The following is a 288358-nucleotide window of genomic DNA, read 5'->3' on the forward strand; positions in this document are numbered from 1 at the left end:
AGAGGACAAGATGTTGATGCAGCAAATTTTGATAGGTGGAGCCTCAAGCATAAAATTATATGCCCAGTAACAAATGTCCATGGTGATAGCTTGGAACAAAGCAGAAAGTGAATAGCAGCTTTCTATAAAGAAAAAAATGTGGTGAAAAAAGCCCAGTGGAAGCACAATGAGCAGAAAAAGAGCACATAAAACAGGTTGGAAAGATAGTTGTTTTCTGTTTGTAGTGTCACTGGAAATTAAAAGAAAGCTTAAGTGCAGTCAGAACTAAATATCCATTCAAAAAATGGTGAAAGCTAAAAATGAGATTAGTTGCAATGAGCTCAGAGTACTTTATGATCCCTGAAAATGATATAGATTTCAGTCTCAGAAAGAAGAGAGCACAGAAAAAAAGTTTTATTTTAGATAATTCTACTTTGTGTTTTGACATTATATGGACATTATAACAAGACAGGTTAAATAGTTAAAAACAGCAATACTCCTGAGTCAGAAATCTGTGATTCACCTGCCCCATCTTCTGTGTAATCCTGTAGAAATGTTGTTATTGTGGTTAAGCAAAGCAGCTAGAGTGATTATTTAAATCCCATCGAAGACATTTGGGCCACTTTCTTCTTGAAAGGTGTCTTATTCCTTGCCCTACCTTGTTGTCTAGGCTCCCTCAATAATTAATGCAGAAAAGTAAATATCTTTGGAGGACAATTAACATCACCTGTATTAGGGTCCATCTTTGAAGAGACTTAATCAGTCTGTGGAGGCATATTATAATCTTACTACTATAAAATGAACCTAGAAGTCTGGTTTAGACAGCACATAACTTTTGAATAGCTAAAATTAATTTGTGTCATTTTCACCCTTGAACTTGATCCCATGGTTTGGATGAAGTTGTTTTGCCCATATGATCAACACCAAACAAATTCTAGGGATTTTGCTGAACCTTGAGAAATGAAACAAGCCATGTTCATTTGCAGGATAGCACCACAAGCTTCACTGAGAACATGGAGATTATACAGCTAAATATTATATGGCATAGGAAGCACTAAATAAAAATCTAAGTTGGATAATTCAGGGGTAAGTTATCAGTATCTTTTATCTCTTCTTTCATTACTGGAACTATTTTGCAGTCTGTGGGTTTATTCCTTGCCAAACAAAATATTCCCAGTGGATTTTCAAAGGGCTTGATCACTTAGACTCATTTCAGATGTAAATCTGTTGATGTCAAAAAACTCAAGAGTTGAGTCTGGTTCTGGATTAGACACAGAATGACCTTCTAAGGGCAATTCTGACCTGCAATTTTTAAAGGAATTTGGACAAAAAGGGCCAAGAGTAAATGTATTAAAGAAATATATTAAGGAGTGACCCTGAAGCAGTTAATTCACAGGCTATGTAAACAAGATTAAAAGTATTCTGTGAGAAGTACAGTTTGATTTGGATATCATTCCTCTTCCTTTGGAGTTTAGTTCTGTCCTTATTACATGAATTCAGATGTTGAATGGGAACATGCAAGCTGATTAAATTGGAAATCCCATTGAAGAATTTTATGCAGAAAATATAAATGCACTACTTGCCTTTTGCTTTCTTTAGTTTATTCTATTGTCTACCATAGAAAGCAGTGGTAGAAGAATAAAAATACATTGTATTTCACTTGTGGGTGCTTTCTCAAAATGTCAGTGTTTTATAGGAGAGATATTTTACTTACTTCAAAATCTAGTAATTGGGAGCCTAAAATATATGCTGTAATTATTCTCTCTGCAGAAATGTGAACAATTAAGGGGGTTTTTTTGCCTCCCATTGTATCCACCTTCTCTTAATGCTCCTCTTAAAATGTTTCTTTCTAGGATATATTTTTCAAATGTGTCTTTGTAGATTAGGTGTTGAATGTATATTTTTGAAAATCCTGTAGAGTTTAGAAAAGTTATATACACATTGTGGTATATTTAGGAACATTTGGTGACAAATGGAAATTGAGGCATTGGAAACCAGTGAACTTAATGGATTAACCTTTTAAAAAATTCAGTAAGCACAAGACTGAATGTTTCATGTCATAACTATCTTTTAAAAAAAATCTTACTTCAGTTTTCACCAAGAAATCTTTTTTTTTCTTTTTCCCTGGAATTTGCTGATAGATGCACAGTTACAGTAAAGGATACCTGCTTTGTTCACTATATTTTTAACTCCAAAGTCTGTTTTTGCTAGTGCAGTGTTAAGGTGTCATTCTTTAAACTGGTAGCCAGAACTGTTTTATGAGTGAGTGCCTGTCTCTACTGTGCAAAATGTTCTCCTGCAGTACAAATTTAAAACCAAATTATGGTCACTGTAATGAAAAGAGGGAGACTTTATGGATTTATTTGGTATCATCTCAGAACAGACTGTTTTTGTCTGTGAAATGTCTGTAAATAGTGAGTTAGTAAGAATAAAATAGTTGTATAACTGCTAATTGTTAACTACCCTGTGTTTCTATATTTTTGCGAGATGCAAAACCCATGCATATGAAACTGATCTCTTGAATGAAGGCACAACACATGTTGTGTACTTGCTCATGACCTATCACATTGGAGCATGAATTCCGCCCAGGGATGCTATCTTTTAATGAAGAAAAAGCTTGAAAAAGAGAAAAGAGAGAACAGTAAATAGCTACGATAACAGCAGTAAGTAGTGAGCTCACTCGCTAATGTCATGGTTGCAAATACCAGTCTATGTTTGACATAATGGTCATGCTTATCTAGCAGATGCTTCTTCACAACCCTAATCAAGCAATGAATAATGGTTTGAGTCTTAACAGTTTAACAACATGTGAAAAAACAGGTTTATCTGGGGCAGACCAAGAGAATAGGCATGTAATATTATATGAGTAGACTATACTAGAGAAAAGAAATCAGCTGAGTAGCTCAGTCTGTTCTTTCCATGCATAATAGATTCTGTGTTATGGCTGAAAGGAGGAGAGTACTCCATGTCTTGTATTACAGCGAACAGCAGGAATATTTGATATGTAATTCCAAATTTTCACTGACTTTCCCTAAATGGTATATATCTTTTTAATATCCATCTTTTTTAAGGGGCTAAATGAACATGGGATATGAATAGTCTTTATTTTTTTAAGCAAAAGGCAACAGTCAGTTATTTGATCGGAATGGAAATTTCCACTGTACAAAGCTGTACAGCCTAAGTGTCAACCCTAGGAAAGTAATAGAAGAGCTGATATGGTACTTGATTAACAGAAAATTAAAGCCAGGTAAGGTAGTTAATGATAATGAAATGGATTTTTTTTGGAAAATATATACTGTCAATACTGATAATCTGATATTCTTTTATTTTACCTGTAAGATTATAAGACAACTGATAAAAAGTAATTATCAGTAAGGCATTTGTCTCCTTTCTGCATGACATTTTGATTAAGAAAGTAGAATGATACAAAGTCAATATGACATGCATTGACTGAATCGAAGCTGACTAACCAGCAGTCAAAACATAACAATAATTTTCACTGAGGAGGTAAATTCCAGTTGGGTCTCACAAAGATTCGTTCTTGGTCTCATTCTGTTTAACATTATAGGTAATGGGAAAAAAACCCCATAAAATAAGTATTGACAAAGTTGGCAGATGACATAAAGAATGAGATTGATAAAAAATGGGCATGTTAGGTCACAGAATATGAGCAAACAATGTGTGCTTTAGTATAACCGAATGAAACATCATATATATGGGAAACAAAGTGTGTAGTTCAAAATTAAAGGAGATTGTCTATTAAAACTTACCATCTATGGTGTCCAAAAAGTTAAATTAGGTTATTACAGAAGGCTTTTATAGTTGTTGAATGTGTAAAAACAGAGGGAGGTAGACTAAAAAATCCAAATAATTGAATAGATAAAATAATTTGTTACTATTTGTTCATTACATGGGAAGACTTCTTGTAAGGAGTCCAATTCCACGAGGCTTTAGAGCTAAACATACTTCAGGTAGCAGAAGAGGCTGCAGAAACTTTGGAACCTTGAGGACTCCAATATAATTTATTTTCTTCTGATTTTTATTACAACTCTTTGTCTTCATTTCTCTACTTTTTTTTCCCTTTCTCTCAGTCTCATTTCCTTACGTTTTTTTTTCTATTTATCTAACCTTAAAAACTGTGGAATTTGCATGATGTTTGCTACTACTACTGTTTCCATTCTTATTTTCATTCATTATTATATTTTGCTCCTTATTCCCAGCCAAATGTCTCTGTTGACCTGTTTTCTGCCTTTGGACAGTGGCCTCCAAGCTATACCATGACTGAACAACAACTATCTCAATTCTTAGTTACATTTTTTGGTACTGCTGGACTACAATCCAGTTTCTAATCATGAAAGCACTGAAAGGAATTGTACTACTTCCCATTCCATTTATTGCTGAATGTGTTCAATTGCTTTTGGATTTTCACAGAATATCCACATTTTTATTTTCAACTGTTTAACTCCTTCAAGAACTACTACATATTCCAATGAAGCTTCAAGTCTCCAAAGTGGTAAAGCCTACAATATGGGAAATATTACTAACTTCTTGTATGAAGTGGCTTTCCTCTACCTTCAGATGATGTACATTCCTTGAGCTCCCACTGTATGTTTGTATAGTCAAGAGAACAGTTGATTTAGTCCAAGCTCAACCAGTTGTAACCAGGCTTTTGATGCTTCCAGCAACAGTTTTTGAATTCCACCCACAACTGACCATCTTCAAGTCTTGTCAGTCACCAGCAAGGGCGACTGTTTACTGCTTCTTTACAGACTGTTTCCTCAGTACAAAGTATCCCATAGGAGATTACTGCTGCTAAAATAGTTTGTGTTCCCTAATCCAATAAGGTTTTTTGGGAGCCATCATATCCTGTGAACCCAAGTGTTTTTTAACTAACATTCAAGTTCATATGTGGCATTGATTATAACATTAGCCAGCAGTCAAAACCCCTCCACTTCTCAGTGTATCATTCCCAATAAGTTATCTCTGGCCATTAGCCAGGAGACAGACCTGGACAGATGCAGGAATACTGTCAAGTACTGAACTTTTGTCCTGTAGGTTTATCCATACAGGGACCTCACTGCTCTCTACAACTCCCTGAAAGGAGGCTGTAGTAGGAGCGGTTCAGTTTCTCCTGCTGTGCCTGCAGTGAGAGGACCAGAGGAAATGGCCTAAAGCTGAGACAGGGGAGATTCATATTAGATGGTTTCAGTGTTTGGGTGGCCAAGCAGGTGGTAGAGTCACCATCTCTGGAGGTGTTTAAGAAGCATCTGGGTCTGGTGTTGGGCGCTGGCATTTAACAGTTTGGGGGTTATGGTGGTGGTGCTGGGTTGACAGTTGGACTGGATGGTCTTAAAGGTCTCTTCCAACCCTGGCTGTAATTTTCTATGATTGTAATTTTCCTGCCAATTTCTGTAGCTCGATTATTAAGGGAAGAAATTTGCCTCTTGTGTTTTCTATCCTCCAGACAAAACACACTAGATGCAAGGTTTAGCTATATTTCTTTTACTGGTAGTATTTCTAATATATTAAACAATTTTCAGATTGTTTACACCCTGAAAATATAGATTTTTGATGTAATTTATGACCTATTATGCAAAGGAAATGCATATGTTCCACTTGCAAGCTAGCAGTAAATGCATAATATTTATGCAGTGTTGTTCTTGTGTGCTTATTTCATATCCTTTACTCAAATCATGGTGCCCTCTGTATTCCTCCCTACTGACATTTTCTCCACTAATCCGGACAAAGTCACTTTACCTTTGAGACTGAAGGGTTAATCTTCTTTTCTGCATAGCCTTTATGTTTACTCTAGGAGTTACCAAAAGGATTTGGAATGAAGTGTGGAAATGAAGTTAAAGCACAAGGGCATATTGCCTGATAAGGTAATGCTAAGAAGAAATACAGAATTTATAGAAAGTCTTGATTTCTGTTTTCCTGTATTTAGATTTAGGAGTCAGACAAGACAGTTAATTTGTGATTATGTTCTAACAGAAAATATTTTTTTAAGTGTCAGCGACTATAAAATACCAAATCTTCTGGCTTCAAGCAAACAAACAAACAAACCAGCATAGGAAAAAAATTACAATTTGCAAAAGTATTATAATAAGGTAAAGAATAGAAAACAGACAGAGGGAAGGTAAACTGAATCTTTTTATGGAAAGATCTTTTACAAACTATTTGATGTTCAACAATTTGGCATCACTAGCTACCTCTGTATAGGATAAATGAACAGGACAAAATATAAGATGAAATCATAAGTAATCAAGGACAAGAACCACTTTTTTATGTCAAATATCAGAGGTCTGATCCTGTGTTACCCTGCATCTTGTCTAGTCTTTCTCTAATGAGTAAAATCATACACAAGGTAGATATAAAATGCCATTTTACGGTGTGAAGAAATTTGTGTGCTGTGTAGGACCTTTGCACTCTTCTGAGACAGAACAAAGTATAGGGCAGGAAAGAATGGGTAGAGAGACATGGAAGGGGAGACAGGGGGACCTGACCCTCATTCAGTCTGCAGTCTATAAATATTCAGCATAATTGCTACTCTGTATAGCTTTGGTTTTGTTGCTTATTTGGTCATGTAGATAAAAATTATAAAAGACATTGTAGCGGGTTTGGTTTGTAACCGGGCAGAAACACAAATTTAGTGTACAGGTTTGGTCCAAAATACTCATTACTGTTTACCTTCTGTGAGATAAGAATTAGGAGAAATGCAAAGCAGGCACCAAACTTGAAAGAATATAAAGAAGTTTACTAACAGACCTAAAAGAAGAAAAAAAAAAAATCATACCACACCTTCAGAACTCTTCTCCTCCCCCCACCTTTCCCCCTTCTCCAAATGACAGTGAAAAAAGACAACCCTTAAGATGTTCAGTCTGTTTACCACTTCCATAATAACCTTGTTCAGTCCATTTAGGAAGAGGAGTCTCTCTTGCCCATGCTATGAATACATTATCACGAGACAGCCGCCCACTTCCAAATAACTTTGTTCAGTCCATTTAGGAAGAGGAGTCTCTCTGCTTGCATGCGAGTCCCTTCCCCCGACTTGCAGCTTTTCCCACAACTGCTTTCGAGGGTCCACTCTTGAAGTTTTTTGGGGTACAATTTTAAGGTTGAGCCATTCAGAAACAAAAGTTCTCTTCACCCATCTCTGGGAGCATTTCATCTCTAAGAACAGAGGCCCTCCGCCTTCCCTGGGAGCAAAGGGTCCTCCTCATCGTCATCTTTAGGACTATCTCTGGGAGCATCTCTAGGAACTGAGGTTTTCTCCTTTCCCATTTGGAGCAAAAGTCCTCATCTGGTCCATCTCTCCCTGTCCAAACTTCTCATGAAATTACAGCTGCGTCAGCATCTGCCTATCAGCGCAGGTGCTTTTGCTTACGAGCTGAACACTCCACCCCCCATATCTTAATGAAATTACAATGGGATACTCTGATATATCATAGCTTCACAACAGAATTTCAGCTTTAAGCATCTCGTCTCTCTCTTCCCTCAGGTTTTCAGCTCTTCCCAGCACTAAAAGGGTCAATCTCACCTCGGCCTTACAGCTGGAATGTGGCTTATCGCAGTTGGTCACCTGGCCTCTGCCGGACAGAGGTGCCGCTTTGCTGAATCTCGGCCGCAGTGGAGAGGGGGGAGAGCTGAGCCTCTCTGGCCGCCCACGGCAAGGCAGTGGGGGGGGGTTCCATGGCTGGAACAGGCCCATGGCTCCAGGCTGGCTGTGGCCCAGCCTGGCCTGGCCCAAGCAGGGCCTGGCCGGGCCCATTGCCCCCCACTCGGGCCCCGCAGCCACCTGTCCCAGCGCCAGAAACGAGAGAGAGCTGGGGTGGGAGTTTGTCTATTCTTAAGTGTGCATTACAGAGGTGGTCACAAATTTAAGTGGCTCAAAGAATTGTCCATATTCAAACTTGCCAGCTGATAGGTTCTGTTAGGTCACAGAGGAAGCTGTAAGCACCCCTTTGCAAGACCATCACTTCCAGGACTATGCTTGCTAACCCATGACAGACATCCTTTGAAAATTCTGCCTGAAATAGGTAATGTGGTGTTAAGGCCAAGAGTTACCTTGCCTCCTCAAATTTTGGACAGCTGCACAGCCCAGGAGGAATGAGAAACATTAGTAGTCCCAAGGAGGACCTTGGTTGATGGGTAGTATGAAATATGCAGATTTTAAATAAATTACAGCAATTAAAAGGTAAAATCACTTTGCTAGACAATAGTATCATCTTCTACTACTTTAAGTTATTATGTACTTCTGCACTAAAATTAATGGATATATTAATGAAACTGGGAAATGAACCCAGTAACTTGAACTTGGGCAAAAAGGTGAAAATTCCACAATGAATTTGTTTTACAATACTTCTCATAAGTAGCATTTTGTGTCATATGATGTTTATAATCACAGATAAGGTGATCTTCTTAAATCAGTGGTGTTATTTTTTGTCAGTCATATCACTGTCTTTGTTGTTCCAAACTTTTCTACAAGTTTTATTATAATTTTTCAGATAAAAGATGTGTCCTGTTACATTATCCAGTATGGTCCTCTGAAACAGACTTTTATTATCTAAAAATTTCCTCTAAATTTCAGCATTAGTCACTCTACCTTATGATGTGGCTTCTATCAATCTCCACTGATCAAGTTTTAATAACTTTACCTCTTTTACCTGTGTTTCCTTCTTGTCTGGGGTACATTAAACAACTTTCCAGTTATGGAAACTTTGAGTACAGATAGTTTTTAATAATTTTGATTTGTTGCAGGAAGCAAAAAGGCTGGAATCTCAGCAGGATTAAATAAATTCAGCTTTCCATAGTTCTATGAAATTAAATGGCAATGTGCCAGTCTACATACTGTGAGCTTCTACACATAAATTTGGAAAAAAACTACTTTTCTTCTTGCAAAAACTATTTGAAGCTTTTATACATATTACCACTTTTGTATTTTTATTTTTTTCCTGGGGAAAGTAAACTCTTTCACATACTATTCTCAGGGTTTGCAGTTGTGACAATGGGGAAAAAAGCAGTGCATTCTTCTTGGCAGGCAACAGAATGAAAACAAAGGCCATCTATAATTAAGAACTACAGTATATCAAATAAAAATAAAATCATAGTAAAATAATAATGATGTGATTCATGAACCAGAAACTCTGATTGTTCAAGAAATGTAGTAATAAAGTTCAGAATGTAATTCATTAGTGATATGAAATAGAAGAGCTACCCAGCAGGAGGTGAAAAAGTCTCAAAGTAATTTCTTCATTAGAGTTTAATAGAAATTGAACATGAATTTGTGCATAATTAAGGCTGAATTAGCAGCAAAAGTTAGGTGTAGCATTCATAGCACCCTCACAAATGATAAGAGTACTTTGCTGAAGAACAGCAAATTCTGGACAAGTGAATCCCACTTTAAGGATACTCATTTACACTTTACTGCAGTGTATAATGAAGTTAGTGTGGTATTCAAGGTGCTTAATAAAAGGTAAGTTACCAATGGTCAAAGTCTTAATTAAAAAAGTGTCCTGAATAAGTTATTATTCCACTTTTTAATATTATGACTGTAATCAGTGAAGACATATAAATTGTTTGACACCTTCTAGAGCTGAAGATTAATTTAAGTGTTAATCAGAACAATTTTTTTATATATAGCAAAATGGCAATATTTGCTTTTTCAAGGACATGGGATTATAACTGAGTATATAAGTAAAAGATCAGGAGTTGAGGACTGAGGGACAGCATCTGCTTCTCTGCTTTGGGAAGCTTGAAGTCTGCTGCTTCCTGACTGCTCAGGCAAATGTGTTGAGTGCAGGTAGTTTTTTGGGGCTTTGCTTTTCATGTAAGTTTCTGCCAGTTTATCTTTGGTTTCTGTTTTCACTTTTATAAGGAGATACTGTAATTCTGTACTATCATTTCCCACACTGTGTAACTGTCAGGAGGACATTAATATGATGTAATGGCAGATATTTATATCAGAAGTGGTTATAGGGGACTTGTTCACTCTCTCGTCCTCAGCGAACTCCATGGACTTCCCAAAATGATATCAACCAAGCTTTAATGCCATGCTGTAGCACTCAACTGTATCCCATCTCTTTTGTCTAGACTATATTCATTCCTTTCATTAAAAATGCATGATAGGTTTGAAAGAAATATCTGAGTGACAAAATATACATTCCAGGCATAAGCGTTTTAACAGATGATGGATTAATTAATTAAGTTGCTGATTAATTTCAATAAAGCAAAGAGTTTATCTTGAAAGGGATTGAACTTCCACAGCTGAAGGTGCACAAATGACTTGCTTGAATATTCACAGTGTTTGAAATATGAAGAACTGACAAGTATGGAACACGAAATGTGAAGATTGAGCAGTTTGTGTACTTTGCAGATACAAAGCAAAAAGTAAGATAGGTATCCCCATTTTCTTACAGAAAACAGGGGATTTGTAAAAGGATATAAAAAAAATATACTTTTTATCGTGTCAATTTATATTAGTCCATAGTGCTGTGATTAAGTCTGGTATGACAGAAAATTAGCACTCATGAGTCTAAATACAAAGCCTAAAACTGAATACTGCTCTTTCTAAAGACAGTCCCTGGGATTGGAGAGTACAATCCAACTGAAATAGAAATACTTTTGTTTGGTATGAGATGCCACTTTCTCAAAACCAGCAGCCATGAGTGGTACTTCATAGACTGATTTCAGAGGTGGGAAGGAAATGTGGCTTTTTTCATTGAGAAGCATGTATGTGTAGTGTGCACCTCACCCAGAGCTACCTCAGAAATTATTCCCTTTTGTAATTTGAAACATCCTATTCAGTCTTTTGAACAGAAATAAATGAAAATTTTATAGGCTATGTATTCATTAATCTAAGTGAATGTAAGCATAGAAGTAGAAACTAGAAATACTTTATTATTCTATTAATTCTATTAATACTTATAATACTTATTATTTATCATTGCTTCCCATGGAAACAAAAAGGGAAATTGATTACTTTAAACTATGACTTATTACCACTGCTAGCTCTTTCTACTAAAACTATTAGAGGTTTCTGAAAAATATAAAAAATATATTTGTTCCAGAGACATTCTTAAAATATCTCTGATTCATCCACATATTTTTATATGTTACCTATATACCCTAAATGCAAAATATGGTCTAGTAATTATATAAATAAAAGTAAAACCCCCTTTTTTTTTTTTTAAACCCTGAGGCTCTAAAATTACTTCATTTTTGCCATAGTGCTGCATTCAAGTTTTCTGAAAATATTCATATGACCATCATCCTGGCAACCCTCCAACTTTCTCCACAGAGCTTTAGAGGCTTCTTATGGATGCTGTTTCATATTTGAGATTTTCATTTTTTATTAAAACAGTAATATATATCTAGGCTTGTAATTATGGTAATATACCAATTTTCTATTTTTAAAATAAAGGCAAAACAACTGCTTTCAGAAAAATTATTATAGCCAGTTGTAGTACTTCTCTTCATCAACACTTAAAATGTTTTTCTTCTCAAGCTACAATATAGTAATTATGCTTCTGAGACTTTTTTCATTACTATTATGCCAAGGTACCATTAAAAAAGAAATTTAAGAATAATTTCATCTAATCATTGCCATCCATTTTTCCAGCAAAACAAAAAATGAAAGGAAAAAGAACATAATAATTAAAATTATCATTTAAGCTTAGTTAATATAAATGTTTAAGCAAAGACAAACATATTAGGATGGAGGTTTTTTTAAAACCATTCCACAGCCCTAGGGCAGTGTCCCTTTTAAAAAGGAGATTAATATAATGTATCAATATCTTTTCACTGAAAAATATCATGTTCACAAAGGTAAATCCTGTATCTTAAGCTGCTTGTTGTTCTGTACCTATGCTTGGAAATGCTAGAAGGAGCTCCCTTCCCATTCTTCCCCCCCCCCCAATCCATTTTCTAACAAAGATCTAAAAAATAATGTTTGAGGTAAATTTGCTCTTCCTACAGAGAACAAGCAGTATATGTAAACATATCACAAATAGTGTCCATACAGCAGCAGTTTGCCCCTTGTAATACTGGCCATCTTTTTCCTTTTTTGTTTTTATTTATTCCTTGCCTTCACTGCTAATGACATGGCATTCAATGGGATAAAAAGATGAAAGAAGAAGGAGGGCCAGAATGAAAAGGATGATAGAATTTGTGCGCCTGCTTTGTGAACCATCTCTCCTAACATGGTCTCTGTCTCTTCTGATTGAATCCCTTTCCTACCTTTCTAAAGATATTCATTAATGTAAGTCATTAACATAAAACACTACATCTGATAAACAGAATGGGTTTGGAAAACCGTGGAAGTGCATTGATCAGAACATGAGAAAAATCAGATTACATAAAGGCTTAATCAGTCCCTGATATCACGTCCAACCACAGCAGAAAATGAATACTAATAGGAAAACAATCACCAACAAGAGAGTGTTAAAGAGTTCTTACACTAGTGTTACTTCAGATTACAGACATAAGAAATTTGGCCATTATCATCTGTTAGTCAGTCTCATGTGCAGTTTATGACTGCATTTTATGGCTTTAGGGGAACAGTTAGACAGGAGATTTTTGTAAAGACACGACGAAGATTATGGAAATTGTGTTCAAATATCAACTGCTTAATAGAAATGTTGGATATGCCACTTCTTGGAAGGAACAGAGACAAAGTTCAGTGAGATAAAGGTACATACCCCCCTTAAAGTTTTTATTTTAAGCACAATATACTTATAGTCTACGCAGTACTTTTGAAAAGATGTGGAAGACAAAGGAGCCTTGACCTGTGCTTCAGCTAAGCACTGGGGATTAGGGTATAAGATAATGTACTTGCAACACAAACAGCTGTGATGTCCTGGCTAGCATTGCCCACTATTCCTTTCTGGTACGATTTGGGTTACTCAGCCACAAGCAAAATAAGTTGGTAGGCAGCCTGAAAAAAGCTGCACTCCTGCCCATTCTGTACCTCACCTGGAATTAAAAAATAGCTCCAACATTCCTCTCTTCTAGGTTGGTATTTTTCACAAGCCCTAAACTAATTTACAAGAATGCTAGATATATAAGCAAACTTGTCTGAAAATATTTTTTTCTTGGAATAAATCTGTATTCTGTTGACACTGCAACCTGAGGTAATATTGTATATATCAGCATTTTTAATGTATGCTAGTCTGCTCATAAAACCATTGCCGCCTGAGCTTACTTACTGTCACATTTTAATTCCCTAGTGACCGTAACAAAAGAAAATTTGATATAAGCCTTTTTCAAAACTATATTTGGGAAACAACCAATACCATTTACAGTCCAATAGAAATGCAACTATTTAATATATCACTACATTGTACTCTGCTCCAGTCTCTCTGCCTGAATATAATATTCCAAGCATTTATGGCTCTACTTATGCTAAGCACATACAGCTAAATCAGATTCCTGAATTTTTCTCTACTTCTATGGCTTGAAATGAGATCCAGATGTTATTAAACCCTTACGTTTTGTTGTCTATCCTATAAAAATATAATGTTTTCATATGATGTCAAAGATTCAAGACTCATTCAAAATTCTGGGCTTTTCTATCAGACCAATAACAGGACATATTTGTTTTCAGAATTATCTGCCTTCTAGGTGCCACCCTTAACACTGATTTAAACACAGTTACAATTTCTGAAGTACAGGTGAATGAAAAAGAAGAATCTGACCTTGTTCTCTCCAGCTCCTGACTTGCCTTGTTATTATGGGCTCAGTTCTTTGTGGACATTTTCCATGTATTCTCTGAGTTGCTTACACTGCTAAGGTATTTAAAATGCTTCCTACTTAACTCTTAAACTCTATTCATAAACAAACAGCACCTTTTGTCCTTGGTTGAAATACTTACACAATCTCCCTCTTTGAGAAATATTTGGTAAAATTTTTCTCCCCATTAGGGACCAGTTCACTAAATGGAAAAGAAACTGCAAAACATAGATTTTGATCTGACTAGAACCAAGAAAACACTAGGGCTAGTATATATACTAGTATATATATATATATATATATATATACTCATTTACACTTTACTGCAGTGTATAATGAAGTTAGTGTGGTATTCAAGGTGCTTAATAAAAGGTAAGTTACCAATGGTCAAAGTCTTAATTAAAAAAGTGTCCTGAATAAGTTATTATTCCACTTTTTAATATTATGACTGTAATCAGTGAAGACATATAAATTGTTTGACACCTTCTAGAGCTGAAGATTAATTTAAGTGTTAATCAGAACAATTTTTTTATATATAGCAAAATGGCAATATTTGCTTTTTCAAGGACATGGGATTATAACTGAGTATATAAGTAAAAGATCAGGAGTTGAGGACTGAGGGACAGCATCTGCTTCTCTGCTTTGGGAAGCTTGAAGTCTGCTGCTTCCTGACTGCTCAGGCAAATGTGTTGAGTGCAGGTAGTTTTTTGGGGCTTTGCTTTTCATGTAAGTTTCTGCCAGTTTATCTTTGGTTTCTGTTTTCACTTTTATAAGGAGATACTGTAATTCTGTACTATCATTTCCCACACTGTGTAACTGTCAGGAGGACATTAATATGATGTAATGGCAGATATTTATATCAGAAGTGGTTATAGGGGACTTGTTCACTCTCTCGTCCTCAGCGAACTCCATGGACTTCCCAAAATGATATCAACCAAGCTTTAATGCCATGCTGTAGCACTCAACTGTATCCCATCTCTTTTGTCTAGACTATATTCATTCCTTTCATTAAAAATGCATGATAGGTTTGAAAGAAATATCTGAGTGACAAAATATACATTCCAGGCATAAGCGTTTTAACAGATGATGGATTAATTAATTAAGTTGCTGATTAATTTCAATAAAGCAAAGAGTTTATCTTGAAAGGGATTGAACTTCCACAGCTGAAGGTGCACAAATGACTTGCTTGAATATTCACAGTGTTTGAAATATGAAGAACTGACAAGTATGGAACACGAAATGTGAAGATTGAGCAGTTTGTGTACTTTGCAGATACAAAGCAAAAAGTAAGATAGGTATTTATTGCACAAAAAGAATAAAGCTAATTATGTGTCACCTCTTCCTAATTTTCAGACTGAGAGGACTAACAAAACTAAGTAGGAATTCTAAAAGTTCTATACCTATGTGTCAGAAATATTACCCCAGAACTATAGCCTCAGTGACTGGTGAAATTAAGTGTAATAAGTCCTACATAGCCTTCTAATATTTTTTTTAATCAGAAGAATTTGAAAGTTTTTTATTAAGGAGACAAGTTGGAATTTAATGAAATTATACACTAGTAATAGTTTTGAAAGAAAGGCTAAGTGTAATGGGAGAAGAGATATAATCCATGGTCAGTTTTTAATGTAATAAAAGCAATTGGTTTCTCAGACTTGAAAGAAATAGCATGTTCTTTGCTCAGTAATGCTTATTCTGGCAATTGCTCCTGGCTACGTATCTCATATAACTTTGAAAGGTACAAAGACATGAAAAACTTCTTACATGAAATAGAACTCATGGATATTAAGGTGAAAGAGGGTGAAGTGAAGAGTGTAGGCTTTGAAGAAAGCAAGGCAATTTTCAAAGCAACTAACTTTATATTCTTTTTCTTGAGTTACTCTGTCAAAGATACTTAGCTCAGCTGTCAATTCTTCCTTACTAAAGCCATATGTTTCACAATTTAAATCGGCAGATCCATCTGTGTTATTGGTGGTGAATAGCAGTGGTTAACTGCATACTCTGCATACAGATCATTCTGTTGTACCCAGACCCAATTTTCATTTAAAAAGCCAGCAACCAAATCTGCCAGCTACAAGGCATCGACATTTTCAGGTTTCTGACTAGGAACAGAGAAGAACAAGATCTCTTTTTTCTTGCCTATATAATTTGTTCAAAGACATAATGGGCAAAAAAAAAAAAAAAAGTGATTTTTTCATGTAATTTCTTAAATATTTTCAAATTGAAAATAAGTATTTTTCAATATTTACAGTGGCTTTAGAAGACCACACAGCTAGCATACAAGATATTACTCTATTCCATCATGCACAATAAGCTTTTATCTATTGTAAAAATTAATTTTTACTACCAGTACGTATTAAAGTTTCAGTAACATCCACTTCCCCATATCACCATCTGAGACATATTCAGTAAGGTATTTCAGCTACTAAAGTATTTTATTTGATAAGATATGTTATGTGGGTTACATTTTGCAGAAGTTGAGTCTTCTGACTTAGGAAGTAAAGAAAGTGAAATTATTACAGTGACAACATGGTTTCAAGTGAGGTATCATTTTCCAGGAAAAAATGCTTTCTCTCACTTTAAACCAGCTCTAACAGCACCATTAAAGAGTCTCAGAGTTGCATGCTCCTTTTAGAAACACCACCCTTGCATGACTAGAAGCATCATCAATATTAGAATGTTTCTGTTTCTGGCATTATCCATTATATTGCAAGAGGTAGGGAGTCTCATTCCAGCATACCAGTTAGCCCATTGTGGATTTCTTTTGAACAAAATAAACCCCACCCATATCTCATAACATCTTTCTGAAATGACAGAATTTGAAGAGCTGGAAGAGATGATATTTGAAAGCTGTCTTCTTTCCTTTAAAGAATGACTGATTGCACCTTCAGAGAGCATGTATGACCAATTGGACCTTTCCTAGCTAACGTGCAGCAGGGGGAGAGTTCAGAGAGACAAAATCTTTCTCCAGCTGAGTGGTAAGGGTGATTCACATCCCCATGGTTGCCCTTTAGACTTCTGATTAAAACATGGTCTGTCAGTGACCTGTGGGATGAGTGGCAGGAGCAAAAATCTTTAAATCAATGCCTTTCTTGGTTACGCGGATACTTTTCTTTCCCATGTCGTCCTAAGTCCAACTCAGGGCCAGTACAGGACATAGTTCTGTTTTCACACAAACGCAGAACTCTGTTGAGAGAGAAGAATTTTTAGAGTTCTGACTCAGCCCAAGAGCATAAGCCATACTCTAGGCCACTATTTCTCAACTTCAACCTGAACTAAGTCAAATACCTATCTTCTTCATACCAAGAAAATGATATGGAAGAATTGCTTTCAGTGTCATGAAATTGGTCCCAGAAAAAAACCCAAAAAAACATTGATTAGCACAACAGATTAAGGATAAAGCTAGACTGAGACACTTATGCCTCAAAAAGTTGGGGAATAAATGCAAAAATTTCAGCTTTTGAGCTGCTTGTCAGTAATGCATAAAGCTATTTTGAATGGAGACATTTCCACAGCAGCTGACAGAAGGATGAATCTTAGAATTGAAAGAATTGAGTGCTTTGTGGTAAAGTTGAATAATAATGCTGATGAACAACAAAATAAAAAATAGAGGGCAGTTTCTCATCCATGTATATATCAGAGACCTGGCATTTTCACAGTAATAGCACAGTTATTGCCTTTCTTTAGAAGAATTTAAGGTGCAGCTCTTCCCAATGGAATAGGATTTCTGATTGAAAAGGAAGATGCTTTTAAAAGGGTAATTTTAAAGTTTTTTTATTTTTCTTTTTTTTTAACTTTTTAGCTTTTTTTTTCTGAATAAGATAAGCATGGACACCTTCATACAGAATATATATTCCCTGTGTCCACCAGCACCAGATTTACAATAATCAGCTAATCCATATGCAAGAGATAATGGTGCAAGAAACAATATCTGAGGACTATCTCTCTGGGCTTGAAAGCTGCATATAGGCTCATGTCCTGCCTGGTGCCTGGTCCCAGCCCTGCAGGATTCATCCCAACTTTCCCAGATCCATGTCCAGGCCTAGCACCCAATGACAACTGTGGCTAGCCCCATTCCCTGTCAGCAGCCCTGCTCTGCTCTCTCTGGCTAGACATGGAGCCAGGTCCTTCTGGGGAATAGTGCCTGTGTCCCAGCCTCATCTGCTGCTCCCACTGCCCTTGTGGGGGAACCCGCTCTTCTTCATCCTTGGCAACCCTCTCCTAACTCTTTTTAACACTTTATCAAGGGTTGGTGGAAGATCTCAAAAACCACTAGTGTTCCCAATGTGTATAATGCTCATAAAATTCCTGAAAGAAAGCTCTGTCTGCCTTATTTTTGGCCAGCATAGGTTTCAAGCCTACAGTCATCAAAGTCAATGGTGAGCTGTCAGGTACTTGGTTGAACACTTGTATGGAAGGACCGTGGCAGACTTCAAAAATGGGATCGGAAGGAATAAAATGATGCCTATGAAATATAATGTGGAAATCCCAAAAAAATGAGAGCACATCAATGCGATCAAAAGTAGTAAATGCATAATGGACTTCAGTAAGACAGTCTGGAATAAAATATCATTGATAGCTATGAAATGTCCCATTTGAGATGATTATATAAACTCATTCTCACCCTCCTAGTATGGAGAACATCTGCCTCTGTGCCAAAACAAAACAGTAGATCTCACCTCAAACAACATAATGTACAGAAAAGGAAAATATTGGTTCATTTTGGTCTTTTATAGATCAGTTGTGTTCCACAATTGTATATACACATAAAATATGCAAACTGCTCAAATATTCACTTCCTCTGCTCCTCAAGTGCACTGCAAACCATCCACAACTCTGCTAGAAGATTAGAATACCTTGTCTCCTGAAATCGTAATCAGAGAGATCCTGAAGTTATCATCTCTGCCTCTTTGCACACAGGTAGATCTACTTATCTCTCCTTTTCTTTTTTCCCCTGAAGAACTAGAGATGGATTTCTAGACTAAGAGTAGAGGTCATTAATAGTACAGGATGGGGATTTAAAAGGTACTGCAGATCTTTTTCTTTTTTGATAACACTGTAAGAATTGTGTCAAATAAAGTTTATTTATTCTTCTAGCTGCGTATGCATTAACTTTGTCCTAGTGGTAATTTTAATTATGACTGAGATGCTATAAAGAAGTGGATAACTTTCTAAATATATTGCTGAAGGATTGCATCAAAACTAATTATTCTCCTCCAACGCAGGATTTGATAAACAGCTTGATCGTTTTGTTTTCTGTATAGATGTGCTTAATTTTTTTCTTCTTTGTCAAGTATTTTGAGCTATCTCTTTCCCATGATAAATTGGAATCCTTTCAAAAAGCATCTAGGCTCAGACCACAGGCTGTCTGCATGGGTAGGAAGGTTTGAAAAGGATTCCTACTTTCAGGTGTCCATTCCCACTACTCTGTTGCTTGCATTGCCAAGGTTGTTAATGATAGGGACTGTTCCTACATAAGAGCTGAGAAAATCCTGACTTTCAAAGAATCCTCTTCTGAGAGATCAAAACCAGTTGTGTTTGTGATAGTTTTTTCTTCTGAAGTATCTGATTCACTGAGTTGCTCATACAGTATTCCCAGTTGTATTAAATTATAATGAAAAAACCACACCTTAGATGAGTTTTCTTGACATTAGTATAGGTTGTTTTAATACAGTATTCTGTTGTTTTTATTAGGTTTTCTGTTTATTAGAAAGGTTCCTAAAACATAACTAGGTAAATCTAGTGAATTCTAACTATGGCCAACAATCATTAGTGGCAAATCCAGAAACTCTCCATCACCCTCCATTTGTAGAGACAAAATGAAAAGTTACTTTTTATCTCTCAATCTTATTACACTCCTACTTCCTCTACTTTGATGTTGAGGCTCAATTTTTCTTTTCCAGCAAAGACGACAAGTTAATCATATCAAGAAAAATTAATGGACACATTTTCAGAAGTGCTAATTAATTTGGTCTGCTCAATTCCTGGCAATTAATACTTTCAGTCTTGATTTTCCAAGGTGCTGGGAACACATTTTAACTCTGGGTGATAACTGAGGGAGCAAAGCCACAGAATATCAGTAGACCAGTCAGTCTGGGTAGTCACACAAATGAAGACTTTTAGTAGAGGCAAGTAGTCTCGTACAGGGAAGTTTTAATCCTACTCAAGGGCTGAATCTTGAATTCTAAATTGCCTTTCTCCACTCTGTGACCCTGCTTTGAGGCCATACTGAACTCCATGGAATGCCTTCAGTATTCAGGAGTCAAAATTAGCTAAGATCTCAGACTTTCAGTTAGAGAATATGTCTATTATCAGAAATATTGAGAAATATTGAGAGTATATTTCTATTCATTAAGCCAGGCAGCAGGATGACTTTGTAACAACTAGGAAAGACAGTATGCTTACTGTAGTAATACCCCCTGCTCCAGATCTGTCAGGAATGATCTATCTCTACCACATGAAATGTCCCTCCAGAGGATCTTATGTCTTTAAAATCATGTTGCTAAACCAAACCTTTGAGCATTTCAATGACGCCTTTTCTCATTTTATTTCCTTTGCTTTCCTCCTCATTTCCTTCCTGCCTGAATTAAGAAACATATTTGTAGCTCATCAAGGAACAAAAATAGGTATGCTGGAAATAACACATTTTACAGCAACGTTTGAATTTGCTAGAAATTAGTCCTGGGCAGGACAGCTCATTTCTGCTTACCACAGAAATGAGGAAAAGTTTTAAAACTTTGCTGACTGTGGACAACATTAAATGTTTGTCCAAAGTAGAAAAGGAAAAACTGATGTGAAAAAGTTAAAATGAAGCACTAGATAATCTGTCCAAAATTAATTAAACCCATTTCACTGACTGATATCTATGGTACAATAGGCAAAGCCCAGATGTTACAGTAGAGGTTTCTCACCCACCTATCTCTAAAGTATTTCCAGGTGTTCTGAACACATTGTTCATCTGAGGGCACTTCTGCCTATGCATTGCACAGTATGCAGCCAACCCCAACCAACAGTATTTCTTTCCAGTGTGTGATGAGCGTGCTCAGTGGGATGGATAAGCTGTCTGAATGCTGATGTAGGGTAACAGATTTGTATTCTGATGACTTCATGAACCAGCTTCAGAAGGAGGGTTTTCTGAAAAGAATAGAGTTGTGCACTTAACACACAGTACCTTATATTTTAAACTTAGGTGTTTTAAATTTATAGTTTGAGTTTTTGGTTGGTTGGGTTGTTTTTTTTTTAAAGAGCACAGAAGGGAACTTATGAGTAATGGTATTGAAAATATACATTTTACTGTTTGCTGTGTCAAGTCAAATTTGAATGGAATAAAACTGGAAACTCTCATGAGAGAATCTCTTAGTGGTGCCTACTCTGAGAGTGTGATAGCTTGACCTTGTTTGTTTGCCAGCTGCCCACCAAATCTATTCTGTCACTCCCTGTTGCAGCGGGTAAGCCTGTGAGACAAGGAACAAAGAGAGTCCAGTGGGAGGACAGTCCCTAAGACCAGGGATTCCTCCCTAGGCTAGGGTGATAAAAAGGTCTTCCCCCAGGATGCTTGGCTTTGCTATGTTAATGTACCCCAGTTCTGTGTTCCTGGTTGGCCTCTCACCACCTTGTACCTTATATTTCCCTGACCTAGAAGGTTCTCCACTCCAGGTTCCCTCCATTGGCCCTTGCCCCTCACCACTCCCTCAGAGTTTCCACATTGGCTCCCATTCCCTAGCCCTGCCCGTGTACCACCCCCGTGCCCTCAGAGCATTGGTCCCTGATGGTTGCCCCGCTCCTGCACTTAAACCTGACAGAGGGAGGACCACCTCCATTGTTCTCTGTCCTGGTCCTTGGACTCCTGCACGGTCCGGCTGCAATAAACCTTCGTCCTTGGAACTCTACACGGAGACCCTTCCTACCTCTTTGCCATTGACTCATATGACTGGAGCTATCTGTTTGTGTGGGCATGTAGGTGTGTGTGAGTCTGTGCTGGTCTTGCCAGGCGGCTTTGCTAAGGAGACGCTTTTGGAAGGTCGCGGCATCGCGCTCTGGCACTACAAAGCTGCGTGCGGAAAGTGACCACTCCCCTTGTCAGCTGGACAGAGGAGAGGAAATATAATGAAAGGCTTATGGGTTGAGATAAGGACACGGAGAGATCACTCAGCAATTACTGTCATGGGTAAAGCAGACTCAGCTGAAGGAAATTAATTGAATTTATTACAAATCAAATCAGAGTAGGATAATGAGAAATAAAACTAAATCTTAAAAGCACCTTGCCCCCATCTCTCTTTTCCTCCTGGGCTTTACTCCTGAATTCCCTAACTCTTCTCCCTACAGCAGCTCAGGGGAACAGGGAATGGGAGCTGCAGTCAGTTCATCAAACATTGTCTCTGCTGCTCTTCCCCCTCAGTGCATGGACTGCTCATGCTCTTCCCCTGCTCCGTTGTGGGGTCCCTCCCATGGAAGACAGTTCTCCATGAGCTTCTCCAATGTGAGTTCATTTTGAAAACTTGTCATTTCTGTCTTACTGTATTACTTTAGTTTAGTTTTTGTCAAGCCAGCATTTCAATATTTAAGTTATATATCTTTACAAATTACCATGCTAAATTTATAATCTTCACCTCATTTTATAATTTAAAAAGCTCTTCTCCTGGCAGTAAATATCAGAAATAATTATACAGGTAGGACGTTTTACAATGAACATCCTTTGGGATGGACATCTTTATTTTCTTACACCAAATAAACACAAAGTATATTGTTATATTTGCTGGGAAAACTGATGTGGAAATTGTGCCTAACTGGAAAAATTAATGGATTTTTTGGGTAATAGAGCAAAAGCTATCTCATTAGAGGCTGATAACTACCAGTATAGGTGCTAGATAATTGAATAACATTTTGATGTAGTAGTACATATCTAGTGACAGTTTTCATGCGTTTAATATTATTTAATGTTGTGTGTTATAATTTCTGATGTTATCAACATCCATGTAGAACTAATGGAATTTGCAATTTGCAGTACTATAATTTTAGCATCCTTTAATACTAAAGTGATAAATCTCCTCCCTGCTTCACATGTCATTGTCGTTATGTAAGCTAAATATAGGGACGTTGGGGAGAGGGAAGGTTGTCTTTCAAGGAGGGGTAGCTATTTGCATTGTTGCCTCATGACAACACTGCCTCCGTAGGGAGAATTTACCTCTGGGTAGCAATTACAGATAACATGGGTGGAAAACTCACTCTATCTTTACATTGACCACCTTGCTTAGTTTCAATCTTCAAGCCTTCCTTGGTGGGATTAGCATCTGGAATTTTTCTTGGTCTCTTCAGCATGCTCCATGGCACAGTTATGAACAGCTTGCTTTAAAATTGGACTTTAAAGTCTTGCTGTTCCACCCTCAAAGCCAGTTCTTATTTGCCATTTTAAATGTCACAGTCTGGGGGTTTGTTTGAGAGTATTAGAAAATTTTTCATACTCTTGAGGGATTTCTAGTGCTCTAAAATTTTGAATGTAAATCCCAGTGTTTTACAAAGGAACTTAAGGAAGACAATTTGTTGTAGAACCCTCCAGCCATCTCGGCCTCACAAGATACTTTTGTTTGAAAGGATGGTGACCCTCTGTTGCTATAGACACATTGATGACATTTATGGACAGATTCCATGTCATCCCAGCATTACGTGTTTAATGTGAAAGTTATAATGCTCTGGTGACCCAGAAGTCCAGATAGCCATTCTTAGTCAGCCACCAGACTCCAGGAACACTTTGTTCAATGGCGCAACAAAATAGAAAGTATGAGTCTTCCAGTGAGAATTCATATGCAGAAGGCTACTGGAGAAAATTGTGAACATAAGATACCTAAATGACTAGTAATAATCTAGATTAAATTGATTTTGGATTAAAGACAGGGTTAAGTAAAGAATAAACATATATGTAGTCTTAAGTTGCTACAATTACACGGCTCAAATATTTGTCTAATATTGTATAGGTGAACATGCTTATTTCATATCATCCCTGCTTGGTGTAACAGAAATAAAATTTTTAAAACAATATACTTAGAAATTGTGTCTCTGAACATCCTAAAAAGATGTTTATCCAGTATTCATGAATATGATATTCTGTCAGCACTAAGTTTTGTTTAATAAAATTGGCTTAATTTTATTTAAAGAAACTGCATGGTGTTTTATTTTTTCCTTAGACTTAGAGCTTTCATAGTGAGAGTGTCAATAGCTCAGCCTCTCCCAGAAAAGGACACTGTGATGGCATGTCAGCTCTGACCTTTCCATTTCAAATTTGAAATCCAAACTGGGAAACAGGGAGAGGTTCCTCACATGGCAATTCAGATATTAGTCAAAGTTTCTTGTCACTGACTATGAATATTGCTAATCATTCACATGCCAGGAATTGCATTACTGGGCTTCAGGAAATGGAAGTAACTTGAACTGAAGGGCACTTAGTACATTTTTAGTATCAATTAATTGTGTCAGTTTCTGTATTGTAAGTTACGATAATCGCTTTACCTCAAAATAATTAATTAAATAAATAATGATAGCAATACATTACTTGAGAATATATTTCTAATAATATCGCCATCTTTATGCACCCCACTGATTTAGGTGGCCTTTTTTATGGACCTATAACCCACCTATACTACTTTAGCAAAGTTTTACAATAGACAAGGGTCCAGTTTTAGCTCTCTAGAACAACAGCTGAAAACTGATATCCAAGGTTTTTTGGTTTTTTTGTGTTGTTAAACATTGAATTCAGATAATTTTTTTAATGTAAGCAGATGCAGAAGCTGTTTTTCTTCATGTAGCTATCACTTATTTTAGAGCTCCTGATCAACTACTATCTCAGGATTATTACTGTTTGCTTTCCTTGTTTAAGAGGGGGTTTTGGAGAGTATGAATTACTATGGTTACAGTCTGAATGGTGAAGAATAATAGATCATCCTTGACAGCAAAAACATTTAAGAATTTCTGATGTTCTGCCACTTTTACAGATCAGATAAATACAAAAAAAATCTGAAAAGTATCAGCAAGATTATAAGATATTGGAAGTGTTAAAATATTCTTGAATGTATGAAACCTCTTAGCAGATGTGAAAATAAAGCTTTTTATCCTAACTCTATTTTAAGAAGGACTTTTTGTTTAAAAAATAATTGCTTCCAGTATAGATTTACTTTAGCAAGAGATTTAGAAAACAAAGGTAAACTTGTTTGACCTTTCCCCAGAGCTTTGAAAATAGCAGTTTATCAGTGAAATTATTCAATATTACTGAATGTGATTTCTGCCAACCAAGACAATGTATTAACAAAGCCCTGCTCATATGGCATATCACAAAAATAAATGAAACACTTATTGATCCATTTTAATGAATTCAACAGAAGTTATATTAAAACGGGGTCATTTTATTGATGAATCAGTCTCACTAACGACTTTTCCATGTTTTAAAAAATCTCATGCTACACAGTTCTACAAGAGACCTTACTATTTGAAACATCATTAAAGCACCAGTCTTGGACTATGAATGAAGGAGGAAGAGCACTGAAAGTATATATTTATAATATTCACAGTGTATAGTTAGATGGTCTCTTTTTACATTTGATTATTCTATATTTGGTTACTCTAAGTAGACTTCTATTAATGACGAACTTTCTTTGATTTACATTGATATTAGATGGTTTATCCAAAAAGTACAAATTCTGTGTGATTCCTTCTGTTCTGTGATCTTCCAGATCTTCCTTGAAACTGTTCTTTCAAGGACTGGTTTCAGTTCTGAATAGTTTCTCTCACCCTAAGAGACTACATGATTTAACGTGTAAGCAAATGGTTTTGTCAAGTGTTCCTATCACTGACTTTGGCAATAAAACCAGCCAACCCAAACTAATTGATTACATATATATTATATATATTTTAATTATGTTTTGCCTCTCTGTCTGTATATAATACTAGTCCCATCATAAAATTAACTTGCAAATAGAAGAATTGTGGGGAGTTGTCTCATATCTGACAACAATAATGTAACTACCTTATGTGAACAGAATAGGACAGAGTCATAGCAACCACTGTAGGCAGGGGGTAGCTGATAGGTAGGAGCTGCCTTTTCTGGCTGGCTGCATTATTGTCTCCGAGTTCACAACTGAGAAAATGGCCTCTGCTACCCAGCCTGACACTGCAAACTAGAGAAAGCTAGGTCTCAGTAAGGACCTGTTCTGCTCATAACAGGCTCAGAAAAGATGGGGTCAGTCTGCACAGTGTGAACACACAGCTTTCAGGCGACCTTTTCTTTCTCTTTTACTCTTAACTATTACTTGATATTATACCAGTCTGTCACATCCCAGTATACTGGCTTCAGATGAATTGTTGTGTGGGAGCACATCCAGGATGAGTTTAGGCTACCCTGAGAGGAAAGGTTATGAAGTCCTTCATCAGTTCAACAGCTCAGGATTAGCCACAGGAACAGTCTTTGCAAAAAATGGACAGAGTCTGAGATGGGAGAGGGATGATATACAATAGTAGATTGCTTTAAAACCTTATTAAATTTGGATGTGTGTTCCAGCTCAGCAGTTCATTTTTATTTGCTATTATAATAGAAGTTTAACAATGATGATAAAATCTCAATTGTTTATATAATAGTGTCTGGGGGTTTACAAGAAGTGTTCAGCATGCTAGGTAGTTAACATGAAACTAAGTATATCAGTTCAAGCTGCAATCCAAATCAGTGTTCTGGGAATTAAATTGGGGCTAAATGTATCAACTTTTCATTGTCGTTGCACAAACACAAATGTTGGTGGATATTTTTCTGAGGTGACCTAAAGTTATTTCCTTTATAATTGCTATTAAATTAAATAACACACTGAAAAACTATCCAAATAATTTCTGCTTGAGGAAATATGTTATTTGACCAAATATGAAATTTTCATTCTGTTTTCTGTCCCTGTGTTTTAGGTAAATAAAAATAAATTGTGTAATGGAATTAATCTTTAAAGAAGAAATTGAAACATTTTTATTTTAAATGGTAGAATCAAGCATTTTGAAGATTTCATTATCCCCTGGTCATTTTTTTTTTCAGCCAAAAGATGCTCTCAAATTTTCTAGATTGTTCATTATATTTTTCTAAAAGGGTTTTTTTTTTGCAAGTTTTAGTCATGTATGTCAGTAAGCTGTATATTGCACACATATTAAATAAAGAAGAATGTCTCCTGCTGAATGAGAGAAAATGCAGCTTACATAACAGTCACTTTCAGATGTGAAACTCACGTGGCCATGTGTCCTTCAATCTCACTGCACATCATAGGTAAGTATTGTAAGTAAAAGGTTGAAATGTGAGTCAAATGAAACACAAAATTTCAGAATCCTACAGTGATTTCACCTTCCCAGAGTATCACCTAGAAACATTGTTCTTTTGAGGGATAACATCCCAGAATGTTCAGTGTGGGAGTTCAACAATATTGCATAAAGCAGTGAAGGCAAGGATGGTTGAATGTTGCAGGAAATAAAGATCAAGAGGTGAAAGCAAAAATGTGGAACCTTGCAGTGCCTTATAGGAATAGGGCTGAAGGAGACCCAACAGCCATAAGAATGATGTACTCTGGGGCATTTGGATATCATGACGAGTTCCAGAGAGAGATTTGCAGAAAACCAGAAGAGTTTCTTACCACTGTGTTAACAGACCTTGTAGACATAAACTCCATGAGAAGTAATGCACACCAGAAGTTGGATTTTAGGTACAAATCATAATTGAATCATAGTTGTTTGGGGATGTACCTATGAGAGATACATTACATACGGGAGGTAAATCAATGTATATCAAACCAAGTAGCCCTGTCTGTTTTGGCAAAAGTTTTTATGTCATTATTTGTAGGTTTTAATCTTTTAAACTGAGACATAATAACAACTAAATGCAAACTGTTCTGCATCTGATGGAAATGAATGAAATATGAATGGGATTATGCAGACATTGGTTTTGAGCATCAGTTTTTCCTTACTTTTGTGATTTGTCCCAAAATTATTTAAGCAGAATATGCAGGTGTTCTGTTGTGTTTTGATGGAGCTGAGGCCACCAGATGCCATTCACCAAATACTAATACATGATACAACATATTGAGAAATAAACTTGCCTTTTGTAATGAGTAAGATTGATCTAAAGTTTTTTAAGGACTTCTAAAATATAAAATCTAGCCTATAACATAATATTTCAAATTTGAGGTCTGTGTTGTCTTCTATTATTCTTCCACCCTAATTATACAAAATTTCCCATAAATTCAGTCAGAAAACTTGTCCTAGTGGAGAATTCTATGTGAATTACACCTGGTTTTCATTATTTTTAGCTTGTGTATCATATACTGAAAACACATTTGAGATTTTTCATTAAAATTATTAGATTAAATCAATATAAATCAAATTATTTCAAAGAAACTGTATGTTACTTTAAAATGTGTGTATGGTGTTCTACTTAAATAAAAATGAAGTCTGGCAATTTAAAGCATTACCATGTTAATTAAAGTGCCTGCTAACACACTGAAAAGTTGAATCTTGAAAGGTTTAATGCTGTTTGCAGGCTACCAATCTCCAAGGTAAAGAATGATAAGAATAAGAAATGGGAATAAATTAGGAATAGAAACCTACACATACTATTATACAGCAATATCACAACATTTTTCAAATAGAAAGTTATTCCTAGCTCCTAAATCATAATAAGTTCAGGGAATTTCAAAATAATTTAGGTAGTAGGGTTTTTGTTTGTTTTGGTTTTGTTTTTTGGTTTGTTGTTGTTGTTGTTGTTGTTGTTGTTGTTTTTTGTGTTTTTTTTTTTTTCTTATTCCCTTTCTAATACAATGCTAGTGTGCAATGACAACTTCTGTATAAAACCATCTTTTATGTTTCCTGGAAACCTGAGAGCGTGTAGAAGTCTTACACATTGCTCATCCTTATTATTCTTGCTTCAGAATATCCTGAGCTGAAGCTGTCAAGGTCATGGTCATGCATTCGATCACACAGAGCACTCTGTGCTTCTTTCATCAGATGATGATGGTTTTGGGCTTTGCTTTGTTTCATAGGGTAGCTTCTGTGAGGAAGCACCTGAGGCTGACAGTTCCCTTTACCAGTAATCCATAAGCTTTGTGACTTCTGTTTACTAAAACTTTGCCCTACATGTTATGAAATCATGATTTCTGGATGGTTATTAGTTTTGGCTGGGCCCTAGCAGATGGTTTACATATAAAATCATTATTTTCTCTTTCACCCTTTTCATAGAATTAGGCAAAACATTTAACAATAGAATTCAAACACCTGGGAGCTTTTCCATAGCCCCTGTGTTTCCTTCTGTACAGTGTTTTGATTCTACTACAGTGGTCTCAAAATGTATAGTTTTACAATTCAGGATTGTTGCATGTGCAGTACAACATAAGGATCCAGTCTTTCATAGGCTTAATGGTTTGATAGCAAACAATTTTTGAAACCTTCACAATTATTTAGGAAAATTATTTCTATTGATTTTTGGTACAAAATCCGTGGAAACTAAATTAGTCAAACATGGACAAAAATTAATTTATAATATTACTCCATAACAATAAAATAACTATCAGTGATAGGAAGAACAAAATCCAACTAGAGCCACGTAACTTTTCTTACAGCTTCAATTTAGAACAACTTTACGTATCTTTACGATACAGAAAAGAATGCCAGGCAGGAACTGTGTGCCTAAGTCAGCTTGTCCTGTCTTGTGGGGGGCTCTTGTGAAAGAATTCATAGGTCTTATAACTGACTTATTGCAATTCATTATAATTGCAGTTTTATCTCACCATAGTCAGGTGTCAGTTTTCTTGTATGGGTTGGCATGTTTATAAACATAAAATTTTTTTGTTTTAAAAAACCAAATATGTCCTTTGCCTTTAGGATATAAGGACCGCAGTGGTGAAAGGACAATGCTGTAGGGGAGAGTTACTTTTGATCTAATGAATACAAAGGAGACATTTCCACCTCAGGAGGTGAATGTGTGGTCATTATCAGTCACATAAAATGTTTTAGTTGCCCTCTGCTGTTGTGACTTCTGGGCTCTCATAAATCAGATGAGATGCTGATGGTCAAACAGACAGTATATTTCCTGAGTGAACAGTACTGTTTTTCCGCAATCACTTTGACCCTGCACTTATCATCTAGTCCTGTTTTGAAATAACTCTTAAGGGTTATTTTTCACTGCTGGCTAATATCCAGCAAAGGAAAACTAGTACTTGACTTTTATGCAGTGAAAAGTGAGAGCATCCTAGTTTAAAACTAACCTGGTGTCCTGTGAAATTCTACCATTTACCAGTCAGCAGGACCTAGAAACCTAAATGCCTTTGTGTGGGGATGAGCATACAGCTCTTGTATGTGTACAAAAGTGGTAACACCAAAAGCCTTGAGGAGAGCCAGACATTTAAGTCTGCCCTGCTAGGAATAACCTCTCCTTACGCTCTTTAAAGAGCTCTTACATCTGAAAGGTACCTGAGCCCTACTAGGGTGTTCTCTGTAATAACTTCTTCCTGAGCCTTAGCTTTTTCTTGTTGCTTTCTTCATATTCCAATGAAATGTTGGGTTCGTGGGGAGCTTGGAGATCAGATGAGTGTTATGCACATAGTCCTAGGGCAAACAAAGACCTAAACTACAAATGGCACAGAAATGAAAGTAAAATAAAATTGGTCCCAGTGGCACAAAAAACTCTGGCCCAGACAAATTAAAAAAAAAAAAAAAATTATATATATGTCCACAGGGAAATTCTTTACCATGTCAGGGAAACTGAATGTGGGAAAGCATCTGATTGTGACTTGAACAGGACTGTCTTCAGCTCTAATCTCTCTTAAGATTCTAAAACTAAAGGTTGAAATAGTTCTTTCTCAGATAACAAGGAAGATCTAAAATATTTTATTATTTTGTTTGTTTGGGTTTTTTTAAACTTTAAGGAGTAGCAGTGTTGGCCAGAATCAAGTCTTTCTCTCTTGGGGATGATTTGTGGTAGTGTTATTGTGAAAAAGTGCAAAATACGTAACCAAAGCTGAACTAGTTTGGGAAAGAAGGATTGTGTTTTATTTAAATTCTGTTAAAAGCTGTATAGTTAGCTTCATTTTCATTATAGATGTTCATCAAATTATACAGTTGGGTAGCAAACACGGTATAACAAATAAAATTCTAGCATTTAGTTCAATGGAACTTTTCATCATTTACTGTGAAAGAAGACAACTATTTAAAATGCACTGTGAATAAAGCCAGGTTCTATGAGATGTAACAGAAGTTCTGTCTGCAAAATAGAATAAAGCACATGAAAAAAGCAACTTGTCTTTGTTACCAAGACACCCACACAGAATCTGCCTTTTCCTCCAGGGCCATGGCCAGTATTGCTGCTCAACTTGACCTCTTCTCTGTAACTGCAATTTGGTTTCTCCTGATTCATCACACACAGGCAACCTAATAAATCACAAACAGGATTGTAAGGACATCATAAGGACCAATGACATGTACTCCCCTGCATGAAACTGATGACATAGGTGTGCAGGTTTTCTGAAGCACAGGTGTTGGTGTGTTACCTTGTGCCATAGACACACTGTGGCCTCAAAAAAGGACATCAGACATCTACTGCCTCAGACCCTGGGGATGCTGTGGGCTGCTTGACTGCTTGGTCACTCAAGTGCCATTTAATCTGGAACTTCTGTAAGAGCATTGGACATATCTTCATCTCAGTTAATAATAAGATAAGTAAAATAAATCTATTTACCTGTGTGCATATGTCCTGAACTAGACAAAAGTAAAATTCTAGAAGGGAAGAACTACAGATGTTCCTTGAATGGCAACTGGGACAGGAGCTTTTAATCTGTCCAGAAACTTTAGCCAACAGCTAAATTTCTCTTGAGGTATAAAAATTTTAATTTTTACGCATCCCAAGAAAAATACTTCAGAAAATCTGAAGAGAATACTTTTTAAAACCTAGACAGACAAACTGCATTTTGAAATACAGCTAATTTTACAAGACCAAATCACTTCTAACAACCAAGTTGATGCATCAGGTAGTGACAAATTTATATTTTGGTAGGGAATGGAATTCAGTGTTTAACCAATAGATGTGGATCAATATGATGTTCAGCTGAATCCTTCTCATACTAAAATAAGACAGAAATTTTACAATTTGTTCCAGTGCTTATAGAAACCAACCCTTTCCCAGCAAAAAATAAAAAGAAGAGCTGATAGTAAGAAACTGGATTATCTGAACAGTAGGAGAAATAATTCATAATTACTGGGATACGTATTTTACTCTCCTTTTTTTTCCTCTTTTTTTAATGAAATTATGACTTTTAATTGTGTCTACTTGCACAGTAATATTCATCCCTTTTAACAAACCCATTTAATTTCTCAGCTTTATAATTGAATGAGATAGTATTATGCAGTATGTAATTATTTGCATCTCTATATATGCACACATTTTTATGTATAAATTATCTACATATATGCTACAGATATTTTGAACATTTCTTGTGTATTTAAAATCTTCATGCCTCAGCTAACAAGTGAAAAACCTATTATTATACACAATCTTATGAAAAATATTCTTTGTAAACTTAAATGAAAACTCTCTGAGGAGTCAGACTACTTCTTATGAAGAATTAATTACAGGTCAAATGTTTTTAATTTTTCTAAGTCATCCTTCTTCCCAGATGCTCCCTAAGACATTAATTTGTAATCCAAATGATCTTTCCTACTGTATGGTTTTACTTAAACTGTGCCAACCTCATCAGTATTAGAGCTTGTCTAGAATTTTAATTGACTCTTCCTAAGTTCACTGCAGCTCAAAAAGCTTACTGCAGTTCCAAACCTCAACAGACTCTTTCTAGCTTCCCTGGGAGTTAGGGCTATGCATTCAACTCGCCTCCCTTCTACCGCCTCTCCAAAAATTTTAGGTCTGTAATGCTCTTTGGGTTCATATACAGCCTTAGAATAATATTACTCTGGAATTACTCCAAAATATTTGCTTATTGTACATGCTACTTATCCTAAATAATCTCATAAATAGCCAGCGTATCACAGGATAAAACAAATAGGATATCTTGAAGTGCATGAAGGGAGTAGTCAGTTCCAAGCCATAACCAGAGATCATTGTGTTTCTGCTAAAATTAAGATAGAAGAACATAAGTGATTTCTCTCTGCTGTGCAACTTTTTGGAACTTCAACTGTTCGGCACTTCGACTGTTCCAAACATTGCATTCATTAAAAAAAAAAAAAATAAAAAATAAAAATTCTCTGTCTTAACAAAGCTTTCATTAAAGGTTAGGTTCTCTGCAAAACAGATTTGAGTAGTGCTAAAAGACAGCCACATCAGAAATCAGCTGATTTCTGATTATAATATAATACTAAAGTATTAATAGAAATGCAGTTTTCTGGGGAATGTTAGGATTGCTGACAGGTTGTGGAGGTGGTAAGAATATCAGATGTAACCACAGGAAATAAAAGCAACATTTATAATTTCATTAAATAATAATCCCTTTGTGGCCTCTAGCAAGTTATTTAGGATACACATTGCAGAAGTTTGTAAGGAATTCATATGTCAAAATACCTCTCATTTTCAGTGGGAATTAGTGCATTAAATGTACCTGAGTACAGATGTGGGACTTGTTCTCTGAAATGACTTAGGGAAGTGAATCCCCAGAGAATTAGAATGGCAAAATTTTTAAAGAACTTATTTGTAGAATAGTGTTGAATGATACTAACCTGCTTCACCAAGGTACAGGAAGACCCTGAATTTTACAGTGGTTAACAGCTTAGAGAAATATATGGATATACAAGCACAAACACATGTTTTCTATGTGATCTAGATGCATACTCTGCCTGGATTCTCTTGATCAGAGTTAGAAAGCTCAGCCTGCACAGCTGGAAATGCAGGAAGGTAATAGATCCCACCAATTCTGAAAATTGTGGCCAGGCTATTTAAATTACTTGGGAGAGTGATGACTTCTTGGAAAAGTAGGACTATAAATGCAATTCAGGTGGCCCAGAGGAATCACTGAGAAAAGTGAACAGCCTTTGCCTTGTTTTGTTTACTTCAGAGAACTCATTGTCTGGAAAAAAAGCTGATTCTATAATTCAGTTGATTATTCCACTGATAATAAGGGCAGAAAATTGCTGAAGATTTCTTATGTGGGACTATTCCTTGTGATTATTTTTTAATACTCCTAACCCAAAAGCAGCTTTCTCAAGTCTAAGAGAAATCAGTATTTGATCACCTGGGACTACTAAGGAGAATGCAGCCCTCTCTGGGTGACAGGAAAGGGTAACACCGAAACATTCTGAGGCTGGTGATAAAGTAGAACTTATTTCATCTTGTTTTTAGCCCTCTGAAGAAGCACAGATAAGTTCACTGCCACAAGAAATAGGAAATACCCTCAGGCACTGAAGATCTCGAGTGCATGAGTGTCTCTCTGCCTCTCTCTCACACCACCAAAGAGAGTAGCTCTTCAAAAATCCTGTTTCAGACAAATAACTGAACTCATCCTATAGAGCCAGGAGAGAAATGAAACTGCACTAAATTCCAGGATTAACTGTTGAGAAGGACTTACACACTGGTCCAGCAGTGAGGTATCTGAGGACTGCACTGTGTGCTCCTAAACATTACACATAGTTTTTTTGATCCACAACTAGGACAAAAAAACCCAGACAGGATAGGCCATTTTCCTTTCCCTCTTCTTCCTCTCCTCTCCAACCATCCCCCACCCCCCCTTGTACATACTCAGATGTTTCTAAAACAGGCAAGTATTTTTTGGTCTAAGCCAATAGTCCAGAGGAGTAGGTGGAACGTTGTTATCAGATAAATCTTTAGTCTTTTGATGGTGATTCAGCAAATAGCAGTAAACAGAGGCTGACTAGAAAATTGGAGGTAGGCTGAGGCCATGCGCTCAGTGTTTACATTTTTATTTTGATGATCTGTTCCCTTGAACATTAGGCCTCCTGTTGGGCTTCCTTCCTCTTCCCCAGCCTGGACGGTGCTCTTGGCCATGGACTATGAACTAAGGGCACTCTCTCCATGGGGACCTGAGCAAGCTTACCAAGGCATAACCTCTGAGGAAAGAGAAATACCTTTACTGAGGGCTTCTGGCAGAGTTTGGGTGTGAGCAGCACACCCAGCTGTTCAGCACTATCTGTCAGGGCTTTAGGGCTTATCGTAAATCTGATTTTGGGAAACTTAGTGAAAATTAGTATTGGCACCTGATGTGTCTGGAATTTTCAAGCATCTTCATTAAACAGAGGCTGGTATTTAGGAGGTTGACTATGTACTGCTATAAATCCTTTGGATCTAATTTTGTGTATGTAATTTATGTTTTGAAGGGAACACAGGTCCTATTTGTGGCTTTGAGTTCATAAATTAAAGTGCACCACAAGAGACATATATCCATGTAAATTAAAACTAATGAAGAGGTTCCTACAAAGCTTAGCAAAGCCAAGTTATGTACCTTTATAGAGCTCTGCAATAAAAGCATTCTATAAAATTGAATTAAAGTATTAATGCAGTAGTGTGCTACTCTATTAACGTACTGTAGCATGAAATGAACTTTATCCTTTTAGAAAAACAATTATTATTTAATGCAATTTCCTATGTGTTAATACTGTAGAAACAAGGAACCAGGGTCAGTTTACAATTATCATCTCAGTGAGATAGATTTTCAGATACTCGTTACTTACTTTGTCCTATTTTTTTTCAGCCTTGGACTGAAACTCTCAAAGCCAGATTTTCCTGTTTCTGCACAAATACTCATTTTCCTTCCACTTCCCCTCTAAATATACAAAGTCAGTTGCAACCTGAAGTCACTGAGTATCATGCTTAGCATCAAGCCATGTGAAAGCATAGCAGCTATGTGGTCTAATGCTGGGCCCAAACCTACCAGTGTGAAGGAATGGCCTGAGGTTGTGTCAGGGGAGGTCTAGGTTGGATATTAGGAAAAGGTTCTTCACCCAGGGGGTGTTTGGGCACTGGAATACGCTCCCCAGGGAAGTGGTCACAGCACCAAGCCTGACTGAGCTCAAGAAGTGCTTGGACAACACTCTCAGGCACATGGTGACTCTTGGGGTCTCCTGTGCATGGCCCAGAGTTGGACTCAATGATCCTTGTGGGTCCCTTCCAACCCAGCATATTTTGTGATTCAGTGATTCTGTGATATCTGGGGTGGAGATGTCACAAGGAAAGAGGAAAGGCCCGTATTGCTGACAGAGTTGTCAGTGCTCTACTGAGATGTGAAGAGAGAAGGCTTCTGGCAACTCTCTGTGTCGAGGTGTGCTGAGAAGAGAAGGTGCAGCTGTGGAGACGTACTGGCAATGCTGATAGACTGAGCCGTGGCTTTCTCTCCTGAAAGAGGGAGCACAGAAAGAGGTCAAACAGCACACTGTAGCCATCAGAGCCTTGCAGTAGGTGGATTAAATCTACTTCACAAAAAGGGAGAGGTTTCTCTGTGGTTGTTGCAGTGTCTTTTGAACACAGAAGGCTCAGGGGAACAATGAAATATTCTTCTCTGCAAAACCCTGTGCAAAATCTTAATGTGGAAGAGTCTGAGGAACTTCAGTACCTGTAAATTCTCCCAGATAAGTACTTGCAGTATGTGTGCCGTACTATAAGAATCCTTTCTGTTTTCAAATGATTTTTTTCTAAACAACAAAATATTTCTGTTAAAAGGTGAAAAAATCTTTAAAAGAAGATTTAGGAAATGAAAATCAATAGGAATATATAAGGAAGTGTTTTGGAGTATCTGAATGACTTTGATTAATGCAGATCTTGACCCATTTAGCTCATTTAACCAATAGTAACTCAATGTCATTTCAATTTTATAGCAAACAAGAAAAAGGGGAATTAAAAATACTAAAACTAAACCATTGTAAATTAAATCAAAACAGTTAAGGGTTAAACAGCATCCCTAGAAAACCAAAATTTTATTGCCATATATGCCAGTTGGTTCTAAAACTGTCTGGTTATTACTCTAAGCAAAGTGTAGCCATTCATCACTTTGTAGTGCTAAACAGAAACTTGAAGAACATAGGTTTAAATTAAATTCCAAATTATTTATTTATTTTTTAAAAGTCTTCAGATTATATAAATTAATGGATTTTATCTTATACTTGCAGTGAACAAATTGTATACATTTACTGCATCTCAGCAGTAAATCTGAATAAAATGCTTGGAAGGGGTATTTCAGTAAGTGATGGTATCTCAGTCATTTGCAGTCCTGTAAATATCCTCTTAGGCATCTCAATAGTAGCTGGCTTTCATATGTTCTACAGATGCCCAGTATACATTCATTTCAGAAAGGAGTTTAAATGGAAATAATTTCCACCATAATGCTGGAAGGAAAGAAAACAGCTTTCTTTGGTTTGTCATTGTGCTCAGATACAATTCATGATGACTGAAAACAGAGTGAAATGGGGTGATGAGGATCAACAGAAGTTTCTAAAGTTTACCATTTTGCACTAATGTATATTTTGGGACAAGAGAAATTAAGTTTATGACTACATAGCATTTCTTCCTTTCTCTCAAATTTGATCAAATCCATGGTGTTAAAAAGCAAATTTTGTGATGACATTTTAAACTAAGTAAAAACATTTGCTTCCCCTTCTGAGAGTTGATATTCTGTTTTATTAACCTTTCTACACATCTTTTTTGTAGTTTTAATATACAGGGAAAAAGAAATCAGATAGGCATAGCAGTGGATAAGAGATTATCAGTGGTCAGGAGAATGGATAGTAAAGCAGAAGGTACTCATATAGATGAGAGCTGTAGCCAGTTAGCTGAAACTGATAGTGAAAGATTAATCCAGCTAAGGAAATTAGTTTCTGGTCAGTAGAAAGCAGTTGAAATGCTGCATATTATTGTCAGCAGTCTCAGTGGAAAAACAGAAAAGCAAGAACTCTTAGTGCAGGGCCTGAGCAATAACATTCTCCAGGTAGCAGAAGCATGTTAGAACAGCAGCCATGGCAGGAACACAGGTATGAAAAAATTTGCTTTCCACAGAACTGACAGAAATAAAGACATGAGGTGATTCTGTTTTAAGGATATGAAAGACTTCAGGAAATAAGAAAGATATGAGAGGCATAAATCCCAATCTTTTGGAGTCAAAATTGTGTGGGGACACATGATAAAAGATGAATTACAAGCATGACACTGGGAAGTTCTGGGTCAGATAGATAAGGACAGAGAGCTTCATGGTGTTTCTAGAGGGAAAAAATAACTCCAGTAGTGATGTATCTATGAGAATCTCCAGTTACTAGATGTAGACTGAGAAATAAATGGAGCAAATTTTCACAGAACCATTTAATCCTGGACATGGTAGTTGAGAGATTAACTAAAAAAATTAATGTGCAGAAGGAGAAATATTTTAAACTTCATTTCAGTAAGTACTTAAACGATGCATGGTGGTAAAAATAACCAGAGGTGGAAGATTGTAAATTAAATGATAAATATGTAGAAATAATAAGGTACTTGATTTTGAAATGGCAGACTTGGGGAGAAAAAACACAATAAAGGAAAAGAAAAAAAAAGAAACCAGAAACAAGTTAGGGAAAATGAAGCAAACTGCTGAGGGACAGAATGTGACAGAGGACAAGAATTAATTTCAGTTAAAGGTGCTATAACTACTCAGGATCTAAATCTCAGAAAAAGACGGAGAAATCCTTGGAGACAAAAACCCTACACTTACAGCATGAACACCTTGAGATAGATATATATATAGCATCTGAAAGGAGTGGGGAAAGGACGGATGATCAGCAAAGTATGTCAGACTAGAAGTGAAGAAGCACAGAAGTATTAAAACAAAGCAAGCTTGGTTTTTGGGATAGAACATGCAGTCGACTAAATAATGATATGTGAGAGAAGAGCCAGTGCATGGTTCCTAAACTGAGTTGATCTTTAGCTTCAATGTTTGTTACAGACACTGTTGGCCATTCAGACATACACATGAACATGGAGATGAAGTTTACTGCTGCAAAGAGTATGCCAGTTGAGAAGGCTGGATAACCCAAGCCCAGAAAAGTTAGTACAAGATTATGGGGATGCCTTAATATATTTTCTTTATTTATTTTTTTTTTAATAATCTGATTTATGATTAGACTAGTCTATTCATTTGAGGACAGTCACAGTCATAGAGAAAAGCAAAGGCAGAGAGAAGCTATATTAAGAGGGAAAAATGTCCTGGGGGATTTCCCACCATGTATCCCCTCACAAGGATTATGAAAAACTTTAAAAAGACTTGAAGAGGAATATAATGCAACCTGGATACAAATTAAAAACTGAATATAACACAGAATAGTTCTAACAAATTAATATAATGCCACACTAATTTAATAACTACCTTTTCATTTTTTCATAAGTTAACTCATTTGACTTAACAAAAATGATTGATGATGGTGAAGAGAGAACAGAGAAATTTTATGATGGTTGAAGAACTCAGAAAACACAATGAGATTTTATTGTCTAAGAGATTTTAGTGGAGCTTCAATAAGATAAATTTGGGACTCAATGTTTGAAATTTTTTATTAAAGTTCATGGAAAAATGACAATGTGAGGATGAAATCAAGCAGTATTACAAAATAACTAAATGCATTTAGCATGAAGAAGAAAAGATCAATCAAAAAAAGAAAAAAAGGGAGACAGTTCTCTGTGAAGTACATACAATGCTGGTGAACACTTGTCTAACAAAGAATGCCAAAAATTCACAGAAATTCTCAGACTGTCTCTTGACACTGAATCATAGCACCTATCTCAATTCAACAAGATGCTTGAGTCCCTTCCGTATAATTAATGGCTACTTTGCCAACTTTTTGCTGGCTTCATTGCAAACCAATTCACTCCATAGTTAGTCCAAAGGAAGTGGTCCAGCTATGCACTTGTCATTGGTATCTGGAGATTAAAAGCTTGTTACATACTTTTGAGAAAATACCTAGCTTTATAGGTGAAGACTCATTCACAAGTTCTGTATCCAACCTTATTAACAACTTTTTGTCATTTTCTACAATCACAACATTAAATAAAAACTTAAGCATATAACAAGTGTAAAATATGAAACAGTAATGTTCATTCTTATCAAGACATTTCCTCCCACTGATACCCAGGAGATGAGGAAATATATTCATATTTGAAGCTACTCATGTCAGTCCTCACATAACCCCAAGGAACCTTTCCTTCAGGGAGCACAAAGTGTATGTGGCTGTTGCATTCTCTCTGCCAAACTCCCTGCTGCTTCCACTTAAGTAGAAAAGTTTTAGCAGTTACTCTGTACTATGAAATTTACATTGCTTTTGCTACATAACCTTTTCCTGGCTGACAACTGTCTGATTGCTGTACTTGAGGAGCTAGTGGGACAGTCTGATCCAATCAAATCCTATGCAGAGCCAGAGTTCAAGGAGGTTTGGGGTTTGTTCATCAGAAGAAAGGTTCATCCAAACTTAGTTCTGCTCCTGTCAGTCAGATCTGCTCCTTTTCCAAATTTAAATGAGATTTCTGGAAAAGAATGCCAACATGAGAAAATTATACTGGTAGAAAAGACACTCTTCATGGGAAGATTTTGTTCATTAACTATAATAAGCAGGATTTTGCTGGTTTAATTTTCCCTCCATAACATTTTATATTTGGTTTTGTGTTTGTTTAAAAAAAAATCAATTAATATGGATAGTTTATGCATTAAGAGGTTAGTATAATGGAGAGAATTAGAAAAACAGCCATAAATTATATGTTGAGTAAGATGCTATTTTTTCCCAATGTAATAGGAACTGCACAAGAAAGTGAAGTGGTGAAAGTGCCATTCTGATTCTTAGATGTCCTGATATCCTGAACCTGGGAGTACAGCTCTCATATAATTAAACAAACTTTATTCAGTGGATCAAAAGAATATGGAATTAGATCTTCATGCCAACTACCATGTCCTTTAAGTCTCCTGAAATGTCAGACATTATTCCCAAAGGTGAGGCAGGCTAATGAAGGTGGAAACCTCCTGCTCTTCAGGACAGCTCTGAAATTGCATGCTCTAAAATGTGTGTTTATGTAATGCTGTCTAATTGTAAACTAATAGTAAGAAGCATAGGATGATTCGGAAATTCAGGTGAATCAAGAATGTTGCATCCTGCTGTGTTTCCACTGGAGCTTGTAAAATAGTGGTTCTTTAGCCTGATTTCTCAACTTCATTTCCAATCTGGGCCCTACTTCTATCAGAGTTCAGGGAAAATATATTCATGAAAGAGTTAATAATAGTATTTTGCTTTTCATCACCACTTTCCAATGGTAATGTAAGAGTTGCAGAGAACAGATTTAAAAATAAAAGTACAAGACTGTTCCCAAGATGTTGAGCTGGTACAGTGAAACAACCCAGCAGATGAATATTCTCACTATTTGCACAAGGTAACTATAAACAGCAATTCAGTGCTTTTAAATGAGCAACAAATAAAGCAAGATTAAAAGCATGACTGTATCTTCCATCTCTCATGATATGTTTGTTTTTTATTTTCCATATGAAATTAGTAATAATTGCACCTTTGTGAAAAGTATTCCACAGAACGAATTTTCTGATCCATATATGCAGAGAGGGTAACAGAAACTGTTGCAGAATTATTAAGGCAAGGTGGTAATACCCAGAATTTCCACCTTATCAACCCTTCCTGAAGGGCAGAAGTAGCTGGGATAAAGCTGGAAATTTTCTGTCTCTTTCTGGCTGGATTTTTTGTTTGAAGTATTTTGTTTTATAAATCAATAATAGTAGGCCCTGAGGACAGGGACCGAAACTCTGGCGTTGGTGAGAACATTATTCATCTTCCTCGGCTGGTTGTTCAGCCCACTGGCATACAATCTTACACTGAAAGTGATAGCCATGCCTAACAGGAATGGATGATAACTTATCTAAAGGCTGTATCTATTGGGTCTGTATTATTATATTGCAGGTAAAAAGAGTTTTTCAACTGACGGAAACAAAAAGGAGATTTAGCGCTGAATGAGATTAGTTATGAGTAGGATAAAGTGACTTTAGGTTTTAAAGCTACGTCAGAGATACAGTAAATACATCTTTTATTATTAGATGCTGAAACTCATCCATGTGTATCAAGTCAGCACAAAGCTTTTATACTACTCTCTATAGTTTAGAGATTCCACTGCTGGAAAATGTTATAATAATTTTAAAAGGTAGATAGGTTGTTATAACCTTAATATCTTTCCTTCAAAGGAGGAATCAGCTCTTCCCCCAAAAGAAGTCTTATCAACTCTAAAAAAAGAAGCTAGGGAGGAGCTCTTACAACTATCTGTCAGTATGTGAAAGAAAATGTGAATTGTTCCTCTGAAAATGCGCTTCTAGGTATATCTAGTTCAGTCAATATTCATTTAGTTGTCTTTCTCTTCATTGCTCTTACTTAATCTATTGCAGACAAAAAGGGTTAGGAGAGAGAAAAAACTCTCAGAATGACAAATACTCCCCAGAACAAGGAAGCCTATAGGTGCTGGTTATTCACTCTTGCCACCACTCCTGAAAATGTCCACCTTTCAAGCTCTTCAAAACAGAAAATTTTCTTTCCTAGTGTGTTCAGAAAACACTTGACATCATTATATATACCATTATAAAAACATCCATCACATACCGTTATTCCATGAATGTTGATGATTTCTTCTGACCAACCTGAAAAATTCTTCTAACTCTTTATGCTTGTATCTGTCATCTTACATCTATTCATTTGTATCTGACAAAGCTAAATGTGCTCTGCTCTTTTCATCGTTCCTTTAGCATTTTCTTGTAGTCTTTTATGTTCTTCCCTGTGCTCTCAAAGATGTGTCAACATTAGTGATCACAGAAAAAGGGAAGACTTCAGGATGCTCTAATAGATAGTTTTAAATCAGGAATTGGTTTGACAAATTAACTCAAGCTAACCTGCACAGCCTGGTGCACTGTGCCCAGTGAAGCAAATGGCAGAAATCATCTTAGGAGACAGCCAGGCAATTTTATGTTGAGAGAAAATTGAAGAAGACTGTGACATATCAGAGAGTAAAGGGAAAGATAAGCTTAAGAGGGACAGACTCTTTGGGATAAGTTGGCTTTCCTTGTGTAAATAATTCTTAAGCTTCTGTGAGACATCTAACTTCAGCAGCTGATGTTGTATGTTACACTGAGGTAAAAAGTTGGCTAATAAAATCAAATTTGATTTCATTTAAAAGGAGCACAGAGTTGTTTCAGGAGTTCAGGGCAGGTTAAATGCGACACATCTGAGATTTAATATTTGAAAAACTAGCTTTTCTAGCTAGACATTCTGCAGATTTAATGTGCTTGATAAATCACTGTCATTGCTACAATGGGACTGACATAGCAGGTATAGAAATAGAAGCCCAAAGGAAACACAACATGGTGAAGATGAATGATATCAAACAATACCTTTAATGGAAAACAACTTGGACAGAAATGCCTTGTGTTTCTATCATGCCTTTTAAAATGTTGCATTGATTCAACAGTGACTTTGAAACTGATATGTAGGTGTATGAATATACTGTAAGAATTCAGAAATATAAATGTATGTGATATAACATAATATGGAATACATTATAGAAGGTGACTTTGTTTTGTTTGCCTGAAACAATGCAAAATATGTGAAAATAAAGTGCTAAAGGCTGGTTGAGTTTTAAGCCCTGTATAGATTTGGATATTTCCACATCACCCATCAAATTTTAAGCACAATAATGTAGAGTAAAAGCAAAAACTAGCAAGAGTATTATGTTATGGACTATGGAATGAGTTTTTTGAAGCACTTTTGCATTTGAGCAACATGACTGCATTTGTACTTGGGCAAAGTTTAGTTACCAGAAAACCATCAGAGGCAGAATTTAAGGGAGGTATTTGCATCACTTTGAAAATTAAATTCTAAAAATAAAATCTTATAACCTTTGCCCAGACCTTATCATTGATGTTTCTAGCATAAAATGAGAAGCCACCTTGAATTTTTAAGTTATGAGTAATAATTTTCTCAGCACAGTTGTCACTGTACAGCACTGTACAGCACATATGCCATACACAGAAAAACAGCGATGCAGGCACTGACAAAGAAGCAAAGTTATGTGACCAAAAGTCCATCTTAGGAAACAGGGGGTGGGTGGGGGGAAGAGCTGGCAGAGCAAAAGTGAGAAAAACTCACTTGGTTAGTGGATTGAAATAAAAACAGTTTAATAAAAAAAGGAAGGCCAAAAAGAACCCTAGTGATAAAAAGGCAATCACTTAACTCCTCTCAGAAGCAGACCAATGCCCAGTCAGTATCTGAACACCATCCACCTTGGAAAGTCTTCCCCACCACTTTTAATTATGCATATGATGTTATATGGCATGGAACAACCCTTTGGTCAGCTCAGGACAGCTGTTCTGATTGTTTCCACTCCCAGCCTCCTGCTCCCAGCCTCCTTGTGGGGGGCAGAGTAAAAAACAGAGAAAGCCTTGACGCTGTGCAAGTCCTGTTCAGCAACAGTTCCAACATCAGTGTGTGAACACCAGCATTGTAGTCACAAATCAAAACCACAAGAGCACAGGGACTGCTATAAAGAAAGTTAACTCCATCCCCACCAGACCAAGCCCAGTGAGTAAAAGCATTATGGACTGACACTTAATTTTAGTCTTTGTCCCTGCCTGTGGATGCTAAAAGGCAGGAGAACCTGCTTTTAGCATCCACACCTGCCTGCCAGGGAATTATTTGTCATGGGGTATGATCCTACTGCCATTAGAGTAAGTGCAAGTAGACCTTAGATCACAATAAAAGTAGAACTAGATATTTATTGTATCTTGGAAAATATAGCTACAATATTCAAGCTATACCTGATTAAATGCATTTGAAGCTGAATAAAGCATGAAAGTTAATTAAACTGAAAGGGTGGGATTTATGGAACATGGCTGGTGTGGTCTTTATGCTTCTCTGAAATCCAGATTCAAGTCCAGAGATCTGGGACTTCTTTGTCAAGATAATGCTTCATTTTGGCAATTCTATTCAAAGCTGGAATGATTTTTTATCTTTCATCACACCTAAACCTCTGCAATATTGATCAATATTGAAACAATAATATATGAGACTGTCACATAGCCATTAACTAGAGTATTTGAATAAATGAAGATATAAACTATGCCACTCCCAAAGAGTGGTAGCTCACACCAGCACTTAACTGTTCTTCTTTGGACTGAAAAAAATTCAGGTGAAAACAAATGAACAAATCAAACCCCTACCACTATTTCATTTTACATTCATTTTCCTTTCACCAAAGTATATTTTATCATAGATAACAAGACTCTCTAGAGTGGATGTTGTTTGCCTATGCTTGAAATATGCTGATTTTTTTCCTGTGCATGACTTCATGTAGGCTTCGTTCATGATCAACATTTATTGCCAGTTTCAGTTGTGCAAGCAGTAGTACCTGAGTCAGTCCCATCCAGTTTCTTACCTCCTTTCCCTCCAGTAGTTCCTTTTTCTGAAGACCCTGAACATCCTAGTCAGGAGTGAGTAGTCAGATGTTGTTTTAATTTTATTAAATACAAAACCTGTGGTTTCTGCCTTCTAAGTCACAACCTGTGTGAGCTGCACCACTTGAATTAAATTTATCCCCCAAAATGGATAAAAGATAAAAAAAAAACCACTACAGTTTGAAAAATTTTGTAAAGTTTGTGTCAGAGCAAGAAAATGAAAATTTTAGTGTTTTCTTTCTTTAAATGATTCAGAGTCGAGTGAAAATTGCAGGTCAATATTCTGATTGGTGTAACATCACTGGAAGTAATTTCTTTTGAAAGATTATGTCCTTCTGTGGCATTCTACCCAACTACCTCCCCCACCATTTCTCCAAGAGGTATTAAAAAGCAGTACATCCTTTCACAGCCCATACACCCTTTCTAAACTCAAGTCAACACAAGCCAAAAGTAAGTTAATAGTTAATATATATTCCATTCAAAACATCAAACATCATAAATGCTACTGGCAGAAGGAGTGCAAGTTTGGACCTAATACTCAGCAAGAAGTAGCTTAAAAAATGATTATATAATTTTGGTTTGCAGAGAAAAATCTCTCTGAGTATGTTGGGTGAGTCGTTGCTGAAAACATGCAGCATAAGTCCTGCATTGGCTCTGTAACCACGGTGAGCAATGCCAAACTGGGAAACAACTTTACCTAATGGAAATATAAAAAAAATAGTTAATTGACCCAAGGGGATTCCTATGTCTTTAAATATGCAGTCAAGTTTGTATTCAACAAGCATCTTTTCCAAACTGAAAATAAGACTGGATCCACAGCAGAATTGCCTGCCTCAGTGCTAGGTACATATGTAGTCTATTTGGTTTTTTTGTCACAACAGATGCACTGGATTACTCATTTTCAATATTCATCATCAAAATAAATCAGAATTAACTGAAGAACATAGTTGGTTGCATTGACTCTTAGATACTGACATAATCAATGTCTCTCAAAATTCACAAGGCTGATGTACGCAGACAAATAGAAGTAACTATTTTTGCATAGTCATCTACCATATTTTTCTATGATTCAAATTCATAACAGAATTTGAACATCACACTCTATGCAAGATGCTTTTATATTTTATGTATGCAGCTAGAATCATTGGCACTGTCAATTGACACTTGTCAGAAGAGCCATGCTCTTAGTAATAGCATTTCTGTCTTTTGGGAAACTTTCTGAATTTTTTCTTAGTTCAAGGGATATTTGTAGAATAGAAGATTAAAAGGAGCATAAAAATCCTGAACCATCAGTATAGTACAGCTTATACAATTCATACATACTGTCATATTTTCCTTTTCCAGGATAATTGCCAATTAGCAGGAACAGTCATCTCCTGTGAAACTTACTGATCATCTTCATTATGTTCTTCTTCAAACACGTAATGATCTTTTTTATAAGATTAGGACCTGTATTTACTCATATAGGCTGTTACCCTAGGTAGAAACAGCCATGCAAAAGAAATGCTGATGGCATTCCTTATAGTAGGATAATGAAGGAAGTCAGACATTATTTGAAAAATATCAGGGTACACTAGCTCTTTTAGTTTAAATGAGAATTGCATATTGGCTGTCACTATAAATACTGCTGTGATCTGGATAATCATTAAATAAATCATGCAGTGCTATGCATGGCCCCAGATTTGCTCCAGCCTTTATCATAAAAAGTAGTCCCATTTGTGCCTGCATGCTCTACTCATGACCAAGATCAGCTTTGCAAAATAAAATGTAAATAAAGGTAGGGCTAGAAATATGGGACTGACTAGAAAATTAAGTGAGAAAGACTGGTGATATATATGGGAGAGTGTTATTTCTGATGATGTGCTCTTCCTTTTCCTGTCCCTAGATTCATGCTGGAGACAGGGATTCTTTCTGGTGTGTTTCCAAGAGTAGTACCAATCCTGCTCCAGGTGGAGCAGACTGGCTCCAGAGCAGCACATCTCCCACTTGCAAAGTCCTGATGATCTGAAGTGTCTCAGACCCATCTAGGCTCACCCCAAATCTACATCCCTGTACTCACAAAGGTCTGAATCTGAAGGGAAGCAGAATGACAAGAGCACTTATCTCTAGATGTAGGATATTACTTCTGTGGGAGGCAGTATTCCTCATGATTACTTCACGGCAGAGTGGAAGTCACACAACACAGTGGAAGTCAGACTTTTGCAAAGGCAGGATACAGCCTTTATGAAAGGTGGTTTCTCCTTGGCTCTGTCAGTCCTCCAGCTCAGAAAGAACAAGCATGTCTTAGCTGTCAAGGTGCAGGTTCTTTCTGCTATAAAAGAAGATGCTTTATGCCTGGGTCTTTCTGAAATGGGACTTAGAACATTTTGAAAGCTTGAATTACATCTCAGAAGATATTTCTTCATTCAAGCATATCACAAAAGGAAATGGGAAAAAAGGACTAGGAAGACATTTTTTTGGATGTCTGAACAGATGAAAGAGCTACATCCCAAGCAGACAACGGGATACATTAGATACTTTTCCCTTCTTGGGTCACATGCTGGCACAATAGTTAGTGCACATCATCTTGAGAAGTGATGAAATTTCTAATAAAACAGCTTTCTCTGTACTTCTTGTTCTCTCCACATTTTCAGAAGGTAAATTACCCTTTGATTTTTTCCAGTCTGGCTAATTGTTTGATTTCTCACTCCTCTCAGAGCTAGCTAGAGATTATCCAGAAATCTTTCCAGCTTGCCCACAACCTCTGTTGACTCTCAATTGCATTGTTTCTTCCTAATGACCTATTTACCTATACAGAAACTGGTATAGTATTGACTTAAAGGGCATTTTCCCCACTCTCTCTTCCTATGATGGGAAACTCAGCTTTTAGGGAGGCTTGGTGACTAGACTGTCCTTGAAGGTGAAAAGTCTACTGCACATATCTACTTTTTTTCCTTCTCACTAGCTGTCTCTCTCCACCTCGACCCCTGTATTAAATCAAGATGACTGAACATATAATGCAAATCATCAGATCACTGGCATGTTTTATATCTGCCTGACATTTAGTCATGACAGTGGCCTTGTTCTGGGATGATTTTAGAAAAGATGTTTGGAAACTTTGACCTATAGACTAGAAAACTGTGAAACATTGGCACTGATTTGGTTTGCTTTCCATTGTAAAACTCTTTTGGTATCTTAGATGCTGTAAAAATGATAGCACATCATCTCCTGACTCTCTTCTGTCTTAGGCCAGAACATTTATATAAATATAAATATAAATATAAATATAAATATAAATATAAATATAAATATAAATATAAATATAAATATAAATATAAATATAAATATAAATATAATTTCATCATTGTTTTAACTTTGGAATTGCATATACAGCACAGTTTATAGCAAACCATAAAATACTTCCATTATATTTGAAAACTTCAGTGTCTGCCCATACCCAGACACCAGCTATTCTTATTTACTCCAAGCAGAAGAAGCTATCTCTGATGCTGAGACCCAGAACTCTATACTGGTGAAATTCAAACTGAAGCCTTTATCACAACTGTTGCCAACATTTTGTACTAGACAAAATTTCAAACTGAAGAGCATTGGGCAGACTTTAGGTGGCTGGATTACAGTTATTTTTAAATCCTCAGTTTTTATTAGAGAAAGATAAGCAAGCTGTTACATGCTTTGCTGTCCTTAATTCCATATTTTGTGTCACCACCTACATCAGTGCATCTTATATTAGTGAGAATGGTATATTTTTTAAGTGATCCAAAGACGTCAGCCTTCAGTAAGCATGAATATATTCAGTGCTGAAGAACAATATTTCTTAAACCAACTGTTCCCTCTTTTATTTTATATAGATTTTTTTATGTCATGTACTAACATGAAATTTTATAGAAACATATTTCTAAAGAATTTAAAAAATATAAAAATTCTTACCTCTCCTTCCCTTAATAAATGAGTGTGAGCTGTATTTCAATGTGTGTGAGAGAGCAAAGATTGACTGTCCCCTCAAGGCATTTGGTAAGATAAGAAACAACCTTAAGGCAATATTGTGACTTTTGCAACTATTGCTGTTTTGGAGATGTAGGGTAACGAAGTCCATTCCTTCAGTTTTAGCTGCCAGAGGCAATCTGCCCACAGAGGACAGAGCTTATGTTTCACATTTCTTGTCTTTCATGGATAATGCTAGAAGTAAGAATTATTTGACATATTAAAGGAAATCTTATACAAATCCCTACAGTCTCATAATTTTAAACTTTTTTTAAATACGCAAGAAATATTAAGTTAATCACTTAAATATTGAGACATAAGGCTATTTTCAAACTTGTTACAGAGAGGAGGATGCAATGTCCAAATTCCACCACACCAACTGGGTTATGGGGAAAATGAGGTGGACTCAGCAGAACCATAAGCTCTGCAGATGTAAAACTGCCATTAAAACAGAGAAAGCCTAACCAAGTACCTAACCTTTGGGAAAAGTATAAAAAATTACTGTCTTACTTGGGAAGTATTTCAAGGTTAGATCCCACAGCACTCTCAAAGAAGGTCCTGCTGTAAGGCAATTATGAGCCTGGAACATGACCAAATCCAACACTGCATACAGCGTACATGGAAACTAAAATAGCTGGGATAAAAAATTGGGTTAATCTTATTACATTTATCTCAAAGATAAAGAGTCAAATAGTTTTAAATATAGAAGTACATTGGGACTGAAATAAAAATCTAAAATTATAAAGTATAAAAGTTCTTTCTTATTCTGCTAGCAAATGCATTTCAATACTTCAGCATTTTCAGCTGAACACAAAATCATGGTGGATTTCATTGACAAGAATTATTCTTAGGGTTGAAAACATGGAGTAAAATTGTGCCTAGAACACACCAGCCATTACAGGCTCCCTGGGCAAATTCTATGGATTTCTGAGACTATGAGACATATTGAAAGTGAGATGGCATTGAATTCCTTCTCTGCATCACTGTGAGCCCCCTGTAGTGGGAAGCTGGCCCGGTGTTTTCAGAGAACGGGTAATAAAAGAGCATAATTCTCTCTACAGGGCTTATTAGTCACTTGCCACTAGTTTCCTGCTTGAGAAAAAAACACTATGTACTTTGGGTGTAGCCTGATAATTACTTTTCTCTTTTACTCATTCTTCCAAGTCTTAAAATAAACCCAAATGAGATGAAGTGGGTCAATAAATTCCCAAATATTCACTGAAGCAGGAAATGTAATCTCATGGAATCCCAATTGCTCAGGAGACTTCTAAAAAAGAGTGGATGCTGTGCATACCTGTAGAGGCTCTAAGACAAAAAGACAAATGAAATTTGCTTGCATCTCCCTCACCAGGATTTGTTCCTTGTTTTTTATTGCTGGTGTATAAATGTGACAATAGCATGAATTATTTCTGCAGACACAGGTAACCACTAGAAGTAATATTCCAATAGATTAATATAATATTGCAGACACGGCACAAAGGTCTAGTATTACTTAAGTCACAACTTAATGAATTTGACATACAGCAAACATCCTTTCAGGAACACCAAAAAAATTAATCATCTTAAATATACTGGCTACCTGTTTTGTCATGATGAGAAGACCAAATATGCTGCACTTTAAATTACTAAAAGCTCTTGATTAGGGAATGATGATTTCAAATACCAGGTTTAAGGATTTTCTGGACAAGAACAGTGGTCCAAATTTGACTTAAACTGTTGTCTGCTGGCTAAGTTGGGCTGTAAAAAGACTAGGAAATTTAATAAGCTTAGTTTACACTGAAATAGATTTTCAGCATAAAGAGTGAGAAGGGATATTGTTCAGTTAGTGTCTCATGAGAGGCATAATCAAGAAATATGAGTCTCTGTACTCTTTCCAAAGGCACCTAAATTTGCATCATGATTTTGTGCATATTTCTCAGTATCTATAAATGATGCAGGCATTTGTGTGACAGATTATCAGTCTGGAATAAATTGACTGACGTAATCCCAATACAGTATTTTGCAACCCAGAACCACTAGGGATTAAAGAACAGAAGTCTGTGTATGTGGAACTTCTGAATACCGGCAGTGATGACAGACAGGCTACAGCAGTCTCTATTTCTGCAAGGAGTCTGTCTGTCTCCCTGTCTAACGCATTCCCGGGATTTAAACTTCAGTTCCTGCTTCAGCAGCCTTCAACAAGTAACAAGAGCGAGTACACCCACTTCTGATTATAATCTAGTGTTGTTATATCATCTATCTTTTAGTCATCATTTTCAACTGGAATTATTTTTAGTTATCTCAAGAGCCCCTCCCCTCCCCTCCCCTCCCCTCCCCTCCCCTCCCCTCCCCTCCCCTCCCCTCCCCTCCCCTCCCCTCCCCTCCCCTCCCCTCCCCTTCCCTTCCCTTCCCTTCCCTTCCCTTCCCTTCCCTTCCCTTCCCTTCCCTTCCCTTCCCTTCCCTTCCCTTCCCTTCCCTTCCCTTCCCTTCCCTTCCCTTCCCTTCCCTTCCCTTCCCTTCCCTTCCCTTCCCTTCCCTTCCCTTCCCTTCCCTTCCCTTCCCTTCCCTTCCCTTCCCTTCCCTTCCCTTCCCTTCCCTTCCCTTCCCTTCCCTTCCCTTCCCTTCCCTTCCCTTCCCTTCCCGCACCTTCCCGCACCTTCCCGCACCTTCCCGCACCTTCCCGCACCTTCCCTTCCCTTCCCTTCCCTTCCCTTCCCTTCCCTTCCCTTCCCGCACCTTCCCTTCCCTTCCCTTCCCTTCCCTTCCCTTCCCTTCCCTTCCCTTCCCTTCCCTTCCCTTCCCTTCCCTTCCCTTCCCTTCCCTTCCCTTCCCTTCCCTTCCCTTCCCTTCCCTTCCCTTCCCTTCCCTTCCCTTCCCTTCCCTTCCCTTCCCTTCCCTTCCCTTCCCTTCCCTTCCCTTCCCTTCCCGCACCTTCCCTTCCCTTCCCTTCCCGCACCTTCCCTTCCCTTCCCTTCCCTTCCCTTCCCGCACCTTCCCTTCCCTTCCCTTCCCTTCCCTTCCCGCACCTTCCCGCACCTTCCCGCACCTTCCCGCACCTTCCCTTCCCGCACCTTCCCGCACCTTCCCGCACCTTCCCGCACCTTCCCGCACCTTCCCGCACCTTCCCTTCCCTTCCCTTCCCGCACCTTCCCTTCCCTTCCCGCACCTTCCCTTCCCGCACCTTCCCTTCCCTTCCCGCACCTTCCCTTCCCGCACCTTCCCTTCCCGCACCTTCCCTTCCCGCACCTTCCCTTCCCACACCTTCCCGCACCTTCCCGCACCTTCCCTTCCCTTCCCGCACCTTCCCTTCCCTTCCCTTCCCGCACCTTCCCTTCCCTTCCCTTCCCGCACCTTCCCGCACCTTCCCTTCCCTTCCCGCACCTTCCCTTCCCGCACCTTCCCTTCCCGCACCTTCCCGCACCTTCCCGCACCTTCCCTTCCCGCACCTTCCCGCACCTTCCCGCACCTTCCCACACCTTCCCGCACCTTCCCTTCCCTGTTGCTGTTTCCCCTCCCCTCTGCTCCCTTCCCCATTGATTTTCTGAATTTTGCATAGCATTAAAACCCATTTAAGATTCCAAAAGACATGCCAAAAAAAAAAAAAAAATGCAATGCATTTTGTTGAACCTAGGATACATCATAATAATGCCTTAGTTCCTATCAAAAAGAAAGTCAAAACCATAATTGGATAGAAATTCACAGAGTGTCAAAATTTTGACATTTGGGGCACTATTTTTGTCTGTTTGGTAATGCAAAGTGCTGCTTTCTCTTCACAGTGGTAAATTTAAAATTATCTCATTTGCTACTGTCTGTTTGAACTTTTCATTTCTCACCTTTCCTGTCAATCAGGGAATGTAGAAAGGGAAATAACTTATTGGTGATTGGACACACATAGCTTTAATCATCTGTCAGCTCCTGTAAATCAGCAGAAAGAACAGTCAAAGACTTAGTTCAAAAACTGTAACCAAAGTGTCTAAAGCTATCCAGGTTTCTCTGATTGCTGGTTTTAATAAAAAAAGGAAAAAAAAAAAAAGATTAAAAGTCAAAGTAAAGTACACTGGGTATCCAAAAATGTTAAATATGTAAGGAAGAGTTATAATGATCCTGCATGTAAAAGAATATCTATAACCTAATGGTTAATTAGACTTTGGAGAACATAATGTGTGCAGAAATTTGGTTAAATGGAGAATATAACAAATTATTTCCTCTACCTGGGGTATTTGAATGTAGATACCATCAGTCCCATAAACTGGATTCTCACACTGGATACCCTCTCTGAGGCCAGCTGAGGCTACCCATTTCCATCTTCCTACCACCAGTCTAGTAAAAGAATTAAGAAAAACAGCTTGACAGAGATTAGGCAGAAATAGTGTTTGAGATAGGTGAGGCTTTCTGTGTACTCACTGCTGTTAACTCCATAAATACATCTCTCTTTAAAACGTGGTGAGGAAACCAGAAGAAGGAGTAGTTACCTGCCATGCCTTGCTGCTGACATTCCCTGGCTCTTCCTGTATTTTGTCATCTTGCTTGTTCCATCCTGGCTGCAGAGCTCTGCCAGTGCTGGTGACAGCAGGGTGAGTCAGGGAGCAGTTTTTCTCTCTTGCCAAGCTACTGACAGCAGTAGCTTATTTTATTTTGGCAGTTCCTTTCCCACTTCTCAAGGCCTTTTTTCTTCTCTTGCTCATGCAACATTTACTTCCCTTTCATATTCTATAAGTATTTGCTCATATTATTGTTTACATCAACTTTTGTGCCAAGTGTTTACAAAGTTGGATGCGTTGCCTCTCTTCAGTCTGTAAAATCAGTGTCATTGTTAAAGGAATTCAAATAATTTTCCTAAGGGACCTATAATTTTTAAAAGTTTTTCATTCATGTCAGGAAATGAATTTCAAGTCAAAAGACAATTAAATGAATCCTGACAATGCAATTAAATCTTTTTCTTTGATGGATAAATCCCAAGGAATTTGATGAGAAACAAATAAAAGTAGTTATGAATTGTAGCTCCATTGTCTTTACAGAATAAAAAGAATGCAAATTAAGAGGCAGAGGCAGTCAGGAGCAAAACAACTCACTATATCATCAGCAGAGAAATTTATCTTCATTCTTCAAGTACATTCCTATCTTTTCTCCCATTGCTTTACTGTTCCTCCATGGATCAGTGGAAACATTAGAACTGATTTTTCCTCTTGAGGCATTGACAGAAGTAGTAATAAGATGCAATTCTGGTAATATCAGTGATTGACCAAACACAAAAATCATGGAAGTATAGTTAAGATAGGGCCAAGGGCTCTCTTGTGTGGAAGTTGCCAAGGTCCCTTAGACGTGATGCACGTAGACATCACTCTGTCTGTCAAACAGGCACAGAGACCTTCAGGATCTAGCAATGACAATTAACAAGACAATGTAACAATTTCATGGGTTGCAGACAAAGTGAAGCAGATGCAGTTTGTTCAATCAGAATATCTACATGCTTAGAAAATAAACATCTGCAAAGTTTTTATTTACTTTAAAAGGTTTGAAGGGTGAAACAAGTGGCAGAATGTAGTTGAGGCTCGTATTTTTATTGTTTCAGAACAATCAGGATGGCAAATTCTAGATCCCTGGACCTTTATTGTTAACACCTAGTCATAAATATTTTCTAATACATCAAAATGTTCTCACACACCTCATACACTGATTTTTGTGGGACTCTGAGGAGAAAGGAAGAACACTACAGCTATTTCCCCAGAAGCTGCATGCACTTACACATGACATGTCACCAATCCTGACTGGGTGTGACCACAACCATAACAGCTAAAAATAAACGGGAAACAAAACATTTTGTGGGGAAAAAAAGAAATCTGTAGTCAATGATGTTTCATTATATTGTTGGGAAAACAACACTTATCAAGGCAAAGTAGAGAAGTTGTTGCTGTACAAACAGTGATCAGAGGGGAGAAAGGTCAGAAGGCAAAGACTCCTGGCAGCAGAGTTCTACCACATCAATCTCGACCAAAAAATTATGCAGGTTATTACTTTAGAAACATATTGATAAGACAAGAAAAGCAGACACTATTCCACATGCTATCAGCATGGAAGAGATTTTTAGAATCAGATATTAGGAACCTTTAAATTGTTCAAGTTCCTTTATGAAATGATCAGCAGTTTTGCTCAAAAGTAACACATAGAAAGGAAGAAGATTATTCCCAACAGTTATATGCACTTTATAAATGTGTAGCTTTACTAAGCAGTAAAAGTTATCAAAAAGCATTTAAGAAAACATTAAAAACACATAAATAATCAAAAATGTGTTTACAATTTACAGCTAATTTCCTTGAAATATGTACACAATTTGTAATTCTGTCTAGCAGTTAAATTGTGCAACTGTCATTTTTTCCATGAAATATTTATGTGTAATTGAAAATGGTGGATAATTTTTCAATCATTACAGCTTATTAGACACAGCTTAGTAACACTGCCACTGAATTCAGTAGATTTGATACAATTCTAAGATAGACTCCAGCAGTTAATTACATTTAATGTGGAGAGGGTTCCATTTATTTGGTTTATTTTGTTTATTTTATTTCACTTCATTTCACTTTATTATATTTTCAACTCATTCTATTCTATTCTATTCTATTCTATTCTATTCTATTCTATTCTATTCTATTAATTTTCTGCTTTATTTTATTGCTTTAACTGATCAATAGTTGCAAGTAGGCTCAGATTTTGGCATCTAAAACCTTCCATTTTCCTTGGCCATATTACATCTTACCAGTTACATGAGAAAACCACGACTGCGACCTGCACATTTCTCTAGGACAGGTGCTGCTACTTTTCATTCATTTTCTTGATGTTCATAGAAAAAGCTAAAATCTTTTATTCTTTTAGACAACTTCAGGGCCTACCTTTATTCAAGTTACAGAATCAATGGAATTCATAGGATTCAATATGAGAAATGTTGCAAAGTTTTCAGTATTATTTCATTGAGATGAAATATTTGGAGCTCCGTAAGCACTTAAGTAACTGCTCCATATAGAATTTACTATGCCTTCTGAGAGCAAGCTCCCCCATTCTGGGCAGAGACACTTAGAGCTGTCTCCAGAGGCAGGAAACACTGCTGGTAAGGAAGGGGAGAGGTGGGGAAAGGCATAGTCCCTCCTCCAGAAGCCCTCCAGCCAGAGGAGCTGTAGGAGTGGTGTGCAAAAAAGAGCATGCTCCCTATTCCCTGAGTGTTGATGTGCTCCCTCTTTCCCTCATCCCTCCATATGTCAGCTGTGCCTGGACTGTTGGCTGCTCTTTGATCACTGAGATGGGTCCAGATAATGGTATCTACACCTGGTACAGGACAGGAAGCATAGCTGGGGAAAGGGAGTGGATACCAAGTGGAGTGGCTATCCAGATTTGTGCTATATCCCTGCAGGGACTCAGAGAGGGCTTTGACAGGAGTTAGGTGATATCCACCTGGGTGGTTCTGCAGAGAGCAATACAACTGCAGGATGTCACCTACAGCTTCAGACCTCCCAGTAACTGAACCTGCCTTATTTTTATTTATTTATCTTTTTTTTTTTTTTTTTTATTCTCACAAGATTTTCATTTCATTGCAATTAGAAAAAGGATGAAGGGTTTTAACATTTGGAGTTGCAAAGACAGTAGCATTCTTTAAAGTTCTTAGCATTTTCTCTTAATCATTTTCTTTGTTAGCATAAAGGGAAAAGAAGGAAAGGGATTCAGCCACAGTACTGCTCAATAGTGTAACTACATCTCTCATCCTGGCAGCTTGCACCAGTACAACATACTTCATGAACAGTTACTTTGATGGACTGTGCCCCTGTGACATTGGACAAGAGCAGTAATGGCAGGCAGTAAGTCCATCAAAAGGATTCACATTGAAAAAGCAGCAGACCTTGTCAGAGGGTGACCTATGTGTGACGACATGACCATTAATTTTCTCTTCTGTAGTTTTTTTCCTTTTTGTTAGCAGATTAGTCTTAATTAAACACTAGCTGTTAGATCAAAGGGAACTAGATCAAAGAAGGAAAAAGCCCAATACATTTATGCTAAAGCATTTGGCATGATACTTCCCCAAAAAACATGTGAAAAGTGTTATCTGACCATACACTTGTAGCCAAAACCTGAAAAATAAGAGCCTTGTCTTTATAGCTAGACTCCTGCAGATTACCTCTTTGGTTTTTTTTCAAGTCATACAAACATCCCTTCCAGGACTGTCTCAGATAAAGGTATCCACTTATTGAGAATCAACCTGGAAGTGGTGCCTAGCTTCAATAATAAATACAAAATAGTCTTGCCCATGCTACAAATAAGCATCACTAGTTTAGGAGGCAAGTGAATTTGAAAATGATCAAGTGGAAATCTGATCAAAGTTTTAAGAAGGATTTGACAAGAGAAGCAATTTTCCTTTGAGTTTGTATTCAGCTTTGAATCTCACTAGAACAGAGTTTTCATTTCACAGGCAGTCACTCACTGCACACCTGAGCTTTAAAATTTAATGAATGCATCCTTTTCAGGAGATTCTGGCAATAGCTCAGGTATATTAGTAAGTGGAATGATGTCAATCAGAAAAGGAAAAAAGAAGTGCAAGCAGTGTCTTTCATTGTTATGATCGTATTCATAGTTTCAAAGCTTCTGTGTTTTGAATTCTGGAACTCTTCTCTACTTTGAACAAAATACAACCACAAAATAAAGAGGAAACATATTAATTAATATAATATAATTAGTATAATTAGGAAGATAATAGATCTATCTAATTATACAATAGTATATTAATGAATATATGTATTTTAGGGAAAGTAATTTCAAATTAAAATAGCCAGTCCTAATTTTAATTTAGCTACTCTAAAACATGTAACTCGAGTCCAGCTTCTGTCAGCTTCTGATTAACACCTATACATTGCACCACTAGGATTTACAAACATGCTGGGGGTAAGGCCAGGGGTAATCTCATGAATAAAATACAGCTGAAGGAAATGGGCTCAGCTGATGGGAATAAAAGAGGAGAAGGAGGCACCTGAAGCTTCGCAGAGAGTAAGGAAGTCTTGGAGAGGTGGATGGTGTGGCTTCTACGAGCAGCGGTGTGACTGGTGTCAGGGAGACCTGTCTTCAGAAGTTGACCTCAGGGTTGGAGAGGGTTTTCTGGAGGGCAGAGGCTGTCCCAGGCACAGCTGAGGAGCTTCAGCCCAGTGGTGGGATGGTAGTACTGGTATGTTGCTTTCTGAAAATTGTTTGTATATGAACATTCGTGTAAACCTTTCTTATAACTTTATCAAAATAAGCACTCTTTGCATGTCCTGTTGACCCAGACCTTTTTGTGTTATGCTGGGAACTGACAGGAAAAAAAAAAACTCTCCTTGTGAGAATTGCTGTATAGCCATGTGAAGCCATTTCAAGTGCTGTGTCTATCTGAAATTCCCGATTTTCTTGATCAGAGATAGCTGAAATTAAGTTGTTTCTATTCTCTCCTTGAAGTTAGGATGACAAAGCCATGCAGTTTTTAAAGGCTAAGTTTTATGGGGGTACTCTGACTAAGAATGTGGAGCTGCTATAAAAATGGACCAACACATGTCATCTAACCCAGAGTGATCCTTTCCACTGTATCCATGCACAGTGGATGCTTTTCTTAGATCTCACTAAACTATATGGTCTCTTGTGTTCTCCTTGGAAAGGTTGGGCTCTAACATATCTGGGTTTTAGGTATGTATCTTCTCTCTTCTGCTTCTTAAGAGTGCCTTAAATGTCAGTCTGTGCTGTAGATACTCTGCACCCTTTGCCTCTCCTCAGCCTGCTGCCTGACACTGTGCCAGCAGAGGAGGCGCAGCACCTTTGGAGAGCGAGCCCTGTCCTTTGCTCTGGGGTTGTGTCTGGCTGGGAGCAAAGCAGCCTGTACCTTCCATCACAACACATGTGGCATGCAACTACATGTAGATGCAGAGGAAAAGCAGTATAAAGATGCATTGATTTTTTTTTAAGTTTTTTTGATCACCTGTATTTTATTAATTTACATTCCAGTTACCTTTACTATCTCCTGGAGCTCACATCTGCTTGCAAATACTGGAAACTCATAGCTTGCATTTCTAATTGAAAATTTTGCATGTTTTTATGTTTCATGTTGCCTGTTCTCTTCTATCATTGTAGTCCTGTGTTGAAACTAATAACTGAAATGGAAAGTAGTACAGGAGACATGTAACGATAAAGTTGCTTTATATCGTGAGACTTGTAAGCTTTATTTAATTTCTTTATGAGAAGCACTAATCACTCTTGTTCTTGCCATGACACTTTTTATTAGGACTTTGAAGATGATACTGATAATTAGTGCAAATGTGTGCCTGCTGGAAGCATGAATGAAGAACTCAGACTGGAAGTCTCCTAAACTAAGAAAATTAGAAGCCAATCAATTACTCTGAAGTAGGAAGACAACTACTTTGCATAAGAAAATATTAATGTAAAATGTAATTGTTGCTTTTTTATAAGCCAGGACTATTCATTATTTTGTACCTCATAAAGCTGTAATCCTAATTACAAAGAAGGCTACATGTCAGATCCACAAGCCAAATTACTCCTACAGTTGTTCTGTTAAATCACATGTAGCATCCTTGCTGTACAGAGTATGTGCTGAATGAGCTCTTCCCAGACATTTCCTATCACCAGTACTATGTACAAACTCAATTTTGTGTTCTGTCTTGCAAAAATAGCGCAGTTGGGTTCTTTGTGTGTGTTTTGGCACTGAACACTAAATGCCAGCAGTTCCTTACATCATACATAGATTTCTAGTTTTACTCATGTTATTTAGGAGTAGACTTATCTGTTACATACCTGAATACCAGATATTGTTGACTGCAACTAACCTGTGGAAGTTTAAATAAAGGATTATCAACACATAGCGTATCTGAATGCAAATAATATTTATGGGGAGAATGAAACTTAATTCCATTATTTCTTCATAATGCAAATATTGGTTTGGGAAGTATAGCAAGTAGACTCCAGGAAAGCTTACATGGATATACTTGTTATTTAATTGCAGCTAGCATGTGGTAATTGAGAGCTGGTGTGTATTAAGAGCACATTTTGTACCTGTAATTTATCTCTAAATCCACTGACATAACAATGTTATAAATCTAAATATTGAGCAGTACCCTTACTTTTAGACTTCTGACATTCCTGGGAGTACTGCTGCTTGCCTTGCCCCATCTGAAAATTGTGCTGAAAGCTAGTCTGTTTCAAGCCATTTTGTTATACATCTTCATTTATCTCTATTATCTTGCCTAGTTTTTTATCTTTATTAATACATGACACAGTAGAGCACCTTTCTGTGCTGATTTATATTAGTGTCACAAAAATTGCAGCCTGCAAAAAGGAAATTCCTCCCCTCAGGAGGATGATAAATATCTACTTAAGCCTGTAATGACATTAAATGTTAATGTTTTCCTGAAATGAATCAGACAGAAGAAGTGTTTAAAGGAAGTGTGACCCAGAAAGCACAACCAGTTGAAACAAAAGTCTCTTAATGCACTTCTTCAGGTACCCCTCAGTGTGAATGACACTTGAATGTACCAAGCCACTTTAGAAAGAAAAGTGATGATACTTGTGCACTAAGAGCAGTAGGGAGTCTCTTGAAGGAACAGTGAATTTGGAGGGGTTTGTAATATACCTAAATTTTGGCAAGAAAGCAAGCTGAAAGAAAGATCATTAAATTAGGGGATTTTAAGAAAAGGAAGGTTTAATATGGGATAGTGGACTCCTTGGTTTATTGTGTTATGCCTTGTAATACTATGCACCTCTTTTGATGAGCTCTTAGTGATCAAAATAGGTTTTTCAGTTTTTCATGAAACTAAATTTTATTATAAACAGAGTTTCCTAAGGCATTCAAATGTCCCTGAATACATAGGGAAAAAGGTGTAGGTTATTTGGTGTTGCTCTGAGGAAAAAAATTCTAATGAGTGAGTTAAAAAGAAATGTGAAAATTAATATTTTGATAGTTCAGGGGTTTTACCAGCTGGTTGGTTTGTTGATGGTGACTAACGTATCCTTGAACAGACTTGTAGCATCTCTCTTGTTTTGGACTTTTTTAATGGGTATGAACAGTAGGATGTGAGTAACCATGACTTGTCTGTTAGAGAACATTGATGTCTTGAGCACACCTGAGAAAACATGTAGATTTTGGATATTTTCTAGCAGGAGTCTCTGTGGGGACAGATGTCTTAGGACCTTATGATATTTTGATATTTACCTATGTAGCCATTTAAGACTAATTTTCTTGACCCTCTTGAGAATTGCCTTACCTGGCAACAGTTTAAAACACGAAAAAAACCTTTTTCTAGATCTGTGGCTAGATTTTTCAGTGTCTTTCTCCCTTAACTATATGTTATAGTGGCTTTGTTCACTGTCATAATGCACTAGCATGAATGCTTTCACTGTTTTGATTCTGTGAACTAAAATGCAGCCTTCAGATTTGCTGTAATGTGTATGCCTGTGGTTTAGACACTTTTTTTTTTTGTGAAACCAGTCTGGGGAAGGAGCTACAGGCCCAGCAGGAAATCTTCCTTCGAGGAAATTCCAGTAACATAGCTCTTGCATGAGAGCTGAGCACTGCTGGGCTAAAGGTTTTGACGGATGTGATTACAAGAAGGGATATAGGATGAAGTTGTACCATAACTGTCAGTAAAGTCTTGAGGCATTTAAAATGCTCATTAAAATTCTCAGAACTTATAAAAATTTCTAAATAACTGAGCTGTGAGGGTATGTTTGAAATGAACCTACAATAGCTTCAGGACGGAGGCAGCATTATAAAGCAATGAACTGTGACTATATCCTGCTCTCCCTGAATGAGAAATGCTTACTCTGCTCTTTCTGCATATTCTCTGTATTCGAGCTTTTGTTGCATTATATGCTAATCAAACATCTTAGGTGCAAGTAATTTCAGTGTTTTCATTAAAAATTCTGTTTGCAAACTTAATTTTTGCAGAGCTGTATCTGTTATTCTGTTGTGCTTTAAGCCTGTCCTACAGAAACAAATGGGCTGCTTTGGAAGATCTCTGGACTGATGTGACTGTACAGCAGAGGCTGATTTTTAGCTTTTTTTCCTCTTGGTATTTTATAATATGTAAACTGTGGAAAGGAAAGATCATTCTGCTTCAAAGGGCAGGGGGATTGGGCCAGCCCAGCCCTCTTCTGAGAGTATCACCTTAGGAGGAGACCAGCAGGGAAGCTGGTAAGGAAGAGAGGCTGCTTGGGTCAGGCAGTCATGGGTTACATGAGTAAGAGGGCACGGAGCTTTGGCCTGGGGCTGGACACTTCTGAGTTAATGGAATTCTCTGAGAAGTCACAGAACACACTAGTCGAGCTCTGTGGCTCTTGCTTAAAAGTGGTGAGTCGGAGATTCAAGAGCCTGGAGAAAACAGGGCATCTGAGCAGCAATTATCAGATGAGGATTTTAAGTGCCATAGGAGTTGGGCCATCAAACTTTCCAAGAGGGCTCTATCCAAGAGGGAGGTGGGGGAAAGAATTGGTTAAACACAGCTGAGGAGAGTGAGAAATTATAGAAAAGGAAGCACTAAAGGCTGTTCAGCACCAGGTACGATTATTCCTAGCTTGAAATGCCTTGACTAGGGAGGACTTTTTATTGGCACAGATAGATGGCCAAATCCAAACTCAGAATTGAGGTGATTTATGACTTGCCATTAGATGTGCTGGTGGTAGATAGCCCTCTTGAGGGCAAAAACTGGCTACAACCTTCTTCTAATACAAACAATAACTTCCACTAGCTTTGACCAATGAAAATGGTTTCAGATAAATAAGCAGCTCTGTTTACCTTCACTCTGCTAAATTACGCCATTGCTAATGAAAATACATACTTTTACAAAACAAACAACCTGAACAGGACTCTATCAGCTCTTTAAACACAATGTAAAGCTTCCTGTTCTCTATTCTTAAAACCAAAGAATGAAACTCCTGCACCAAGTGTTACTGGAGGGGAAACAAATACTTATGGAAGTGTGTGCTCTACAGCCTAGATAAACTCTTATTTTGCACTGTTTTTGCCTGAAGCGCTCCTTGGTAATGACTTACCTTGAGGCTTTTTTTTCCTCTCTAGAGTAAGACTCCTGGAGCAAAAATGTAACTATTAGAAGATAAAACAAAGCTTTCCAACTTTGGAACTTCTAAGGCTTCTTCATTACTTTGTATACTTGTGATGCATTTTTAAAATGCAAGGCAGAAAGGCTAAATACAAACCAGAAAAATACTCCCTATTTAATTCAAGTACTTCTAGAGGCACCAGCACAGCATAATGTTATGAAAGTTACTAATCTCAAAATATACAAACCCATGTTAATGCCCGGTAAAAACATCCCTTGCAAATAGAAGATGATGCTTCTTTGGGCATCATCCACTTATTGTGTTGCAAAAAGAAATTTTGGGTTGCTTATTCATGTCACCTATCTGCTGCATAGTAGTATAGCTAACTGGGGTAAATGGAGGACATGGAATTTAAATTTTTAGCATAGGTAACATAAAATTAAAAACAACTCCATGAAGCTCTGTTCCCCTGTCTCTGTATAACAATGTCAAGGAAACTTAAAGACTTGAGTTGCTTGACCTACCCTATCTTTATGGTTGATGAGGGTTCAGTCTGCCACGTGACAGAAGACAAAAAGCTCTGAACTTGCACAGCTTTTAGTGTATGTGGCATGTATCCACACTTCAGAGAAAAACAGAATGTTCCTGTTCATACATGGACTGTGCATAGGGGAATGTCTGCTCTTGGATTTGAGATGTTCTAACAAGAAGTCTTTTCATTAAGAACTCCTAATGAGGCATTCTTTTGTACATGTATGTGTTCACCTGGAAATGAAAGATATGGGGGTCAAAATCCTCTAGGAGAGAAACATAGGGGGTTAATAAAATCTCCATAGCCTCAACAAGTATATAAAATCTTCAATTCACACTAGAGCATACATCTGTATTACATTTTTCTCTTGAATGTAGTCCTTCAGTACTACCAAACAGAGAGAGCAAAATCATACTCAGCTGTTTGTGTATTATGAAGAATTGGAAGAATAACTCCCAGAATTTCTAACTTACTCTAAGGTTATCTTAAATCATTTAACAATGAAGTCCTGTATTTGTGTGTGACTCTGCCTGATGAGACACCTGTGATTAGGTGGAGATCATTTCTAGGTCCTTAAGAGGACACTGAACGTTGTTAATGTCACATAACATCACTGTGGAGAGAGATTTATTTGGCTTTTCTGAAGAGTATCTGGAGCTAAATTAAAATTCAAAAAAGAATTGTGATTCTTTTTAGTTTTTTTTATGTTTTCTTTGCAACTTCGATTCCAGGGTTTTGCTTCTATGAACCCCCTATACTTTAATCCTCAAATATGGATTTCTTTTATTACAAGTTTGTAGGTGTCAACTACTGCAAGCGTTAAATAGTGAAAATGCCATTAAGTTTTTGATACCATACTCCTGCTCATTTAGAATCTGAGTACTCTTAAGAGACACTTCTTGCTTAACTCCACCTTCAGGTTTATTTAATTTTCATCTAAATGGTCCCTTTAATAACATTATTCCAATTACATAAACATCTAGTTAAAAAACTAACAGTGTGCAAGAAAACATACAAGTTCCTCAAATACAGTTAGCTTTGTGTAAAAACTTTGAGGCCTGTGATACAGAAACAGGACACAAATAAGAAGCTCCTGATACATAAGGATGAAAGAAAATGGAGCTAATGGTTTGCATATGCTTGCAAAGGTCTGTAGAAAGGTAACTAAACCTGAGGGTGAGAGGAAGCATGCATGCCTGGTAGCATACAGCACAGCATGTATAAAACAAATGGAGGACTCTGTGTTGCCTGCTGTCTGTAGACTTGCAGTTCTTCCTGCCTCTGCTCCAGCTGTGTTTCTCACTGCTTTGGTTTATTCTTTAAACCAAACTCCAGCCTAGCTTAACAAAACACAGTCCGTATACTACTGTGAAAGCTATAGTTATTAGGGTGACAAGCTCATAGCACTGGAATTTATCACTTATAAAATACAACAGGAACTGAGTTATCAGTTCCTTATGAATGCTCCAGGAAGGAAAGACTTCTAACTTCTGACAAACAGTATTCACTCCTGGTCTTCATAACATCTTGTGCATTTGCATAAGAGGACCTGCAGATTTCTGATTCATCACACATGGTGATGAGTGGTCTTGAAGCTGTTAATGACACATTTATGTACATATTTTAAAACATAATAGCATGTATTCTTGTCACTCAGCACTTGAGATCCAAATACACTATTGTATGTATTCATGTTCTTCTAATTTTTGTACTTTTTTATTGACAGGGTTTGCCTGACCACATGCTTTGGGATTGGGGTCTTTTGAAATGCTTTTTATCCTCCTGAGCTCTGCCAATACCTGTGTCTGCCTCCTTTTTTATTGCTGCTGCTTTCCAGGCCTGCTTATTTGTGCTGTCAAGAGAACAAAAGTTGCAGTAGATCATACAGGTCTCATTTCAGGTCTCCCTTCTCCTTCACAGCTCTTAATGAGCTCACAGAATGCCTGAGGGGGTCAGACCAAAAGCCCACCTAACTCTGTGTTTGGGTTGACTGCAGATACTATTTAGAGAGAATGTGGTCTATTTCCCTCATATTCCCTCCAGCATCCAGAATTACTGCATTAAGGATGGTAAACAGTGCACCTTTAAAGTTTCTTGTGGAATGAAACTCCTCAACTTCCTGTGGCAGAAAAGTTGCAAAAAGTAAGGATATCAATTCCTTTTAAATAAGCTGCACATTTGTTCTAGTATTGTAGGGTTTGGTGAATGTTTATTATGCAGCTTGTCTAATGCATTTATAAACTTGTAAGCCACAATCATATTCACTCCTCAGTTGTTTTTTTCTTTTTTTCTTTTCCAGTTGAAGAATTTTCTTTTCAATGTCCCTTCATAAGGAGGAACTCTATCTCCCTGAGCAATTCCCTGTACCTTGAACTTCTCAGTCTTTGGGATATGTAGATCAGAACTACATACAGAACTCAATAGGAATAAACAGATTTTGTGTAGTTGTGGTGTTGTCCCACCTTGTCACCCAAACCCTTCTACAGATGACACCCAGCATCTTCTCTTTGGCTGTCAGCACACACTGACAACTCTGCTAAAATATGTTCACTTATGACAAGGTCTTTTTCCTGAGTGTTAGTTGAACAAGGTATGATTTTTTTTTTTTCTAGATGCATTCCCAAGTTTTTACCCATCAAAACCTCCCAGTCTTACCCATCAAAGTTTTACTGGACTTTTTTCCCTATCAGCACAGTACCGTGAGCTTATCTGTAATGCAGGTTGCACTGCACATGCATTTTCTACACATTACTGATGAAGATGTATTCAAGTGGTCTCAGCACCAGTTTTCAGGAAGGTTGTATTTCTGACTTTACTGCCAAAAAAGGTGACCAGTAAGCTCTATCCGTCTCTTGGTATCTTTTAATTGGTTTTCAAGTCAAGAAAAGGACATCTCTTCCAATTCCATATTAGGGTTCTTTAATAAATCCTTTCCAAGGGATTTTTTATCCTTGTGCTTTTCTGACACTATTTTAGCCATCTACAAGCTTTGTGAACTCAAATTCTCCTTCATACAAGTTCTACAACTTTTTCGGACTGCTATGTTTATCCTTGCTCTCAGTAAGCTTACTCTTTATTGCCAACTTGACCATCCCATCAGGATTGGAAATTGTTCACTGGTCTGTAGCTTAGCTTTCCCTGTAGACTCTCATTTTTATAGGTGACAGCTGTGTTCACAATCTGTCAGTCCTCTGACACACAGGCAATCTGTAATGATAGGTGAAGGCACCTTGCTCAGCAATTCTGCAATCTCACATCTGATTTCCTTCAGAGCTCTTTGATAGATGCTATTTGGTCCCAAGATCTTACCAGCACCTAGCTTATTTATTTAAAACAATTACATAGAATGTACTAGACCACATTGACCTAAATCTTCTGGCCTAGCTGCTGCAGAGAATTTGGCTTCTCTGTCATAGTCTTTATCACTGGGTGCCCCTTCTTACACCTTTGTCATCAACTCTCTGACTAGTTCCCTGCCTGGTTCCCTGCTTTTGGTGTATGTTATGATATTTGTGCTACCATGCTACCACCATGAGCATCATTTTCAGATGATTTTTTAGACTTGTTATATTACACTTGACCTGTGTGTGGTGCTGTTTTTTTTTTTTTTTCTTTTTGAATTGTGGCACATATTTTATCTGTGCTTCTAATGAAGTATTTAACAGCCACCAGGCTGCTTGTAGGTGTCTGCTTTTTGCCTATTGTTTTTGTTTGGGGACATAGGTTTGTTTGCATTATTAGCTGTCTTTATTTATAAAACACCCCAACTTATTTCAGATTTCACTTTAATTGTCCTGTCCTGGAACAACATTTACCCTACTGCACTGTGGTTGCTGTTACAGAGTAGCTATCCCATGAATATTATCCCATGAATACTATCCCTTACATATTATTTTAGCACCCATGCATTACTCAAGCTGCTGCTTTTGATTTGGATACTATTTGAGACCTATTAGTTGTTTCAGCAGGCAGTCATGTTTCACTGGAATGCTTTCCCTCATCATAAGCTGCAATACTTAGTTTCATTAGCATGACATCTTGAGATCTCTCACTATTACTTCCTGTCTGAAACTTGCAGTTTCTCTTCTCTCACCTTCCAGTCACTGCTGCTGTCTTGATCAAGCAGCACAGTTCTAATTCTTTTTCAGAACACAACTTCCAACCATGGAGACCTACTGCTCTGCTACTTGTTTTTCCTGTAAGATGTCTGTGCTGTTGCACTCTATGTAACCATTCCCACACAGCCCCACTCTGTCAATGGCACATTCTGGCCGTGCCAACCTTAACTCATTAGCCTGGCAACTGTCCTACTGATTTATTGATTTTCCCACCAGGGTTTTGAATGCTTGTTATACCAGTGCTATTGTTTAATACCATACAATTTAATTCTTCTATCCATCTCTCAAGCTTCTAGCACTGACATAAAGCTCTTGCAAATTCTGTCCTGGCTTCCTTGCACTGGCAGGTGCCAGTCAACTGGCATCATGGGCAAGCTGATCTGCCTTCCTGAATAACAGCTGAAGCACCTCTGAAAAGGCTGCAACCCCCTTCACAGTCCACATCAGTCTGTGAACCAGGTGTTTTGAGTTTCAGTTTTTAACCTGCTTCTAATTTAAATATTGCTCTACAGCCTTTTAGTGTTTCCACTAGGGTAACCAGTAGGTCTTGCTCTGTTTTTGTGTAAGATATAAGCTGTCTTTCCTCCTTTTTTTTTCCCTAAAATGTTTTCCTGTTCTTAACATACCAGTATTTCTAGAGAAGAAATAGGTAAAAGCATTAGATGAAGTGAGTTTTGTAAAGTCTAGTCAATCTTATCCTCATATTTAGAGGCATTTTTATATTATGAATGAAGAAATTCCAAATGCTACTAAGAGTGCTTAGTACCTTGAAAAAGTACCATCTGGAAAACTACCAGTAGGGAGGAAAAGAAGTAGGACTGAGGTAGAGTATCATGTGATAATGCTTGTTTCCTGAGCCACTGAGAATATACTATGTAGGTGTATACAAATATTTATGAGTAATTCACATAATATGAGATGAGAACAGCTAAAAAATGGCATTTTTAAATGGCATTACTAATTCCTGTATATGCTTTTCACAAAGCTGGGTGGACACATAAAACTAGGAACTGCTGTAACTCCAGTTCCAACAGACTCATCTGTATTGTACTGTTACAAGCATCATTCAGGATAGTACCTTCCTCCTGCTGCTATGTCAGAAAATAAGCATGTTTTGGGTTATATTGTTGTCCCCCACCCTCCCATTTTGTCACCACAGACTCAGCTTAAAAGGATCTGAGTTCTGACTGATGTAAGACCTCCTGCCTCCAAGATTCCACAATGAATTCCATTATGAATTGCATCCTTTGACCTAAGAGAGAGATGAATTTGCAATGTATATATTCTGTATACTGCTGAGTCAGGAAAAGAACTCCAGGATGAAAATGTGTAGAATACCATTTTATGTTAGTGGCTCAGCTTGTCAGAGGTGATCAGAGCTCTATACAAGTACTCCGTTACAAAGCAAAGTGGGGCATGGTGTAGTCATTAAAAATGACAGTTTCCACCAGGTTATATCTCTTAATAGTAGCTAAAGAACTAATGTTATTTTGTTCAGCTCTAAAACACATCTCAAAACAAAATTCACGTGAAAAATATTGGAAATATCCTTTGGATCCATGTAGTACATTCAATAAGGAAGACTTAAACAGAAGACCATTATACTGAAATTTATTTAAATTCTTGAGCACATTATATTCATTACATTTTAGTGCTTCCCACTGAGATGTTTACTATATGTTTCTATAAATTACACATTCATTGCATAAAACTGCATTCATTTCTCTATCACCATACTATATAAATTATCACAAAAACAGATGAACCAACAAAAGATTCTTGAATACATGTGACATTGGTGGGCTGAAAATAGCAGTTATAGCTTATCTTCATGGTAAGCAGCTCTAAATGAATCCCGCTTGAATTCATTTAATTAAGAAGCTGAAAAGAAAGAAAACATGATTAAATGCTGAAAAATGCATATAAAACATAGCACCAAAATTATTTGAAAAGAATAAACAAGGACTTCAAAACATAATTTGAAAAGTCATTTGACATTTGTGTAATAATCTCTTAAGTTCTTATATTCCATTTAGTAATTACTAAGCAAGCATGAAAGTTATCAAATAAAACATGAGCGATTGAAACTTAAATTTGTCTATTTAAAAAAATTAGAAAGCAAAACACTCTTCAAACATCTGTTCTCTTTAATCAAGTTCTGCATCTGCTCTTACTACTTTAAGTGAGAAATCTCTCCCAGGGGATGTTTCAGGTTTATTTAAAACCATCTTCTTTTACTGCTGAAGGGGCCCCAGAGCTAGGAGAGTATATAGCAATTAGCAAGGCTCTGTAGGGTTGCAGACTCTTAAATCCTCAGTATTTTAATAAATTAAGAAGTTTCCAATGATATTGCTGTTTCTGTACATCTGGAAGGAAACTTTGTATTTCGAAAATGTAGATATGTATTGTGTGTCACACCTTTCTGAGTGCTTTACCAAGTCCCATAGATTGGGAAACAGGAACACAGAGAGAGAGAGAGACTTAGAGACTTGTGCATGACTATAGACTAACTGTACAAACGCAAAAGCAAGGAACTACTGAATGGCAGTACTGCCTCTAGCTTTGTCTGGTAGGTCTTTCAACTCCTAGACCTGCAGTGTGCACTAGCATACATGTTGTAGCAATTTCACCAGTTTTTCCATTAATGGAATTAATTAATTAATCATTACAAAACATAAATACAAGTGCCACAAGCTTAAAAGACTGTATCAGTATAAAGATGTTCACTGCTGCAAAAAGCTGACAAGCTTGTTAGGCAAGATATACAAACCAAGGCAAAACAGATGGCAACTGGCTGGGTGCTGGAGGGTGAAGGGATTAATGAAAGGGAAAAGCCAGTGAGAACAACTTCACGAAGAGATGAATTGTAGAGAGCTGAGAGGAGAAGTAAGAGAGTGCTGAGCACATGCCTCTAAAAAGATAACCCAGCTCTAGAAAGATGTGTAAGGCCATGTATAGGAAAGGATCTGAGAGGAGAAGAGAGAGGACTACTAGTAGTGAAAAAGTTCGGAGAGAAGAGTGGGAAGGGCTGAAGATTACAATAATCAGGGAGGTAGCATTGATAGGTTTAAGAGGTGTAAAAGACTCAATGATATAACAGCAAAGAAATACAAATACAGCAGTGTCACTTTGGATTAAAATGCTACTACCATAGCTGTTGACCCTTACTTTCTGTCTATAAGGGAACTGCATCTTTAGCAGCTAAGAGACATGACATAGGGTAAGAGAAACACTGAAAGTAGCCAATTTTGCTGGGCACTATAGATCAGAATGTGAGAATGTGAATCCTGGTATTTATCAGAAGTATATGTACCAATTCATAAACTTAAGGTGACTCAATTTAATTGTGCATGAAATCAACATGGAATATCTAAAAAGCTGTTACTAGTGTGCTCATGTTTATTAATAAATTTAATTTTCTATGTCTGCAAATACTGTTTATTCTACCTACTAATATATTTCCAGTATATTTCCAAGAAATAATTATTTTATTCACTTGCATTTAATTTCAATTTCAATATTTTACAGGATTTCTTTACTGAAACTAATTTAATTACAACAAGGGTAGATGTGTATACAGTGAATGTGAGGATTTTTCAAGCTCTGGGGCATCTTGCAATTTGTGTGTCCTGTTGCATTGACTGTTCTTCCCCAAGCAATGAATGAATACTTTATGTCTGACTTAACATTTATGGGCTTTTGATGAAAATAAGGCATCTTTTATTTATCATGCTTTGCACAGCTTAGTTCATTTTCTCTGCTACCCAATAAAGAATATGTAATTTCCATTCCATCAATACACAGTTCAGAAGGCTGATTATTTTTTATGGTTTAACTAAAAAAATTTCACATTACTCTTGTAAATAATACTAAAATACAGTGGCTATGAACGATAATTGGATAATGAAACATTCAACCGCAGGCAGGTTCTAAAAGAATTCCTTCAAAAGCTACTTAATGAAAAATTACGGAAAAACAGAATTTTTAGGTGCTCATTTCATTTAAATTGAGATTAAAACAAAAAGTGATAAAATCTAGGCTTGAAAGAACAATTTAAAGTGTTAAGAGTAATGAAACTGCTAGAAGTTTCATTCAGAAAACAAAGCAGAAAAAACAATATAGGGCAGTTAATTAGTTGTAGCCAAAGCTAAAAACAAACAAACAAACAAACAAACCAAAAAACCAAGAACTTTTTTTAGTATCAGTAAAGCGTGGATAAGACTGCGTCCTTTTGAAGCAATGTTACAAATATTTACATGCCTAAAATTCCCAGTAATACAATACTGTGCTAGTGTACTGATGTCTTCTGTTCTGTTCTTAGCATCCTCTCTTTCATATTCTGTATGCTTTTTGGACTGAAACTGCCTAAGGTGTGGTTTCCAGAGAGCCCTCCAAGCTCTTTCCTGACTAGCAAAGTTAACTTAGAGTTCATGCTTTTGGTTTATAGGGAAGAATAGTCTCTCTGTCACTCCCATGTGTATGAGTTGACTGATGAAATCCTGTGTTGATATAATGAAATTTTATTACTCAGTCACTGAGCATCTGATATTTAATATATCATTTATTCACTTTAATACTAGGGTGAGAAGGCTTCAAAAAAAACATTCTCTAACATATATCAACACACTTTTCTTGTCCAGAAAGAATTATAAAGGGAAAATGTTCAACAGTATAAAATAAAATTATTACATAATCTTTCAATAGTTAATGATATCAATTAAAGTGAAAGTTATAGCAAAATGAAAAATTTCATCTGGTTCTCATAAAAAAGGTGGATTAGTACAGCCATGAAAAAGTCCTGCCATGGCAAAAATGGCTCTTGCAGAGAGATTTGCTGTATGTGAGCTCATCCATCATGATTGTGTTCGCTCAGTGAATAACCTTCATGATGAACCCCACTTTGCATCACCTTTCCCATTTGAATGCTTTACTGTATAAGGGTATTTTACCAGAATATTAATTAAACAATTTTTCCCAACCCTTGCCTTCAAGAAGAAAATCATGTGAAAGAATCAAATCAGAACTGGAAAATGTCTGAGGTGGATCAAAAAACGTCCGTCAAAATTACTGTCCCTTCCTACACACATGCCCTCTAAAGAGCACCTTATAGACCTGCACTCATATCTAGCACACCTAGGGACACTTTTCTGTTATAGAAATTAACAATGGCATTACTAGGGTCAAAGAAAGTACAGAATTCTCAGTACTTGTATTTATGCACATTAGAAAAAAAAAGTCTCTCTTAATTTTTTGACTCCGGCTATGTTTATCCACCTCTGTTTTGATTTATCTTTGCTACATGGAGGTCACTGCAGAAAAGAGGATGCACAGCAGGTTCTGTTACTGTTTCATTTGTTACCACTGCATGATGTTTCACACAGGCATGACTGAGTTGTTCAGTTCCAGAGAACAGAAACAATTTAGGACATTTGAATTTTTTTCTTTTTTAAGTAGGATAGTGAAGTTGATGCTTGAGGTCATGCATATAGCATTAAAGCAATTTCAGTTTTCTTTAACTGTTGCTTTAGGCAGGCCAACATAATGTTACATTTTTCCTGACAGATCATCAGTATGCATTGTTGTTAGTATTGTTAAAGGCAAAGTTTTACTAGCCTGAGGACAATTCATCACATAAAGACCAATAGTTTCAAGGTGAAATCTACAACCAGTGAAAGGAAAAGGATAGACAGATTTCACATCTTAAGATATAACTGCACTGGGATCAATTGATGAGGCATTAAACAAAAAGATTAATGTATTTTAGCATATATGACTGAAGTTAAAAAGCAGGATACTAAATTAATAGGGGAATGAGGAAATAACAGAGTTTATATACTTGGTCCTCTTTAGTGTTTTGCATGTTTAGTAAAATTCATAAGAACTATCCACAAAAAATAAAGAGGCTTCTCTAAAAAACACTATGGGATTGTGATGAAGATGACATGTTTGAGACCACTGAAGGGTCAAAGAATCAACAGTATGTTTATTTAAAGTAACAGAAAATGAGGTCAGAGCTACCCAAGAGACCAACAGAAGCATAAAACATTTAACACTGGAAACCAGATAAGCAAATTACACATTTGTGAAACTAATAAATGAAATTTGATAACAGCAGAGCAAAAGGATCAGCTCTAGTGATGGTTTCCAATAATTCTGCATTGAGTGAGGATTTAAGTTTGAATGATTAAGTTATTACCATGAAAACTCAGAACAATCTAGGACAGACCAACTAAGCCCAAAAGATCTTGCTTAATTGTGCAGAAGCCGTAACATTATAAAAAATACCCCAAGAAAACTGTGTAACACTTAGCCAGCTATTAAATGTTTCTCATGAATTTATGAATACACACTGTTCATTTCTTTATGAATTTACTTGATGGGTGTTACTGATTTGTAAGTTGTGGTCTTGAATCTACTTAGCTCCTTAAGACAGAATTTGGTTTATGGATCTAATAATTTCATCACAGTAACAACATGATGTGGCACTACTTGATTTTATCAGGATTGTGATGAATCATTCTTTTCAGCATTGTCCTGGATTTATTTCTTTTTTAAGCAGCTTTAGCATACTAACAGGTACACTTATTTTTGATATGCATCACCTATCAAACTAAATATTTTTAAATTAAGCTTTTAATAGAATTGTTCCTGTTGCAGCAGTTGAGGCTGCAATGGGACCTGTTGGGGAGCTGCAAGGCCCTGGATCAGTCTGGGATTTTTGGTGGGCTGGTACTGAAGTTTAGAATCTCACCCTTGGTTATGGTGAGATCTTTGCTGTGCTATGTAGATTAATGTCAGCTGGTTGGCCCATTGGCCACCCTCCCCTTTTTCCTATATTATGTATGTTCCTTATTGAATATTCAAATTTTCTAGAACCTCCCACATTGTTTGAAGCCCTATTGGTTTGTGGTTCCCTGGCCCACCCCTTTCCTTCCCTATTGGCTCCATCCCTGTCAGTTTGTGTCTACTCCTCCCCCTGGCCCTCACCTTATTGGTTAAGGGTGCTTTGCCTGCACACCTCTGCTACCTCCCCCTATATAACCTTGGAATCCCCAGTTGTTCAGATCTTTTGTCCCTGGATCCCTCCAATAAACCTATCCTTTGGAACTCCGTACGGAAGACCCCTCCTGCCTCTTTGTTCCTGGACTGCTCTTTTGGACTTCTATCTCTGTGTGTGTTTGGCTGTGTGCTGCCACGGCACCTGGTGTGTGTGTGGGTGTGTGTGGGGGGGTGTGTGTGTGTGCTTGTCTGCGGGTGTGCACAGCACCACCCTGGTGTCCCTGACGGGGAGTGGCTGCCAAGGACCAGCTCTTACGAAGGACGCTCAGGGAAGACGCAGTGGCAAAGACACTATCTGGGCTAAACGCTGCCGTGAGCATCAGTTCCCCCTAGCCCCAGTTCTTGCTGTCCTTTATTCTTAGCTTGGATACTAAAAGAGAAGTATGAAATCTACATACACCTCCAACTTCTGCTAGAAACTCCCATTAAAAGATGTCTGGTATTTCAATAAATTCAAGATTAATTGTGGGGAGAATAAAATAAATCCACTCCACCTAGTATTTACAGCAAACAGATTAGCAAGAAAAGAGGTAAAAGCCCTACATTATTTAAATTAAGATTCCCAAAGGTTATAGTATCTGATACTACAAGATATGTAATAGACCTCAGTGATTAAGTTTGCAAGAACACCAGTGGTATTGTGTTGGCATGCAAACTCACAGAGCATACTAATGCTCACAGTGCTGTTCAGCATCAGATATCCTAGGTATTAGACAGCAGCCAAAAAACCCTATTGCAAACATTCACAAAAGCAACGCAAGGTCTGGCACAGATATATAAGCATGTTGTTAATAGGTGTTATGAACATTCCTAAGATGAAAGAACTAAAAATGAAACTAGTACAACTGTGAGGTTCTCTTCAGTAGTTAATAAATTGCATGGCAAGGAACCCACCACCACCACTGCCTTTTCCATTTAATTAACTTGTTATTAGAAGATGGAAGGGAGCTCAGACCACGGATTGCCATTCTTTAGCAGTGCTTCTCAAGTGAGCTCTGTGCTGCAGATTAAGCTCATAATTCATGCTTCTTTAAAGTTTAAGACTTAAGTAGCTAATGGAGGGTAAGAGTACCTCACACTTAGGAAAACTGGATCCTGCCTTTCACCCCAAGTCAGTCAAGCTAGATGTAATCTCCAGAGAGTATACTGAGAGGCGGGACAGACTATCCCAAATGGCTAAGTACTAGCTCTATACTGATGAAATTTTGCAGTATGATGCTACTGGGCCCTTTACAGACCTCTTTCCTTACCAGGAATTACTAAAAAGCAGGAGCATACCTTGTGCACATATTGCAACGGGAAGAATTTCCTTGTCTTCAGTACGGTGTTACTAAATGCTAAAACTAATCTGAAGCAACCTAAATGTCAATTAAACAGCCTAAAGAGACCAAGCTCTGTAAAAATGAAAATAGTTTTAAAGTCTCAGAGCAAATTCTAACAGAAAAATTGTAATGTAATAGCTGAAATTACATCTAAGTTGGCTTTGCAAGGCTGAATCCTTTTAAGTAGAACATAACACAGAATATAAAACTGGCTGTTGTACTAATCATGTGGCCTAATCAGAGAAATCTACTTTTTCATTTGTCAGAAAAATTGCAACTGTTTAACAGGTGTATGTATAATTTAGAAAAACTACAATCCTTTCTCTCCTCCATGGTGTGGCTGACAAAAGGGTACTTTTAGTGAAGTCAAAGCTTAGCACTGTACACCACTTTGTTGTTTTGTGCCCTGTCTTATGTACAGCTTAGTTATACAAAAATAAACATTTAATAAAGCCTTATAAACTAAAGCGTGTTTTCTTTTTGCATTTTTCCGGGGGCACTGAATATGTCACGCATCTGAGCTCAAACCCTTTTAACTGGTCTGCCTTAACAGTCCTGCCAACAGTAGCATTCCAGCCCTTTTTGGTTTGCTTAAATTAATCACCATTCTTCCTGCTTCTACCACCTTCCATTGGCTTCAGTGGTAAAGATTAAAGATTGTTTACCTGAAAGCAATTCTTAAACTTCTACAAAGCTATTACAATCTTTAAGATGAGAATTTAATGACAGATTACCTGTATGGGTAGCCATGGTATTTGGAGCGAAATATTGACAGCAGGAAGCTGAAGAAAAAGACCACGAGACCAAGGCCTACCAGACATATTACTGGAAAGAAAACAACTTTGTTTATTAGCACAGAAAAGATTTAAAACTGCAATCTCTACAAAGAATATTATTTATGTCAATCATTTATAGAGAATTTGACACAGTTAAATACAAAATGTTACTGCCTTGACTACTGAAACCCACTATCTTCTGACAGGATTTCAAACAGATATGGAAATAATATTTATGGTTATTAGTAAAAAATTACCTGTCAGGGTAAATGTATTTTCAAGAAAAAAAGAGCAGAAATTTGAAAGTCAAATGTATGTGGGTGCAAACACCTTGCTGCTGATAATGGATTTAATAACCCATTAAATTATACATATCAAATAATGTCATTTCAGGTATTTGCTTTTTCTTTCTCGAAAAAAAATTACATTTAGAAAAATGTCCCTTGACTAATGGAATCATGTTCTCTCTAGTCAACCATCTATGGCTGAAGTAGCAGTAAAGGCAGCTTAGAACTACTTTATCTATTTATTAATGGCTAAAAGTTTCACTGTTCTAAGTTCCAAGGCTGGCAGCCAAATCACTTTTTACTCTTAGCTCACTAGCATATAAATCTTCAGGTTCTGAAGGTAAATAACAATGATGCAGACCTTCTGACAGCATCCAGGTGAAAGTGCTTTGGGTCTTTTCAGGCAAAGAATGAACTAACAAAGCAAAAGTTTAAACAAAGAATTGGAATATCTGTTTGCACCCTGCGGAATAATAGCATAAAACCTTCTTGATTGTGATAGCCTGCTCTACTGCGTGTAAATAAACTTTTTAAAAAGGGGGACATATTACAAACTGATGCATATAACTGAGATGCAGCTCATCTACATTAGATAATATTTTGATTCTAGGGAGCTACTTTGATTTTTAAAACTCTTCTTATACTATTCTTACTTTAGCCAACTTTTTGCTATTTAATTGCAATATTCATGCTTCAAAAGTATGCTGACTTTGAGCGAAGGATGAGCAAACATGAAGCCAAGGAAATTGACAATGATGCATTTTTTCATTAAAACAGACCATGTGGAAAGTGACACATGTCAACTGGAATATAAAATTTCTACAGTTATTTTGAGAAAACTAGCCATGTACAAACCTAATAAACATTATATTCATTATAAAGAAATCACCACTGACAAATATGATTTCCAAGCATGGATGAATAAATTGGAAGCATGAACAGTGCAAGGCAGATACACAGAAAGCATTCACATAATGCCCACAAAGAGCGGAGTCTCAATTTTTACTGCAGTCCACTGATATTTCATTAGGCCTGTTCACAGGCCCAGATGTAAGATCATATTCCAATTAAACTTATGTCACTGTATCCTTTGACATCCCTGTTAAAGCTAGTTACTGTAGAAGATACTCAGAATTAAATGATTCATCTACAGCTTGCTGAAGGAGACCCTCAAATCACTATAGATTAGAGAGATCTCAAGCCATTCAAACAGCTATTATGAAGAATTCTAGAATGCTTTTAAAGAAAATAGTTGGCCAGCTCTATCTGCAATACTGTGTATTACAGAGAAACTAAAGAACTGATCTCAAAAGAAAGAGGAGGCAGAGTAGGAAATTTGGTATATTCCAAAGACCTTTAATGGCTTATATGAGAAAAATAAGTCAGGGGATATAAAAGGTGCAAAGGCAGATGGGCGTATTTGTTTCAACCTATGTCATACTCAGAAAAACCTTGTTTGATGTAACAGTGAGGAAGTTTGATTCTGGATAAAACAGTTTCATATTGTGTGTTTATGTGATTCATTGACAAAAAATCTCGTAAATATTCTGAGTAACAACAAAATTCAGAAAAACATAAAAATTGAACTTCAAGCTAAATATCTTTAGACATTACAGATTAGGATATGTTTTGTACTACACCTACTGCTCGGTTTCCACCTTACTCTGGAGACATGATACTGGCAAGAGTACCGAATAAAAGCATTTTCACACTCTTTTGGATGTTATCTTAAGTACTTAAATTCATTTTGAAAACAATGTTTTGAAACTCTTGTTCTTTATATCACTGACTTCTGATATAACTGAAGAGCCAAAAAGCATTTCTGCAATATAGCAGAGATACTGTGTCAAGCTGTCCCTTGACTGAAAATGCTTAAAATATTTTTTTACTGTTACTACTTCATGTGAATGCAGTTTTATCAACAGAATTTTTATGCTCTCCTCTATTCCAACCCACTAAAGGTAAATACTGGTTTAAGGTAGAGACTTCTGAAAACTTGTAATTTCACAGTGCCTTCTAACTGTCTAAGCATTGCCTTAGCTATTCAGTCAACTTACTTCTCCTTTTTCCAACATCCCCTTTGGAGGTAGCAGCTTCATTCAGGAGTACCATTCCCATGGTGATAGCAGCATCTATATCGTCATTGTCAAGGAAAGCAGCAGATGTGTGGATACCTCAGAAAGCCCCCAAGGTACGTACATCTATGAACTCCAGCTTTCAAGTTCATAAAACGAAAGAAGGCATTTACATAGAACAACTGCATATCACAATCTGTACTGTGCCGATACACTCACCTGTGGCAAAAATGTGTAGGATTTTTCTTTGTGCATTCTGGATTAAAAAAAAAAAATAAAGAAGGTTCAAGAAACTTTAAAGGACAAGTCATCAAGTAGGACACACAAATTTTGTGTGGAAACAGCCATTCCTCAATATTTTACAATATTCTGTATATTGGTACTAAAGGATTTTTTAAAAATGAAAACTGTAAGATCCAGGAATCATTCACTGCAATTGCACACAATGCATTGGTTATTTGACACAAACTGAAGCAGTTGGACTGCTTTATCTTCCTCTGCATTTGGATAAGACATTAACTCCCTTTTTAGCGTCATATTGCCTAATAGTTTAGCAGAGAAACATCTCAGAGGCAAAGTCCTCAGTCACTTTCAGTGTTTCGTTGTCTCATTATAACTGTTAGAAATGTGAACACGTACATAACAATAAAACAATTTCACTGATCTAGCAAGCTCTTAAGCCATTCACTTAATTGTTTATTTGAAACTGTAAAACCAAAAAGGAATGGTTACTACTGTGCATAACATCTGTTCTGAAGCAGAGGCAAGCCTGAATGCTCCAAAGCAGGTGTGAATCATGAGAGCTAGAGGTTACAATATCAGGAAACACAAACTTCAACACGCTTTACAGATTGTCAAATAAGGTTGGAGTTTTCAACGTTACTTACCCCAGAGCATGATGACTACAAACTTCAAGAGTAAGATGTTATTATTTATGCACACAAATAATTCACAGAAGATACTTCAAACATGCTAGAGCCATAAATAATATCTGCATCTTGTAACATTACACCTGCAGTGATCTTGTAATATATTAATATTTTTCCTTTTAGGAATGTTCAAAATTAGACCAAAATGCTCAAAGACAGCTGAAATTTTCATTATAAAATTTTAATTAAGCAGAGCTTGAGCAAAAGGATTTAGAACTGTCAATGCTAACACAATCACACTTCATCAGAGATGAGCAGCCTGATTCAGGTTTGGCTTCCAAATTTCATACACAGACTGAGAAACAACAAATGGAGAACAACAAGATTTTAAAAAGTAAACATCAATAGTGAAAGATGGCAGAAGCAAATAGGCAACAAGAAAGAAATATAATTTTTAACATCACCTCTTTGATACAGACATCTACATACAGTCCTAAATTAAGCTCTAATTAAAAACACACTAGTAGCTCAAATTAAATTCCTCACACACGTACAAGCTGCAAGGCATAGAGTCAGTCTATGAATAATTGGTTCTGTTCAAGTCTTCTAAAAGCTTATGACTACACTTGACAAAATAGAAAAAAAAAAGTGCAAAATATTGTGAAAAAAATAATCTTGGAATCCATGACACAAAAATTGCTTTCGAAAAATTTTACATGTTACGATTCAGATTCATGAGCATATGGGACTGGGAATCTCCTGTTCTACTGCTATGCTTCCAGTAGGGAAAAAGAACTGGGGAGAATGTCATGAGAATCATTCAATTCTTTGTTTTCCGATGTTACAAAAGCATAAAGATGAATTAATTGAGAGAGTTGTCACAAAAAGGGATGAGAAAAAAAATTCCACATGTATTTCTACCCTATTAAAGAAAAGCCCCTAAGGTAGCACTATCTAATAACTTTACCAATTCCTCACTTAGATTTATAAGAGTGTTTATGTCCTGAGTTTAACAGTCATGGGAAAAAAAACCCCAGTCCCAAGATGTAAAGATAACTCACCAGGCCCTCTTGGGGAAGTGCTACTTTTTGCAAAGATTTTGAAATGCCTTGTAAATATTTTTTTTGCTTGATTATCTCATGCAATATCAGTACATAATGTGGTCCTTTGCTATTTCCCTTACCTGGCTGCTTCTGAGAAACAAACCAACCAACCACAAACTAAAAAGCCATTTGGGAGACATCCCTTCTGTAACTTAGTTCTTATTTTCTTACCAGACCATGAGTTTAATTCACTTTTCTTACCATCAGGAGTAACAGTCTCACAAAAGTAACTTGTTTGCTCTGCGACTGAGAATTATAGATTTGTAACCACCTGAATTGTGCTGGGTTTTTTTTCCCCTCTCTTTTGGAACTTCACATCATTACCCTTAAAGCTCCCCCCATGCTGTCACTATTTTTGCTTCAGTTGTTGCTTTCTAACTTTAGTCATCATTGCTGAGCTTTCAGCCTCATTGGCTGCCTTTTACCTTCAATATCAGCTTCATAGCCACAGTGTAACATGGTACTTGCCTCAGCTCTCTGATGCTGAAGTAAAAATTCAACCTGAGTTGTCATTTCAATACTTAGCTTCAATAATTAGCTTTTTACCACAGAATATATAGCTTGTTACTATTTTTCACTCATTTCTAACATTCTCCGTTATGCCTTTACACTATTTTGATATTCTACAATATAAAGCAACAGTCCCAGCTCTGAAAATAATCTTTTATGGTATCTCAATTCTCTAACAGTGCAGAATGTAAAATTTTAGCAAGTGATTACTTGGACAGTTTTTCATCTGCAAAAAATGATGCATCAAAAGATGTACTTATTTTCCAATTTCTCTTTATCTGCCTCACTACGCATTATGAAACTGTTTTGAAAAGATGAGGGGGAATGTAGCACTCAGATAAGCCATGGCAAGCAAATGTTTTAAATTCAGATGTTCATGTTTTCTGATAAATTTATTTGTCTATTGAGTTTTTTCTATGTAAATCCTGTTATTTACGTTTTCAGATTATTACACTTTTACATACAAAACTTCTGCTCTTTCTTTTCCCAGCTGATACATGATTTTTGTAAAAATTGAAAACAACTTATTCACATAGGACTTTTGAAAAGGTTTTGAATTTTGATTCAGGAAGATTTTAAGTAGGATGAAAAAGACAGTGATCATCACAACTTATAAGCTTATACAAAAAATGATCAGTAGTAACAAATAAAATATTCAGCCCTGAAAAAATCAAGATGCTATATCAGAAGTAGGAAAAAAACCAGGCCACCAAATCTAAAACAAAACATATTGGATCAATAAAATCCAAAATTATAGATATCCTACAAAATGAAACTAATTGCTAGTAAATTTGGGATACTTTTTAATTAGCATATTTTAATAGAAAATTTAATCACAGAATGCCCAAAAGAAAGAAAACCTGATAATTCCAAAGTTTATTAATGTAATACATAATTTATATCTTTAAGTCACAAATTGATTCCTAATTAGTAGTAAGTGAGGAATGAAAGAAGGAGAGATGATAACTTGACTAGCACTTGGTTACTTTTGTGAAAAAAGTTTGGTGTTCTCACTCATATTCAGTTATGTTTCTGCCAAGAGTACAAAATCTGGTATTAGCATTACAAACACATAAAGAAACAACTACCTTTTAAATTGCAGATCATGCAGTTGCTTAATAACATAGGAGCAAGAAAAACTAGAGAACAAAATATCCATCCACTCGAGCCTGTGCTTAGTTTATTGTAACCTAAAATGGGTATAGATTATCAGGCAATCTTTAAAAATTGCTGGTTCAATTTATCAGACATGGAACAAAGAAAAGCCCGTACTTTTTTGTCAAGGAGTATATGACCAGTATATGACCAACAGAAACTCTATGGAGGTTTCTGAAGTTTCTTCTTTTTTTTTTTTTTTTTTTTTTTTTTTTTTTTTTTTTTTTTCCCTTTTTTCCTTTTTTGTTTGATTTGGTTTTTTGCTGGGGGGGGTGACAATTAGAACATGAGAAATTCTTTGCTGGTCCCTTACAAAAGGGCATATTTTGCTGATAGAGATATTTAACTTAACCTTTTCCTACTAATACTTAAACTTCTATGTTTAAGATGCCAACTACTGTATGTTTCATCTCACTGAAGAAGGATGATTCCTAACTCAGAACCTGAAAAAGTAGAGAAAAGTCTGAAAATGATTTGATTATGAATTTATGGATTAATTGTACACAATCAAGCTGTATTTAAGTATTTTTTAATGGCCTGAAATCCACTTGTAACATACTAACAACCTTGAACATACTTTCTGTTTAAAACCTTCATGCTTTAGCTACACTGAATGGTTTTTCAACAATTTTAGGAAGTATTACATGAGTCTTGGCACTGGAGTTCTCCTCAACTCCGTGAAAATTCATCTCAAAACAGTGAAGTATTTCGAAGTTTGCATTTCAACCATTGAAATGCCAACTATACTACACCACTTTCCTTTTTGATGCTTTTTAATAATTTTAATAGAGCAGAGAACAGATTTCACACTAATACAGAATTTCCCATAGTGAAAAAGTTTATTATTAATTTGATTAGTTTCAGCTTCAATTTATGAGCCTGTCTTTCTAATCCACAGATAATCTCATGGAACCATTGCTCTTGTGGTGCTCTTGGACACCTGAGAATGGAAAGGCCATATAAAAGATTCAGAAGAAGAAAAAGACTCTGGAATCTGTTTTAATTCAGCTGCAAAATGGAGCATAGAGACACCTGATTAAGTTTATGTTAAATCAATAATCAAACATTCATGGTTTTTCAGCCTGATTTACATCCTAATTATTCACATTTAGGATCAGCTAAAACTAGCTCTGGGGAGATGATTTTTACATTTATTATTTATGACCTTTTTGGTTGTATAGATTACATCTGATGAAATTTCAGGTTTAGTCCTGTCCATCTTGCAAATTTTTATAGTGTGGTTTGCCCCTAAATATCTCTTTCTAGCTTTATTTATATTTTTTAATCCATTACTCTAAATTTTCTTGTCTAGTGATATTCAAATCACAAAAGTATAAGCATCTCCAGAACAGGCAGACAAATAACATTACTTTACTTTCCTTAATGTTAAGCACACCAGAGAAACAAACAAATGATGGAATTTCTTAACAGTTTAATTTAACTTTTAAACAGAGATACTTTTCCTAAAACAAACTTCACTTGAGCTATTTGTAAGTATTTATGAGGCTATATAATTTTCTCTCACTATTCTAACACTGTGTTACAAACATCTACCTTATTTTCAAGCACTTTATTTCAAACACTAGACCTAGTATGTCTCATCTGTTAGCACACACTTGATACTTGCATGCAGACATATAATCTCCCTTACTTTCTCTAAAAACCTCAAGTTTTTTTAAGAATATCACACATTCTTTTTCTACACTATGAGTCATCATCCATATGAGTCTAGGCTGTCTTTTTACTCTCCATCATTGCTAGGATCTATGCAATGTAATTTTATTCTTAGCTGAATGCACTTGAGGACTATATAACTTAGTAAAAGGTATCTGTGGATCCAAAACATAAAACATTTAACTTTGGACTAGATTTCTTCATCTTTGAGCCATTCAAGCAAATATATTTTTCAGCCATTAAAATAATTAACTGAAGCCTAAAGAAACCCTTAAAAATGTCTTCAGCCTGTGGTCAGTGAATGCCTCTTGCTGTTGGGACTAGCAGTCAGCTATTTGCAAAAGACAAATAAAAACGGGCCAACTGCCAGAGCAGCTGACAGCTAAATTAGCTTTGCAAGGGTCTGCACTTCCAGTGGAAAATTTTAGTCAGAAACTGAGAATGGTTGAAAATCACTGAAATTCAAGAGTTGGTAAATTCATGCAGAGGACACACACCATATGTGAAGGCAGTTCACCAATTCCAGTGTACTGAAATTAGCTGATGAGAGTATGAATTATGTTTCATGTTAACAAATGCCCAGCTGTAAATTTAAGGTCTCTGCATATCTCTCTCACATTTAAGACCCTTTAATGTCTTTTCTAAAGGGTCATATTATTAATTGTTTTAAGGTCAAGCAGTAGGAGACTTAGGTAATGTAAAACTGTCTTGATTTTTCTAGTTATTACCTCCTTACACTTCATTACATTTAGGAGGAATTAGACAGCTTCCAGAAGAATCAGAATAAGTTACAAGGTTAACAGGCAGTACTGGTAGATAACACAAGTAAATAAGAGAAAATGTGCAGTATGTTCTGCTGCTTTGGATGCTGATTTCCATATTTAATTAGGAAGCATGCTTAAATATGCTTTAATGTTATGCTTTTAGTCCTACCTTTATCCACCGTGGTCTTCTTTCTTTTTTTCTTATCCTTAAGATCCAGAATACAATAACCCTGTCTCACTGCTTTAGTTACCATCCCCACTCACTCTACCATGATCTCTGGGGAAGATCACAACTAGTTGTGCACACTGATGCACAACTGACAGAATCTTACTACCAAGAGCTAAGTATTGTTCTACTGACTTTTGACTCAAAGTTTCAGATTCTTATGGTCAGTGACTCTGACATACAGAAAGTCATCTCTTTACATTCATCCAATGGAAAAGTTTCCTCACACCACAGAGGCACTTAATACACTTAATTTAAATTCCCTCTGTAGGACAGGAAATCTCTTTCATAATAGGTGTAATTTTAATGCTACCAAAAGGATTTGTCTTTTTCCTTTTCAATCAATATCTCGTATCCACCTACGCAGCTGTCCCATTAAACTTTGCCTTGGGAATTCAAATTAGGAAACTGAAAAGACATTCCATTTTTACTTAGCTGCATGTGTTTATTCAGCATCAATATTTAACAGTTTAATAAGTTTAATAGTAATAATGAAAAAACCAGGTTAATCATAACTGCTAATTCCTATAATAATGGTTTAGATTTATCTCCTGTACAATAAATAACTTGCTTAATAACTGAAACTCCTTTGGTAATGAAAATATTTACTTTTAAATTTACTCCTTAAAGTAAGGATCCACTGTTACTACAAAAGGGAAAAACTTTTGACAGATTACATTCAAAGCAGTTTTATTTCTCCAGGGAATGACATAAAAACTTGATGAAAATTCATTAGAAAAACTGAGTAGTGTTTACAAAAAGGAGGAACAGAAGAATTGAAGAAACCTTTCAAATTCAACACAGTCTATCCAACATTACTATTCCTTTTATTTCTTGCTGTATCTCGACACCCAGAGCAATATTTACAGCTGAACACTGCACACTTCAATGTCTATTTTGTTGTAACAGTCATATACACTATCTGTATTCAACTGTAGTTAATTACAACAGTAATACTGATGGTGCAGTTTATTGCACGTCGTTTCTCTTAGGCAATGACAGCTCTTCATTCCAAAGTCATCTCTCTTTTGCCTTTATGTCTTCTTAATAACTCCAAAAGTACTTCAATATCCTTGCCTTTAGTTCCTCTTTCTTGTCTCTCCAAGAATGTCAAACTACTCAGCATTTAAAAAAATTTTATTAGTACCCAATCACTTCTGCTGACTCCTCTTATCTTTGACCTCATTTCTGTCAGAAGAGGGTTGCAACAATAGACAACACAAGCCTGGAACATCTTCTGCATGGGGAAAGAATAGAATTTTTCACCTTGGAAGGAAGAAAAGAAAGAGAAGTATGTTTGGCGAACTCTATAAAGCTCCAAATAGAAGGGAAAAAAAAGAGAGAGAATGGATTATTTCCCATGACTTATATACCAAAGTCACACAGTACATTTATTGTGCAAATTATAGGCTAAAAAAAATCCCAAAAGAATAATTTCTGCATACTACATGAAGTTTACACTGAAAATTTATTGCTATAGAATATTATTCCATAATTAATTCAAAAAAGGATTTAAAAGAAATAAGAATTTATTAATTGATGACTAGAAGCTATAATATTCTTTATGGTCAGTCTGGCTCAAAAATCCCTGAATCATTTATTCTGGTTGGTTATTTTGTTTTGCACAATTTTTCTCTATGTTTTTAAAAGTCATTGCTGCACTAATACACGTGGATGCAAAGTGATGATAACTTGAGAAGATGCTAAACTTTATTGCTAAATCACAGTGTGTTTAGATATGTGCTCTTTTTGTGTGGTAAAACTGGATATCTAGCACAATTAGACTGCTTTACCAGGATTGTGACTGTGAACAAAGTTATTTCTCTGTGTGAACTATGTAGGCCCTAGGGTCCTTGGAGATACTCGGACGCTTCAAAAGCAAAACCTTGAATTACAGACTGCACAATGCCTAGCATGTTCATAGCTCCACAGAAGTTACTGCTTTTATATAATTTAACAAAAAACCCAAACCAAACCAAAAAATCACTTTAAAAAAATATCTATTCCATGCTCTTATTTAAATAAGTTTTCTTTGTGTCATCTGCCATATTTATTCTACAGCAGTTATACATCTATTTCCGTAATGACTTTTTGACAAATTTTCTACCTCATCAGAAAGTCTCTATACTGAAATAATTCTACAACCCACCCCGAAGTATTATGTGTGTAAATTGAACCCAGTTGCTTGAAGCACTGATAATCAAGCTGATGTGGGGATATGTATTACATAAAACTTCCTTCTCAACTGCATATAATAACAAGATTTTATTGTTTGTGGAGAAGATATAAAAATTGGCCAATTTCAAAGAACAGTGAAAGCAGATATTGAAAAGACTGGCATATTTTTATGGCTGTAACCTCAAATTAAATTTATAACTAACTCTTATTCAGTATTAGTTTTTCTCTGGAAATAATTATAAAATTCTTTCTTTTTAAAAAAAAATTTTAACCTGTCAATTTATGGTGAACAATGAGCTATAATGTGGCATGAATAAAAGCAAACCTTGACTTTTGTTTTGCTCCTAGGCAATAAAAAGCTAAAACATAATGGATTTCGTAATTCTACTCTATAGAGTGTTCTGTTCATTTTTAAATGAAAGCTTCACTAAAGCTATTTCACGAATTCTATAAAGCTGGCAAAAGAAATACAAAGGGAAGCCAAAAAGTTATGTCAAACAAGATTGTAATTCACACCAGAATGCGCCATGAACTGTAGTTTGGAAGGTTCAGACTGGATGAAAAACAATTTCATGTCTGAAACTCCCCAGAGAGATTATGTGATCTCCTTCCTTGAAGTTTTGAAAAACTGCACCAGACAAAACCAAGAAAGACCAGATAGAGTGTTAGTGATAATCCTTCATTGAGAGGAAGATTACAGTATATGATCTTCTGAGATCCCTTTCAACCAACATTTATATGATTTCCATGACTATTTCCTGAAGTTAACTCTCCATTACAAGAGAAAGGGGAGCCAAATAACTAAGTAAGAGTCATCTTGTCAGCATAACACAAACTGCTCAAAGTAATACCTTGAAAGTCACAAAATTGTATAATATACAAGCACCACAATATCTTGGAGATCTCTTCCAACCTTAATGATTCTATGATATCCAACCATGTCTTTTCACTGTTCTCTGCTACATGTTCATGAAGAACTGCAGCCCACAGGAAAGGCTCACATTGGAGAAGTTCGTGGAGAACTTCCTCCAATAGGAGAAAGTAAGGGAAGAGTGTGATGAGTCATCCTGAGGAAGAAAGAGAAGCAGAGACAATTGCGATGAACTGGACACAACTTCCGTTCTCCATCCCCTTGCACCACTGTGGGAGAGCAGGTAGATAAATCAGGAGTAAAGTTAAGCCCAGGAGGAAGGGAGGGGTGGGGGGAAAGTTGTTTCAAGATTTGTTTTTTATTTCTTATTACCCTTCTCTGATTTGACTGGTAATAACTTCCCTGAGTCTTCCCTGAGTTAATTTCCCTGAGTCTCTCCCAGTCCTTATCTTGACTCATGAACCTTTTCCTACATTTTCTCTCCCCTGTCCAGTTGAAGAGTGACAGAATGGCTTTGGCGGGACCCTGTCCAGCCAGGGTCAGCCCACCCCAAGTGCCAGTAAAGTTCACCCCTATTACCAGTCCTAGGTGAGTACACTGTATGTGTACATATACCTGGTATGTAATCAGTAACTCTGTATAGATTTTACTGAATTTAATTTTGCTTTATAAAATTATTTAAACTGAGTAGCTGACATCTTCACAAGTCCTTTTTACCCAAGTCCTAATTATGTAGCTACAGCATGGAAAAACAGATCTTTATATAGAAATAATCTAGCAGATGAGGTAAAAACACTATCTAAAACAAAATAAAAAAGGGCAAAGGAAATTAATTATTTTTTCATCGGAGGTATTAAAAATTCACTTTATAGAGAAACACAACATTGCATTTCAACATCTAGAAAGAAGTGACAAGCTTACTACTACAAAGTAAAAAGAAACAACCAAATGAAACATGTACATTACCAGAATAGTAATGTCCTGTTTTAAAATTCAATGCATCTTTTAAACTTTAAAGGATAAAGTGAATGTACTACTTTTCATCTATCTGGCATATTTTTTTCTATTTCCCACATTTTCTAACAATTTCTGAATAAACAAATAATGAAGAAGCAATTGAGCAACTCATAATTACTACCAACATTGAAAGAATAAAGGAATATTAATTTTCACAAGTAACTGTTAAACTGTCAAGATTTTGTGTAAAAGATTTCATTGTGAAATTTGTGCGTGACTAAAAACTCATCCCAATAGTATTGAGCCATGAAATGAAACCTTAGAGAATTCTTATTGCAAGTGGCAGTGCACAACATCACTCAAAGGATTCTTTCAGACAGCTGCATTAATGTAGCTAGCCAACTTCCTGGTTTAAAGACAGTATCTGCCAACAAAAAGTTATCACTTCCATGCCTGAGTCAGAGAAACTAAATATGTCATCAATGAAAATTTTGTTTATTTTTTATCTACTCTGGTTTGGGGATTTACTTTTCTCATTCTCAAGCACTCAACAGCACTGGTTTAGATAACAGATTTGTTTAAATTGTGGCAGTTCACAAAAAGCAAAAAACATAAATTTCAGCTCTACAAAGGAAAGCAGAAAGATGATACTAGTAAGATGCATACTTTATCTATTAAACAAGAAACTTTTCATATGAAATGTAATAGCTGTCTCTGTGTACTTTAAAAAAAATGTAGCATTTAAAGCAATAATCACTGACTTTTGACCTGGCAGTTTTCAGGTGGAAATTCTACACAGATGGAAACTCTACAGCCCCTCCAGGCAACCTGCTTCATTGTTTGACCACCCTTACAGTAAGAAGCATCTTCTTGTCTTCAGACTGATTTTCTTGGTTTTCAATTTTAGTCCGCTGCCTCTTGTCCTCTCAAAGGGCACTACTGAGAAAGGCTGCCACCTTCCTCTTCATTTCCTCCAGTCAGGTAGCTATACACACTGATGAGATCTCCCTGAGAGTCTTCTCTTTTTCAAGTTAAACAGTTCCAGCTCTTTCAGCCTTTTCTCACAGGATGATCTCCTAATCATCTTTGTAGCTATTTGCTGAACTTGCTCAATTAAGTCTGCAACACTCCTGTACTGGGGGACCCAGAACTGGAAACAGTATTCCAGTTCAATTGCAAATATTACATTTACTCTGCAAAATAAGATCATAACTTTGAAACTATGGCTATTTATGAAGCATATAAAGTTTCACAGGTAGCAAAACGGATGCCAGGCAAGTGAACGTAATGAAAGTGTAATGATGGTGGTGTCTTTGGATAGCAAATGGCAAAGACAAAGGTAGACAGGGAAGTTTGAGGAAGGGCAGGTTCTAAGGCAGCATAACTTCAGAGAGAGAACAAGAGAGTAGTCACAATCATAAAACTGGGATCTGTCTATTACTGCAGATTGGGAAATATTACTTTCTTTTGCTTGTTCCCCTTAGAGAAAGGTATTTGTGAAGGAACAACTAAACTTTAAAAATGGTTAATGGTGACTAGAATTCTCACTAAATGAATAAAGCTGATGAGAATCAGGGTTTAAAAAACCCAGAGAGCATGTGAGTTTTTCTTACAGTTTATTAAAACTTTCACCAAAAAATACCCAAGAAAGCCCCAGAAAACCCCAGCTTAACTTTCTCTGACTCAGTTAGACTGAAAGAATAAAAGTAGGTCTCAAAGTCTTTCTGTGAGGACGTGATGTCAGAACAAATGTGATTGAGTTATTTGTTTCAAGACGTAATAGTAAACTGTTTAGATGAGGTGGGGGAAAAAAAATCCTAGGACTATTGGAGGAAAAATAATGTTCACGTACAGTTGATAAATTTCTGGATGCTTCTCTGGTAAGTAAAAAGAAATAAAATTATTTTTTCATTGAATTTTTAATTATTATAAGAAAGAGTAAAAAAAGAAGAAAATTAGTTTCTGCTACTGGAAAGGTAACACTGAAAAAAAATTAAGAATAGTAACCTGGCACAAGACTAACAAAGGAGATAACAAGGTGCACATCAGTGAAAAGCAATGCCAATGTGACTTGGCAGTAAACAGCAACAACAATGGATATTTACTTCAACATATAATAAGTAAGCAAGTAAGCCAAAATACAATACCTGCTTAAATGTTCAATGACATTCACTGCCAGAGCAATTTTATTTAAGAGCACACTGTGCCCCAGCTTGGTTTTTTAATATTCATTCATTCACCAGTTTGAAGGATACTCAGCAGAAGAATAATATGCGACTCTGCCACAAACTGAGCCTGACTGCTTCCATGTATGTAACTCTGTAAAATAAAAATGAAAAACATTCCTCTTTAAGAAATCCATTGAAAATGGCACAACCTTATTATGTGAGAATAAAACCTGTTTTGCAGAAAAATGCAGGCAGCAACAGCTAGAAATTAATAGCACAGTTTATGTAGGTTTAGTAAAAAGGAAAGTTAAAAATAGTATATTTAGGCAAAGCACATATATACAGTAAATGTAATGTTTCAAACACGAAAGCATTATGCTGAGCTCTTTTTCACACTGCTGCTACTGTGGAATAAAGAACATGCCTTTGTTTGCTCAGGTGACACAGTTTTTCAGAAGGGAGGTGAGAAAATCAAGGGCATGCCTCAGCACAGTTTTTACAAAAATGAAAACTGAAGCCTGCCTTAAACAAATCATTCTACTTTAGTCTTTCTCAGATTAAGCAAAGTTTCTTCATACAAAGTCTATTTCATCTTTCTCCAATAAGGTACAATTGTGTCCATCAAAGTTCGTAATGCATAAACCATCTTATTTATATGGAAATATTGTAAAATAAATGTTAATATTAAAACTAAGTCTAACACAGTCTACTACCCTCTATCCCAAATAACCTTGGTAATGGGCTCCCTTTGTATATTTATTTTAAAAACCTGTAGTGTATTAGTGAAAAGCTGTCAGTGTTTATTGTCAACTTTCTATGACAGCAATAAAGGAAGCAAAAATCTGAAGGACTGTCAACATGCACAAAATGAGGGAGATTCTCTGTCTTCCTCTCCTATATCAATTACAAACACTGAGTACAGTTTTTCATAGCATGCTATGTGAAATTAAATATATCCATGTTCTGAAAGTATTATTTATATATATTCTTCTTAAGCATAAATAAAATTTTCACCCACCCCAACAAAATACAAAGAAAAATGCTCACTAGTAATGCAAAGAAACAGAAAACTTTGGCCTTCATTCTGAATGTAGGGTTTTGTTAGTTTGTTTATTTTATTAACTCATACATGTTGCTTTAGTTCAGTTTATTCTGAGTAATTCTGGCAGAATACCATCCTTGTCATGATTCAGAACAACTCAGATTTGAAATAATTGGATGCTTCAGCATACAAAAGAATGCCTTCACCCTTGCTAGTAAAACTCTGTTTGATGCAGTGTCAGATCATGTAATTTGTATTTATTCAGTATATTTCTATCTATTGTTTTCAAAATTCAATCATATTATGCTCATTCAAATAACCAATTCAAACCTCAACCAGGTAAGACCTTCATGTAGCTGAAGTTTCCATTTCTCAGAGATACTGTTTTTCCTTTAACAAGATAAAAATCGCTGATCTCATAAGAATATCTCATTGAAGTATGAAACGACAGTGAGCCAAACTGTATTTCTTGATTTTTTTTTTCCATGATTTCTTATAAATTTCACTAAGGCTACATATACATATATACACATATACATATATATATACACACGTGCACACATATACATAACAGAAAGGAAGGAAATAAGAATATTTCACACTAATAAAAATTAATGAAAAAGTTAAAATGCTTGATAGATTGGGTATTCTGATTCAGTTGTGACCACTCTCCTGTGAATAGTGAACTTCTGTCATTATCTCTCATGCAGCTAAAGCAACATATATACATGTAGGGATACATGTACACTTGCAGAATCTGGATTCAAGTGTGCCTAACAAACAAACATCTATTTCTTCTAATGATCACAGCACAAAGTTATAGTCTAAAGCTTACAATGATTACATTGTCTATAGTGTATTTGTTATTACAGTGTGAACTGAAATAAAAAATGAGCCTTTCATCAGAAACGCATGACAGGGTCTAGTAGCACTATTTAGTTATTATAATCACTACTACTTGTTCTCTACACACATGCTAAAGTGCTTGAAAATGCACACTGGGAACTAAAGAAATACACTCTATGTTGAATATACACTGTTATTATCACTAGCTAATAAAACTGCTACCTGACTCCTCAGATTATAAATGCTGTCTGTATCTGTAAAATATTTACATGAGAGATGTCATTTTTATTCATATGCTCTATACTTTAACAAAGTAAATTACTTTTCCTCTTATGCTAGCAATTTAATTCACCATAACACCATTGGAGGAACAGAATGCAATGTTTGTACATAAATACATGTACATGCAGACACTACAGAGAGAAATGATTGCCTTCCTCAAAATAGTTTGCTGACATTACATTGTTTAGTTTTCCTCCTACTAGGAACGAAGAGAGTCACTTCCAGAAATTTTATGCTACTGCTTCTGATGACAAAAACCTATTCCATGCTGGGGAAGAACCACATTTTAAGCGCTAGTCTTCATCGACCAGCATAGTAACTTTATTTAAAAATATCACTCAAGCTTATGTGACTTCTGGTTTCACTTGGAAATAAAAAATAACTACAAAGAATTTTGTTAATGAAATAGGACAGTTTCATAACCGTGTAGCTGTCAAACCTGTACAGTAATGATGGTTTTAAAAATGCCAACAAATATGCTCTCAACTCTGAAAATTTCAAGCATGATTTTTCAGTAGCTATTCATACTTGAAAAATTGACTAAAAAAATCTAAGGATGATCAGAGTCTGCAGCAAACTCAGTTTGCAATACTGTCCATGTAGACTACTTACAATGCAAAGCTGAAACAGTACCAAGAAAATACTAAAAGCTTTAAAAAACTAATTAGATGGTTACTGCTTTTAAAATAATATTCTGATTTTAAAAAGAAGAAAAAAAATCAGAAGAAATTCTGATTTAAAAAACTTTATGGCAAGTTTTTGAATATTACTAAAGTAGTATACTGATTTAATGTAATGCATTAGGAGGGCTCGTATCACAAGAATATAAGGATACAGCTGGTGGAAAGACATTCTCAAAAAATCTCTCATTAGAATAATAGAATCATAGAATGGTTTGTGTTGGAAGGGGCCTTTAGAGATCATCTAGTCCAATCCCCCTGCAGTGAGTAAGACCATAAAGTAGATTAGGTTGTTCAGAGACCCGTCCAACCTGACTTTGAATGTTTTCAGGGAGAGGGGGATCTATCACCTCCATGGGCAACCTATGCCAGTGTCTCACCACCCTCATGATAAAAAATTTCTTCCTTGTACCTTGTCTAAATCTACTCTCTTTTAGTTTAAAACTACTACCCTTTGTCCTATTGCAAGAGGTCTAAAACATCTGTCCCCATCTTTCTTATAAGGTACCTTAGTATTGAAAGTCTGCAATAAGGTCTCCCCAGAGACTTCTCTTCTAATTCACTGCTAATCATTATGATAAAATCCTAATAACAACAAAGAATTTAGAGCAGAATATCTTTCCTTGCCTTTTGGTTAAATTAAAAGACCAATTAGTTTTATTACATGATGCAAAATATGCATATTTATATCAGAATTTGAACAGTCTCTCAAAAGATAAAAGTCCTTAAGAAAGTAATGGAAACAAAGATATACTCATTATCACTATTAATTAGGTGAAAGATAAGAGTCATAACTGCCATATGATAGTACAAAGAAAACAACATGAACTAGATACAGTGTATTTGCAAATGTGATACTTGAACCAACCAAACAAAAATCTGACACAAAAAAAAACCCTGACATAAAAACTAGAATATTAATTTCTGGCCAAATGTTTCATAGGGATACATGTTATAACTATATTTCTTTAAATGTGAGTTGCTAAAGGCATAGCCTTGCTTACAAGGAAGTGGATGTTCTTTGATTTAGTTCTGGAAATCTTATGTGTATATTAAAAAGCTAGTAAGAGACAATTATTACATTCGCAGAGAGGGGACAGAAATGGATAAAAGCAATGGTAGTAGCCACCTTAAACACAGAAGCCAAGTTTCATTTTTGAGAGGGCAAGAGACCTCAGGTCAACAGAGAGAGTTGAACTAATTGAAAGCACTAGTTGAAAGCCACTCTGTTAAAGAATTAAATAAGGCAGATGTTTACTGTACAGTATAGCCTTCAATAAATAAAAAAGGAAAAATTATCATTTTAACTACTAACTTCTTTGTTCTATTACAAATGTTCTTAGGTAGATTACTCTTAAAAGTTACCTAGCAGTAGATCTGTGTGTGATTAATAGGGTCCTCAAATTGTTTCCCCGAGACATTGTTCTCCAAGTACTCAAAACAGTAACATGGACATCTCCTCTATAGCTATGGGTCAGTTAGAGCAATGCCAGGTTAGTACAGAAAGTGACAGACTATTCCAGGGATGAAGATTAACCAAAATAATTTGCATTTGAGAATGCATTGTGAATAACCTGAATTTATGGCAGTAACTCATCCCATTTCTTATAAGGGATGGATCTTAACCACTTAAGAATTACAGGGTGTGTATTTTCCTCAATGAACCTATTTTCTAAACAGACCAAAAATAAAGTAGAAGTTTTCAGAAGACAGAAGAACAGTATTTAATGTAAAAAATTATGGCAAACAACTTTTCTTGAAGAGAGAATGGTGAGAACTGTATGGCATTTGTCTTTGTGTCTTTCCCTACAGGCATATGACAATACTGTGAGGCCGCTTGAAGCATGGATTATATGTGTATTGAGACACATTTATTCAAATTTAGCCCCCACAGTTTTGCACACTGCAATGGCCATTGACTCATCAAGTTTTGAAATTCATGGCCATCTGTGGCTCATACTTATCTAAAATAAAATGTATTTAAAGAAACTTCTTTAAAGAACAATTGAAAAATTAGCTACTTATCAATTCTCAAGCTAAAGAAAAGACCTGGTCACATGTGAGGTTTCTTAATTTTCATACTACTTCTTTCCTTCTATAAGAAGATTGCTGAATGACTGCCATGCAAGGCACAGATTCTCATGAAATTTTATTCGAACCTACAAACCATTAAGACACTGAGAAGTACCATTTCTGGTTTTGCTATCTTTTCTGCTTTTGACACTGAATCCACTTAATATTTGGAAACTCTGTGAAGTCTATCTGGCTGCAAGTGCTTTAGGCAAATGCTTTAAATAAATTCATGAATAAATGCAGTTTCTCTCTTTGATTTTAAAGGCAGCAAGAGGGAGGACCATGTAAGATGCAAAGATAAAGTCTATCAGAGAGGAAACCATAGCTTGAGCAGAAAACTGTACACCCACACAATTAACACTGCCACACAACAGTCAACAGCAAATGTCATGCTGGTAGGACTAACAGGAGAACCAAAGCCTGAGTAACTCACACTTTGAAAAACCAGTCCTTTTCCAACTCTAACATTTTCCCATCTCAGGTCTTATTTCACAGAAGCTAGAATTCTGAACTGGAATAATTATACCCTAAATCAGGCTATTTTCTTTAGCAGTGACAAACAATTGTTCAATGCATGCATATTTTTACAAAACTGTTTTAAATGTTTATCTACTATTCATAAATGAATTAAATATTTAGTGTTATTGAACTGCAGATGGTACACACATATATATAAAATCCCACACCAGGATACTCAAGGATAACAGCAATGTAATAGCCTTTTAAATTCCCCTAAATGCAGCATATGTTTGTGATTTCCCTTCAAGGGTGATGGTTGTCATGGTTCAGTAATATACTTAAGTATAATCTGTGCTCTTTTATTCCTTTCTGTTAATGCAATGTAAATAAACCAGAAACAAGGAAAGGGGAAATAAGGCCTCTGCAAGACATGTGCTAATTCTTAAGGCAAGAAGAATTTGTGGAATACTCAAAATTAAAACATGATTTCAGGTGCTTCAGTAATCTTTAACAAAACAAGCATAATGATGTTTATTTTCCATTAGAATGTACAGGAAGGATGCTAGGGTGAAGGGAGCTGATAAAACTGAGCTGGGTTTAGTAATAGCCTAAAATACAAAGCTACTTCACGAAGTATAATTTGGGATAACTGAGAAATAACTTGTCCTGAGTTTACGAGATATGACACACATCTAATTAAAAAGTGTATTGAAAACTGATCAAAAGCAGACAATTTTGCTAATAACTATTCTTGAAAATGATGAGCTGAATTTGGATTGTATGTTGAAGAAATCCCTAGATGGAGACCGTGCCCTGAAGGAGACAACAGGCCAAGTTCAAGCTAATGTATGTAGAAAGCAATGAAGCAACACAGTAGTTAACTGCCCCAAAGAGAGAGTTATGAATTCCACACCATTAGGATAAGCGCTATTAATCTATCTTCTTTTACTACCTCAACATTCAGGGTGAAATTCATCACAGAAGGGAACATTAAAGAAGGCTGTGGATTACTTAATTATGATTGAGCCTTCGGAATGGCTTATTTTAATTAAAGACCACCAATTTTGCCAAGAACATGCATTAGATATAAGCAGTTATTTTCTCTTAATTTAGAGGGGAAAAAGAACCACACAATATTCTCTATAAATTCCAATTTTACATGTTTTCCAAGTCCAGGAATAGCAGGACTTTCAGCAGTATTTAAATGTTTAAAAAGCAGAAGTTCTAAAACATTCTCTCACGATACCACTTAAAGACCTTATTATTTTAAGTATGAATGCAGAAAAAGGTTAAACATTTTATGGAGGACAAATGATTCATTCAGTAAAGCAAACACTTTGAAACCAAACATCAAGGTATATGAATAAATGTTTTATAGTGTGATTTCATGATCATACCTGCATTTCTCCAGACAGGTTTTCTTCTATGCGAACTATGTAACACTTAAAAGCAGCTTAAAGTACCCAGCAAGATTAAGAATAAAATCTTATACAGCTCAAAAGCCTAAGCTTTCTGACTCTGTTATTGCAGCTACCTATTCAAATATTATGGTTTTTTAAACCAGCACAGTTTCACATAACTTCACTTGAAGCATACACTCCAAATATGCTTCTTTAATTCCTACATAGTAGTATCTGTTCAGTTTATACAGGTGAATCAGAGTTTTAACTTACTTACAAACCCAATAGGGGACTTCCTACAAACTTATTAGCCTAGTCAGGTCCACGAAAATCTCAAAACAGAAGCCTGATCTAATTCCCTGCTTTCTTTCCATCACAGAAGATACTATTATCTGCTGGGGATAGCACATGTTCAGTGACCAATTTTCCCTGTAGCAGCCAACCCTCAAAAGCTCTTCTTGTGACCAGTGATGTGAAAAACCGTAAGATGATACTGGTTTGGGCCTAATACAAATTCTCATACATTCATATGTATGAGAATGGCTACCAGCTTAGAACATCTGTTCATAGAACATATGGATGCGATTTGCCAAAATAATAATAAACAGGCAGAGGGACAGATGATGTAATATGGGTATGAGTTTATTTTAGAGAACTTAAACAACACTGAATCTTAGTAAATAAATGTGTGAAGTCGTATCTCAAAAACTAAAGAAAGAAAAGAAGTCTTGATGCTAGTTGATTTACTAAAAGAAACCTCTGACTAGTCTAATCCTATATTAAAATTCAGTAGTTAGGATAATGTCCAAGTATTTAATAGGGCAATTACTTTTATTGTAGATAACCAGATATAAAGGGGCATCTGCAAATGATGCTTAATGGCTTCAAAAATTAACATAGTACTCAACACAAAATAAACATAAACTCACTTACGGCTAACAGAAATCCTAAATAAATGAGTTTGCATTACTGGCAAAATGAAGACCACATATGACAGTAAGAAGTGTGCAGTTAGCTATTTGAGACAATATTTTTTCCAGGAATCTTCATTTTATTTAACAATAAACAGAAACAATAAACTTTAATTTAACACTAACCCATCTGAAATAGCAATCTCTTTTGAACAGTGACTATTTTTATGAACATTTCCAACTCAAATATCAGTCAACAGTTCACCAGCCTGGGGAAAATTTCATGCATTATCTTCCTAGCAAGCAATCTCTCTAAGCAATGTCTCTACATGAAATGCAACCTAGCTCAGTTACAGACCAGCAAGACCAGCCCAAACAAAACAAGTGCACACACCAGCACATAGAAAATGGTGAGGAACAGACAGAATTACTAGATGTTGTACTTATGTACTTTCAGTGATTTTAATCAGTTTACTCAAGCACCTGACTCTAAAAATTAGTAGGATATCTAGAAAATCAACACTGAACATCAACTAAAACTCTGTATGTTTATTATTTTTTCAGCATCCTTGGTGTAACAGCGCAAGTGTTCAGACTCACTTACTAAACATGACCATAAATCCTCTCAGCCACTTTTGATAGGTGGGTTTAATAGCTACGGATGAATTTAACCCTTTTTAAGTAGTATTTAATGTTGGGTTTTTTTTAAGAATTTATGTAATACAGATACACACAACAATCTCATACAGACTCTTTGATTCCTTCATATTTAAATTCAATGAATATGCATTTCATTTTCCATGCCTTAGCTCATTCCTGTGCTCACCATTGCCCAAACCAACAACTGAGTCAAGAGACAGCAACCAGTTTTCATAGGACTGGCTGGCTGAAACAGGCTGTGCTGGCTGCCTTCATGAAGTCCAACTAGCACCAAGCACAGAATATGATCTAGGTTTCCAGCCCTAGAACAAAAGTGGAGCAATGCTGTCTTACTTTTGAAGACTATCAGACTGGAAAGGGTGGTTGGTATAATTTAAACTAGCATACAAATCCTGGTTTATGCTGCTGCTTTGGTTGTTCCTAGGCAGCTTTTATAGCTACACTGCATTATTTAGGGTTTCTAGAAGTACTATCAAAGGAGTCCACTAGTAGAGATTATCTCACAAATCGCGGAACTGTAAACACTCTGATCAGATATACAGAGGGTTTGATATAACCTGCTGAATAAGAATTAATTCTGAGGGACTTCTTCCCCATTTATTAATCACAAAATACTAAGAGAACAAAAAATGCAGCAAGACTTCAAAGAATCATATTTTGTGGATTTCAGAAAAAACCCAGAACTTAAACCTCTCATTAGGAATAAAAAATTGCTACCCTTATAGCCTTAATTCCCAAGTTACATAATGGACGGGCGTGCAACAAATGTCTTCCCTCTAAATGTACATTATGACACACAGTACCCAGGTGAGCGACTTTAACAGAGATGAAGATTTCCAGGATCTCTGTAACAGCATGCTGGTAGGTCAGGGAAGTTTAAATGACACAGCTTAGCCTACTTGCCAAAGGAAATAAAATTTTTTGCAATTGTGATGCCTTGCTTAACAACCACTACTTTTTAATCAACTTAAAAATGGCAAAAAAATCTCAGGGAAAAGTGATGTTTCTGCACATTTCATTACAGCTGGACAACCAAAGCAGTAATTCTACTGAAAGAAAAGCTTGTGATTAAAGTTCAACTGTTAATAGTTGTTCTGGAATATGGACTGCTTGCAATAACACATGGAAGCCAAACCATAATACTTCTAATTAGGAAACAAAAGAAATTGAGATGTTTTTTATGAACAGCATTTCTCTAAAAACACGAACATTGGTAATAACAACTACTTTCTGAATTCACAGATATCTCTTTACTTTTTGCCCTCTGATGCTGATCACAATGAGATAAATATCATTGGTCTTAAGCAAAAAATAGTTAAAGGCAAAATATGCACCTAGATTCTGTCATATAACTATTCCACGGTGGAAGAGTGATGATCTTCCCAACACTGGTGTTCTGACAAAGAGTGGTCATGGCAAAACAAGAAAGACAGCTACAGTATTGTAGATCAGATTTCCTTACAAACTGCAGAGATGGAAGAGCTGAAAGAGCCATTCAGCTAAGCTCATGTTGTTGGTGTTATTTAAATTATGGTTTAGAATCTAAAACTAGTGAAAAAAATATTTGTATCTTTAAGTTTCTATTTTCCTGTGTCTGTAGTGAAAAGAGTTGATCAATGGTTAACTCATGTAAGCACGAGTTAACTATTAAGAGTCAGCAAATATTAATCACAAGCCTAAGAAGCAGGATGTGCCTTAGCCTTTTCAAGAGAAGAAGAACAGAATCTGTTTGAAACCAGTGCAGAAACTGCTGAATCAGCCAACGAAGGACTGCACATGCTTCAGAAAGCAAGCTGAAAAGTGCGTTGTGAGGAAGACTGCTGGCCTTCATCAGAATGACCCCCGAGGAAGCTGCGGGGCCTTCCTCAGTCCGACCACTAGAGCACACGGCGCTTGCGTGTCCCGTGTGCTAATGATATTAATGACTTCCGAGAAGTAATTTGTATAACCACTCCTATCCCAAGGAATGTAATGGATATGCATGAATCGAACCATATACTGTGCTGTGTAAAGTGCTGTGGGTGCATGTTAGGAGGAGCAATCCCCCACACACCCAGTGCTGAGTAAAGCAAATGCTCACTTCTCTGACTCTGTGTCTGAAGTGTCTCTAGGCTCAGTTTGGAGCGATTCAGTAGTAGTATTTTCTTTTGACAAAGAAATTACAGCCATTTTGGATAGAGCCTTCAGCATAACCCCATATACCTTTTCATAATATTTATGACTCAATATTTTCTCTTTTGAAATTTCAAAGTGTTATTTCAATTGGATTTCAAGCTGTGAGGCATAGAAGGTAGTTTCACTTAAATATTGAAGTGCTGCAAGCAGAAATGAAGACAGACAGACTTTACTATGACACTAGCTCCAAAATAAGACTATGCTGAAGTCAAAGGGCTGTGAAAAACAGAAACAAAAACAGCTTACTTTGTAGCAGAAGCAAAAGCAGGTGTAAATGCCAAATTACTTCAAAGCCATAATCCAATTAACAACAATGGAGAAGCTGGGAGACAGTGAATGAGTCTGTTGTTCCGATAAAGAGCAAAACATTTGCATTGACATCTGATGATAAGGAAGTAACATTATGACCCTTAACTAAAACTGAAACCACAGATGATTGTCAGGGTCAGCAAAATGTTACTAAAATAGTGCTGTATACAGCTACAGAGGTATCAAAGTTTGGCCATAAATCAGGCAAGACTGAAATCCAGCAAGTGGAATCCTATCAATGCAAGCCATACATTCAGATTCCAGCTGTTTCTTGTCACCAATTAATAAAATTTCTAATAGACTTGGGAGCACAACATTCAGTAGTAATGCAGTGGGATGCTGAGAAGCTGGGTGTACGATACAGAGGGTAAAGAGTTAAAATCACTGGAGTAAATGGAGCAAGTGTTATCTGCCAAACTGGTGAGGTTAATTTGTGGCTCCTGGGCAAGAAGTAGAAGTCTTCTCATCTTAACCCTAAGAGAAATCCAGTGACTGAAGTGCACTCGTTCTGTGCAGTGCCTGCACTCCTTAAATCAAGAATTGATGGTGTATCAAAGTGCTGTATTTTTGCTGCAGCACAAAATGAATTTCTGAAGTTATAGCTGCTTTGGCTCCTCTAACAGCTTCAATACCAAACAGAGGAACCCTAACAGCCACAAGACAGGCACCTGGGTGGTTTCACACTCTCCTAATTCTAATGCCAATGCTTTGGAAACATGACAAGGCTCAACTGGTGCTTATCTGGAAGGGAGGACAATACACCTTTAACAGGCTCCCGCATAGGTATGAACATTCACCTGTGATTGCACAAACTGTTCTTGCCGAACTTTTACAAGCTATCTCACTCCTTCCAGACATGAAATTAAACACGGAAGAACCTCCTGAAAAGATGGGAGATGCACCACCAGCAGTGCAGCAAGCATTTCATGAAATAAAAGCTGTAACTCCACCTGAGAGATATCAAGTTCAGGCAGTTAAACAGCTGGAATCACTTAGGGATAATGTATCGGGATAAACCCCTCTGAGACTTGGGATGTTTTCCTATTCCAGGAATAAAGTCAGAACGGCCCCAGTGAAGACCACAGGAACCAGTTTCAAGTGGGGGAACTGTCCTTCTCTCAATTTACATGACAAAGCTCACAGAAAACAGCCAAGATGATGTGATAATCACTTTTCCTTTAGGCCCTTTTAACTTTTTAGTTACTTTTGTGGTAGATATAGGAACTTCATCAAAATCGATGGATTGTTCCTTTTTTTTAAATAATTGGTCTATAGTAGGCCAAATGGTCATTTTTGGTTTTATAGGAACCTGCTAACAGATGAAATCGAGCTGTGATGAATGGATGAAACCTTCAATTGCCACCATAATTGTCTGTATTTTCAGTTTATTGATGTGATTGTGATTTGTTTGTGTTTTCATCACAAGTGCCTTGTTGGGAGACAAAAATATTAGTAGAATTGCACATTTTATGTATTATTAGTTTGATTTTGGCTAACGTTGTCTTTCCACTGAAAAAAATGGTTGGAGGAAAAGCTTTTACGTTTATCTTACGGATGTATAATTTTGTCTCAACCAAATTTAGCATGGGAGTTGGTACAAGAATTCATATTTGGAATCAAGAAAAACATATGAAGCTTCCCAGTTCTTTCTTGGAAGGCTTTAGATTTATTATGATTTGACTAAATTTTTCAGAGATATTAACAAGTGAGCTAAATAATCTTAACAAAACAGAAGAAAATGTTACATACAAAATGGTTGAATACCCCTTCCTAGACCAGAAGGGGGGGCAGCCATGGACCACAGATGGGACATACAGGAAAGCCTTTTACCAGCTCTCAAGCAACTCCACCTGTAACTATTTTTGGAACCAAATGCATTATCAATCATTAGACATTCCAAAGTATATCAGAGAGTTGTATTTCCACTTGAACATATCTGATGTACTACTGGGTTTCCTACCACATGTCCCAAAAGGGTATTTTAACTTGACCTCACTTCTTTTATTTACGCTAATCAATATGGTAACTATAGTACTTTACTTCTCAGATGGGAAGGTGCAACTTACTGTGGCAGCAATTGTAAAAGAATGTGATGAGGGTGATTTGCCCACTGAAATACAAAAAAGGAAAAACCACCTGGGATAATACAACTAAATCTAAAAAGGATAATAATTTCATTTATGACCCCGCCTACAGGAAAGCAAGAGTTTCTGTTCTGTGTCAGGATTAAATGACATGGAGCTGTACTGTATGTCCTGGAGAATGGAGGCCCCATGTAAAGATGTGTTTGCATGAAAACCTTTTGTATGGGAACTTTTTTGTATTTTGTATGAAAACTTTGTAAGCGTAAGCAGTCTGTTGAAGGTACACTATTGCCAGTAATGCATCAAATTACAAAATCCCTGACTAGGAATGCTCCTTGACAATCTTCCCCTTTTGATCACTCCCAACCAAAGATTGCCTTAAAGGAGTTAACCCCAATTCCTGGCCTCTTTCTTGCTCTTCTCTCTTTTCTATTTCTTTCTAATCTCTCTACCTCACATTTTACTGGTAAATAAAATCTCTGCTATTGACTTTGGCATACACATTTGACTTTGACTTTCATTTGCACCTGAATTCTGGTAGAGGCATCTCTCAATAATTGGATGTTAACAGCTTGTTATCTTCCCAGTACAATCTCTCTCATTTGTTCTGCTTTTGCTAACTAACACTTAGGATCACAAAGAAGCAGTAATTTGGAGAAAAGAACTAAGGAAAAATACAGGCTTAGCATGATTGTAAAAAAATTCAAAATAGAAGTGAATGCCTAAAAAAAAGGGTCAAAACCAAGTTCCTAATAAGTTTTGCTGCACTGATTTTAAAATTCCTACCAGTATCCTAGAATAAGCCTATACTAATCAGAATTGTACAGCTGAGTTATTAAAAAAAATGTTCATTCTTGCCCAGAGCAATTTTTTGCATGGTATATTAGGTCTAGTGAGCAAACTGGAAGAAGTACTGCTGACATGACATAGGAACTGAGTAAAATGAAGCCTTTAGTAGGACAAACTGAGAATAAAGGAATCACTCCATGTTTAGCATGTAAAATTTGATAGCAGGCACACCTGACAAATAGGAATTTATTTCACAATAACAAACTCTTTGAATCTATGATTTATGAAGGCAGTTATAAGAGTCACTTATTTAAATTCATTGCTTAATGCACTGGCAGATGCTTCCTAATTATTAGAATAAAGAGTGAGAACATTTTTTTCAAAGGATGTGCATGCCATTAAGCATCTTCTACTTCAGCAACTATAAAATTTGTGATGATGTCTTTTATAAAGTTTTCTTTATGATGTCAGGCAATCACTTAATATACCATAAACGCTAGTAACTAAAAATTTTATGTTATGACACAAAACCTCAGACCTATTTGCTGTGTTATCCCTAGCAAGTACTCCAGCTTGCAATGAATACAAATCAAATACTGCTGTCAGCAAGACAAGCTGCATTTCAACTTTCTTCCATTAGCTGTCTCCAAGAAAAACACCCAAATAGTCAAGCACTGAAAAGTTCCAGGATTGCAAGAAGCAACACAAGTTTTATAGACATTTGGAATTATCATTACATTCAAGCTTATACTGAAACTTTTTAAATGCTAGCTTTACTAAAGAAGCAACATTAATACATTAATACCTAGAAGAGAGGGGCAAAAATATAAAATATTATATTACAAGTACTTCATTATTGCAGTACGCTTTCAGATCTGAGAGAATAAGCTTAGTCATATTCTACAAATATCAGAAGTCAGAATTATTTAACGTTCAATTACTGTGCCTCGATTGATAAAATAACAAAGTTGTACTTTTCAACATAATAACTGTTTTGAAATAAATAAACAGTTACTGCGTTGAAGTAAGCTTTTAAGCAAAGTCAAAGATTATGTAATGAATTTCATTAACAAAGTAGATTGAAATGCAAAGCGGAACTTTGGGAGCAGAAACAATACTTCATGAAAGATTATTCTCTTTCTCTGCAGTAAGAGAAGATGTAACGACTTTAGTAGATCGTGGCTTGCAAGTAAGTACTACTAATCTGGGCAAAGTTGTTGAAAACCAAAAAACCTTAAGATGGTTCAATTTTAAGAACAGAATATTAATTAACCAGAAAAAGGCAAAATACTGATGTCAACAACAAATTTTATGCAAGAGCATTCATATGTTCAAAGTGGAAACACCATGATGCCTGGAGGAGGTAGATGAAAACATACTAAGAAGAAAAGGGAAAGAGAAAGAACAACATTCTGTCTGAAAAGGATGCTGTGAAGAAGCGGCAAAAGAGAGGAAAAGGCTAAACAAATAAGCAAAAGAAAAAAACAAACACAGAAGTCAAATTGCTCAGCAGAATTTCTGAAAAGCTGATCTACCACAAAGGAGATAGCAATAGAGTGAGTAAATCCAGTGAGGTCTATAAAGTTTTGAGGGCTTTTATGGGTGTCAGAGACTGAAAATAGTTCATGCCTCAAACATTGATATAAAGTTTTGCTCATTATAAAGAAGCTACAACCAAAGACACTTCCCTGAAGAGTGAGACTTTGGACTGAAAGTCAAACTGCTGATTAGATAAAGGGAAACCCATTGTTCAGACATCTCAGGCTGAGGGAAAGGTATGCATCCACAAAAGGCCAAAGCCACCAGCTGCACTGAGAATCATCTCTGTCTGAGTTTGGGGTGGGGGGAGAGAACACCTCACAGAAGCCAGGCTTACACAGACTCCCCCCAACCGAGAGGGGAGGAGGAGGTTTCGGGTGTGTGGTGTAACCTCTGGCCAGAGGCACTGAACACCCATCCTCTGTTACACAAACAGGCCCAGCTGTGGAACCCCCAACCCCACAGGGCACATCCACAGGACTTTCACGTGAGAGGCAGCTGAGGGGGAGCCATAATCCATCAAAGACCCCCCAGAATGCTCCCCAGAGGCTTTGCACCACAGGACTGCACGTGATGCAACAGATCCAGAGCCTGCTGTGAGAGACTGCCCCCTCCCCAGGGGGACAGGCCTGGACATTGCCACCTGGCTCGAGGGTATATTAACCCATCAGATTCTATGACTTTTGGGGGGGATCCTCACCACCAAGACCAGCTGGAGAGGATCAACAGAACACCATTGGGATCCACAGAGTGGTGATATTTTCCTCATTCTGTCCCAGTCACTCTCTTTCTGTCCCCCCCACCTATTTTCCATTTCTTTCTTTCTCTCTCTCTCATATTTACCATCAAATAAAAGCCATACTATTGACTGGCATATGGTCTCATTTGCACCTTAATTAGGGTACAGGTATTTCTAAGAACCTCAATAATTGGATCTTAACAATGGGTTAAACTGCAAATGAGAGAAGAACAGAAATATCACTGTACAAAAACATGCAAAGAAGAACCACAACACAGTACTGATTAAGGCTGCAACAGAATATCACAGCGAATTATAAATATAAATTAAAACTAAAATACATGGAAACCTTTTCATCCAATTAAAGCAAGAACAGAAAAGATCCAGATCTGAAAAAATATTTCTATGGATGTCCTTTGAGTTATTATAGACTAATTATGCAATTATTTTAACACAAACAGTGATTTCTTGAAGTACCTTTTAATTAAAAAATAAAAAAAATTAAAAATAAAAAAAAGGTTTCAACACACACCTCTTTAATTTATACAAGGTATGAAGCTCTAGTTAAAAAAGCTCAAGGTGACTTTGACCTAAGCAGATTCCCAGTCCCTAATATTTGCAGAAGAGCAAAGAGAAGTTTCATTGTACCTGAAATAATTTGGGCGAAATAAAGATTCAAAAGAAGTCAATAAGCATTTTGCTATTGATTTCAATGAGCCAATATTTCATTCTGATGGTTTACTGCTGATAGAATTTCAGAACATTAATATTTAGAAAGATATATAATATCGAGTAAGCCACTTAATTGCACAGGACAAACTATAAAGTAAAACCATTTACTCTACATTAAAGAATTTCAATATAACATTTATTACTACATAACATTTAGCTGCAGAAGGCTAAACTGGTTGTCACAAGAAAACTCAAGCTTTCAATATAGAAGAATAGGTTCTGCAAATAACCTTGGGCAAGAGCTTCAGCAGGTAAACTGTCAGCCACATTTTTGACCAAAATATTACTTACATTGAGCAACTCAACCAGAAAAAACATGTAGGAAAAGTTTAGTAACATCCTTCTAATGCTCCACATCCAATCTGGTATCACACATTTAGCAGTTGAAGTTTCTCTGAGGTAAGGTTTTTTTCTCTGCTTATTATGAGGATAGTTTTTTTTTTTTAATTTTTCATGAGTGAACTGTAACTTGCTTACTCCAAAATGCAACTAACAGACAGAGCCCTGACTTACAACAACAAACAGTGATGGCTAGAAGCTTCTGTACATAATGTACGTGCTCACCCTTCTCAAAGATTATGAAGGGAAGGTCTGATCACACACCAGGAAGAAAACAGTCACAGTCCTCTAAGTATTACTTTTACTATCTCTCAACTCCTGCTAGTAGGAGGCAGTTTCTGCTAATTCCATCTAATCATCTTTTACATGTCCTAAAACTCCTTCAAGTGATAGGGAATGTGGCATCTGCCTTGATAAAGTACTCCAAAATATAAGCTATTTTCAGCACTAGAAAGTACATCTTTAGGTCTTTCCCTAAGCAGTTGAAGAGGCCCCTATTAGTGAACTTCTGTTTTTACGTATCTGTCTCCAGTGGTCTATATTCCCTCAAAAGCTAATCTGAACAGCTGGCATGCATTGCAACTGCATGTATTAGCATGACTGTGTATTGCTCCCACCAGCCCACATCTCTTCCCTTCCTCTTTACACCTTGCTAACTCCAAAGAAAGTGAATTAGTATATACAACATGTAAATAATTTAGGATGTCCTTTGAAACATGTAAACTGGCTAACAAAAAGCTACGAACAGCTTCAAATATGTATGTCAATTGTTTAGCTATCTTAAAGACATAATAACTTTAATTTTAAAAGCTAGTCTGTGACATCATAAGTAAAACATTACCACTAAACCTGTGCTGTTGTCAGAGTACTTTGAATAGTTTCTTTAGTTCCCTATGTACCTGTAACTTCGAAGACAGTCTTTCACATACACAGTGGAAAAAAAAGAAATTATCTTCTATAGCAGAAAAGCTTAACTGAACCACTACTATCTGAATTACTCTGGGAGATGACAGTCTTCAGAAGCTTCCTCAAAGAATACTGTTCATTATCATTATATGAACTAAATAATTGAAAGAAAAGTTGGATAATAAGTGAAGTATTTTTCATCCCATTTTGTTTCTGCATTTTCATTTCTTTCAATTGTCTTTACTTTCTTTTTACATTTTGGATCCTTCTAGAACTACAAAAACTACTAAGATTCAACCTGTTAAGTATGAATAGAAATATGAAAATATATGGTTGAAAATAATACAGTTTAGGTGTAGGATTTTAACATTATATTTTTTTATTGTTTTTAGTGCAATTAATTACTCCATCAGGAACAGGATGCACTTAACCTCTTCATTAACCATTTTTGCTTTCTGGAAGGCAGCTAGATTGGCAAGAGAAGAGATAAGGTAACTATGAACAGCAAAGCGAAAATAACCTCAAATTTAACCTCATTCTGTAAGATGAATACTATAGCCTAGCCTCTCATGTAGTATAAAATATGTACTATCAATCATGTACCTTGCTAAAATCAGTAATACTCTGACAGAAATTTCCAACTTGCAGAGTTCTTAGCACAACATCCAAAATTGATCTAAAGGGCATTGTACAAATTAATCTGGAATCTTCTTGTCAAAACCAATATGTTTGTTATCAGTCTTTTGAGTGATGCTAACAGGGAAAACAGGCAACTTTATAAGATTTGGGATACTGTTAACACACCAAAGGAAGAACTATCCTCAGTAGTAAATGTTCCAACCATCACAAAATACAGTCTATTTTGTGTGATACTAACAAGGTTTAGCTTTCAGCAGAGCCACAATTCTGCCTACATAGAATTCTTCAGGCACTTAACATATTTGATGATTTTTTGATTTTCTCATAAAGGCTCACTAGACCTTAAGAGTTATTTTTATACATTTGAAATATTTGAGATTGCTGGTAAAATCCTAAGTCCTGTCAATCTTTATTTGCTAACCTATACATTGGAAGATCAGAATTTCATTTAAGTAAAATACAAATATTACTTCAGAGTATCTACATGCAGTAGTTATTCATAAGACTACCTGTGTATCTTTTAGTTGAGACATCTTTCTAGTAGAAATTATCTCAAATAATAAGTGAAATATTGCTAACAATGACCTATAAGTCAATGGAAATGAAAAGATAAGTCTTCAAAGCTCTCTGCAGTCCATCAGTCCTTGATTAATTTCAGTATAAATACTAACAATATGGGCCACATGTGAAAGTTTAGCACAATTATATTACCATGCAAATTTGCAGAATACTTTCGAATGCACTGGTATTTTGTGCATTAGCTAGCCCCCAGAAAAAGTACAATGTTTATAAAATAAAAGTAACAAGCCCATGAAGCGCAGCTCAAACCAATTCTCAAAGACTGGGCTTGAATGTCTAATTAAAAAAAGAAGAAAAACCAGAAAAAAGTAAAATTCCTACGATGGTGATCACAAATAGCATGTAATGGTATTTGTATATTACACAGTGTGCTGGTTTTTATTCTGTATTTCACATTCCAGTGCTAAACTTTGAAGTTCCAACTGTCTGATTATTCAACACGCCCCAGAAAGAAACACATATTTAATGTCAATTTACTAAAGAGGAGGTTAGAAATGTGTTTGAAAATTACTTTTTTTTCCCCCAGAAATACTCATAAAAATCTCTGAAAGAGACCAGAGTGGAATTTCATACTGTATCAGGACTGACAGAAACATTCAGAATTTATTTTAACAGTCTGACATATTTATCATTACATTAATATCAAAACTGTATTAAAAAGTGAATTTCAGTACATGCAATGAGAAATTGGCTACACTATAAAAAGCACTGATAATAGTGTTATCTCTTCTGTTCCAGCAAATATAACCTCAAAGAGGAAGCTTCCTTCTATTGACAATTCAAAGCCTTCTTGAGTATTCACATTATGACTCTGACACTTGCATGACTGATAAGAGACAAAGTCAGAAAAAGTTTGAAGGTCATTCTTTTGTCTCCCTTGAAACTGGTATTTTTAATACCATCTAGCAAGCCTTTTCTGGGAAACTCTTTCTTTGGAAATGCACTCATTTTGGGTAGATATTAAAATGCAACTACTGCGTGACTGAAAGTATTCTACTCACTTTTTTTAACTTGCCATATTAAAAAAAAAACTTCAGGAATAATAATACTGACCTTTAAAATAAAAAGAAGCAGCACTGAGATTAGGAAATATACCTACACATACCAAAATGTTTGCTAGTTATGTTAAAAGATTAAGCTTTTAAAACTGATTATGTCTAGGATCTAAGCAGCAACTTCAATATGTATTTTCACTAAAATTTCCAAAGAACTGTAGAGAATTATAAAAATATTAAAGGACTGAAAACTGTGTTTGAAAGTCAGAGGAAAGAGGATAAAAAAATATTTCTATGGTATGACCTGTTAAATACAGAAAAACTATATTCATAGCATATTAACAAAGCAAATTATCCTCATAGTATATTAAAAATGAATATATGGCAAAGGGCCCAGGGTTCAACCACTGTAATACTTAAAAAAAAGACAGATAATCCACATTTTTTACATACAAAAAACACAACATATTTTAAAATTATTATCACACATAAATAGCATTTAAGTTAGTTTTACAGTTTCTCAGTTGAAAAATAAATTTAATAATCAAACAAAAATTGTATCAGACTTGTCTCTAAAAGACCTAAAGTAAGTCAAGATGTTAAATTGAAATATTCATTAAAATTATTGTGAATTTGAATTAGCTATTAATTACACATAGACACCCTCCCAATTCCCCACCACATCATTTAGAATCTCTTCTCAACCCCAAAATCACTTTACAAATTCGAAACAAGGAAGTTTACCCCTTGGTATAGCCATTTTCTAAACATTCATTTAAAGAGGCACTTTTATTGTCAATAAAAAATGACAAGATTGAAGAGAAAGGATCTTCAACCTAAGCGGACAAACTATATTTTCACATCCAATTACAGTCTAGCAAAGCCCTTAACTTAGGAAAGCAAAGCCTTTAACTCAAGAGTCTGAGGAGCCTACAGACGTTTGGTCTTTTCAAGAAATAGACAGAAGAACAGTACAGTGCTACTAAGGTAAAAGCAGACATGACTCGAAGCTGTATCTTAGCTTTTGTTCATTTATACATATCTCAGCAAGAAATGGATACACATTTATCATATACAATATCATATTAATTTAATGAGCTTTTACCAGAATATGCCTGGTAAAATATAAGACACACCTTCTCTTATGAACAGGTGTATCTGATAGAAATCTGCGATTGAAACGATCTTCATGGAACTAGAGCCTCTTGCACAAAATCACTCCTCGTATCAGAACGAATTTCAGAATTTGACTGGAAGAATACCACCATCACTGATATAAAGATGCTTATGTTGAGCTGCTGTGGACTCAAAGACTGCTTAAATTAGCAAGTAGTGCATATTAATTCTGCAAACCAATGTACATGCTATACACAGCTCAAGTAGTTCTATTTCACACTAGTTCCTCTTTGGTCCAACAGACTGAACAAACCAGTACCATTTGGGAGTGTACAGGCTCAATTCCTATAGTACACCTTCTAGCATTATTTCATGCAAAAGGATTATAGGCCATGTGCCCTGTTTATTGTTAACCAAAGTACAGAAGGTGGGAATAAAGGTGGCACGTGCATCAAAAGAGCAACCCTCATCTGAACTTGGCACTGATGCAAGTCAACATTTCATGCTTTGGAAGAAGACAATCAAGTTGAGAGAACTGAGACCTCACTCATGGAGAAGGATATTACAGAGTAGAAGAATTGAAAAGCATTCAGAAAGAGAACTCCTTGTGGTAGACAAAGGACTAATTTTCTAGGTAGAGTGGAAACAGATTCTACTAAAAGCAGACATCAATGATCAGTCAGCATGGCAGATTCCATTCTCAGTTACCTACTGGTTCAAGAATCAATAATATTTTAAGTGCACTTTTGATATAAAAAAGGGCACTGTAAAGACACAGGAAGCACAGAATAATTTCAGGTAAAATGGCCTGAGCTAGTTCAGTAAAATAAACTGAAATAATAATTGCAACACATTTTAAACTTTCCATTTTAGATTTTTATATTTCAAAAGATTTCAAAAGAAATGAAAAATTACTAAGGGAAATTACCTACACTAGAAATATTTGGTGAACTGAGTGAGTCAGAAACTAACCACTGAAGTTTCTTAAGTTATCTTGAATATACATTCCATAGATCTTAAAAATAAATGAGCAAATAAATAAATTATTGACCTTTTGGAGAAGGATTCCAGAACTAACTGATGAATAATCCCATATGAAATATAATGAACTACCAGAGCTCAGAAAGAACGGAAAAAGAATAACTAGCAAATACATTTTCCTCTTAAAAGGTCAAGAACCTTAGGGACAAAATGAAAGTTGCCAGGAGGCAAACTGAGGTAGCCCCATAAATGAAACGCAAACAGGTAGCTCACATTTCAGTCGTTAAAGCAGATAAAAAGGAAAAAGGTTAATATGCAGTAAATAGTGGTAATAGTCTGGTTTCGTAATTCTGTGAATGTTTATGACAAATAAAAGGGATACAAGTGTCCACAGCTGACAGAATGCATCTATACCACATAAAAAAAATTGCATGAAAACTCAAAAAGCAGAATTCCAAAACTAGTACATGAGTCTTAAAGCACAATAACAATTTTATGTATCAATTTGAGACAAATCTATCTGTCCGCGTTAGTGTAAATCTACAGAAGAGCATACACAGAAACCAAACACAACCTGGAAAGAAGGAAGTAGAATTTCAGTAACATGAAATGTTTCTGAATAAATTTTGAAATAAAGAAAAACATAAAAAGGAACATGAAAAATGAGATGAAATACAGCACACTTGATCCTAAGAGATAGGTTCCAAATCCATTAGACATAATCTCTTTCTTAAAGTAATGAATGGTCCTGACAAAAAAAAGGTGCTACTATTTATCTGGTCTTTGGCATTTCAATCAGTTATATTTAAAGGTGGGAAAAAATGGGATTGGAACAAACTCTATAAGCAGTTTGAATAACTGGCTCAACAGAAGACAGGCTGTTTAAAAATACATAAAGGAAGTCTATATCTTGGGACTAATTTATGAAATTTAAAGTTGATGACTTAGGTGCAAAATTAGTACTAATGAATTCAGCTGAGGCCAGAAAGGAACTGAGATAAAAACGACCACTACTTTACACAGGAAGAACTGAAAGTCATATGTGTCAAAAGTCAGAATAATTTTCCCAAATTATGTTCTCATTGTATGAAAAGAACTCAGACAGGAAAAAAAGTATCCATTATAAAAGTATGGGCCTAATGTGATTCATTACTGTGATCAAGTAAGTCAAAATCAAGGTACAAAGTGTTGCATGCATGATCCACCCAATAATTAAAAACTTAATTTGAATACAAAAAGTGGTACAACAGCACTGCCAAACGAGTCTGGGAGCAAAACCTTAAGTCAAAGACTTGGATAAGATATATTTGCCCACAACTGGACAATGCGTATGGGCCCTCCTGCTACTGCATACTCATGCAGAATGAATTAGGCATTAAAGGTATATTCAAGATCACAGCTATATAATATGGTGTAGATGACTGAATAAAAAAAAAAAATGGCAAAAGAGAAGGAAAACAATTCAAATATATTATGCATATGAACTGAATTTGTTAGCTTGGTATTTATGTTAATAACCCAACTGAACAGACACTTATTAAATAAATCAAGAGACGTGTACTCTTGTCACCTATACCAATAAAATCCAGGATTCTGCTGGAAGTTATTTCTGCTTTTTGGTTTTTGATGTTTTTTTCCCCAGTTATCCTTTTTTTTTTCAAACTGCTGTTCTGTATTTACTATTTCATCTTTGCTGTCTATTTTCAGGATGTGTTTTGCCCTGTGCTATATACACTGTCTTTTTTGGAAGACAGAATATTCAGAACATAGATGTTCAATTTATACAGAAAATAATCCTCTGAGTAAGAGTGGTTTGAATGTGTCTTTAACCTGCTCCTCCTAAAAGTTTTTTCTCTGCTTTAAAGAAAGCTGTGTGGAGGGGTTTCAATTGTTTGTTCTTCACTAAATGAAGCTTTACAATATTTTAGCAGAGTTAGGAAATTTGAAAATTAAAAGAACAGGAAAAGAAGCAAGAAAAAATACAAATTAAAGTCTTTGTACTGTTTTTATTTGTGCAGTTACTTGCAAAATATTTGTAGACCTGAATTTGATCTAGTGGGTTTTAAAAGACAAGAACAAGACAGTAGACCACAGGTCTATGTGACCAATACATGAAGTGGCACATACATTCACATCACAGACTTGTGATTCTGTGTTTTCCAGAGCTAATTAGTGATAATGTAAGTGAATAATTACTGGGATTTTAAATGACTGATGGCATAATTTTAATTCATTTTTGATCTTAAATCAATTCTCAAAATCTATTATTAAATTGTGCAGCTGATCCAATGATTGCATTATCTCCATTTACTGCAGCACACTTCTAGCTAAATGCACATCCAGTTCTTTACAGGGCCATACGAAACAGCTATAGGTATTACTGTGTTGTACTGGTTTTAACAGCAGCAGGGAAATTACACTCCAAATAAGCCACTTCCCCCCCCTCCTTTTGGTAATTTCCTCATTTCCAGCATTAAGAATATCTTAAATGACAGTACTGGACAAGAGCAGATAGTATTTATTAAGCCATTACACCACTGATTTAAGTGTTCTCTGTCTACAAACAAATAAAACATCAATAATAGGACTACTCTTAAAATTTTTTTTTTCAATGACTCTAGTATTTGGCCACACAGAAAATTGTGGAAAAATTCCTACTTTTATATATCTAACAGGGCTTACTCTGGTTAATATGAACGATGGAATAAATTTTTTTTCTTTGAAATGTTTTTTAGAACACTGACTATAAAAAAAATTCATAAATTCTTCTTTCATTCCATTGACCCATATTAGAAGTGTGAGAGACTGGTAAATGCAGACAGCTTCCTTCTTTTAAATGGTAGTGCTATTTTTATTTCATCTAGAGCATATTGCTATGCTAAGTGGCCCCGAAGATTATTTCATGCTTTTGTTTACTGCTCAAAAGCTAGGCTTGCAGACTGTCAGTAAAGAACTCTTTTTAATTTGCATTGTACCTGAAGTTAAAGTGCCACAGCCTTTAATAGCTTTGGTTTAAATAATAATGATAGACTTCTATGGGGAACAGTGAAAAACACCTCCTTTTTCAGTACAAACACATACAGAAGAACTACAGTCTATTTCAAATAAATATGAAAGCTTGATTCTGTGATTACTGAATACCAGTAGGTGATGCACATAAAATCTGCTCCTCAATACACTTCTGTGCATAATACTCGCTTGACACAAGATGCCTTTAAAACCTCTAAAGAGCAGATCAATCACAGCTATGTTATGCATGAGCAAACTCTCCTAAAACAGGCTATAATTTTGCAACGGCTTTTTAAGTGACAGACAGAAGTGTGTGTGTGTCTAAAGGCTACTGTGAAACAAAAATAATTCCTTGTTCTAAAGCCTGTGTAAAGCCTACTCCTTTTGTGAACTTGCTTCTCAACAACGTGTACATAAAAAAAGTTTGAATGCTGACCAGAAAACAGGGTAGAAGTTGAATTATGTCCTCCTCATACTCCAAGAATAAGGACAAGCCACTCTGAAAACAGTAATTCCCTTACAAACATTTTTGGTGACTTTTTGGAGAAACACTGCTTGCGACTTACATAGCATAACCATTGACTTAACAATGTCTGCTTCTAAATATAAGTATTTATAATGTAACAGCCATGTAAGCGATTCTGGAGCAAGATCTAATTTGAACTAATATAAATCAAATTTCTCACCCAATAGTTTAGAACAGAATCCCAATAGTTTGGCTTGCACTTGTCCTTTGGACATAACAGAAGAGCAGAAAGCTTTAGTAGTACTAACACATGTTGTACGGCATTTCTGATAACACAAATTTTATAGAATCTGCAAAATAGTCTTTAGATTTCCAGGATATTTTACAATGACTATTGAGAAGATGAAAGTATATATATACACATTCAAATTCTTCTATAATTACAATCATTACAATAAACAGAAGCACAACACCAACCACTGAACATTAGATAAAGAAAGTATTAATCTGAAAAATGCAAAAAAGTCAGGAAAGGAGGTCGTTAATTTATTGGAAGATTCTCACTGTCTGTTCTAAAGCTAGAAAAATTTTTATTTCTGCTATTGAAGCATTACTGTGCCAAAAGAAAAATGAATACACACATGTTCCTCCTTCAAGCTGATTTTCACGGTTGCTTTGAATAGGTCTAGTGTTATAAAAGACACAAACAACACCAGCCCCTCCTCTGCTCCAATCTAACCAACCAACTACAAAAACAATTGAACCAGTCAACTCTTGCCTTTACCAGAGCACCTACTTTCACATTCTGTTCATATGTATAACCTTGCCAAGTACCAGCTTAATCTATTTTAATTTTAGTATAGGAACAGGTTTTGCCTATCTGAGCACACCAGCTGAAGTCAAAACTGATTCCTCAGCCACCAGGGTTCAGACTCTGTTTAATCTTAATGCAATTTTGCTGCTAGGCAGTGGGGGAAAAAAAGAGAAACTACCAAGAACAGGACTCTTTTAAGTCTCAAACTGAATAGAACAAATAGGAGTAGTTGCAGCATCATTAACCTTAAGAATATGTATAATGCTTCAAAAAAATATGTTAGGAGAATAATGAAAGGTATGTGTGTTTATCCCTGACTATAACATATATCTTCAAGATTTGTGTGGCAACATCTATAAATAAAACAATTTTGAAAGTCTTACGAATTATTCAAAGAACAGGAAACCAAAGAACATATAAACTGCCACTTAATATCCAGGAACACAGAAATAGTTGATATCTAATAGGTGAGGTATATAGTACCACCCTACTTGCCTTTGAAGGCTCAGAAGAACAGACTGCAGGTACAATCAAACCTGTTAGTTTACCTTTTAATTTAGTCCTTATGTCTTCTTCTACTGAATCTTCCTTCAGAACAGTCAGTTAACATGAAAGGTTAGCCAAAGAAAGGAATTAATGCTGGCACCAGAGCTAGACAAAAAAAAAATGTCAGAATAATTTTTGTTTCCATGAAAACATACAAAAAGCATTTTATATTTATTAAATTATCAAGTAGCAAATAATTATTGCCTTGTAGAAAAAAAAAAAAACAAAGACAAAAACCCAACCAGAAGTTCCTTATGTTCAATAAAAAAAAAACACCATAAAAAATGAGTAATGACAATAAAAAGGTATCTTTCTGAAGCAGAGATTATGGATGAATTAGTCCACGAAGGACTATCTGAAGTATGCTGCTTCATTTACATTATCACACTCAAATGCATGCTCCTTCTTTTGACAGTTCACAGGCATAAGAAGTTAACCTGTTACACTGAAATGACAGCATCAGAGCTAACTAGCAAAACTATAAGGAAAGGCAAGAGCTCACCAACATAAAAACACACCAGCTCTAGAAGGCTCTGAAGGACAGAAAATATTTTGAGACTTTCCTAGCAGTTCACAAGACAATTCCCAACCGCTGAAATTTTACTTCAGGAAAAGGAACATCTGCACCCTTGTACTACAATGTTTCTCCAGGGAATAGGTAAGATTCACAAAATAATCCATCCAAAATAGTGAAAGATGTTGTTGCACAATATGGAAAACATGGTCCTTTCCTCTCCTCTGCCTTCCCCAGTCTGAAAGTTGTAGGATTTTAGAAGAAAACAATTGTTTAATAGGTACAAGAAGAACATCTGCATGGCTTTACTGAAAGAGCAGAATCTATAGAGAGAAAAACTCTGAACGCTCCATGTGTACTATTTTCTTGTTTTCAGTGTGGATTTTGAAGTGATATCATAGTGTCACTTAAGCAAAAGTATGCTGTCAGAAGCTCTGAAAAGCTGTACTGCTGGTCTAAGTCCAAATTTTATTCAAGTCAATGTTAAATTCTAATTAAGAACTCAGCTAAATCAGCTTTACTGAAGAGAAGGATAAAATTTACCTTCACTGCTCCTGAGGGAAATTAAAAGCAAAAGATAAAAATAAATTAAAAGGTAAAATTAAAAGTATTCAGTGGGTGGTCAAACACTGGAACAGGTTGGAAAATCTCTAACCATGGAGACATTCAAAATTCTTTTAGACAAAGCCCTGAGCAACCTGACCACCTTTGAGCAAGCAGCTGGACTAGACAATTTTCAAAGTTACCTTCCAGTCAAAATTATTTTAATAGATAAGGCCCCTACCATATACATCTCCACAACCAGTAAAGTCCAGGAAGACAGAAAAAATTAGATTCCTGCCTGGCATTTAAGCTGGCTTTATGAAACTGGCTCTTGCTCTATTAGTAACAGAAGAACATGAACCAGTTTTTCCCATGTGTCATTCTGGTTTTCTGCCTTAAAGTATATTGTACTGTATTGCATTATCATTCTGTCTTCAGATACCTCAAGAATTCATGTATTTGAGGCCTCTCTGACTTCTGAAAAAAGAGCTGTTCTGCAGAAAACAGTTCTTCCAAATGAAAGTAAATGGCTTCTAGGAGCCCATTTACACTTAGCAAAAGGAAGGCAAGGAGTGGGGGACAAGGGGTGTTTATCAGTTGGAAGTGGTATTAAAATTGGATTTCTGTTATTACAAGAAGCAATTAAAATCTGGAAGCCTCGTTAATTTTTATTTTATTGAACTTTATAATGATAAACTACTTGCTGCATGACTACTTGTCTGAAATCTGGTTCTACTTCCTGACGATATGTTCCATCCTTACTCAGACAAAATAACGGCATTGGCAATGGAATGGGAGTACGCGAACGTCTACAGCATGTATGTGTCCAGAATTGACCATTTAAGAACACAGAGGTTCTGATTCCTTCATCTCAGCAATCCTTCTGTCCTGACCATCTTCTAACCTCTTCTTCCCACAATAAAAAAAAGAGTACCAAATATTGTGTAAGGTTTCCATTTTCTAATATCAAGTTAGCAACACAGATTACACAGAATGCCAGACTCAATCACCCTTGTAATCTCAAAAATTAGCACAGATGGCTTACACAGACTAATAATTTTCCCAACAGTAGTTTAGATATGATGTCCAGTTGTTAATGTGCTGATCTGTTAACAGAATTAAGATTGTTTTATACTAGTTCTACACCTTACACTGCCAATCAAGTTTTTTTGATTAAATCATGACAGAAATTTAATTGAAAGGCTTGAGAAACCCTTTACCACTTGTAGTTGCACTTGTAGTTTCTGAACAGACTCACAGCTTTGATAACCATAGGAAAGCTATTTCATTAAAAATACTCGTAAGTAATGCACTGCTCATTTCTATCCAGCATGACATTAAAAATAATTGGCTATTACAGTAAAATATTAAGATGTATTTTCAACAGTACTATGGCTGTGATTAGTGGCAACAGATGCAGCAAAATATTGCTGCGATAAAAGGCCAATCTGGATACCTTACGTTAGTTACTGATAACAACCTGTATGAATTTTTTATCCAACTGCAAGGCTAACATAATAATATATCACACAGTAAAGTGACTTTTGTATGTATTGAAACTGGTACCATCAATATGGCTACTTTTAGAAAAGTCATGCATTACAAAGACAATCTTGACAAACTGTACTTCAACCATGCTTCCAGATACACTGAAGGCTAAAGGACAATGAATTTACTGTGACTTACTGAGCTTGAAAGGGTGAGTTGTTCTTTAAAACTGTTTCAAGAAACAATTCCATGTATTTTAATTAGATTCATATCAGAAACCACAGAAGAATTAACCTTGGTAAGTGACATTTTATCCTGCTTAGCAGTAGAGGACTAGCACAAATTAAGAATCTCAGGATTCTTAGCATAAATATTTCAGAGTACCTTTATTTTGCATTGACAAATGAAAAAATGATACCAGCAGTCAAATATAGCTTTCATTTAGCTTCATAAACATACTACTACTACATATCTGTACCACCAAGAAAAGTGAGTAACGATCAGTGGTTATAAAACTACGGAAGGTAAGTAGGGGAAAAAAACAGGATGAATAAACTCTAAAGTTGAACAAATATTTGTATTTAATATGATATTACAATGTGTTCTATCTAAAAGATCTGTTAAAATACAAATTGCTTCCTAAGGACATAACTTGTGTTATACTTTAGGAATTTTAACAACCCTTTAAATATAAGACAATTAAAAAATCCAGTTAATATAGTGGTAAATAATACCATTGTCCATTTCACAAAGCATCAATTTACGTAGGAAAACCATCTAATATCTGGTAATAAAATACTGTATCTTCCTCTTCACACAAAAACTTTTCCAACTTCTAATACTTTTTTTTTAAGAGGAGGAAAGAAAATTATGAGCTTTGGAAACCATGTTAATTCGGCATTTTAGATCAAACTTGTCCTCTTCCTTGTTCTCATTTACAGCAAACTTCCAACAATTGTATAGTTGCAATCTTAAACCTATTGTACAATAAAAATTCTAGAATTTCTATGCAAAATAATAATAAAAAAGGCAGCTAACTCATAGACAGATATACATAAATGCTCTCTAAGCCATTGCTGCTTTTTGTTTAAAAGCTGATGAAAATCTAGTCAGAATTCTTTGCTAGGTCAGTTAAATAGCAGCAGAACCACCTCTACAAGAAGCTCAAACCCATGTAATTGCTTTCTCCAGTTCTACTTCTCTCACCACCAGCACTATACAGATCAAGCTCTGAGTAAAAATCAGAACTCTCACAAGACTTTATACACAGACACCAATAGGATGTTTAATTGCCACTCTCAGTCCCAGTAAACCAGGCACAGATTTTAGCATAACAGGTCAGTAAGGGCCCAATCCTAACAAAATTATTTGGCAAAAGATGGAGACCTCTGGCAATAAAACAGAAATAAAGTACGTGTCAAGATGGAAGAGTAGCACCAGTTTCATAAACCTAAACCAGAACTGAAATAGCAAACAATGTTACTGTGGGATTCAGCTTTCTACAAGGTCTTTGAGCCTGGAAGAGCTTTCTGGTGCTCTTCCATGCAGACGCAAAACCTGTAATTAGTTGATAGCAGTAGGGAATAAAGGAACTAACTGCAAGAACCACAGTAAGAGGGAACACCAGCTTTATAGAATAGACCACACAGAAATATAAAAATATGGTTTAAAAGTTTCAAAGAGTACCATTATGCAGTTAAAGTAGCTTAGGTAATCATAAACACAATGCAAAAGCCAAAAATTTTAAGAACTGGTGATGTTACTTGCACAAGATACTGGCAAGAGTAAGTAGTACTGTCTAAGCAAAGGAAACAGATGTCTTTTGGTCTTTTGAAAAACCCCAGGAATTTAAGAACAAATTAAGTGTCATCTAAAATTACTGCAAGAACAAAGCATACAATAGGAGATATTTGAGGCAAAGAACAGTTTATGAATACAGAGTAATCTCACTTTCAAAGTCTGGTGGCATATCAGACTAGTATAGAACTGAACCACTAACTTCTATGAAATAAGAAAAACTAAGAATCTATAATTTTGAACTTAATGATAAAACTATTAAGTATGGTGGGCTATTCTATGCCTCCTCTTAAAACCAGAAATTTCTGTGGTAAGACTGTCAACAAAGTTTCAGAGTATCACATGCAAGTAATCCTTGTAAAAAATTAGCATTCAGGTTTGGAATTGTTACTAAATGCTAGACACTGGAAAGAAAGTGATGAGTTAAATTTTATTCAGATGTAAAGACAGGAATTGCTGACAATTCACAAAGTGTTACAGTGAATTATCATGGTTGAATAAATCTCACAGAAGGTTAGATAAGCACATTTACTACTTCAAATTCACAGAAACACACATAAGTGTTAGAAAAATGAAACAGGAAAATTTTCAAGTGTTATTTGAAGACAAAAATCCTAAACCACAATGTAAAATAGGTAAAGATCTATAGCATACTTATTAAGCTTGTAACACTTCTAAAGTTAGAGCTTTAAATGACAACTATAGTGGTCAGTGATAGCTTAATTAAAGCAGGATCTTGGTAATCCTGCATTTATTCTTCTTTTAATGCATAGAATCTAACTGGTTTTACTTACTGTCACAGACAAAGCTCCTAAGAGGTCAGAGTACTGACACACATGAACAAGGAGAGACAGCTGAATTAAAGGCACAAATAACTTACCTGAAGTCATATAATGCATCAAAGCCAAGAAGAATGTATGTTGACCAATACAATAGACTAGTACCTAGAATTTAAAACTATCTTTACCATTATTTCCATTACTTAGTTGTGTGTGGTAACATTCCCAAAGTAGTAGCACTTCAGACACACAGGATATAAGTTCACACTTTGAAAATGCAGACAAGCCAGCACAAATTCAGGAATATTTCAAAATTATTAAATGTAGGGTATACTTCCAAAACCGGTTTAAGACAGGCAATGTGTATAAAATTGGATAAGGTAAAAACTAATTTGTCACAAACAGTGCTTTTCCTATGCAATATTTCTTCTTTCTGTCACTCCATAGAAAAGTGTAATAAGTTTAATGCTGCAAGGTGGTAATGAAAAATTCCAAATTTTCATAAACAGTGTTTTATCGAGATTATTTATTGTATCATTAATTCTGTTTCTGAATAACAAAGTTCACAGATGAAATTCTGTCATATTATGACATCAATATTCTGCTTTATTCCTGATAAAACACAGATCAGTAATCGAATTCGAACCATTTTTTGCTACTCCAATTAAGATATGACAGAAAGAGAGCTTAAAATAAGTCTTTCTTTAAGACATAAGACAGTTTCCTTTAACTAGTGATGGCCAAAGCTGAAAATAGCTCAATGGGCCATGAGTTATAAAAAAAAAAAAAAATGCTTCCTGATCACCACGTGCACTGCAAGTTTTGTAGATTCCATCTCAAGAAATTGCTTTAAAAGTGGTAAATAACAAGGAGTGATTGGAACTAGTCAAGGTCATTTTTACTTTCCTAGTAGGCAAAAAGAGTTTATTCTTCTGAGATCTGATGAACATTTGCTGATTTGTGAGCAGGAAGAAGCAAATAAGGTAATCTTTTAAAAGCAGCAGTAGCATATAAATGTAGTTTTGGCAAGAGTCAATGGTAACTACTTAGTAAAGCTGATAAAGAGTTTAAATTGAAGGAGCACAGAGATACAGGAAAAAACATTTGTAGAGTTTAGTGGAAGATTTACAGACATGATGGAAAATGGTACAAAGCACATGAAAGTACTTGGCATCTTGGCATCTCCTTTTCTAACTAAAATGATTGGGAGAGGAAGGTAAGAGGTTACAAACTGCAAAGGCTTGTGTGAAAAATGGTTTGTGCAGCCTAAAAGGAGGAAGCAAAACAAATTTGCTTTCCACTGTGAGAGGAAGCACATCCCTACATTTATCTTTGGGCAGTGGGAATTGTGGGGTATGGAACACTTTCTAACAAATTCACTACAGCGAGGAACCTCATAGAGAGAAGTTTGAACAACACAACCATCCATTTCAATGCTCAAATCAGAGATGGTGGCATCTTCTAAAGATCTGAAATTCCCAAACAGACTCTGCTTGCAACTAGATTTAAGACTCTGACAGACTGTCATACTGACCTATGGAACTGCAATTATTTGCAGTGGTAGGCTCACTGTAGCAAGTGACTGTCTACACATCGTTTCTCCTAAAAATAAAATTAAAATAATTAACTCACCACTTGTCCATTCTGAGGATTTTTATGTGCATATGGTGGTCCACGGATGTGATTCCACATCTGACCAGACGTCATAGCAAATACAACACACTAGAAAAAATAGAAAAACAATATATTTGTTAATTTACTGTGAGGGACTGAACAGAAAACCATTTTGATGGTGATTCTTGTTTTAGATATATAATTTTTTTCACTAAACAGACACAGTATCTACCCCTATTTGAATTTTAGGATAGTATCTTCAGATGTATTGCTTTCATAAAATTCTTAATGACTTCTGCCATTCTGAAAATGAGTCAGCTCAAGATGGATTTTCCAAATCTCACTTGAAATAATCCTAAATTTATGTACCACATTTACATATCTACATGACAACAGGCACTTGCAGCAGTAGAAGGCATTCATTGCAAATGCTCTGGAAACGAGTATTCAAGATTTAAACAACCTTCCACGAAAATATTTCTGCCTCTAATCCTATATAAATATTTATCTTACCTTTTTGCTTTCAGGTGTCTGAAAATATATATAAAGTAATAGAAAAAATCCATTTATTAAAGAAAAATATGTCCTATTTTATGAACTTCTCATTGTGTGTCCTATATGACTGTGATTCATTTTAGCTATGACAAATAGCAATGGTTGAATTGTTGAAAAAGTTGGAAATTCCCTACAGAAAAAGCGTGAAGTTAGGTTAGGGATGCATGACAACTGTAAAAACAGACCTTAGAAGATCATACTGTAGAGAATACATGACAAACACCAGTCATACCAGGACTCATTAAGACTATTTTAAAGAGGAAAATATAGTATCTTTTGATTACCAAGTGAGAGAAATAGGAAACCTGTATCATCTAAATATGTCTTCTGTTTTATCAGTACAGATAATCCTTACAAAAACTACAATTTAAGTACAATTACATACATGCTCATTTTTACTGTACATCAATATTACCAATAGCATAGTAAAGCCATACAGGCATAGGCAGATGGATCATGAATGTAAAAATTCATACCATAGTGACTGACAAAACCAGGGTTTACTAAAACCCTTTGGAGCATTTTCTTTAAAGAATGTTTAGTAACATGTTTGTGAAGTAAATATAAACTAGTGTAGATGTGTATCCCTGTAAATGTAGCATTGCCACCTCTAGAAATATGAACAGATTTTGCAAGGCCTTACAATTGAATCTTGTCAAGCTTTATTAAAATCTGTCTTGGCTTTCCTGGTTTTGGGTTTTGTTTTCATTTGGGGTTTGGGTGGGTTTTTTGTTTGGCTGGGTTTTGTCGTTGTTGTTGTTTGGTAGTCGTTGAGGGGGTTTTACTTGTTTAGCTGAAACAGCAATTTTTCCAAAGACCAGGTGACTATATCTAGTTTACATTACATTTGCTTATCTTTGCATGACCTATTAATTTTTTTCCCCTATTCTATTTAGGATGAAATAGATATAACCAACATATTGATGTAGTACAGTCATGAGATGATAGCAGAGACAACCAAAGTGTAAACATAGGCTGCAATGTATCAGTATGGAATGACAAGAAAGGATGCACAGGATTACACTGGAGATCCCAAGCCTATCAATATTACAATAGTGAATAAAGAAACACACCCATGGGAGCTTGCTGGAAACAGTTTTAGGGCTAACACAGAAAACAAAAGACAAGCATCCCACAAATTTAAGACCACCTCATCATACTCCTCCCAGCAAATGCTGACAGCTCACCATAATACCACATCATCCCAAAGAAAAAGAAGGACCTCCAGATCCAGAGAGAAGCAGTGGAAGAGTAATCATGACATAAGAGAAAGGCAAAGATACAAAGAAGTACATGCAGAACAATTTAATTGTGGTGATGTTATTGAGACTTCTCTTGCAGAGAAAAGAAAAGAAATTTTGTAAGAAAAGATATCTTTTCATACATGGTTTAATTGTAACTCTTTCTTGTAGTTTTAGTATTTTAATTACACTAAAACCAGGTTCTTAATTTTAATATAAAATGTGTTTCATTTTGCTTTTAACAGGATTTGGAATGTAACAGCATAATAATTAATATGGCAGATGAAGACATACAGTGATTGCTAGCACATGAATTGTGTTTTAATTAATGATGTGCAACAAAATGAAGAGTATACAGTGACATTACTGGGAAAAGAATAACATAGTTATTTCTATACCTTGCAGATTGTTTTAGCAGAGAAATTTTTACTGCAATTTTGGTGATGAATCACATAATAGAGAGCTTATGTGAAAGCACAAAAGTGTAGAAAATTGAAAACATGGGTAAAAAAAGAAAGGTGCAGGATATTTAGAAAGGCAAAAAATTAGCTGGGAAGTAAAACATTGAAAGATAACAGATGCATAAAGTACACAAACTGCGCCTCTCTGAAAGTGTGTTTTCTGTGAGAAGCAATTTTTCTCATTTTTAAATTACTGTTTGTAATGTATATTCCCTAGGGCCAAACTGCTTCCATACTGAAAGATCAAAAAGACTCTACTCCATTTTATATATAGTCATATATTTTATAAAGGATAAATCTGCCAAATTACAGAAGATCTTTAATGCTTGCTTTAAATACCACAATGTGAGACAGTATAATATCTAACAAAAAATATCCAGAAGACACAATAGTGGGGAGAAGAAAATGTCATGTATAAACATAACTGAAAAGCATGGACTCAACAATATGGTTATTTAACCAGGAGGCATCTTTCATAGTCTTTCAGTTCAGACTGTTAATGACCAAAAAAACTAATTTGGTCTACCACATACTGGATCTGCCATGATTTCCTTCCATCATGTTCCTTTCTGGTGTTTTTCAAAATTACTTTTTCAGCAGCCAAAATACATTTTCCAGCTTCTCCCTTGTACTCTTCCAATCTTCATCTATTCTAAGTAGCCTAAGAACAGAACATTTTCATCATATTCCTCAAGCAAGAATTTAATATGCTACAGATAGTGCTTGACATTCAAACTCATTTTGCTGTGCCTATATTCTCCAATTACAACCACCCGTGTGAAAAAACAACCATTGGAAAATACAGCCTTCTACTGTTTGTAAAATACACACCACTATTTGTAGAACAGATGCATGCTTTTACAATTCATCATACTGATACACAATGCTTACTATTCCATAATGCATAACTTCCATAGGATCCCATGCTTTGGGATCCAAAGGTGTCCAACACACAGAGTTCACTAACCATTACTGTGAGTTGATTTTTCCCAGTTAGGAACTTTGCCAAATTAATTCCTACAAATAATCAACTTGTTAATTAGTTTGTATTTACTCTCATATACAGAGAAATGGCCCCTTTCTGCAGTTTTCTTGGATCTTGCCAAAGTTCAAAGGATGAAAACTGCAGTAAAGGAGAAGATTCAAGCTGAGGCACTTATCTCTGAGCACAATGCCACTTTTCCATAGTAGAGCCTGTATTTCAGCAGTTCTACAGAGAGGAATACTACAGAAACACCTTTCATCCATCTGCTCCTTTCTTTCTCCTTGTCAGACTCCAAGAACAGCACTAACTGCTGCATGCCATCTGATTTATCAACAGAGTTCAGGGGTTTTTTCAGGGTTTAAGCTATTTTAAGAGCTTCCAGATTTAGGTAACTCATTCTGCATCTAAACGATAAAAGCAAGCTGATTATTTGGCTCTCTAGCCAAATACTGGTGTATTGGCTGGTGTAGCATAGAGATGAAAAGAACAGTGATTTGCTACAACGTAGTATGGTTCCAAAACCAAATGCCCACAGGATTTTTCCAGGAGCAATTATGTCTACCCCTATTACCAGTCCTAGGTGAATACACTCTATGTGTAGATGGATCTCTGCTGCAGGACCTTGTTAATAAATTACAAGTGATGCTTTCTTGATGGCTTCCATCCTTAGTTTCACTAAGGGAGAGACTGCTTTAAACTCATCTGTGGTGCATCTGTGTGTAAATCACAAGGTTTCTAAGAACAGATGCAAGATAACTGAAATGCTAGCAAGACACAATCAGCAGAATTTCTCAACTGTTCTTGGTCTTGAAAACTTTGTCAAATTATTTATTTGGGTTTAATACATCCCCTTCTCAAAGGCCTAAATTTTGTTTAACACTGTCTGCTTGTTCATTAAACAAAACTGCCAGAGACTTAAAAAGCTATTTGGAATGATTTTGAAGAAAAGCTTCCTATACAAAACCAATAATCAGATTTCTTTGCAAGTTAGACCCAAGAACATGGAAAACACTTTGTAGTGTAAGAAAAATAATGAAATTTTAGTTTAATCTATGACTATTGTTAAATTCAAGCATAGGTTCAATAAAAAGTGGACACATGACAGCTAGTTCTACACTTAATTTCTATACTGTTCTGTATATGTAAATTCTAACCATTTCAGAATTATTGTTTTAAAGAAATGTAATCCTTTCTTATCCAGTTTAGCCTTGCTTTTGTACTCAAGGAAGGTTCTCAATCTATGAGATCTGTACTCCATTTCTAAATCCGTCACTTATTAGACTCTCCAATAAGAGATATACAGTTAAAGGACAGAGTACAACACAGAAGCAAAGAGAATGTATTTCTGTATCTTTAAATGTGCATCTCTAAAACCTCTACCTATAGGAAGAAAAGTAAATTAAAAATCAGAATTTATTGATGTTCTTTTGAGATGCCTACCTAGTCACACAGAGGAACCTGAGTTTTCTATGTGTATCTTTGAAAAAAGCTCATTAATTTTTTTATCCTCATTTCCAGAGAGGGCTGAAAAAGTCACTAGTAGGTGTAATACTCTCCAAGCTCCTTTGGACCAATAACTGATGATGAATGTACTATGTGGTGTAAATACTGGGGACTGTATCAACACAGTACACATTTCTCATACCCATTAACTGTTATGAGAACAGTAAACACACGCTTTGTCTCCTCATTCAAGTGACCTGTCATATTTTGCCCAATAGATTTAACTCCTAGGCAGCTGCCTTCTAATCTCAGCACAGATTTTGTCTTCTCTGATTCCACAGGTATGTAGGCAAATCTGAAATATATCCATAAAATAAAACTGAAAATTACATGCAGAAAACAACAGTGGCAAAGAAAAGGCTATCAAAAGACATTCTAGCCAACAGAACAGAAACTCTCAGCACATGTACTGTTGTCCAAAATGAAGCAATTCCTTATCTAAACTGTTAGAAGCTTGCTTAGTTTATACTGTCTGACCTTTTCTTCTCTCTGCTTAAAAAATGAAAAGTCCTGAAGAGAGTCTGAATTGCTTCCTGTTATCAGCATAAAAGGACAGGACTCTGCAAATATCTAAAATATCTAACGACTGAAGTCCTTCCTCATTTTTGTGTTGGCATGTCAGAGGGAAAAATATCCATAGATGAATAGCAGAATTTGAATTAAAGTCCAAGATAATCTAGGGGATAAATTTTGCATGCGATTTCAAAAGACATCTTTTGGGATATTATGCACTGTGACTCAGCCATCCTGGTTTGCCATTCTAAAAATCTTCTGGGTAATGTTGCAAGTGAAAATGCCTAAGGCATACAAGATACCACCAGAGCCTGCAGTGCTTCAAAGAGGGGATGATCCAAACCACAAATGTTGCTGTTGCGCAATCTAATGCTGAGGACGAAACCAATTCATGGTCTTGTGTGAGCTGGCTTTGGAATCAACGTGTGAGATGAAACCTGTGGTCTTGCTTCTGCAAGTCTATCAAAAGTATTAGATGAATCATTAAAAATTGCATTCCTAAATATTCTTCTAGAACACTACTGGAAATATTGTCTATGAGACACAACATTTTTATATCAATGGAGTTATCAAATTAACATTTCTGGGATCCTCTGTTAAAACAGCACAGGTTCTTTATGCTGAGAATTTTCTTCTCATTTTTAGCAACAGGTCATTCAATCAGGCAGAGTGGCACCATCCGTTTTTCATTTAAATAAAAAGTATCCACTTTTTTTTTTTTAACATTTGGGAACATAAAAATTGTTCAAAGCAAACTGAGCAGCTCTAAAAAAACAAGAAAAAGAAAATGAGCGTTCTCTGTTTGCAATGATACAGTTTTCAGTCACTGAATCCTACAATCACTATGAAAAAGCTTCAGTTGAAATAAAAAGATGTTATTTTCAGTATGCTTAATGAATATTAGTTACCTGCATACACCATCTCCCAAAAAGCATTTAAACCCCAAACCTACGGCTTTTAGAAAAGTGCTTTTGTGCTTTCTCAGTTCTATATCCTCTGAAAAAACAACTGCCAATAAGGAACAAAATAATTGTCAATATTTCTGTTGAAAACATGGGCTTTCTGTAGTTTTTATAGATCTTGCCAGACCTTCTCTGTTTAATTTGGTTTTGAAAGTTCAAAAAGGAAAAAATACTCACGAAAAATATAATGATTTAGAATTAAATAGCTATTACTTATTTATACCTTTCATAAAAAGCATTTTCCCATGCCTTACTTTCTCTCCTTAACTAGACACCAACCTAGCAATTTTTCCTTTTAATGAGCTTTTCTCAAAAAAGAAGCTCTAAGTTTTACTGGTAGAAAAAAAGCACTATGTAAGAGAATCATAACTACACAGTATTGAATAGAATGATTATAAGTGACTGTCCATTTTCTGCTATGAATCATAACAAATTCTGGTCATTAACTGAGGTCATCTGGATATCCAGATATAGGCTGCCAAAGGCCCACCAGCTCACAGTATCACAAAAAGAAGGTATCTTCTCATATTGTTGAATCAGAGCAGACTAGCAAACCAGTAACATGATATGGCTTTGAAAAGGAAAAACCAGTTTTAGTTCTAACTCTAGCAGAACTAAATACACAGAACAATAGAATAGCCCAGGTTGAAAGAGACCTCAAAAGACCACCTCGTGCAAGCTTTCTTGGGAAACGGAGACTAGATGAGAAATAAAATGTGATGCTGATGTACAAAGAAAACTCACATTCCATCTACAATCCTAGCCATGTCCTTTCAAGAAAGGTTACATCACATTGATACAAGTTGAGAAAAAGCCTCTAAAATGATCAAGGCAATAAATAATTATTTAAATGGCAAGAGAATAAGAACTTTGTTTATATTGTAAAAAACATGTGGATTAATTTCTAAGTAGTTCTGTTCTCAATTAATATAACTACTAGTGCAGTAAAATACTGGCTAAGACTCAATAGTTACAGACACTGTTCTAGTGTTGATAACCATATTTCTGACACCATGTCCCTATGAAAATTAAGCCTTAGATGCTTCTCCTCAGAATTTTTTCTCTTCTGTCAGTCACAATGATGCCAGAGTAATGAGTGCTTGTTGATACACTATAACCAGCATCTACCATCCTTGAAGACTATCCCGTTTAAAACCGAGACAGCTAAGTTGCACATCCCACATTTTTCATCAGTCTACTCAGTTATTTGAAAACTACCATGTAAATAAACACACTGCAATAGACTATTAAGCAAATTAAAGCTTAATACATTATTTATGGCTTTGAGGATTTAGTTGACTAATATTTCAAACAGACTTGGCTAGATTTAGTCTTTCCTCAGATCTAACACTAAGATCATCCTATTCTCATTTAGGTTAACAGTAGAATGTTAAGGTCACTACTACTGAAACCAGTTTTGGAAAGAATTCCCCCTTTGCCTTTGTTTCTCAGATCTTTTATCATTGTTTTACAAACATATAAAGCTTTTGTTTTTTTCTCAACCTGTCATTACCCTAAAGTGATACAGTCTGACATCAATATCTACACTAAACCACCCAATCAACATTTTGGATTCTATCAAAAGAAGGCAAGTTGAACCACAGCTGTAAACATCAGTAACAATTACTAGAAATATTTTCATATTAAAGCTCAAATAAAAAAGTGCAGCTACCAGAGAATTTGCTAATTTTCAGTGAGTCACTCGTCATAACTGATACTCACTGCTTATGAGAATTAGACCGAAAATCTGGATTATGAATCTTTTTCTGACAATATCATCCTGAACAATTTACTAATGCAATGGTTTTTAATTTACTGTGCAAGTTTTGAAAACATATATGCTAAGATAAGAAATTAATAAAAAGGATATTAGTAAGGAAAATCTGCATACCAGAGCTGCCATGGCCCAGCCAGTTTTGTTATAGATGAACTCTAGATTATTTCTTCGCAGATATAACAAGCCACCAACAAGAGATACCAGAAGAGCCAGTGCAATAGTACCAGAATAGTTAGGAGGCCTGAACACTCTAATCTGGAAGGAAAAATGCAAATATAGATTTTAATAAATGCTTACATACAGATCATCTTCCATATAAACATAATGGAGCACCTGAAATCTGGTTTCAGAGTCAGCAAGACTAATCCCTAAATACACTTAAATAAGAAAAAATAGTACTTTAATAGGCACATATTATGAAAAACGTTCATTCTTAATTTTGAACTGTGCAACCTGAAACATTATTTTTGCAACAGATTTTCAGGTTGTGTCTGAATTAAAAGCAGCTACCTTTGGATCTAAGTGTTTTGTATCCAGTTTTGCAAAGCACATTTAATTTATTAACAACTATTTATTACTGCTTGTTTTTATCCGGAATAAGACTACATAAAATTTAACAAAGCGAGAATGGATTATAATCTGCACATTGTAGAAGTTTTTACAAGTACCAAGAATGTTATTTTTTTAATGTGTTGTAGAACCTTCACTTGACAAAAAAAGTCATTTAGGAAAGATGGAATTTATCATCAGCCTGTCTCAAACCACAAAGATACATTTGCCATCAGCTTTTAAAACTGTCGAAAGACTTACATGAACATCTGTTCTGTCAGCTATCCATTTAGCTAGCTGTTCAGCTGCAAATCCGATTCTCTGCAGGTCAAACGTGTCAGCTCTCTTGGGTTTACCTTTTGGAGGAAAATGCATGAAAGTCGGAGCAGAGTTCATATTCAGCTACAAAACCAGGAAAACAGCAGGAAAAAAATCAGTAACTATTGTCAAAATACACCACCACAATACCATCAATAACACAAATGTAATTAGCATAAAAATATTACTTGCCTCCATACATTACATTTTTTAAAACATCCTCATATATAGTCCTCCAAAAAGAGTGCTCAAAATATTCCTTCCAGTAGATTCTTCAGGATGTTTAAGTATTCAGAGTATTCCACCCACAAGCTTTTCTATGTAAGGGTATCTTATGCTTTAAAGTTCTCACACACTGCATGACCTTTCCTGTAACTGGTAAAACAGAGACCCTGCATCCAACCAATCTATTAAAGTATATTAGGTTATCATTCTAAGGGAGCAAAGTAGCTTGACATAGTTTGCACTGGCTACAGGAGACTAACCACTAGTGACTAGCCTTTTTTTTAATCTTTTTTATCTTTAGCTGGATAACTAGCTTAAAATACATAACTTGCCCTAGAAATTACTGTTAATTCATGTATTGATGTCACTGGAACTATTCACAGTATATAAAAAAATCCTCAAGAGTGACAAAGAAATAGATCTACATATACATTGAAATTTTGACTTTGACTTTGCAATGTGGTATAGGAAAATTTAATTTCACTATATGAGATTCCTCCATACTCAGGCCATCTCACAAATTATGCAATAAAACACCTGAAAAAATGAAAATTAATGTAATACTTAAAGGTGATGCAGTATGGAGCTCTTTAAATAAAAAAGTAAGCTTGTTTGTTTCATTCCTTAAAAATGAATTTCATATAACGTCAGCAAAACTTTATATTGAATCAAGTACAGAACTGAATTTATCAATAGAAATTACTAACTATTAAAATGTTTTCCATCTAAGCAAAAAAAATAGCCCTCTTCTTTACTGAAGTGACTTGGAAATCAATTTTTTTCCAAAAAAGGCTGACACATGATGTGAAATAGTTAAATAAAATATTTTATAAGATAAAGAAACATTTGGACATTGTATAGAGTTTAGAGAAAGATGATCTGGAACTGTTTTATCATTTCTCCATAAACATGGCAAAAGCTGAAAAAATCAAAACCTCTACTTTTGGGATAGTGTACTTTTGGGGTGTTTTTGCAATGGCATCAGTATTACATGACTTTGCACACATAAATGTGAAGTCAGAACTGCATTTCCCTCAAATCCACCTAAAAACAGTCATTAGTATAACTTAGTCTTAACACTCTGTGTCCTCAAAAAACCTCTTACATGTTTATGCTTAATTTTGTCTAAAGGTAAACATGACTTTAAATACATGCCATTTGAAATAAACTGAATTTTTGCCCCGTTACACAAGGAATAAGTTGAACTGGACTCTTCTAATGTGTTGATTGGCTTAAGGCAAGATCAAACAAAATATTTTGGATTATTATAACTATGCAGGTTACAATAACACAAATTTTTATAAAGTCTTTAATTTTTACAGCAAAAAAATCTTTAATTTTTAAAGCAAAATCTTAAGTCACTAATAGCCATTCTTTACACAATGCATTCTAATATTTCAATTGGAAGTAAAAATATTTATTAAACACACTAATTTAACTTTTTAAAATAAGTATTTTAAAAATACAATTGCTTAGAAAAAAAGGCTGCATATATATATATATATATATAATGCAATCTATAAACAAACATTATAAACTACACTTGGAAAATACTGCAAGTGGTTACTAGTAGAGTTTGTCTTCACTGATGTCACAGAAACTGGTGTGGTTTTAACTAGGAGGAAATTGTATACAAAACAGAGGTACACAGAGGTACACACCTCCATACAGAAAATAATTTATCTTGTGTCATTTGAAAAACTGACATGGAGTTCTAAAAATTAACAATGCTTTACAGTATTCAACATTTACCTGCTGAAAAACATCTGCTCCTTCATCATAATCCACTATTGTGAAAAACAGTTTGTTTGAAAAAGCAGATGAATAGCGCCATGAATTAGCCAGCACTTGATATTCCTCATTAGCTTGCCTGTTAAGGAGAAGAAACAAATGTACATCCACATGCCATTCACTTGCAAAAAATATTCTACAATCAGCTGCAATGGTTAGATAAATCGCATTTGCAGTACCATTCTCAACATCCATACTATCAATTTAAAAGTTTCAGCTTATTTTTGCAACTTTTTGTTTCTAACTTGTCATCTCCAAAATTAGAAATGTGTAAAGTTAAACTATACAAGAGAAATCCCAAAATGATATTAAGAAGAAGTAATGTTTTCCATATTTAAAAGTCTCAATAAATGGGACTGGTCTTAGTGGCAAGTGTCAAATAAATCTGCTAACAAATCCATGCAAGGATATGTTTATGTGGCCCTTGAGCGTGCTATCAGGATATACTTGCTAGAAACAGCTACACATAAGGAATTCTGAAACCAGGGGACAAATAACACAGAACTGTGAAAGCAGTATGTTCCTAAAATAGCAGAGCTAAAAGAGAGCTGAAGAAACTGCTAAGCACTCGGGAAATGATCCTAACTGAATAAACAGTAGGCTTGTAAGCAGCATAACAAACTCCAGATTACTTCTCTAAAAGTTGTTTTAAATGTGGTAATTTTGTAAAACACGTAAGTAAGCTTTCCTATCATCACTAGAAGGTGATGTGCTGCTAAATAGCCTCCTAAACAAAAAAACAAAACAACAAACAAAAACCAACCAACCAAAAAACCCAACAAAAAACCCAACAAAGAGAACACAAACCAAAACAAACAACTTTGCCCTGACTGCACCAAGAGGAAGGCAAAGAATAAAGGAATTCCAGGTGAGTAATACCAGCAGAGACACCCTCTAAAACCATAAAAACACAGGTTCTTCCACAGGACAAATCTATACCAACAAAAATTCAGGGGGAAAAAAAACCAAAATGAAAGAATGCTCACAGTACTGTCTGATTTAGACAGACTCCTTTGCTAATTTCCACTTTACTGTTTAATTACATCTACTGTAGAGTCCAAACTACAGTTTTACCACTTGACAACTCATTTTTGCGTATGGTAAGATACAGAACTGAAGCTTTTCTCAAAACAGTGTTTCTAGAAAAACAGTTCTATGTGTTTCATGGTGCAGAACATTATTTAGAAGTTGTAAATGCAAAAATTTGTTTGTTGCAAGAGAAACTCTGCACTAAACATATGTAAGAGAAAGAAGGGGAAAAGCATTACAAGATCACAGATACCATAAGACTTTCCCCATTTCTTCATATCTGAGATCAACCTTAGACATGAAACATATTACATACAAACTCCAGCACAGCTGTGTAGTATAAAGAAATCCACTGTACATGAAAAAATATATCATATAACTCCAAGACTTAAAATGAAAATTTATCATCTCTTTCTCCCAGAAAGAATTAAATAATAACATGAAGCACAACAAAATTCAACTTTCGCCCTCATTACCTGACTCGGTAAGATTTGCTACCTAACACCCTTACTCAATGTGCAGTTTGCAATCAAAAAAAAAAAAAGCAATTTAGGCATTAGATTGGTTATTTCTAGAAACAGATATTATCACTAAGCAGACTAACATATTCATTGCCATCCTGAAGAGGGCAGTCAGACAACATCAAAGGAATACTGTAAAATCTTAAGCAGTATCTGTAGTGCACTCTTCTGTTAAACCTGCTATATTAAAGCTGAACCATTTTTATTACAAGACGAAACAAGACGAAACTCAGTTCATCTTGATGCCATCATTATTCTTTATCTACCTTTCACTTGTGATGAAACAGTATTTCTGGGAAATTCAGATACTCCACTTACGGCGCCACTATTTGAGAGGACTCTTGTTCCCATTGATCTCCATGCATTTTGCATCTTCGAACTATTTTGAATTAATGGGTACTATTTCAAGTATTATTTTGCAAAAGGCTGCATTTTTTGTAACAGACTTAAAGCACAATTTCAACCACACACTGAAAATATCAAACCATTCTATGATGCACCCTCATAGAAGCCCTTGAAGGGTGTGGAGAAGAGTAAAGCAAGGAGCAGCAGGAATACAAAGTTAAAGGATTACCACACACAGAACTGAAGATCATCCTACACTCCACTATATCATTTCCAATTGATTAATTTCTGATAGAATAAAATTAGTAACTTTTTGTAGCACTGATTCATTCATTTTTAGACACATTAACAGTAAAAAGCATAAGCACTTGACTGAAAAAATTCAGTCTTCAATTAACAACAGACAATATCAACTGTCAACTTTTTATCTACATATCTCTATAGTTAGTTCATACCCATTCTATCAGCTTGTTTCTAGGAAGTAATGTTAATTATACCAAATTACTAGAATAATCATGTGAAAATCTGTAAAGGCATAAAAGCAAAGAACTACACCTGGTCTGAACTCAACAGAATAACATAATGTTAGCATTGCTCATTTGCTTGACAAGATTTTTTGATAGATGGAGAAGATTTGAATGTTATTGCTGCTATAGCCACCTCTTTAGAATACAGCAACACAGGAGCTAGCAACAACAACAGTAATACTGACCAGCTGCCAGAAAATAGTGGCCAGATCAAAAGGGAATGCTACGATTAGATTTACTCAGAAAATTCAATATACTGGAAAGTAAGCTGCTAAGCAAATGCTCTACAGCAATTCTTCCATGACGCAAGAGGAGCTCATGAAATATTAAAAGTTTTATTTAAAAAGATTAATTATGTGGGTGTCTATGGCAGCTAATCAGATTTGTATAACTTGAGCTATATTTAATGAGATTAATTTTATTCTATTGGTCTGACATTATAGCAAGGAAAACACAAACTGAGTATTAGGAAAAGAATAAAAGAGTGTGGAATTATTTGAGAAAGAAAGCAGTAAAGCATTATTTTCTGGCACACTATGTACAATACTCACAAATGTACAGTTGGCACAAAATGTACTACCAGGTTATTACACATTCTTATCCATCTGTTTAAAGTAAACTGTGATCAGTGCTGCAATTTACTTCCAAAACAACTTTTAGATTTTATTTGGAACAGTGTTCCCCAAAACTAAAGGAACAGGGGGCTAAATGGATATCTTGACATCTTCTCAGTGTCAAGAAGACAATAAATTCAGAATATTTATTTGATTTTGTTTAGGGTGACTCATAATGTCTCGATGAACAGCACTGAAATCTACAAATGTGCCCAAAAAATTCACTAAACACAACAGAGAGTACAAACACTCATTGAAAACCACACAGGTTTTGCAATCTAGGTATCTATAAAAGGGGAAAGCAAGCTAAAATCCATGCTATTCTATTTACAGCATCCCAAGAAATTTTCAATATTCTGCAGATGAAAAGAAGCTACGAGGTCCTCTTTTGTAGAAGTTGCAAAGTAAAAAAATAAAAAATCATGATCATAGAAAGAATAAAGAGTCTCTTATGATCCAAGCATAAAATTACTGCCTTGTTAAGCAGGACTCATCAATACTTCCATCAAGGTCCTGAAGTGCACAGGAAAATAACTGCAGAACTTTCAACAGCTCCTTCCAAATTTTCTATTCCTTCATTGAACAGAAGTTCAAATGACGATTCCCTTTCACTACATTTAAGAGACCTGTTAATGATTTTCTCACTACCTGCTCTTGATCAGCCAGCAAAAAACCTGAAAGTCAGAGGATCCTGTTTCTTCTTTCTGATGATGCTCCTTGACTGTCACAATTCTTTTTGCTGTTGACCTACTCTTGGATTGGCTACTTGAAAATATATCTCTTTTCTGAGATTTTTTTTTAAGCAAGGAAACGAACAAAATTCCTCTTTTTTCAGGATTGAAAAAATCTCCTCTTGGAGGCCTCATTGATAGGGTAGATCTTAATAAAAGTATTTGGAATCTCTTCTCACTTATTTTGCCATTTCCTTCCATGCACAGTCAACAGAAGAAGTTACATTCACAGCCCTTTACAAAACAACACACTACAACATTAAGCTCAAAACTTAAAAATACACAAACTGTATGTTGAATTATAAATTACCATTTAGATAATCCTGCAAGAAGAAACAGCTTCAAAAAGAGTTAACACTGAGCTCATTCTGCAGCATGTTTTCTGCAGTAACTATGAGCTTGTTCCAAAAGATGCTATTAATAATTTTTAACAGAGTTCAGTCTTGTCACTAAAATGAAACCAAAGTACTCTTTAGAAAACATGTGTCATACCTGAAGAATTGACCTATATCCCTGATGTCTTACATATATTTTTTTCTATATATGTACATGTATATTTATATACACACGTATTTATACACACACAACTTCAGCTAATCAGTGTTCATTTCAATATAACAAAATTTCTGGTGCTTTTAAAAATGCAATAGTCTTGTCAACATAGGGATGAAGAAAATTACTGGCTACCCAAACTACTCTGTATCACCAGCCACTTCTGTCTTTCTTCTTCATAAATCCTCTTTGCACACAGTCTTTGCAAAAGTGTGTTTTCCAAGAATCTGAAAGCAGATTTGTTACTTCCACTGTAAAATACTAATAAACATCATCCAGGACTGAAACAACACAGTTTTCAGCTTGTGCAGTTTACAAGTTTGTCCTCACAAGTGGTTATCTGCAACTGTTATAGTCTTCCTCTGTTGCATTTCCCCATTTTTCTCCTGATCATTTATGATGGTAATTTTAGGCTTCAGTCTTGATTTGCAATGATTCAAACAGGCTCAGTTACCTCTTTAAAGAAAACACTTGAGAATTTACAGGCATAAACAAGCATAGTACAAAGTACGCAAAACAAAATCTGTTTGTTTCAAGTAGCTGTAAATTCACAGAGAGATGCATACATCTAATTTACATGTTTTAACCATCATCTTGTAACAAACTAGTGGCAGAGGTCAGAGTATAGAGCCTATCCACTGAAACTCAGCATCTTTAGCCTCTGACAGTGCTCTCATCTTTTCAAGGAACACTAAGAAAAAAATCAACACAAAATAAATAAAATTTTGTTGATGGACTTCAGCTGTTGGGGAAAAGCTCAAGTGACCATTCCTCTGACCCAGATATCCCTTGCTAAATAAAAATACCCCAGCAATGTATTTGAAAAATGAACCAGACAAAAATGTGAACTGTTTGGTAACAAACAAAACACCTCTCGTATGCACCTGTATTCAAAGCAGAGATGGCTGCTTCTGCCAGTCAGGTAAGAGAAGCAGAGCTTAAAAAGTAAACTAAAAGACCCCATATCGTGTGTTTATGGAGTGGTCAGATGGTACAGCAACAAAAGAAAAAAAAGAAGGAGTTAATTATAACAATGGAGGATGCAGAGCAGCAGTCAGCATCATCAGGCTTGAGCTAAAGCCCTTTTGCAGCTGAAAATCAAAATACTAATAAACAAGTAAAGCAGGGGGGTCACTGAATTCTGGCTGGTAAAAAGGTGCTGATCATTTTAGAAAAATGTGGTTATAATAAAATGAGGGAGCAGATTGTGAGACGCAGGAAGATAAAAGGCACAGAAGCTGGCAGCAAATTTTCACCCAAAAATGCTTTCAGGTTCATCCAGTAGTTACCATTTGGCTGTATGCAATACAAAGTACAGGCTGAGAAACAGTCCCTTCATGTCTGTGATGATATTCCTATTGGAGTGAACATTTTTTTTGACCTTACATACATAAATAATTTTTTTCAGTAGTGTTACTCTGGGTAACAGAGATAAACTATCTAGTTGAGTGAAGACCTAGGTACAAAGAGAAAAAGGAAGCTGGTCTTACATCCTGAGGAATCACTATCTAGAGTGAGATTATTTCTGACTGCTTATCCAAACTGACTAATCATCACAGTGTAACAAGGCCCTTTGAGTATCTGCATCCAATGCGCTGTTGAAGACTATATGCACCAAAAATAGCAGTAACAGATAAATCAATTAAAACTAAACAAATCTAATTTCCTGAAACAAGAACAGTTTAATAAAACACATTTCAAAACATGAATGGAAAAAAATCATCCTAAGCCATTAGAAACACATTCCACTCCCATTCAAGAGCACATTGAGTATCTAATCTGTTATTGTTACTTCATCTCCCAACATCAGCTATGTCATATTGAACTTAAATAATTGGGACAACAGGAAAACTGACATTTATGCTACCACTAACACATTTGTGAAGGCATCAGATGGCTTTCAATACTCTTTTAGATCATAAAATTAGAACTTGTTTGTACACAAAGCTAGACGAAAGAGTTTTACTCCAAATTCTGCTTTAGAATAAAGACAAAATTTCTTTGAAAGAAACTCTAGAAGCACAACTAGAGGCTCTACTAATACATACACACAGCTGCTGGTTTTCAGAAGCCTTCATGTGTTAGGACTAGATTGATTCAGACAGGATTGACTGAAAGGATATTTTTTACATACAAAAGCTTTATCTAAATATCTAGAGTCTAAAAGACTTCTTTGTATGCAGCATTTTACAACTAAATTGATATGATTTCCATACATTTTCATAAATCATGTGATTTGTGTGACTGATGTTTTAAGATCCTCCTTGCTGCACAATGAAAATCCTTAGATTGTCCAAGACAAATTTGGGCAGCTTTCCACATACATCACAGAAAAGATAAAATAAAAAAGTGTCAAATCTAGACACTTCTTCTAAAAAGAAAAGACAAATTTGTTTTGTTTGTTTTTTGGGGCTTTTTTTTGTAGTCCTGTGGTGCATAAAACAACTACGCTCGATTTTTAGTGGGAAAAGAAGTTCTCATTCTTGTGACTAAGTTACTCAAAGTCAAAGATTTCAGCCTAGGTGCTTTTTCATATTTGAAATATGACATTGATTTTTTTTTTTTATGCAATTATTCTGAAAATATTTTGACAAGTAGCAGTTAACTTAAATCTTGGACAAGAGCATCTTCACAGAACATTACAGATTAAGTTAAAAAATCTATTTTTCCTTTAGGCAAAATGGCTAGTGAATAGCTAACAATCAAGTAATGCATGCATTTCAGTTCTATATATCCTTTCAGTGCTCCTGTCCATTAATCAGCCATTGATTTGAAAATGTCGATTTTCCTGATAATGGCTTTATGTGCAGTATGATCAGCCTCATTAAATTCCTTTTATTTCACATGAACACGTGGATCGCAACTTCACATTTATTTAAACAAACCCAACTGAATGTAGTACGCTGATTTTTCCTTCATTTTATGCCTAAATATTTTCAGTTGCTTCTGTACAAAATGTCTAGTCTGGTCTTTTCTAAGATCAAGTTTGTAAGCTCTTTTTCAGTACAGTAAACAATACCCAGCTGCAAGCAAAATTAACTTCCTTAATAACAGCAATATTTATGTTGTTTAACATGCCCTACAAAAGACCTGCCCAGAGAACAGGGAAAGAATTTGCTACGGCCATTATAATGACAAATACAATGACCCTTATAAAGCTGAACTTGGTGCTTCTCCTGGAGCTTTATCCACTGGGTAGGAAAATAAGGATGGTATAAAACAATATGGTAAACTTTCAACTCCTGTATCATCTCCTGAAGCTGAACTCTGGACACACAAAGAAGAAACAATAGCAGAGAAAGTGCTGAACTAAAAATTCATATCACTTAAGAATGCTGGACAACTTCTGTACCTAATCCTTCAGTTCATATATGGAAGGTGAAGTCATGGAAAGACAATTTATATACTCTCTCTCAAAACTGACCAACTGACTTCCATGACAGAAAATTAATATACAAAAACCAAAAATCTAATAAAAGTCATATACAACTACAGGTACCTGAGTTAAAGTTTCAGTTGTAAATGTCACATTCCAACACAATAGAAATCTAACATGCTGCTAAATTTACCAACTTTGTATATAGTTTAAATGCACGTATTTAAAAACAAGAAATAGTATTTCCTCATATACAGCTTATATTTTTCATAGTCCTACAAAATATTTTGCTGCCTATTTAAATTGTGTTTAGAGCTCCCTGCTCAATAATCCCATTTATTGCTAAACACAGTAACTTCTAATGCATATTTTGGCTGAAGAAGGTTTTATTAGTACAGTTTCTGATTTAGTGAGGTAATTAAGTGCATGACTACCTTTCAGTGCCTTGGCCCTATTTCCCTGTCTATCATTAGTTATTTTTGGATTAACTTACTGCACTAGGAACTTGCACAGAGAGATCTTGAACTTAGAAGACTACCAGAGGCACCCTAATACATATTCAGAATGGAGCAACCAGAACACATCAAATTGCAGTGACAGACAGTATTCCACAATAATGACCTCATGGAAAAATGTGCTTGCATGTAAGAACTGTCCAAAGCTGTAAAATCAGAGGGTAAGTCACATCTGCATCAGCACCTTGGACATCTCTTAACTGAACAAATCAGGGAGGTGTCATATTATTAAATGGCAATGAATCATTTCTGTCACAAAATGTCTTTGGAAGATCATAGTTAACTGATAATAAAGATGACTTCTTAAAGAGAAAGTCTTCCTCAGTTGTGTACATTTTATTCAACTGTAATTTAACAAAAAAACAAAACCTGGAAGAATTCTAAAATGTGACATATAGATTAAATGACAGTTGTAAAGATGCTGTAACAAGCACATGAGCCTATTGACTAGTGAGCATCTATCCCATGCAGAGAACAACCCTACCCAGCATACTGCACATTGATTCCAACATTCACTTGAAAATGGTGGTAAGGAAGGGTCACTAAGGTATAAATTACCTGCAAACAGAGCACTGCCGCTGTGGCTGGAGGGCAGTGAACATCACTATCACAGAGTAGTTACGAGGTGGAGCCTTCACAAATCGTCGGAATTTATCTCCATTCATGCGGATGACTGAACGCCTTGAGCTCCACTCCATCAGCTGCTCCACTTTCTCAGCCAAAAGATTCTGTAATTGAGGACAAGGATGAGGAATGTTTAAACTTATTTAAGTGCTTTGTACCTATATTCTGCCTTTGCACCCTCCAAATTCCTCTGGGCTCAAGACAGAAGTTATATATAGCTATATGTAGCAGAGTGTAGCTTATAGCATAATTTAGTCTTTCATGTAGTAAACAAGATTTTAAGTATTTAAAAAAATAACTCAGTGTGGCTGTAAACAGAAAGAATACATAAAATGAAATCAAACAGGTTGCTACCAAAAGCAAAGGAGTAGAGTAAGGATCACTGCCTAAAAAGAAGTTGCCACTACAGCAATAATTTAACTTCCATTTAAAAAACTGAAGTTTTAGAGAATGCGCCCTTATGTTGTATTTATTCTATTTAGTAAAAATCACAACAGGATACTGTCAGTCACTTGAGCATAAAGATGAAAGAAAATTGTACCTACAAAGAGAGAGAAATAGTTAAATGTTTAGAATTTCCTGCAAATGTATCACAGTGAATTTAAATTCATGAGAGTTTCATATTTTGCTACAGACAGGAATGCACTGTCATATAAACCCATCTAGGTACGTTCCATTATGAGATCAATGTTTTAAGCTGACCTCAAGACTGAGAAGCCCAAAATATTTTGATTGAACTACCACTGTATAAGAAAAATCTGCTTGTGTATTGTCTTTTGCTTGAAAGCATTCCATCCCATGAATGATTTAAAATCAAGCTATGGGACATGTTAAACAACAGCCCTCTTTATCTAACTATTCCTATGAAAATCTATTTAGGTTTTTTTCTTTTCAAGTAAGCCTGATTCCACACCTGCTCAGCAGAAAATGTTCAGTTTCCTAAGTTACCTAGGTTCAGCAAGGTTGTACTGACCATGCTCTAGATGGATTGCTGCATATAGGTTATCAGGATCAATGCATCTATATTAGTTTAAGTCTTCAGTTCCCTCCTCACTGGCCCTGTGGAAGCTGCCTATATCAAATAAAAACTAAAAAAAGAGTAGAGAAAACTGTAATATTACAATTCAGAAGCTGAGTGCTGAGAGAAAGTGAGATGAACAGAGAAGGGGGCAGACAGACAGGAACAGAAAGTGAGGAAGGCACATCAAACAAAGAGGAAACTAACTTCAGAAAACTTGAAGATGTGAGACCTCTGTTAAAATACACAAAAACTAGTGAAAGGGTTTACAAATTGATCAGGCTACACTGTGGAGGGGTAGAACAAACTAGCTTAAAAAACATATTGAAATAGGAACACTCTCAGAAAAGAGACCATGATGACAGGTGAGGCAAGGATAAAAGTCAAACACCGTGCAAGAACAACTGAGCAAGGAGACAATCAGTAATCAGTAATGCCATGAATGAGAGTAGAGATAGAGGTATGAGGGGAAGGAAGGAATAAACTGCATGGATAAATAAAAATTATACTGTGCCTGTCAAATCTTCCATCTTCAAAATTATCAGAGCCCCTTAGGCACAGGTCATCAGAAGGCTTGAGTCCAAAAGAAGTTTTGATGAGTGTGAACCATGAACAGTTCTGAAACACCTGCATTTACACGACCCTATGAAAAAATTCCTTCAGGCTTTTCCTCCTGTTCTCAGAATTTAGCTGGTATTTGTAATCATGAATGTGAAGGAGAGATTACAGCTCTGTTTATCATGAGAGTATCAATGACTCAATTAATACTGTAATTTTTCTTCTTCTAAAAGACATATGTTTCTGGTGGTTTTGCTTCAAGTAGATATTATATAAGTTATTTTCTTTAAAAAGATTCACAAAGCAAATTACATAAAAAATGAAGCCTACACATTTCTAAGACTTCCTTCAATTAGCAGTGCCAGGATTAAATCTTTGTTCATTTCAAAAGATTCACTCGTTTTGCATCAGGCACTCCCAGTAAGTAAAGCACAACAAAATACTAGGAGCTAAAAACAATTTTAGCATATGTTTTAGTATATCCAAAAGCTTTAATAACTCAAGCAAAAAGATAAACTAAAGAGAACTAATAAAAAGACATAACTTTTATATTAACACAGGAATGATGCCTAATATCCCACTTGGTACAGAAAAACAAATACCTTTCAGAATAGGCCTCATTCAAAGAAAAGAAACCCGTGAAATAGCATTAAGGGTATGAAAGCAAAAGCATGATCTTGACAGAAAGAAAAAAAAAAGAAGGAGAGGAGAAAAAAATCCAGCTCTATTAGTGCTAAATAATTTGTTTCTATACAATAAAGTTATATGGAAGAATCTTACTCAGAGAACTCCCAATTCTAGTTTTACTTGGAAGCTAGTTACCAATAAAAAATAGTCTTGCTTCCTTTAGATTCAGCCACGTATAACGTCACCTTTTTACATAGCTCTTGTGCAATATTCACTATAATGTTCTCAACCACTTCTATCATTTGTTGTTTGGTTTTTTCTTATATGCACAAGGTAAAAAGCTAGTAACTAAACTAACTTATGTATGTACTACACTAGGTAAAATCAAGCTAATATTTCAGGAGTGTAGTCATTAGGTATAATGTATTTATTTGGTTCACTGCATTCTGAAAAAATCTATTCTTTTCAAATAGAAAGTTATTAAATAGACTGCAGATAGTGGCTTGCATCATGAAACATTCTGCTACACTTCTCTTAGGTAACTAACTGCACTTCAATACCCTACCAATTTTTTGTACACTTTATTTCAGAAGATTTCTTTCGCAGAGTAATTGATAGAAGGGACTGACAGCTCTAGGATTCACAGTGCAGTCATTCTGACTTAAGTCTTTTGAGAGAGATGAAGGTTTGATATTGTTTTTGTAATTTATAAAATATTTTCACAATATTTGCTCCTGAGTAAGTTAGCAACCTTTTCCTCATTTCGTTTAATAATGAAATCTAAGAAATAAATCTATGAAACAAAAGTTTCCATTTTAGCCATGCATTTGACTTTAATGCTAAGTCTTAAGGAAATATGGAAATATGGAATATGTCTAATTCAGCTTTGCATCAAAAAGACACCCACTTAACAGACTCAGAAAATTGGTCAGTGTGTTAACAGGTGGGCAGCAGGGGAAAGTGTGTTTTAAGTATACTGAAGCCAGCAGACCAGTCTTAAGGATTTCATAATTCAGGATCCAATTTAATTTTTTTTTTAAGAAAATTATTTTTTTTAAGATAAAAGTGTAGAAAACAGAAAAACATACTGTTCAACATACTGTTGAATATGCATTAGCATATTCATGCATGATCTCTACCTCAGACAAAAATTTTCTCCTCTGCGAAAGAAGAGTGTTGAAAAGTGAAGAAAATTTGACAGAAAAACATGTAGAACCAAAAGGCAAAATTTTTCATATTACCCTAATAAATCTACTAATATCCTGGAAAGCAGTTAGACCATTGAAAAAGACAATGGTCTATCCCAAATTGTTCTTGCTGTGAAGATACTGAAACTGAACATATTTTCTTCCACGATTTACCATCCAACTACACAAACCATGCATAAAACTGTCACCAAAGTAAATTCCCATTAGGATTCTAGACACACAAGTTTTATTAACTTGCCTTGTTCCACCCCCTGGGAAAAGTCTTCTGCCAGAGAAAATCTGAAAGTAGGAGAGAATGGCTAAATCTAACAAAACACATATTGTGATGACAGAGACACAACTGTTACTTAAATCCAGAAAACAAGGGACACTACCTCATTTTCACTCCATATTTCTAATCTTCTGCTCCTTTCCACAGTCTATGCAAGTAAGGACCCTACATATGTTTAAACCTATTCATTTACAGAATTCCTCTGAGCACTTACTAGCTTTATGCTGATAACTTGAAAGGGACTGTTTTAGCTAAAACACTGGGGCAAAAAACCCCCAAACAAACAAACCCCCCCAAAGCCTAAGCACGAGAATGGAAATTCTTCCTGTATGAAGAAAACTCAGGGTTTGATGTTGCAAATAACTACAAAAGGATCAACAGGTAACAGTCTGTAAAAACACAGAGAACATTAAATCAATGGATGAAGAAGCAGCCATGTATCACCTATTTATTTTCGTTAGCTGATTCTCCAAGCAGAATAGAAGAACATGTATGATCTATGTGTGGAAACAAAATAAATGCTAATTTCTGTAAACAAACAGAACTATGACATTACTTGCTACTCCTACACTATTTTGTAACAAGTGAAAATGTATGGCACATCAACATTTTTACAAAACTAAATAATCCTTAAGAATGCAACTGAGAAAATCCAAAATCCAGGAATTTTCTTACACAACAAGTAAAGCTGTTAATTTTTTAGAAAATGGGATTACTTCATAAAGGAATCGCCTATGAAAATTGTCTTTGCTCCTGAAATAGTGACAGTCATTGCCATTTTTTCCTCAATCCTGTTAAGCAGATGAGCACTCCCCACTGAAATAAAAGCTGCTTGGGGAAACAATTCTAAATAATTCTTCCTTTATCCCTAAGGCTAGTAAAATGTTTTTCCATTTGCAGTTGTCCCTATAATTGAGTCAAGAAGAAAACAAAAGAAAAAAGTTAAATATCATCTATTATAGATCTTGGTTTTCCAGTGATGTCATGAAACAACTATGTTACCTGTCAAAGAGCAATGTGTGACATGTTACCAAACTAAAGATGCTGGTAGGCCGAGCTTCTGGTATCTGCCCCCGAAGCAATTCCCTATTAGGGATTGCTTCCCAATGATCCCCCATATCTCCTCTCTGCTTCTTAACAGAGGTTGACATCTACAAGCCTTCCCTTTCATATTCTGTGACTAGCAGATTAGCTACTCAAAACACAGCTTTATTTATTCACTCTCCCAAGACATGGTGCCTACAAGACAAAGCATAAAAAACAAGAATCACCCTGTATACACACATGTTGCCTCACTTGACTGTTAATCTTTCTTGTCCAGATTTTCTAAATTTCTTTTGGCCCAAATAAAACTCTCTTGGGGGCAGGGGGTACCAAATAACAAAAAACAAAGTACCACACATACTTTCCTAAGTGCTGCTTGTTCTGTCCAGTGGATGATTTTCAAGATTTCTTCTTTAGACTTCCTTTCATTTACTTTGCCTTTAGTTAGAGTAACCTAAGGTATGTAAATTAAGGTATAAGCTGCTATTGGAACAAAAGCAAAGAACTAAGTCCCAACAATATTACTCAATGAGTCAGTGTTCAAACTAGACTCCTTCCATTTGAAACACACCAGCTTTACTACTTTTCATCTTTCAGGTTTCAGAAGAGCTTTTGGGTCTTTCTGATGTAAGAGGGTCCAGAATACTGCTAATACTGCCCAATATGTGAACCTGGAAGACTAAGACCTCAGCTCTAGAAAGACTGAGTCAAAAGCTGTAACATGAGACACCTATACTAGGAAAAGTATAAATTAGCCAGGGACTCACTCTACTAATAAGGCTGAAGCATTGGTTACTACCAAGCCATTCCCCTTTCCTGATAAAAAATTCAAATTCACTCCAGTACTTCAAATTTCAGTTTCTGTAATGAAAGAAATAAAGTAAGGAGTTTCTAATTAATGTTTTGATACTACATTTGCTACTGGAGATGAGTTAACTACAGATTTTGTTAAGTATTTCTGAAATGATGACACTGCCAATAATTAAAAAAAAAAAAGCTTGGCCTCCATGTTTCCTTTATGTGTATTTTACCAAAACTAGCTAAGGCAGATTGAAAAACCACCCTTGATGAAAATTCTGCTTTGTTCACTCAGATGCATCAAATCCCCAGGAAATGCTAGCTCTGTACACAATAATTTCAGGACAACATTCATTGTAAAAAAACCAACCAAACAAACAAAAAACAAACCACAAAACAAAGTTGCACTGATAGGGCATGTAAAGTATCTCATGAATCTATCTACAGCATGTAGCTTAAATTCCAATTTATTTTAACAATCTCCATTTTAGTCTTTAATTACACTAAGATTAATAGTACAGAGACACTAACTGCACTAATAAACACATTTCAGCAGTTTGTTGTAATAACAGTTAACTTCCTTAAAAATGTGTCTGATAAACATTCACAGATAGGCAATTACTGACCCTATTACGTTGGTGGCAGAAAGATGACAGGATCAACATTCAAAGTGCTCTTACAGGCATTCATTCCTCTGTTATTCCTTGGTCACCTGATGCCTGCATAAAAATTTCATTTATGCTACCAACATATCAGTATCCTTGAACATATAAAAAATATTTTTATCATTAGTAAAACTCAAGACACAATACCGGCATATATTTAGATAATTTCATATAATATTTCCTACACACTAAAAAGGGAGAAGATAGAAGGCTACTTTCCTGCATAAGTCTTCAAAACAAGATTTCAAATAGCTCATGGACTTGAAAGTGCAAAGAAAGGTAATTTCTTTGATCTTTCCACATCTTCACTCTTCTCTCTAACATCTTCTAGGCTATTCTAACACCTGGGGAAAAAATTAAAATATATTTCACTTTTGTCAAAATTTACTCCTCTTCAAATTAAGGCAATCAGCCCCAATAGCTTTATCAAAAATACTTAGTCGCTATTTTGAGCTTGTCTTTACCACAAGAATAGAAACCATCAGTCATGTCAAAGTTACAAACTGTAATTTCTTGATTCACAACCCTAGGCCTAATGGAGAACTCCAGGATTAAGTATCTGAATATTCCACTGAGCAACACATTATTCTGCAGCTGTACACTAATAAACTAATTCTACAATTGAGAATGACTATCAGTACTGCAAATGTTTTCTTCTCTGATTTCTCCCCTGCAACAAAAGGGGGGCATGAGTTAATGTAAATATTACTAACCACTAAGATATACAGAAATCTGTTTGGATACTTTTTTTCATTCTCAGATTATTTATTTATTTAAAAGCCATTGCCTGAACATAATTGAGAAGCCATGTAAGCTGGCACAGTATGACTGACTTAATATTATGCTCCATTGACTCAAAGTCATTTAGCTGTGACTGAGGATTTGCTTTTTGGAATGAGACACTGATTTTCATCTTTATGGAAAATAGCCTACATTTTGTGGCATTAAACCTAAAAATGTCCTTTTAAGGCTGAGTAGATAAATGAATGGAGAAGCAAAAGTACTGTAGGTTTTTTTATTTTAATTTTAGCACATAAGTTGTTCTATTAGCAGTTTCAGAAAAATCTGCTTCATTTCCTATTACATGAAGCTGTCATTTTCTGTACATTGTACAAGAAAGTATTAAGATCAATATTTTCTTACACCGTGGAAAATGCAAGATTGAACATAACCTGCATAATGGTTTACATGGATGTATTTTTTCCAGTTGATTTTACAGAGATCTTCAATTTCAATTGAATACAATCAAAAATTGATGACTGATTTCAAAATACAAGAAATTCACCATTTTGTATTTAATACTTTTCAAAATTTTCACAATTTGTCACAAACTTTATGACAATTTCCATTCATTAAAAAATAAAGTTCATCTGATTTAAATAAAGCCTATAAGATCAACAGTATGAATTACAGAGTAAGACTCTAGTATTGTAAACAAGCGCATAGCTTATTTCAGGAAAGATAATACTTACTATACTGCATTAAATAAAAACAAGTTAAACCATTTAAGTTTTATAGAAATAAGCCTAGACAAGATGCCTTATACAGCTATAGGCTTTTCCCCTATTATTTTATTTTACTTTTTTTTCTTTAGAAGCATGGAAGTAATTTATAACATAATGAGAAATTTCAAAAGGATGAATTATGAATTAGAGAAAAGATTCTACAACAAAAGCACCAGCTAAACTTCAAAGTACATTTTACTTAGGTCACCTTTATACTGGAAGGATATTAGTCTCAGGAGAGCATAATATAGGACATCCAGGATGATTCTGAGAGTACATTTTATACACAAAGGCTAAAGCTCCATTTACTCTCAGTGGAAAACAGTTCAGGGTGACCTAGCAAAAATATTGCAAAAATTCTTGATTAAGATGGGAAGAAATCTTTAGCTAAGTATTAAAATTATGCACAAAAAGTTAAAAACTAATTCTGCACATATACTTTAATTCATTAAGACCAAACTCCTAATCCTAAATTACAGTAATTTTTTTCAATATTCGGAACCTTCAGATTCCTGGGAATTGGATTCAGCCATACCTTTCAGAGTGCTCAGTTTATGATTTTTTAAGCAGATACTTCAAGTTAACTCTATGCACAATTATTATTTCACAAATAAAAACTCTTTCTAAATCCAGGAACACATCTCAAAGCTACAGATTATCAAGATGTTTAATATCAACTTATTTGGCCTGTAATTTTCAAATATTTCTGATTTTTATGCAAAATTAAACTTAGCTAAGCCAGCCTTTAAACTAGGTGCTATTTATATTGCCATTCTGAGTTTCTGGACCCCAAGGCCTTTTTTTGTTAAGTTCAGGTTTCTGCAAGAATCATCTCACATCATTCAGCAGCCTGGTTCAATTTCCAGTGTAGAATTATGAATTAACTAGTGAAAGCCATTCGGGAACTAATATATACTTTGTGTACCTCTCCCTTGCTACAAAGAATACTGACTTCTCAACACATTATTAACATTGTGTTTATGTTTAAAAATGACTTCCGATCCCATTCTTTTCCTTCCACTTTTTCAGGATTTGCTGAAATGAGCAGGCAGGCTAACTTAATCTAGATCATTTGAAGAAGTGGTATTTCTCTACTAAAAGCAAAGTTTGACATTACAGGAAGATACAGGACATTTCTCCCCCTTTTTTCTTCATTCTAAAACTAGAGTCCACAGTGTCTTTGAAAATGTGAAAACAAGGTCTTTCTTTTACTCTCAAGCACTATTTGTGAACTTGAACGTTTTACATACAGTGCTATATAACCAACTGCTCCTTCTCAACTTTATTGCAAAATATTTTTTTCAGCCAAATCTCTTTAGCTATTAAAAAGGAAAGTGTTACAGAGTAAGCAATAAGAACCCGGTAATCCAGGATCAGGTTGCTCATATACTAGTTTTGTACATACCAGAGCATGTAGCTCCAGTATCCCATATACCCCAAATGAGGACATGTTACCCTGGGAGACATTCAAATAACTTATGTAGTATGTTCCTTAGAGAAAACAAACAAACAAAACAAATCAGAAACAGATTTAAAAAACAAAACAAAACAAAACAAATGAAACCTCAAAACACGTAACAACAAAATCCAGACAAAATAACCAGCCACCCCTAACCTCTGGGCAACTCCTGACAATGCTCAGTCATCTTCACAGTACAGAAGTGTTTACTAGTGTTCAGATAGAACCTTTGATGTTTCATTTTGGGTCCACTGCCTCCAGTCCTGTCACTGGGCACCAATGATTCTGGCGGTCATCTTTACCCTTCAGGTATTTATTTACATCAATATAACTGCTCCTGAACCTTCACTTTTCTAGGATAAACTTTCTCAACTCTCTCAGCCCTTCCTCAGAATCTTTTCAATTTCAGAACATTAGGTGGAAAGCATGGTATTTAAAGGATGTGCATGAAAAGACATCATTTTACTAAACACCTGTTCCATCCTATTTTTTGCTTTTTTTTTTTCATGAGTGTAAAGCGAGTTCTACTTTACAGAGCAAGCAGCATTTAGAGAAAAGTTGACTTAAACCGACACCAACAAAATTGTTCCTTTGTTCAAAGTGTATTTGTTCCCTGTTTCACAACAAAGTAATTCATAAACTGAACTGCTGTTGAAATACTGCCAATCATCTTTCCCTTTCTATCCCTTACTGCACATTTCTCTGCATACTGGTGGAATGACAAGATTTTATGTTGGAAGTTGATAAAGTAATGATGATAGTAACTTCACAAAGAGGTAATTCACCTCAGAAATGTGAGATTGCTTTGACTTTGGTGGAATGCTACCAATAAATGCTACCACAGTTTGAAAGGGGTCAAAAGGCCAAATGAGCAACAAAATTTCAGGGTACTACTGGATTTTCTCCCTGAAAAATTAAAAATTAAATAGAATCTGGATCTGCTTTGCTTTCTGTAAACAGCCATGCTAGAGACATTTTACAAAGCCATTGATAACTCAGCCCTCTTCTCTGTGGAATCACCACATAGAGACTAATCCCTCAAAGCCCTTAAGCACTGTGCTACATTGAAGAATTGCCCAGACAACCAAAATACGGCTAATGCTAAAAAAGAACTTTCTTCCTCTTCTTCAATTTTCTAAGTTATTTCAAACATCAGGTTAAAATACAGATGCTGTATTCCCAATCCCTGGAAGTACAGAATAGATGACTAACCTGCTACCATGAAAATAAGTTTTATTAAAAAAACTTATGAAAGGCTAGCTAGGGAAAGCATCAAGAATTTACACTGAATTAGATTAAAAAGGAAGACTGGGAAGGGGCAGTAGCACATATTGTTAAAAGAAAGAAGACTAAGGACAAATAAATTCAACAACCATTTAAAATGTAAAATGCAGAGTAAATACAAAAGAAATCAGAGAAGATTTAGTTCTATAAGTGAAAACATACCAGAATGAAGGGGCAGAAATTAAATTGTTCTAAGGCACATAAGCACTGTTTGGTAATCAGAAATATAACTGCTTGAACAGGAAAACAATGAGGCCTCAATCAAGCATACTGAAATAATTTTGACAGAATCCCCTTGAGAATAATGAATTTATTTTTTTTTTAAATTGCTCCAACAGGAATATAAGAGTACTTCAACTTTACTTGTTATTATATAACAGACATTTAAAATGAGGGTGTATAACATAAAAGAATTTTAGAGGAAGCTTAAGTGACCTTTAACAAGATCAACAAATCAGCAGAGTTCTCCATACAAGAAAAGAACAACTAGTTAACTTCACACAGGGAATACATAAAGCATCTAGTTGAAAAATATTCTGGGTATGTGTACTCTGGCTTCTTCATCTTCCAAAACGTTACAAAACAAAACACAATAAAACAAAACAAAACCAAAAACACCAATCAAAAAACCAAACCAAACACAAAAAACAACAACAAAAAAAACCACCCAAACCCCAAAGCCAATACATAGGCAGATGTCATGAATTTGTATTTTTGGTATTACTGAGAGAATTCTCAAGTACCTATTTCTTATTGGCACCTTAATGTTAATACAAAAGGTTATCTTGCTGATTAGCACACTGGGAAGCTAAAAAACAGAATTAAATTTCTCACTTGCTTCTTCACAGGAAGTGAATTAAGAGAGTAGTGTCAGAGGGAAGATGTGGTGATGATAAGCAGTAAACACTTTCTATCTTGTGACAAGGCAGCAGTTAAGTACTTTCTGAAATAAGATATCTAACTATGCACAAACTAGTCTGTGTAAAATTTAAGAATTTTTAAAAATTATAATCAAAAATTGCAGACAAAATAATCTTTAGAGAGGAAAAAGTTGTTGTTGCCAAAGGCACTGAAACATCTTATACTACCTACCACAGATACAAGTTTTACTTCTTCCTTAAAATTCTATGCGTTCTTGATATTTTACCTATTAACCCAAGTACCCACAGGATTAAACTTCCTGTGGTAGAAAAGAAATAAATATTATGCAAAATGTCATTACTATTCTCACTAAACAAAAAAGGTAGCTCCAGACTTGGCTGATGTAAGACCTATCAGTGTTAAAAACAACTGTAGATTTAAAACAAACAAAAAAACCTCCAAGCAACAACAAAAGACACCACCTAAACAAACAAACAAAAAACCCCATTAGATTATTCTTTTGCTAAAGAGGAACATAATTTCAAGACCTAAACAAGTCAAGAAATAATAAGTGTCAGTTCTGTAACGGAGTACAGACTGATGATTATTCTGCATCTAAAGGTAAACAAAAAGAATAATTGCACTTCTGAAGTATAGAACGCTTAAAGATAGAGAAAAAATGGAGAAAAATTATTTGGCAGTTTTTTTCTGTTGTTGATTTTAAGTAGTCTCTCAATATAGAATAATGAAAAATATAAAAGGAGAAAGGAAGCATGACTATAAAATTTGACATTCCACAGACCTATCCTAGAGATTTGCTTTGAAAACAATTAGAAGGATAAATCTGAGAAGCACTTTTCCTTTTTTTCCCCCAGCTGAAAAAGAGACACTTTTCCTAATTTTCCTGGGAATTACTCTTCCTGATTAATGAAACACACAGATATATTCTGAAGCCCTCTTTAGATCCCAAGTCTGTCATCTTAAGCACTTAACATAGGCAGTACCAGCTCAGACCACAATTCAGCGTAGTCCACATGCAATACTGGATTCCCACAGAACATTGCAGGTACTAAGCAAACATATTAGATATACTAGTATATATCTTCCCAGCCCTCACTATTTGCATCTCAGGGACATCCTCAGGTAGAAAACACTATCTTTGTATTTAAAATAACTCCACGAAGAATTAACACTGGAAAATTACTGAAGTCAAATGGTACATAGTCTTTAAAGGGCAAATCCATTCATATGTGAATAAAATTTATGCACATTCTTGTCTTGTCATGGTTTGAAGCTAGCTAAAAGATATACCATAGCTAATTCAATTTATTATCCTATATTTAAATATTCTAGTTTTGAAATCTGCATTCTTTAAGGTCAAAATTAGACACTAGTTAAGCAATCACCCTCCACACCCCCCCTTTCAAAACCCATTCAACCTAGATTTTGAAGTCAGTTTGGCAAATAAAAAATGCACCTCAGAAATCTTATAGCCTGGGGAATCCACAGAAATATTTTCCCTACAAAAAGTTTTCCTTTTTGAATGTGAAGTTCTCTAATACTGCACTTTCTCCCACGTAACCCTAAGACAGCCACTTCCCTAGTTCCCCTACAAATGCTATATTAGCCATAATAAAGAGCTAGTGAAGCTTGCCAGTTTGAAGACAGGGTACATTGCCACTATTTGTTACAGTACCACAATGGTTTAAGCTAAAACAGTTGCTATTCAAAGGAAAATGCAGGAAAACTGAAACAGTAACTGACCCAAAACCACAGAATGGTTCTGATCTGTTCACTTCCCAATCTAATGCCACAAAATCATTTATAAAGATAACCTAAGAAGCGAGTTAACTAGTGAAAGATCAAGTGAGAAAAAATATTTTATAAGCTTACTCCCCTCCTGCTCCCTGAAGTAGAGTAAGAGGGTGGATCTTCTGATAGATAAAGAATAATTGTTATAGAGAGGAAGATTAGATAGACCTGAAACCAATTATAAGTGATAAGTAAGTGCAAAGCACATCAATATGCTTAGCAATAAAATTGGTAAATATTCATGGAACATGCAAGAACAAGCAGTAAATCAACTCATTACAAGGAAAAATGTCGATCAGGAACACTGACATTGGTTGCACTACTTTAAATATAGTCAGTATGGGAAATTTTCATCGCAGAAACTTCTTCAGTTTGCAGTCTTCAAAACACGCCAGAGAAAAAGCAGATACTACTTATCAGCTCATTCCAGTTTTCATCAGGCACAATTTACACTCCATGTTGTTCAAGGGAGTCAGGGTTTCACAGTTCAAGAGCTGGACATTAAAAAAAAAAAAAAAACATTTTCTACAGAACTGTACTATTCATTGTGTCAAAATTTCTTTTTCCCTGCATTACATATGTGCATATTTCTAAACAAAATTCTCAACTTACAGAATTAGTTTGCCCCCTCTATATTTAGAAGAAAACAGTTATGAAAAACTCTCATTCTGACAAGCCTAGAGATGAGTAAAGTAATAGGAATTACATTCAGGTTCAAGAAATCCACTGCAGACATTTCAACTCCTCCCTGAACATTTTCAGTGAAATAATACATCAGTGACCACAGGGAGGAGAAAGCATCACCAGAAATTAGATGCAATTACTGCCCTAATCCCTACAGACACAAAGACTGAGAATACACTTTATCTCCATTTGACAGAAACCTATCCTTTTACAAGAACACAACATGATTTGCCATAAAGTTTTAGGTCTGAATCACATTTAAAAATAAGTATGAGGCATTACTTTCCAATTTACTTTGCTGGTACACAAGTCCTTATCTCCCACTCCAAGAATGTAGCTGAACTGAATTGAATTTACTTTGCAAAACAATGTATATAGGACACAATAAATACAAAAAATTTAAAATAACATTGTTAAATATTCTGCACTATGTATACACATGGAGTTACATACGCAGGACTGAAACTGGATTATTATTAACCAAGAACACAAATGGGTTATACACACTCCAACTTGACTGAAATCATGTGCCTGCGTGACTTACTATTAGTTTAGCTCACTCGCTTTGGCCAAATATCCAATAATTTATTTTTGAGGTACAAGGTCAGAAGAGACCACATTTTTCTGAAAAGGTACTGCTCTGTCGAAAACTATGTGAATGAATGGTTCAAAAGACAAGTACGGAAAGGCAAGTATTTAAAGATTTCATAATATAGAACAGACATGGCTTGTGAGACAGATGGGTTTTTACCAGCTGCTTGTAGAAGAGGCTGGGAGAAATAATCTGTAGCATGACTAAATCGATTTGCAGATACACAGTTCTGTCTTCAGGATAAGTTACCAGAATCTGTAGCACTAAAATAAATAAAGCTTCATATTTATACAAAATCAAATACTCTATCTGAGGCACATTAACAGTTCCCATTTAGAACAGAGTTAACCAATGAGAAAAATTTACTCTCCTGGTACTTCTAAAAGGCATTTAAACAGACCATCAGGGAGAAGTAGCAAGATGCAAATGAAGCAGTTTTCAGACAATTAAAACTCAAAATTTCAAAGAATACAAGAAGTGTCAGGAAAGGGTATCTTTTAAAAACATTAATGCAAAAAGCTATGTACCACAGGTAAGCCAATGCTTTCAGAGATGCTGCAAGTCTTAAAGGAAAATTATCCTGGAGAGAATTTGAGCAAGCTCCACTATTCTGCTGATCTTTCCTCACAGTCCATATTACAGCTCCTTTTTCACTTCATCCCTTTTTCATCACTCATTGTCATGAAAATACCCACTTTCCCCCAAGAAATTAATGAGAAGAAAGAGAGGTAAGTACTATTGACTTACTGGTGGCAGGTTGGGCCACCAGGATTCTTAGAGGAGAATAGAGAATGGAAAAGAAATTGAATTTCCTCTTCTAGGAAGATTTCCAGAAGGTATTCTAAAAGGAACACAGGATCAACAATGATAGAGGGAGGAAAGCAGACCTGGAAAATGGTTGAGGGAGTATAAGGACAAAGGATGCAAGCTTCTGCCATATGTACAGCATATGGCTGAAGAGTATACTCTTATACATGCTACAAAGCTGAAAGAAGCAAGAAGTTACTTTCAAGGTGGTAAACAAAAGCCTAAAACAGAATCTCTAACAACTGTACTGAACTCACAGTTGAATATACTTTTTGAACTGCAGAACAACATATATCTTTGATATTACACTGACATAGAATTTATAGGTCAAATTTTGTTGTTCAGCATTCAAGTACAATATTATAGCTCCATTTACAGTCAACTAGTTTTGCAAAAGGAACTGTTCTTTTGGTACTGTTGTCATTTATGTAATCAGAGCACTAAGAAATCCTAATCAAGGAGCAGAATTTAATTGTGTGTTACAGGAGAAGCACATTAGAGACAGTTCTTGTCCCCAAGAGTTTGGAAGCTACAAGTCAAAGAAGACAAAACACACGTCATTTGCTTATTTATGTACTTCTGCACACAGAATACAAGAGACCAACAAAGACCATGGATTAACATGGTGCACAGTTGCTTTGCCACATTTTTTGTCTAACCACTGTCAAGATTTTAGAACCTTGACAGCAAAATGGACTCAAAGAGGGATTTAAAAAAAAAAGGTTTTGCAGTGCTTTGTGATGTGCTGTTTCAATAGGAAAATATTCATAAAATTAATCCTGAGATACTTGTTTTTAAGATTTAAATGAATGGACAACAAAGAAGATGCAGGATAACGAAGAGCAGGAAGCTGGTAAAAAAAACTGCTTACGCACAAAAAGGGTAAAGTATCTTCTGTAACTTTTGCTTACTATTCATAGTTGCAGAAGTAAATGGTATGTAATCTGTCACATATATTGATGGACTAGGGCTAGAAAACAAAAAGAAGACAGATGTGGTAAGTAAAACACTGCCATTTTTGCAAGTTTTCAAAGCAGCCATTGCCTTAATATTCATTAACTGTAGAGAATCTTTATTTTATCCCTGAAGCCCTAATTATTGTGAACCCACACTGTCATTTACATTTTTTTGCAAGACTGCATCTTCTCCCTTTTTTGAAAACTTAATTAAATCTTTAATAAGCCAGTATAAATGTAAAGGATGTGGAAAACAAAATATCACCTTATGCATATTTATTAAATTTCTGCAAACCCTAAAGCATTTCTCCCCAAATTAATGGTATGGAAAAATTGATTTCAGTTTACCTACCAATTTCTTTTCTTGCAATAATTCCATCTGTTAGTTCTTATGGCAGGGACCTTGGTACTAAAGAGCATCTGAATATAGTCTCCAGAACTTGGTATCAACCCCACTGCTGATCACTTCCTCAGGTAATTGATTAAAATAATGCTATTGTAATCATTGTGTGAAATTAATCATGAAATCTACCCACCCTCAGCAAGTGGACAGCCTTATTTTCATATTCTTGCTCAAACTGTAGCATATAATGGAGGTTAAGATCATTGAGGAAGTTACCAATGACATTCTAGTGGTGTCACCACCACATGAATAAGAGCTCTGGTGTTGAAACTGATGATAGCATTAAGTGCAATTTCTAAAAATACTTAATCCAATACAGTTACTTCAGGTGACTCATTAGACCTCTTTTGACAAGCAAAGATCCTAAGATAGATATGACAGATAACTGAACTGAATACTAATACTGGCTGCATGCATGCAAATAATCTTATGCTAAGGAGAAACATTATTTTCAAATAATACTAGCCTATTTAAGGCATCCAGGGGACAGAGGAGGAGAGAAGAGCAGAAAGGACAAAACAATGTTCAAATGTTCCAAAGAATTGAAAACCTGCACTAGTTTCAGAGAAAGTACATGAGCTCTAAAAAAAACCCAAAAATTATCTTAATTTCAACTTTGAGGCTTGTGATGGAAACCCCATAAATTAATTGATTGATTAGACATCTGCACACTGTTGATCTCCTCAGCTTGTGGAAAATTTAACAGCTATGAAAGCATGACTTGCATTATTCATCTGGTCTAACTTTGAGATGTACAAATGGCATTTATAATGTCAGCAACAAATTCCAGTTCTGAGTACTCTGATAAAATATTTAGCTAATATTCTCAAAAACTATCCAACCATCTTTCAAATACCCAAAGCCCAATGATTAACAAGACAGTGTATCTAGACTATCACTCTGCAATGCAGTCATGTTCGGTTCTTCAGCAATGATATCAGAAATGGTTATCATTACCTATCAATGGTCTATCCCATGCCAGTATGATAAGAATATGCAATAATGTAATCAGCTAATTACTTCTTCATTTGTTTGTTCAAAAATCACCCTCTCTTCAACAGCTTAGAACTGGTATTCATTTTCAAATGGCTGCCATTATTCCCTCATCCCCCCTCATCACAGTATTCCAGGACAGTCTTGTAGAAGTGACCTTCACACTTTGTTCCCATGCACACAGAGCAATCAGGTGGGTGAGTACAACATAGAGAAATACTGCACCATTAGTTTTTAATCACAGGAAATAACCCATGTCATGCAAAAACCTACTTGTCTCTCTTCAAATGACTGATGGAAGATGACCAATATATTGGACTGAAAAAAGACTTCTAGAATCATCTAATTCAAAACAGTCAGGTGAAATGAGCATTTCTTATAAGTTACTTCAAGATCTAATGACTATTCACTACAGCACCATCCCTTCTATCAAGATGTAATGTGGTTTCAATTAAAATGGTTTTAAAAATCATACATTCTTGATACTTACTGTTTTTACAATTTTAAATGTTGAGGAGGTCATCCCATTCAACTTTCACCTCAAATCATAGTTAAATTCAGGAGTTACCATGGGCTGCTGAGGGCATTGTCCAGTAGAGTTTTTAAAGTCTACAAGGAGGGAGATTCTGCAACTTCTGTGGGCATCCTCTACATTATTAATTATTTTTTCCCTTTTATTTCCAGGAAAAATTTCCTTCTCCCTGCACCTTCTGGCTCTCTCTGTCATTTCATTATGCAAATAACGCATCCATTCCTTGTGTTTCTTAGAAAAAACTTAAAAAATTAAGAGCTCTGATCTTCCACCAATTAAGAAACTGCATATTTGAGGAGTGACAGTTATCCACAGAAGGGAAGAATCCCTGCTCAAAGCATGTACAATATAAAACTTTTACCATGCGAAAAACTGATTAAGTCTGATATGCCATATTTGTGTGCATAGAAAGAACCAAACATGCCGTTATCATAACACAACATAAAAGTCCAGTTCTGCAAATTTAAATTTCTTCTAAGTCAGATGGGTAATATCCAATTCAAAAGCCAAATGATCACAGATTTACTCCCAGCTCAATGTTACTTAATTACTCTCAGTCCCAGAAAGCTAAAACTGCATTCACAGTCTAAGAACATCATCAATAAAAGGTCCAGATATCAACCCAATTACCATTAAAGAAATACATGCTTCAGTAAGAGAATGGGCTCTTAAGCATCTGCAGTAGAGAATCCAATATTTTGGTGGAGTCTTAGTGCAGTATACAGTGGGAAAAGGAGAACATTACTATTAAGAATGCTGACCTACTGTGAAGAACGTTTTCACACTACACTGATTAAGATGTAAACAAACCTCCTCAACAGAGATAGTAAAGTCATCATTGCAATCCAATTTGCGCATGGCAAAATATAAGTCTGATTATATAATATGTTTGAATATAACTAATTTGGCAGTTTCACTTCATTCACTATTCATGGCTAAGAGAGAGAAAAAAAATATCTACTTCAGGCCAGAAGAGGTTCTTGTAAAAGAACAAATTAACTATGAAGCAAGGTAGCTGTGAAGTCTTTTGAACAGTAACTCTATTCAGTAAATTCAGAAGTATGTCAAATGGACAATACTACTCTAGATAGTAGGAGAGATGAAAAGCACTTGCTTTCTTTGACAGCAAAATACTTGGGAAAGACAAAGATTAATAAAATGATATGGCATGGGCCATAAGACTTGTCAATCCTCTCCTGATGCAGTTGTAACTACAGATGTAGATTCTTTAACAGCATCATTCTGTAAAGCATGGAAAGAGAGCTGCAAGACCTAAGATTGATGAACTAATCATGACTGAGCATTCCTCATGGAGAGATCCATTAGTGGAAAACATTATGCTCAAGAAAACCAGAGCTGAAAACAGCACAAGGGTGGAAGATCACAAGTTTGTGAGGGGATAATGCTTCTCCTCCCTAGGTACCTATTTGCAGATGCTGTTAGAAAAAAAAAATACTAGATTAGGTGAACTCAGCCTGAATGAGTTAAGCCATTCTTACCCATCTTACATTGAGATCCTTGATGATTTGATGTTATAAAATATTTAAAGCAAAAAGTAGTTTTAAACCACTGCTCAGAAAGGAACTAAAAAAGAAACAATGTCTTCCGATTATCACAATATGGCTTTCCTGTTCTGGGAGGAGACATAATCTGAACCATTTTCACGCAACAGAACACAGCAACAGGACAAAAATCACTTCCATGAGGGCTCCTGTCAATAGATGGGTAACAAGAGAGGCAACGATTAGAGCTTAATGAATGAGAATCATCCCTTTTATAGATTAGAGCAGAGAGGGATCATGATGAGATCAAAATCCATTACTAGCCTTGTGTATTTCCGAGAATTGCAGTAAATAAAAGCATTTAAAAGAGATTATATTTGTTTTGATATCATTTCACCCCACGTCATCCCATTCTTCTTCTCCAAGTGCAGCAACGTACGAAGAGTTTATAGAGCAAATTCATGCAGCCTACTTTGAATTTTCAGGGAAGAAATGCAAACTCAAAACCTACAAGTTACAATGAAGACCTCCAAGCCAAAACCAAGGAACTTATTACATCTCAAAGACAAAAGGAGGACACAGGCAAACTGAATCGTGCTTAGTCTCTGAGAACTACTACACTTTATGTCATGATTAGAAAAGTCAGGTCCAACAGAATCCCAATCTGTGTTGCATATCTGTAAAACTGAATGTCCTTTAGTACCTTATGGTTAGAAATAGAAATAGGGGTATTTGAAGGATTTATTCTTCTTGTTACTTTGCAGTGTTTGGAAACATGAGGAGAGCACGTGACACTTAAGTATGTGCTACCAATCAGAACAGTATTAGTAGGAATTTTCACAGAGAAAACCTGAATCACATCAAACAGCAACTGAATATTTCTTTCTGCAGATTGAGCTGCAAGATAGCTTTCTAAAACAACTTATCAACATGGAAACTAATGAATGATTGATTCAACAGCAAGTTTAAAAAGTTAAAAGCTGAAAAATAAATAAAAAAGGAATTCTTAGATTTCTCTCTTTACTTGCAAGGGGTATAGACCTGGAAGGAAAGCTGACATGAGGCAAATAACTGAATTAAGAACTAATACAGTATTCAGTCAACTTGACACTGGGGAGGAATTCAAACAGTGGGTGGCTGATGGCAACTAGGAGGAAGAATATGACCTGGTCTTTCTTGAATGCTGTCAACTGAGCCCATTTGGGTCCTGACAGGCTCTATTTGTATAAATACCAGCACTAAATGTGCACAAGGTCTCTGATTTTAGAATAAATCATACAAATCAATCAGAAGGTAAGAGAAAAGATGAGTACCAAATAATGAAATCAAACCCTTGATTCGTTTCCACATTTGTCTCCAGTTACCATAATGATTACAGGTGTGCCTTCCTCTCCCACTCCAAACAAATCTAGAGGGTTTTACAGGAAAGAACAAAAGAAAAATTTCCAAACAATACAGATCTCTTCAGAGACATCAAAATTTTACTCAACCTACTTTTGCATTTTATTCATCTCTCTCCTTAGAGGAGAGCAGAACGCGACAATCTGTCTTAGAACAACAGAAATAAAACAGAATGTGGGAATACTTTCGAAATCTATCTGTACATACCAAGAAGAGTACAATATCAAATAAAAGGGAAAATTTAAAAATACCAAAATTCTTGAGAATAATGTTGAAAATATTGTAGAAAAACATGGGAAAGATGAAACTAACGGCTATAAGGAAAAATATCTAGATAATCACAGAAACGTGACACTAAGCAAGAAGTATGACGACAAAAAACATATGAAGGAAAACGATCATATGAAGAAAAAAGTAGAACCACTGTGAGTTACAGCATGAATAAACAGACTGGAAGAAAATTAATGCAGTATTACACTGGAGGGAAAAGACATACAACCTAATACAGGAAGTGCATGTAGGCAGTCTGAAATTTGACTTTGAACAGACTAGAGAACAATTGTTGGCAGAAAATACATGCATAACTTTCCCCAGGGCAGCCACAAATGTTCCCGGATGAAGTCTGCTCTCTGAGTTGAGCAGGCTTTAAGTTTGTGCCAATATATGTGAATATTCTATTTCTAGAGAAAACAGAAAAAGCTAAGATAATAACAAAAACTAAAAAAAATAGGAACTAAATTACAAGAATCAATCCAGACACAAACAATAAAACCCCACCATCTGGGATATAGGAAGAAAATAAAGGAGACTTTTAGGTTAAACAGAATATTAATGTAGTCACAGTAAGAAAAAAAAGTAACTTTTCTTGTACCAACTTGAGCATGCAGCTGGTGAATCTGCATTTTATAAAAACCCAGAGGGTTTGGAAAATAAGTTATACCTTGAAAAACCAAAAAAACATGTGGAAAAGGCAGTGACAAACTGTATTAGAAGATGACTAGAAATGTCAAAAAATCTGCAGAATCAGAGGAAGGATGCAAGGTTATAAGAGACAGACCTACTATTATGCTTTTTCTTTATGAGCATTATGGCTAGAGTTGTGTAAAATTAGAAAAATAGGCACCCTTGCATCAATACTTTTTCAATGTGAAAATATATGATGCTGGCATTGTCAAAGTTTCAAAAGACACCAGGGAAACTGGGTTTTCTTGACCACGTGCAACCATAAATATTTGACGGACTTCTATTATACATTCAGTTTCTTCTGCTTTCAGAAAATACCATAACACACAGAACTAAATTTCATAAATCCTTTTAGGTCTAACAGTGCTTTTGCAGATTGACAAAACCTATCATGAGTACTTACAGCACTTTTTTTTCCAAATTAAATTTACTAAATTTGACACATTATTTGCCTCTAAGAAAGGCACAGAGCATATACCAAAGACCGCTACTTATTCCAAAAAGAATGAAAAAGAATTTGTGTTGCCATACTTCAAAAATAACAAAAAAAAAGAGGAAAAAAACCCAAAAAGCAATGTATACCCCTTTCTTTGCTATTAAATGGAAAAAGCGAGAAAAAAGAAAAGAAGCACCAACCTTTACAGTTTGTAAAATGGACAAGAAACCAAAGAAGTTACACGGGAAACCAGTAACATATCTAACAACTGAATTCAAATACCTGAAGTCTGCAGATGACTTTAGCAGGGGGCAGTCCTTGCCATGTCTCCCTCTCAATCTGAGAAAGTAAGACAGCAAATTCCTTTTTCTACAAGGATTTCAGAAAGTACTACCTTGTTTCATAGCTTCACATAAAATTAGTGAAAGCCCACTTCAGTTTCAAGGTCAGCTCTTCCAGGATGAAGAAATTATTTGAATTTTTTTTTCTCCAAATATCAGACAATCTGCCTCTCTAAAGAGAGGTACAATTTTAGGACATTAACAGTACTTATCAAAGACAATCAAAAATACCTACAGCACTTTACATGGTTAACAGTAGCAACATGATCCAGTCAATTTAATGGACAACCTACTATCAGACCAGAAAGTGAAGGGTCCAAAGCAGAGCATGGAAATTAATAAAAATCCTACTTCATATTAAGGAAAATTCACATTTTTTCTTCTTGTCAGAAATGATAAATTGTAACAAAGAAATGTTCATATGACACAACTATTTAATCACTAAAGTTTGGATGCAAGTTCAGACTGTTGACTTTTCCTTCTTTCTTTTCAAGATATGCAAAACCATCCTTTTCCTTCTTTTTCTTATGATAAAACATTTCAGTAAAGAGATTTTACAAGCAATTTAAAAAGTTAGAAGACTATGCAGTAGAAAAAGTTTTAAAGGCATCACAATTAATTGAGCGTAAGCTTCACTTATAAAAATTAGGCAACTTGTATATTACAGCCATTATCCCTATTTTAATGTATGTTTCAGAGTACTACGTCTCCTAATACTTTCTTCAAACTTTTCATCACAACTCATGGTCATTGTGAGAGACTTCATCTACCCTCACACTATTTCACTGTCGTTTGATTACTAACGATTATTCGTAAATTCTTTACCACTTCTGACATTTACTCTCCATAGTTTTATTTTATTGTGCCATCCATTCATTGGTCACTTTAATGTCAGAGTTTCCTAGCAAATTCTGTTTCTCAGGAGGCAAAAACACACACATAAATATGATAGAACCACTAAGCTCAGCATTCTTCCTCGTGGCTAGTATTTCAGTATTTTCAAACAACAAAACCTTCTACCTCTCTCAGCCATCCACATGAGGTTCTGGCACACTTGCCATTTACCCATACATTAAGAAACAGAAGTATTACAGTTTCCTGAGCAGGAGTTCCTTTAATCAGAATACTACCTTCCCAGTAAGTAATTCATTAGAAGAGAAAGGACATAGTATGGTGCTAAGTTAATGAATGGATTCTGTGGTTCAACAGGAGGTAGACAATCTCTAGTGACAGATAAAGCACTTAATCCTTTTAATATAAAATAATTACTTTGCACTTTTAGATCTATTTCAGAGTAGTTTAAGGAAAAACTATTCATAGATACCAGCACATAATTTTTATCTAAATTAAAAACAATGAGATTAATACGACTAAAGCAGAAGTTCATTGTGGAATATTAAATCATGACTGTACAAGCAGTCAGGAAGCTTTAATGCAAAACCTAATAGTTTAAATATGTTAAGAAACTGCAGTTTAAACACCAATACTCAGCATTATTTTCTATGTTGAATATTAAAAATTCAGGCACCTTATAGTGAATAACTGAAACTCACACTGAGGAAACTGGAGGTGGAATGAATGCCTACATTAAAAATAAAAATATTATGTGTTTACCAAAATTATATTTCATCCTCATAAAAACATTCTCATAATATCATGAAGTCTAAATGTCTACCTTCTGAAATTAGCTTCTAAAATTAACATGAAATCAAATTTCTAATTCTATGCATTTTTCCTTCTCAGAAAAAGTGACTATAGTTCCAATGATGGAAACCAACTAAAAGTATCTCTCTAAGCCCATTTTTAAAGCACATTTTTAAAATTCTTTGTAGACTCAAGATTCACCATAAAGACTTGAGTGAAAACGTGTTTCCTCCAGAACAGTTTTACTATCAAAACCATTCATTAGATTCAGGAAAATTCCATTTTCACTTGGGAGAAGTAAAGACATCAAATTAGTTTTGAAAACAAAGCTGCTGTATCAGCTAATGAACTCGTAATTTTCTCCCTCACAGCCAAGCAAGCATGAGTTCTGCATGACAGCACAATGCATTCATTGCTCAAAAAACCTGATGTTGCTATAACCGAACAGCTTCAGCTAGATTTTTGAATCACTTAAGATACATGCTGATAGACTAATACACTAACACAACCATAATTATATCACTTTAATATGGTGGGACAAAAAAATGCAATTAAAGATTAAAGTTCTATTTTCTATGATTCAACATGTCACCTGAATGTGCAATATATACTTGAACTTACAACCTATCTAACGTTACTCATTTGAGGCTCTTGTAAAATGAACACACCTAAGGCACCATCATACCTATCCTAACCTTATGAAGGGGATAAGAAGGGAAATATTCAGTCCTTACACAGCTGGGACCATCTTCATCAGTACTGCTACTGATGGCCCTACAGCTGGCTAAAGCTCCAATATTAACATAACAGAATTCTAGAGGGGGGTGACTTTAGGCTTCACTGCTTTCTGGTGTAGCCCACTTGCTAATATGTTTTCTACAGGATAAAATATTTTGCACTAAAATTAATCAACTTTAGTGCCTCTCCTCTCATTTATCATTTCATTAAAATGAAGTCAAATAATGTGGTATTTGACCACCTATAGATGAAATCATTATAATCTTGTGCTATACTCTCTTTTGCTTGATATCTTTAGAAGTAACAAGGTACTTAGATTAGTCCACACAGAGTAGCTAACAAGGAATTTGGATCTAGAGCAAACAGAAACTGAAACCAGACTGGGCAATTCTAAAGGTGAACAAGCTTCTCCTGTCTGCCACCAGGTACTTACAAAACATTAGATTTTGTGTAATCTCCCCTTGCTCTACACTCTTGTAATATCCAAACAGCCTGGAATACCAAAAGCAAAATGCAGATTTGAGCACCTTTATGTTCCCACCAAGGCCTCTACTATCTTTAAATATTCCAGGGCTGGCTCTTTGGGCATAGTGCACTCTATACTTAGTTCCTTCAGCCATCTCTGCTGCCACAGAAAGTTACAACTGAGGTGATAGCTGCTTAAATGGAGAAAGCAAGTGTACTGAGGTTATCCTAAGAAGCCCTCACTACTTTAAAGTAACCTTTATTTCTTTCACTGCCCTCCCAACTGGTTTGGCAGGCAGTACTCATGTCCAGATGGCGGACAAGTAAACCTACTTGAACAGATTGTATTACAATGTTTTACACTGAACAGTTATTGGATTAAATGTATAAATAGCTGTGGGAACCCAGGACTTTCCTCTTTCAAATGATCATCATTCAGCTAGAAAATTATCTTCCCTCCTGTCATTCCTCTGTGGCCCAGTGAATTCTGCAACATTCTCCAAATCTCTTTGTCAGTGTAAGAGGACAGTTCAGAGTGCAAACAATGCTCTAGAGGGGGAAAACAACTGATATACTTCATAGTAGGAGCTTTTTGAATTAAAACAATAATGAAGATCATCTGAAGAGGATCCAAACACCCAGAGGAGCAGACATACAAGCGTTCAGGGTACTTTATGTGAAGCAGCATAAAATCTCCCAGAAATCAAATTAATATCAACTGCTCCCACTGTATCAGATTCCCAGACATGTTTCAACCATAATTCTACTGTAGAAAAGGCTGAGATGTCACATTTAATTGAAAATTTAACTCCTATTGTGAATGTTACAAGTTCATAGCACACAATGACTTAAGAAAGCTTCGTTTCTGTGCACTGAATGAACTAAAATACAAGATGTCAAATCAGATGAGGACTGCCTTCTTCATGTACTAAAGCAGAATTTCAGGTCACTATTACTTTTAAAGAAATTGCATTATGTTAGCAGCCTCACAAACCAATATGCAGTTACATGAGGGCATTTTAGTTTAAAGTTTTACTCTGAAAGCTACATTCTCCATGAAGTCTGGTTAAAGCACTTTGATCATTTATAGCATCTAGAGTTACAGGACAAAAGCCCACAGATGTCAACACCAAGGCAAATGTTATTTCATCTAGGCCAAGGCAAACCAATGTGTGTACATATATGTGTGTGCATATACAGGCACCCACACCCACAGCTCCATTGACTGATTTATTCAGCTTAGAGAAAACAAAAAAATGAAAAAGCTTACAATGCATTTGAGGTGGAAAATCATTAGCAATGCCCCAAAAGACAATAGGGAGAAGAGAAATTTTCAGATCCCTCGGAGTTGCAAAATAGAGCTTAAAAACTCACTAGCAAAGTAGATAAAAGAATGTAGAAGTAGACAGAGGATTGTAAATGTAGCTGTAACACTGGATAGTCAGGTGATGAGGAACCTAAGTGGTTTTCTGGCAGTTATGTAACAAGCAAATATAGTGCATGCCCTAAGGGAAGTTCAAGGCAAGGTCACTTACAATTTCAGGGGTTCTCAGTGAACAACCATCTTCTGATGACGCTCTAAGAACATAAAAAGACTTCCAGTAAGGGGCAAAGGCATGTAAATTAGTTCTAGGAAAAGTGATGTTTATAAATTAACTTGGAAGGATGTAACAATGACTACGTATGGTCATGATGGAATAAATACCCCGTTGTAAAATTTCATGAGACACGTTCAATTAGAGGACAAATCCTCCAGACGTGTGCAGCGCTGTAATAAAGAATGCTCGCTTTCTAATTCTTCAAATTGTGCTAGAAAGGTTATTTATTCTCTGGCCAATTTTGGTATCACCCCAAACCAAAAAAAGCATGAAGAAAATAAAAACCAATTATAATATCTAGAGTTTGTCCAGCAGATATTAATAACTTTATCTTTGCTTCGAAACAAAGTGCTCACTAATGAAGTTAGTCCACTGCTATCAATAAAGAGAGATCTGAAAAAAAACTTAGACAAGAGCTTCCATCCACACCTAGCTCAGAAGAAAAAGTACCTCACAATAGAAGGAAAATATTTACACAATAACTTCAGCATTAATGCACCATTCCTGTCCTTTTCATAACAATTCCTGGCTCACCTACTCTATGTGCTGTCACATTGTCACTAACTGAATCCAACAGCTGTGGTCAAGTAAGAGGCATAACAGTCCAACATCTTGAATTTTAGATTGAACTTCCTAGGATTGACATTCTTCTTGAAATTCCTATGAAATTCCTGCCATTCACTTTCCATTTCAGTTGGAAGCTTTAGTAGAAATCAGGCATATAACAGAAAAATGGAAAAAGTTTCCACTGAAATGTTTTAGAGCTGAGCCATCAGCTATCAAGAGTACAAACCATGACTAAAATATTTAGAAGTGTGATGCAAAATTAATATGGAATTCAGATAACTTCACACTACTAGTTTCTACCCTCTAACAGATTTGAAAAAGATTTAAGGACACTTACTTCTGAGTACACTTGATCATTGAACTTGGCTTCATAGTTTTTATTTTCCCATAAATATTTTTTTCTATCCTCCAGCCCAATGATAAAAAACCATCCTGCTTTATCAAGGAAGCAGACTTCAGCAAGTTCCCTTTATTCTCCAAAACACAGGAAAAATGGGGAAACAACGTTCGGGAAACACATGATGGGATTTCCATTTAAGTCACAAGAATGTGTAATGTTACAACAGACAGGAGGTTTGCGTGTGAGGCTAACTTGTTTTTCACTGGCTAGATCTGAGGATAGGAGCTAATCAAGTTCATCAACCACACGCATCTGCAAAGTAGTAATTCTGCCTCACATCCAACTTTTAAGTTGCACAGACATGGCAGTAATGGAGGAGAAAGAATTCTCAATGATCTCTAGACCTCTGAAAGTGCCCTATACTTAAACATGCCATATTTGGCTGTGAGATCAAGTTACAGCTCCACTTAAGAGTCAGATAAAAAAGGTAGCAAGTGCATTAGTTCCCCTAAGCATCATCTGAAAATACCTGATATCTGAAAACATCCTGGTAAAAGGCATCGCAGAGGATTCACCTGAAAACGAAAGCCACTTATTGCTGACTGTGTTTGTGCACTCTTCTAAATTTTAGTGTTTGACTCAAGTAGGGGCAAATGTATTCAGTATCATCTTCACCCACATGGAAGTATTCAGGTCCCACATCTCAGAAATCCCTGAAAGCTATCCTGTAAACCATAATCAATAGGCATGCTTGTACCACCTTATATGATCCGAACAGAAACCAGAGTATATACCACCTTAACCACATCACCTTAAATACATTACCATGTGATGAAAAAAAGAGAAAACACTACTCTAATCAAGCTATTATATTCTTATTTTGCTTTTTAAATTGTTATTATTTTTAAGGACAGTGTACATCATCCTTATTGAAGAATCAGTATACAATCATCACCACTACCTTCTCCTCCTGTAGCTGAAGTCACATACTACTTTACAGTACATATTCTGAATAGCACAGCCTTTACTGTTTTGACTGAAGCATCCAAATTTTGGAGGACGGTAAGATTTCAGAACCATCCTTCTGCATTCTGTATTCCCTAGTTCAAGATCACTGACTACGCAGAGCACCGGTACTGTGACCTATGATGAGGTGCTCTACTCCTGTTAATTAAATTGCTCTACAATTCCCTCATGTAACTGTAGATTGAATTCCTCTCTTTGTAAAGACACCTAAACATATGTAGATACAGCTAATTTATTCCTTCACTGTATGTAGCCCTAGCCCTGCAACTACTAGAGTATCTAGAAGAGCCTTACCTGTGTCAGTCAAAACAGATTTCTACTCATACTCAAATACCTTCTTTATACTGTTAGATAAACTTGAAAAACAAGAGTAGAGAAAGGAACTCTCTCTCTAAACATTCTGTCTGCTCAGCATTCTCATTCTCTACATTTATCTCCCCTTCAGAATCTGAATCTCTAGTTATGTCTTTTATAGAAAGACAAAGATTTACAATAAAATATTAGGATTAAAAATAGAAGTAATTTTAAGTTTAATATTTTTAGTGTATCAGTATTCCACTGAATCTAGTAATTATGGATTAAATGTAATTTATATATCACTGCAGTTTACTATCGAAAATAGAAGAGGGTCAAAGGGACTTGATAAGTAAGAGAAGTAAAAAGAACAAAATATTTTAAGTAATAATTTGAACCACTGAAGCAAAGACAAAGCAGCTACAATTACGAAGGAAAGTTTAAGCAGCACCAACCAAAAATACTCATACTTTATTGTTAAAATAATCATATTCCTCAGCATAGTGCAGAAAAACCACTGCAATATAACAATTCATTATTCTAAACAGACTTTTGCATGACAGCAAAGTTTTGAGTTAAAAGGCCTAACTTTAGATTCAGAATGCAGCCCTGCCAATGACATGATCTAAGAGAGAAAATGTGTGAAAAAGCCTGAATGTGTATATGTATGACCTGAAAATAGGAAAGTATAAAGGGAATTAGCTAATTAATTACCCAAACAACTATCAATTATTTTTCATGAAAAACAGGCTAAGTATCAAAAGACTTCATAAAACAATCAAATTGGCAAAAATGCTTAGTATAAATTATAAAATAAATGCCAGAAATGAACCTTAAACTAAAAATGGGAATTTTACAATATTACTGACACTTTTGCCTGACAAGCTTAAAAATCTCCATTGAAGAGATATTCACATGGCTCAGACAGGAACACATACACAGCAAAACCTCTAAAAGCTAAACAGAAATGTCAATATCCAAAATTCAGTAGACTCTTTCATAACTGGCCCTTTTAAGACAACTGGATAAGGAAAGCAACTGAACATGCTAATTTTGTAATAGTAGAGAAGACAGCAATAGTGATTTGAAACTATGAAAAAGCCAAACTAAAAGCAGAGTAGAAAAGGGTTTCTATCCTTCAAGCAGCAGATGCTACAGCCTATAACCTTGAGCACCTCTGTGAGCTCAAAATGTCATTCCACAGAGGGACTGCATAACAGTAATTATCACTTATGTTATGAAGTTGATATACAAAATGTTCTATGCAACACAGCCAAACTCTGCTAAGCTTAATGACCAGTTCATCTGAAATTCAAAAATTAGTTGCTTTACATTCAGCAGCAAAGAATGAAAAAAATTAATGGAACGGTGTAATTAGGCTAAGGATTGCAACTGCTTAAGAAGAGATTATGAATTTGGGGTATTCCAGAATAGTATTATCAGATACAATCATCAGAAGAAAGTAAAATCCTAACAGTAAATCCTATTAGATGGAAGAACAGTCTGTCCAGAGAAATGCTTCAAGTCCTGCCACTACTTTAGCACTCAGGAAGAAGGGTGTTTTCATGAAGAAGCCTGCAATGGCAAGGGTACACATCTTTTCCATATAACAGGACTATTTTCTGTAACTAAATTATTGCCAGGTCTTTTTTTGAATTCTGTCAAAAGCAATCCACTCAATGCATGTATCAATTTGTTTATCTATCTTAGAATATGAAGGACTTGTGATAATCACACAGAAAAATATGAGTTTCCCTGTCCGAAATGTAGCTTTCAGGTTCACTATAAAGTATCTTTCCGTTTGTTTCACAGCAATCCCTCATTATTGAAAGTTGTAGCAACAAAAAGAATAGCTATTACATTTGATATACACAAACAATGAAGAAGATATTATTATATATTTTTATGAAACCTCATAGCGTTAGATAAAAAGAAAACATTTTTTTTAATTATAACTGCTTTCCGATTTATTAGAGCAAGAGAATGAGGCCTAAACCAAATACCAGGTAAAGTTCCTTTTTAGTTCTGACCATTATCTTAGCCAAAAAAATGTGACCTTGAAAACACTTTTAAAAATGAAGAGAATAAATCTGAAGACCCAAACCAATATCCAAAAAACCCAGTGCTTTCCCACTCTAATTTTACTGACTGATTTTTCCAGAGCATGTAGAACTCAAGCAGATACAATCTGTATTTTCCATGTGGTTGCACAGGATGTGCTGTATAAACGGTTATAGAACAGAACAGGGGAAAAGATCAATTATGTCACTGATCTGTCTTATGACAGCAAGGATGCCAAACAGAGACATCTGGGACAGAAAAGTTTCAGCGATCCAATCACAAAATGCTATCAGGCCACTATAAGCATCCTTTATTTCACTTATTGTATGCCATCACTGAAGTTTTCTATACAGATTGGTTAAAATCAAAACTACGAGTCAATTTTGCCAAGTTTCTGCAAAACTTTGGTTAATTAGAAATAAAAGATAGAGAGATATAGATGCTTTATGGGGTTGTAAAAAAACTGCAGAAAATAAAGAATTCTTGCAAACATTTTTTTTTTATCCTATACTCTGTCCCCATTCTTTGTAGGACAGAGTAGAGCAAAACATTTAGAACTGCATTTAATGAATTTTACACTTTCAGGCATGACCTAGCACTGTTTTTTCACTTCAAACCGAGAACATTTATTTTAAAGCTTTAAGCATCATTTGAAAAAAATCTCTTCTTTCTCTACTGAAACAATAGTTAAAATGTCCAATTACACAAATGAATATAACATCTCCACTTCAAATACATCTTTAAAATGGCTTGAAGGCAAATCTACTCTCAGGCCCGAATTTCCCTCCACAGATTCAACCTTTGCCACATCTCAATTTTTAATAAAGTTTTTAAAGAGGAGTCTGTATTTGATATAACTGCCAAACACTTTCATGCATCCTGTCTCAAAAGCAGAAACATGCAGTGCTCCACAGTCTGGAGACCAAAATCAAAATTTTCACAATTACAAGATCAAGAAGGCTTTATGTTCAAGTTTAATGTTAAACAGAATTTCAGTACACCAAGAGAAGAAACTTGAGTTTTAATTATCACTATGTTTTTTAAATAGTATCAGAGATCCTGAAAAAGGAAGAATTTATTTATTAAACTATATGTGAAATTGAATATATGCTGAATACTCCCCATTTATCACATATCTTTTTTCCTCTTTTCTTTTTCTCCACTCACTCTACTGTGTTTCCTAATATTTCTTCCAATTAAATATGCATGCAGAACATTCATCAGAAGAATGCTACTGATCACTGAAAACAGCACCAAGAGATAGAGTAAGAAACTAAGTAGTACTCTTTCAATTTTGGAGCAAAGACCAAGGACAGCAGGTTTTGTAGGCTCTAGGTGTGAATGGGTGAGAATTGCTACCTTTATGGTAAACCACTACCAGAAATTAGATAGGAAAGACATTTTAAAGTGGAAGATGCCATTCTAGCTGCAACATGGTAACAATCAATAGCTGTGCATAAACAAGATAGGCTTACTATGAAAACCTAAAGGAAAACAAAAACACATGGTGCAGAAACAAGGAGATAGTGCCAATCTATCCCAGTTAATTTTACATGAAGCAGAAAAGTATGTTAAGGACTGAAGATTCTCTCAAAAAAATTATCATATTTAAAACTTTAAGCCTTAAAAAAAATACACAGTTGCTTCTATCTATTAAAAAAAAATCCCAACCAGCCAACCAAACAATAATCTGTTCTTCATAGTCATGATGAGGACAAGAAATAACAGGCTCAAAAACGTAGGCCTTGAACACACAGTAATTTAGGTTAGATCTTTGGGGGGAAAAAAACAAAAGCCAGAAGTTGTAGAGTTCCCAGCACTAAAGACTTCTACAGGCACATCAGCTACACATCAGCCAGGAATAATAAAAGCAGGGCTGAGCTTTGGGATAAACTATCAATCAGATTGTCCTTCCAACTCTTTATCTCCCACAATTTCTCACAACTGCCATAACTTCTACACTTAGCTGGGGAAATGAGACAGGGAGAAAAAGGTAAAGAACTATTACAGATATATGAGTCTTGAAATCCTTTAATAATATCAGGGCTAGGGCATCACAGAGCTGTGCATTACAGAAGAGTAAAATTACTACAATATTTTTGTATGTCTTCAGCATCTTTTTTAGTAGACTCAAGCTCAACAAAATACTTCCACCTGAAGAAAGCTTGTATGTTGATCTAAGCAGATACCTTCTCTGTGTCAGATTTAGCAGTAATAACAAACTTACCCACAGAAAAATTACTCCAACTGCATATCAGTTATTTAACCAAGCTTCTGAATCACCCACCTGAAAGCTCAAAAACAAACATCATCTTTGATGAGAAATGCTTCTAATATTGCAAACCCAATGTTCCCTTTCCATGTGTTTCAGTCGCAAAAAATTGTATAATAAAAAGCCAAGCAGTATATTTCAAAGTGAATTACTCTGATTCTTTTAATTTTTTTAATAGTTTAACCTACCTCAAATTTGTATAAGATATATAAAAAGCATTGAAAGGATTGGGAACAGAAAATGCATGTATGTTAATACAAATATATTATCTCAAATGCTGTGGAAACAGTCAATTATTATTTTCTCTTATGTATATAATTTCTAAGAGAACAGTCCTTCTCCAGTGTCTTGTTGCTACTTCACAATCAAGAACTTTTTTTTACTTCACTTTACATAAAGGTACTGTTCAGCACCAAAATTAAAATCATAAAAGCAGGCTTTTCAAATCTAGTTAGCTTCTAAGTGTGAGCTACAGGGGAAAGCTATGATGCTGTTCTTCATCTCATTTTCAAATTAGACAGTCCAGTGTTTTCTCTTTATCTCCTCAGTTGTGAAGGCTGTCATGAATGTCCACAATACAGAAAAGGATCCAGCAAGATTAAAGCAAAGCAATAGAATGTTTTATAAATTCATGAAGTCATTCTAAAAATAGCTTCCATTAAATCAGATGACTAATAATCTACTAATTCAAATCTATTTTTCAAACAGCTCTTTAAATTCTTGTAGGTTTTATCAAATTTAAAACTAACCTTAGCATTTCTCAGTAATTTGCCAGGGAAGACAGTTTCTTTAGTTATCATTAAGAATATTTTATTGTATAGGACAATGTATTTTAGCATAAGAACTTGCATATTTTCTACATACAGCTTTAATGTTGTATTTCAGAATCAACACAGAAATTTATAACAGACTGTTCCAGCTTCCCCGTTCATCTTCTCTGTTGGCAGCAAGTCCTTCAGAAACATCTAACATCTTAACTCAGTCCTCTCCTTTCTGAAAAGTCATTTCCACCTCTCCCAGGCTCATACAACTGATCCAGACACCTCCAATTGTTCAGACTTTATGCATACTTTTCTATGTAGTCAACACTTAAAAAGATAAATTAATTTTTAAAAAATCATTGTCTTCACCAAGAATACATTCCTTCCTCAAGCTTTAATTCCAACAGCTCAAGTTCTAATTCTGAAGCATTTTTCAAGTAATCAAGGTTTTTTTAAAAAAATTGATTGGGAAAGCAGTCTCTTATCACTAGTCCTTTACCTCTCTTTCTGGACAACCACATCAACAAAGACACACATAAAGCACAGAGAGAAGAGGAAACTGAGATGTGAGTTGGTTTTGTCTCATGAGATACACATTTTAACCCTACTGCATTAGCTTTTCTCTAGAAGCGTTCCCTTTGAAACAATTCACTGTGTGTCCAACCATTTTTCCAACTTCCAAAAAAAGCTATGCCAATCTTACCACTCTTTGTATAGAAAATCTCTGGTTCACTTTACACATTTAACCTCCATCACCTTTACCTGTTACCACTGTGCTCCTGGACAGTGCTGTGAACACGAACGTCCCACAGCACAAGATTCTGCACTCTTTCAATTCACCTAATTTCCCTCAGAAAAGTTTTAAAATGTTATTTCCAAACTACTTACTGTAAGTACGAGTTTCATTTTTAACATACAGATGTTTTCCTCATCATATATATTGGGTAAACCACTACAGCTTTTAGCAGGAGGGTTACAGGGCAAGAAGAGGAGCCAGACTTTACATATACAACAGAGAAACATAAAATGTATAAAATCTGAAAAAAACCTAAGATACACTTTACTTAAAGCCTGCATTTCGAGTGAAGCAAGCACTTGCAATATTGCATTAGTTTCTGTAAAGATGCAGTCATAGATAACGCTGTGTCTACACAAAGCCAAGGGTTTGTCTGTATGAGCAGTCCATTATGTTAAAATAAAAATAAACAGGAATGAAAAATAGCAGAAAAAAGATCCAGAAGACTGGGATGTGTTAGTTTAAAACAGTTAAAAATTAAAACACTGAATAACAAGCTTTACAGAGGATAAATATCAGCTTGAACCGTAACACCAAATAGGTGGACGGACAAACAAGCATTTCCATCCTTTTATGTTTATATTTACCACCTCCACAGTAGGATTGGGAAACTTTCTAAAAAGTAGTTGTAGATGTCCATTTTAATTTGTCATTATTTACTTGTTAGGAAAGGATTTCACTTAAAAGAAAGATTATTTCAGCTATCTTGGTAGCACAGCTGGCACTCCACATGAAAGTGTCAACAAAAGTTGCAATGCCAGCACATCACAGCAAGAGAGAATCAAAAGTGTCAAACATTAAACACATTTTATTAAGAAAACCTAATAAGCTAAAGTTTTGAAAATAAGTTAATTATAGCAGCAGAAGGGCAACACATTTACTGCTTACTCATTCCAGAAAGAGTGGAAAAGACAATGCCTAGAGTGAATTTTTCACAATGACGCCCAAGGGATTTATCTCAATGATCAGATTACTTAGCTTGGTAAGACACAGTCAGACCACAATTTAGATACCTTAATAAGAATTTTACATACTAACTTTGGCCTTGTAAAATCGTAGAATACTGTGAGTTGGAAGGGACATCGTGATTTGGAAAGGACATTCCATCCAACTCCCAACTCCACACAGGGCAACCTAAAAGTTAAACCATATGCACAAAAACGTTGTTCATACGTCTCCTGAACACCCACAGGCTTGGGGCACTTCCCTGGGTACTTTGTTGTGTGCCCAACCACTCTGTCAGTTAAGAACTCTTTCCTAGTATCACACCTGAACTTCCCCTGAAATAGGTTTAAGCCATTCCTTCCATTTGTCACTGGACACCAATGCAAAGACACTCCTATCATTTTACATCTTTGGCCTATAAAGCTTAGTAACCTACATAGTATTTAACGAAAAACAAAACAAGCAAAACTCAAAAATTTTGGCCATCCTTCTCTTTGTCTGAGCTGCTAGTTCAAAGAAACCATCAGCTATAAAAATTGTTCTTTCCTTCTCTTCCACCACCACAAAGCACAAGTCCTCCCCACAACACTAACAGATGTAAAAAAAAAAAAACCAAACCAAACCAAAAACAACCAAAAAATGACAAAACTCTACAGTTCAATTAAAAGCTAACTCCTCTCATAAGGGAAGTTATAGTAAAACTGTAAAGAGACCCTACTGGGTGGCCTAGCACTCAGTATGCAAAAACCTGGCAGCCTAGGGCAGCTTAGGAAGAGAAGTGTAGCCATCTCTAGTAGCACTGAAACCTGAAAAAGGCAAGTATCTACACTACACATTTTTGCACATTTCCCTACTTAAATACAAAAGTTGGTGAAGATAAGCTGTTGATACGAATCTGATTAAAACTGCTCCTTCCTCCACGTCTCTCTTACCCAGAGGACACCTTAAGAAAGTACCATCACGTACACCTGCACGCGTACACACACCTGCTGTCATCGCTTTGATGCTAGTTATTAACTCTGGCCATTTCGTTTAGTTGGCACCACAAACACGGGGTTTAACTTCGATCTCCCGCGGGCTCCTCGCCCCGGCTGTCTGCCAGGCCCCCTTGGCCCACCGCGGACGGCAGCCCAGCCCTGCCCGGCGCAGGACGGCGGCCCTCGCCCCTCCCGGCTCAGAACCTGGGATTTCAAGGCCCACGACACCGCACGGCTCCGGCCTGGGCAGCGACAGCCCGCTGGGGACCGCGATCCCGGCGCTGCGCCCCTGCCCTCCCGCTGCCCTGGAGACGCCGCCGCCGGCCACCATCTCCCGAGCAGGGCATGGGCAGCGGCCGCCCGGCGCCTCCGCCCCGCCGGCGCCCCGCTCGGGGCTGGGGAGGGAGAGGGGCCGGCGGAGCGCGGGGGAGGCCGGGCGGGGGGCGCCGGGCGGACGGGGACACGGGGACTCCGGAGACGGAGGCAGCGCGACAGGGCACCGCCGGCCGGGCGCGATGGCGAAAGAAGCGAACGTCTCTACCTCCTTCTTTTTCTGTCCTCCCCCGAGCTGTCCGCAGAGGAGGAGCAGCAGCAGCAGCAGCAGGGGGAGGCAGCCCCCGGCCGGCAGGTGCGGCAGCCGCCACGCCGCCCCGGCACCCAGCGCCATGTTCCGCCCCCGCCGGCGGCACCTGCCGCACCGCCACGCCGAGCCGGCCCGCGCCCGGCCAATCGCAGCGCCCCGCGGCGCGGCGCCGCCTGGGAAATGTAGTTCTGCGGGGGGCTGTGGTGCGGGGTCGCGCTCTGCGCGGGCGCCCAGCCCGGCCTGGGCGGTTCTGCCCGCCTGGGCTGGCAGCTTCGCTGCTGCTCCGAGCTCCCGGCTGCCTGGAGCACAGAGGGCAATCCTGAATCAAGACTGTAAAACAAAGCAAGACAAGACAAAACACCAACGAAAAAACCCATCAAAAACCAGCCCAAAGTATCAGACTTCTTTCTTACACGTTTATGCACATACACTTTTCAGATTTCATTACGCACACACAAAACCATCCCTACAGAAAATAATATAATGTAATATGCTGATACAATTAATTCGAATTTAATTCCCAGAGCATTAACTATGCGACTTTAAATTGATGTTCTGATTCATGATACAGTCCTCCAATGAGTGACTGTGTATTTCTTGAAAGTGCACACTGCAGTGCACAGGATAGGTAATGTTAAAATAATGAGCACATAATTTTTTTTTCCCTAGAATTCCAAGTACTCTTTATGCTGCATTAGTTACTTACACACATCTGTGCTGAAGACTCAGAAGGCAGAACTATTCATTTTTTGGAGATCTTGTTAAATCACTAGAAATTTTTACGCATTTTTTAATAAAACACCACAATGAAATAGAAAGCTGAGGCACCAAGAAAGTATTGAGAAGTATCTGCTTATTTTGGACAGAGAATTTTTGGGTGGTATTATGATAATATCAGATGCTACTCTGATGGCACAGCTGACATCTTAGCACCGAGCAGTTAAAATATTAAATAGACCATTGTGTTTACTTCAGTTCTATTTGCAACATGCCTTTCAGAAGTTACATCTATCCCTTGGAATAGTAGAACGTATTCAAATTATCTACCAAACATTTAATAAATTCAAGAGAATTCAGATTATTTGTTGTCCACATCCATCAGATTCTGACTATTGTTGGGCGATAATAACCGTAAAGTGGTATGCAAGCTTGACATTGGATTACAGAGGTTTCTAACACAGACATCTGCTCTAAAGGGACAGGATATATGTATTGATCAGAACTGTGTGCTTTTAAAAACACTTTTTTTTTCCCCCTTGTCTTTATTTAGGAGATAAAAATTCAGTGGAAATTTTGCACTGGAACAGGAGAGGCATATGTTAATTAGTGTGCTAAAAAAGAACATTTCGTTAGAAAATTTCAGGCTACTCTTGCTAAATCCAGAAGGTGGTTTCACTGGAACCTTGTTTGAAAAACTCTTGGTATCCTCCTGAGCCTAATAAACCATGGACCTTTCACATTGTCACTGCATGAAAACAGCATTAAAACTACTGAGAATGTGAAAACCACTGAGAGCTCTTCATTCCTTGAAAAGACTACAAAACTCATTTGACACAACTCTAACTGTCAAATTTCTTACATTTATTTTTAATCAATAATCTCAATTTTCAATCACCCAAAGTCCATACCTTAAGCAGGAAACAGCAACATGGACAGTTTTGGTTTCTTTCTTTTCTGTTCAGAGTTTCATATAGACCAGAACTTTCATAGCCTGGCTGCTTTTATCTAGCTCACTGGATAAAGAAGACTTCCCACAATTGATGCAGTAACTAGGATGTACTTGTATACAGCAAGTGACCCCGTGAACCTGTAACTGCAACGTGTTTTCCCACGTGTATGGTACTCTGAGGCTATCTGGAGTCTATGCTGGACTATGGAACAAACCTCACAGATTCTATGTGCAGGCATAGCTGCAGTATCATGGTGTGTATGAACATGAACCTGGTAAGGAAGGCCTAAAGTGAAAGGAAGATATCTCTTTATTCTTTCCTCAAGAAATTACAGAGGAAGGAGTCTAAGCCTGGAAAGAAGTGCAGTGCTAGAGAAGGTGAGATTAATGTGAAGGATTACATTAAATCTGATTGGTTTACCTTTGCTGTGTCATTGTTCTTGAGAGTTAGCTCTGTTAACAGAGTAATGAGGGGAATGGGCATCCTTACCTTAGAAAATAGAACATTTTTGGGTGCTGAAATGCAAAAGCAATGCATATAACCTTGGGACAACAAGGGAAGAACATTTTGGGTTAAAGTCTTCTAAAGGCTTAATAAAGAAAAAATATGACCTGTGCATTTTTTGTGAACTTAAATTTTCCTGAGTGATGTGTTAAATAAAGTGCTTAAAAGCCTCCTGTGAGGTGGAAGACTGCCTTTCTTAATATCGCAGGAGCCCTCCTAAGATGTGATAGATTAACCAGAGAAGAGCTGTGGGAATTGCCTAGAGTGGTTATCAGAGCAAAGAAAAAAGCAGCGTTGGCTCAGATACCAGGGATGGGATGAGTGCAGGAGCAGGCAATGAAGTGAAGGTACCTAAAACAATAGCAAATGAAAAGAAGGTGCAGTAGTAAGAAGGTGCCCAATATGTGGCTCTGGAGACAAGGAGTGTTGTGAAGCTTGGCTGGAGAGAATGAAATGAGAAGTAGCTAACAGGAACAATACACGTCAACAGATCACTAACTCAGATCAGACCTTATGATTCTCAATCCAGAAACACTTAAAAATTTTTAAAGACTGAAGATAGCTGCATGAAGGGGAAACAGTAGCCTAGCACTTTCTTAGGAGAAAAAAAATTAAAAACCATGAACTGTTTGAAAGCATTTTAGTAATGCTTTGAAAATTAGTTATTCCTGTCTTGCGTGCATGATTTTTATCTTTTTTTTTTTTCTTGTAGTAAGAATATTTAGTTATTGATTCATTAGTGAAGAGAATCAGCTCTTACAGAACTGGAAAGTTTAATTATAAACATCCAAAGGTTTATAGGTGAAACTCAAGCCAGCATTTTTTTTCTTTTCAAGTAGTCACCTTAAATTTAAATCTGACCTTTGTTACAGCCAATCAAGTCCTGACAGAAGACTTAAAGGAATTAGGGTTAGCCATATCCAGGCATATATAAAAAAAGTTACTGCTCTGATTTTCAGGTATTGTAATTTTCCAAATTTAATTGGAAAAAATTTCCACAACCCTGCAAATACTTTTTGCAGCAGTACAGCATTACAAGCTCCAAAACTTCACACTTACTCAGCAGTGGCATTTTGGTTTTTATGAAGCCCATCTATGGAATATTCACTTACAGTAGCAGCCTGGCCCAATGAGAGAAATGTCACATGAAGCTTATATGCTGCAGCTTCATGGAAAGAGGAATTGCATTTGTTAAGTACAAGTTAACATTTAACTGACATGAAATGATACAGTTTGGTCATTTTACTAAGCTATGACGAACCATCTTAGCACTGGGAATGCTTATGTGTTTCCTTAAAAATAATGATGCTAAAATATTATTATGATTTTTATTAAAGTTCTTAGGATATGGGAAAAAAAGATTAATTTCATCGTGATTGGGATCACACCCGTAAAAGCAGCCGGAGGTGGAACGGGAATTTTTGCTGGACCCGAAATTAAAACTTTTCATGGGTCCGACAGGATCAAGATAAATAATATGTCAGAACTTTCTGCAAGATATTCAGACTTTTAATATAGACTTCTAATTCCTATATCTGAAATTTGTAGAGACAATAGGCTTGCAAAGTAATTCGAGTTAGTATAATCCTGCTCTTTAGGAGATGAGTGTTTTGTGTAGGTGATGATACAGATGAAGTGTCAGAGGTGGTAGCAAGGGCTTCTTCAAGAGAATGTATTACAAACTTCTGGGCAAACACAGTTTCTTAAGGAAAATCTTTAACCACTTTTATGTGGTCATTTAACAGTCACAAGTCAGAAGTTGCAAACTTTAATGTTGAAAAATGGATTTACTCTTACAATAAAATGTAAAGATATCCTCTTTTGCCTTTCAGCCGTCAGCCTTCAGAGAGCCCTTTTTCATTCAAGCCCCATTGATCTCTCCCAACCCAATGAGCCACATCACATCCAAGTCAGGTCTGAAGGGTGGTGTACTGAGTTATAGTTTTTCTTTCTGCTGTTGAAGATGAAGCGTGCAAAACAAAACTTAAGAGCTGTTGAGAGAAGCTGCCTCCCAGAGAGGCAAGTTGCCATTAATCAATTGCTGTTGTTAATAGGACTATTACTTCTCACAGATGTGCTTTTCAAGATACTGAGGCCCTAGGGTTTTGGCGTTGCACAGATCTTGATGCATGCCATTGGAAAAAATCTGCTCATGCATATGGTTGGCAGTAGTGTAGCAGTTGCTGATTTCTGTTCTGAACTCTGTTTACTCTCAGTAAAGAATATAAAGCTGCCTAGCTACCTGTCAGCCATCCAAGCTTATCAGTTTATGGAGTGACCTATTTCATCCCTCCATTTTCTTGGGGGGGGTGGTGGAGGAAGAAGGGGTGAGGGTGAGGGTGAGGGGGACGGGAGGGGAGGGGAGGGGAGGGGAGGGGAGGGGAGGGGAGGGGAGGGGAGGGAAGGGAAGGGAAGGGAAGGGAAGGGAAGGGAAGGGAAGGGAAGGGAAGGGAAGGGAAGGGAAGGGAAGGGAAGGGAAGGGAAGGGAAGGGAAGGGAAGGGAAGGGAAGGGAAGGGAAGGGAAGGGAAGGGAAGGGAAGGGAAGGGAAGGGAAGGGAAGGGAAGGGAAGGGAAGGGAAGGGAAGGGAAGGGAAGGGAAGGGAAGGGAAGGGAAGGGAAGGGAAGGGAAGGGAAGGGAAGTAATAGCAGGTAAAACTTAAACGCTTTGCCAATGATCACATCTAAGTCTTAAATGACTGTCACTGTAACCCATTCTCCTCTCAACAGCTGTGCTGTTATCTATGAAAACTCAATGTTTGGCATTTGATTATTGAAAAGATGTGAAATTGCGTGTGCATTTCTATACTTCACTCCAGAATCAAGACCAAAGTAAGTGTGAGATATGAATTGTAGAATATACTTAGTCTGAAGGGAACAATGAGGATCATTGATTCTGACTCCTGACTCTACACAAGAGCAACCTCAAAGTTTCTAAGGGCATTGTCCAAATGTTTCTTGAAGACCAACAGGCACGATATGAATGCCAAAGTGATCCCTGCTGGGCATATAGGATGGATTCATGTCACCTAACTCTGTTTGAGTTAAATTTTACTACGCTCCTCAAGGATACCAGCTTGTTTAGACAACTTTGTGGGGGATCAGAGGAATCACTCTTTGAGAGCACTTATTTTAGCTGACAGTATAGACAGCTTTTTTCAGAGCAGACATCGAACCGTTGGTTGGTCGAAGATGACACAAATTCACGGAAATATAATCAATAAATATAATACTTCAAGTGAATGAATGAATGAAAAGCAGTCTGCATTTTGAAGTGCAGTTACTACAATAACTTCCCCGAAAACCCTGAACTTTGCATTTCCTACTGGTTGCCAAGAGTAGGAGCTTTATCTTCACAAACAGTCTGGATGTTTGTTTCTGGAAATGCAACGATAAATGTATAGTTGTTATAGGACCTACAAGGAAGACAGGAATATATTGAGGGACAAAGTGCACAAAACCTCTAAAAATTTATAGTACTAGAAATTATCATTCAAGTTTCAATCATTGTCTTGGTTACTGTCATGTGCATGCTAATTTAGGGTTGTGGTGCTGGCCATTTTTTACTGCTTTGAGGATCGTCAAAATTCAGGACGTGTGAAATACTCAGTAGTCTTGGGTATGAATATGTCATTGACAAACTAAGAGAGGAGTATGAAAAAAAATCTCAAGTCAAGCAGCTCAGGTGGTTATTTCAGTAGCAATCTCTTACGTCTCCCTGTGGAAAGGTTAAAATAAAAACAGCCCCTTTGAGATTGCTAGTTATTTCTTCTCTAGGAAAGTTAAGACAAACATAAATCATTTCTGCATCAATAATGATTCTTTTAATTGTACAGAAAAACGTTTGATCTGTTCCAATAATAATTATTACAGAGTCTTGAAATGCTGTTTAAATGAAGATACTAAATATTTCTGTAAAACACCAGTTCACATTGTGTACTTTTCATGGAAGAACAAATTATTGTTTTATTAGTCAAAATAACATGATTTAAGGACTACTGAATATTGCTTAGTTTACTGTGGGTGGTCAAAAGTATTTTTAATCACTAAAGGTGACAAGAATATAAAGGAAAATAATAATAAAAAACCAGTTAGTCTCTTCAAATAAGCCATTAAAGAGTTAGTCAACTGCAATAATATCACTTAAATTCTAAGTAATCTCTTAAAGAACGATATTAAGAGAAAATGAACATGCATTCACCCAAGCATACTCTTCGGTGAATGCGGATAGCACACAAATTTTAATTGCCTCTTTTAAGTATTCATCACTTTCAGAATTTTTTTATGTGAGTACAAAAGGTGAAATTTAGTCTAGAGAATGTGCAATGAATTAAAATATGACAAAGGGCCCTAGACTCAGTTTGTGAGAGATGGCTAGATCATGGATGGATGAGCAGTGTATGAACTTCTTTAAGATTCTAGGGAAAAACCAAAGTTCTTCAAAGAGGAAGCAGAAGATTCTGCTGTGTAAAAAAATCCTCTGTGCTGTTTATTGTTTTAACCAAAATGATAAGTTCAGTTTAAACAGTAAGTCCCAAATTTAAACAGCTCTCCCTATGATCTAGAAAAATCAAATGGTTCTAGTAAGACAAATACAAAACATGGTAACCTAAGGTGCACTTCTTCAGCATAACAAAAATATTATTGCATATTGAAGTTTCTTGCATATGACATTTTCAGAGGAAAAGGATTTTGTAAGTGTAACTATCTTAAATATTTTACTTATTACAGTAAGCAACAACATAAATATGTAAATTATGCTATTCATCAAGCATATGAGGATAATTTTAAACTCTTGATATTAAGCAAAGGTAATGGAAATATTTTAATGACTTATAATAATCAGAGTAAAATATATAATTTTCTTAATGATTTCTTTTGCATCCCTGTGGATATTTATTCCTCACAGAAAGCAATTTTCACTTACTGTGGACAGAAAATGACACTGAATTGCATAGCCTTCTAACTACTATTACTTTTAATACTAATGTTCCTGAAAGATCACATATTTCAAAGTACTGGTACATCTGCTAATTTATATTTAATATGAGAAAGATTTTTGCTAATAATTATTTATTTCCTAAAAAGAAAAATCCCTCATTAATTCCACTGGAGACGAGGTTCATTCAGACTCTTGAAAGTCATCAGGAGAGATTCTTCAAATGGGAAGAATAGTAAATTATACTGTTGGGATCACAGCTCAGTTCACAGGCTATGAATGCCTCCCACTAGCATTTTTATCATTCTGAAACCATTTTAGTGTTCTTTGAGTGCTGCAAACTATTTAATACTCATGCTGGGAAAAAGGTTTTCCTCACTTAGCAAATCTTTCAAGGTATCATACATGTCTCCTACATATAGATAATTTTTTAACATTTAATTTTCGTGTATCGTAAAGCCTACCTGTATGGCTATATTAGAGACCAGAGAGGGAACAATGTATCAGAAGCCTAGAGGCAGTGAGAATAATCTCCCTTCACTTCCCCTGCTACTCTGGGAAGACCAGGGACCAGTGGAATACATTTTCACAGTCTTTGTGTTTCCCTAATTCCCAATGACTTGGGATGAGATCTTCAGAAATTTTTATATAAAAATTATAGTATGCATAGGAACTTCCAGCCTTCAGGTTCATCTTCTAAACTTTCTGAGATTAATCAGTATTGCCCTGCCTAACGCAAGGACCAACTTGCCTCCATAAACTGTATATTGAGAACTTCGAAGACCACTGTTGCCAGTCATAAATCACTTCTCTCACAATTAGCAAGCAAAGACCATCTGTCATGCCACCCTTTCCCTGTTCAGCTTTAATATACTCTCTTAATCTCTTGCAGGAAACCCTAAACCATCCACCTCAAACATCTTATTATAAACATCACACACATATCCTACAGCATGATTCAGCTGTCACCTATGGTGCTGTGACCCAATACCTCCTGCTATTATGATACAACCATTGCCAAAGCAGAGTTCAAATGTCTGCATGATTAAGCAGTTTGCCAGATGTGATATTTAGTGGGTTCTTAGTTTTGTGAGCGTTGTTACAACTGCTGCCACTAATACAATTATCTTCACAATATGGGAGGAAATCCTTGTCCTGTTGCAGATCCATTCTGTATTACTTTGCTAAAAGAATATCATTTACAATAATTTATTAAATTTAGTCACATTCTAATAACAGCAAATTAAAACCAAATTGAAAAAATTTTAAAAAAGATAATTTTAGAGAGCAGTTACAGGATGGAAAAACAGCAATTATGTGTGACCTAGGGGTTATGATCGTGTAACATGACCTCTCATTGCCATGCAATAGCCATGTGGTGGTTCCCTAACACAAGTCTTCTGTGCATAAGCAAAGAGATACCAAATTGAATTAGAAGAGTATTACTGCTTCTCTATAGCAACTAGTGAGACCAAGCTTGGAAAATTTATGTACATACAGTACCTTCACTTAATGAAATGCAGCTAAAACCAGAATAATATAGAAAAACTATTTAAGGGATTAATGTAAGTTCTAACATATCTTACAGTAAAGATTGAGGAAGTTCAAACTAGGTAGTTGCAAAAATGAGTACAGTAAAACATGATTGGAGTCAACAGGTATATGTGTAGAGAAATGAATTTAATCATAGCTCTCTTTAATGTATATGAAAAAGACATTAGCAAGGATCAGTGATTAGAAACTGAAGTTAGATTTGTTCCAAGTAAAGTGCAAAATACCCACAATATTAGCAGTGTGCTGTTGAAAGGCCCCTTCAGATATTCCCAATCACTTGAAATCAAGACTGAATATCACCCTTATATATACATTGTTGTTCTAAGTTACAGCTTATCTCCAGAGTGAACAAGTGAAATTCAGTTGTCTCTTCCAGATATTTGAAAGCATGCTTTCAGGAGTATTCTTTGCATTTATAATCTATGTAATATTGTAATACAATGACTTGCCTTGAGTTTTGTGTTGTTTCATTAATGGGTATTTTAAATTTTCTTTTCAAAGTTCTTAATATTCAAATACTGAAAAAATCTGCACCTTAAGAAAAAGTCAACAGTTAATATGAAATGATGTCTTTCAGCTCAAGGGCATTTATCAAATGCAAAATTACTTGCTTGATATTATTTATAAAATCTGTCTGAAATATGTCAAAACAGATTGTTCTTGACACAAGTGTAATCAGAAACAAGTAAAAAATGTTGATCAAGCAAGAGATGTTGGACTTGGGTTTTTTTCACTCAGTTTTTAGTCATAATTTCCTAAAATTTGCCTTACTCTGCAAAACTTCTTAGATATGGTTGCTCACTAAGTACTGCTTGGGAGCAATTTAAATTTATATGTATTATCATACAGATGGAGTCTGGAGGACAGAATCCGTGATAAAACAAATTTTATTTGTTTTATCTAGATGATCTAGAACAAACGGAACTGCAGGAAGGAACAATTTCTATTCCTTCATTTCTCTAAACTCATTCAATCAAATAATTACAGAATTATAGAAATATTTAGGTTGGAAAAATCTTTATGATCAAAGAGTCGAATCATAAACCTAGTACTGCTAAACCCACCGCTAACACCACAAAACCATGTCCTTAAATGCCACATCTACAAATATTTTAAATAACTCCAGGGATGGTGACTCAACCACTTCCCTGGGCAGCCTATTTCAGTGCTTGACAACCCTTTCAGTGAAGAACTTTTGCCTAACATTGAATCTAAACCTCCATTGGCACAGCTTGAGGCCATGTCCTTTTGTCCCATTTCTTGTTACTCTGGAGAAGACAGTGACATCCACCTCTCCACAACCACCTTTCAAGTACTTTATAGAGCAGTAAGATAAAAAGACTTGAGGTGATCTCTGTGTGATCATCAGTCCTAGACAGTCAATATGCTTAAATTCTAGAGATTTCTCTTCATGATAAAATTAGCAGAGACAAAACGAATGTGTTCCATATTTACCATTTACACTGTGATTGTTTAATTGGTATCAATAGATAAAAGTACTTGAATGAATCAAATATGGCTAAGAACATGTGCCTGGTATCAAAGTAACTATATTCTTTATTTCTACCCATATAGAAATTAGATTATGATTAGCATAATATTTAGCATCTAAAAAGAGTATAAAAAGAAAAGAGCTGTAGAAAACGTGTGTTGGGATTAAAACCCCCAAAAGACATTATTCTTTAACAGAAGGGCAGGAAGATATCATTCACCAGTTTCTGTCCTAGGCAAAACAGACTAGACTTAGGGAAATTCAATTTATTATCAATCCAATCAGAGTACAATAATGAGAAATAAAACCAACTCCAAACCAACCAAAAATACCTCCCTGCCACCCCTCCTTCCTGGGCTCAACTTCATTCCTGAATTCTCTGCCTCTTCCCTCCAGGGTCACAAGGGGACAGGCAATGGGGGCTGCAGACAGACCATCCCATGTTATCTCTGCCACTCCTTCCTCCCCAGGTGGAGGACCTCTTACACTATTCCACTGCTTCAGCATGGGGACCCTCCCATAGGAGAGCTCCTTCCACCAACTTCTCCAACCTGAATCCTTCCCACAGGCTGCAGTTATTCACAAACTGCTCCAGTGAGGGTCCCTCCCATGTGGTCATGAGTTTCTGCCAGCAAATCTACTCAACTTCAGGTTCTCTCCCCTTGGATCCACAGGTCCTGATAGGATCTTGTTCCTTTGGGCATCCACCTGCTCTGGAAAGGGGTCCTCCAGGGGCTACAGGTATATCTCTGCTCCACTGTGGAGCTCCATGGGCTGCAGGGTCACAGCTGCCTCACCATGGTTTGTCTGTTCCCAGATGAAAAGATAAATCAGAAAAAAAATCATACATGGCTTGAAAGCCATTTAAACATCAGCTTATACAAAATGTCTTCAATGTGTGTTAGGTCCTATGGGGACAATCTTTGAGCTAATTATTTAATACATATCCATATAAATGTAAGTGCCCTGAGCAAAGAGATTCAGCTCTGGATTAGGAAATGCAAATCAGCTTCAGGAATACAAGCAGCAAAGCTAACAAGAGATTAGCATACAAGCTGCAAAGCTAACAGGGGATTACCTTTCAGAAGAGCTTACTAGTTTATCATAATGAACAAAAAATATAACAAAAAAAATGTGAACAACAATAACTATGAAGGAGAACATTCAGGGTAAAATTACTAAACTGTTCCTGCAGTGAATACATGGCACTATATTTCTAAGCGCAGGCCTGAACACACACTTCACACCAGACTTTCTAACTCCAATCAGGTGCAAGTCAAGGGTGCTTTTTAAAGCAAGGTACTTTAAATTAATTTCAAAGCCTGACCCACATTATTCAGCAGCTGAGTTTCAAGCATGCTTCTGTCCAGAGATAGCTGGACTCTGATTGTAAGCAGGTAAAATGGGTTTGCCTTAGAAAACATAAGGGTAGTTGGGAAGAGACCTTGGCTGCTTGGTTGATACTACTGTTTCCAGCACACACACACACACACACACATATATATATATGAGTACAAACCTAAATGATACATCAGTCAAAAGAAGGGTGTACTGTTGAGAGGCATTAAGTACAAGAAGTTAGAAGGCTTGTAGAAATAACAGACCATACAAATAAAATGTTAAAGCAGTGATGTCCTAGGCAATACTGGAAATTTTATTAGTGCAACTAAAAGTTGTCCTGAAATGTGAAAAATGGCACCCAAAGTTTATTTTGTCTGCAGAATAGCAGAACTGCATTGCTTATTTCACAATATTCAGTTTTATTTTAATAAGTTTATACTATAATTATGTCTCACTTAAAAATCCCCAAGCTCAATATGCTGAACTGTACTATCTACCTGCATGACAAATTTGAAAAGACTTAGCTGAATTCAGTTCAGATAAGGTCTCACCTGAAATCATTATCAAGATTTTTCCTGTAAGCTGAATGCTTCAACTCTACATTCTGCTTCAATGGGAGCAAGCATTTGCTTTTCATTACCTCTGTTTCACAGACTGAGAAAAAGACACTTTCCTGAGAAGAGGCTTGGAATTCATTGGTTTTGAGAGTATCAGACATACCCAACCTAACTCTCACACTCTTACCTGCTCTGGTTTTTTATTAAGATATTGGTTTGATCTGCTTTTTAAAATTTTAACCGTCAATAATTACATGGTTTCTGTTCTGGAAGTAACAGGAAAGTTATAACGCATAAGGGATCTGAAAGACAATTGCAGTGAACTTCATGTCCTTTCCTAACCAACAACAAAACTGCAGTCCCTTAGAAAGTTAAAGGTTGCAAGAAATACCTTCATACACCGGCCAATGAATTAGGAAGAATTCTCTTGGTGAAGCTGGGAGTATAGATAAAGCAAAATAAAAAAATTATTAATAATTTGTTACAGCCTGTCCCTACCACAGTGGATACATATGAAACTGTGGTCATATTCATTTCTGTCTAAACCAGCTACTTTGTCCTTAACTCTGTGAGGAGTTAACTTACTTGATATGTGTAATGAAAGGCACATAAATTTTTAAATGCTTTAAGTATTTAAGTTTCAAGGTCTTGATCCCTGTTTTATCTTTAGATTGCAGTCAATTCAAGCAGAGCACCATGCTGTATCACATTCATTAAAGTTCATGTATATTTGTCTTATGGTCTGGACTAAATTCACTCTGAAGCATTTGCTCTTCACAAATATTTCAGTGAATCATACCCAGATTCACTAACAGATACCCAGTTACAGATGAATTAGCACAGCATGAAAAGATATTGAAGTAAATCTGTGCACCTAGTTCTCCAATGACAGCACCTTGTAAAAACCTTTAAACCAATGAGAAAGGCAAATCATTTACCATCCCTATTTAGCAGGCTGTTGTTAATTGGACAGGTGTAAATTAAAATTATCCACACAAATTTGCTTGAGATGCTAGATTAATTACATTTGCCAATTTAATTATGCTGACATAATATCTGTGACATGCATATTGCACATTATTTCACTTTTGGGTAAGTCAGTCTCAAACCATTTATTCTTGAAACCCTACCATTATTATGTCTGCCTTAAACTGAAGAGTGTATTTGTGATGGTGTCACACCTGAATGGTTCAGGTTGAGGAGGAGATGGATCTGTTTGCCAACCTATCTTCCCTCTGCTGCCATAGATAACTAGCCTTCAAGACAAGCATGACTGCACACTTTACTCAGAATTCTGTGCTTATTACTACTAAATCACAAAATAATGCCTGCAACTTTTGAACTGCAGAACTACCTTTAACATATAAAAATCTAATCTTTATATAAAAAAAAAAAATCACATGGAATTTCCTGTGGAACATGTAAAGTTACTGCAACTGTCCTTATGGCAGTTCTGTGGGTTGTAAGCATCTTAATCTTGTAGGTTTTACTGAGAGTCTCCTAAGATTCTGGGATGACAATTTCAGGCTCATCTCAATTAAGCCTCCAATACCAAAATCACCTGTTTCTATTTAACTGTGATGTATCTGCTACAGCTATAGCCCTCTACCACAATAGTCACAGAATATGGTATCAGCAATACCAGAAAACAGCAGTTATTTAAGAGAAAGCTGAAGACTTGGCTTTTTCATTCTTTTAACATATGGTTAGTGAAGACTTCAGAGTCTATTTTCAGAGTCTGAAGTCTCCTATATGCTACTAAATAGTCTTGACTTAAATAAAGCTGTGGGTACTTTGCATGTTATGCACTGAGTGTTCATCTTCCTCCCACCTTTTTGCCCTCCCCCATGACACTCCTGAAAGATACAGTCAATAATGCCACTGATTGTGTATTCTGGAAAATTCATCCACCTACACAATATTTGTAATAGATTCACGGTTTTTCTTTCATTATTAAAAATAAAATAAGCACTTACTTGTGTTGGAAACAAAGTAAGTAATCTCTATGATTTCTGCCTGAACCTTCAGGTTCAACCAAGACTCCTTCTTGGGAAAGAACAAGGGCACCTATGATCTTACTACTTTTGGCAAGTAACTTTGACATACTACTTACTAAGTCCCAGTAGCTTATTGCAATACATGCAGTTGGATGACCAGATTCAGAAATAGCTTTTAAAAGTGTCATTCTCATGTTTGCTAGTTTGTGGAGAAAGATGAAATATGGATGCTAAAGTCTTTACCAGATTTTAGTGCTGTATTTTAATTTTTCTTTAGACGGAGTAATATTCTCTTAGTCCTAAATTACTCTCAAATTAGTTTGAAGTAAAAATTCTGACCTTCAACAAGTCAAAATGTATATGCAAGAAAAAAGATCATGTATGAGTGCTTTTCTCTGGTAGCAACTTGGGCAATACTTACTAGTGTCTTCAAGAAAGGCAACACTTCAGTATTAACGATGTCGGATGCAAATGCCCCATATACACATGATGTCAGCTGACTACACATAATGGACTTAGGAAGTGTTTTTACTATGCTTATTACTTTTTTTTTATTACAAGTGATTAAAGTTGAGTGGTTTTTAGTTTGTTTATTGTTTGTTTTGTTTGTTGGTCTTGGTTTTCAGTTAGTTTCTTTGTTTTACTATACATGACCATGTATTTTAAATAATTTGTGTTAGATTGTAATCTGTACATGATACTGACTAAATTACTTGTTGGTGTCACCCAGCCCACTGTGGGGCTGGGGCAGCGAGATGCCAATCAATCCCAGCCCATCCCCTGGATGAGTTTCCCGAAGAGGCAGGCTCAGAGGGTGGGTCGAGGGGCGGCTCAGAAGCCTCAGCTGCACCCCATGGGCAGTGCCCGGGTCCAAGCCGCCTCCCCCGGTTTGGGAAAATTCCCGGTTCCTCGGTTGTTCACTGGTTCTCTGTTATAACTCCCGCCTCTCGGTTTACCCCACAGTGGTTCTCGTTAAATTGTATCCTCCCCTGGCGTGTAACTCATTGGTTGTTTTCCCCTTTCACCGGGGTTTTCAAATTCCCTATAAAACTGAGGACGAGGCTCAGGGGACGATCCCATCAGATTCGCATCGCATTCCATCCCTTCTGAGGTTGTTCAGGTTGCAAAACTTCTAACAATAAACCTGTTAGGAGTCAGACCAGAACAGCCTCTCTCTTCCTTTGTCTCCGAGCTAACGTGAGCCGATCCTGTTGGCTCCTGCCGTGTTCCCTCTGCCGAGAAGCCAGCCAGCCAGCCCAGCCAGCAGCTCCTTTCCTGATGCCAAAGTCCCTTCAGTGACGCGTGGAAGTAGCGCAGCTGGACTGTCTCTGACCTGGGGCACACCAGAGTTGGTGCCTCAAGCACAAAATGCTGTGTTAATTACTCACAACAAATATTTCCTTTTTCGTCTATTGACCCCTGAGATCAGACTCTCAGACAGTGTGAAACTTCTGCTCTGGAAGGTTTTCTCCCCACTTGCTTTTGTTTAGTTTTTAACTCCTAATTGCTATGTTTTTTTTCAGAGAGCAAAGCCCACTTAGTTGGCTTAGGAAGTTATAAGGGGTCAGAAAAATTGCAGACTTCTGTGCCCTCTGCAAACCTGTTAGTTATGTTGCTAATAATGGAGCTATTTTTATTTTCCCATATATTTTTTTTTTTTTTTTGGCTGTGATTCATTTTGCACATCAGTTGATGACTGCTGTCACTTTCCCCCTAAGGTCAGTGTCCTGGTTAAACCACCATAGCCAGGTAGCTGCATGGATGCTTTGCGCACTTGGTTAGTAAAACTTAAAGTGAGGAAGAATTGCTATTCCACCTTTCTGTGATACCTTGAACTGCAACATTACTATCAGTAACCATGCAATAACACTTGGGTTTACACCATGTGCATCGCCTACATGCAAAGCTGTCTAGGGTAGTCTGCATTCTAGTTGTGTTGTACCTTGGGATCCTGGTCCATCTCCTTGGTAATGTTAGGCCAAGACCATTTCCACTGCTTCATCGCCACCCCCCTATCATGTCAGTCACCCACAGATGCTATGCAGAACTAATTTCTTTTGCCAAATCGAGGTCTTTGGCAGAACTGCCATGGACAGTTTATCCACTCTTAACTTGTTGTAGGATTCATGGTAGAAGTCTCTCAATCTATTTTATGTTAGCACTTCTTCCAAGAGAGGTAACATGTTATGAGATCAGCTCTTTATCAATTCCTCTGTGGCCATTTTATTTATCCAGGTGATTCTGGGGGATTTCCAATACTGCAGGATTTCCAGTGACTCCCACTGATCTTCATGTGGTGCAAATACTTCCAGGATTGTCCACCATCAGTGCTACAGCCTGAGTTCACCAGAGCAAGTACATGGTACAGTTCCAGGTACACAGAGAAGTGCAGGTGCTTTAGCTCATTGGTGCCGCTGACAGCTTGCCCCGAGACCACTGTCACCTTAGCTTTGAGAAAGTCAGAGGTACCTCATTACTCAAAAATAGCCCATTGGCAGTGCAACATATGAGCTGTGTACCTGTTACCATCTGCATAGACATATATCTTAACCTAGCCCTGCATGGTAGTGTTTGGTGCTTCATTACCTGTGTGATAATTGAGCAGAATTTGGGCGGGACTGAGATGCTGATGGTGCGAGATGTCTTTCCTACAGACTTTTTATACAGTTTCTTGCTATACAATCTAAATCTCAGTGTGTCAGGATTCTACAAACAATGGTATGCATGAGGCTTTTCTGTTCATATTTCCCAATTTGTGTGCTTGTTTCAATTTGCAAACCCAGTGATCTCTTGATATGTTTTTATTTGAATGTTTCACATTAAAAATGCAAAAAATATGGAAGTACTACCAGCTGCTTTCTAAATCTATTTAGTTACTTCTTGAACATGTTTGACTAAAACTTGTGGAAATACAGGCACACACATGCTACATTTGCACATTGGTTTTGTTGACAAATTTTTTCTTTTACTTTTTTCTGATTGTTGAAATTCTCTGTTAAATATTGCAATACAGAACATAATACAAAACAGCAACATTGTGTGTTTTTCTGTGTTCAGAAACTGTTAATAAGAAGGCATAAAGAAAGAAAAATAGGCAATTTTCATCCCAAAGATGCATATTAAAAAAACTGGAATGAAAACCATAAAATTATAAATGTCCTGGGGAAATCAAGACAAATGACAATGACAGCAGTTCTAAAATTCATCAAAATCTTTGTGGTTTTTAATTATTGGGGATATTATGTATCTACATGGATTATATTCAGCTTTTGATTAAATTGTTTTAGATGAATAAAAGTAACTGTAATTTTAATAAATTTGGTCTTTTGACACTTTTTATTCATACAACTACATGTTTAACAATTTAAGTAACTTCAACAAAGTAGATCTAGAACAGCTATGTGTCATGTATCAGAATAATAGAGTCATCAAATCACGACGTTTCTGGTGGTGCTCTGCTGAGAGCAACTTAATGCTACTATTGAACATTTTTGTTAACTGTTCTAGCACGAAAAACTCCTTAGACATACTGCTGACAAAACTTGGAGACTGTTTTATTATTGTCTGTTATCATCACCAGTCTTATTGAATCACTTACATAGCAGGCGTAAGATATTCAAGAAAATAATGTTTTATACATCTCTAAAAAATAATTTCAGTCCTTAGTCATGAACAGGGGAATCCTGAAAAGGATTTACAAGAAAAAAAGAGTTCACAGTAACCTCAGTGTAACCTGATCCTTGGCTGTAAAAAAAGAAGTGGGGACTTAATCTCTCAGGGTGATGTGGCTGACTGCATTGTTGGAATACTGCATATTCTACTGCTGTTCGTGTTTAACAAATTGGAGAAGGCAGAGAAAAGAATCAAAAATCACTGAGTGCTGAGAAAATGCCTTGGAGGAAGAGACTTAAAAACTTAATCTGTTTAGCATGTCAAAAAGAAGATTGAAGGGTGGCTTGACACAATGCATAAGTATTTCCTTGAGGAACACAAACTTGGCATTAAAGATCTTTCTATTTTAGCGAAGAAAATCTTTAATAAACTATAATAACTAGAATCCAAACACAGTCAAGGTAGAAAGAGGACATACATTTTTAAAAATAAGGATGTTTGTGCACTGACTCAAACTGATGGAAAGAGATAGAATCTAACTGTTGGTTTTTGGTACAAGACCAAAAGTCCTTTTAAAAAATAAACAGTTGGCATCAACTGGCTGAAATTCAGTGGCAGATATGATACATAAGGCCACAGTAGATGACATAATGCTCCCTTCTGGCTTAAACACAAGTGAAAAATACCTCTATGAATATTAAGTATCAGAGCTACAAAGCAGAACCACATTTGCATTCAGTAGTGTGTTTCAGGGTAGATGCTAATAATTAGTTTCATTAGTAGATGCTAATAATATGCATCTACTTCTTTGAGTGTTGAACTCTACAATCAGATGTCTGAGTAGAGCATTATGGCAAACAAAGCTATTTAATTCATGTAGTATAATCAATTCCAGCAATTGTATACATATTAAGTTGTAGTCTTGAAGTGGTGAGAACAAAATCACAGCAGGTGTGAGGAATGAGACAACTCTTTGTAGAAATTAAAACAATTTATTAAAACAGAAAAATTGAAAAATTGCAAAAAAAACTAACAAAATATAAAAATTTGGGATCCAAGTGGCTCAAGAGGTATGCCCCAGGAGCGCAGGGATTCAGGAACTTAGGCTTAAGGCAGCTCTGAACCTCAGGTAGAGGAAAGAAAAAAAAAACTTGCAGTCTAGGCTGGTCAAAAAGAAATCTATTTCTAAAAGCCCCTAGAAAGGGGTAGGTTTCTCCAGCACTGCCTTAGCAAGCTGGGGAGGAAGGGAGACTGAGTGAGGCACGTGTCTTTCTTTAGCTCCCTTTTATAGCTTTTGCTCCGCCCACAGTCCGCCCACAGCCCACCCCCCTGGTTCAAGGTGATTGGTGCTCTCCCTCTGACAGACCATCTCCGTCCACCAATGGCTCCTCCTGGTCAGAGGGGTGATATTAGTTGAGATAAGGGTCATGGAGCTTATGGGGGCTGGGCTGTTTGTTGCAACTGGGGTTTTTAAAATCTGCCTTGAAACCAAGATACAAGTAAAACAAAAAAATACATCCAACACATCTTAAAACACTTGTAAAGGTATACAGTAAACACAGGAAGACCATAAAAACTTGATTAGTGTACCTGGACTGATGGGTTAATTTAACATTCAATTTAAAAATATTAAGCTCAAATTAATTAAAGCACTTAATATGCAAAGACCAAGCACAAATAGGGATTTCATGTATGACAGCAGCAATAGCCCAATGCAGTAAAATATAGCTCTGCTTCTGTCCCAACTAGAGCAAGTCATCCATATCCTTCATCAAGTGACCAAGCAGATAACCAGTAGATGAGGTTTTAGCACACATATTCTGGCAATATGGTTGCTCCTACTCCTTATGCACATTCCACCTGCTAGAGCACAAAATACTTTCTTCAGCAGAAGAATCTAGGGTATGTGAAGGGCCAAGTCCTTTGAAAAGGAACTTCATGCAGTTATTTGAGAGCCCAGAAATACTAAACAGATCATGGGTGACTGTACTGCAGTGTAGACAGGTCTTCTGCATCAGGAGGCTGGCATCAGCAATGCCTGGCTCCCCACCTAACCCGCCATGTTATGTACTCTTAGCCACAAGAGCATGCCAAACTAATCGATGGTAATCAGTCAAAACTGTCCAAAACCTTAGTTTAAAGGCTGCATATTAATTTCAGTACTTTTTCCTTAAATAAACCAACTCTGTGCTGTTCTTTTGCCTCTAGTTTTCATTTATGTGTTAAAATGTAAGAATTGATCCAACTACTTATGTGATGTAGCCATATAAACCCTAAAAAATCAAAATATCAAAATCCTTAGCAAAACCTTTTTTTAAAATTTTTTTTTATTTGGTTTCATTTGGTTTTGTAGTAGTCAATAAGACCTTGACCTTATGCTATCCTATAATACTAGTACATGTAGACTAGGAAAGAATATCTGGAAATATTTACCAACTGTAAGAAAAGTGAGGTGGGTTTGATTTCAATTGTAATTAATGGAAAACAATCTTACACTTATTAACATACTTTCTTAAGGAATATAGGTTAATTCTATGAATAAAATGCACTATACTTTGCAGAGAAAAGAATTAGTGTAAAAAACTAGTGATGTCAAAATTCATATGGTGATATTTTTCTCTGTAGCCAAACCTAAAACCTTTGGTGGTCTTAAGTTCTAATACCTAGAAAAAGATTTTTCATTAATAGATTTGTCTGATTTAAAGTTGGAGCTTCCAGGCACATAAAAATATCTTGCCAGTGGTTATAATAGATTTTAAAACCTGTGAAATTAACAGGAATATGTTTTGGCAACTATTTATTGCTACATCACAGTAATCCTGAATGAAGAATTGAACTGGTAGTCATCTAGTTAAGAAGAAGTCCTGTACAGAAAAAGGAAATGTAAAAATCTGCAGTATTGGTATCTACAAAACAAAACTTGAAAGCAAGAACTTAGTATTCCTTACTAGGACTATATTTTACATAATGGCTTAATAGAAATTGAGTTTATTTTAATGACATTTGAAACATTTCATTGAAGTATTTGTTGTGTGCAAGTTTAAAGCACAAGCTGACAATATTTAGAGGAATTATTTTAAAGTACACATAATAAATGGGTATTCCTACATCTGTATGGTAAGGTCCAGAACATTTCGATATCAGAAGGAAGTGCAAGACTTCATAAGTAGATTTTGATGGGACACTTCATGACCAGAATTAAAGGGCTCATAATCAATATCTAAATTACAATTAATGACTAAGCTTAAAGACTTCACAGTTCAGAAATTGATGGAAGGAATTTGCCCTTGGAAATAAGTTGAGACATTGCTTAGTTTGTTTCTAGAGGTAATTACTATTAACTTAGGGTTTTTCTCAGCAATACCTCAAGGGCAAATGAGTAAATCAAGCCTGTTTTGATAATTTGCATACAAGGTACCTTCTTAATTGTATTTAACCATAAAGCCAAGGCACTTGAATGCTGCTCGGGTAATTGATCTCCAAAGTGCATCACCTATGTTCTCTCGTCAACATATTTCAAGTTGACATAGATGGCTTACAAGAAGCATTCTTCTTCTCCCTCTTCACTTTTGGGGCAGTCTCACAATTTTAGAAATGCAGCAAAGGAGAAATCCCTGTGACCCTCCAAGTCTAAAGGCTACAATTAGACAATGTCCTTATTCAAGCCTCACAGGCTCTGGATGAAGAGAAAAGTTGATTCCCCTTTCTCTCTGCATACATCTGCATAATTTCTGGGCACAGTATGACCCTTTGTGAGATAATATACATCTTTTTTGAAAGAAAGCCATCCTTCCTGGCTTAACAGCATCTTTGAAGGTACTTACCAGTGGCAAAAGGAGTTGTAGCTCTTAAAGAATGATCACAATGATCACTGCAATTACCAGTGAGCATTCTGGGCCCTGTCAAGACTGATTCTGGATTGTCAAGCCTTCACTGTAAAGTCGTATAATCCCTATATCTACATTAATAAAGATACTTCTGACTCAGGGCTTTACAACATTGCTTGTGAAACAAAGCACACATGCTGTGATGGTTCAATCATTGGCATATTACAGACGTTAACATGGAAATTACTTGTTTTTTCCTCTAAAACCAATGGATTGATCTCTTTGAATGCACATTACAAAAGGCACATGTCAAATGCAACTGAATAAGACAAAAACAATCTTGAAAGACATCTAAAAGATGCAGCTTTTGCTTTAGATGTAATACTGTCCTCTAACTGCACAAGCTTTAGTACTATATTGAATTTTCCCTTTATGTAGGCACAATAGAAATAATAGTTATCATTTTGACATTATTCTATCTTAATAAAAATGTAATAGTGTGTATGTAATTAAATAAGACTTCGTATAGCTCCTTTCTTTTATGGTTACTATGGAATATACTATAATTGGTTCATGATAAAATGAAAAGCTTTTATCTTTCTTACAAGGATCAGTGATAGGGAAAGCAGTGCTTTTAATGGTTTACTGATCATACAAATACTTCACCACTTTTCTAAAAAAAACCCTACTAAAGAGAAAAGAAAAAAAATTGTTTAGCTTACATCTCCAAATATGACAAGGTAATCCTTTTAAGATTTATACGAAGTCAATTTCCGCTAGTTAGGTTGTGAGTTTATAGTTCATCTAGCAAAATCATTATTAGTTCCTATCCTGCATAGCCTGAATGTATACTGAAGGCAGACAAATATTGTAACATGAATTAGAGAGCTGATCTGTGCAAGGGACACCTAGAGTACTAAGACCACAGGGTATTAGCTCATGTCTAGATGAAGTGTAGTTTATTAATCTGTTGCATTAAGTAGAAAGACTAAACCAAACCTGACCACTGCATCCAGAGATGAGCCTCTCAGCTGGAGTGTCTCTATTACCTAGCTCTTCTGCTTTGGAGACAGCACAGGCAGACCTGTCTGCTTTCACCTGCTGGCTTACACACCCAGGGCAGGGAAACTTTAAATCTATATCAGCTTGTAAGTAACTCATGGTCATTATGAGTGCCAAAATGTGGAAGTAGTATCAAGTAGCTAGTGCTGTAAATCACAGCCCTGAATTCTGTATACTAACACCTACGTGCAGACAAGCTTTGGTAAGTCTTTCCATATGACTGCTAGGGTGAAAATATGTTCAACTGCCACCTTGTTTAAAATGGCTTTAGACAGGACTTTGCACAGACTAGAGCTGTTAGTCGCAGGACACAAAAGAACACAAATATCTGCACCTTTGAGATCAGGACATAGATGCTCATTGAGTAATATCTTTGATAACTCAAATGAAACTGAGTGGGGAAAACTCTTTCTTTACAAGGATGGTCTGCTAAGCACCTTCTTCTGTTACATACTGTTGCCCAATAAATCCTTTATATTCTTGAAACAACATGCGAGCTTCCCTGGAGGTGACAAAGTTTCAGTGCCAAGTAGGCTTTTATCTGCTTCACCTGACTTTTATGGCAAGTTTCAAAACTTTTCCAATGACAAGTGATTCCTCCTAGAGTTAAGCCCTATCATCTTTTGTTTTTTTTCCATTTTTGTCCTCAGTTTTTGCATTTCTAGATAAGACAATCAGAGGTTTCTTTGCACTCCAGGTTTTGGTTTTCTCACTCAGCCCTATGACAGCATGGTGCTATGAAGGAAAAGTTTCTTGCTTCAACATTTGCAGAAATACAAACTGTGACTGTTTCATCTAAACAGCCCTACTAAACACAGGCATCTAATTATGACAAATATATAATTTTGAACTGGATATATAATACAACTTGTTTTCTACTTAGAACAGATTACTTTATTCTTAAAAATAAAGTAATTCTTTTTTAAAATGTCCACTGTGTTGTTCCTATTCAATGTTGCTGTTGTCATGGTTTCTCTAATTGTGGTGTTTTGGGTTAGCCTCCATAGGCAACTCAGTACCACACAGCTGCTTGCTCAGCTTCCCCATCCCAGTGAGATGGGAGAGAGAATCAGAAGGGTAAAAGTGAGAAAAGCTTTGGGTTGAGATAGAGAGAGTTTTAAAAGTAAAGCAAAAGCTGTGTGCTGAGGAAAGTAAAATAAGGAATTAATTCACTTCAGCCTGCAGATATTTATTCATTTCAAGGAAAGCAGCACATTATCACATGTAACAGTCACTTGACAGTACAAATGCCATAACTCCATGTTACATCTCTCCTTCCTCCATCTTCCCCCAGCTTTTTTTTGCTGAACATGGTGTCCTGTGGTACAGGATATCCCTTTTGCCATCTGGATTCAGCTTCTTGGGCACTGCCAGCCTGATGCCTGGAAGAGCAACATGAGAAGCAGAAAAGACCTTGACACTGTCCATCCCCATTCAGCAATCAATTAAATGTCCCTGTATTACCAAAACTCTTTTGATCACAAATCCAAAACACAACATTATACCAGCAACTATGAAGAAATTTAACTCTATCTCAGCCAAAACCAGCATAATCTCTACTCCTTATTCCACACCATTTAGGTCATTCACAGGCCCCACTCTATCCAAAATTTTTCATTAACCATCAATCCCCTTGCCATCCTTTGATTTCTGTAGATATCAATCACTTAGTCTATGAGCCACTCCTGAAACATGCCCACTGAGCTCTTTTAGCCCATGCCTTGGGGCTCCATCTGTTCTGGTGGTCACTTGGGACAGGAGAGGTGATGCGCTGTGTCATGTTCCTGGACACTGAAGCCAGCTCTGTCCAGGTCCCTGCAGCACTTTGCTTCTTGTAAGGCTTTTCCTCCTACTATAGTACATAGCATCTGTTAGCCTGCTGGAAGCTAGAGCATAGACATACCTTGAACTGTTTACAAAACCTGTGTCAGTGATCTGGCTGACATTTCTAAGCAAGCTTTAAAGACTGTGCAAATTCCTCATGGGTAATGAGAAAATGCCAAACTTAGATTCTTCTGTTTCTACAAACCTGGAAACAGCCCTGTAGAGAGCATTCTAAGCAGATGATTGTTCACATGAAGAATTTTTGACTAGTCTTAAATGCTCCCAACAACCCAGGTAAAAAGTAAGCATGTGCTGTGATTGCAAGTGAAATGAGTATTATGAAAAATATATACTTTCATTTTATGAAGAAAAATGGAAAACTATAGAATGTCGTCATCACTAGTAGTGAGCATTTCTAATAAAGCTTGACAAGTCCGTGTGGATCCCCAATACCAGGCATTACAGAAATTAAGAAAGAAGTGCATGGGGAAAAAAAGGTACCAAATATTACATTACTATGTTTTCTTGAAAACAAGAGGTTTTATTTATGTTTATTTGGTAATACTATATGGAGTTCCAGTGCGGTTGCTAAATTGTATGCCGACACTCAAGGTTTGGTGGAAGAGAATGGGTTTGAAACTGCTAGCTATCTTTGTTAATTATTTAATTACAGAAAATGTCTGATCAGGTGTTTCTCTCCCTCTTCCCTAGTCCTTTATCCTTCTTACAAAAAGAAAAAAAATTTGGCTTGTAGAAAGTGAATGTTCCTCACTCTCATTGTGAGCACATCTACATTTTTTAAGTTTAATGCTTATAAATCATTTGCAACATCTTTTTTAAAGGACAATTAATTTCTATTTTTTATGATCTGCATATTTTCAGCCCTTAAATGTGCACCTTGCTATAACCAGCAGTAAAATTTCTGATTCACCAAATAACTATGATATTAAACCAGAAATTTTGTTCACAGCTTAACAATTTCTTCAAATGTATTCTACAATGGATTAATCAATCAATTAAACAATGACTGAATTCTTCCTAAAAATATCTTTGCCTTTACCAATTTTGAACAAGATGAACTTATAGTGCTAAAATTTAAGCTCCAAACCATGTTTCAAATATGTTTCTTTTCTGTTAATTAATTTAATTATTTTCCCCCCCACAAAAATATTTGACAGAATAATAGTCATTTCATGTTCAGCTAACCCTGGCATTATAGTTTACAGGGGAAAATAACACTATTTACATGTCGGTTCTATAGTCCACATCTGTCTTTTTTTGATATACATGCCAGCCAAGGAAAAATTTCCTTATTTCTTTCTTATTTTTGGCTGGGACCCTTCTGAGCAGGGGTATGTACACAGGTGTTGTTTAGCATGCATGCAGTCAGCCTCATACCTTCTGTAAGAGTCTGACCAGGTAGGCATTAACTGCAAATGTACAGAGAATTTATATCCCACGCTCCCACCCTGAGAAAGTCAAATCGTTTGTGCAATAAGCACGCAGCTGGTGCCACATTTGCCTTCCTGTAGATGCACTGTATGGCTAAACTGGTTCTATTCCATGGACATGATCAGGTGTCTGCAAATCCAATAGCAGAAAAACCCGTGTGTCAGTGATTCACATTCCCTCCTTGTCTCATACTAAAATTGAAAGTTCAGGTGTCGAGTTTGAACAACAAAATCAAAGAAATCTGATTTCCAGATTCCAGATAAAGTTCATTTCCCTAATGACTGACTCTCACCTTTAGTAATACAGCTTCAGCCTAAAAAGGTCATAAAACAAAATTAAATTGCTAGAAAAATGTAAAGTGTTCTTAGTAAAAAAAAAAAGATCACTCTTAATGTTGCCTATTTTATGTGGGCAGGACTATAAACTTTAACATATTTGGAGCCACCATTTAACGAAGGACTCTTTCTCTATGCAGTTATAAACCCAAGATGATTTCTGAGCATGATATACAGCTTCTAGCTTCTGTACGTTATATTTAAGTGCTTACAACTTTGAGGAAAAAAACAGAATTCAGCAACAATTCAGGATAAGCAGCACTGGAATTGAGGCAGAACTAGTATATCCTGGGTATAAATTATGGGCTGAAAACTGCCTGAGATTTCAGAGAAAAAAGCCAACACCTGAACAAAGAGCAGATCTAGAGGAACTAAGCTGCTGGTAAAGTTGTTTAATTTGTTCTCCTTAGAACAGAAGGCTTCAGCTGTTTTTCAACTTTTGTAAGATGGAAAGCTTTTATAATAGTAGGTCTTTGCTGCTTCATCTGCAAAGCCTTAAGAACAGCTCTAAGAATGTGGAGTAAACTACAAAGATCATGAATGTCTGAACAGATAAATACAGGCGAATTAGACCTTGTTGTCAGACAAATATCTACTGCTTCACGTAATACAATCTGGGTTCTTGACTGCTCTACATAACACTAGGAAATGACTACACACAACCAACTTCCCTGACTAATTTCAAATGAAAATTGCACGCTATATTTGAAAGACTTTAAGAAACAAAAATCTGATCTGCACTTGATGTGCACTAGGAAGCTGCTGAGTCATATGAGGCAAAGCTATCAGTTTACATCTTCTTAAACAAGTTAAAGCAATATTAACAGCTAACTAAAGTGCAAGCTGCAAGAGCTGCACCTGTATCAGCAGAAGGTTAGAAATAAGAGCTGCTGAGCCTTTCCCTGAACAGGGGCATATCAACATACCTGTTAGATCATTGTATATAAGCAATGAAACTTTTTTCCTGACTCTCTGGAAAAATCCAGTCTTGTAAATAGCTTCTCTAACAGACAGAAGGCTCAATTTGAAGATGAAGCGTTTGTGGAAACAGTATGGCTTAAGAAGTTCCTGCCTTTGCAAGCTGTCACAGCTCACTGTCCTCTGTTCAGCTATTTGCTGGATTCCCCTGTGGACTGAGGGCAGCTTAAAATAAAAGAATACAGAGACAAAAAAAAAAGGAGGGAGGGAGGAAGAGGCACTAGTGTTTAAAGAGAATATTTTGGTCCAGGTTGACCCTGGCCATGCAGTCATTTGGTTTGACACAGTTGACAACCTAGCAAGTTGCAGGAGCAATAACAAGACCAGGCACTGTGAGGGTTTGGAGGGTGACAGGAGCTTTTGAAACCAGCATTGCCACTAGAGCCATTCATCCAAAAGTAAAAGAATTATTTTCATATCGCAAGATGTGAATGACAAAAAGAAAATCAAGTGTTATGGCTCAAGAGAAAAACTTCCTACCACTTAAAGATACATGTATAAGGAAATGAAAGAAGGATAAATAAAATTTCATTAACATCATCTGATTTTAAAGTTAACTAAAATTAAAATAATCTCATCTTGTCATCCAAAATCAGCCATGCTCCAGTTACAAGACAGACAAAAGTTAATAAAGAACATGCTTTATTTACCTGAAAGTGAATTAGTCCATTGTGAAATCTACATTTTTAAAAAATATATATGAAGACTTTACAGGCAACTTCAGAATTCACCATAAGATCTTCTACAGTTACTTTAGAGAAAATTAAAATAATCCATTGATATTTTCATACTTCAGGACATGTGCAACGACTGACTGAGGGGAATTGAAAAAAAGCTTCTAAAAATAGGTTACCACATTGTTCTTGCATTTTACTCAAAATTATACTGATTGTTGTCAGGCAGAATATATTAGATTAGAATGATCAGTGTTCTCATCTATAACACTACTGTAAACCAACCCACAAATGTCATAGAGTGATTTTTTATATGGCTTCCTATTTTGCTCATAAGGTATATGGATCTCCTTACCTCTAAGGCACATCTAAAAGACTATTTAAAAAGCATGACAATCTGTGCAAGTCAGAGTGTTGCCCATCTAGGACCATAATTAAGTCAAGGAAAACAGGTACTGTAATGGTTGGGAGCAAAAGTTTGCATAATGGCATTTCCTATAGGTTTTCCTAAGAACACTGCCGCGATGTTATAGGATACTTGTCTCGAAGGAAATTTAGCAACCCTGAGTTACTTCTTTACAGAAGTGTGTTTAAAACCTGACATAATCTAAAAAAAGCCAGGTGATAAATAGCTGCCACTGGTAAGTAGTAAGTTTTTTGGAAAGTGATAAAACTAAATCAAGGACATAAAGAAATAAATGTGCGAATAAAAATCCAAATTTGGAGGAGAATATGTTGAACACTATAGGGAACATACGAAGTAAAATATTCCAAACAATCAACAAGTAATGAAGTCTCAGTGCAAGATATATTGAATGTACTTCCAGACAATATCACTTGGTTAAAGATTCAAGAAAAATATGTGTTATCTTTAATGAATTGCAGCGTAGGCACGGATCTCACCTGACTAATGAAGGGTCTTATGCAAGTCAAAAGAAAACTTACTGGTTTAGGGATTGTCTAACAAATGTTTCATCTCATAGTTTGCAGTGCTACATAGTTACATGTATGGATATAAAAACCCATGTGTGTGCATAGATATTTCTCAGCAAATTAATTGCATTCTTCATCTCTGCTGCTGAAATTTCCTAACAAGTCTAACAAAGGTAGGTAAAAAAACCCCAAACGTTTTCTATGCAGATAGCTTAGAGGCAGAAAAGCTTTACTTTTATACAGTACCTCAGAGTTGAAACTTAAATTACTAAAATACTTTGACAGAGATTTTATTGGACTTCTTTAGCTCTTTTTTCTCCCCTATGTGTACTGAACTAGAATTTCAGGACTGCTGAGTGATGTCATTTTACTTAATAAAACTAGCTGGAGGATCTTTGAAATTTTATGGCTTCTGCAGCATAAAAAAATCAAAACCAGGCAATATTCCCAGTCCTTGGCAGGAGCTCCCAGAGGAAGGAATTAGTTTTCTCTTAACCACAAGAGTGCTTAGGTTGTGGGCAGAAAGACACAGGGAGCATCAAACTAAAGTTTGTTTCTGAAAATGCTGAGACTCGTTTGATGTTTCATACTTTGAAGAGAAGCTTAGCTTTGCTGGAGACGGAAGCTGCAATGAAGGATGACAACTTGTTCAGATGTGCTTTGAACAGAACTTTAGCACTAATTACAGCAAAGGCCAGGCAGAGACCAAGGCAGCAACATTTTTGCTAAAGATGCACAGCAGGAACTAAGGATGTTTTGAAACAAAACTTATTGCCAGAGCAAAGAATTTAGTCTTCATGTTATGTAGTTTCTGTTCTTCTTTTTGTTAGGATTTTTGCTTTGTTTTTACTGTACTGATGGTTCAGATGGCTTTAAAAGTTTCTGCAATAATTTCAAGTAATATATCCTGAAAATTATGGGAAAAGACAAGTGAATAAACTCTGTAACTTGGATTTTACTACATTTAAGCTATACATCCAATTCAGGTTAATTTTTCCATTTCCAGTTTCTGTTGATTTTTGCTTTGAGTGTTTGAATAATCAGTGTAATTTTTGCAAGAAAAATTACATCTAAGATAAAAGACTGAAGTCTGTAAAAATTATGGGGACAAAGGAGACCTCCATTGCATAATTCATTTCGACATTTAAAACTCTGAAATATCATGGAGTAGGAAAGAATTGTGTAATAAAAAAAGATTGGAAAAATTAGAAGTAGTTACTGCAGTAATTAGGAATTAGAAGGGGCCTCTGCAATCTAGTTCTGAGATATAGCAGCTCAGTATAGCTTTTTTTAGACTGACTTGTACCAACTTTTGTGGCTCTTTATACTCCAGTTGGAAGACTCATTCATTCAGACCACCACTCCTGCAGTACTTAAACCTCCTAATTTTAGAAGAATTTTGATGTGATCTGTTTAAAACCCTTGTTCTCCACTAGCATAATCATTTAGTTCAAACAGTTCTCCCTCCCAGAACATGCTGACCTACTAAAAATCCTTACTACCAAATCAGACATGTCATTTGTTCATTACTGTTGTGGGTTTTTTCAATTGAATTTCCTAGTAAGAGTTAGCTGGTCCTCAAAATCTTGGAGAATTATTTTGACTTGAATTGGCAATGGAGATGTCTCTATCCACATTTCTAATAGTCTGGTACTCTAGTTTATTCACGATTTTCCCCTGTTAGGATAAAATGAGATGAAGGGTTCATTTTGTCTTCTGGACTGTACCAGTATCATCTGAACTGCTAATGACCACTTTTTCCTTATTCTGCTTTTATTTGAGTAGCTTGTTTTTTGTATGGGGACTGTTTAATGTTTACTCTTGATTTTAATATTGTACGATGAGTCCTACTTTAGGCTATATTTATTTTATCTCTACAGTTCTTGATCTGTAACATGCAACATTCCTTAAAAAGTGAAGCTTTTCATGCCCTTTTTTCTAAATTCGTTCTTTAATCCTATCATTCCCAGGATAATGATCTGGAATCTATTTAAATTTCTGATAGCATTTTTACCTTGCTAAGAAATCAGATTTCTTTGATTTCAAGAAATTCTGAACCTCTTCTAAATTCAAGCTATTAAGCTTTTAGTTCCTATACTTTTACTAACCGGTTCTCTTCACTGATCAAATGTGAGCATCTGAAATTCAAAAATTTACCACAGAACTCTATCATCCTCCTATTTTACAGAAATAAAGTTTTGATTGTTGATACCACTTTCTTCCCATCCCTCTTTTCCCCCCATGATCACCATTTTGATCACATTTTAAGATCTTACTGAAATGACTTCTGGCATTATTCTTCATTATTGATTAGCTGATGAAAAACTTTGTCAGCGGTGAGTTTCCAGAATATAGAGACCTGTAACTGCATTTTAAGGTCTATCATTAGGAGATTAAGGTCTTCAGTACTGACCTAATCTTCTATATGTATTCCTCTTCTTTATTTCTGCATATTTTTTTCCTGTCCAAATCCAGTCCAGGGACTCTGTTGCAGTACTACCCAAATACAATCTACTTTATAAACCTTTCCTAAAATGAATGTTTTCTTGAAGTAGGTTTTAGTTTATTCTTGGCTATCCTTTTTTCTTTGCATCTGATACAGGACTATTTGCAGTGGTATTCATCATCTTTACTTTTATATCTGACTTTCCAGAATGATGTGTCAGGCAGTAGCTATGCTATGTCATGATTGCCACATTAATAACTGCTTTCAATAATTCTGGTGGCACTATTTTATGTCTGAAATCTGGAACAACTGATTCAACTACTGAATCAGTTGAATTCATTCAGTAGCCATTCAACTACTGATTGTTGTTTTGGTGTCCCATCCAAGTTTCATTATTTACATTACTTACCTGCAGTTCTCACCTGTAACTATACATCTTTCTGATGTCTAATCCTGTTTTATCTGCTGCCATACCTTCATTTATCAGCTCTTCTCTGCATGTTTTATGGTCATGTGTAAAGTTACATACGTACCTCTGAAAATTCTTAAATTTTTAAGCTTTTGTGGCCAGTATAGACCAAGGTCAGCCCAAATAATGTTATTTCTTTAGGCTGTGAGGTAAGAAATCCCTTCTCTAGTCACACTTCCAAGTTTTTAAGCTTTCTTCAAACTCCCTTGAAGATTTATTAGTGTTTGAGACATTAGTTAATCTTCCTTGTTGTGTATCCCTTTGCTCCCACAGGTCAGAAAAATTTTACTGAGGATAAAAAAGTTAAAAGTTAACAGATTCCACTGCTTTTACTATCTTCCCTGCCTTACCCAGTGGATGTTTTCCATCTGCTCAGGCAAGTCCTAATAAGTGTTATTTTCTGAAATCAGCACTGCTGGATGATAGCTTGCAACAAAAATTCTGGTGCCATATCTTATATCTATTTTTGGCATTCAAACTGGTGACAAACAGACCTGTCTTCTGGTAAAAATCTAGAGACCTCTCTCCCTTCACTGTTGTATTCAAATAAAGGGAGTTTAGCTCTCAGCTGAGAGAATGCAAAGCGTTTCTTATTGGCAGAAACACAGCAAAAATAATCCCTGGTGGAACAAGGTGTGCTCTTCTCTTACTAGGCACAAGTCTCTTTCATATCTCCACTTTCAGCTTTCAAATTCATATCACAAGAGACTAAAGCTCATTAAAGCCAATGAGAAATTTTGTCATATTTTCAGCAAGGGATCACATCCATGCTATCTGTAGTGCTTAGCGTTCTCCTGCAAATACACTTCATTTTAGAAATATACTTCATTTTACAGATTAAAGAATCTTCCAGATTCTTTTAATGTTTTCTTTATGAGAGAGAGTCTGACTATATAATTTATATCTCCATTTTCTTTTTCATTCAGCATACCTCCTACGTGCCCTTTGGTTCACCTCTTGTCTAAAGTAACTCGTTCTGTGAAATAAATTTTAAAGGAAAATTTAAAAGATCGTTCATTTCTTTTCAGCTATCACAGAATAACAGGATGAAAGAAAAGCTGATGGAAGCATCTAACAGACACTTTTAACAGCTGTTATGACTGGCAGAGACATACATATTGTTCATGACATCCTTAATCTTTCTTTTTATTCCTCCAGATTTGTCTAGCGTGATTACCAATTTGCAGCAACTAATGTCATCCTGAAACAGACAGTTCCTGAACAGACCAAACACTTCAATCGTACATATGAGTGACACAGATTTCTCATCTGGCTTTTATAAGTTTACTGACTGCAACTACCTAATTTTCCATTTTGGCTTGCTGCTGTGAAACCAACAGCAGCAAAAAAAAAAACCCAAAAAAACTAAAAACCAACAACAAAATTAAATTTTAACTTCACAATATAAGACTTGCAAGATATCAAGAAATATATTTATAAAACCCACTAAGACCAGTGGTTAAGCAGTAATTCATCAACACAGTATATCAAAGAGCCTCAGTATTTACACTACATTAGAGTATCAGTGAGTGCTGCAACTCAAGTTGACATAGGGTACAGAGCTCACTAACATTCAACACACATAAATTTCTCTCCTGTCTTTTATACAAACTCAGTTATCTAAAATTTCAAATAAAATGTTCTTTCTATGAAGTCACAGAACTATTACTGATGACAATGTCAGATACATTCTGTGATAGGATAAGAGTCTTATTTAGTGAAACTAGACAGATTCATAGGATCTAAGAACTGGCCCCTGAGATTGCAAATTTATCCCACTTAAGATCTGATTCTGTCCTGATCACCATCCTTTGTGTCATGTCTTTTGGCCAGGTATTTTTAGTCTAAGGGGATATTTAACATATTTTTCTGCCACCCTTGCTCCAAATTGGAAGGTATAGAAACTTGATATCAGTCAAAATGTTCAGCTGTTCTCGTTATAAAGTAAATGACAAGTCACTTCACCAATTAAAGCAAAGACAGATTTTAAAAAAACCCAAACAAAAACAAAATAAAACAAAACAAAAAAACCCCAACCAAACAGCAACAAAAAAAACACTCCAAATTTACCTTAAGGAATGTCTCTAAATTTTAGCAGGGGATCGAGAAAAATAAAAGGTCTTTTCTCAATGAAACAGTTGCAAGTGATGCTTATTAACCCCAGCACCTGTTTGAGAGAGCTTAAATTTCAACAGAGAGTCTGAGGCAAGTTGATGCCCTGGGATGGCATATAGCTACCCAGGAGGCAACTGAATCAATAAGAAATACCAGGCACAAAACCTGTTCTTCAATCCCCTAAAAAAGATTCCTTACCCTTCCTCCTACTCTCCTCCACTGATTTCACCATAGTGGTGCTTTTCACCTCCATTTCCACAATGCCTGTGCCACTGGAGAGGCCTCTACTCCCTGTCCTAACAATCCATGGGAGGAAAGGATTAAGTCTCAGCTTTCATCCACTTCAGGGACCAGAGCCACTTTCCAAGGAGTGCTTTAGATGCCAGATGAAAGTCTTGTTCCGGATGCAGAAAGAAAAAATGTGTTAGCTTATTATAAGTCCTCATCACCTTTCCCGAGTTCTTTTTCAATTGGGGAAAATGTGCTGGTTTCACACCCCTTAGGAGATGTCAGTGGCTCTGATCTTCTGTCTCCAGCCTTAAGTGAGTGAGTCACTAGGCATTTCTGCTAGATAAGCATGACATTTGTACTGACTGGCTTTTGTCTCTTGATCTTGGTGTCTAACGGCTCCAACTTGTTCTTTGTTTTCTTGCCAGGATCTTTTACTGGCTCCAATCTATTGTTTGGCTTCATCTGTCCCTCACTTTCTTCTGGGAATCTCCTTTGTTCTTTATTTTAGGCAGTCTTTCTTTTCAGATCTAGGTATCTTAGAAGCTGAGTGTAGCTGTATGGTAATATTCATGACCTTCTCAAAAAGGTGCTGTTAACCCATGCCAATTTTATTCTTCTACCCTTCCTTCACTGTCTCCACACCCAGACTTTCCATCCAGATCTCAACCTTTTGACCTTTCTCTGTCTTCATGTGTAGAGGGAACAGATATTTAAAATTTGTCATTATGTTACTTAAAATGTTAATTATTTAAAAGCAACGCATTCTAAAATTGTGCTGAATTAAAAAAAAAAAAATCTAGTTTATTTAATAAAATTTTGGAACATACCTATGTATCAAAGTCTTATTCTAAACACTTAGTTTAGGAAACTTGATTCTCAGCATATTTCTGTGAATAGAACTCCATTTCATCCCCCAAGGGCTGAAGGATGAATCTGATATCTTTTAGGTTTTTAGTGAAACTCAGATATTATTTTACAATTTTGCTAGCTTTCTTTCTGAGTATGTTGATTCAGCAGAGTCCAATTTACAATGTGGAACTTTAACAAGATCTGCTGCAAGTATAAACCAGAAAATACTAAATGGCTTAGGCAAACTTTTTCCTGCCTATTCTTTCTCTGTGTATCCTTCACCTTTTTTTTGACTCCTTCTTTTGAGCTCAAAATCTATTCTAAACTCTCCCTAACTGCTAACTTACAGTATCACAGTTCTTCTAATTTACAATGAGAGAGGTTCCAAGGCTGCCAAATTCATTGCAACATGAGCACCAGACAGGACACTTTTTTTTTTTTGTGTCTCTGAACTTACTCCACATCTAATCAGTACCACCAACTACTGTCAAGAAAGAATAGCATCAATAGCAACAAACAAGGGAAAAAGACAGTGAGAGCTATCTTCACACACTTTACTCACTTCTTCAAGTTAAGAAGATTGAGCTGTTTTACCAAATTCCACTCTTTGACTAGACAGGTGTCTATGTTAACAATATATTACATTTTTAGCAAATAGGCTTTAAAGATTTTTATTTGGTATATATTGATAAGTTTTCTTTGTGTATGCTACATGAATCCCAAAATTTATTATAATGTTAATAACTATAAGAATAATACAACTCTGCAGAAATAATATAAGCTGGAGGCATGATTATCACTTCAAGAAAGTTTCAAAAGTGGTCTTGAGTGATTTAATATTTGATTCACTGGCTTTTAAATGTCCATAATAACATATAGCCTTCCATTATAAGTGGTTTATCCAGGAGCAATTTTCACTTTAAACCTCATGGTTTTGAAGCTGAGGAATTTCAAAACACTTAAAGGCTTTGATTCCATGTCCAACCATTCAATTCAGCTATTTACAAATGACTGCCTATTACGTGAAAACTGCAATTAAAGACAGCTTGGAAAATACCATCTACTAGTATTGAAATTCAGTTTTAGATTTGTTCTTTCCTTCTGTGAGGAAATGTTTAAAGAAATTGGTTTGATACATTTCCTAAACAGGAGTAACTGTTTTAGTACAATAAATACCTAATATTCTTATGGACCTGATCCTGAAAACACATAATAAAATACTACTTTGCAGGTTTAACTAATGTGAATCTTTTCCTTTAGGAGTGCATGGGATAGGATCCTATGGTAAATTTCAAGAAAAGGCATGGCTACACCTTAACACTTTCAGCATGTTAGGCATCTTCAACATACACTGTTCTTGGGCAAATCAGGCATTACTCAAATTCAACAGGAGATGATAAATAAAGAAAGAACACATTTATTTGATTAGTGTTTCTATCAGACTTTTTGCCATTGACTCTGGACAGACAGTTGTATGAATGGATATAACTGTTATGTTTCTGTTTCAGTAAGTAAAATGCTTCCAGGAAGCATCAGGCATATTGAGATTGTTTTGCACAGATGGTCTGTTCATGCACTGTAATTGGAAACCTTTGGGATATGTCCGACTTATTGTGCATACAATCATAAGAAAATAAACCTAGAAGGAACCTGGGGAGATCATCTAGCCTAGCTTTGTAAAGCAGGACCTATTTCCTGACAGTTGCCTGTTTAACTTGTCATCAAGTATTGCCAGTAATGAAGATTCCAGTCTCTCTAAGACACGCTTTTCAATGCTTTGCAATACTGACACATAAGAAAACATAACCAATATCTGACTGAAAACCTTCTGCTGCCGTTTAAGGCCATTCCTTTTTATCCTGTTTACCACAGACATGGAGAACAGTTCATTCCATATCCTCTGTGGTAGCCTTTATGTGCCAAAAGTGGTTTAATTTCTTCTCAGTTTTGGCAATACATCTCACCACAGTTTATCTGTAGTGCAGTCAGGTCAGGGCTTCAGACTGTAATCTCACTGCACATGTGCAGCACATCTGTGATTTTTTCCACTCTTTTGATCCTTGCTGTGTCTGCTTAACTTGGTCAACTACTCTTCTGCAATGTCTCAGGCAGTGTCAGTGCTCTCAAGAACATCCCCTGTGCAGTGTACGTGCCCTCAGACTGAGGCACACATGGTGAACGTGTGCAGGGTTTCATGGATGGACAGAAGCTGCCTGAGAACTCTGATCTAAAGTACATCTGGAAATCCCAAGCACACACTTCACACTCATCCAAAGCAATCCTGCTTGGGAGCAGCAAAACTGCATGGGAGGGCCCAGATGTGTGGCAGTTCTGTCAGTGGGCTAGCAGGCTCATAGTGGCCTTTTTTTAAGTTGAAGTTCTAGTTTAACATGCAGACACATCTACAAAACACAACAAACTTTCTGGTGGTAATCATCTGGCCTATTTGTGGTGCTCCACTCTCAGTACCAAGCCAAAGTTAACAAGGGAAAATATCTCCATGTACATTATGCTGTAGGGAGATGACAGCTTGAAAATATAGTCTTAGAAAGTAATTTGCAGCTTTGCCAGTAACATTTAATTAATGCACTCACTAAGGACCTATTTTCAGCCCCTGGAAATTCTAGGATTTTCAGCTATATGGGTTTTATCTCTTTGATCTCAAGCGTGAAACTTCTCCTTTCCTCTGTGCTTCCTGCCCAGTAAGCTGAAAAACTCTTTTGCACTTGTAAGATATAGGAATGAAACTTACTCTGCCCATGTGCCAACAAACACTGTGCTAGTTATCAGTAATATGGATTCTTGCAACTCCTCTGCCATTTCCTAGTATCTCAAGCTGAAGGAGAATAAGTAGGGACTTCTAGCTCAGGAAAGAGGCATAGGTAATTACCTGAAGTAATTTCAGTTTGAAATCATCGTGTTACAGAGGGCATTCACAACTAAATGAAAGGCAATGGTTTAAAATGTTTTTAAAAAATATGGAGGAAGTTTCTTTTCAGTCTTGTTAGGTTTTTTTTTCTTCAGAATAATCATGTTTATGCGTGAAACTTTTGAGACAAAATGATTTTTCATTTCAGCAATGAAAGTATATTTGGAATCACGGAATCTGGAGCATATGGAAATGAAGCTTCCCAAGTAGACAGCTGAAAATGGCACATTCAGAGAGCAACAGAGATCTATAGGATACGGTTAGCTGCCAGACTCTTGGGAATGTTTCAAGATAATCACTGAAGACCCAAAAGTACCTGCCAGCATTTGCTGAAAGTATGGGATATGAAAAAACCAAAATATTATGAAACAGCATCCTAAACAACTTATTTCATTGAAGTAAAATTTCCCCACCTAGGATTCATTTTCTATATTAAGGATATCCTTTTTCCAAAAAGTTCTAGCTTTATGAGACAGAAATAAAATAGCAGAAATGTGATGTGTTCTCTGCAGTCAATAGCCCATATCACCACTAAACATGTGTCTAGCACTAAAACTGTGCAACAAGATATAAAACAGTTTCTCAGGGTTCCTGGCTAAGTACCACACAAATCAGTGAAGAAAGATTTATATATAGAAATCCATTTGATGCTTAGTAAAAGTATGCTGGCAGGAAAAAACACTTCGAAATGGCGAGTGAGACTTTGGAGTTTCTTGGTTGAAACTCATCCTCTTCCTTTTTATCCACCCTCTTTCTGGTCTTCTCAAACATTCCCTCCTCCAGTCCTTCCCTATATCACTGTTAAAGCCTTCAGTTTTACAAGGTTGTTAATAACCATTTTACACAAATCTCCATCTTGTGACTCACTTTGGTATAGCATTTAGTATTTACCTAATTCTTTTTCAGTCCTCCCAAATTAAAACCGGTAAAACTTATCAAACTCATCTAATATTCAGTGATGTGATGTGATGTGAGATAATCATTCTGTCTTCACCTGTATTCAGGTGACTTCAGGTCATACTTTGTTCCTCACTTGTGGGAGACAGAGGAGTAGAAACTCCTGCAATTAAAGGAGGCTTTGATTTACAACCCTGGAAGAGACTAGGTCTGGCTTAATTGACAGAGATTTATAGATCTTAAGCAAAAGGATTACAAGCCTGTGTTCCTATAGTTGTAAGTAAAAATGTACACTGGGTGTTCTGGTGGAGGGTTTTAAAATACAATAGTGTGATTTTCTATAGTTGAAGTTAAGAATGTAGATGGTATAATAGTGACCTCTGTGTGTACGTGACATGAGAAGTTATTGGTCAAGACGCAGCTGCATTGCAGTGAGAAGTGTCACAGCTGATAGGTCATAAAGTCAAAACAAAGTGTCGTTTTAAGGACCTATTGGATTAGAAAGTTATAAATTACGATGTAACCCTAAATCTTGTGACTAGTTACCATTATTGGGAGGTGTTGTAAAATCTCACGCCTCGACTGATGCGTTTGTTATTTTAAACAATAAATTCGTGTAATCACGTAGTCCCATCCCTGAAAGTTATTTCCTCCGACGAGTGAACGCGTGGGAAATTTGACACTCACTGAACAAAATCTTAATTCATTTTGATCTCTCCCACAGCAATAACGATAGTAAGTGTCATCTCCAGGTTTTATTTGTTTCTGGGGTAAAGGTGGGTTCACCAGAGTATTTGGCAGAGTTGGAGGATATGGTTGCCAGCAGCTGTTTGTGTCACAGCTTGGCCAAGGTCTGCGATCAGAGGGAATTTGAAGAGTCCTGTAACTATGAGTTTAGTGTCTACAGCAGAGTACAGGCTACCCCACCTTTTGCAGGGGAGGTGACCATCATTTTCTCACAATGATAGCAGTATCTTCTAACCCAGCTGGAGAAGGTTCTACCTGTATAGATCCACTTAAGTGCCTGAAAAAAGCAATATCTTGGCACAGTTGTTTCTCAAAAAAAAAAAAAAAAGAAACACTCTGAAAATAGGAGAGCAGAAATTCAAAGGCTGGGATACCCCGCTTCACACCACTTAAAGCACAAACTGTGGTTTTTGGAGTCCTTCAGAATTGTGGTGGGTGCTAATTCCATCTTTTATCTGACATTTTCCAAAACAGGCAGCAACAGTAGCTCCTTCAGTCTATGGAGTGGCTCCAGCTGAGAGGGGGAAGTGGGGAAAGAAAGCCAGATTCTGGGAACAGCAGGGAAATGAGCCTCTATAAAGCAGTCTGGTGAGGGAATTGGTGCTTGGCACTGCAAGACAGTCTGATCATTGTTTCTTCACAGCAAAGGACTTTCAGGAAGTGAATTGATGTTCATGGATTTTATAGCACAATAGTCCTATATCGTTCTTCCTACAAATAGATGGAAGTCCTTGAAGGAAAGAACTGTAGGGCACTTTTTCTTCCTCCTTTGCTATTTACATTACAAAAAAGCCCCCAAAATTTTAATTCCTTTTAGCTATTAGACACTACTACCTCCCACCCAATTCTTAGCACAACACAATTAATATATCCCTAGGTACTCCCCCTTTGCTATTTACAAAGAATTAGAACACAGACTTTCCCTTCAAGGACTGAGTTCTTAAGCATCTTCTTTAAATCCAAAGCTAACTACTTCTGGTGAGAACAGAATGGTGAACATGGACTCAAATTCTATCCTTTGTAAAGTCATTCACATCAGTGGGATTTGCATAAATGTATATCCAGCATATCTATGTCATCACCCTGAATTAGAGGCTAGCAGGATACAGTGGTGATCAATTACTAAACTTTCAGAACAACTCATGGAAATTTGGATGTTCAAATTGTATTGCTGGGATAGATTTTCAGCGCATAATTTGGAGTTCTTATTCTTCATTATAATCATTTAAGCATGACTGTGGACTGACTACTGCCACCAGTCCTGTAAAGACTAAATTCTGTACTACACCAAAATATCTGTTCTGCAGACCTGTACAAAAATTCCTTTGGGATCCCCATCAATAACACTTGAGCTTAATTAATTGGTGGTGGTGAAGTGTTAGAAGTCCTTCATATCTATAGGAAAGAAACTGTAATAAGTATTTAACTGAAAATAAAATCTTGAACTTATTTTGAGTTCATATCACTTCATATTTGGAGCTGAAAAACAAATATGAAAAAAAATACATCTATAAATAGAAAAGCCAATTCAGACCAGTCTGTGCAAACAGAAATATTAACAATTTTCCTTGAGGTCTCCAAAACTGAGAAATTAATCATCAGAAATTCATTCAGTTTGTCAGATTAAAGTATTGAATAAACAATCAAAACACTTTTAAAAATGTGTTATTTGACAGATTTAATAAAGCCTGTTTCAGAACATGAGATTTTTATTTTGAGTTAATTTGAATATTCATATTCATAGGGAAAAAAGCCTACTATTCTTTAATACCTAGCAACTTCGGACTTGTACAATGTCTTAATTTCCTCTCTTATTAAACACACGCTGCAAAGAGAAAGATGTCCAAGTCTTGAAATCAGTGTGTAAGAGGGTTTTAAACCTTGCACCTCCCACTTCAGCAAGGATTATTAGGGGGAAAAATGTAGGGAGTGGGACAGGAATTATTTGTATAATTAACACAATAAATAGATTGATTAATATTCACCTCCTGTTCCTCTTATTTCCAATAAGAAATTGAACAACTTTGTTCTGCAAAGCAATGACAGTTGGATAAAAAATATTGCAGTGCTTTACATGTCATCTGCTCTTCCTTCCCTCACATCATAACACCAGTTTGATAAGTCCTGCTTTGCTAGACTATTAAAACTGTTAGAAGCTTCTATGAAATGTGCAGGACAGTCTCAGGACTATATATACTCTTTAAAATCAAATTTTTCCAAAATTCTGTGCTGAAAAATATGGATGATTGTAAAAAAATAATTGACATATAGTTTTATATATATCTTAATTCCAATGGAAACTCAAAGAAGTATGATTCAATAAGCCAAAGCTTCAATAAGACAGAGATCTGAGTTCAACTCTTCCAGCTGAAAGCCATGCTCCTTCCAACATTTCTCTGAATATAATTGACATGGAAATATCTCTGATCCTTTAGAGACAAAATATAAAGCCTATGTTTGCACAAGTTGTCTATATTTCATTTTACTAGACAAAACACATCAAGCATATTGTCACTGATCATATCAATCATCTCAATAACTTATTTCTTTAGAGTATCATCAAACAGCAGGATTATGCAAACCTAGGGTAGGATCATGCCTTTTTTTTCAGTTTTCTCTTTGTGTCTGCTCATCAGGTTGCAGCACTTTTAGCTAGAAATATATCTGAGCAGTTCCTTAAATGCAGCTTAAATTCTGGAAGGATTGAGGGCTCACAGAGCAGGTGTAAACAAGTCTTTCATCCTAAAATTTCCTGAAAACCTCTTGTCTTCTGAAGATTGGGCTACTTTCATGCTTCCTTCATCTGCTTTTAGGCTGTACTGCCTGATTTTGGTCTTCATGTATTAGGAAATACTCCAAACTCCTTGCTAGTTTTCACATTTTCAAAATCTTCAATCCTATAACATTTTTCCTGAACCTGAGCTCTCTTTTCCATCCATATCTTCCCAGTCCTAAAGAGTGCCTTACATGAATTTAGTCTGACCAAATTATTAATTTTCCTTTCCAAGCCTCCAGTCCTAACAAACCCTTCACATATTCCCCTTCCCCTTTTGTGCTTTTCTTTGGGGATGGCTAATATTTCTTAGCTATTTCCTAGCATGATCAGTAAGTCTCTCTGTCTAGAACAGTAAATGAAAAATCAACAAAAGAACATGGAGTTGAGTTCTTATAATAAGAGCACAAAATAAAAAACCTGTACCAGAGATTAGAAAGTCTCAGGAAAGGGAAGAAAAAGAGTGAAAGTTCTATAGAAAATACTAAGCTCTGAGAGTGTTAAGATGTGTTTATTGGTATGATGAAAAAAATAATTTGTAAGCTTGAACTTTCAGTGATTTACCTATTATGTTCCTCTTAATGGATAGAAATCATTAGTTCTTATGTTTAAATAGTATTAAAATGTTAAGAATCCAATTAATTAGGCACTTAGAATTCAAAGCATAGATAAATATTAAATGATTTTTGAAAATGAAAGAAAGAGCATTAGATACTACTAGCTTACCTGTTAAATCTTACTCACTTTGATATTAGGAGGGGGAAATTTGCTAGAATAATGGAAAATGTCCTAAGTATTTTCCGGAGCATCCCACAGAAATCAGTAATGAATTTCTTTCCTACTGCACACTGTTTGAGCCATACAGAACGGCTCAAACTGATTAGGGGAATGGGGGACGGGGGTGAAATACCTCTAATCTATACATTTTCAGACCCTTGGAAATATTCTGTTGCTCTTTATATGATAATCATGTTTTGATCAGGAGAAAAATCTCCAGAAGAGCTGCACCACTTTATGGTGTAACTTCTGTAGAATTTTTGCAACAGGCCTGCAAAGTTGCTTTTGTAAATTGATGTTAAGGATTGGTGTTATGTGCAATATAAAGCAATGACAAAAAAGTGTTTTTACAGCACTAGTTAGAGCTTCCCTTCACTCCAGCTTCTGGAGTTTCTAATCCAATACTTTTGGTTAAGTAGCATGTTTCAATGTTGAACATGGATCTAGGTTATGTGTCATATTGTAAGTGATTAACATTTCTTCCTCCCACTTCTGTTAGTTCAGGGGACAATGTGCTATCTAGTGCTTTTCATACTAAATATTGCAGAGTTAAAGGCAATACTTCAACTTAAAAGGTAGTATTTCAAGTTTAATAAAAAAAAAAAGAAAACAAACTCCAGAGCTGTCTTTGAAGCACATTATAAACACTATAAAGCCTTTTGTCTGTTGAAACTCTAGAATATGGTGGGTTAAGGCTGCTTTTTCATGAAACACACTGCCCCTAGCTCTTGGGGAAAGCCACCATAGCATCATTCTTACACTCCAGGCTGCAACACAGTTTAAAACAGAGAAGAAAGCAAGACTTGGATCCCTAATTTTAAAAATGAGAGAAATGTCCTAGTCAAAAAGCAGGGGAATTAGAACATCAAGCAGGCAATGGTACAATGGCTTTTATAGTCCAAACCCTAATCAGCTGGACCAAACGTGATTATTTGCAGCTGAATCTTGATCAGCCTAAACTGTAACGTACAAGTTTCTCATAGTATGGGAAGAAAGGACACAGTGCAACAATGCATGGGGGGTTTCTGCACATTATACATAAATGCAGTCCCCACAAACATATTTAAAAGAGACTATGAGGAAATCCAATAAATAAAACCCCAGAATCTTTCTTCCTTGTTTTAAATAAGGCTGGTGAATGGCTACTGCACTGTCCTGATTTCACTAACACATTCATTGCCCTTGTCAGAAAGACAAAACTACTGTGGTGGAGATTTGGAAGTCAGGCATCTGATTATATTTATTCTTTCAGCCTGCATTCATTTTTCAGGTAATCCTTACGACATAATGACTTTTATCTTTGTTTTGTTTTTTCTTTTTTTTTTTTTTTTAAGCCCAATCAGTACTAGTATTATGCTAGTAATAGCATAATACCAGTCATACTTAACTACTCATCTCCTGAAAACTTGATGATTTTGTCAGACTAATGGAAGCTTGTTTTCTATACTTGCTCCAGGCTAGTAGTTTCTTCATGGAAAACCCCAAATTTTAAATAATTTTGTCTGATCCACTTAATATTTTTTACTTTCAACGCATTCTTAATATTCTTATGATCTGCATCTTTCTGATATGCAAACAACACTTATGGTTACGCCAGTGCTAGTTAATAAAAGCATCAGGTGGTGAACCTGACTTTTTAGCCAATATGCACATGCTAACTGAAAAACACCTATCAGAGAAGAGATGAGTTTATAGGCACCATTAATCCAAGATTTATACTGTTTGGAAGCCATGCATCTAGAAAGCCCTAGGGATCCTTTATTTAAGGAAAAATTTGGAGAAATAGAGCATGATAGTGCATAATCTCCAGCGTGCATATACAGCAATATACAAGGAAACAGTGGGTGGCCTATTGAATAGTAACAGCAGCACAGATGAATGAAAAGAAATGTCAGCAACTGAGTGCTGTAGTTTCAGCTGGTTGAGTATAGGCTAATACTGCATCTGGCTTTCTGCAGTTTTAATGATGACTGATACCTATAGTTAAAGAAGCAAAATTCAGCCGAAATATAACACAAGACTGTGTGCAAAGTCTATGCACTGCTTGTTCAGATTTCTGCTTCCCTTTGATCTTCGTGCTCATTTACTGGTAGTATAACCAGCTGATTATATGATCTTATTTAGACTTTAATAAACTTACTGTTAGATAACAACTCTAGCAGACACAAGATGCATCCTAGAGCTGAGTGTCTTTTACACTTAGAAAAAGAGGACTTTCAGGAATATATTGATACTTAGTTAAACAGAATCTAGCTTCTAAGCTTTACTGAGTACTTATTGCTGCAGCCATTATTATAAACCACAAATCTAATGTTACAGTTAAAAGCCTATCAGTGGATGACCACACTCTTTGCCGCCGATGCTGAGAGTATTTCCAGCCATTGCAGGAAAAATCTACAGATCATAATTATGTCAATCATTCAGAGTGTTCTAATACTGTCAGAAAGTCTCTCTCCTTTGGGATTTATATTATAGTGCTAATATCAGTGTTTAAGGGTTCTATATACAAGTTTATTTCTATCCAGATACCAGCATTACATCCACAGATTCTGAAGCGCCCTTAGACATTTAGGTATATTATGACAAACACTCAGATAAATACTTTAGCTCTTATGTCTAAGTATAGCTCTTAGAGGCCTATGTAGTTCTATAGATCCAAATAAATATATGCCTAGATCTGAATATAAATATACCTATAAAATAAACATGTTGTGAATTGACCTTTGTGGTATGACCTTTGACTAATTAGAGTAAGAATACTTTTCCAAGCTACTGTGTTTTATAATTATGTTGTTAAGGGAACAAAGAAGTAAGGAAATCCCACTTAGATATTAGTGTTTCTCATTTTCCATCTTGCAGCATATCTTATGCACACTAAAGATCTCACTTATTGACATATTACTTACAGCTTGACACACAGAAGAGCTTCTACTTCCACACTGAGTTGTACTACAGAACTAAACCCTTAGTACTTTCCTAGAAAGATGGTGATCTTCAGTACAGATGCTTCAGTCCCATGTGGGGAAGAGCAGTGGTGGTATTGTCTGTGAGTGTGCTCAGGTGGCTTCTCAGGTGCTTCTGAGTGCACTGCTCTTTCCATGCACTTTTCCTTGGTTGTGGTGTGTGATTCACTTGTGAATACTTGTCTAAATTTATTTCTCTTTCAGTTACCCCTATGCAGCATCTTTGAGCTTGCATTTCAAATTTCAGTTCTCAATATTACAATCTTATATTTATTGAAATTCTTTTTTTTATGTTCCCCATGTTGGTCTGTTCTTTGATACGGTTACTGTAATTGGCTGTTTCTGCATGGAATTGGTATCAATATGTACAAATATTTCTGTAACATAAAACTGATTTCCAGGAAATAGAAGAGTTCTGTTTACTCAACACTCCCAAATTTACACCTTTAAAAATCATGTTCTCCTAAAAGTAATAATATATGGAAATTCTTTTCTATTGTATTTTGAACACTTGGGGATTATATTTAAAAGGTCTCTGCAGTGAGATCTTGCAACCATAAACAGAAGTTGATAAAAAGTGTTTTCTATATTTTAAGTTAATGCTAAAAGTAGTATAAAATCATTGAAATCCACAGTGCAGTGCTCTGTGGAAAGATACAGCAACCACATCAAAACTTCCCTGCAGTGCTATCATGGGAGTTCCATAAAAATGTTAATAACTTCACGAATATTTTCTCTAGATAACTTTTTAAGTGAAATATTCCAGCAATGTGTGATAACAAATAATTATCCATATACTGCAGGAGTAATTTTTCCTTTTTAGGCCTGATTCAGCAGGCAAGTGTCCATTTTCAGTCTCCCAGCATCTTCAAGGAATTTCATCCTGATAATGAAAACAGTATCATAGATTTACAGTATAGTTTATTATTTAATGGCAGCACAGCAGTTTTTTCTTTATTTTCTATGTGAGTTCCTGAAATATACTCTTCAGACATACTTCAGGAGGGCTACAATCTATATTCAGGCTACTGCTTGCTATTTCTTAGAAACAGCTAGTTTTATTCCACTCTCATCTAACAAGCCAATTTTGAAGTGATGATGTTATAGTTCAGCAAGTGTAGATTTTGAGATGTGAGCCAGGTTCATGACACATAAATTATATAACTTAAGATGGAGTATAACGCCCACGTTACAATAGAGCTATGTCTATTTCCTGAGTTGTAGAACACTCTTGTCTTCTGTCAGTGCAACAGCAACATTATAGGATTTTTTTATGATTAGTGACTCTGTATCATATTTGCTCAGGTTCTAGGTAAAAAATGAAAATCTTCCCAGCTGCAACCCTGAACCTGCATCCTCACCCTGAGATTTCAGACACAATATATCCTTTCAGGCTGTCCTATATTTACTGGCAAAAAAAGCATCTACAAGGCTAAAGTCTCTTTGCAGTTGCTACTCTCTCCATTAGGTTGCGCAGGTGTAATTGAAGGTGGAATTTTATACCATTAATGGAATTAACACTACTGTTGAAAATTTATGAGATGGAAACCTCTCTCTAGCTTATTATTCAGCTATTTATGTCAGTCCTGCTACTGTTGCATCTCTCTAATGTTACCAGGTGTAGAGAGTAATAATGGTTTATTTCTTCCCTTGAAAATGTATGATGGAAACCTGAAAGCCCTTGAATAACAAGCCTTGGAAGAAGATGTCATTGTTACACAAATACTTTTCAATTAAAAGGGTGGAAAACCATGTAAATGAGACAGTTCAAAGTGTCTAGATTTCATGAGCTACGATGTCCAGCTTTACACAGCACTAGCAGAAGACAATTATACAATAATTTTGGAGTGTATAACTGTGTAGTTCATGGAAAGCAAATTACATCTTTGCTGTTTAAAGCTTGTCCCCATGGACATACATAGAATTCAAATTATGACTGATTATGAATTTATAGCTAAGCATCTATATCCTCTCTTTACCCCTTGAAGATATTCCAGCTTTAGAAAAGGATTAACTAATTTTGAATTTGCTCAATATCTTTTCTGATATGTTGCATGCTAAGACTGCAGTAACAGAGGTAATTCTCATGGTATTTACTGAGGCAAGAAACAGGAGGTGCATACATTAGGAGAATGAGGTGCCTACTGGCTGGATCTCAGATTTACAAAACTCAGTTCTGACACATCCCATTTCTAGTACTTCCATCTGTAAATGGCTTTAGTAGAAAGATTTAAACTCTGGGTTATACCCACCTGGAGCCTGTGGGGATTGCACCAGTCCATCAGTGGTGCCACAGGCTGAAGGTGCTCCCTTGGTGTCAGCAGGCAGTCCCAGGGATGTGTGTACTACATTAGCCAGTTGCCAAACATGGGGTAATTGAGGCCCCAAGTAGTTGCAACACCATATTCTGACACGCCTTCGAATTTTACCATGCTGCTCCTACATGAGATTCCTCTAGTATCTGTGTGTGTATTTCTGTTATGGATATTCACCCTGTTCTTACACATACTCTCAATGATCTGCTTAGTGTTCAGAATTTAAGCTATTTTTTTTTTCTGTCTGTGAAACTGTGCCTGCATGGTGCAAATGACAAAGCCTTTCAAAAGCAAATAGTTGGTAGATGCCAGAATCAGTAAAATAGTCAAAATTTGGAAGATTTTATAGGGTTGTCACCCGTTATGGTACTTTTTGGAGAACAACCTGCAGGGACTGCTGACCCGCCTCCAGGAATCCTGGAAGAAACAAGGGACTGCTATGAATCAGAATGTTGTACAAACCATACTAGGATAGAAGAAAATACAAAACTTTTTCTATCCTTTCACTGGGAAAAAATCTACAGTCAGCAGCAGCACACAGAACAGATTTTTAATGAGATTAGCCTTATTATTGATATAGAAATGGGCCATCAGGTATTGTTGTTTTCCCTTGCAGAAGATGAATAGTTGGTCCAAAGTCTTCTGATATTATGGGCTCAGAGATATTCAGCAGAGGAATTTTCTAGTGAGAAAATGGTGAAGGACTCAGATTTATCATGTTTCTATCCTGTAACAGTGGTAGACATAGAAGATATTTGGCAAGTGGCCTATTTCAGAAGCAGCTGGAGCCTCAGAAATCTCATGAAGGGACTAGAAATATCATTTGGAGTTACTCAGCTCTTGGGTAGCATGGAGAAGTTAGATTGATAATTAAAAGCTTTTGGAAATGATTACTTCTATAACAGAAACACCTGAACCTGGAAGAGTTTTATGAATGACTCAGATCTTGAACAGCTACGGAATAAAGGCAAATTATGGGAGATAGTACAGTTAGTCATTACAGCATTACATAGAGAAGGCTGCAGCCTAATTACATTAGTTCCGGAATGTTATCAGCATATCTGATTCCTGTATTGATTTCTGGAAGCTAAATGTAATATCTGGTTCAGATGTACATCCAATATCTCAGATTAATGGAATGCTACTGGGCTTGAGTAATGGCTAATAAGTAACTAAACTTAACAAGTGATATTTGCAGATGCTTTTAGCTTCCCAGATTCTGGAAGACCACTGCCTTTTCTATACTCCAAGAGGAATAGAGCTAGTTTTAACAGTCTATTTTATTGACAGTAAGCTCCAGCAGCATTTTCACACTGATAAAGAAAATCATTTATCTTAACAAGAGATGCACAGTTTGATGCAGTGATCTCAGTTATCTAGATATAGGTGGAACACCTACGGAAAGTGCAGATGTCTCTGGAACCTTTTAGGATGCTCACGTTGCCCTGCTAACATGGCTAAATGACAAAATGGGTGCACTGAGATGAAATACAAGGGAAATATATTTTTAAAAGGGCAGGAAGAAGACTGTGTGCTGGGTTTGACTGGAAATGAGTATGTTTCTCTTATATCAGCCCCTATGGCACTATGTTTTGAATATGTGGTTAAAACAGTCATCTTAACTGTTCGGTTTATTGCTAAACAATGTTTGCACAGACTCAGAGCTTTCTCTGTTTCCCACCCTGCCACCAATAGCAAGTAAGCTGGAGGTTGGCAAGGAGCTTGAAGGAGACACTAGCAGTACATACCCAGACTGACCAAAGGAATGTAGAAACCATGTCCAACAATAAAATCTGAGGAGAGGGTATTTTGGGGGAGGTAGCCATTGCATGGAAGCTGGCTGGGCATCAGTGTCCTTGTGGGGAGTAGTGAGTGTATGCCTGTGTATCACTTTTTTTGTGTATTTTTTATTTCCCCTTGTTTCAAGGAGGGAGAGTGAGCAAGGGGCTGTGTAGCTCATAGTCACTGGCCAGGGTCAACCCATCACAGACTGATGAAGAAAGGGCTTCTGCAGGGTGCTCCATTACTACCAGCGCTAAGCAAAATATTTTTTTCTTTTGTCTTTATCTGAATATTGACAAGTTAGAGATGATTTTTGCCTTGGTAGGTTTGTTCTAGAACAATGTATTCTGTAAGGTATATTTATAGCAACTTGTGTGAGTGCAGTAGGTGAGAGAACAAGAATCTTTTGATTTTTATTGGACCCTCAGAGTTAAAGGTGTTCAGATCCATTCCTTCTCTTCCATGGAAGAACTATTACACTGTGATAAGCATTGACTGTCTGCTCACAAAGAAGGCAGTTAAGACCTTAAATACCACCTGCTTGAAGTCTGTTAAGTGGCTGAAATTTACCCATTAAGATACTAGAAGATTATCCATAAGGAAAAAAACGTTACTGACTGTGTGATACTTACATGTAAGACCCTTGCAGAGAGACACTGATTAAATGTCACATTATCACATTAACTGGGAGCACACATACAATTCAGACTTTTGCTCAACGTAGAGTGTTTGGTAAGAGAACCTATGTCAAACATCTGGTTTTACAGACTATACAAGTGATAAGAAATGAATCCTTTCCTTCTGCATCATGGTTCTCAATCATCCTATCATGTTTCCTATAGTCCCAAGACAGCAGCCCATGTCTGCCCCAGCCTATGACTGCCTGCTTGAGTATTTTCAAGATGCAACTTTTTGAACAGCTGAATGTTTCAATCACGAGAAAACCCCAAAAACAACTAAATGCAAAGCCCCCATAACATCCTGTCACTGCAGATAAGTTCCTGGATGTGCATATTACTTCTATACAGCAGTCATGTCAGAAAATGCAAATCAAAGCCTGTTACAATGTATGACACAGCAGAGCAGCATGTGGATTTCACCAGGTAAGGACCAATCTGCTCATGCATCCTTCCAAACAAAATGTTGTATAACTGCATTAGTGCAGGGCCAAACCACAGCTAGCATTGCTTTCATAAGCCCAAAATGAAGTTGTATTTGATTCTATCATCTCTGAGATGACATAGATTCTTGCACATATCTCTGCCAGAATTTGCAATGTATGTTGAGTCTCGGTCAAACCTTTGGACACAGTCAATTTGTTCAGGGTTGAATTGGCTCTACGTTGCACCTAAGAAATCCTTTTCTTTTTCTTTCTACCTGTGGTTTCTTTAACAGAGACTGCTGCTCTTTATAAATGCATGGATTTTTAAAAAAAATTTTTTAGAACAGTTCAGAACTAAACAGATGACAAAATATGCATATTGAGTTCTGCTATGGGCAATCTCTTGGGACCACACATAAATTACATTATGTTGGAGTATATGATGGAAAGAGTCTGTACGCAGCAGAACAGAAAATAAGATAGAGGGAATCAGCTTTAAAAGTGGACCTCAGGTCCTCCATTCCATTCCATTCCCTGCCTTAACTGAAAGCAGTTCTGTTTAATATAAATTAGCAACACACACTAGTGCTGACCACAGAACAGGCACTGCAATCCACTTTCTTGTCTCCTGTGCAGGAACTTGTTTATGGGACTATAGCCCCATGTAGGTAACCTAACAAATACCTTTTTTTTCTAAATTTATGTGTATAAAATCTGGGACAGATCCTGTTCCCCATCACTGATTTTGCTATGGGACCAATGTTTAAACATTAAAGAAGGTAAATTTGACTGTTTTATCTGTGGCCATGAGAGGTTAAATGAATTCCAAGCAGCTTGACTCCATATAGCTCCTGAATGATGAAGAGGCAGAGAAAAAGAATGGATGTCTCTCTATCGGAGAGACAATAGAGAGACAATGAACGACTCAACTATGGGTCTGTCTCAAACTTGTAGAAAGAAAACAGTTAATGGCTTCTATTATTCTGTCCACAAGTTACTTAGAGAAACAATACATGCATTTATTCCTACCTACTTGAAAAATAACAGCAACTTTTGCATTAACTCTCATATGAACAACACCAAATCATTATTGCACTATTACCATTTAGGTTTCGTAGAATTTTCTGCAAGGATAAAAATAATTCTTTTGAGTTGGGAGTTCAAGTGAGATGGCCCCCTTTTTTTACTGTCCAAAGTTTTCCCACTCCTCCTTTTTTTTTGTGAATTCTAGTAACTCCACCATTATTATGAAATACACCCATTTGATCATTATCTGTGTCCTTGAGCATGCTTAATCCTTTTTTTGGTAAAAAATACACATCTGTTTTAAGTCCAAAGTTAATAGAAATGAAGACTTTTTGGAAAGTCTTTGGTCAGATGCTTAATGGTTGCACATATGGTAAGCTTAATAGCTTATGTTCAACTTGACTGTGAGGAGTAAATAAACTCCAAGCAATTTCACATAATTTAATTCCTGAAAGAAAGTTTGACCTTGATATTCCTTGTTATGTATATAAATAAAAATAAATTAAGAGGCTTTGTGCTGAGCTGACTAGGGGATTCTAGAATAGCTATGAAGCTCTACATTGAATCAAGGTGTTCCATAAACCTTTAATTTCCTTGAAAAAACAGTAATTTATTTCATGGTAATCTCCTTTTTGCTGAACAAGTGGTTACATTTTCTCAGTGGGAAAGTAAACCAGCTGGAGATTTAATGCAAGGAGTAACTCAGCACTGCAAAATACTGTGTATGTAAAAAGATTTGCAGTTTAATTCAGAGGTCAAAAGACGTTGCTTCCTAATGATATTGAAGAAATAGCTTGGAATGATGCCCCTTCCTTAATTCTGAGCAGTAAAGAACAGACAAATTAAAATGTCAGTATACTCAATTGAAAACTGTTTTATGATAAGACGCTTGAGCCAGCAATCAACTTTCCAAATACCACACATGATAGTAGATTTACAGTTCTTGATGGGAAGACTAGTGCTAATTTCAGCATTCAACATATCAGTGAGACAGTGCTGGAATTCAATGTTCACTTTTATATCAGAGTGGCATTTAAAAACTAAAAAAAATCCTAAATTGGGGTAGATATGGCAGAAAAATCTATTTCAGTTGGAAAGAATTGGGTTTACTTGTTACAGGCACTGATATTTATAGTGTTACTTAGTAAAATGCTGTAAATAACTTCATAACAGTTTAAACAACTGACAGAAAAATATTCTGTTTGAGACTGAAGGAAACAGATAACTATGAATTAAAAAAGAATAACTTTCTCCATGGCATAAGATGATGATGAAACAAATAATGGTATTTTACTAATTCTGCTGCAAGCCTATAAATTCTGAAGATATGTATGCTGAGCAGATTCCTTTGTTTAGATCTGAGTTCAATAAGCTTTTTACTTAATAGGAGTTGATTTGGAATGCAAGCATATTTGGAGGATAAAATCCAAGAGTGATGGCTCAGTCAATATTTTCATTGGCTAAAAAGTTAGCAGCTGATTCATAGCTTTATCTTCTACTTCTCAGGATAAACTTGTTCTCCAAGGATGCCTGAATACACAGATAATGGGATAAAAATACTGTTGTTAGGTGATGAATTTTTGTATTGCCATGACTGCTTAAGACCTATATTGTACTAAACTCCAGTGGCTGAAGGTGCCATACTCCTTAACCTCTCATCTTGAGAATGGTTTTATAAATTCAAATGCAAATAATGAAAGAAAACAGAACATTTTTCCTCTGCAAATATGGTTGTTCCTTATGGTTGTTTTCCTCTGCAAATATAGTTGTTCCAACTTCTTTGTCTCAGTTCTCTCAGCAGATTATAGTCATCTAAGTGCCCATAATTTTGTGTCAAAAGTTTCTAGTCTTACTGGTATCTATCTTCAAATTCTATTTACTTTAAAGAGCCAAGGTTTTCCTGTCACACTGCATTATTTTGGGCTCATGGACTTCAGCATTAATGCTTCCACAGTTCTGCACAAAGACAGCTACACTGTGAATGCCAGTTTTTGGGAACTCCCACTTAATCGAATTTCATTCAGTACACTTTCAAATATTTTCCCTAGGTAGCCTAATGTTTTAAAGGGAAAAGTCTCCCCTTCAGTCTCACAGCTTGCAGTACTAATGAGTGTTCCTGCAACCACATCCATACACAGAGGTAATCTGATGCATTCCTCTCTATCTGGATTCAGAGAGCAAATATGTGGATGGTAAGAGGAGCAGCTACAGAAACAGCTACAACACAAGGTGAAAACATGAAAGTAAGAAATGGAAAAACATTTAATCTCTCATACTCCAACCATAGCCTGCCAATTCTTCTTTCCTTAGGATAAGGGACAGCTTCCCAGTAGCTTCACCATCCTATTATCAAAACACCATTCATTCCATCTCAGTCCCACAATTGTCTTCAACTGTCTAGGATAAAAGTGTGTCTATAAGTACATCTTGTGCTTACACTATTTAGGATTAACTAATATCAGGTGGGAGGTTTGGCATTCATTTAAAGAAAAACATCTCTTCTACAACCTGGGGTTCTTGAAGGAATATTCTAATCTCTGAACCTCCATGTATCGTTTCTGTTATTTTACTCTTATTTTTGCAGGTGGGATTAGATTTGTTTTTCCAAAGGATAGAATTCACAAATCAGTTATTTATTAGAAAATCTATTTAACAGAAGTGTTCTTTTCCAAGATACAGGGATAGATATTTGGGCATGGAGAGCCTGGAAGGGAGTCTGGCTGTTGTCTGTCTGTTCATATTACAGGTGGATATATCAAGAGCCAACCTAACATACAAACCAAGACCAGAAGTAAGACGTGTATTTTAAGAGTAAGAATAATTACTCTCTAAAAAATTTTATCTATAGAGGATGTGTACCCTCAACTCCACGCAGAATTTAAGTCAAGATTATTTGCTATGTTTCCAAGCTGTGTTAACTGATCCAAATGACAGGTTTGCAATAATAAATAACTCCCTGATATTCTCTGGTATTCACTAACTCAGAATGAATGTTCTAAGTGGCACCCTCTAGCTATAAAATCTATGGGTGAATGTAGAAAATTTCTTGAGAAAGCACATTCATTTCTCCTATTTGATGTGGAACTGATTTTCATAAAAGCATAATGCTCCTCACCTGAGACTTTCAGTTCAGTACTTTTTATGTGCTTTGGACCAAGACAGAAATAGTTGGAGGGTCACCTATCTTCTGTTGTGACTACATACTTGCAGGCTTTTTGCTATCACATGACAGCACCTGAGAGGGAGCTCCTATTTTTTCTTTCCTCCCACATGCGAATATTTCTGTGGGGAAATTAGTCAATTTGCTAGCAGAGCAAAAGAGAATAACATGCTTCTAGCATTAGTAAAGGGAACATAAATAATTTCTGCTGATGACAATGTTTGAATTGACTCTACCACAATTAGGAATTAACAAAATTCCTTAGGTAGTACTCTCTGAAAACTGCTGGCAGTTGCTGACTTTAACAGCAATCCCAGCACCTGCAATTAGGTCAGCTATTTGCAGTGTGCCCCCAGGGAACTTAGCCAGTCAGGTGTTCCAGTGCCTATCTATCATTGCTACCCACTCCAAAAAAACCCACAAGTTTATCTTGACTTACAGCTATATGCCACTGTATCATTTTTTCTCTACCTCTATCACCTATTCTGCTTTTTATCAGGGTACTTCTCTGCCTAGCTAGATGCTAATGTAGCCTTTGTCCTCAGATGATCACTATTTGTGTGGAACAACCATGATGTCAAAGGAAGAAAACATCTTAGTCCTATTTATACGTGGTACACTGCAGACATGTTCCAATGTTAGAGGTGTGAATGTCACCCCAAATCTGAAGGGTACCCGATTTCTTCTGATGCTTTTTCCTGGTCTTAAAATCAAGAGTCAAACATGGTTAGAAAGGAAAGAGGGGTTTTACCTCTGTATTTATTTTAAGGATCCTTAGATGCACATGTCCAGGTCGAATGCACCGAAATGCACACCGCAATGCCCACCCCCAAAAAGATCTGGTATAACATTATAGGTCCTTCTAATTAGCTGATCTATCAAAGGTTCCCCAATGAGAGGCTCGAGTGAGCCCCCCTCCCCAAGGAACCTTCCCCTGGATGGTTCTATCTTAGTTTACAGAATGTAAACTGGGGTCTGGGGGCACACTAACCCCTACCTATGAAACTTGGGGTCTGGGGCACACTAACCCCTACCTATGAAGCTTCTAAAATGTTTAGTCTCCCAGCTGAACAAACAAGTCCAAGAATGTAGGCAAAAAGCACTAAGAATACAGAAGTTATAGAAAGGTATGAAAGGGGTATAAAAGAAAAGGCAAAATCATCATGGCATCACTTCAATAAATATGTTCGTATAGAATACATTTGTAAAAATATGGTGTTCCCATGAGGAAATATTCATCTGTGGTAAACACAATTGCTAAAGTGTTTTTTCTATTAATTAATATACTTTTTCATTGGACATCTATTTTCTATGGAAATATAATGTAGTTTATTTTCCTAGGGAAAATGTTGGCTCAGCTTAACAGGTGACTACCATTCTCTGACATTTGAATGAAGTGACACAGACTTCTAGGATTGTGTTTCAAATCTATTCTTAGTAAGACAGACATCATTTTAGTACCTTATTATTCTTCATTTTCAAGGGTATGGGTTTGGGTCTTTCTCAGACTGCTAAGCTATTATTATGAACCCATTAGATACACTCCTTGGTTTTTAAATGTATGTAGCAGGATGATTTTCTGCTTAAGAAATATAAAACTTTAAAGGACAAAATGAAGCACTTCTCCAGTACTAGTCACTTCATGCCTTACTTCATAATATTTTATCTGCACTTTTTGTTACTTATTTTTCCACATTTTCTCCTTCCTTTTGCTCTCTTTACTGTAAAATAATCTCATTTATGAGTTTAATTTATTCAGATTTTTATTTTGTATGATGAGTCATACACTTTTCAACAATGTCATGATGAAAATTGAGATGTAAAGTTAGGAGTCAGAGATTAATTCTGTTAAAATTCAGGAGTCTTCAAATTTGGTATTTTGTTTCAGAGTCTGCTCTACTATGAGTTGAATAATTTTTTATTTTTATTTTCAAAGATAGCCTTATTGAGGCATTCCTGAAAAGTGAGAAGAATAGTGATCGGGTTCTCATTATGAGACCATGGTAGATTTGACAGAACACTGAAAGGAACAAATACAAATAATCAAACAACAAATGTAAAATGGTCTTTTTGGGCTTCAAGAAATACATTCACATTCTCTTTAATTTTCTCAAGTTGTGTCTTCTTTTTGGGAAAGCATCTTGGAATGATTCAGCTGGAAGTATTAACAAGCATTACAATTGTGGATGGACAACAATTAAACTAGTTGCCTCCTTTACTCATCATCATCTAACTAACATAAGAATTCTTTTGGGCAAGGCAGATACACCATTAAGTGAGCTAAAAGATGTGAGAAGAAATATCTATTAAATTTCTGAGGAGGTTTTCTACAGACTAGAACTGAAGGCCATTTTACTTGCTCACAGACTAACACGCAATCAATATTATATATAAAAAAAGAGTTCATAACATTCTTGTGATAAGATCAGTACAGAGTAATGAACTGAAGCAACATAAAAGCATTTTTCAGTATAGTGAACTCATACATGACATCAGAATTTTAAAAAATAGATTAAAAAGTCTCTGTATTCAGAAAGCTATAGGCTTCACTTTGCTTTGTCTCTCTGCAAAGTTAGGTACAGCATACTGTGTAGTTATCTCAGAGAATAAATAATAATGGCACTCTGAGTAATGTTTTTTCAACAAAACTATGTTCAGAAAGGAGAAGCCCAGTTCAGTTTACAGTGTAAATTCCACATAAAGTACCAAGAATCTCAGTGTTTTACAACATGGCATTATCAGTTCTTTAATCAACATGATCTGCCAGAACATGCTGTCATAAAAGGCATTCTAAATAAAATAAAATGAAACATTCTTCACTATGCATTCTTAAACTTTATAATCTGATCATTTTCATCAGTTGTTATGCACTGCATAGCAATGATAATCCACTTTGTTAGGTAACAGCCCGGATTTCGTGGGAGGTGGAAAAAAAGAAAAGACTTTCATTTCTCAAATTATTTTACTTCATTTAATATTAAAGCAGTGCGGATCAAACAGTTAACAAATGTAAGACAATTGAAATTTATCACATTTAAGCTTGATTCATCCCACTGAGAGGAGTCTCCTTTTTACAGGATTTTAGGAGACTGTTTCTGTCGCACACAAGTGTTGAAAATGTGGCAGAGATATATCAATGTTTATACTGATCTGGAGCACAAAGTTGTGGAATGAATTGAGTTGCCTTTGTGTATAGACTGTGCCCACTCAGCACAACCATGATCTGTCTGAGTAGCATGCAGTAGCGATTCAAGGGGTCTGGACTGTTCACGCATCCTACAAAAAGTACTCAATGTAGCTGCCAGAAATACCATTTTAGAGTGCTTAATCTCAGACTCTAAATTGTTCAGAACATTCAGCCACACCATTCTAAATCAGATTTTTATGTCAGTACTTTTATAGATTACCTCCATATTGCACTTGCAGCAAAACTGACACAGTGCTGCAGATCTGAAATCTTTAGGTGGAATGAAACATGTGAATTACTGAACATGAATACTAATAAATGGCTTATAATCTGACCAAACAAGAATACTCATGAAATATCATTCTACTAAATTACAGTGTAATGATACAAATTTTGTTTTACAGAAGTCATTATTTAAAAGCCAGCACACATCATACAATGTTAGAGATCGTATCGTGGTTATCCACCACTCCAGAAAACAACTACTTGCTTGGTTTATAGAATGTTTTGAAAGCATTTGAATAATCAAAGGGAAGAATTATATTGAAGTATTTTCAAAAATGGCACCATCTCCTCACCATCAGTAATTTTTATTCATTTGCTTTGTTAGAGTATTAATTCCAGTTTCATTCTTTGGATGCATACAACTAGATCTTACTTTTTAAAAAATTTTTCTTTTTATTTATTTAATGAAAACAGCAAAAAAATTGTGACTAGTATTTCTTAGTAGAAAATATTCTGTATGCAGTTTTCACTTTTCTTCCAGGATAGATCTTTTATTCTCTCATACTGCTTAAGAGAAGCTTCCAAGAAGACTGTATTTTTAGTTCTTGCACAGTCTGTCTTGACTGGTGAAATTGTGGATTCTTGTGCCTATCTATTTTATCAGACTAAGGGATGTTGACCCCTCAAGCCATAAATGTAACAGTGCGGGTCTGTCTATTCTCCTGGATTGTGGATTCATAAGACAGTGTTCAGCTTGTATCCTTACTTTGACAGAGCCTCTTTTCAGAGACTCATTTCTGTCAGTCTTCAGTGATTAATTCAGCACTGGAATTTTATTCTGTACATATTACAGAGGGAAACACAGCTCCTTCAGGATCTAACCCTCCAAGATATTCCACTCACATTAAAATCTTAGGAGAACATTGCTGAAGTATGTGGAAAGATCAAGCTCCTCAGCTGCCTGAGTCTGTACTTACAATAGGGTTGGTCAGAAATTGGAATACTTCCATAGAAGCATCATGGTCTTGGAAAACTACAGCTTTTGAGAGAAAAATGGTCAATAGTTTTCTCTAGTTCTAATGTGTATCTTCCATCAAAAATAGTATAATTATTCTTTTCAGAAAGAATGTACATTTAACAGGGACACCAGTTAAAGGTTTATTATTCCTTTTTACACAAAAAATGTTCACTTTGTTATGCCTGAAATTACTCTTACCTATTTATTTTTCTGATGTTGATAATATTGATTGAAACAATGTTCTTAGACTCACTTTTGCTCTCCACAAATTTTGCCTCATGAAGAGAGGAAAAAAGAAGGTTTTTTTTCTGTTACATATACTCTTTTGGTGTTCTGTTTCTAGAGAAATATATCCTACCACTCACTATGGAAAATTTTTTGTCCAAATAGGCACTGGAAAACGAAGACTATTAATGCAGTCTGGGTATTCTGAAGTGTGGTGCCTGCTGTAGTTCTTCATTGAACAAGCTGGAAATTATACCAATTCAGGTTTTATCTCAGTCTAATAAAAATAAAGGTTGGTCTATAGTCTAATATTGGTTTCAAATTGGAAAACTTTGTGAAATCGCAGGAATCAGGAATGGTGTTATTTAGGCAGAAGGGCTTAGAGGCCTCAGTATGAAAGCTTTCAAGGCACAGAGATTTTCTGGAAACTGTTCTGAAGAAAGAAAAAAAAAACCCTTATTAAAAAAGACCCCAGATGTAATTTGTTGAGAACTGCACTAGGAATAGCGCAATGATATGAAATAAAAAAGGTAGGTTGTCATACAAAGAAAATGCAGAGTTTAAGAAGAAATTCCAAAACAAAATCTGAACTTGAAAATAATGAATACAACAATAATAAAAAATTGCAACTGCTTAAAAATGAGAAAATATTAAAAGTTTAATTTTTAAAGGAAAACTAAGTTTTACTGAAAAGCAAATAAATACTCTGTCTCCGCTTTTGATGAGGAATGTGCTATCAGGAAAGATAGAGAAACCCTGAAGGCTAGAAGTAACTGATCTGTTTACGGTCAGGTGGAAACAAACTTCAGAATTTAGTACACTCTATGCTGAGTGTGATAATAAAATGCAACATGTTTACCAACAGTGAATAATGATTAATAAAGGCATCATAATTTTTAAGAAATAACTCATTACATATTTAATCTATGTGAAGAAATCATAGATATACCTCCTTGAAAAATTACTGGCTAATTCAAAAGCTCAGAAATGTAAACTGCAACAGTGGACAGGATGCAGAAGTTGAACTTTAGACATGAATATGGGATGTATGAAAAGGAGAAATATCTATCAAGCTACAGGGAATTGTTTTGTGGAGTTATGCAAGGATTGGTTCTGGGACAGATCTTGAGGATATTAGCTGTTTAGGCATGAAAAAAAGAACTGCAGTTATGAAATGCTGATAATCAAGTTGGCAAACATCATCACCTGGAGAATTGGAGAACTGGAGAATTAGAGTTTTCTATAGGAAAAACTAGAGCTTAATGGTAGAAACAGGATGACATTTATTGTTATCATAGAATGGCATTTAGTGTTACAAAGCTGAGGTCATTACAATATTTTGTTATTGGGCTCTACCAGAGAGTGCCTGTCACCTAAAAACAACAAGGCAGGAGAAAAAACTGCCTTATCCTGTCAGTGTGAAATCTGTTTAAAGTTCTTCCAAGTTTTACAGGTCTTGTTTACAGGATGACTAACATGTATCAAAGTAATACACCATGAAGAAGGTGTAAAGACTATAACTAGTAAGATAATTCTACTGGATACTACAAAACATTGCTGTTACTGTACAAGTACTTGCTGAAGCTCCATCTGGAATACCATATATAAAGCTGGTCACCTATATACAAGAAAAGTTAATTTGTACCAGTACAGCTGCTGAGGACTACTGAAATGCTGAAGGGAGAACTAAACTTGTTTAGTCTAGCAAAATACAGAGCTTGAAAAGACATTGCATTGTTCTCAGTAAATACGTATGAAATACAAATGCAGGGAGAGAAAACTCACATATAAAGCCATAATAAAATTTGAAAGAACAAATATATTTTAACAAGAGAAGAGTAACTTTGGAAGATGCTTCTAACCATGAGACTGATAAAATTGCAAATTTCTCTATGTAGGAGCCCTCAAACTTTTCACAAACAAACTCAGAACTACAGTAACTGCCATTCAGGTGTGCTGGCTAAACTACTGCACAGTTTGCAGTTTTACTATACAAACAAAACGTCTCTCAAATTTGGGTACTGTAAAATCAAAATCCTGTACTTCAGATGTAGCAACTTTTGTTTCTTCATGTGTGTCAGACAGGGAACCACTAAACAGAACCAGAATACTGTGGATACAATATTGCTGTTAGCAAGAATTTTTCCTGCTATTATCTAAGTCTGCGAGAGACTTTTCTCTCTCACAGAAGATACTCGCAGAGTTTTGTAAACCATGAACACCTGCAACCTTGGAAAAGCCTTGTTTATAGTACAGTAGAAAAATATTTTGACAACAGATATTTTAGGATTTTAGCCAATCACCCCCAAGGGGTGGCTGATCCTTTGTCCAATTAGACTATGAAGAAAAATCTATAAAAGAGTTTGTAAAATAATTAAATAAATCAATCTTGCTGCACAATTCCTGCCTGCTGGATCTCTCCTCCTCCCTACGGCTGCGGGACACGGTATAATTACTACGGTAATATTTACTGCATTAATAGAATACTGTTAGTTTCTTAATGCGGACTTGATCAATTGATTTTAGTTTAGGGATGTAGGAACATTTTCTATATTATATTTTGGGTCTTCCTCAGCAGCATGGTCCTATTACAGGATCTTCTATGACATGTACAACAGAAACAAAGGCAGGTTACTGTTTTTCTCTTCTGGGGGCTCATGGAAGAGGGGATGTAGAAGGGATTGGATGGCCGCTCAGTCCCTAGTGCAACATGTGCCATTTGGTAAAAGTTGCTTCTGTCCTTGGACTGCTGCAGTTTGGACCAGAGCAGGGAGCAAGGGTGCCATGACAGATTCTGACAACTCCACTTTCTGGCTATGCCCAGTGCATTCTGCTGAGGAGACATAACTACTGCATTCCTACTTACCCAAGTCAATATACTTGACTAAGTGCCGAGTCAAAACTGAAACATACTTCTACGTAGTTCATTCTTTCCTACAGTAGCAAAGCTGTAATAATTATGAATATCATTGATGGAAAATTTTATTCACTCACCCTTAAGCTGTAGAGTTCATACAGCCTTCATTGCAATAGTCTTGTCATTCTGCCCTTATAAATAGTATTCATTATACCTCCCTGGGTTTCATACAAGGACTGTCTGAAAAACACATGAACAATACAATTTAATTACAGAAACATAAAAGATATTAGGGATGATAAATGCATTTTATGACCTTTAAAATGAAGCCAGACAACATTCATATAATTTCTGATTTTTCATGCCTTGGTGAATGTCTTGAGTTTCAGAAAAAAACCCCAAACTATTTTGATGGAAACTGATTCTTATTCCACATTCATGGGGATTTGCATTGCTGGTGCTGTGAATGATATATCAGTTTTTCAGTCGCCACACAAGGTGCTAAGATAAACTTTCTCCAGGTCCTGACACAAAAAATTATATTAGAATAGACAGAAATTATTCATTTGATGACATATTAAAATCCAATAGCATCACTCCAGAATGTATTGAAATTATTAAGTATGTGACCAAAAGGAATTAGAACTATAAAATGCTATCTACTCTAATAACTATGCACCATATTGCATATAGCAATATTGAATTCTTACTTACAGTAGTTTACAATTTCACTGTTAATAGAAATCTTTACAAAAATAATCTCTGCCAAACATTAGAATTCCAAAAATCATCAGAGTGGCTGACTAGGACTGTAAAATAAAGGTCATATTGATGCTTTCTTACATTCCAGAAATGTATATATTTATTTTACTTTTTTTCCTTGTTTTTCTTTTTTCTCCTAAAGAATGAACTGCATTCATTTATTAACAAAATTGGAATTGCAATAGAGAGAACTAAATAGCATTTGGCCAGCTTGGGCTGGCTCTATTACAACTGGCTTAGAAATAGTCAAGATTTATATCAGAAAAGACAATTTGGTGCAGAAATATTTCCATTTTTAGATGGTAATGCTAATGTTAACATACCAACGACAAGTAATGTAACAACATTATTTATATAAAAATTATTTCTCATATATTTTTGACTACTTCTACTTTACTAGCATTATTTCCATTTCAGAGATCCTGGCAGCCAAAATTTTAAAATACATTTAATACATTCCCTTTTTTTTTTTTTTTTCCCCCAGCAAGACCTCTTGTTTTAGTCAACCTGAGTACCTCAGTTCAGGTATCATAAGTCACAGTGTATGCAAAGGTAAGTAAAAATCTCTCATTATAATCTACAAGCTTAATTTAGCACTTGGAATGTTGTGTTTCTCATCTGCTGAAATTTTAAAAATACATCTTGGTAATTATATCTTTTTGCAGATGTTAAAATTGTAACTATGTGGTAATTTTTAGCTCTGAGTGTTAAAGAAAGTAGGTATGTTCCAAGTAACGTTAGTTTTTCTTTTTTTTCTTCAATTCCTTTTTCAGGCCCAAGGCAAAGGTGTTGGTCCAGCACTGAAAGAAGAGTAAATACCTGTACTATTATTGCTTAGCTGTTATTGTCTGGTTGGATGGCAAAAACCAGAGAGAAATGTCATGGTGAGGACTCCTAGCATGCTCAGGGATTATACATTCTGTAATTAATTTCTTTTTCCTTTCTTAACTGGAAGCCACTTTGAGACCATCAGCCATCAAATGAATGCAACAATTCATACTGCTTGGAAAAGGAGATATCTGATGCCTTGCATAACACACTGAATAACTGCTGGCATCCAACTGTATTTTTGGTTGTTGTTATAACTTCATTTGCTAAATAAAAGTTGCTCTTCTCTTTTGCATATTTTGTGCCTGAGTCAATCCAGACTTTCTTTGGCTTTGCTGTGCAAGTCTATATTTACAGCAGACAGAAACCCATGTGTTGAACACTTACTTTATTATCTTTTTTTTGTTATGGTGTAAATATTTCACCTTTTCCCTCTGTGGATAAGCACTTCACTCATGAGCTTTCTGAAGCTGTGCTACAGCAGCTTAATTCTACTTATAAGCTAGTTTCAGGCTTTAAAATCTACTTGTAAATTGATTTTCACACTGTCAGCTGAAGATCTTTCCCTGCTGCCTTCTCTGAAGTCATGGCAAGCATACTTTTGTTCGTATTAGTCACTGCTACTGATAACACCATCTCTCTAGAAAGGAAAATTTCACTTACCTTGTTCATGGGATCTGGGTACACATCAGTCCCACTTAGCTTTTAATTTAAAGAGCAAAACATGTTACCACCTCTTCAAAATGAAGAGGCATTCAGTTGGAATAAATATCAAAATATCCTAAGGTCTGGAATATCACTTCACATTAATACATATTTGAATATTTAATACATATTTGAATATTTGATTACACGCTAAATATACTAATCACTGAGAACAGTGGGAAAAATAAGATTTTCACTCTACCATTACTCTTGTGTAAATGTACACACGAAGAGAAATAATAAACAATAGAAAAAATATTTCTAAAGTTGCAGAGAAGAGTATGATTTCTCTATGTAAAATCTAAGTTTATAACACCTAATATATGTTGTAACTATCAAAACAGCATATATGAAGCATTAGAGAAAAGAGTTTTCTGCATCAACTCTGTCTAAGTAAACTTTGATTCATTTGTATCCACTGAAGTTTATTCACCCTTCCAAGCAAGGTTAAAGATTCCTCTACAGTGTCAGGACTGGGCAGTTGGGTCTCTCTTCCTTGCCTCCACCCCAGAACCTGGATCTCTTTCCTCTTGTCATATAAAAGTTAAAATGATATACAATTTCACCTATGCAAAAGACATTCTTTAGCATCTGCATCTTCATTCCTCAGTAACCTTCTTCTCTGATGTCTGTGAAAATTATTTTGTGCCAAAGAGTAAAAGGGACTCTTCTGTCAGCTACTAGCACTGTACTAGAACTTCAGCTGTGAACCTGCCCGTAGGTAGACAGACTTGGTCAAATACTGCTCTTAACTGCAAATGCTCTGGAATCACAGCAATGAAACAAGTTGAATTATGTTGATCTCTCCTTTTCTACTGTGTTCAGGATAGTGATGAATCTAGTCCCCTTCCTAGATTCTTTGAAAACACTTGAAAGCCTGTTCATGGTCAGCTTGAACAAATATTTTCTGGCACTTGATAAACAAGGTTCATACTTTTTTGGAAGAAACAGGCCCAAAGTAACATATTATCTACTTGAGGGTAATAAAGAGGAAGAAGAGGAATATCACTTTGGGCCAAAACTAAGAAGTTTGAGGGAAATCTTTATAACCAAAGTCTAAAAAAAAATACTTTTTAATCCCAAATGGAGAAGAATAATGAAGAAAGTAATAAGGAAATGCAAGAAATAAATTCATTAAGAACAGCAGCAGCTCAAAATGGAAATTAGCAAGATAGTAGGTTATCTTTTCAAATCAGGATATTAAGACTGAAATAAATACATGTAATAATCAGGATAGATTTAGACATTTATTTAGATGTGCAATCACGGTAGTTGCCCCAGTTTCCTTATTTTGAAGATGTCAGTGTTGCTTCCCTTCAAGGTGAGTTGGAATAATGTGAATAGTTTGTTTGGGTTTTTTTCCCCTAACATTGGCTCTTCTTTAGATTCGTGAATATCTTTGGTGTTGGCACATTATTTTCTTCTCATCTTAACAACATTTTGCTGCTTTTGATACAAAAATGTACATGCTTTGAATATGTATGAACATATGGTACCTAGCACAATGGCCACCTAACTGGGACATTTGGGGACTAGTAGTATAAAAATAGAGGAGGAAATAGACTTATCCACAGACAAAGTAATCCCTGAAGTATAGCTCCACCAAACTGCAAAATTTTAGCTTCAAAGTCTCCCTTAGTTATACGTCACGTTTTCAAAATGGACAAGTCATTTGCAGGCAAGGGTTCTAGTTTATGAACTTTTTAAAGTATGGAATTAAACACAGAGCTCAGATTCCAACCAGATTTTTTTCCTGGGGTACAGTTGCTATATGCAGATAGGCACATAACATAAAATTCTGTTTTTAGTCTGGATTTACTTACTGCAGTTATTCCAAAGCATTAAAAAAACCCTACTCTTATTTTTAACAAATAGTTCCAGTCAGTTCCCAATATTGTTAGTACAGTTCATTAATATCAACTGTCTCCTGCACTCTCTTCCACTTTCAAAATTAATTAAACTACTGGCACATTAACTGGAAGGAAGAGGCCATAGCTTTATTTATGCAGAAAACAATAAGAACATAAATCAAGAGGAGTAATCCTAATGTTTTGGAATTGACCTTGTGAAGGGGTACTTTGCCAAGTGACAACAACATCTGTTCAAATGGAAAAAACAAACACAACAAGTGAAAGGAACATCCACTTCTCTCTCAAATATTGTGGAAATATTACTCATTGCTTGCAGTCACCTGCTACATCAAGAACCCTCTTTGGTACCCATTATCCCATCCGCTGTACCATTAACAGTCAGTTTCCTTTTGCCTTGTAATTTTTTGCCCATCAACAACCTTAAAATCTTTATTTGAATACAAAGATACTTAATATTATTATGATAACTGATACAGTATTTGCCATTTTTCTCTGCTAATATTTTTAAAGTAAAGTTAGCCTTCTGGACCTTACAATCTTTTATAAATATATGTATATTTATATATGAACACTACCACTGAATTAGCTTAAAACAGCTACAGAAGTTTGATACACTAGATAGCTGTAGAAGCTTGTAAAAGGACTGTTTTCTTTCTGCAGCTGTTGAAACAGTTGGCAGCATGTATCAGAAAGAAATGTTTGTGAAAACTGATATTTCATTGGATCTTTATTCCTATATCACTGATTAAAAGGTGACACACCTTCCCCTGTGTATGAGCCACTACCAGATCCACAGCTGCAGGCAATATTTTGGCGCTGGGAGCAGGAAACACAAGTGTGGTGCCTAGGTGATATGCTGAGGATGCTTCCTTGGGCACACAGCTGGAGGAAGAAGGCTTTCCCTTGCATGCTGTGGGCTGCTGCAGGACTCCAGCTCTTTGCTCATTTTGTGCAGCTACCAGGCTATGAAATCCAGCCCTGCTGAGGCAGCATCTCCCAGGAGGGAAAGAATGGAGGAGTCCTGCAGTCTAAGTGCAACCTGAAGGGTGTTGGCACCTGAGTTTTCACCAGCCTTTCCTCTTGAAGCCAAGGACCAGGATTCCATTACCCACCTCCGAGAGTCCCTGTTGACTTTCCAGATTTATTTCCGCATGCAACCTGCATCTAGTCTCCCCCATTATCACACAGGAGGAACAATCTTTCTGATTTGTAATTAAAACCCTTTGGATGATGTGTCAGACAGATGCTTACCAACCCTTAGGGACAGACTTTGATCACAGGTTCTGAATATATACTGCTGATTGATATTTAAAGTAATAATTCAAGAGACCCTTTTCCCCAGAAGCTTGTATGTCTTTGTAGATCTGTGAGAACTGATTATGTTCAGTCTGTATCCTTGTGATCTGTCTTTTGTGATTTAGTTTAATTGAGGAGTTAGACAACCTTTCTCCTCTTTCCCATGACACAGCCCTCTCTCTTCCTCTTGGCCTCATGTCACCTGTCTGTGTAAAAGCACCTGGATTTCTGCTCAGGACTAGGCTTCTCCTCAGTTCCTCCATTTCTGAAAGCACTGGTGATATCCACAGAATACACTAGAAAAAAATACCGAGCAAGGGTGGCAATTTGGAATCATTAGCAGAAAGAATTTGGGAAAGTTATTGTTCTGGTTAACAAGCTAAAAGACTTCTTTCAAGACCCTTTCTTTGCTGGGTGTTTCTGAGAGCACCCACTCCGATGTGTGACCTTCAACAGTGTTCTGCAGTAGGCCTGAGTTACACCTGGGTACAAATTTGAATTAATGTAGGAGGCTTAAGGTTTCCTTTCCTTAAAGGGCTTCCTTCTGGAAGACTGTGGCAAAAGTTGACTGAAGTAACTAGTAGAGCTTTTGCCAAACATAGCATGTTCTATCTATTCCTCAAGGGCATCAAACATTTAGGATAAAGAGGACTGATTGCTGATGCACCTGTATTATTTAGACCTTTTAATGTTGCTTAGCCAGCTTCCACTCTGACAGAGTCATCCCAATGTGCTTATCACTTCACTCTTCTAGCAGCCTTTTAGCCCACCATGTTCCTTCTCTCTAGAAAAAGTAAAGGTGTTTGTATTGTGCATGCTTCCTCATGTGTTCTTTAATATAGCCTTGAGACAAATAAAACTGGGATGCAGCAGATAAAAAACACTTTCTTGTTTCCCTTAGATGACACATTATCTTGTCACTGCTTTTAGTGGATCTAATTGTGCAGCCTGACACCTCCAAAAAGCTACCAGGACTTTTAAGACCAGAATCCTGCTTTTACTTGAGCAAAAACTGAAACAGTGTTAAAAACATCTTTTAAAACAGAACAACCTGTGAGTAGTTAAGACAGACAGAATGAAAGGCATCACAAGCATGCACCCTAAAGAGCAGCCTCTTTCTTCTAGGTTTTCCCTCAGCCTGGAGGCCCTACAGGGACTTCCTGTGCTGTGGCCATCAAATCCAAATGCAGCTCCATACCATGTTATCTCATTCCAGGAATGTCACTTTTTCCCCCTCATCTTGTCCCAGAGTTGCCTTTGTGCCGCCCTTTACTCGTCTCATCACTTTCTCAGTATTTACAATGCCCACTCTCCCCTGTGAGACACATGCTGCTCTGGGGAAGCTTCCCTTCCCAGCACATTCAGACAGCACCCGCAGCGTGCCAGGGCAGGGGATGGAACAAATGACTAAAAAATTCCCTTTTTATTCAGGGACTTACACCTAATCCAAGCATTTCTTACTTAAAGGAATCAGGCACAGCAAACAGAAGAAGAAAATGTCATGTATCATGGTGCTAAAAATGAGAAAAAAATAATTTGAGTGTATAAATATAGATGTTTATGTAAATATATATGCATATATACATATATTTTGCACATATGCAAAACTAGATGTATTTCTATACATACAAATTCAAAAGCACAAGGAAATAACTGTAGATGGGATTAAATATTTTTTGATAGGAAACAATAACTTTATTTCTGTGCTGAAAATATTTTGAGAAAAAATTTACAAAGATCCTGATTAAATACCATTCATAGAACTGAAGGATGCATATGGTGATGCTGATAACAGCCATTCTCTCATGTATTCCAGACCCTTTGTTCTGTATATCCCTCCTGTACCTATGCCCCATGGTGCGTGACCAAATTCAGAGTTGTCCTCTCACTTACCAGATTTTATATACCTCCAGAGTATGCTAAGTACCTTACAATACAAAACTCTGGGGTGAACTAGTTTCAGTTTCACCTGGTGATGCTTTTCTACTTAAATATTCAGTGGTTGAGAAAGACAGCAGCACATCATTATTTGTGGGGCATAACAGCATAACATTAATTGTGAGGCATATTTAATTGAAATTCTTGTTCTGAATAAGATTTTCATGTCTCAAATCCAAACATTCATCTGAAAGATATTTAAAAGGCAGCATTTGCTCAGTATCTGCAGTTAATACAGGCCACTAGGCTCAGAAGACAATCTGTCATACTTGGGGGAATAAATGAAATACCCTTAAAGCCATCAGCTTCTAGAGTCAGTCTTGATTCATACCCAATTCTTACAGGGTCAGAGTCAAGGGGAGATACTCTGTGTAACCTCCCCAATATACATCATAGTGTTGTAAGAAGGAGTCCTTGTTACAGTATGGGATTAATACCTTTCAAGCAGGGGAGAAAATTGATTTTGTGCCTCCATCAGCCGAGATGAATGCCCTAACCAGGCAGGAAGAGAAAGAAACAGGATCTGTATCACTTTCTTCCAGGTTTTATTAATCTACTCTTTCCTACTTTTTTTTAAGTAGAAGAACCTATCAAATAATTTTAAGTGAACTGGACTATTTTAAATAATAATTTTATCAAGAAGAAAAATATTTCCTGTGTTACACCAAGGCTCCTACACTGAATATAGGCAGTTAACTGATTTCTGCTTGAAAAGTTGTTCCACCTGTTCTGAAATTTTATGAAATAGGATACTTAAGACTGACTTGTGTCAGCTTCTTACCCTGTCTTTCAGTCTTAAAAGTCTTCATAAACTCCTTTTAACTATTCAAGCAGCCTACAGCAATACACCATTGGAACACAGTAACTCACATAGGACTCACAAAGTTAACAGAGTCTGCCAGATAATCTCAGCCATAAAATAATAATGTTACTTCATTAAGAAATAATCCATTCATTTAAAGGTTATGTATTAATTCACTAAATGATTTTGTATAGAATTCATATTACAATGAAACCTTTGAATTTCTTGCTCTCTAATATTAAGTAATAATGAAATGAGAACAAAGTACCATTTTAAAACTTCCAATTTGAAATTATGCTTTAGCTGTAATGAGACATCTATCTAACTTCTCAAAAGTATAATTTAATTACTTAAGTCATGAAAAATATGACTTATGTTTCAAGTAGCATCTATCAAATTTACACATATGCACTAACTCCCACTCACCACTAAGATCAGCACATTATGAATGATAACTCCTCATTGAGACATACCAGTAGGAGACATTTGAGGACGAAGATTTATGAACAGGCAAAGCTTCATTTAAATGAATGAAACACAATATTTACAAGCAGCAAAACTTCTGACCTTCATATTTCAGCTTCTTTCATTTTTTTGTGTTCTAATGAAAAATGAGTGTTTTAAAATACATCCTGTTTTGTAAATAGATGCTGTTTTGTTTGTATACAGATTCTTGTAAGATATGTTTTTGCCACTAAAAACAAGCCAAACCAACTTCAGTCAACCAGTCAACCAAAATTTTTTAGCTTAATCTAAGCATAAGACCTTTGAACCCAAACAGAAGATTGGAACATTATAATATTGGACAGGGAGCTTTAAGTCTGCAATTCAGTTGTCGCTAACAATAGCTTTTACTGTGGAAAAATACCAGCAATAATAGTAAATTTCATTTATGAAGTGCTGCTCTCAGAGTTCCAGGGAGTTTTGCATCCCAAGCAAGTAAAAGCAGCACAGGAAATAGATCTTTTAAATTCTGCTTTAAAAAGCCAAATCCACAGACTGCTTTCCAAATATAAATAGGAATTTCATTTTTGTTGGAAAAAATACAGTAAAAGCTCAGACACCTACAGCCTTCAACGTATTTTTAGACAAAATCATGAATTTGGATATTCTGACCTAAAAATTATACCATTAGGAAAGAGAATAAAAGAAAAATTGAAGAACTGGGACCCAATATTGCCAGAGTCCTTATAAAAATAAAAAACCAAACACAAAACTTTAAAATCAAAAACAATCAAAAGAAGGAAACTACTTCTGTATTTTTGTATTTTCATTTATTTTTCTTATATCTATAATTCTGAAGAAAAATCTTTAACTCAGCAAAGCAATGGACCAGACTATAAATATATTTATATATATAAAAAGAAGTACAAATATATATGTCACTAATGAGTTCTGCAGGGTTCCATCTTAGGCCTGTGCTCTTCAATATCTTCATAAATGACTTGATGCAGAACTGGAAGGGATACAGAGCAAGTTTGCAGACAATACAAAACTGGGAGGAGCTTGACTCCTGTGAGGGCAGAGAGGCCCTGCAGAGAGACCTTGGTAAATTGGAGGACTGGGCAGTCACTGACCAAACGAAATTCAATGAGGAAAACTGCTGGATTCTGCACCTGGGATGGGGCAACCCTGAGTGTATGGACAGACTGAAGAATGAGATGCTGGAAAGTAGTGCCATGGAAAGGGACCTGGGGGTCCTGGTCAATGGCAAGCTGAACATGGGTCAGAAGTGCCCTGGCAACCAGCAGGGCCAGCTGTGTCCTGGGGTGCATCAGGCACAGCATTGCCAGATGGGAAAAGGGGGGATTGTCCCGCTCTGCTCTGGGGCGGCCTCATCTCAAGTTGTGCGTGCACTTTTGGGCACCAGAATATAAAAAAGACATTAAGTTGTTGGAGAGTGTCCAAAAGAGGGCCACCAGGGTGGTGAAGGGCCTTGAGGGGAAGCCGTATGAGGAGCAGCTGAGGTCACTTGGTTTGTTCAGCCTGGAGAAGAGGAGGCTGAGAGGAAACCTCTTTGCAGTTTACAACTTCATGAGGGGAAGATGGGCAGCCAACACTGATCTCTTCTCTGTGATGACCAGTGACAGGAACCAAAGGAATGGCCTGAACTTGTATCAGAGGAGGTTTAGGTTAGGAAAAAAAGTTTCTTCACCCAGAGGGTGGTTGGACGCCGGAACGGGTTCCCTGGGGAAGTGGGCACAGCATCAATCCTGACAGAGTTCAAGAAGTGTTTGGACAACATTTGCAGGAACATGTTGTGACTCTTGGGGATGGTCCTGTGCAGGGTAAGTAGTTGGACTCAATGATGCTTGTGAGTCCCTTCGAACTCAGCATATTCTATGTTTCTCTGATATCATATCCCAGTGGATAATGGAATAAAAAAGAAAAGTTTGACTTGTGATCCCAAAGATATGTGGCTCTGGCCCTTGAAAGCAACCATATATTAAGAAAAAAAAGTGTTCTCTTTCCTATGATGGGAACAGAAAATGGACTTCTTCTGTTGCACCTGCATTTAGACTTCTACCCTGAAAGAACCAGATATTTTGTGTCATGACCAAATCCTAATCATTAACCAGGTTGTGTGCCATAATCTGGAATTTTTTTATGCTGTCTGTAGAAAGCAGCTATAATCACAAGGATTTTTCATCATGTCATCACTTTGTCTTAGTAGTTTTATATGGACAAATTGATACTTATTTCTAAGTGACAAGTTCTATCAGAAAATCACTATTTATTAATCATTTAAAAAAAAATTATAATGCTGTTACGTTGCAGATGAAGAGCTGCAGTATTCTGTTTATTTGGTCTGTATGAAATTTAAGGAATAAACAAACATCTTTTTAAGCACATAACTGAGTATTGTATTTTTATTCTTTTTCTTTATGAGAATGTATATTACATGGGTAAATGGGGCAGCAAAGAATGCATCATGCTACCGAAGAGAGGACATACCAGTGGAAGCAGGTTTTACCTACTATGATACTTGAGATTAATTATATCTGTTCACAAATACATATTTATATAAATATAGTGGAAGGATCTTGACATTGAATTGGAAATTGACATATTCAAATGTGGCAATGAAGTAGATCATCTGTTATGTTAATGAAGCAGATTTATAAATGTTGTAATTGCATTAATCAAATGGGCAAAAAATAAAACCTTCAGCCCCACTCAGTGTTCAAAAAATACCCAAAACAAAACACAGGTATTCTTCTTCGAGGTGTGCAATCAATTACCAATGATAATTACAAAGGAGGAGAAACTTCATCATTAATGGAACAAGGGAAAGAAATAGAACTCTAAAGCCAAATGCCAAAGGTAAGGCCAACATCAACTCACAAAAGTGCATATACATTAAACATGTCACATCTACGCTGCTTTAGAGAAGGCTACAGCATTTGGTGATAAACAAGGCAAAATTTCAGCCACAATTAGTCCAGGCTCCCAAACCTTCACTCTAATACCACGTCCAGTTACCAGTTTATCCTGCTACAATATTTTCTTTACCTCTCCCCATTTCTATACCTTTCAGAAATATATCCAGTGTTAAACCATCATTGCTCAAAAATCAGTACATGTGTCTTTCATTTTGCTTAATTTAAAACTTCTGTAGACAAAAACATTTATTGTCAGTGTTCTAACTGAAATTACATTTTTCTACAGTCATCCTCTACTTCTAAATGAGAAACAGTTTTACATGATGAATGCTGAAAGCCATTGATCATGAGATTTGAAACATAAGGTTTGTGGTGTTTTTACAGCTGAGCTCAGGCAAAAAAGTCTTTAGAGTGTGAGTGGTTAACAGAAAAGCTGCTGAGTGGCACCAGCTGGGTCATGAATATAAAAGTGCCTGTTATCCTTTTAAGTCTGCACTTTAATAAAGCATAGTGAGAAAAGGTCTATCAATTTTATTTGACTAAGATCCTTCTTGGCAGATAGTAAGCCATGTGCTCTGTGGAGCTGAATCTTACCAGGTGTTGCCATGTAGCCTCCATGATGAAGCACAAGGAATTCTTCCTGATGTTACAGCCCCTCATTTGGGACTCTGTCCAGATATCTTTAGCCAGGAGCACAGAGACTCTGCAAGTGGTGTATACACAACTTTAAAGAAGTTTTAGGGAGCTATTTGGCCAAGCATTGTCATGCTCCTATTCCCTGATACAGCACACCAAGACTGTACACCATAGCACACAGGTGCCAGACAGGTGGTCCCCACAGGGCAGCAGTGTTAGCCTCAGTATCTACCTGTGACTGGTCCTGGATGTTGCTGAGCTGCTGTGTCCCATCAGCTGACAGCTCTGACCACTCAACCCAATGACCCTCAGCAAAATTAATTAGCTTCCCTGTTTCTCTTTTGGGCTTTAAATGATTCCTTGCTGTTGTTTTCCTTCTTGCTTTATTAATGATCCTGCATCAGCAATTCTATTTCTGTAACTTACTTTTCTCTATCTCTATAGGCTGTCTTGTGGCTCTTTCTCCACAGCATGAGTCAAGGTAACACATCTAATGCCTGTGGGCTACACCCTGGATCCTTCATATCCACACAAGTAAACCCCTGGAGCAGGGGGAGCACATGGCAAGGATTTCAGGGAGAGGGTTTCGTCAGAGATCCTCGAGAAGACCTGCAGGCATAAAGCTGGCACAGAAGCAGTAAGTTTTGTAAACCTCATCAACAATGACTTATATTCCTCACTGCTATAGACTTGTTCATTGATTTAGTACCTACTTGTTCGTGTATACACAGGCAATTTTTTTATTAACAGGCTTCATAATAACTCTGTTTCTCACACATATAGAGAAGAACCAGTTGCAGTAACTGAGATCATGAATGCAGATAGAACAGATTTCACAGCATCTGCATGCTTTATGCTTGAAGTTATTTCCTCTTTTTAAATAATTATTTTCCTAAAGTCTGGCTCAGTCTTCTATGAAGTAGAGAGCAGTGTGAGATTAAAGCTAAACATATTATCCAATTAATAATTAAAAAACAAACATCAACTTTCAAAACCTTGCATATTAAAATAAAAAAGAATATAACCATCTGTGTTTATTAAAAAAGTCAATTAGATTGCTTTTTAAAGCAATATGTTTCACAAATTGTGCCTAAAGACAGTAAGAAATACTTGTCCCCAAAAATGAAATCAGAAATGCAGAAGTAGCAGAACGTCTGCTGCATTGTTCTGTGTTAACAGTGATTTTCATTTCCAAGCCAACACAGCAGTTGTTCATTTCTTCATCTGAATAATGAGCAAAATGTCCACTGACCTTTTTCTGTAGTTCTCTGCCTATAATCATGGAGCTAATACTGCATTGTATAGCACTCTGGTTCACAGGGTGGTCAAATGTGACTGCCAGAGTGGAAATTCTAAACCATTTTTACAAGCATCTCTTTCAAAACATGAGAAATAGAGTTTTATATAAGTGTTCTGAAACACTAGGACAGGACTCCTGAGGTGGATAACGGGTGGTTTTATGTGAGTAATGGCACCACTCCATGAACTGCTGAACTCATGTACAAAATGTTCTCCATATGCCTCATTGATATAGACCATTTGATTGCAAATGTGCTCTCTGGTATTAATCAGTAGATTGTTAATCTTAATATCGTCTTGTGTTGTCACTAGACATTTAAATAAGTAAGCAATATAACAGGGAACTTTTTCCACTGATATGCCAGTAAATGTGCATTAGCTGTTTCTGCATGCAGTGAAAGATTGCAATAAATATAGATAGCACAGCAAAACTCATCAGGCAACAACACAGAAAACATAGTAGTTCTGTATATGGCCTCCAAAGTTTTTCTACATAGTCCTAAGAATCCAAAGAAGTCTAATGAGTTTCCACAAGCCTCTTGCTTTCTCTTATCCTCAGGTTTTATAGTAGAAGACAGAGGAGTGTGTAAGTAGCTCCAGTAGCTCTAGAGTTTGTTGCATTTTTCTTTGCCACCTCTTTTATTTTAACAAGTGGTTTTATTGAATAGAGAATTTTAATTTGTATCAGCTAGAAAGAGACGAGGTGTATCACAGAAATAAAGACATAAGGCTAGGATTTGGTCTATGTCTTAAACAAAAGGTAAATATTTTGGGCATGGTATCAATGAAGAAAATTATTTACTTGTAAAGAATAAGTTTATAAGAAAAAGAATATAAAATGGTCCTGGCACAGAAACACAGCATAACAATAAAAAAACTTCCTGAATTATCTTGCTATTATTGTAAGATAGAACCTTGTTTTACCTCAAACCCTGTTGAGTTGCTTGCCTCCAGTCTACTCTTTAACCTGCTTGAGAAGGTCTGAGAGGCTGGAGGAGATTGCTGGCTTGAAACATTTCAAGTACATTGGGGGAAAAGGCAGGTCTTGCTCTGGCGTGGTGATGCTCTGGTCTGCACTCCCCACCCCAATCTAGCCCCAGAGTGACCAGATGACCAGAAGACCCACCTGGGGGAAAGGCTCAGGCAGGCCAAAGGGTATTTAACCTGAAATACAAGGCAAACACAGGACTTGACCCTACCTCTTGTTGGAATTTTTATCACCTGAATATCACTGAACCAGGAGTAATAGTTATGTTTGTTAATTTCTACACCTTTTTGGTCTTTTTCTCTTTCTTCTTCTAATTCTTTCAGATTTTGTTTAGTAACACAAAATGTACAGGCTTAGAGTTTGCTGATGGGCTAAGTCAATGCTTTGAGAAGTGTTTTATGTTGATTGAGTGCTGTTCTAAACCTTCTGCCAAAGTTCTTTGATTTTCTAAAGCTGCAGTAAAGTTTTTTTTGTGTTTTGACCTCTTGAGAATAACTTGTCAGTATTTCTCCTGTGCATCTAACTCAAGAGTACATGGAAAACCATAAGCCCTTTTAAGTGGCTTGTGGAGTGAGCTTTCTGGGCCCTACAGGAGGTCACTGCACTGAAATTAAGAAACCCTTTTTCCCCATAATTTCCAAGCAAAGTTATTTTTTGCAACATCTATATCTACTTTTATTTTAATTTTGAATTTGCCCTCTTGAATTTTAAAGATTCTTCCCCATAGATGGCCTACTTGTGGAAACTTTCCTGTCTGACCATCCAGGAGCCACTCTGGCAGCCACATTCCCATTATTAGAGACTGACTGCTGGGGTCAAGGCCCTTTCACAGCAGGTGGTTCCAGTGTCCCAACAGGTGCCCTGCTTGGCTCCCTACACAACCTACATTCATGTACTCAGACCAGGTTTCCTCAGCACAAGATTCCCGTAGCAGTCTCAGATGTCTGGATCCATAAAGTACAAGGCAAGCACATGACCTGACCCTGCCTCCTCCTCTTGGAATTTCTATCAGTTGAACATTACTGGAACCAGGAGCGGTAGTTATGTTTGTTATGTCCTTTGAGGATATACAGCTTTCTCTTCACCGGGAGCCACATGGAGACGACACAGGGCAACAGGTACAAATTACACTGGGAAGGGTTTCATCTTGATCTAAGAAAGAAATTTTTACAATGTGAACAATTAGTCACTGAAACTACCTCCCCAGGGATGTGGAGGAGTTCCCATCACTGGAGATTTTCAAGGTGTCATCGGACAGGGTGCTAGAAAATCTCATCTGGCCTTCCTTTCCCACAAAAGGTTGGACCAGATGATCTTCTGAGGCTTCTTCCAACCTCAGCTGTTCTATCATTTTGTGATTCTATATTACTTTTCTAGAATATTTTCTATAATTACCATGCAATAGGACACCATAAATCTCACCTTTTAATAAATTTATATGTGTTGGGGGTTTTTTTTGTTTGTTTGTTTGTTTTTGTTTGGTTTTTTTGTTGTTTTTTGTTTTTTTCCAATCGTATTTGCAACATCTTTTCATCACGTCTTTGATACATGCATTACTATAACAGGTCTTGCACATCACATCCATTTTCTTTCTTGAAATCATCAGTGTACCCTCCTTTTCTTTATTTTTCTCATCTTGATCATTAAAGTGAAAAGTAGAAATCATTAATTCATCTTATCTCATTCTCTGTATTCTACAGCAAGATGTGTTTTTTTCATGCCAGCTTCAATCCTAAATGACTGATGCATCAATTTGAATAAATTCATTTAAAAGCTTCCTTTGTTTCATCAGGAAACTGTAGTCATGTATTCTTTACAATACTAACAAAGGGTTTGTCACCTTCTAATCAACTTGACTTGGAAAAATGTGACTGACCATCACACAAGTTGTCACTTTTTTAATATCTACAATGACTGGGCATATGCATTTTTCCCCTGTAATTTAATTTACCTCAGCATGAAGGATGATCAGGGAATTCTTCCACATTCTAACAAAGGTTTTTCCTCAGCTTCTGTGCTACACCTTGATACCTTTATTCCGTCCTCTATAGCCTCCTCAGATTATCAGTTTTTATTACTAAATGATCTTGAAATACTTTACATTAGCTATGTTCAGTAGATGCCTATAGATCTTGCAATATAGAATCTGAGTTGCATTCCTTGCTTGTTCTTCTCCACCATGTTTGAAACCTACCAACATCTGCAATTGACTGCCTAGTCAATGCATCATCTTTTCCATAACATTGATCACATATTTCCTATATAATCTAATTGTCTTTTACTCCTTTCCATAAAACAACCATTTTGCTTTCTTTTAGCTCTTTGGTTTTGGTCTTTTTTCCCCCCATTCCTTCTGTTGCACTCTTTCTACGTGGTCTTTTACTTCTCCAGTCCTCCTTCTGTTTGTCTTGAGAAAGAAATTTAGTGATTCATTTACAGACTCCTGAGCTCAAAAAGATATGCCATCTTATCTTGTCTTATCTTGTCTTATCTTATCATCGCCAACATCTCAGGGACCACCAGAATGCGGTTGAAGGCTAGGCCACCATAAAGACTGCTATGAGATACCCACTGTCACTCACTATACCACTCATTTCTAGGTCAAGTAAGATGTCTTTTTCATCTCAGCAATGCAACTATAATAGTGAAATTCTCAATATATTGAATTGCCATATTTGTATGCATCTTCAAACTGGAAGGAACTTCTGACATTATCTTGAACACAGAGTTCTATACCTAATGCCCCAATTGAACAGTTAGCCACTTTTTGTCCTGAATCTTTCCCCTTATGTCAAACTAAGCAGTGAGAAGCCAAGGGAAAAAAATTAAAAGATCATTGTATACCTCAGTCATGTAAAAATTATCAAGCCAAGTACCAAAAAATAATAGATTTGAAGAGTAGATTTTTAAGAAAGACTAATTTTTTTGTCATGCTTAAAGCAAGTAGGATAATATCTTTTACATCACCTCTTTATTCACTGTAGAAACTTGTTATGTAATGTCAAGTTCTAATTTAATTTTATGTGATCCCAGAAGCTAAATCTCTTTGAGAGGTTCTAAGATGGTTGGAAGCAGTGACACTGAGGGTATGAGTCTCAGATATCCCTTGGCTTTTTTTTCCTGGAAGAGTGAGGCATCTCACAACAATTTACTATGTCTTCTTATGAGACTAAACTCCAGAAATGAAAAGGAAAGAAAATAAAGAGAAAAAAAACCCCAAGCAAACAGATTTTTGGCTTATTCATTTTTTTCATTTCTGTGAAGTCACTATGCCTTCATAGAAGTTAGTAGAGTTGAAATAAAATTTTGAACAAAAAAATATAGATAAGGGATTCATAGCTCTTTAACGTCATTCCTGAATGATAAGGTTATCAGTGCAGGAGAAGGGAAATCTTGTTACTTTCATGGTGAGTTAATAATTTGCTTTCATCCTATGGTGTCAGTTTAGGCTACTCTGCATTTTCAAAATTATGTTTTGCATGGGAAAGAACTGCAAGCTGACGCTTCAAAATGTGAACAGTTATTTATCAGGTTCAAAAGGACCAATCTCTTAATTCCATGAGCATTTCTTTGTGCAGACCAGAAAGGACTTGAACAACAACTATGCATTACTTCACAAATCATCCTTAAAAAGGCATTTTTTTTAACCGTTAACATTATTTCCACTAAACAAAATGGCAGGAAAATAATTTTTATTCTATTTTCTAATTAAAAATAATTTCTTCAGGCTTTCTGAAAAGATGTGTACCAGATTCATATTGTTAAATATCAAAGCTCAAACATTTCATTTAATGTCATTGTAATGGATGTTCTTATTTGAGTTCTAATTGGCCTATAAAAGTCTTCAATTCTCTCGCTGATGTGTTTACTTTTGCAACACACAGATACTCATTCATTTTCATTGTCTTCCAGTCAAGGTTTCTGTTTTCCTTTAGCAGACATCAGCAAATAACATTAAAAAAAATCCTGATTTTGAGTAAATTCTTTTCTTTTGTTGTAACTTATTCTCTATAGTGTAAAAATGCAACAGCAATCACCTCATACTCCACATCACCTGGATATGTTGTTATATTTGCCAGTATTTATTAAATTTTTCCATTTCCCCTGCTGGGATATCCATATATAAAGTAAGCCCATATGCCATACACAAGATTGGTATATACAAGTCAAAAAAATAGTGTGTGTGCCTTCAAAATCCCTTTGTTATAACTAGATACCATTTTAATATTTCTCTAAAAAATCACAATTCTTTTACACATACTCCAAGTTCTGCTTTACATTTATTAACATTAAGCATTTATAATAAAGTAACCTTCCCTCTTTTCTTTAACAAAAAAAGATGAAAGTTAATTTATTACATATCAGAGGAAAAAAAATTCGTGGCCATAGCCAGGGCTCAAGAAAAGCATGCAGTAGGTAAAATTTTGCCATGAACAGTCTTGTGAAAGAGTTTTGTTCCTGTGGTAGTTAGAATTTTGCTCTTACTAAATTTTAATAGAGTTATGCTTTAAATCATGCGTGATCTCCAAGCATCTACCCTAGTAACATTAAAAGCATAAGTATTTAGATATGCTTTATATAATAAAATAAGTGTTTGGCATAAGTATCAAGACTAAGGGAATGAAAGTAATACATTTAATTATTTTAAATTGATTATTTTAAACAAGAAGTAATTTAAAAAAAGAATTTGAATACATTTAGGTACAGTTTAACCAAATGGCAATTTATGCCCTGTAGAGCCAATCTGTTAAAAATATTCATTATCTCTGTTCTTGTAACAAAAATACAAAAAGATTTTCCTATTTGGCACTGCAAAGTTAAAAGGCAATGGCACATGCCATAGACAGATACCATGGCAAAAAAAATGAAGAGGGTTCTTATGTAAGTTTATATTTCTTTGCATGAAATTATTGTCAGAAGACCCAGTGGAGGGTTCAAATCTGTTTGGTTTGGATCTTCTGATGTGGGTGAGGCAATATTGAGGCCAGTGGGGAGTATGATCATTTTTTTCAGCACAATTGTTCTAAAGAATTTCAGCGTGATATTCACCAATGTTGCCATCCCAGTGCACTTTACATCTTACCCAAACTTTCTGCCTTTAGTATAAGTTTGTCTGTTCTGTTATGCACAAATAAAACCCTGAGGCAGGGAGGCTTCTGTGGCTAATTTGATAGCTTTGCTTGAAAGCTAAAGCCAAATACAAACACATTCACATGTTTTGCCTTTGCAGGGTTCTTTCACAAAACCTTTTTCAGAAGGGAAAATTTGCCACATATTAATGAGATAGGTCTTATTTAGATTTAAACAGCCAAAAATAGCAAATGCCATAGGTTAGCCTTATGCTTAGTGCTCCAGCTGTGGTGTTGTTCATTAACAAGTCTTCTAGAGGAAATGATAAGAATTTACTGTTAGGAAACTTCTAAGGTGATTTTCCCAGCTTTCTCCCAGCACTATTATTAGGAGTTACCATCTATCTTACCTTAATTTTAAGTCATTGACCTACTCTTATTCTCTGTCAGAACTTCTTAATAGTTTTAGTTCAAATGGAAAATGAAATGAAAAGCAGGAGGAAATGAAGTATCAATATATGACTTTTTTCTTATAGAGAAAAATGAGATAAAATCTAAAGATAAATTAATAGACAAAGTACCTAATTTATTGCAGTATCCAAATAAAAATTCTAAAACATAGCACTGTCTTTTTTCAAAAATGTCGAAGTAACCCAAGTCTACTAAATAAAGTAAAAAATTGACACCTCTAGGTGCAGTGTATATGAAAGCACTTGAACCAGGATAATCTTTGAAATTAAATCTCCCACGTCAAAGAATTATTGCTGAGTTTTATTTCCTGGGGATAGTAAATATTTCTAAAAGGGTTTAAACTCAAGTTCTGTTTATAATTGAACAGAAGAAAACATTTGATCCACAGTTTTAAGTAGCTTTTGTCTACCACAAAAGCCACAAACCAACAGCCAGTTTGTATGTCTGGAAGGCAACAGAAAAGGAAGCGATGCTTTGAAAGTGTGGGAAAATGGGCAGAGTAGATGAACATCCACCAAATTTTTTAAAAAGTCAAAATATTTCAAGGAAGATATGAAAGCCACAAAAAGCTGAAACAAGACATAGTCTCAATGAAAAGCTTCAATAAAGAACATATTTTTGTGAGAGCAAACACCAATGCTAGCTCAGCAGCAACAGCAATTTTAGCGACAACAGCTCAGCCAGGTACAGACCAAATGTTTATAGAGATTACAAGAGGGAAAAATATCAGCAAGCTAAGTTTAAATTAGAGGGTGATGTATAATTCAGTGTAATATCCATAGGGGCATGTGAACAATTGCTGTTCTGAAAACTCTTCACATCTGGCACAAGAATATTGCCTGGTCACAAAGGGGAGAGACTACTTAAGGGCAAGGGGTAGGAATAATGATCACAGATCACACAGAGAGTCTATTTTGCATGGAAAATTCAGAAATACCCCCAAGGCTTCATCCTAAAATTTGCTTGGCTCTTTCTTTAATTAAATTAATAACAACATAGTAAGCATTCCAAGTATTCCAATACACAGCAGGTGATTTACTCAAGGGCAATGCAGATGTACTTTATGGGAAAGGCACTGTTCTGCTGAATATAAATCTCAGACATGAATAACTGAAAATCTTTCAGCAAGTCACCTCTCTCTCCTCCTTATGCATAATTTTTACGTGAGCTCTTCATACAGGAAAAGAATAGGAATAACAGTGAAACAAACTATAAAGTAGGAAAATATCCTACAGGAAAACTGACACTGTAAGAGATCAGCAGGGTCAGTAAATGTACTATGAAACCAGACTATTACAGACAATGTTATTAGTTACACTGGATTATGAGGTTTTTTTTATTTTGTAAGACTTCAACACTAAATATGAAAATCAGAGATCCAGTGTAAAAAACTGTCAAGAAACAGAGGGAGAGAAAGAATTGGGAGATAGGGATCTGCAGTACTGTAAATACATATTTCTGTGCCTTTATGAAAAAATATGATACTGGGGACTGTATTACATTGGAAAGACAATGGGGCAGAGAAGATGCCTTAAGTCTAGTCAGACACAGCACCACAGCTACAGAGCTTTAATATCCTACTTTCACTGGAAAATACCAAAGTACTTTTCTGGAGATGGGAAAGGGTTAATCAGGAATGAGGTTATATCACCTCAGGTACAGGACCTGTACCCAGGTTCTGTATTTATGCACCCAGGAGCAGCATGTTTATGCTGTTTCATTCCATAATTGTATGTACGAAGCCTTCTATCTGAAGGAGAGATCCATCCATTTAGGTTTCTGAAATGATTAAATTATATCTCCTGTATTGTCTTTTTAGCATACCTGTAGCATACAATCTTAGCATCTTTGTTGTTATCATTATGAGAATTTTGGATGTCATGGATGTCATGGATTGTTTTTCCAGTTATACAGGGTATAGACCTTTTTTTCAATTTAATTTGATTTTGTCATAACCAAATTTTGGCAAGGGCAGACAGAGAACTGTTGGATCCTTTAGGAGCTAGTTTCCTCTTATCTTAATAGTTCACTATCTTTCAATTTTCTTACTCCATATGCTGTAACCTGTGCATATATATAGTGGTTTTCATAAAGAAATTTTATTTTTTTAATTCAAGCCATATTGGTTAGTAATATTAATTCAAAGCAAGCATCTTTTCATTTGGTCCTTGGTCCTAAACCTAGAGATGTCAGAAAATGATTGTGTGATTTGGCCTTGCTGAAAACTCTTGAAAAATCATCAGAAAAAAATTCAATTCCATCATTTGCAAACATTCAGAAAAATGTTACAATTTTCTCTTTTAAAAATATGGGTTCATATTTTGCAAGCAATTTACCTTAATTTTCACCAAGCTATATAATGAACAATAGCTGGGAAAAACAGTTTAATAAAAAATATTCATAAATTACATTTTTCATAAATCATGTTTGATCAACTCATTCTCTTCTACAATGATATTATACTATAATCCTAATTGTATTGGATGAAGAGAGAAGATAGGTGGAAATTATTATCATTCCCTTTCTACTCTTAACTAAAGATAGACATACAGAGATAAGTAAATTTTGGTCTGCTTTTCAGTCTCTCTATGTGTTTATACAACATCAAACAAAAAAAAACCCCTCCAACTGTATCCACGAAAAGCCATAAACTATTTCTTATGAAAAGGATATACACTGATTTCATTGATATAGAATTCTGCTTCAAATGATGAAATTTTTGTACAAATTCAAAAAAGTAATGTTACAGTAATTCTTTCCTACCTAGCAAAAAAACCCAAAACACATGAAAACTAGCCCTTAAAATATTTCTATACATACCATCATCAGAATAAAAACCACATACATATACATATACACACACATATGCATATGAATACATATGCACACACACACATATAATGCATATAATGTATATATTAAAAAATCCTTCTCCTAGCTATTCTTCTGCTCAGGGATTTGAAAATGCTTTCTGGGAAGCCATGATGCACATTCAATATGGGCATTGCCAAACAGGTGAAATGTTAACTGGTGAAATTTCCTGAGAGCAAACCCAAAAGATTTCCTCTCTTTTTTTATCTTTTTTTAATTTTTTTTTTTTTAAAGGATCACTTCTAGGCATACTTTAGGGACTTTATTCCCTGTATCTGCTGCAGCAGTAAGATAGAAAGCTGAAGTGATAAGATTAGCACATGCTTCTCCCCCCTGGCTTGCAAACATTGTGCCATTTGGTTTCTGACCTCTTAAATGAAAGGTGGAAACTTTCTCATGAAATCCTAGAGATTGAATTTCTCAGAAAGGTTATTTTTTTTGAGGACATAGAAGGGTTAAGTATTACAGTACAACTAAGATAATTTTAAGAGGCCTGAATACAAAAGCCAACTGGCCTGTAATATTAACATATGACAAATAATATATTAGGAGTCTCATACATTTTGATATTTTTGACTTACCTTATAGGTGGATCTTTTTGTCATGATTGGAGATCTTCTTTTTATGGTGATCTCAAGTTGTGAGCTATATACGCTGCTGTGTGTGCAATACTGCAGCTTCTTTATTAACAGCATTGATCTATGGCCTTGCTGGCCTATAAACACACTTCTAAAAATTCAGGGAGTTTAGAGTCACTCTCCACAGTCAAATACAGACAGCCTGATGGGGAATGAAGAAGTGTGGCAGCTCACACTATCTCCCTGGCCAGGGAGTGGGTTGCATTATACTAAAATAACATACATGAGACAACACTACTCTGACTCCTTTAAGAATAACTGAAGTGAGATATTTGTAGCAGAGAATAAAATAGAGTAATTCTGACCTGCTGAAGCCATTTTTGTCAAGTAAATTGTCCTTAGCACACTCTGGAATAGTATGACTATAAGTTGGCTAACCTCCTCCTACCTGCATCAGAATGGACTTTTCACTTGGGTGAAGATCTGACTTTTGTTTTAAATGAAATCTGCAAAAGATTAATGACAGTTTCTATCTTCTCTTCCCATTTGCTTTCATATATTTTACCTCCACACAATTACTAAATTATTGAATCATATTCTACCCATCATGACACAGATCTCCTCTGAAAGCATTTTCCACAGAAATTATCCCCCACTTTGCATAGGACAAGATACACTTCATTGTCTCAGAATTAGGTCTTGAAATCATTAAAGGGAACAGTTTCACAAGCTTTACCATATTCTTCTCAGCTGACAGTAATTTCAGAGTGCCTCCAGCTCTTTAACTGTTTCATTTATAGCTACAGCAAATGTCAATAAAGTTAATATGAATGGAGGAACATTTTTTTAAAAAGCATTTAAAACTATAGAAAAGAACAGTGCTCACAGGAGTGCCTCACTGGAATTTTTATTCTCATAAAATTATGTTGTGGCTTCTGTGTTATATGAGGCCACTGTATTGCCTGAAATTAGGTCCCACCTGTGCTGCTGACTGAGCCAAGAAGTCAGCCAGACCCTTCCACACACAATTTAAAACATTGTCTTTTTTCTGCAGTGCCAAGATTGAGAGATGCAGTGAGCTAATCAAGAAAGGAACAAGGAGATTACCAAATAAATTAGTCTTTTGGAATAAATAGTCTGCCATGTGATGACAATTTTTTAGGGTATGTATTGTATCCTATGTATATATTGCACCCTATGTGCTGTTCCATCAGGACCTTAATGGAGCATCAGGTGAAAGCTGTTCCCTTTAAATTAGGATTTAAAAAATTTAACACCTTGAAGCTATGTTTTCTTTGTTTGTTTATACTTTTATTTAACCGAGTTGGAAACTTTTTATAGAAAAAGGTTATATTAACAGTCCCACATGATGGAACCTTTTGGCAGGACCAAGTAGAGCACAGACAGCAGCAGTGACTTAGGGTCACTATTTCCATTTGAAATGTGTTTTCATCTATTGAAGATGGTATTTCATATGGGAAGTTTCTTTTCAGGAATTTCATAAAATGGAGGGCCATCCTAGGAGAGACAAGCAGCAGCTAATAGGAGACTGATACTCATGGTCCCAATCAACAATTTTTGAAATAGGGATTTAAATCTGGATCATTTAATCAGACTGCTTAGGGGTAAAGGTGCACTTTCATCTTCATCAAAAAGAATCATTTAAACTATAGAAGGGAAAAAAAAAGACTCTATATAAGAAAATGGGTTTAATTGTCTGAGTGTATTCCAGTGAGAAGGGCAGAAATCCAAGATTTATATCTTTCCTTAAGGTATTCAGGGAACTATATGTATTCCAAACATAATCAAGCCAACAACTCAAATTGCTATTGCTCTTTGCTTTGTGGTCACTTCTACTCTCAGTCTCAGGTACCCATTGCTTTTAGAAGTTTATGGGTGAAACCTATGAGTGGTATGGTCTAGATGCCAGATTTCAAAATACAGCTCTTGTCATCTAATAGGAAAGGTAATGCTTTTTCCCACTTTGCAATGCAAGGCAAATTGTTTTAAAGAGAGCTCTAAAACTAAGCACATAAAAGCAGCCCTTGCAGACAATAAAGCCTACATGATGAATGTTTATTCCCAGTGCTACTAATGATAAAGGTTCTTGGCTTGAATGATAAGTGGGTTTGGTATCTGTCACTAGAATGTCAGCACCTTAGAGGGCAGATTTTAGCTGTAAGGACATGAGTTTCTGAAAGACCTTCACTTATTAGTTACTGCTTGTTCACAGGGTTAAATCCCATTATGGACAGTCATTCCCTGTTCAGAGTTAATCAAACTGATAGTCAATGTCAATACTAGAAATAAAGCTTACGTGCAACTGCGACAAGCAGTTAACAGAATGAAGAGGGCATAAAGGGCTGATGCTATTGGAACAATCACTAGGAGAATGTAAATTTCATACCCAGTGGCTGACTCTTGAGAAACACCATGATTTGTGAAGTAGTTTTAGTTTTTCTGTAGAAAAAAAGATATACAGGTCACTTTAAATTTAGAGGAACACAAGCAAACTTATCTGATTGGGATTCTAGAGCCGATTCCAGCAATGGTGCAAATCTTCACTGCTGCTCCTGTGAGATAGGGAGAATTTCCAGAATCCAGGAGTTTGGTTCACCAAATCTGAGGTATTAGTAAATTGAAGGACACAATGGAGGTTAAGGTTAAGGAAAAGCAGTAATAAGAGAAAAGTGTACTGTATGATCTCACCATGCTGCGCTGCAAATGAAAGTTCTGACTCATCATTTTGTAATGACTGCTGTAACATCATGCTAAATTAATTGGTTTTAGAAATCAGCTGGGGAAGAGTCAACAGGAGTTCAAGCAACTGGCATAAGTAATGATGAGAGGTTTTGTATGAAAGCAAAACAATATTCTAAGAAGAAAGGTCTACTATTGGTAAGAGATGACAGAGAATACAAACATCATACTACTTTACATTCAGGAATTTGGCTTTAGAGGCATTTAGTGATATGTTATTGTGCTAGTTTGAAAACAAACCAGTGAGAGGCACCAAGTCAGAATAACAATTTAATGGAAATTAAAGAAAAGGAAAAGAAAGTAAAAGAAAACACTGACAGAGTCAAGATACAACCTGAGTCCCTGTTAGGCAGGGTAGTGGTAGCAGTCTGGTGGAATGGTGGCTGCAATCCTCTGAAGTGGTGATCCTGTAGTAGAAGGGGTCTGCTCTTCCTCAGAAAATCCAGCGGTGGCTGTGTAGCTCCTGTCCTCTGGAAATCCAGTGGAGTCCCCCCTTTGATGCTCAGAGTCCCAGTTATATCCACGATGGGATGCTTGGTTCCTCCCTCTGGTTGGAGCATCTCACAATGGGGTAATGAGTCATGAGGCCAGGTGTTGATTAGGCTCGTTAACAGAAGATAGTCTGGAGGGAGTTATCTCTGAGTCATGCAGCAGGACAATGATGGGCCATTAACAGCAAGATAGTCTGGGGGGAGGAGGCAAGGAAACACTGCCCCACCTGATTTCAACGGCTCATGAGGATGGTAATAGAATACACCTCAACCCAGGACAGTTATAAAGTTGCCCTGTTTTGATTAATATTCAAAAAATGGCCTAGGTACCAAGTTTTCAGCTGATATAAATTAGTATAATATTAAACTTTAGTAGATTGGTATGGGTTCTTACTGGCTCTTTCCAGCATATAAAAATTGGTCTATAAAGGCAAGAATGCAATCCCAATCACAAGGCTGGAGATATCCTACATTTTCATTATTACCATAGAGGAGAATGGGCCTCACTGTGATTTCTAGAAATATTTTCTTGTTTTAGTTTTATCTTTTATGGATAATACTTCAAGCAATAATACTTGAATTCTAGTTTTGTTACATTTTGACACCAGACAACCAGTTCATATATACAGAAAGAACAAAATGAGCTTCACCTCTGTTTCATGGCAGGAAGGAGGGGAATGTTAAACAAAAGAATTTTATACATGGCTTTTACAACTGTAGAGACAATTTACAAGATGGCTTTTACACTTTCTTTGTCGTGTGGCCTCTACCAAAGTAAAATGTACAGTTTCCTTGGAAACAAAATTTCATGCCATTCAAGACTTGGAAGATAAAAAGGATTCTTACTCCTTAGTCATGCAGCATTTTGGTTCTGGAGTCAAACATGATCTCTTTGATATGACATGAAAAATCCAAATGGAACAGAAAATTAGATAATGAAAATGAAATCTGACATCTGTGAGAATCTGAATTAAGTGAAGCTTCATGAAATTGCAAAATTTTTTTGTGATATGCCCCATTTTATTTATTTTTTTTTTAGTTATCTGCCACATATTTTCTTCCTTCAATTCAGAAATCATGGACAAGAGATATGGACTAGAGCACAGAAACACATGCTTCATATCTATTCATACTTATATTTATGTCCCTACTAGAAGTTTTATTTTGAGCAAATTACCTTACTTCTCATAAAAGGTTTTGAATCCTTTTAACCAAAAGTTTCATTTGGAGGAGGTTGAATGTTTAAAATTTTTGGAAACATCAAAATAGCTTGTGCTGGCAACCCTGAAAACTTTTTTATGGCAATAAGAAAAAGTAAAGTCTACATTCTCTAATCCATTAGAATGCAAACCCCATCAGTTATTTAATACAAAATTTTCTGGAAATTAATAGAACCTCTCTGAATTCTCCCCTCATTCTGGAGGACTTTGAACACTTTTTTTATCCTTTAAAGGTATTGCATAACATCTTGATGTAGATTGCTTTCACTGCTTTCCACCGAAGCCATTCCATCTTACATGGAATACTTATATATGCATTGAAAAAGAGAGATAACAACTCCAATAATGACCAGATACAGCAGATTTTTATGTCTTAGATATTTATATAAAGTAGAATTTAAGTCAACATGAAAAAATGAAAATTTTCTCATTTCATTCTCCCTTACTAGAGCGAGGGAGTACTCCACAGGCTACTGTGATTAGGAACTTGATTGGTAAGACAGAGCTAAGATAAAAGATAAAATTCATTCTAGGAGAACTCTATAACTAAGATGAAGCATAGAAAGGAGCAAGACCTCTTCCTAAGAAAGGAGCAAGACATATTCCTTAGAAATGGAGAGACATCCTTTAAATTTAGTGTTTCTTTCCATGGTTTTCCTCAAAATTTTTTTTTTTTTTTGTGTTGAACAAAACATACTTTTCAACATAAAATAAATACTTTTAAATTTTTGATGAAAAAGAAGTTTGTTTTAAGTCCATGCAGCTGTGGGGTTTCTTTTCTTCAGTCCTTCCTCAGAAAATATTATTCACACTTTTCCTGACTCTGTGCCTCAGCTGTTCATCTTTAATAAGTACTTAACAATACTTCTTGCTTCTGCTGTTTTTCCATCTATTCTATTTATATGATAACCTTCCAAGAGCAGAAGCTATTCCTCATTTAATTAGAAGCATTTATAGCATTCTAGTCTCAGACATGGCAACTAGACACTATTGTAGCAAATAATGAAAGTTTATCTATGAATAGCGGATTCACACAGAAATTTCACTGGAACAATTGATAACACACAGCAGTACATCAAAATTGCACTGAGTAAGTTGAAATGAGGAGACCATTGGTATGCAGTGTAATTCCTGTATGGCTCCATCAGGTTTTAGTTACTCTTCCAAATTATTAAAACTTTTGGGAATGGAAGGACGGGTGTTGAAAGATAATGCTGTAGCAACTATTCCAAGGCGTTATCTTGGGAGGAAAAGGTTACAGCCAGGACAGTAGTTTTCTGATTCTTAATAACAAGCCAAGAATCTAAAACTAATTATTTATTAATTATCTGTTTTCCTATTAAATTCATAAGAATGGTCAATCATAGGGACTCCTTTTTGCATATTTTTCAGATTTATGGTTGGCTGCTGTTTCTGTCAATTGTTTGTTACCTTTAATAAAGATTTCTTAATCATCATGACTATTACTCATGGTGTATTCCAGGAGAGACACAATCAGCAAAACCTTAAAATATGACTCCTCTCACACCTGTGAGTACTTGCAGTGACAATAGGCAGCTTAATTCAGTTTTCTGAGCTTCTTAAAGATTGTTCTATACTCTGAGAGTTCTTAGGCCTCTTGAAAAGAAGCATATATTCAGAAGCATTAATAAAATGTGCGTATTTTTTTGCTTGAAATTGATGCATTAAGTACATCAAAGAGGAAATGGAAATGTAGCAATTCATATTTTAACTATTCTAAATTAAACCTAGAGTATGAACTCTTGACTTAAGTTTATGAATTATTTTGTAGTAGTGAATCTGGATACATATGATCAGTATTTTTTGATAGAAGAACTCAGCACATCAAGTTCTAAAGTTACAGTTCCTGTGACATTAGTGGGTACAGTATTTAATCAAGGCAGTAAGCACATGCATCCATCCATCCATGGGTGAACATGTCCAGAGTCACTCTCTGCGGGATGATACACGGATCTGCAGTCCTTTATTCTTAAATGCAAACTTAAGAAACTGGGCCTGCTCATGTCATAAATGAACAAAGAGAAAGTTTCTAACAGAATTTAGGAAAAAAGTAAACGAAAAATTAAATGGAACTCCATTAACAATATGAGATAAACTTAATAACTTGTTTCTTTAAAGGCTAAGCAGAAATATATATAATCATGACAAATTAATTACAATGTAGGTTGATATCTGGCCTGCTTTAATATCCAGCTTTTAACATTAAAAGTAGACATCCCAGCAATTCCAGAATTACAAATGGATGAAAATGAACATTCAAAATAAGAAACTTCAGTTTCTGCTGTGGGCTATGCATGAAAGAGTAAAATGATGGAAAGAATTTACTAGCCAAACACCTAGCACATATCTTGAAAGACTTCAAACATTAAGATTGCGATCAAGTCTGCAGTCAACCACTATGTTTATAAAAACCTTCAACCACAGAAGCTCAGCTAAAAAGTGTCAGAATCAAACAGGGAACTCAATCCTTTAGACAGGCCCAAACTTTATTTCCATTATAATGAGAAAAGCTGTCACAAACATACTCAGCACATTTGAAATTCAGTGTTTCTGCCTTAATGCCATGATGTAAGGTATATAGAGCAAACATGGTTTTAGAAGGCTGTACAAGACACACTCTTCTTGAACTCCAGTGCAGAACCACCTGAGATGTTCGGAAGAACTCTTTTTTTTTTTTGCTCCTGTGCCTCAAGACACATCCCATGATTTTAAGGTTAGGCCTTCAGGACCTAGCCTGATTCTTCTCCCTCCTGCTTTGGCCAACCAGTCTTGCTTTACAAACAGTTTTTAACACCTTGGTATTTCAGTCATGTCCACCAAAAGCCTGGTGTACTTTCTCTCTAAACCTTCTTAGTTGTTGTTTGGGAAAAAGGTGAAGACATAAATAAGGTTCTGATTGATCAAAGTAGTTGTTCACAAAAAAAACCCTACCAGGCAGAAAACAAAAGCTTCGAGGGAGAAATCTAGTTTAAAACATATTTAATTACCACCAGTTAGATGAAGAACAAGCTAATATATCCCTAATTTGAAAGCTTGCCAAGAAATGAGAAATCAAAATGGAGTGTAATTGAAACAGCACAAAGGGAAATTTAATATTTGCTGATCAGACTTTCTCAGTGGATGGGGAAAAAATGTTTTATTTCAACCACAGCCTTTTATATTAATCTCACAAATCATGTTGTTTATATCTAATAGAGATTATTAAATAATGAATCTGGGTTTGTATCATATCAGAGACCTTTTGTTGAAGAATACACTCAGTGCCGGTAGCTCGGTGAGCAGCTGCAGTGCCACCTCCAGGCTGAGCTCTGGGTGGTGAGAGCCCCAGACAAGAGGCCAGGAACTGGAACCAACCTTTGCACAGCAAAGGGCACGGGGGCCTGTGGTGCCAGCCAGGGGACCGGACACTCAGAGACACGGCAGGAGCTGAGGACTCAGCTCGAAGAGCCCAGACTCCTCTGCACTTTGACTGTGAGGGTAGAAAAGCCCAGGGGTTCCTTTGCTCGGGGTTCCTCCCCAGAGGCACCAGCTTGAGCTGTTATTCTGCTGTTGCACCATGATTAAATTACTGAAAGGATCCAGAGGTCTGAGACTCTGCTATGGAAAGCCTGGGGTCGAGCTGGTAAGGAAACCTGGTGTGACTGTGTGAGTGAGGGGTGTGTAGGGAGCCAAGTGGGGCACCCATAGGGTCACTGGAGCCACCTGATGTGAAGGGGCCTCAGTCCCAGCTCAGGTGTTGCAAGTGTGACCCCCAGAGTGTCATGGATGGTCAAACAGGAAGCTTTCCTTAACACTTTCCTGGTTGCCACTAGGAGGTACCTCTTACTGTCCTGTTCTTTTCAGTGCTGGTTATAAAAGGTGCTTGCAGACATTTTCTAGATGTTATTGCTATGTAATATGCCCACGAGAAAAAAAAAGAGTGCTTTCCCATCTGACATATCAAGATTTGCCAATACAATACAGTTGTTTTTATTCTTTTCCTACAGAATCATTTTGTATTTCATAAATATTTAGTTGTATGTAGGCCTCCAAGGCTTTTATGTAGATTTAACACTTTTTCCCTTCTACATCCCTAAAACCAGTATTCCCCTTGCCATCATCATTCATGTTCCTATTCAGTTTAGTTTGTATCTTTCTGTGCACTGATTGATTTACCTCATACAAAAATCTAAGTAGAATATGTTTATGCAGTTCATTACTTCACTGAGATCAGAACAAAGTGAGCAATAATTTTGGATGGGAATGGTTTTAGATTAGACATCCAAAATTTATATTCTCTAAAACAAACTGGAGAGGATCAAAAAGCAAAAATTAGTGTTTTGATTTTTGCAAGAAGTAGGCCATGAAATAAGCAGAAAAGGGCAGTTTGTGTAACTTCCATTAGATGAGAGCGACCTGTAGAGTTGACAGTTCAGGTGTGTCTTAGGCATGTTTGGTGTGACCTCATCTATGAAGACAGGAGTGCATATGGATTGTTTGCCACATTTGCCTTCATCCTTAGGCAAGTACAGAACTTGAGGTGATAGACCAATTTCTGTATCAACTTAAAAACAGCACCAACAATATCTGGATTGTTTTAGACTGTGAAATCACAGTGGGTCAGAGACTCATATAAACAAACTCTAGAGTACCAGCCACAATAGATCTGAATTTCAATGAGACAGTTGACAAGGCATGAAGTGCTTAAATCCCACATTTGAACAGGAAAAGGCTTGTATGAACTTTGTGCAGTAGTTGAAGCAGGCTCCCAACACGGCAATTCTCAATTTGTGTACTAGACACTTGAAATACTGCATGCCCAGCACAAGACATTGCAAGGAGTAATGCTTTTTACTTCAGTGCAACATTAGTCATTAATGTTAACAGCCCATCCCAAATCTAGAAAGTATCGGAAAGAAAGCAGATATTCTGACTGCTGAATGGGGCAAATATATGTCCATTTGGGACAGGAGAATTCCAAGGGCTGACAGTGGGCACCACCACAGACACACAGAATCAGCTGGTCCAAGATTGCCAGCTCAAGAATATTATGTCAATACCAGGAACATGCCAGTCGGAACCTATCCAAATGTATCTGTGCAAGGAGGCTAGAAATAAGGAAATCACTGACAATCTTTCTTGCCATGACTGTACATCACTGTACAAGAGCATTATTTCAGATCATGTTCTTGTTCAAGATAGTTATATTTAATATTGCTGAATAAAGCAAGGTCAGAGAACAAGCCAAACCATGGGAGCACTGGCTAATCTCTCTTTTTAGTTGTTAACGTACTTCCTGACTTCAAGACAATAATTTCCAAAAGAAATTATGGCCAAGGCAGAGGAAGGTTTATTTCCTGTTAGAGAATCTTCTGTACTATCCCAGAAGACCCTGCAGCCTCAAGTCTCCCACATAACCTCCCACTGTACTCCACAAAATCTATGGGATAGGTAAACATCACTCTGTCGTGCTGCAACCCAGCTGTCACATTTATATCAGGCACTCTGGACTGAAAATATCCACCCCAGACTCAACAGATTCTCCTGTTAATTCTCCTTTAGGAGCATATGAGCATCCCACAGAGCCTTTGGAAGGACAGGCAAAATATACCATAAAATCAATATACCATTGATTCAGCCATTCAAGACCACTTGCACACAAGACCTGAAGACCTGACAACAGTCCATGGTCCTCTTTTATTTAAAAGGGCAAATTTATCTTAAAATTTTCAAGATTAACTACAGCAATGTGCCACAGTGAAACAAAATAAGAAATAGCAATACAGAAGTATAGCCTCAAAACAAAATAGAAACCAAACTCCCAATCAAAAAACAGTAAAACATACAAATATGTAGAATGGGATCAAGGTAGTTATAATGAATATATAAGCAGGTGAAAATCAACAGATATTAAAAATAAAAACAGGAGGCATGTAAAGTTTTAAATAGTATGAACTTAGATTAATTTAATTGTCCTTTAAATAAAATAGAATAAACAGTAAGAATTTGCTCTAAATGCAAATGTGAGTGAAGTCATTAGCTTAATGCTTGGAATTATTTTATTGGAGTAGTAATCTATCTTTTAACATATGCTTCTTCTTCTGCATGTACAGGAAGAACAAATTCTTTGGTTAAGTTTCCAGCTAATTCAGTTCAATAACAACTTCATTCAAAGCTGGAAAATCAAATAAGATCAGGAAAAGCTTTTTTTTTTCCTCAGTTTCAGTCTGAGACTAAAATAAGGTATGTGGTACTGCGATTTCAGACACTTCTGAAACCTTGAAGGAACTCAGTGACATTTGCCTTAAATTGTTTGAATCAATTTTTTGTGTGTGGTCAAAATATAATTTGACATGGTGTTGGGAACCTATTCCTGTCAGATATTATCCTCCTTGTGATTTTTCACTGGATAAATCAATAGTTTTCTGAAGTCCTTCAGGGCCTCTTGAATTCATGCTCACTGAGTAATTGAGAATTTTTGGGTCTGATCTTACATCTGGATGGCAAATTTTGGAAGCATGTACAATGTAAAAACATATAAGGAGCAGCAGCAGGGCTTTCCTGGCCAAAAGGACTGCTGGATTCTCTCTTTCTTTGCTTCCAAACAACACTGGCAGACTGTTGAGTTCTATTTCATCGGGTAACAAATACTCGCTGATATCACCTCAAACTCATGATGCCTTTTTCCATTTCCTTTGTCCGCTCCACAAGATGGAAAAATGGAGATGAATAGCAGTAGCTGCCCCAAGTTTAAAAAACAAATATGTCCAGGACCACCACGGCAGTTTCTGAGAGCTCTTGGTTCATCTAAGACACAAAAGTAAAAGGAGAATGTGTAGCGTTATTATTGTGAAATACTTTAAAGTAGCAAAAATCTGGAAAAAAAAACCTCCCTGAGATCTATGAAACCAGAAAGATTATCAGGAAGTTTTGCAGCTTGAGTTCTGGTAGCAAAAGGAAAGGAAGGATCATGATTGATTTTGTGTGAGGCACTCAATTTCTTTAATGACAAACTATAAATACATTTTACCACTTCACACAGAGAAGCTGTTAATAATAATGATGATATGGGAATGAGAGCTCCTCCGTGTAGTACAATACTATTACTCTTCTGGAGCTATGACAGCACTGTGTATACAAAAGTGTGAATTCTCAGGCTGTACTCATCTTTCTCCATACTGGTAAGGATGTTACTGTGTGCTCATGTGAGCAGGATGTGGCAAAAGATTTCTCCTAAACTAGACATGGCACAGGTGACAAAAAGAGGCTGTGTCTCATCCTCACTGACCAACTTCATAGTTCTATTTCATAAAATGGTCAGGTTATTAAGGAAACTTTCCTGTTTGTCCCTCGAGGAGCCACTCCATCAGTCGCTTACACCACCTGAGCTGGGACTGAGGCAATGGGAGGTTCTGTCACTGAAATCATTGGGAAGAAATGAAACCCTCCAACACCATCTTTTAAGTGTTAGTGAGCCAGGCATTACTTTATTCTGAACAGGTTATGTAGTGAATCATTCCAGTTACACACACACCTTTTAAGACTTTTCTCTCATTAATACACTTTTAGCAAACAAAGAAATTACTATTCATTGGTTCTAAGTTATATAATTCTCTTCATTAATTTGTACTCTATCCTCTATTGGTTATTGACTTCTTGCACTTCAAGCTAATTTGGCCCACATTCTTTAGCGCTCTTGTCCTTTCTCAGACAGGGAGTCTTCAACTGTCATGCTGTATTGTCTTTATTAATGTCCTCTGTATCTTCTTGTTACTCCAACATCTCCTTGAAGGGCAATAAATTTAAGATCCCAGATACCCAAACTTCAGCTCCTTCAGGCTTTGTTTATTGCAGCTTATCAGGTCTAGTCCAGTGAAACTCAAAGCCTCGATGATTTAAAGATCCAGTCAATGACAAAAGCCTGTGAAAAGAAACCCAGCCACTTGCTGGCAAAGCGGACACTGTCTATGACCAACAATCAGCTAAAAGGTTACTAAAAAACATTAATTAGAAAAAACATTTAGGAAAGTTATATCATTTCCAATAGCTCCAGTGACCCTATGGGTGCCCCACTTGGCTCCCTACACACCCCTCACTCACACAGTCACACCAGGTTTCCTTACCAGCTCGACCCCAGGCTTTCCATAGCAGAGTCTCAGACCTCTGGATCCTTTCAGTAATTTAATCATGGTGCAACAGCAGAATAACAGCTCAAGCTGGTGCCTCTGGGGAGGAACCCCGAGCAAAGGAACCCCTGGGCTTTTCTACCCTCACAGTCAAAGTGCAGAGGAGTCTGGGCTCTTCGAGCTGAGTCCTCAGCTCCTGCCGTGTCTCTGAGTGTCCGGTCCCCTGGCTGGCACCACAGGCCCCCGTGCCCTTTGCTGTGCAAAGGTTGGTTCCAGTTCCTGGCCTCTTGTCTGGGGCTCTCACCACCCAGAGCTCAGCCTGGAGGTGGCACTGCAGCTGCTCACCGAGCTACCAGCACTGAGTGTATTCCTCAATGGGATTCTCCATATACTTTCCCAGTATCTGCTCTGTCTGTACCTATCTGTGCCTGTCTGGACACACTGATGTAAAATGCCTGTTGTCACCATTTGTACAGAAGACATGTCACATAAAAAATGTAATTATGCCTGATTCATAAGTCTGAGGTTGTTTGTCCTGCAGGTTTGTAATGCACTGGAGCTGGAATGACCAGTCCTTTGTCAGCATTTGTTGTATCTCTGCAGCACGGCTCCTCCTGATGAGTAATTCTTTTTATAGAGTTATTTTACAGCACCTTCTGATATCTTTAATAGTAATAAGGTGCCTAGATACCAGCTGTCTAAAAATACCTAAGACGGTCTGATAGACTGAATAGGCGCAAAGAGTGAAGTCACGAAGACAGAACTGAAAAACAAAGTAAAAGATTTGGAAAGTGCTAAAGCAAATCAAGTATTCCAGAAACTGCAGTTTGATATGAAATCTTGAGGAAAAAAATCTAGAAACTACATGGAAAAATGAAGAAAACTTATTGAAATAAAAAACTATGTTAAATAATGAAGAGTTCAGAATGTAAATAGAGATGTGGGAAAGTGTTAAAATATGAAGCATTGGATGTACATTATAAATGCAGTATGGAGACACTAGAAACATAACAACTGTAATCTTTTATTTCCATCTTTAGCAATGTTTAACTCTTTACTGAAATAGAGGCCCAGAACTGGTTGTTTTCTGGAATTTTTGCATTCCTGCATTTGATATGCTGATGCCTGTGGTTCTTATATTCATCAAAGACTGAATATCATGGGTTCTTTTTGATCAATAATAAAGTAATAGCAAGAAACAGAACAAAAAGGTTTGCATACAGTTTATTTTCAGTCTTCTTTAAAGAGATGCCATTAGTAGATTGTCATTTGTCATAACATCTACTGTACCTTGTTGCTCTTTAAAATAAATGTTTTCACCAGGATGTAAAATATACAGTTTACATATATGTACATATGTTCTTTTGATCTGCATTCAAACCTTGTTCTCTAAGACTCCGTAGCTTGATCCTAACATGCTGTATGCTATCCACACTCTTGGCAGATTGAAATGTGTGACTTAATCGTATTCATTTTTAAAATCCTCTGGGGCTTGCCAGTGAGCAGACTGCCTGTGATCTTTACAGCTGGTGGAACATCTCTTTGGTCAGTAGCTGACTGCTTCTTATCCGCTTGTGGTAAAACTGGCAGCCCCACCTCCATTAGCAGGCAAATCTCTAAATGCTGCTTTGCTCATTCGTTAGTTTTACATTGTAATCTTTGACCACATTTATAACCTTTCTTCTTAACTGTATCTGAATATTTTCATTGTACTGATCCTGCTTGCAAGCTCCAGAAAAAAAGTCCCATTCCCTTCCCTTCTTTTCCTTTGGGTTGTATAAAATCAAAAAACTGGTGTGTAAAGAACTTGAGCCATCATTTGACAGTTTAGCTAAGGGGAAAGAGAATGAGGAAGTTAAGTATAACATTTTGTGTTCTACCCAGGGTCTTTCAAGGATACTATGAAAAGAAACCAAGCAGTTCCTTGATGGCAGAAAATATTGTGCAAAAGCACTGAAAATTGAGATTATCATGTGATGATAAGAAACCTTCTGACAATTTTGCATCAGTCAGATAGAATTCCAATGTTACAGCATTTAACCAGAAATCTTTTACTTTCTTGTTATTTTTGCAGATAAGGGAAGACCTCAGAATGTGATCAAATATAAAAAAATTTGCTTGTAGAAGATAAATAAAATAGGCAAGTGTAATTGCACCTATTTACATGCAGAAGCCTGTAGGATAACTTTAAATCCCTTTATATAATCCCATTATATAACTTTATATAATAAACTTCTTAGGGGTCTAGGAAGGTTATAAATCATTCAGGGACAAATTGCAAGCAATGTTTCTCTAAATCAGGGTGCATTTGTCAGCTAATATGGGAAGCTCCACTCTGCTGGCAGCTCTTTAAAGTGAGTCTTTGTTTACTGTACACCTAGAGATCTTCTAAGAAAAGTGAAAACCTTCAGGTGCAATTTACCATCTACAAGGCACTACATATTCCAGGATTCCCCACAGAAACTCAATTTCAGAATGTGCTGTAAAGGTTTCTCCTAGTGAGACATTGGTATCCCACTGAACTTTAATGATTGCTTGTGGGTTAAAACAAGAGGGGTATATCAACTCTCAAAAAAAAATTTGAATCAACTTATCAAGTCTCCTGCAGATAAAAGGCCTCCTACTTATCTCTGATAGACGTGATTGTGCCTTATTGTTTCACAGCTTTAAATATTCCCCTCGTTAATGGTAAGATAATTATCATTCCACCAACTCTGACAAAGCCACCATTTTTCAAAGTAACATTCCATACAAGACATGGAGAAAAAAAGAAAACATTTAGACAAGACTATTAATAAGATTACATGAATGCACGTGAATTTTGAGAGCACGAGTCTTACTCACTTTCAGTTCTAGTTTAATTTAGCACCACTACACTTCAACAGAAGTTTAATGCATCTTAATCAGACCAGAAAAATGCACAATTATTTTTTAAATACTATTTACAAGTATGCCTGATAGACTGGTGGATAAATTATAACTTGAGTAAGTATAAATATATTTATGTATGTATACTTCTACACACAAATATATGCACATTGGGAGGTATTTAAAAGACCTGTAGATGCGACATCTGGGGACATGGCTTAGTGGTGGACTTGGCAGCATTAAATTTCTATTTAGACTTGATGATTGTAAAGGTCTTTTCCACCTTAAACTATTTTATGATTCTAAGACATACAGATGACACCATGCTGGGGACACCAGCTAGTATGCTCATGTGCAGGACTGCCATCCAGAGGGACCCAGACAGGCTGGAGGGACCAGACAGGCCAATGGGACCCTTACAAAATTCAGTGAAGGCAAAGTCCTGAAGTCCTGCACCTGTAAAGAAACCACCCCCTCCAACAACACAGCCTGGGGACTGCCGGGCTGGAGCAGCTCTCTGGAAGAGGCTCTGTAGATGCTGGTGGGCAGTACCCAAGCAGCAGAGAGGGCCACCACCCCCCTCATGTGCATTAGCAGGGGCACAGTCAGTGAGTTAAAGGAAGGCATTATCTCCCTCTGTAGAGCACTGGGATTGCCTTCAGGACGTTTTTCCCAGCTTTGGGCCACCCTGTACAATAAAAGTGCAAATCTAGAGGAGAGAGACCAAGCTGGGAGGGACTGGATGATGAAGCCTCTAAGCAGAGGCTGCATGACCAGAGCTTGCTCAGCCTGGAGAATTTTTTCCTGTGTGGGACTTAAGAGTAGTCCCCAGGACATTCAGGGCTGTCGTCGAAAAGATGGAGCCAGGGTCTTTGTGGTGGTGCATGGATGGGAGACAATGGGTATAAACTGAAACATCATGAGATGTTCAGACTGGATGTAAAGAGGACTGTTTTCCCCATGAGAAAAGTCTGTCAGGTCACCCAGAGAGGTCAGGCAGGTGTGGAGTGTTTCAAGACCAGACTAGGTAAACCACTGAGCAACCTGGACTGATCTCCCATCTGAGTTATGCCATGATACTATAATGTACTATATATTTAAGCTCTTTATTAGTATCTGTATTCTTACTAAATATGTTAGAGAAACTAATTGACTAGACTAGATGGGCTATACTAGTAGAATACAATAAGTTATATAGAGAATTTGATTGCAAAGGCAATGTAGGAAAAGTTCTTAAACCAGATGCTTCCCCTAGATCACGGTTTCTACAGGTGCTTGGGACTGAGGAGAATTTTATACATCCATATCATTTACTGAAATCAGTAGGACTACACAAAAAGTGAAACTAAGCACTTGAGGGCATATTGCTGGGATCCTTTTTTGTGCTCAATTCCACAGAAACTCTTTCTGAGCAGCAGGATGGAGTTTAATGTTTGCCTACTAAAAAATTGAGCAAAAAATACTAGAAGAGTATGAAGAGTACTCACTTCATCAAATGGAGATATTTTAAGTATACAGAAACAGAATTTTTCTACTTGGACTTTTTCATAAACTGATAAAACACATATAAAGAGTATTGTATTTGAAATTTTACATGTGGTGTTTTAAAACATCTCTGATAGAAAATCAAAACTGATTTGCTTTGTCTGCATAAGCAAGAGGTAATTTCCATTTTCTTCCAAGAACAATGTCAATAAATAGTCAGACAAGCCATATTTAGTAGGAAATGGCATAACTTTTTAAATATCCATGCAGATATAAATAGAATAAAGTATGTATTCTCCAGCTTTCACTAAAACATTATGAACAGGTCTAATAAATAAAAAATTTACTTCAGTACAAAAAAAAAACCAAAAAAACCCAAAAAAACACACCTCCAGGTAATTTTATAAGGCAGAATGCTGTTCTGTTCACCTCTGTATTGTCCTTTTCATTACTTTTCTGTGATCTAGTTTATATTCCTTACAGTTTATGCCCAATGACTGAGATAATGGAGCTAGCCAGAAGGTAGTTGGAAAAAGTGTTTAAATTAACATATATGGGTATGTGTATAAAATCACTGGCAAAAATTATTTTCAGAAGGCATTTTAAAGCAACAAAAAACAGGGTATATAGAGTAAATCCAGATTTGGGGGGAAAACACCCCATTTTGTAAAATATATTTATATAACTATGGATATAATCTTATGACAACAGGACAAAGTCTTGCTCATAGAGTGTTGCATCATTTAATTGGGATTGCTGAGAACCAATATGAGCAAGAAGCTGGTGGATTATGCTTTCGGTCTACAAAAAAAAAAAAGTTTCTTATACATCATATAGATTTTTGTTATGAAAATAAAGAGAACATTTTTTTCAGAAAATCAGTGATGTTTTACATTCTATCTTATACCAATCTTATTGATTTAAAAATAGTCTAATTTACTCATCGCTAAATGCAAACAAAACTTCCTAGAAGAATAGACGATATTAGATTGTGCCTCGTGAAGGCACTGCCTTCTTTGCTACAGGAATCTCTTATGACATTAATGTAAATCCTAAAACCACCGTTGGTCAGAAATCATTCTTAGAAGTCTGGTCCTATTCTGTTATCTCTGGTTCAGAGAATATATTTAATCTTGAAAATATGAGCATAGGCATCACTATCAGAAATTATCATCTTTTTTAAAGACTTCTTCCTTCAAGCTTTTAGGTATAGCTTAGCATACTTCTCTTTTTCAAAGGGGAATAGACAATCCATTTACTTGAAACAAGAATTTAATCAAATTAGATTTGGAATGTCACCTAGACTTCTGTGTGTTATCCCTTTTAAACTGTACTAAACAGTACAAACTTTAAGGATTCCCGTGCTTGGGTTTTTTCATGTTAGCTTGTCCCTTGGGATATTGCACTTGGGTTCAGTTCCACAGAACACTTATACTTAACTTGTTCATTTAACTGATCTTGAACTGAAGAGTAGAGTCCATGTAAATAACGTTTTTTCAGGCCCACAAAACTTTGAAAAATCTGAACATTTTAGAACTAAAATGTAATTTTTTTTTTTTTTAAGGAATCTGTCAGAGACCACATGTAAAAGAAATGAAAAGGCAGGATCCAGCAAAGCCAGTAGTTTCATGATTGAAGAAGACACCAAGGACAGAAAGAATCAATCCCCCTAACTGGGATGGAAAGCATGGGTAGTCTGCCTTAGCATAATCAGTAATCTGATTTCCCCTGGCAGGAGTGATATCTGAACATCCCCTGCCCTTTGAGCAAAGCGCAGAGGAGGGGAGCAGAGCTGCTCCAACTGAGCCAATAATCAATTCATAACACCAGGAAATTCAGTTCTATACTACGAACTTGTCAAAGCTGACAAAAATTGGCATCCTGAACAAACATTTTTTGATAGTTTT

At 36.1% G+C, this 288358-nt stretch overlaps 1 protein-coding gene and 2 long non-coding RNA genes across 4 annotated transcripts; 1 reads left to right on the forward strand and 2 right to left on the reverse strand.

The window, feature by feature from the left end:
• The first annotated feature begins 58095 nt into the window (after positions 1-58095).
• On the forward strand, positions 58096-59977 carry LOC138109823 (uncharacterized). Its single transcript, XR_011150718.1, has 2 exons — positions 58096-58302; positions 59386-59977. It is a non-coding gene; the product is annotated as an uncharacterized lncRNA (long non-coding RNA).
• A 9427-nt stretch (positions 59978-69404) lies between these two features.
• On the reverse strand, positions 69405-183284 carry TUSC3 (tumor suppressor candidate 3). Of its 2 annotated transcripts, none has more exons than XM_069014006.1 (10): positions 183122-183284; positions 145311-145480; positions 136504-136621; positions 134470-134610; positions 133774-133914; positions 125681-125770; positions 91905-91968; positions 79325-79399; positions 76939-77029; positions 69405-69704 (listed from the first exon to the last, which is right to left on the reverse strand). In XM_069014006.1, exons 1-10 carry the CDS (start codon positions 183245-183247, stop codon positions 69689-69691), a joined length of 1032 nt encoding a protein of 343 aa, XP_068870107.1. In that variant the 5' UTR covers positions 183248-183284; the 3' UTR covers positions 69405-69688. The 2 variants fall into 2 exon arrangements, with proteins under 2 accessions (XP_068870107.1, XP_068870108.1); XM_069014007.1 differs by lacking the exon at positions 183122-183284 and adding an exon at positions 151527-151621.
• Positions 183285-269953: 86669 nt separating this feature from the next.
• LOC138109066 (uncharacterized) lies at positions 269954-272740 on the reverse strand. The gene is made up of 3 exons (XR_011150246.1): positions 272596-272740; positions 271909-271961; positions 269954-270007 (listed from the first exon to the last, which is right to left on the reverse strand). It is a non-coding gene; the product is annotated as an uncharacterized lncRNA (long non-coding RNA).
• Between the last annotated feature and the right edge of the window lie 15618 nt (positions 272741-288358).

Source organism: Aphelocoma coerulescens, chromosome 4 (genome assembly GCF_041296385.1).
Source record: "Aphelocoma coerulescens isolate FSJ_1873_10779 chromosome 4, UR_Acoe_1.0, whole genome shotgun sequence".
NCBI classification, from domain to species: Eukaryota; Metazoa; Chordata; class Aves; order Passeriformes; family Corvidae; genus Aphelocoma; species Aphelocoma coerulescens.

Bases quoted from the DNA above. Each gene is read 5' to 3' on its own strand.
- TUSC3 (XM_069014006.1), bottom strand. From the start codon at position 183,247: ATGGCGCTGGGTGCCGGGGCGGCGTGGCGGCTGCCGCACCTGCCGGCC. The intron at 145,481-183,121 runs GTAGAGACGTTC...CCTCAATTACAG, and splicing joins GAGGACAGAAAAAGAAGGAG to AATCTTTTGGCTGAGAAAGT. The intron at 134,611-136,503 runs GTAAATGTTGAA...CTGGTTTTGTAG, and splicing joins GAGCAGATGTTTTTCAGCAG to CTGAATATGAACTCTGCTCC.